This window comes from Canis aureus, chromosome X (assembly GCF_053574225.1).
Source record: "Canis aureus isolate CA01 chromosome X, VMU_Caureus_v.1.0, whole genome shotgun sequence".
In the NCBI taxonomy this organism is placed as follows: domain Eukaryota; kingdom Metazoa; phylum Chordata; class Mammalia; order Carnivora; family Canidae; genus Canis; species Canis aureus.
Window position 1 is genome coordinate 43596241 of NC_135649.1, and position 220865 is coordinate 43817105.

Below are 220865 nucleotides of genomic sequence, written 5' to 3' on the forward strand. Positions count from 1 at the left end.
TTACTTTTTGTGCTTCTGTGAAAACACGTTTTTTTGAATGGAATACAGAAGCCCGATATCCAAACCAAAAGAAGATGGAGCTGCCCTGGCGGAAGCCACAATGTCTGATGCAGAATTCCTACCCTGCTGTCCTCTCTCCAATCAATAACTAACTCTCTCCACTTCTCTGTGAGGTGCCCTCAGGGATCCCTAGATTGTTGGGAAGATGGTTTGGAAACCACTGTCCCGAGGGCTAAAACAAGATTGATTTGAAGTCGAATTGGGGGGGGGGAGGGCAGCCCGGGTGGCTCAGCGGTTTGGCGCCGCCTTCAGCCCAGGGCCCGATCTTGGAGACCGGGATCAAGTCCCATGTCAGGCTCCCTGCATGGAGCCTGCTTCTCCCTCTGCCTGTGTCTCTGCCTCTCTGTGTCTCTCATGAGTAAATAAATAAAATCTTTTTAAAAAATTAAGTCAAAGGGGGATTAGTATTTTAACAGATCCAGTGTTCCGTTTAAAATCCTTGTCTGGGTCCTAAGCTCAGCATTTCATAGCTCAAAAATTGCTCGAGTCGTTGTACCATAGGTTGTAGGCATTTAAAATCCTTGGAATCCCAATATCCTTGGTTTTAGGGTATTATATAGCATAGAATTACAAATCCCTAAATCCCCAGGGGCTTAAAGACCCTAAAACCCTTGGAGCAGTAGTTCTTAACTCAGAATGAGCTTCTCTTACTTTCCCTGCCCACCTCCTCCTTACTGCGCAGGCGCTATTGGTCAGCGGCAGACATCTTGTCTCACTCCCCTCCTAGTCCCCTGCTCTGAAATGGCTTCTGATCCTCCTCCCCACACATGGTTGCTAAGTGATTGGAATTCACTGTTATGAGTAACCAGAGCCCAGTGTGAGTTACTTTGTCACGGGTGTATCCAGTCCTTGTAACAACTTGAAATCCAGTGCACAGACACAAGAGAAAACTGCACAAAACTGGAGAGTCTTTCCTCCCCCTCCACGACAGCTGGCCCATCCTAGGGCTCCGGCCTGCCTCGCCCCAGCACTGATGCCCCTGGCTCCCCCACCCAAAAGCAACAGAGAGAGGGCACATTAGTTGAATGGGAGGCTGCATCTGAGCTGGGCTTTGAAGGATGGGCCCAGGGAAAGATGGAGGAGGAACACTTTCCAGAAAGAGGCAATGGTATAAACTCCTTCATGACACAAATACTTATTGAGCACCTACTCTGTGCCAGGCGTTAATATTGTAATGGTTAAGGGCGTGGGTTTTGGAGGCAGATGCACCTGTGATCCCATCGGGTCTCTGCCATGTGCTGGCTCTATCCATAGGCCCACTCCACTCAGGTGTCAACGAGTTGTCAGCTCTCTGCTCATTCCCCTGTGTCTCTAGGCAAGGAACTCCCTCTTCCCTACCCCACTGAGTATCGCCAACCCCCACCTCTCCCCTCTCCCTCTAACTGAACCTGTGTGTTTATCTAGTGGGCAGTTTGTCTCCTTTCCACTTCAAGCCCCTGTTGTAAAATGGTTGCCCATCCTGTTCCCAAACAAGGTTGTCGTCAGGTGGCCTGAGTTCACTATTTGGATCTGTTGGGAGCCTGGTGTGGGGTACTGTACTTTTGGTTTACTCACAGGTGGGAAGGCTTGCAGCAACCTCCATGCAGGCACAGAAACCCAAGTACAAAAACCTGGCAAAGAGTGAGTACCTAGTAAGTGGTAGCCACAACACTCTTTACTAGGTACTTGCCATTCCCGTAACACCCATGATCACCTGTGGCACTATAATCACAATAATCCTAGGAGACAGGCACAATAATATTATACCCATTTATGAATGAGAAGACTAAGAGTTAGCAAGGTCTTTGTAGCCTGGATTTGTGTGCTTGCATGAAGGTTGAGCTTTGCTCACTGGGGGTAAACTGAAAAACGCAGTGGGCAACACCAGATCCCTGACAGGTCAGAACAGGGAACTCAGCCACCCTTTTACACCAGGAGCCTAGGGAGGAAAGGAGACAAACTTCCCATTAGATAGCCCTGCATGCGGAGTTGAGAGAATGTGGGTAGGAGATCGTCACAGCAAGGCAGAAGAGGGAGTTTTCCCTATGTAGAGGGGACAAGGCAACAGGATGGCTAGGAGGGCAAGAGTTACAACAGCTGATAATCATTGAATTCTTAGTATGGACTGAGTGCACAGCTAGAGACCTGACAAGGATGAACTCTTTTAATATGCCAATCCTGCAGAATGGGTACAGTTAGGAAAACTGAGGCTTAGAGTGCTTTTTAAGACTATTTATTTATCTGAGAGAGAGAGAGAGAGCCAGGGTAGAGGTAGAGGGAGAAGCAGGCTCCCCGCTGAGTAGGGAGACCTATGCAGGGCTCGATCCCAGGATCATGACCTAAGCTGAAAGCAGACACTTAACCAACTGAGCCACCCGGACGCCCCTACAGTGTTTAAAAAGAAAAAAAAGCCTTGCCCCAAATCACACAGCTGGTAATCCACGGCCCCTTCCAAGTGCCAGGCCCTTTACATGTATTATGTCACTTCGTCCCTTCAGCAATCCTGAATCTTAAGTACTAGTTCAGGTGAGCACAGTGAGGTTCAGAAAGATTAAGGAATCTGCTCAAGGTCACACAATTAATACGGCAGAGTCGGTCTTTGAGCGAGGACAGCACGTGCCTCAGGTGACCCCGACACTAAGCCACAGGAGCAGGCTTCAGGTCTGTCTACTGCCAGAGCACCACACTTTCAGGAGATGAAATATACATGCTGGGGGAAGGATTACATCTGTGGGAGGGGAGGAAGAAAAAAAAAGTTTCCTTTCTGGCTGGGAGGGAAGTGAGTCAGAGGTTAGGAATAATTCCGGGCCAGGAAAAACTGAGGGATGCTGAAAGGCACAGAGCGGCCAAGCTTGGCACGTTTGCAGGGCCTCCAGCTGGGCAGCAGCGCGGTTCCCATAGAACCTGGGCTGCTTCCTGGGCCGCAGGGTGGGGGCGGGTGGCCAGGGGCTGCTGAGGGACTGCTCCTGGTCCTACCCCTGAGCGCTGTGTGGCCTCTGAGCGCAGTGGGCCCCTGCTGGGTGTCTGCTTAAGAGCCTGGAGGGAGGAACTACATACCCATTCCCAAGGTGGTGGGCCAGGCACTGAGCTTGGCACTGTGCACGCTTTATCCCAGAGCAGGGCTCGCCAAATTCCAGCAGGATGGGTGGCGCCAAGCTCATATCTGTAGATAAGAAAGAGCTCTGAGAGGTTAAGTGACAGTCAGAAGGTATGGACGTTCTCCATGGGGAGAGCCCGGACAGTGAAGCTACAGAGTCCTGGTTCCTGACTATTAGGCTCATCCTACTCTCTACTGATTCCCCCAGAGAAGTCCTGAAAGGCCCTTAGGGGCACGCAGCTCGCCGGCTCTTGTGTGCACTACCTGGAGGAGAAGCATGTAAACGGCCATGCCGTTTCTGTCCCCATCATTGGAGCCACCTGGGGCCTAGAGCCAAATGTTGATAAAATGGGGGTTGAGGCGGAAACCCAAGAACAAGCTGGAGTCAGGCTGTGGGTTCTTCCCAAGGCCTTCCACCCAGGGAGAGAACAGCCAACTCCCAGAAGAGCCCGCCCCCCGCCCCACAAGTGAACTGCTATCTTGTAACAGCGGGAGATGCACTGCCCCCTAGTGGCCGAGCTCTAGACTGAGCCTGGATCCTTAGCACTAGGCAAGGGGTCAGGAGGCCCATCACCCAGAGGATTCTATGACCAGCCATTTAGCACCTGCTGGTTATGCGGAACAGGCTCTGGAGTCACACGAGAACTGGGTTCAGGTCTTGGTTCTCCTCCTTGCTGGCTAAGTGATCATGGGCCAAATAGCACATTAATCTTTAAGCCTTAGTTTCTTCACCCATAAGATAAAGACAGTAATACTAGTTTCACAGGGTCAGTGTAAGAATTAAATGAGATAATACATGCAAAGGACTTAGAGAACCTGGCACATTATGAATGTGAGATACAATGATGTATATAGCGCTGTTCTTTTTTTTTTTTTAAAAAAAAGATTTATGTATTTAGAGAGAGGAAAAGAGAAGGTGGAGGGAGGGGCAGAGGGAGAAGGAGAATCTCGAGCAGACTCCTTGCTGACCATGCAGCCCAACATGGGGCTTGATCTCACAACCCTGAGATCACGACCTGAGCCAAAATCAAGAGTCAGATGCTAGGCAGCCCCGGTGGCGCAGTGGTTTAGCGCCGCCTACAGCCCAGGGTGTAATCCTGGCAACCTGGGATCGAGTCCCATGTTGGGCTTCCTGCATGGAGCCTGCTTCTCCCACTGCCTGTGCCTCTGCCTCTCTCTCTCTCTCTGTGTGTCTCTCATGAATAAATAAATAAATAAGTCTTTAAAAAAGAAGAGTCAGATGCTTAACTGACTGTGCCACCCAGCACTGTTCTTTTTTGGCACATCTTAGCAGTTTCATCTCTGACTCTTCTTGACTTCCCCTAACTTGCTCTATTAGGTCCTGGATGCCCCCACGTGTGCTGTCTTACCCCAAGGCAGGAACTGTCAACACACTCATCTAAGGCTTGTGGGCAAGACCTGAGCTAAGCCATGTACTTTCCTCCATGTATACTTTTAAGAAGTTCTGACTGTACATCTTTGTACATCCTGTGAATGTTCATAAACATGCTTTACACAGGCTTTTTCTGTGTTTCTGAGCAGCTTTACATCCACAATTTCACCCGAATCTCGTAATACTCCCCATGATATATTTACATTTTTCTTTTAAATTCAATGAATTAACAAATAGTGTATTATTAGTTTCAGATGCAGAGTTTAGTGATTCCTCAGTTGCAAACAACACCCAGTGCTCATTCCATCACGTGCTCTCCTTAATGCCCATCACTCAGTCACCTCATCCCCTCACCCACCTCCCCTCCAGCAATCCTCAGCTTGTTTCCTAGAGTTAAGAGTCTCCTTCTGAGCCTCGGTGTCCAACGAAAGATGAATGGATAAAGAAGATGTGGTTTATGTATACAATGGAATATTACTCAGCCATTAGAAATGACAAATACCCACCATTTGCTTCAACGTGGATGGAACTGGAGGGTATTATGCTGAGTGAAGTAAGTCAGTCGGAGAAGGACAAACATTATATGTTCTCATTCATTTGGGGAATATAAATAATAGTGAAAGGGAATATAAGGGAAGGGAGAAGAAATGTGTGGGAAATATCAGAAAGGGAGACAGAACGTAAAGACTGCTAACTCTGGGAAACGAACTAGAGGTGGTAGAAGGGGAGGAGGGCGGGGGGTGGGAGTGAATGGGTGACGGGCACTGGGGGTTATTTTGTATGTTAGTAAATTGAACACCAATAAAAAATAAATTAAAAAAAAAAGAGTCTCCTTCTTACATTGCTGGTGGGAATGCAAACTGGTGCGGCCACTCTGGAAAACAGTATGGAGCTTCCTCAGGAAGTTAAAAATAGAGCTACTCTATGACCCAGCAACTGTACTACTAGGCATTTACTCGAAGGATACAAACATAGTGATCTGAAGGGGCACCTGCACCCCAATGTTTAGAGCAGCAGTGTCCACAATAGCCAGACTATGGAGAGATCCTCGGTGTCCATCGACACATGAATGGATAAAGAAGATGTGAGATATCTATCTATCTATCTATAATGGAATATTACTCAGCCATCAAGAAAACAATATCTTAGCATTTGTGATGACGTGGATAGAACTAGAGGGTATAATGCTGAGAGAAGTAAGTCAATCAGAGAAAGACAATTATCATATGATTTCAGTCATATGTGGAATTTAATAAACAAAACAGAGGATCATAGGAGAAGGGAGGGAAAAATAAGACAAAACCAGAGAGGGAGATATATATATAATCCCATTTTTTTCAGTGAAGAGATTGAAGATAGGAAGAGAAGTGACTTGTTCAACATTGCACAAGTCAGCACAGGATTTAAGATTGGACGCCCCCCCCCCGCCAAAAAAAAAGATTGGAACCCAGAATCTTCTGTTGAGTCTAGCGCTTTACCACCAACCCTTGCAACCAACCGCCAAGGTTCCTGAGCTCTGACTAACCGTGAAGCATCAATAACCCAGGATATGGCTTATTGTTTGGAGACCACATCATTACACTTGACAACAAGTTTCTTGCTTCTACTGAGGCTAGGTTGTATCCCCAGTAACCTGTCAAACTATGACTCTTCTCCTAAAAGAAAGGGCAGCAAATTACCAGGACAGGTGGCCCAAGACTGACACATCTCCAACACATGCCAAGAATACAATTAAATGTTAGAGTACGGGTTTGAGGAGAGGTGAGCATCATCCCCTCAGCCAAGCTGCATGCACTGCTGAGAAATTAACTTTGCCCTGTCCTCACAGCCAGCTTGATTTAGCCACTCGTCTCCTGTTGGACATCATTGGGGCTCAATAGGGCAACTCTGTCCTTAGTACAAAGACTGGGAAGTGTTGATGTGTGCCGTGAGCATGGGTGCTGATGGCAGTACCTCTTTGCAAGCACTGAGGGAAGCAGTATGTTAATAGCTTTCTCCTGGTGTCGCTTGACATGATTCTGGGGGTAGAGGATGCAGGCTTGACTGTCAGTACCAGAGGCTGGCCTGCTCTCATTCTGACACATCGGCAACAGGAGCACAGCTGAGATAACAAATCATCGAGTGCAAGACCCCCTCCTTATCCTCTGTGTGACCCTGAAGCCCTGGGAAGCATGGTTCTGCTGAGAGGAGAATCTTGTTACTTACCCCTGGAGCACTGGATCTCTGCAATTACTTGCTCTTCGCTCTCTCATCACCATGGCAACCCAAGAGAGGGAGCCAGCATGAAATCTATTCCCCAATAGACTGATGTGCAACAGCAAGAGTTCTCTCTCTCTCTCTTGCTCTCTCATGTTAGAGAAGGGGAGCATTTTTAACCCTCTTTATGCTTCAGCCTTGGTCCATGGTGGAGAGCAAATACTCTCACCTACAATTTGAGGTGCTTGATATACCTCTTTCTTAGAAGTTCCTGCATAGGAGCTACTACTCTGATTGGTCTGAGATGAGTCATTAGGGCTCCATGTCACCAGTGAGCAAGGTCATCACCATGAAAAGTGATATATATCTATGTCTATATAGTCAGTTACCCCTGCTCCGGATTTTTAGGTCAGGCCAATTTGTTCTGAAGACCTTAGCTTCTCAGATTCAGAAAGGGGGGAGTAGCGTAAGCTGCATTTTCCAACCCATTTTTTTTTTTAAACCAGAGAACCCTGCAACAGAAGGAAAGAGAAGAGGAGTTCCCAGGCATATGCTGAATCCTCAAATCAAGCCTTTATTAATGAATGACCTTTTCCTGCTGTACTGCTAATTGTTCCTTGTGCTACATAGCATTCTTGAGATGAAAGCTTTCAGGAGAATGGTGAGTGGTAGGATTCAGGCATGAAAACTCCTCCTTGAACCCACAACACCTAGGAAGGCGTCCCAGGCCTACGTCTACACTGGGCAGAGAGGGTACACTTGTTAAATTTCCTAACCTTTCACTGATCTCTGATTACCTGGGGAGCAAATTCGATTGAAAATCAAATTTTGGGGGCACCTGGGTGGTTCCGTGGTTGAGCATCTGCCTTTTGACTTGGGTTGTGATCCCAGAGTCCTAATATCAAGTCTGGCATCAGGCTCCTCACAAGGAGCCTACTTCTCCCTCTGCCTATGTCTCTGTGTCTCTCATGAATAAATAAAATCTTTTTAAAAAATAAATAAATAATTCAAATTTCATATTGAGCTTCTGGTTGTGTGGGGCTCTTCCGTGGGCACTCAGAAGTGACCTGATATGTAGCAAAAATTGTTAGTCTGGGAGCAGGGGCTTTGCCTTCAGCTAAGAGTGAAAATATGCTCTGCTCAAAACAGATCCATGCGAATGTACTTAATTATCATAACACTTCTGGAAAACTGCAGGGCAATTTCCACAGGTAAAAATGTTTAAAATAAAAATCCATTCTTTGTAAACTTATGAGATTTTATTCGTGGCTATGTAATATTTTCTGAGGTGGGGGCAGTTTTGTAGGAAGGAACGAGCACCAGAATCAGCAGACTTTACTCAGGTCCTGTCATTTATTATCTGAAATATCTTGGACAATTGACTTAGTTTCCTTATCTCTAAAATGGGGACAGTCATTAGCCTATCAACATCACAGCTTTGTTGGTTATGAGGTTTGAGTAGAGTTTACTTGATGAAATCACTCCGAAAGTTGTAAAATGCTATATACAGGTGTATCTTAATAAGCACCGTGAAAGGAACTTCAGTGTAATAGTCTGCCCTTCAAAATGCAGACATAAGCCCCAAAAATTTCTGGGAGAAAAACCCTTGGAGATCTGGCATAAAAGACATTCAGGAAAATTACTAGAGAAGCTAAAGCTCGTGGCTTCACTCGTAGATGTAGCTGAAATACTTCTGTTTTGCTTTCTGCTCAGCCTCTCACGGATATTCTGTTTCCTACTCAACCTGAGGAAGCTGTCAAAGAGGCTCCGTATTGTACAAAAAGGTGAACACGGAAGCTTTGCTTGAATTGCTGGGAGCGGCGACATTTGATAGTTACCATCAGTAATGGCTTACAGAATCTTTAGTTTATGCTATTTCTCCAAAGGTAGGCTGCCTGCGCACTCGAGTAAAACGAACATAGGCCCCCTGAATGTACTTAGTATATCAGGAAAATGGATTTTTTTCCCTAGAAGCCACTTTATGGATTCATACTATTTCAATCCCACCCCTGCAAAAATACTGGAAATTAAAACAAGATTCTCTAAAGAGGTGGAAAACCCTACACGTGAGCCATAAAAGAATTACCGCAGGCACAAGAACAACACCAAAATGGTAGGAGAAATTCCAACTGACCAAAACCTTTGCTGAAACTAAAAGTAAAATGAAGGCAGAGTCACGGGAATACAAAGGAAATTACTGAAAGTGAGAAAGTTTCTTCTTTTAAAAAAGGGAAGGGTGGAGATACTAGTCTTTATGTACTGCATTACATAATATAGAATATATTATAATTAATATATACATACTACATATTAATATATGTAATATAATGTATTACATATACATATAATGTATTATTTCTCCTGTGTACCTTTCCCCTCTTAGACATACACACACACACACACACACACACACACACACACACACACCCATAAACTGTTCCATGCAGTTAGTTGAAAGGAAAATCTCTTACCTACTGAATAGAAGGTAAGAATTATAAATGCAGGTCTTCCTTGCTATCTATTTTTGTGACTGCAAGAATATTACATTGCAGCTGGGGACACCACAACTGAAAACATACAGAACGGGGTATGATTTAAAAGAAATAGGCAAAGGATTAAGGAATTGGCCATATTAAAAAATGTTTACAGGAACTAGTATCCAAAAGTGCAGGGGTGCCTGGGTAGCTCAGTCGGTTAAGCATCTGCCTTTGGCTCAGGTCATGATCCTGAGGTCCTAGGAGTGAGCCCCTCATCAAGCTCCCTGCTCAGTGGGGAGCCTGCTTCTCTGTCTCCTCCCTGCTCCGTTCTCTCTCTCTCTCTCTCTCTCTCTCTCTCTCCTTCACTATCTCTGTATCTCTCTCTCTAACAAATAAATAAATAAAATCTTTTTTTTAAAGTGCAAATCTGGGACGCCTGGGTGGCTCAATGGTTGAGCATCTGCCTTTGGCTCAGGGCGTGATTCTGGAGTCCCAGGATTGAGTCCCACATCAGGCTCCCTGCGAGGAGCCCGCTTCTCCCTCTGTCTCTGCCTCTCTGTGTCTCTCATGAATGAATAAATAAAATCTTAAAAAAAATAAATAAAGTGCAAATCTAGGGTTGTGTGAGGGGGGTAACCTCAGATGTGATTTTACTTCATGCTCTCTTCTTTCCAGATGCTCCTTTAAAAGCTTACACTGTTTTTAGACTGTTAAGTTAAGGGTTAAGGCAGTCATAACAAAGAAAAGAAAGATTAACTTCAAAAGAGCAACAATGAAACTGACAGCTTAATTGAAACCATAGAAGCCAACAGACAATGTGATGATATTGTTGAACAGCTGGAAAATTTTTTAAAATGAAAAAGCAATATAAAACTTGATATCCAGCAAAAATATCTTGCAAAGGTAAAAGTGAACACACCCACACAAATATATCCAACTGATTCTTTACAAAATTGCTACAGCAATTTGATGAAGAAAGAGCCTTTTCAAAAAATGGTGCCAGAATAATTGAACATATAGAGGCAAAAAATGAACCTCATCCTGAATCCCCACCTTATACACAAATTAACTCAAAATGGATAACAAACAAATGTAAAACACAAAATTAGCAAACTTCTAGAGAAAACCGTAGAAGTAAGTTTGGAGGATCTACAAGTAGTCAAATAATGCTTAAACCTGACACCAGAATCACCATAGTATAAAGAAAAAAACCGATAAATTGGATCTCATCAAAATCCTATGAAATACATAAAAAACAAGCTACATACTGGGAGAAAACATTTGTAAACCACATGGCTAACCAAAAACTTGTGTCTAGAATATAAAAAGAACTCTAAAAACTTGACAGTAAAAAAACCCAAACAATCCAATTAGAACATGGGCAAAAGACGTGAAGAGACATTTCAGTGGAGAGGATACACACATGGTAAAATAAGCATATGAAAAGATGTTCAACATCAGTACCTATATTAGCTGGCTAGAGCTTCCATAACAAAATACTACAAATTGACTTCAACAACAGAAATATATTTTCTTACAGTTCTGAAGACTAGAAGTCCAAGATCAAAATGTTGGCATGGTTGGTTTCTTTTGAGGCCTCTCTCTTTGGCTTGCTGATGGCTGCAGCCTCTTTGCATAGATGTCTCTCTATGTACACATGCCCCTGCAGTCTCCTTGTCTTCTTATAAAGATACCAGCCATATTGGATTAGGTTCCCACCCTAATAGCTTCATTTTAATTGATTCATTTCTTTAAGGACCTTATCTCCAAATACAGTTACGTTCTGAGGTATTAGGGGTTAGGCCTTCAACATACAATTTCGGGGGTGCCTGGGTGGCTCAGTGGTTGAGTGTCTGCCTTTGGCTCAGGTCATGATCTTGGGGTCCTGGGATCCAGTCCCTCATCAGGCTTCCCTCTGGGAGCCTACTTCTCCCTCTGCCTGTGTCTCTGCCTCTCTCTCTCTGTGTCTCTCATGAATAAATAAATAAAATCTTTAAATAAAATAAAAATAAAATAAAAACATACAAATTCGGTGGAGGCGGCTCGATTCAGGCCATAACATTAACCATCATGGAAATGCAAATTAAAACCACATTGAGATACCACTTCATGCCTATCAGGCTGGCTAAAATAAAAAAGTTGTGACAACACAAATGCTAGAGAGGATGTTCCAGAGCTAGATCACTGATACGATGCCGACGAGAATGTAACATGGTACAGCCACTCTGAGAAATGAGAATGGCCATTTTTCACAAAACTAAGCATGTACATGCCATATGACCTAGTAACTGTGCTCTTGGTATTTATCCCAGATAAATGAAAATTTATGTTCACACACAAACTTGTACATGAATGTCCATAGCAGCTTTATTCATAATATTCCCAAACTGGAAACAGTCCACATGTACCTCAGTGGGTGAATGGTTAAACACTGGAGCACATCCATACCATGGACTACTATTCATGAATAAAAGGGAACCAACCGTTGATATACATAGCAGCCTGGAGGAATCTCCAGGGAATTGTGATGACCAAAAAAAGCCAATCCCCAGAGGTCACATACTGTATGGTTCCATTTATATAATGTTTGAAAGGATAAAATTTTAGAAAAGAAGACTGGATTAGTGGTTTCTAGGAGCTGGGATGGCAGCAGGGAAATGGATGTGGCTGTAAAAGGGTAGCACCAGAGTGCCTTGTGATATAAAACTGCTCTGTATTTGGGTGTTGTAGTGGTCCCAAGAATCTTGACAAGTGATTAATATTGCACAGAATAAAACACACACACACACACACACACACACAAATACAGTTAAATGAGGAATCTCAATAAGGTCTCTGTATTGAATCAATGTCAATTTCCTGATTGTGCTATTGTACTGTATCTATGCAAGGTGTATGTACTAATGTACGCAAGTTGTTATCATTGGGGGAACTGGGTAACAGGCATATGGGATCTTTCTATATTATTTCTTACAACTGCAGGTGAATCTGAATGATCTCATAATAAAAAATTCAGAAAAAGAAAGTGAACTAAAGATATTTTCAGACAAAAACTGACAAAATCTGTCCCCAGCAGATTCATACTAAAATAAATATCAAATACAAGTAATCAAGACAGCAGCTTAGAGATGCAAGAAGTGATGAAGAACAATAAAAATAGTAAATCTGTTGGTAAATCTTAAGTAAACATTGTATACATCAACCATAATAATAATGTCATGTAAGGTCAACAATATATGGAGCTTTATTTATTTATTTATTTATTTATTTTTTTGAGCAAACATTTGGTCCAATTCTTTTTTTTTTAATTTATTTTTTATTGGTGTTTTCAATTTACTAACATACAGAATAACACCCAGTGCCCGTCACCCATTCACTCCCACCCCCCGCCCTCCTCCCCTTCTACCACCCCTGGTTCGTTTCCCAGAGTTAGCAGTCTTTACGTTCTGTCTCCCTTTCTGATATTTCCCACACATTTCTTCTCCCTTCTCTTATATTCCCTTTCACTATTATTTATATTCCCCAAATGAATGAGAACATATAATGTTTGTCCTTCTCCGACTGACTTACTTCACTCAGAATAATACCCTCCAGTTCCATCCACGTTGAAGCAAATGGTGGGTATTTGTCATTTCTAATAGCTGAGTAATATTCCATTGTATACATAAACCACATCTTCTTTATCCATTCATCTTTCGTTGGACACCGAGGCTCCTTCCACAGTTTGGCTATCGTGGCCATTGCTGCTAGAAACATCGGGGTGCAGGTGTCCCAGCGTTTCATTGCATTTGTATCTTTGGGGTAAATCCCCAACAGTGCAATTGCTGGGTCGTAGGGCAGGTCTATTTTTAACTGTTTGAGGAACCTCCACACAGTTTTCCAGAGTGGCTGCACCAGTTCACATTCCCACCAACAGTGTAAGAGGGTTCCCTTTTCTCCGCATCCTCTCCAACATTTGTTGTTTCCTGCCTTGTTAATTTTCCCCATTCTCACTGGTGTGAGGTGGTATCTCATTGTAGTTTTCATTTGTATTTCCCTGATGGCAAGTGATGCAGAGCATTTTCTCATATGCATGTTGGCCATGTCTATGTCTTCCTCTGTGAGATTTCTCTTCATGTCTTTTGCCCATTTCATGATTGGATTGTTTGTTTTTTTGGTGTTGAGTTTAATAAGTTCTTTATAGATCTTGGAAACTAGCCCTTTATCTGATATGTCATTTGCAAATATCTTCTCCCATTCTGTAGGTTGTCTTTGAGTTTTGTTGACTGTATCCTTTGCTGTGCAAAAGCTTCTTATCTTGATGAAGTCCCAATAGTTCATTTTTGCTTTTGTTTCCCTTGCATTCATAGATGTATCTTGCAAGAAGTTACTATGGCCGAGTTCAAAAAGGGTGTTGCCTGTGTTCTTCTCTAGGATTTTGATGGAATCTTGTCTCACATTTAGATCTTTCATCCATTTTGAGTTTATCTTTGTGTATGGTGAAAGAGAGTGGTCTAGTTTCATTCTTCTGCATGTGGATGTCCAATTTTCCCAGCACCATTTATTGAAGAGACTGTCTTTCTTCCAATGGATAGTCTTTCCTCCTTTATCGAATATTAGTTGACCATAAAGTTCAGGGTCCACTTCTGGATTCTCTATTCTGTTCCACTGATCTATGTGTCTGTTTTTGTGCCAGTACCACACTGTCTTGATGACCACAGCTTTGTAGTACAACCTGAAATCTGGCATTGTGATGCCCCCAGATATGGTTTTCTTTTTTAAAATTCCCCTGGCTATTCGGGGTCTTTTCTGATTCCACACAAATCTTAAAATAATTTGTTCTAACTCTCTGAAGAAAGTCCATGGTATTTTGATAGGGATTGCATTAAACGTGTATATTGCCCTGGGTAACATTGACATTTTCACAATATTAATTCTGCCAATCCATGAGCATGGAATATTTTTCCATCTCTTTGTGTCTTCCTCAATTTCTTTCAGAAGTGTTCTATAGTTTTGAGGGTATAGATCCTTTACCTCTTTGGTGAGGTTTATTCCTAGGTATCTTATGCTTTTGGGTGCAATTGTAAATGGGATTGACTCCTTAATTTCTCTTTCTTCAGTCTCATTGTTAGTGTATAGAAATGCCACTGACTTCTGGGCATTGATTTTGTATCCTGCCACGCTACCGAATTGCTGTATGAGTTCTAGCAATCTTGGGGTGGAGACTTTTGGGTTTTCTATGTAGAGTATCATGTCATCGGCGAAGAGGGAGAGTTTGACTTCTTCTTTGCCAATTTGAATGCCTTTAATGTCTTTTTGTTGTCTGATTGCTGAGGCTAGGACTTCTAGTACTATGTTGAATAGCAGTGGTGAGAGTGGACATCCCTGTCTTGTTCTTGATCTTAGGGGAAAGGCTCCCAGTGCTTCCCCATTGAGAATGATATTTGCTGTGGGCTTTTCATAGATGGCTTTTAAGATGTCGAGGAATGTTCCCTCTATCCCTACACTCTGAAGAGTTTTGATCAGGAATGGATGCTGTATTTTGTCAAATGCTTTCTCTGGATCCAATGAGAGGATCCTATGGTTCTTGGTTTTTCTCTTGCTGATATGATGAATCACATTGATTGTTTTACGGGTGTTGAACCAGCCTTGTGTCCCAGGGATAAATCCTACTTGGTCATGGTGAATAATTTTCTTAATGTACTGTTGGATCCTATTGGCCAGTATCTTGTTGAGAATTTTTGCATCCATGTTCATCAGGGATATTGGTCTGTAATTCTCCTTTTTGGTGGGGTCTTTGTCTGGCTTTGGAATTAAGGTGATGCTGGCTTCATAGAACGAATTTGGAAGTACTCCATCTCTTTCTATCTTTCCAAACAGCTTTAGGAGAATAGGTATGGTTTCTTCTTTAAACGTTTGATAAAATTCCCCTGGGAAGCCATCTGGCCCTGGACTCTTGTGTCTTGGGAGGTTTTTGATGACTGCTTCAATTTCCTCCCTGGTTATTGGCCTGTTCAGGTTTTCTATTGCTCCCTGTTCCAGTTTTGGTAGTTTGTGGCTTTCCAGGAATGCGTCCATTTCTTCTAGATTGCCTAATTTATTGGCGTATAGCTGTTCATAATATGTTTTTAAAATCGTTTGTATTTCCTTGGTGTTGGTAGTGATCTCTCCTTTCTCATTCATGATTTTATTAATTTGAGTCTTCTGTCTCTTCTTTTTAATAAGGCTGGCTAATGGTTTATCTATCTTATTAATTCTTTCAAAGAACCAACTCCTGGTTCTGTTGATCTGTTCCACAGTTCTTCTGGTCTCGATTTCGTTGAGTTCTGCTCGAATCTTTATTAACTCCCTTCTTCTCTTGGGTGTAGGATCTATTTGCTGTTTTTTCTCTAGCTCCTTTATGTGTAAGGTTAGCTTTTGTATTTGAGTTCTTTCCAGTTTTTGAATGGATGCTTGTATTGCGATGTATTTCCCCCTTAGGACTGCTTTTGCTGCATCCCAAAGATTTTGAACGGTTGTATCTTCATTCTCATTAGTTTCCATGAATCTTTTTAATTCTTCCTTAATTTCCTGGTTGACCCTTTTATCTTTTAGCAGGATGGTCCTTAACCTCCACGTGTTTGAGGTCCTTCCAAACTTCTTGTTGTGATTCAGTTCTAATTTCAAGGCATTATGGTCCGAGAATATGCAGGGGACAATCCCAATCTTTTGGTATCGGTTCAGACCCGATTTGTGACCCAATATGTGGTCTATATGGAGCTTTAAATTATGCAGCAGCCATAGCAAATAAGTCATGAAGAGGATAAATGAGGTTAAGGGGTTCATACAGGAAGCATGAACTAGAAATAACAAGGTTCATTTCACAATGATGACAGATTCAATTCAGTAGAAAAAGATAAAATTCTTAAATTTGGCTGTACACAATACCCTAGAGTCAACATTTTTTAAACAAAACTTGATAGAAATAGTAGTTGGTACATCTGTAGTCATAGGACGATTCTATCATACTTCTTTCTGTAAATGACAGAATAAGCAGACAAAATATATTGGTAAAGCTATAGAACTGCACTGTTCCATACAGTAGCCACTGGTCGCATGTGACAATTGAGTACTTGAAATGTGGCTAGTTCAAGTTCAGATGTTCTGTAAGTGTGAGATACACACTGGATTCCAAAGATACAGTATGAAAGAAAAGGAATGGGCAGTGAGAAGTGGAGACATGTGAACTGGGGTAGGGGGTGAGGGGCAGGCATTAACCCCAGAGTCCTCTCCATGGCTGCCACTGGCTGGGCTCAGACCCGCAAAGTGGACCACAGGCCCCCTGCCCCAAAATCCATGATCTGATGGCAGCGGTGGTAGCCTCTCCAAGCTGGACTAGCCAGCACCAGGGTCTCCAGGCTCAACTCTACGTGTCCTCAGAGAAGCCTTCAGCAAGCTGCCAAGGATGCTGTTCAGTGTGGCAGGGTTCTAGGTGGATGCCAGCTCAGCCATTTCTTCAGGCTGTGAGCTCTATACCTGAGATGACTGCTTTGTCTCGACTGGACAAGGACTCATCTCATGAATTTTGGAGGATGGGCACAATTCAGCCCATAACAGCTAGTAAGAACATAAAAAGATGCTCAACATCATTAGGCATTAGGAAAATACAGATTAAAACTGCAATGTGATACCACTTCACACCCACTAGAGTGGCCACAATAAAAAAGATAAACAAGTGCTGGCAAGCATATGGAGAATTTGGATACCTCATACATTGCGGGTAGAAGTATAAAATGGAGCAGCCACTTTGGAAAATAATTTGTCAGTTCATCAAAATACATATAGTGTTAGCACTATGACCCAACAATTTAACTTCTAGGTACATACTCAAGAGAATAGAAAGTGTATGACTGCACAGAACTTGTACCATGAATGTTCATAGCAACATTACTGGTAATAGCCAAAGGGTGGAAATGATCCAAACCTACATTGACTGTTGAATAGATATACATATTGTCATATATCCATACAGCGGAACACTATGCAACAATGAAGAGGCATCAACTGCTGATAGTTGGCTAACACAGAATGAATCTCAAAAGCATTGCACGTGAAAGTAGCCAGATACTAAAGGGCAAGTATTACATGATTCTATTTATATGAAATGGCCAGAAAAGTCAAATTGATAGAGATAGTAGATTACTTCTTACCTGGGCTGACAGTGGGAATGAAGAGCAAGAAACCCTTTTTTTTGGTGGTGATGAAAATATTCTAAAACTGGATTGTGATGATGCATATACGACTCTAAGATTACTAAAACTCATCAGATTGTGCATTTGAAATGAGTGAATTTCACAGTATGGAAGTTGTATTTCAATAAAGCGGTTTTTGAAAGTATATGAAAATGAATAAAATCTTACAAAATAAGAAAGGCTACATCTGTATGATTCCATTTATATGAAATTCTAGAAAAAGCAAAACTAAAACTATAGTGATAGAAAGCAGATCAGTGTTGCCAAGGGCCAGGGGTCAAGAGGGGATTGTTCAAAAGGCCTCGGGGAGTCTTTTTGAGCTGATGGAAATGTTCTATATTTGGATTGGAGTGGTGATTATAACGAGTATAGAGTTTCTTTAAAACTCCACAGACTGTTTAAAATCAGTAAATTTTATTGTATGTGATTTGCACCTCAATAAAGCTGATTTTAAAAATGCTTTAAAATCAGTGAAAGATTATAACAGGCTCTTCACAAAAGATGCAAGAATGGCCCATAAGTACATTAAATGAGGCTGAACTCGATCAGTCATCAGTGAAATGCAAATTAAAACTACAATATGAAACACTACTACACACCCTCGAGAATGGGCAAAATTAAAAAAGAAAATTTAAGAATGCCAAGTGCTGACAAGAATGTGAAGCAATTGGAGCTCTCATATATTGCTGATGGGAATGCAAAATGATACAACTAATCTGGAAAACAGTTTGGAAGTTCCTTATGAAGTTAAAAAATATATATATCCTGTCATTCCCATTCCTGGGTATTTAACCTAGAAAATGAAAACATGATTCCAAAAAGACTCATACCCAATGTTCCTAGCAACATTATTCATAAGAGCTAAAAGCTGGATGCAACTCAAATGACAATGAACAGGTGAATGGATATTTGAATTGTGGAATATAAACAAAAAAATTGTGGAATAGTCATAACTAATGGAATACTAAAAAGAATTAACTTCTAATAGGCAACAGCATAGATGAATCTTATAAACATTATGCTGAGCAAGAAATGGCAGACATAAAAGAGATCTTACAGTGTGATTCAATTTCCATGAAACTCTAGTAAAGGTAAGTTTAATATATGGCAGAAAGCAGATCAAGGGTTTCTTGGTTGTGAGGGTAGGGGAGGTTGTTAGGAACCTGGTTGGGGAACAAGGAGACTTTTTAGGGTGGCAAAAATGTTCTATACCTTGAGTGTGGTGTGGGTGTATAAATTTGTCAAGCTCATCAAAATACACACTTTGAGTGAGTGCATTAATGTGTATGTAAATTATACCTCAATAGAACTTATTTTAAGAAATGATCAGGGAAATGCCAATTTATTTTTTAATTTTTAAAAATTTTTAAAAGATTATTTATTCATGAGAGACACACAGAGAGAGGCAGAGTCATAAGCAGAGGGAGAAGCAGGCTCCCTGCAGGGAGCCCAATGAGGGACTCAGTCCCAGGACCCCGGGATCACAACTGGCCCAAAGGCAGACGCTCACCCACTGAGTCACCCAGGTGCCCGGGAAATGCCAATTTAAACCACAATGAATTTGAAGTCATGCATTATGGACTTACCAGAATGGCTAAGATGAAAAAAGGAGACCATCTAAGCATTGATGAGGATACACAACTACCAGAATTCTTTTGTTACTGATTGGAGTGTTAATTGGCACAGCCACTTGAAACACCACTTGGCATCTATCAAAGCTGAACATGTATGTGCCCTATTGACCCAGTAATTCCACTCCTAGATATGTAAAAGATACATCCCAAAGAAATATATCAATAAGGGTATCAGAAGACAAATGAAACCACATTGAGAGGGTGACAGAACATGAGAGACTCCTAACTCTGGGAAATGAACAAGGGGTAGTGGAAGGGGAGGTGGGCAGGGGGAATGGGGTGACTGGGTGGCGGGCACTGAGGGGGGGAACTTGACGGGATGAGCACTGGGTGTTATATTATATATTGACAAATCGAACTCCAATAAAAAATATACAAAAATAAAATAAATAAAACCCTTTCTTTTCTACAGCTCAAAGGAGCTCCTTTCTATTTGCTAAATGGGATACTGCCCAATTCATGACTTGTTCAATAAAGCCAATTTGATCTTCAGAAAAAGAAAAAGAAACCACATTATTCATAATATTCCAAAGTTGGAAACAACCCAGACGTCTATGAATGGTAAAATGCATAAAAAATTTATAATATTTCTATAGTGAAATATCACACCACAATAAAAGGAAATGAACTGTCTATATACTATATGAATGAATTTCACAAATGTAATGTTGAGTGAAAAAAGCCAATGATATGATTCCATTTATATAAATTTTTATAGGAGAAACTAATCTGCGGTCTTAGAAGTCAGGATCATGTTTTTTTCTCTGGGGAGGAGAGAAAGAGATAATGAATGGGAGGAGGCAGGAGGGAGGCTCCTGGGGTGCTGGCAATATTCCATATTATGCCCTGAGTGGTGGTTGTATGGGTGTGTTCACTTGGTGATAATTCATTTAAATGCATACTTATGTTATATTTTAATAAAATAATGTATTCAAAAATTCAAAACACAAGGTAAACAAGGAAAAAGGATATTTCTCCAAGCTGTTTTCCATCTACCTGGTTGCCTTCCTCAGAGAAAATCACCAAAAGGTGCATCTTAATGTGCCTTTTTAGATACATCCTGTGCAATTCAAAAAATAAAAATAAAAAGCTTTTTTCTTTTGAAAATTTGTAATTTAAATTATCATACTGTGAAATGACTTTTTCATTTGGTGTACAGTTCTCTGAGTTTTAACACAGGTATAGAGTCATGTACCCACTTTTTAAATCAGAATACAGAATAGTTTCATCAATCCCCCCAAATTCCCTTTATAATCACGCCCTCCCTTGCCACTAGCCCCTGGCAGCCACTATCTACTCCCCATCAATATAGTTTTGTCTTTTCAAGAATATTTGTTTTGTTTTTATTGTTTAGAAATTGAATAAGTTTGAAGAAAAAGAAAAATATGTTTCAGACCCATATTACATCTTTGTTTCTTTACAAATTGGTAATCAGACAAAAGCCAGTATTTAGAATTCATCCATTTTCATATTGTTGATTCAGGTCTTGGCTTAGGAGAGGAACAATTAGTCTGGGCATCTGAAAATTACTAAACAGGAAGAAGAGAGCCACAGCTAATAGCAATTTTCAATTTTAATGATGTGAGGAGATTCCTCCAGGAGTGGTAAGCAAGGAAGTGAATAAGTCTCACTAGTTAAAGAGAGATGCTTAGGATACCATTAATCAGTCACCAGGGAATAGGTAGCAACTCTTAATAAATTACTGAAAGAATGACACAAAAAAGCAAAGTCCCTGAGGTGGGGATGAATGAAATATTTCTCATGTCTTATATAAAATATGACTGGTCCTTGGCTCTTTCTCCTTTTATTACCTCTTTCGAAAATGTGAGGACATAAGCTACTCTTCCTAAAATACAAGATTAACAAATTAGAACAATAACAATTAATGAAATAAATAACAAATAATGAAATGGAAAAAAAATTACCTTATTCATTGGAATTTCAGGGGAGCCTGAAGAAAGTGTACATAGGACTGGTGGGCTTCACCATACATACAAGAGAAATAGCCCAGAGCAGAGCGAATGTCCTATGTTTCTCAAAGTGCTTTAGATGGCAGGGAGAGTCCTATGTGGAGAGTGTGGACTTGTGGAAGGTTATGAACTTGAGGGATCAGCTTGAAGTGAAAGTGAGGAAAAAAATGGAGGACCAGTGAGATGGCAGATGGCTATGTGCTCCTTGATATAGCCTTTCTCTCCTATAACCTCACAAGTCTTGGGGGAGAATGCATAAATCATATGTGCTTAAGTATAATGTGATTTCTTTTAGAAGATGGTGAGAGGGTTGCAGTCTTGGGCCAGGTTCTGATTAGAGGCCTCAGGAAGCCTGTGTGTAGTTAGAAGCAAAAAATGATTCAGGGAAACGTAAGAAAATAGAGACAAAATCACAGAAAGAACTGTTTCCTGTGGTCCTGGTATTAGGGTTCCAGCCAAATATACTAAATCTTTGATGAAGGCTACAGTAGATATGGTGACTTGGTACTCAGTTCCATTCCACCCTCATCCTAGAGTGTCATCCTGTAATGCAGATGATGGAAGGCACACATACCAACACACTTCCCAGACCTCCTTGCAGCTGAAGCTCTGAATATGATTTAGGTTCAGCTAATCAGATGCATAGGCATGCAATTTACAAGGGTAATATGGCTTGTACTTCATTTCTGCTGCCTGTCCTGAGAAGCACAGTGGTTGAGTTGTGTATTCAGGAGGTTAGCAGAGGTCCCACGGTCTAGGTATTGACTATATCGGAGTCCAGAGGTAGTGATAGGATATCCGTTTTGCTGGTGCAGGTTGTACTATATGTGGCATGTTTCTGGAACTGATAGCAATAGTAATGGCTTCCCGTCTATGGCAGTAGTAACACGGTTCTAGAGCTGGAAATTTCCTGACCGTATGGAGAGACAGCAGCACTCTGATGGCTTGGCTTTGTGGTGTGCCTTTGAGAATCATTCTTAAAGGCTTGGCATCTGTTTCTACAGCTCTCCTAAATTATTCTCTAAGCCATTTTACACCCTGTAATAAATTTCTCCCTCCTTAGACCAGCTAGAGTGTCTTGTGTTCTCTGAAATTGAATTCTGACCAATAAAGAATGTAGTAGCAGGAGTGCTTAAAGGTAATAGCATTTCAGAAAGTGGGAAACTCAGATCGATTAGATAGCATGATTGGATTTGAAAGCAGTGATGATACTATTAGTATTAGAAGATGGGATGTTGATAGTCTATGACACATAATGGCAAACTGATCAAATTATCACAAGTGGGCATCTACAGTGAAGTGTCTATTGATGGAGCAGATAACTGCTACTACAGATTATTTTGGCGCTAATGATACCCAAAAACCATTGAGTGGAATAACTTCTAATTGTGCTCTAGAGGCTTAAGAAAGACAATGGCAATCTTAGGATTTAAATTCTAAACTCAAAGAACAGAAGACTATGAGTTTTTATTCTCTTATTTCCTGTTGACACAGAGCTGGCATAGCTAAAAATTAGAGTCCAATCCCATGGGTTGCTAAATTACAATGTATGCCAAACTCACAGCCTTGTCAGGTCACTTTTATGAAAGTAAGGGCATTTATTTGATTAGAGTGAGACCTGGTAGAATAGAAATGGGGATATTTGAGTGAATTCAGAAGACTCTAAGTATTTCACCAATGAGCCTTACTTGCCAGTGGAAGCATGCTATTTGATGAGGCTGGTTCTGCCTTGCTTGAACCAGCTAGGGAATATTGCTTGAAGGGAATGTTCCCTTACTTAAGCTACTTGCAAGGGAATGTCAGTTTTCCTCAGGTACCATTCCTATCTCCACTCATTGCTTCCGGACCTAAAACTAGAGTTAAGTCACAGAATGCTCCAAGGGTACAAGTAAAAGTCTGAACTGGGAGGAGATAATTATGAAATTTTGCTAATTTATCATGGAAGAAATCTGCAGAATATGCATAGGAATGTGTTTTGAGGATACTATACCACGGAGAAAGGAATGTAATTTTAGATTAGGCCAAATATATCAACACCTTAATACTTATCAGAGATTCTGGATTCAATAACTAGTTTGCCCAGCTGAAAGTGGTTCTTTTTGGCTCAGTTGACTGAAGTCAAGTCTGAAAATTAGCCCATATTAAATGAAGTTGATATGCCAGATATTCCTTAGTATAATGTACAGGAGATACTCCAAAGGCTTAAGGAAATAGAAACAATGGAGTACATTTATGATATATGACCCACTAACCTACATCCTAACCATGTCCCCAAGAGGATCGAGGGGATGTTCTCTTTCCCAAGACATTGAAAAATATATCAATGAGAGGAGCCTTATTATTCTTGAAATATGCAATACTGGTAGTCTTCAGTAGCCCAGGGATAAAGGTAAGAGATGCTGCCACTGAAAGGAACTTTCTTATTTCAATGAGAATAATGGGATCCTAGAATGGCAAAGACCAAGTGGCAGCACTTAATGACAAGAGATAGGGTGAGCATGGTTAACATGATAGAAGCATGGCCAGAGATATAATATGAATATTTGGACTTGCAGAGAAGTTTGATAGGGGCTAATTGTCCTTCAGTTTCCTTAGATGGAAATAAATAAGCAGCCTACTAAGTTTTAATTGATCTGTGTAGCCAAAAATCTGTGTCTGGTGAACAAAGATCTAATTTAAGTCATTGTTATTGAGATTCATGGCCTCTCACCTAGTTTGCAGGCCAGAATCTGTTCACATACCCAGAGGCCCTTGAAGAGAAAGCCAGGTACACTTGAGGAAGAATTCCACAATACCATAAGTATGTAGTAAATTTTCTTTCTGGCTTTTTTTCTTTCTAGCCAGAGGGGGCCTGTGGCCACTTACCAGGGTAACCATGACTGGGCAACTAGAAATACTCATACTTTTCAGAGATTGGACACTGACGCTGAACTCACAGTTATCCACAGCCACTTAGAATACAATGGTCACCCACTGATGAGAGTCAGGGCTTATGGAGTCAAGAGACAGAATTTTATCCTGAATCCATCTACAATGGGTCCAGTGGATCTGCAAATAATCATATGGTTATTTCTCAGTTTACGGATGTATATTTAAAATAGTCACACTCAGCAACTGACAGATCTACTACATTTGCTCCCTGACCAGTGTAGAAAGGACTATTTATGGTAGAAAGGGCCACGTAGGGTTTGCTGTATCTGTCAATACCATATCCCTGGGGAAATCACAAAGATGAGTGCCACGAAAGATATGAAGGATGTGTTTGGTTATATGGGAGGTGGAAGAGAGATTTCTATACTATCCTCATTTAACTTGCCTATTTGGCTTGTGCAGAATTATATATGGGTTTTGGAGAATGACAGTTGATTATCAAACTTTAATCATTAATCCCAAACAGGATTTTTTTAGAAAGCTACATAAATCATAAGAAACTGCAGAACATTGGAAAGACCAAGATCTTAAAAGCGGCACAAAGGAGACATTACCTGCAGAGGAAAACAAATAGAATTAGAAGCTAGGAAATCTATCACCTTGCTTCTGGGATAGGGGAAAGATGTTCTGATAACAGAAATGGAAGTTGGAGTATGATGTGAGATGAAGGATAAAACACCCTTTTACTGGTTTTAAGCCTAGGAATGTAGCTACCAGGGTAATTTGTGTGCGTTGCTTTGAGGGATCTAGTGGTATAGGGCTCCCAGTGTCACATATATCAATCTTACTTTAAATAGCCAAAGAAATGGATTCTGGCTGGTAACAGTGGAAAAAGACTTTATTGAACTGTTGAGCTCATGGATCCACTAAGAAGTTCCCTGCAAAAGGAGCAATAAAGTCTGGACATCCAAAAGCACTTTAAGTCCTATCTCAGAACCAGAGTGTTAATGTGAAGATGCCACCACTGCCACCAGAATATATTCCCCAACTTTCCATCCTGCTCTGCTATGTATTAAAAAATTTCAAGGAGAAGCATCTGATTAACCAATCCTTGGTCACGTGGATAAGCCTCTAGCTGACTACCAGCTTCTTAGCTGGGGCCTCCAGACATACAACCAAAAGGAAATAAATTTTGCCAAAAACCAAAGTAAGCAAGGTCGATTCATCCCCAGTTGAGGTTCTCTACATGAGAACCAGTCTGGCAGATTCCTTGGTTGCAGCCTTGGTGAGAGCCTAAACATAGCACCCAGCTAAGCTGAGCCCAGATTCTAACCCATTGAAATGGTGAGATAATAAATGTGTTGGGGTAACTTGTTACACAGCAATAAAAAACTGTCATTCTAGCCTCTTAATGTACCTCTCTGTACTGCAGAGGCTAAAAAGCTAAAAGGATATTTTTTAGATTCCCTTGCAATTAGGATTCTGGTTATATTATAGGCCAATCAGATGCATACTCATGAGCCTTGAATGGCAGAAGGGAGGTGAAGGCTATGCTTCTGCCATTTCTGCTGGTAAACATGGTTGCGAACATGTTTGCTTATTCTGTGGCAATTTAGTCACTAGCTTGTGGGTGGTGAGAAGTGGGATGCTTGGGCTTTTTTTTGCTGGCATAAATCATAGCAGGTGGAGCATGGATCTGTAAGTAGCAGCTGTGGTGTTGATTTTTCATCATGGTAGCAGGAAGTAGCAGTTTCCTAATCATAGAAGAATTAGCAACTCCCTTGGTGGCCTGGTTCTGTGGTGTAGTTTTGGAAGTTGTTCTTGAAAGTTCAGTTTAGAGTCAGTCCTCTTGATAGTTCTGTAAGCCACTTAATGTCTAGTAATAAATCTTTTCTGGCCTTAACTAATTAGAGTGAATTCTGTTCTCTGCAACCTTACCTTAACTAATAAAGGAGAGAAGTCCTCAAGTGATAACTAAGTGTAAATAAAAATGCATTGTAATTAATAATACTAATATCTTTTAGTAAACAATTTTTCGTGTTCACTATAATAGATTTGTAATATTTATTTTTATAAAGACAAGTAAAGCCACCTTATAATACATTTAATTTAATGTATAAGGTATAATGCAGTGGTTCAGTTTAACACAATTACATAAGATTTTTAATATTAAGAACAACTCATTTGCTTAACAAGGTAGCAACTATAAAACTATGTGGTCATTTTATTTCTCCTGCAGACTCAGAAAATAAATGTTTGCCTTTTTAACTTGCATTTATAATCATCTTCCAATTCAAAAATCTAAGAATTCAATTTTAATTAAGATAAGCTAAACTTTGATATTCAGACTTTAAAACCATAACAATTATTAGTAACAATGCTCCTAAGTATCTCTTTTTGTAAATGTAACTGACAAAATATTCAACAGTATGTGCAATAGTGCCTTTGTATATAAGCATAGAACCTTGTATCTTTCTAGAGCTACTATAATTTAACAAACATTGCAAAATAGCAAATGTATGATAGTGTACATATAAACTATTTACTAAGCTCTAAAATTTGGACACATTTCAGCAAATCATTTCTGAGAAAAGGCACATTAGCTTATTTACCAACTCTATGTTTAAGTGATAATTTCTTTGAAAAGAAAAAGTTGAGCAAATCATTTTAAAGACAACACTAGTGTTTGGCCAAGTCCAACTTATGAAGTTTAAATGATCAACTTAAAATTCTTGAATCGCTTTGAAAATAACATAGTCTATGATGATGAAACCCTCTGTCTTTGTGTTAGGCCTTGTTCACAGTGGCCTCTTGTCAAAGGCTGACTAAACCAATTCCTTTCCAGAAAGGGAGACATCTTCGGTTATTCTAAAGAATTTTTGCCCTTTTATTGTTTCATATCTGAAAAGTCAAAGGGCTTAAAACCAAAGCCTTTTGTCAAATAAGAAGCTCCAGTGGATTATCTCTCCCCTCTCCTACGTCAATTGATTAATAAATTGCTCTTGTCAAAAACAGCACAGAAGATTGAATAGGTTTGATTGCTTTTTTTCCCCTTTAAAGTGCTAACAAAGCCCACTATCTCTAAATGGACTTTCATTATAATGACTGAAATATAAGCAGCATAAGATATGGAAATCACACATCTAAATCAGATAGATGGGTCAAAACTTTTTAGATAGACACCAGCAATTACTTTAACTATCATTACACACAAGTATACTTTATGAACTTGCCAAACTAATACAGTAATTCAGTCTATCTAATGTAGCTTAAAACATGACTGGTGAAAATTCAAAATCTAAAGCTAGAACCAAAGCAGTCACAGGATACTCTGAGACAAATGCCACAAACAGCAGTGCTCAGAATTTCAAGTAATTGCTCAGTCTAATGAGAGACCTATATAGTTAACTGTATTGTTTCTTAACCCTTCTATGAGACTGGCTTTATCCAACTTAAAATTAAATCCAATATTGTTTCTCCTTATATTAGCCCAGAATCTTTTGAGTTCTTGACTTGTTTTTATCAGTAACAGAAGTGTGTCAGCAGCTTCTGTACCACTCAGGTAGGAAGAATGTAGAACTTACTAAAAAACGATTTATTATTAGAAAACTAAACTAGATTAACTTTAAAAAGTTAGTCTTATTTCAGTTAGATAACTTGAAAATGAGGTCCCCATATGGTAATCACTTAGATAATAAAGGCTATAGATCTAAGAGCCCAGAATTCTAAAGCATCCTAATAGAACTGAGGCAATTTGGAAAGTAGGGTTTATCAATGACAAGTCATCATCAATAATACTCAAACATAACATTACATTTTCAAAATTGTTAGTAATTCATATGTAAATAGCACAAATTAGGAATTTTCTTACTAAAAGTGATATGGTAGTGCCCCCTGGTGGGAACATTTAGAGTATTTCCCTGATATCGCATAACATGTGAACTATAAAAAAGTTCATTTGTAATGAAGAATATCAAAATTAGAGATTACCACAAAGCAATGAATCACTGTGCTTTCACATATCTTCCTTTTAATCTTCAAACACATTGGTAACAAGATAAATCCCTGATCCTATTCCCAAGAATCAGGCTAACAGCTACAGCAATCTTGGTAAACTTGTCTATAATAGGCAATTCCTGTTAAGAAACTTATATCTTGGTTCTACAACTTAACTGAGAGGTCTTTGCATTTTCTAGTTTCACTTTTACATCTACGGGTTTTTCAAAAAACCTCACCAATGCTGGTTCATTCAACAAAGACGCAAGAATCTGTTCAAATGCAAATGACCACTGAGGTTCTTCCCTCAGAGAGGAGGGATCTTTCTTCAAGTGGCTCTCTGTTTTCCCCTCACTGGGTCCTCCAGAAGCACAGACTGTACCAGAGAATTCTTTGGCTGATGCTGTAGGGCTATGTAGTTTCCTTCCAACTTCTTCCATCCTGAGCAAAAGGCTGGTTACAAAAGCAATGGCTTGATATAACGACTCTTCTTCAGGGTCCCCATGAAATAGATTATATAGGGTCTTTGAAAATTGAATGAATTGTGACTGAAAGACACAAGTTAGAAATAACATATTTTTAATAAAAAATAGTGAAAGAGAATAAAGGGGAAAGGAGAAAAATGAGTGGGAAATATCCGGGAGGGAGACAGAACATGAGAGACTCCTAACTCTGGGAAACAAACTAGGGGTGGTGGAAGGGGAGGTGGGCAGGGGGTGGGGGTGACTGGGTGATGGGCACTGAGGGGGGCACTTGATGGGATGAGCACTGGGTGTTATTCTATATGTTGGCAAATTGAACACCAATACAAAAAATTTTTTAAATAAATTTATACAAAAAAGAAATACCATATTTGATGTTAGATTTAGCAAAAAGAAAGAAAACTTAGAAGTAAACAGTCTCCTATTTAGAATTTGTACCATTTAACCCTTGCCATAGAAGTTAAAGAAACTAATGATTAATTCCCAAATAAATCTTGGCTCTAGAAAGATGGGTATGAACCATGGAAGAAAATTCCTTTTAAATTAAATTCCTTCTCATACATTGCCTAATAGCAATACATTATATACATATATTATATATACAATAATTCTCGGGCAGCTTACCTGACCGCATTCCCTCAATGTTAGGTGGTACTTTTTTTTTTTAAAGATTTTTATTTATTTACTTGAGAGAAGGGGAGGGGGAGAGGGAGGGAGAGAGGGGAACCAGACTCCCTCCTGAGCGCAGAGCTTGATCTCACAACCCTGAGATCAAGACCTGAGCCACCCAGGCGCCCCAGTGGTACTTTTAATTAGGCAAATTCCCCTATTTCCTTACACATGGATTGTTCATTCATTAACCAATCTTAATGAAAGGCTTAATAATGAGTTCCCCTTGATCTTTCCAAAGGGCTAGAGTGGGCAGCTCAAATAGGACAACTTAAATTTATGGAAGAACATTTTGGGAACTATCTAGTAGTACAAGGTAGCTCTACAGGACCCATTTAGACGTGTTTCTCTTTAAAGGCTGCGGTGGGACCCAAGTGGAGGAAAAATCTGGTTTGTTTGCTAATTGCCCCTAGATAATCCAAAGACATTTCTAAAAGATATTTGTCAATTAAAAAAAATACAATTCTAACACAATAGTCCTATAAGTCAATCATCCTTAACAGAAAAGTTTATCTGTAAGTAAAAAGCAAATGCAAAGGATATACTTAATCAAAATAAATAGTACCAAACTTTTAAGTTTTATTTCTCTCTCTACCTTAGTGTGTATACTGCTTATTTAGAAAAAATTTTAGAATAAACATCATATTGATTCACTTAAAAAAGTACTTATTCAGCTACCAAATTACCCAGTCCACGAGGAATACTGTTATTTGATAGTTCTCATTTTGGTAATGTTCTGGAAATCCTCAGTATCTACACCAACAGATTTTAAATTTAAAAAACATATGAACATAAACTGACTGAAGGGTGCTTAAGAAAGAGATGGATTTAGAATTGTATCAAGTAGTAGTCATTAGTATTGTTCCAGCAGGTTCAAATACAAGATGATTGGAAACCAGCATGTGACCTATTTTAGTGACTTCTTATTCCAAGTACCTAGCATTGGGTCTGTCATCTAGTAGGCACTAAAAAAAATGTTTACTGAATAAATGAAAACTTCTAATAAAGCTGGAAATAAGAAACACTGAAATGTATGTTTATACATACATCTTTTCTAGAGTCACAAATGTTGTCATAGCAGAGCAACTATTCTGAAACACTAAATGCATTTAAGTGTTTAAAGTAGAAAGCCATTAAAAAATTTGTTCCTACTCTTCTGTGCTCGTCTGAAACTTACAGAGATGATATATAGATTTAACTATTTTTGTAATAGAAGATTAGCTATTTTAGAGTTGGATACACCCACATTCATAAAAACAAACAAGAACCTAGAATTTTTTCTTTGAAAATACTCTACCTGATTCATTCTTGGTAAATCCTTAATGTTTTCTTCTTTTTTGGAAAGCTCATCTTCCCATTGACTTAGATATGCTTGAATATCAACTTTTCCTTTGCCTGTATAAGTGGAATAAAACCATTTCATAATGAACAGTTTTATGAACATAATATTTCCCCAAATCTCAGAAGGAATAATTACAATTGGAAATTATTTCATTAAGATATAAGATTCCACCTTTTAATAACCCAGGAAATAATCTGATTTTACCTTTTATTTCACCCACTGGCTTTCAGAATGTGTTTTCCATTTCCATTAAACTAAAACTTTTACTTTGGGGAGGCTGGGGACTAGGGAAGATGTGAAGTGAGGGAGAAGGATGCATTTTAGATTAAACAGTATACCCTGGCTTGACAATGTAAATTTCATTTAGCTGTCCTCATGCATACTATTAAGTTTAAAATAGCTTCTATGTGATGTTATTAATATGCAGATTCTGAAGTTGTCCATGGTGGCTCTTAAAAAAATTTAAAAACCTACTATCCATTCATTCCTTTGAAGAGTTTAATGAAGATATTTAATGATTATAAATAATTACTTAAGGCCATTGGAAAACTAGGTAGATATACTGAACAACCTAGGGAAGGTGCCATATTTAAACAGATCTTTAGCAATTTATTATTTTCTAACTAAATGTTATTCAGAAACATGAGAAGAATGATGGACTTCTGGAGAGCAATTTGATAGCCTCAATCAAAATATTAATGTGCATATTCTTTGGCACAGCATTCTCATACCTCTATGATTTTATCCTATCCTAATGAAATATGTATGAAAGTATCCTATAATGTAAGTATAAAGTGTTTGCTGCAACATAGTTTGCAATATAAACAACTGGAAACAACCTAAATGTCCATCAATATTGGTCTAGTTATGGAATTATGGTACAACTAATCAATGGAATACTCTATGCCCATTAAAAAGAATAAGACAGATCCAAATGTACTGACATGAAAACACATCAATGATATATCACAAAATTGAAAAAGCAACTTGTAGAACAGTATTTATGGAATGTTTCTTTTTTTATAAAAAAGAGATGTCTATATGTGTATATACATAGGAATGGGTCTGGAAAGGATATAGAACAAAATGTTTTCATATTTACTTCAGGATGGAGTTCAGTGGGAGTATGAAGACTTCTGTTTAAATTTCTTTTATTATTACTCTTGTAATTAATAAGTATTTTTAAAATAGCAAAATTAAATGAATATGGGTCATTTACTATAATTTCTGAGACTTAAGTATCAAGACAAAAAAGACTAAATTGTTAAACTAAACACAAAAAAAGTGAAAAAGCTCTTAGAACAAATCAATGTCCTTTAAAAAGAATCCACTATTTGCCTTTGTGGCTAATTCTATTCACAAAAACAGTAACTTTAACTAAATGATATTCCTAATCATAATACCTTTTTCAGGGCTGTTTTTTAATGATGCCACTTTTTTCACATTTGGAGGCTTGGAAACTAGAGGAAAAGAAAACAATTGCATTTTGTAAAATATTTAACAAATAAGTACCTTTTGAAAGTAAAATATTTTATAAAAAGACTTGGGTACATGTTATCTTCTTCAATTCAGGAAACCATTTTTATTTATTTTAAAAAGAGTTTTATTTATTTGTTTGAGAGAGAGAGAGAGAGAGAGCAGGAGTAAGGGGAGGGAGAAGCAGACTCGTCACCAAGCAGCAAGCCCAACGTGGGGCTTGATCCCAGGACCCCAGGATCATGACCTGAGCCGAAGGCAGATGCTTAACTGACTGAGCCACCCAGGCACCCCACAAGAAACAAATTTAAGCTGACATGACCTCCTCTCATCAGAAGACAAAGTATTCAAGAACGTTTATAGTAGAAAGAACGCTGGGAAAAATCTGTATGAAAAAAAATCCTAGAAGTATACCAAATATTATTTATTTTTGGGTGGGGTTTTCTTCCTTATGATCTTCTTCAAACTAAACTGTGTTACTTTCATTATTAAGAAAAAAAGCAGGCGGGAGGTCAGAAGACTGAGCTACTCATCCTGATTGTGGCAACACCTCATTGTAAATTCTTGCACAAGTCACTTCTCCTTTCTGGGTCTCTGTGCCCTTATCTATATATATTAGTCTCTTCAAACTTATTGTTCAAACAGTAACATATAGTAACTACAAACATACATTAAAAAGGACTTAGACCTTTATAAGACATTCATGTTTATGAAAAAAGAGGTAAAGGACACAAAAATAAGTTTATAACACTTCTAAATTATGTCCTGGAGACAGACTCATCCCTGTCTCCTATACCTACAGTGATTTATAAGTATTCACTGTTTGAATAATAGCTATGACCTTCAATCATCAAAGATTCTATTGTTTCCACTGTATTTTAAGAAGGCACGAAAATCATTGGATACATTTTAGAAATTCTGCAACATAAGTAGAAACAAAATGCATGTTTTTTCTAATCCTCCAGTAGACAAAAAATTCCATAAATCAAAACCCAAAACACACTTCAGTTAATTAGTCAAATATTTATGGGGTACTTACCATGCATTTAGCACTGTGCTAAGTGTTATGGTAGCACAAAAGAAATATGAAGTATTATTAACTCAAATTTTATTAATGATAGCTGGGTAAAAAATTATTTAAGCCAAGAAGATCTCTATGAGTGACTAATCATCAAAAAAAAGATACATTTTAAACAGGTATTTACCATGGAGCTGACTGAAATAAAGTAATTCTTCCTTGGAAAGTTCATCTCCTTTTGAAGGATCCTTACATTTCACTTCAGTATAAGCTGAAAACAGATAACCCGAATCAATTTACTAATAATAAGGGACAGAAATGGGCCCTATAATAAGTGATCAAGCATATCTGGGGGCAGAGAGTTAAAAGGTCACTGTAAGAAAGACATGTGAAGAAACGTACAAGTGGTACTACTCTATAGCAAATAACAGGAAGTAGTTGATCACTTTGAGTTCTAGTAGTTCTCTTACTTGCTTTTCAATGGTTTTCTGAGAGCCATTACAAGTCGAAATAAAAAAATCTGGCATTTTGAAATCTCTGAAAATGTAACCTCAGTCATTTAAGAACATCTTCAATAATGAGGCAAACATGAATTTGAGGGCTTTAACAGATACACAGTGGTTTCTTTTTTTTTTCTTCCATTTTTGAGACTTCTACTTAAAGTCAATTCATTCCATGGCAAATCAGATATTCTGACAGTAATCTAACTTGACAATGTAAAGTCCTTCATAATTAAATTATTAGCTGGTTTATCTTTGGTTTTAAATGCTCTATTTGTGATCTGTGTGTGTGAAGAGTCAAAGATGGCTTTTAGATATTTGGTCTGGTAAAAAGTGGTTCCTGGCTATCCTAGGAAGACTCTAAAAGGAATCCCAGATGTACTTTTGACAAATTATGAGGTGCCACTTGCTTGTGTGAATTAGCCTATCTAAACTAAATGGTACTTTTGCAACATTCATTTAGCTTAAAGCCTAAGGCTGTTTTCCCAAAATATGGATCAGGCCTGGGAAAGGCAGCCTCTGAAGGTCAGTGGAAAACACCAAAGTAAACTGGCATGGTATGGTAATATTAGGGTATATGGTAGAATAGAAAAAAACCTAAGCTTTGGAGTCAGACCTAGGTTTGTATCCCAGCTACGCAATTTATTAGCTATGTGATCTTTGCCCAATAATTTAATCTTTCTAAGCCTTACTTTCCTTATCATCAAACTTGGAAGGATAATACCACTTCTCAGGGATATTATGAGAATTAAGTAAAAGAATACATGTAAAAGTAAACACCTCAACAGAGCAAGTGCTCAATATATGGGAGTGTTTTTTTGTTTTTTGCTTCCTTTTCCAAATGTTTAATATTCCTGCTGCCTAAATCTCATTTTTTCTGAATAATCTGTAGTATTCCATGAGTTTGGCAGCTTGTCGAAAGTTAAATTCTACTCCTCAATGACAATAACAACATCACATCTCAATATTATACCAATGTTCAAAATGTTAGATAGTTCTTATACATGAACTATCATTAAATTAACCTACTAACTGGAAGGAAACTTGTGAACCCATCTGTTATACAGAATCTCTTCCATAGATTTCACTATAACCTTGTATCAGCAAAAGTACTGGACATATGATCTATGGTCCCAATGAAGCAATGACCTTATATCATATTGAAAATTATGCTACTTATTAAAATCGAATATCTGCAATTATACTTGTTAAAATGGAATCAACTCCTGTACATCATTAAAGACTGTTAAACTCTTACCTGGAGGAATATGCAGCTTAAAAAGCAGCTTAAGCTTGTCAATGAAACTTCCATTGTACATTGTATCTGTTCAATAAAATTCAATTACAAATATTCAGGTTTTCAAAGATCATTCAATCCATTCCAGCAACACAGATTAAGATACAGATGTTAGCCAATAATTAGGATTCATAAACTTTCCATTACTTAAGCTAATAGTTAAACCACCACCCAGTCAGCCAGATTCTCTTCTTCAAGTATAGAAGCAAAATACCCTTCATCAGAGGGAAAAACGCTCTCCTGCTAATTTCCCTTCCCCAAACTAAATTTTCTTTTTTTCTTTTGAATGAGGCCTTATGACTCATTTGAGGAGAGAACTCCTCTTCAAGGGTAATTCCTAATAAGAAAGTATGCCAGGGTGTGGAAAAGCAAAGGAACAATGTAACTGATGAACTATCTATAGGTACAGCATGTTTGTTAGGATTATTTCTCTATCACTTTTCTAGGTTATGTGGTTGATTTTTACTGAGGGGGGGAAGCTTCTCTTGAAGTATCCATGTGTCTGAATTGGGTGAGATATAGACATTTTCTTCCTTCATGTTAACCTTGAAAACATCCATATCTAAACAGCTTGCTTTTCTGAGAGTGCTGGGTCAAAATGAGACCAATATATTTAAGATTTAGTTACAAACACAGAAAAAGATCCACTTACTGCTAAAGCTGGGGATAATGTAACTCAGGCTGATAAAATCTGACTAAATTGACAAGAGCAGGCAGTACTAAGTATTTCTAGGCGTATCTTATTTTTTGCTTTCAAAAAAGAAAATTAGGGCATCCCTGGTGGCTCAGCGGTTTAGCGCCACCTTCAGCCCAGGGCCTGATCCTGGAGACCCAGGATCGAGTCCCGAATCGGGCTCCCTGCATGGAGCCTGCTTCTCCCTTTGGCTGTGTCTCTGCCTCTCTATCTGTGTCTCTCATGAATAATTAATAAAATCTTTAAAAAATAAAAAAAAGAAAAAAGAAAATTATTGGACTTCACCCTACCAATTGCCGAGGAGAAGTCTTTGAAGTTTATAAGGCAGTCACAGTTTTCATCCAACAATCTGAATGTCCATAAGGCTAGCGAGTCTTTGTTTGCAGCATGAGCCCAGGGGCTCAACAACTGATATAACATTCTGAACTGCTGGCAGTCAATCTGGTATTGTTCCAAATATGGCAGACTGGGGTCATGGTACTTCAATACTGGACAACTCAAACACCAATAATAGGAAAAAAACAGCTCTTTCTATTAAGACAAATAAAAAGAGGAAAGTCAATAAGTCATACAAAGAATTTATAAAATTTATAAGATTATTTTCTGTTAAGCATGTCTACTAAAATAATTATAAAATATTTAAGAGTGGTAGGTGGTAAAAATTTTGCTTAAAAGTATTATTTTTCACTTGAAGAAAAACAACTGTACCTTAAAGAGGACATAAAGTTCATTCAATTCATGAAGGCTCAAATTCACATCTTGTGATACAACACGCACCTTTAAAAAGATTAAAAGCAATTTAAAATTGAACACTTCAGTATTTACACATGAACCCATTTAGAAATTTCCCTCTGGTAGAATAAAATGATTTTCTTTGAACTTTTTAAATAACAAAGATAAATGCACCAGTATGCCCTTTAAAAAGGCATTATGCCCTTTAAAAAGGTTGTACATAGACTACAGTTCAATTCTACTCTAATATGTACTTTCACCTTTATCCCTTCATACCCAGTAATTGCCAAAAGGACATCCATTTAATGTCTATAAATATAAGCAATGGTATTCTAAGTCTCATTCCATATATTTCTCTCTTGCCACGTAAACAGTCTGTCAAGTCATCAAGTGGGACTGTCATGAAATACTTCAAAGACATTGGGAGAGATGTGCATTCCCTCTCTGTGCCAAGAAACATAATCCAAGAAGTAATGAGCTTAGAAAATATGTAATTTTATCTTAACTTGACAAATAAGTATCAATGGTATAATGATTTTGGTATTTAAGAAACGTAAAAGCAAAAGTAAAAATAAAAATTAATAAAATAGTGGAAATTAAAAACCTAGTATACTCAATAAATAAAACAAAGAATTGGTTAATTTAAAAAAAGTAAAATAGACAAATACCTGGCAAGTGTGATAAAAGAAAACACAAATAAACATTGAGAAGTAAAATGATAATATAAACACAGGTATGGAGGTCATTAAAAGTATCCAGCACAGAGGAGGTAGCATTAACTATCTGTTGAATGAATTCTGTAAGCTTTATGTCATTATATCTAAAAGTCTAGATGAAATGGATAATTTTTTTAGGAAAATAATAAACTACCAAAATTAACCCAGGAAGAGCAAATTCTGAACAGACGAAATTGAAAAGGTAATAAAAAAATCTGCCTTCTACCAAAAGGCAGCTGATCCAGATGGTTTTATAGGCTCAATCACTCAAACTTTCAGGTAATGTATAATTCCTATTGATCTAAACTATACTCAAGCATAGAAAAATGTAATTTATTCCAAAATTCATTCTGACATGAGTGCAACTCTGATATGAAAACTAAAGTTAGCATATACACAGAAAGAAAACGTAAGCTAATGTCACTTCAGCATAGACGTAAAGAACATAGCTATTTAGTAAAATCATCAAAGCAAAATATTAAAAAAAATACGACATGACCAAATAGGATTTTAAGAATCCAACATAAGTCTAACATTAGGAATTCCTTAATATAATTTACTACATTAACAAAGCTGGAAAAATATATAATATCAAGATATGGAAAAGTCTTTTGATCAAAACTAACATTCAATATTCATTTTTTAAAAATGTCTGAACCTGAATGAATCAGTAACGCTCCTGGTCAATAGTAGGCTATTAGTATGGTTCACCCTTGAATAATGTGAGGTTTAAGGGTACTGAACCCTTTGCACAAAAATCAGCATATAACTTTTGACTCCCCCAAAACTTAACTACTAATAGCCTATTATTGACCAGAAGCCTTACTGATAATATAAATAGTGGATTAACATATTTTGTATGTTATATATATTATATATTGTATTCTCACAATAAGTAAACTTAGAGGAGAAAAAATATTAAGAAAAGCATAAGGAAGAGAAAATAAATTCACAGTACTGTATTTATCAAAGAAGATCCATGTATAAGTGAACCCACACAGTTCAAAACTATGCTGTTCAAGAGTATGTAAGTTTTTGGGAAGTCAAAAGTTATATGTGGATTTTCCAGTACACAGGGAACCAGGGCCCCTAACCTCTGTGTTTTTCAAGGGTCACCTGTACAGCATGTGCCTACTATGGTATACTATTTGGTATGTTAGGGGGATCCCTGGATGGCGCAGCGGTTTGGCGCCTGCCTTTGGCCCAGGGCGCGATCCTGGAGACCCGGGATCGAATCCCACGTCGGGCTCCCGGTGCATGGAGCCTGCTTCTCCCTCTGCCTGTGTCTCTGCCTCTCTCTCTCTCTGTGACTATCACAAATAAATAAATAAATACCTTAAAAAAAAAAAAAAAACTATTTGGTATGTTAGGAAAAGTGAGGGAGGCCTATATGTACTGATATGCAATGACTAATATATTTCTGAGTGAAAAAAAGTAAGCCACAGAACAAAGTAACTGATATAATCTCATTTTAAAAACTATTATCACCCCATCACACACACACACACACACACACACACACACACACACACACACATTTACATCTATAGATACATAGAAAAATATCTGGAAGGATATATGCCAAATAATTTTAATATTAGTTACTTCTGGGATAGGGAACTTTTATTTTTTTATATTTCTGTCATGTTTAAATTATTTACAGTGAACATGTATTGCTTATTTTTTAATGTTAATATATAAGAATAATAGCTCTATGCTAACTACGTCACAGTAACGTCACTGAATTATTTAATTGAAAGCTAAACCTAGAATCTTCAGAAATGTTTATTTTCTCAGATTGGTGTCTCTGAGGATGTGGCCTTTAAGCAAACAGGTTAATAAAAACAATACATGCTTATGATAAAAGCTGAAATGGTACAGAAGGATGTATATACAGCAAAGTAAAACTCTCCCTCTCTCACCCAGGCTCTATTAATCCCATTCACCAGAGGCAACCAATATTAACAGCTTCATATGTAGCCACCCAAATATTAAAAAGGAGAGTATTTTAAAAAATAAAATAAAAAGGAGAGTATTTAAAACATACTGTTTTGTATCTTTTTAACCTTATCTTAGGTTTCCAAAGATAACAATATGTATTAGCAGCACTGACTACTATGTAGGTCAGCTGTTCTTATTGATGAAGCATGTCACAAATATGTTATGCTTAAATGCCTATATCAAGCATTCAATATTAAAGGTCAAAGAACAAAACATTTTGGAGAAATCAACATAATTCGACTAGAAGAAAATAATTTACTACCTCTCAAAAAAATTTATAGTAAGCTAAGCTCTGACAAGAATCTAGCTCAAAAGTTTAGTTATATTCATTTTCTTCACATGGAAAATCAACTTTTTAAAAGAACTTGGGAAAAAATGTTACTCCAATTAGTTTCCCCCCATAGGGTAGATACTCACCACATTCTGCTTTGTCGTTTCCTCTAGGGTCTGTATGACATATAATCTACTTCGACAGCGCATGCTGTGTATTTCTTCATAGCGAATATTACCATATTTCTGTAAAAAATATGAATTCAGTAGATACTCATTCATAATAAATATCCACTTTTCTTATAAACGAATTTCACCAGACTCAATTCTCAGAGGCCTTGGCTCTATTCCTACCTATTTTCGTAACTTGTTCAGTGGTTATGCAAATTTTCACCTCCCACATTTCAGTTTTTCTATATATTTTCTATATATTTCCTATATATTTCCTATATATTTACTAGAGAATTTCATCTACTACGTGTCTAGACTAAGTGCAAGAACATTGGAAAAATTCTTAAGTCTTTAAGAAGAGAATAATTTTCACCTTTTTAAAAAAGATTTTATTTATTTATTTGAGAGACAGAGAGCATGGAAGAGAGAGATCACAAGCAGAGGGGAGGGGTAGAGGGAGAAGCAGACTCCCTGCTGTGCAGGGAGCCCAGTGAGGGACTTGATCCCAGGACTCCGGGTCATGACCTGAGCAGAAGGCAGATGCTTAACTGACTGAGCCACCCAGGTGCCCTAATTTTCACCTTTTTATATGGTTATAGATGTTTAAAAGTTGTCATTATCTGTGAAAGCAAGTGAGTATTGTTTTATTATACATAATATTATATATAATATTATATATATTATATATTATTATATTATATATATAATACATTATATTACAGTTTGTAATAGCAAACTGAAGGAATAACCTAGAACAGTTCACAGAATTCTTTTTTATACAATGCAATACTACTCAGCCACAGAAAAAATGAAATCTTGCCATTTGTAACAACATGGATGGACCTGAGGATATTATGCTAAGTGAAATAAGTCAGACAGGAAAAGACAAATACCACATGCTTTCACTTATAGGTGGAATCTAAAAAATAAAACCAAACAAAACCCAGGCTCATAGATAGAACAAAGCAGTAGTTGCCGGAAGGGAAGGGAGTTGGGGAGATGCAAAATGGATGAAGGGGATTAAGAGGTACAAAGTTCCAGTTGTAAAATTAAATAAGCCCATGGAGATATAAAGTACAGCATGGGGAATATAGTCAATAATATTGTATTAACTTTGTATGGTGACAGATGGTAACTGTACTTATTGTGGTGATCAGTTCACAATGTATACAATACAAATGTTGAATCACTAAGTTGTACATATGAAATTAATATAATATTGCATGTCAATTATATGTCAATAAAAATACACCAATAAATAAATAAAGTAAAACTGGATTTTAAATTGTCTTTACATATATTATTCTTATTCTTAATATACCACTAGAGATACAACTATCATTTAATCATTTAAACTATGCTATGTAATTATATTTGTGGTATAAAAAAAAACTTACCTCATTTGACTCTCTAATCAAATCTGTAATATCCACTCTAATATAATTGCCTTTTTCACCACTCACGTTTGAACTCTGCCTAACACTTGAAGGCAATGGGCTATCCTTATTAGTGACGCTGTCAAAGAACCTATCCAAAAGTGACAGTAATACAAGAATCAGTGGAAGTAAAATGCAGAGAAAATGACAGCTAATTTCTTCCTAGTTAATTAGAGGTTAATGTCAACCGAGAGGACAGAGGATGGTCTTATGAAGAAGTGGAACCTGAAGATAGTTAAGAATTAGGAGGACAAAGGAGGGGACTGGGATGGTGAAGAAAGTTTTTCAGAGGTAGAGAGGAGAGCATTGAGGAAAGCAAATAGAGTCCTCAGCAAATACCACATAGCCTAGTAAGAATGGAATATAGGGTATGTACAGGCATATAAGGAGAAATAAGAAAGGTACATTGAGGCCTTAACAGAGTATTCTGAATGCCAGAGTGTTTATATTTTATTCTGTACAAAGTGGCATTTGATGCACCATTCTAACAGTTACCTTAATCAAATATTCATTTAGCGTATACATATATCATGTACACACACACACACACACACACACACACACACACAACACCCAAGTGCTCCAATATAAAATAACATTCACAGAAAAAACACTGGATAAATAAAACTCAGCCTACCTGATTAAAATTACTTGAAAACCAGAACAATTTCCCCCACTGGATGTTTAACAATTATCAACTCCCCTTCCCCCTTAAAATTACTTTTACACAACAACACTTTATAGCTCAAACTGGGACTATGAAAGTTGTCGCATGCGGAATCCACAATATTAGTATAAATGTATATGTTATCAAGTAGTTTACTTCAAAAGGGATTTACTGTTACAATATTCTATTGGGAAACTGAGAAATGGACTTTAGTCCTAGATTTTTCATTTGACTAGCTTTGTGAAATTGGGCAAAATGTTTAAAGTTTCTAGGGCTCATCTGTAAAATAAGGGAGTTGAATGACATAATCTCCAAAGGGCTCTCCAGAGTGAAACGTTATGGTTCTGACAGTACCTGTTTAAAGCTGTCACAGCTTCAGCATCATCTTTACATGTGAGCAGTCTGTCTAAATTGTAGTCGAGTATTGCCAATCCCAGTTGTAAAATGGCCTTTATTCCATCATAGAAGAAACAGTCCACAACATTCACTGCACTTTCAATAGGAAGCACACTAATAAAAAGTGTGAGGAACCATGAGAGAGAAACTGAGGAAAAGAAGGTCATATCAGTCATGTGTTCTGTCAGCTGGGGAAGGTGATCCCTGATAAGTTCTTCAAAGACTGCCTGATCCACCAAGGCACCTGGTAAACATAAAAGGAAGTTTAAAAATGAACACCTTTCAAAAGGATTTGTTTCTGATACCTTTGCACTTGTTAGGATGCCAATATATCTCATTTCTATTCTTTAAATTATGAATTTCTTAGAGTGTCTTTTCTATATTTCACACATCTCTTTATCTGCTAGTAAAGTATGTCAAGAAGCGCTTGAGAAACTCAGTTCAAATTCATTTGAACAATAATTTACTGAATCTGTATTATGTGCAGAAACCTGTAATAGGTAGTATAAGAGAGACACCAATTAACGAAATAGCCTCATCTTCAAAGAGCTTAATATCTAGTAGAACTTAAGATAAATACACAAATAACTGTAATGAAAGACAATATGATCAATAACCCAGCCATAATACTGAAGGCTTATGAGGGTACAAAGTAGAGACCACCTATGGCTTTGCAGTAGTATCAAAATCTATAAATATTTGATGACTGAAGAAAATACTATATAATGAACAAACCAAGAACTTGATCCTTCTTTCAAACCTTGCAGATATCATCGATACCATTCATATAAATGTGGAGATTTTAAGCTATCTATCTCTCATCAGGAAACTATTAAAAATGTTCCAGTAGCTCTGGATACTTCAGACCACCACTGTTTCAGCAATACAGAGAAGGTAAATTTAAATTCCTACTTTATTTAAAGACCAAGCACTTTATCTTAAAAAAGTAACATAAATAATCTTTCCAATCATATATTCAGTACAAAAATCTCTTCTTGAGCATGTCAATGAATGTGACATTTTGATATTGCTTCTATTTTGTATATTTCAAAACCTAACTGATCAGTTCTTCCATTTGATATATAATTGGATAGACAAGAGACATATAAATTGTTTAGAAAAGAAATATGTGCTTATAGATGGGATGTGTGTCTGTGTGTTTTACCAATGATTCGACGGTTAAAATAATCAGGCAACATTCGTTCACACACAGCAACCAGAAGCCAAAAAGCTTCTTCCTCTTTTGCATACAGAAGCAGCACGGAGGTTAAGATGTTCATTGCCTAAAAGTCACAGAAAGAAAATAAATACATACATACATACATACTATTTGGGTGAAAATTACATTTTTAAAACATTTATTTATTTATTCATTTATTCATATATATATATAAATATATATATATATATGTATATATATATATATATATATATATATATATAGAGAGAGAGAGAGAGAGAGAGGAGAGAGAGGCAAAGACATAGGCAGAGGAAGAAGCAATCTCTCCACAGAAGCCCAATGTGGGACCTGATTCCGGGACCTGAGCCAAAGGCAGCCGCCCAACCACTGAGCCACCCAGGCGTCCTTACATTTCTTCTTCAAACCCTTGTTTTCAGCAATAAAAACTATGAAAAGTAATCATAATGGAAATGTAAGAACTCTGAGCCAGTACAAAGCAAAACAAGGTGAAGTCAGACTAACATTTGCTAATCAGTTACTTAGCAGTAAATTCAAAGAAACTGTAGTAATATGAATATAGAACAAAATAAGTAAAACCTCTATAATTTGAGACTAATTTCAATGAGTAAAATATCTTATTACAAATCTTGGAAAAGACATAATTTTCAAAAACATTAAAACTGGAGAAACAAATTCTATCTGTATTTTCAACTACCTATAGGAGAACATCCCTCTAGATGTCAATCATCCTCAATTGTGTTCAAAACTAAACATCTTTCTTCTATTAAATAGGATTTTCTTTGCTATCCTAATTTTAATCATGCTAGAAACCCTTTATCTGCCACATAAAGATTGTCTTTATAGCCTAGAGTCTCTTATAAAATATCTTTAAATCTGCTTTATCTTCTCTATTCCACCCTTTCTCCTAATTTATCTTGCATACAAATGTCAAATCATTACTTTTATATAACATTTGGCTGCAGCACTTATATAATAAAGGCAATAAACCCTTAATGAATAGAATCTGGAAAGAATGGAAATGAGTGAAGAAAATTAAATCTCCTGTATCCTACCTACCCAGAGATCAGCACTGTTAACAAGTTGATGTATTTGTGTGTGTGTTTTCCTTTCTTTTTCCCCTTCTAAAATTCATACCAAACTGTTTTTTTTTTACTTAGCATCCCACTATACATTTCCAATGCCATTAAATAATTCTTCTAAAACAGTGTATTTAATGACTATGAAATAATCTAGTAAGTTGAATATACTATAAATTACTTGACCATTCTATTACTGTTGGACATTTAGTTTGGATCCAATTTTCCACTATTATATATAACACTGCAATGAACAACTTTGTATATAAATCTTCATCCAATTGCTTAACTCTTTTCTCAGGAAAGATATACAGCAGTGAAAGTATTCAGTTAAAGAAAACTATTTTTATTTTTTAATTTGAAGACTTTATTCAATTATTTGAGGGAGAGAGAGAGGATGAGCAGGGGGAGGAGCAGAGGGAGAGAAACAAGCCGACTCCCTGATGACCACAGAACCAGAGGCAAGGCTTGATCCCAGGACCCTGAGATCATGACCCAAGTTGAAGGCAGATGCCTAACCCATCTGAGCCATCCAGGCCCCCCAAAAATACTATTTTTAAAGGATATGATATTATTGCCAAATTGTATTCCAAAAAGACTGTACCAATTTATATTTCTGATCAATAGTGTTCAAATGCTTATTTCACTGCTTCTTTGCCTATACTAAATACTGAGAATTGTAATAATTTCAATTGTTTTTTATTTGATAGTGAGAATGGTATTTCATGGTTTTAATTTGAATTTCTTTAAGGCTAAACTTACTTTTTTTAAAAATTTTATTTATTTATGATAGTCACACACACACACAGAGAGAGAGAGAGGCAGAGACATAGGCAGAGGGAGAAGCAGGCTCCATGCACCAGGAGCCCGACGTGGGATTCGATCCCGGGTCTCTAGGATCGCGCCCTGGGCCAAAGGCAGGAGCTAAACCGCTGCGCCACCCAGGGATCCCTAAACTTACTTTTTTAGGCTTTGTTAATCTATCTGTATTTTTGGTTCTATGACTAATCTTTTCATGTTCATTGCTCATTTTTATATTTAATGCTTTTCTTATAGATGAGGGTGACAAAACACGAGAGACACCTAACTCTGGGAAACGAACAAGAGGTAGTGGAAAGGGAGGTGGGCAGGGGGTTGTGGTGACTGGGTGGCGGGCACTGAGGGGGGCACTTGGTGGGATGAGCACTGGGTGTTATGCTATATGTTGGCAAACTGAACTCCAGTAAAAAAAGATTATTGTACTAAGTATGTAAATTATTTGCCAGATTTGGCACTGTATTTGACTTCAAGTTTAGTGTTTTTCTTAATTTAAATTCAATTTGTCAACATATAGTATATCATTAGTTTCAGATGTAGTTTTCAATGGTTCATCAGTTGCATATATACCCAGTATTCATCACATCACATGCCCTCCTTAATTCCTGTCACCCAATTACCCCATCCTTCCACTCACCTCCCCTTCAGCAACCCTCAGTTTGTTTCCCAGAGTTAGAAGTCTCTCATGGTTTGCCTTCGTCTCTGATTTTTTTTCCTACTCAGTTTCCCTTCCTTCCCTTATAGTCCACATATGAGTGAAACCACATGATAATGTCTTTCTCCAACTGACTTATTTCACTTAACACAATACCCTCCAGTTCCATCCATGTCGGTGTAAATGGTAGGTATTCATTCTTTCTGATGGCTAATATTCCATTGTATATATACACAACATCTTCTTTATCCATTCATCTGATGAAGGACATCTCAGCTCCTTCCACAGTTTGGCTATAGTGAACATTGCTGCTGTGAACATTGGGGTGCAGGTGTCCCATCGTTTCACTACATCTGTATCTCTGGGGTAAATACTCAGTAGTGCAATTGCTGGGTCACAGGGTAGTTCTATTTTTAGCCTCCATACTGTTTTTCAAAGTGGCTATTTAGGTTTAATTTTAATATTAACTTATTTGTTTGAGAGAGAGGGAGAGAATGTGCCCAACCATGGGAGGGGAGGTGGTGGCTGAGTAGAGGGAGAGTGATGGAGACAATATTAAGCAGACTCCTTGCTGAGCATGGAGCCCGATGCGGGGCTGATCTCAGGATCCTAAAATCACAACCTGAGCTGAAACCAAGTCAGACACTCAATCGACTGAACCACCCAGTCGCCCCTCAACTTTAGTTTTTACTCCATCAATTTTCCTGCTCAAGAAGCCATAATGGGAGGAGGTGTCAGTGAAAATGGCGGAGTAAGTCCCTCTGAAAATGCTCTCTTCGATACACGCAACAAGAACACTGACAAGTATTGTTGGAACCAATTTTTCAGAACTCTGAAAATTAACCAAAATCTTAAAGCAATTCAGAAAGCATTTATTTAAAATGGCTGAATCTCAGTAAAAACAGCAAGCTCTTTGGGATTTTAAATTGCCAATACCCAGCCCCCCTCCTCAGCTTCAGAGTAGTCTTAAAAACCAACATTCTAGCAATCATGGTTAAAAACTCCTAGCAGCTACCTTAGGGAACCGACTGGGGGCTAGGTTATTTAAGAGCCCCATTTCCACATAATTATGATTTATTTAACCTGTCTGGTGGTTTCCACATAAAGACCCCACTCCCAAGTCTGTGTTTGTTTGATCTAAGACAAGGTTAACCATAGGCAAAGAGCCTTTTCCCCAGAGTTTATGCTGAAAACAATCGGAGGCAGTTATTGAACACATGGCTTGCTAAGGCAGTGGATAACAGTTGGGTCAAACAATAGGCTAATAAAGGGTTAAAATGAAAAGGTGGGGAATGAGATATCCATAGGTGGCTTTTTAAAGCTCTGACATATTCCTGGTAATCTAGAAGGCCATATGAGTGATATGGCTTTATGCATATCCAGAGCTGTGTATATGCTCAAGAAGAAACAGAAAAGGCCCAAAGCTCGCACCTCTGGTTAAACTTGAAGTTCTACACAAGCAGAATGTGATGGAGAATAGAAAAAAATAGGGAAAAATCAACAAACCAAAAGTTGGTTCTTTGAAAAGATGTTTTAAGAAATTTAAAAAAAAAAAGAAAAAAGAAAAAGACCATGAAACACCTTTAGGTATTCTAACCAAAAGATAAAAGCAGAGAGAAAGGACTCAAATTACTAAAATCAGGAAATAGTGAACATTACTACCAATCTTGACAGAAATAAAAATGATTATAAGGGAATGTGCTAACAAATGAGATAACTTAGATAAAATGGATAAAGTCCTAGAAAAACACAAACTACAGAGACCAATTTAAGAAGAAATAGAAAAATCTGAATAGACTTATAACAAGTAGAGACTAAATTAATAATGAAATAATTTCCTGCACAGAATACTCTAGGAACAGATGGCTTCACTAGCAAATTCTACCAAACATTTAAATAAGAGTTAAAATCAATCCATTATAAATTCTTCAAAAAAACAGGAAAGGAAGAAATACTACCCAGCTCATTCTATGAGGCTATACCAAAACCAAAGGTATCTCAAGAAAAATTTTATCGAAATATTTTATGAATATAAATGTAAAAATTCTAAACAAAATACGAGCAAACTGAATCCAATAACACATTAAAAGGATTATACACCAAGACTCAGTGAGATTCATCTTGGAAATACAAGGTGGGTCAGCATATGTGAAAATAAACCAATGTAATACACGATATTAATAAAGGGGAAAAATCACACGATTATCTCAATAGACAAAGAAAAATTGTTTGACAAAATCTAACACCCTTTCATGGTAAAAACACTCAATAAGCTAGGAATATATGGGAACTTCCTCAACCTGATAGAGAATCTACTAAAAACCCACAGCTAACATCATACTTAATGATGAAAGACTAACTGCATCCCCCCATGATAAATAATAAGACAGGAATATACATTCTCACCAGCTCTCTTCAACACTGTACTGAAGGTTCTAGCCATGTCAATTAGTCAAGAAAAAGGAACAAAAGATATCCTGATCAGAATGGAAGAAGTAAAATATCACCATTCAGATTCTATGATTTTATATTTAGAAAATTCTAAGGAATCAAAAAAAAAAAAGAAAATTCTAAGGAATCCACAAAAAAATCTACTAAAACTTAATAAGCTCAGGAAAATTACAGTATACAAGATCAATATACATATGAATCAATTTTATTTCTATATACTGGCAATGAAAATTCCAAAAATTAAATCAAGAAAATAATTCTATTTACTATATCAAAAAGAATAAAGTATTTAGAAATAAAATTAACAAAGGAAGTACAGGGCTTAGGAGGTGGAAACTATAAAATAACTTTGAATAAGATTTAAAAAGAACTAAATAGGGGTGCCTGGGTGGCTCAGTAGGTTAAACATCTGCCTTGGGCTCAGGTCATGATTCCAGGGTCCTGGGATCGAGCCCCACATCAGCTCCCTGATCAGTGGGGAGCCTGTTTCTCCCTCTCCCTCCCCCTCTGCTACTCCACCTGCTTGTATTCTTTCTCTCTCTCTCTCTTTCTCTCTCCCTCTCTCTCACTAGCTCCCTCACTGGCTCTGTCAAACAAACAAACAAGTAAACAAACAAACAAACAAACAAATAAATTTTAAAAGACCTAAATAAATGGAAAAGAAAGATATCCTGTGCTCATGGATTAGAAGACTTAATATTGTTAATATACAGTATTCCCCAAGTTGACCTACAGATTCAATACAATGACTATCAAAATCCCAGCTGGCTTTTTAACCCCCAGAAATTAATAAGCTAATCCTAAAATTCAGGTGGAAATGCAAGGGATCCAAAAGAACCAAAGCAATCTTGGAAAAGAATAAAGTGAAAGGACTCACATTTCCTTATTTCAAGTTATTACCCAGCTGTAGCAAAAAAAAAAGTGATACTAGCATAAGAACAGAAATATAAATCAATGAAATAATAAATCAATGATGCAAGTCCAGAAATAAACCCTAATATTTATGGTCAACTGATTTTCAACAAGGGTGCCAGAGTGATTCAGTGAGTGAAAAGAATAGTTTTTTCAACAACTACTACTGGAACAACTGGCTAGCTACAAGTAAAGGAATGAAGCTGAACTCCCTCCATAAACCATACACAAAAATTAACACAAAATAGCTCAGACACCTAAATTTAAGCATCAAAACTATAACTCTCTTAGAAGAAAATATAGGAGTAAATATTTTGAAGCTTGGATTAGGCAATAGCTTCTTAAATATGACATCAGAAGCACACATGACAAAGAAAAAAAGAGATTGGACTATATCATTAAAACTTTAAAAAACTGGGTAGCCCCAGTGGCACAGCAGGTTAGCGCCGCCTGCAGCCCAGGGTGTGATCCTGGAAACCCGGGATCGAGTTCCAGGTCAGGCTCCCTGCATGGAGCCTGCTTCTCCCTCTGCCTGTATCTCTGTCTCTCATGAATAAAAAAAATTGAAAAAATCTTAAAAAAAAAACTTTTAAAAACTTAAAACTAAAACTTTGTGCTCTAAAGGACACCATTAAGAAAGTTAAAGGACAACATCAGGGTAGGAGAAAATATTTGCAAATATATCTGATAAGGGATTGGTATCCAGAATATGTAAAGAACCATTAACACTTAATAATAACAACATAAATAACGAACTTTACAAATGGGCAAGCAATCTGAATAGCCATTTCTTCAAGGAATATATACAAATAGCCAATAAGCTTATTAGGGAAATGCAAATCAAGACCACAATGAGCTACCACTTCACATTCACTAGGATGGCTATAATCAAGAAGAGAGACAATGGGAGGAGGGGCAACATGGTGGAAGAGTAGGGTCTCCAAATCACCTGTCCCCACCAAATTACCTAGATAACCTTCAAATTATCCTGAAAATCTATGAATTCGGCCTGAGATTGAAAGAGAGAACAGCTGGTATGCTACAGTAAGAAGAGTTCACGCTTCTATCAAGGTAGGAAGACAGGGAAAAAAGAAATAAAGAAACAAAAGGCCTCCAAGGGGGAGGGACCCCGCAAGGAGCCGGGCTGAGGCTGGGTCGAGTGCCCCCAGGACAGGAGAGCTCCTTCCCGGAGAAGCAGGAGCTGCACCAATATTCCCGGGGGAAAGGCACCCGCAGGGATTTGGAGCAGGACCCCAGGAGGGGCGGGGATGTCCTCAGGCTCCCTGGGACAGTAACAGAGGAACTGCGTCCCGGAGAGAGTGCGCCAAGCTCCCTGAAGGGCTGCAGCGCCCACGGATGGACCCGGAGCAGCTCAGAGGGGCTCGGGCAGAGGAAGAGGCTCCGTGTGGAAGGGGCTGCGCGGCTTGGGAGAGCTCGGAGGGGCTAGGCGGCGGCTCCGCAGAGAGGGGGCTGCGCCACCAGGAGCGCGAATCCACCAGCGCAGGCCCGGGAGCACTGGGCTCCGGGACACAGCCCCGGATCCGGCCTCCCCCCGGGGACAGGCAGAGGCCGGGAGGGCCCAGGACAGCAAGGACGCTCCTGCCTCGAGCTGAGCAGATCAGCGGCCCCACCCCAGAGCCTCCAGGCCCTGCAGAAGGAGAGCTCCCTAGTGACTGCGGGAGCTGAATCCAGGGCTCCAGAGCTGGCCCTGCCACTGTGGTTGTTCCTCCTGGGGCCTCATGGGGTAAACAACCCCCACTGAGCCCTGCACCAGGCAGGGGGCAGAGCAGCTCCCCCAAGTGCTAACACCTGAAAATCAGCACAACAGGCCCCTCCCCCAGAAGACCAGCAAGACGGACAAGTTCCAGGGGAAGTCAGGGACTTAAAGTATACAGAATCAGAAGATACTCCCCCGTGTTTTTTTGTTGTTGTTGTTGTTGTTTTTTTTTTTTTTTTTTGCTTTTTGATTTGTTTCCTTCCCCAACCCTTTTTTTCCTTTCTTTTTCTTCTCTATTTTTTTTCCTTTTTTCTTTTTCTCTTTTCTTTCCTTCTTTCTCTCCTCTCTTTTTGTCCTTTTCCCAATACAACTTGCTTTTGGCCACTCTGCACTGAACAAAATGACTAGAAGGAAAACCTCACCTCAAAAGAAAGAATCAGAAACAGTCCTCTCTCCCACAGAGTTACAAAATCTGGATTACAATTCAATGTCAGAAAGCCATTTCAGAAGCACTATTATACAGCTACTGGTGGCTCTAGAAAAAAGCATAAAGGACTCAAGTAACTACATGACTGCAGAATTTAGATCCAATCAGGCAGAAATTAAAAATCAATTGAATGAGATGCAATCCAAACTAGAAGTCCTAACAACGAGGGTTAACGAGGTGGAAGAACGAGTGAGTGACATAGAAGACAGTTGATGGCAAAGAGGGAAACTGAGGAGAAAAGAGACAAACAATTAAAAGACCATGAAGATAGATTAAGGGAAATAAAAGCCTGAGGAAGAAAAACCAACGCTTAATTGGGGTTCCCGAGGGTGCCGAAAGGGACAGAGGGCCAGAATATTTATTTGAACAAATCCTAGCTGTAACTTTCCTAATCTGGGAAGGGAAACAGGCATTCAGATCCAGGAAATAGAGAGATCCCCCCCTAAAATCAATAAAAACCGTTCAACACCTCGACATTTAATAGTTAAGCTTGCAAATTCCAAAGATAAAGAGAAGATCCTTAAAGCAGCAAGAGACAAGAAATCCCTGACTTTTATGGGGAAGAGTATTAGGGTAACAACAGACCTCTCCACAGAGACCTGTCAGGCCAGAAAGGGCTGGCAGGATATATTCAGGGTCCTAAATGAGAAGAACATGCATCCAAGAATACTTTATCCAGCAAGGCTCTCTTTCAAAATGGTAGAAGAGATAAAGAGCTTCCAAGACAGGCAGGAACTGAAAGAATTTGTGACCTCCAAACCAGCTCTGCAAGAAATTTTAAGGGGGACTCTTAAAATTCCCCTTTAAGAAGTTCAGTGGAACAATCCACAAAAACAAGGACTGAATAGATATCATGGTGACACTAAACTCATATCTCTCAATAGTAACTCTGAACATGAATGGGCTTAATGACCCCATCAAAAGGTACAGGGTTTCAGACTGGATAAAAAAGCAGGACCCATCTATTTGCTGTCTACTAGAGACTCATTTTAGACAGAAGGACACCTACAGCCTGAAAATAAAAGGTTGGAGAACCATTTACCATTCGAATGGTCCTCAAAAGAAAGCAGGGATAGCCATCCTCATATCAGATAAACTAACATTTACCCCAAAGACAGTAGTGAGAGATGAAGAGGGACACTATATCATACCTAAAGGATCTATCCAACAAGAGAACTTAACAATCCTTAATATGTATGCCCCAAATGTGGGAGCTGCCAAATATATCAATCAATTAATAACCAAAGTGAAGAAATACTTAGATAATAATACACTTATACTTGGTGACTTCAATCCAGTGCTTTCTATACTCGATAGGTCTTCTAAGCACAACATCTCCAAAGAAACGAGAGCTTTATTTTTTTTTTTTGAAACGAGAGCTTTAAATGATACACTGGACCAGATGGATTTCACAGATATCTACAGAACTTTACATCCAAACTCAACTGAATACACATTCTTCTCAAGTGCACATGGAACTTTCTCCAGAATAGACCACATACTGGGTCACAAATTGGGTCTGAACCGATACCAAAAGATTGGGATCGTCCCCTGCATATTCTCAGACCATAATGCCTTGAAATTAGAACTAAATCAAAACAAGAATTTTGGAAGGACCTCAAACACGTGGAGGTTAAGGACCATCCTGCTAAAAGATGAAAGGGTCAACCAGGAAATTAAGGAAGAATTAAAAAGATTCATGGAAACTAATGGGAATGAAGATACAACCGTTCAAAATCCTTGGGATGCAGCAAAAGCAGTCCTGAGGGGGAAATACATCGCAATACAAGAATCCATCCAAAAACTGGAAAGAACTCAAATACAAAAGCTAACCTTACACATAAAGGAGCTAGAGAAAAAACAGCAGATGGACCCTACGCCCAGCAGAAGAAGAGAGTTAATAAAGATTCGAGCAGAACTCAACGAAATCGAGACCAGAAGAATAGTGGAACAGATCAACAGAACCAGGAGTTGGTTCTTTGAAAGAATTAGTAAGATAGATAAACCATTAGCCAGCCTTATTAAAAAGAAGAGAGAGAAGACTCAAATTAATAAAATCATGAATGAGAAAGGAGAGATCACTACCAACACCAAGGAAATACAAACGATTTTAAAACCATATTATGAGCAGCTATATGCCAAAAAATTAGGCAATCTAGAAGAAATGGACGCATTCCTGGAAAGCCACAAACTACCAAAACTGGAACAGGAAGAAATAGAAAACCTGAACAGACCAATAACCAGGGAGGAAATTGAAGCAGTCATCAAAAACCTCCCAAGACACAAAAGTCTAGGGCCAGATGGCTTCCCAGGGGAATTCTATCAAACGTTTAAAGAAGCCATAAACCATACCTATTCTACTAAAGCTGTTTGGAAAGATAGAGAAGGAGTACTTCCAAATTCGTTCTATGAGGCCAGCATCACCTTCATTCCAAAACCAGACAAAGACCCCACCAAAAAGGAGAATTACAGACCAATATCCCTGATGAACATGGATGCAAAAATTCTCAACAAGATACTAGCCAATAGGATCCAACAGTACATTAAGAAAATTATTCACCATGACCAAGTAGGATTTATCCCCAGGACACAAGGCTGGTTCAACACCCGTAAAACAATCAATGTGATTCATCATATCAGCAAGAGAAAAACCAAGAAGCATATGATCCTCTCATTAGTTGCAGAGAAAGCATTTGACAAAATACAGCATCCATTCCTGATCAAAACTCTTCAGAGTGTAGGGATAGAGGGAACATTCCTTAACATCTTAATAGCCATCTACGAAAAGCCCACAGCAAATATCATTCTCAATGGGGAAGCACTGGGAGCCTTTCCCCTAAGATCAGGAACAAGCCAGGGATGTCCACTCTCACCACTGCTATTCAACATAGTACTGGAAGTCCTAGCCTCAGAAATCAGACAACAAAAAGACATTAAAGGCATTCAAATTGGCAAAGAAGAAGTCAAACACTCCCTCTTCGCCGATGACATGATACTCTACATAGAAAACCCAAAAGTCTCCACCCCAAGATTGCTAGAACTTATACAGCAATTTGGTAGCGTGGCAGGATACAAAATCAATGCCCAGAAATCAGTGGCATTTCTATACACTAACAATGAGACTGAAGAAAGAGAAATTAAGGAGTCAATCCCATTTACAATTGCACCCACAAGCATAAGATACCTAGGAATAAACCTAACCAAAGAGGTAAAGGATCTATACCCTAAAAACTATAGAATACCTCTGAAAGAAATTGAGGAAGACACAAAGAGATGGAAAAATATTCCATGCTCATGGATTGGAAGAATTAATATTGTGAAAATGTCAATGTTACCCAGGGCAAGTTACACGTTTAATGCAATCCCTATCAAAATACCATGGACTTTCTTCAGAGTTAGAACACATTATTTTAAGATTTGTGTGGAATCAGAAAAGACCCTGAATAGCCAGGGGAATTTTAAAACAGAAAACCGTAGCTGGGGGCATCACAATGCCAGTTTTCAGGTTGTACTACAAAGCTGTGGTCATCAAGACAGTGTGGTACTGGCACAAAAAGACACATAGATCAATGGAACAGAATAGAGAACCCAAAAGTGGACCCTCAACTTTATGGTCAACTAATATTCGATAAAGGAGGAAAGACTATCCATTGGAAGAAAGACAGTCTCTTCAATAAATGGTGCTGGGAATATTGGACATCCACATGCAGAAGAATGAAACTAGACCACTCTCTTTCACCATACACAAAGATAAACTCAAAATGGATGAAAGATCTAAATGTGAGACAAGATTCCATCAAAATCCTAGAGGAGAACACAGGCAACACCCTTTTTGAACTCAGCCATAGTAACTTCTTGCAAGATACATCCACGACGGCAAAAGAAACAAAAGCAAAAATGAACTATTGGGACTTCATCAAGATAAGAAGCTTTTGTACACCAAAGGATACAGTCAACAAAACTAAAAGACAACCTACAGAATGGGAGAAGATATTTGCAAATGATGTATCAGATAAAGGGCTAGTTTCCAAGATCTTTAAAGAACTTATTAAACTCAATACCAAAGAAACAAACAATCCAATCATGAAAAGGGCAAAAGACATGAACAGAAATCTCACAGAGGAAGACATAGACATGTCCAACATGCACATGAGAAAATGCTCTGCATCACTTGCCATCAGGGAAATACAAATCAAAACCACAATGAGATACCACCTCACACCGGTGAGAATGGGGAAAATTAACAAGGCAGGAAACCACAAATGTTGGAGAGGATGCGGACAAAAGGGAACCCTCTTGCACTGTGGGTGGGAATGTGAATTGGTGCAACCACTCTGGAAAACTGTGTGGAGGTTCCTCAAAGTGTTAAAAATAGACCTGCCCTACTACCCAGCAATTGCACTGTTGGGGATTTACCCCAAAGATACAGATGCAATGACACGCCAGGACACCTGCACCCCGATGTTTCTAGCAGCAATGGCCACAATAGCTAAACTGTGGAAGGAGCCTTGGTGTCCATCGAAAGATGAATGGATAAAGAAGATGTGGTTTATGTATACAATGGAATATTACTCAGCCATTAGAAACGACAAATACCCACCATTTGCTTCAACGTGGATGGACCTGGAGGGTATTATGCTGAGTAAAGTAAGTCAATCGGAGAAGCACAAACATTATATGTTCTCATTCATTTGGGGAATATAAATAATAGTGAAAGGGAATATAAGGGACGGGAGAAGAAATGGGTGGGAAATATCAGAAAGGGAGACAGAACATAAAGACTCCTAACTCTGGGAAATGAACTAGGGGTGGTGGAAGGGGAGGTGGGCGGGGGGTGGGTGTGAATGGGTGATGGGCACTGGGGGGGGCACTTGACAGGATGAGCACTGGGTGTTATTCTGTATGTTGGTAAATTGAACACCAATAAAAAATAAATTTATTAAAAAAAAGAAGATAGACAATGAAGTGTTATCAAGGATGTGGAAAAATTGGAACCCTCAGTACATTGCTGGTGGGAAGGTAAAATGGTGCCATCTCTGAGAGGTAGTTTGGCAGTACCACAAAATGTTAAAAATAGAGTGACCATATAACTCAGCAATTCCACTTCTAGGTATATACCTAAAATAATAAAAAAACAATGTCTACACAAAAAGCTCTACAGGAACATCCATGGCAGCATTATTCATAATAGCCAAAATGTTGAAACAACCCAATAAGTCTATCAACCATTGAATAGATTAACAAATGTGGTATGTCCATACAATGGAGTATTATTCAGCCTACAAATGTATGCTACAAAATTGATGAATTTAAATGAAAGAAAGCAGACACAAAAGACCACATATTTATCATTCCATTTACATAAAATGTCTATGATAGGCAAATGCATAGAGGCAGAAAAGTCGATTATTAATTGCCTTGAGTTGGGGGTAGGGTGAATGGGAAGTAATTCTTGATGGATATGGGGCTTCTTTCAGGGGTGTTTTGGAATTAGGTTGTGATGGTGGTCGCATGACATTTATGAGTACACTAAAAACAATAAAAGATAAAGTTTGTGGTATGTGAGTTGTATCTGTAGAGAGGTTAAAGGAAAGTAAAGGGAAAAGAAAGGGAAGAAAGAAAAGGAAGAAAATAGATCAAATAAATGGAAGGGAGGGAGGGGGGGAAGAATGAAAAATAAAGCAAGCTAGTCAGCACTAATGAGTCAGTATGGCTCCCATGGCTCCTTCATCAAAAGCAATAAACCTGCTTATCAAATTCAGACTTTTCCCAGGGTTGAATGATTCTCCATGATCTTGTCCCACACAAAGTTTAGTTACTTCTTGATTCCAAAATGAACCTAGCCAGTCTGATCTCCATGGCAGGCTTAGTCTTACCTGAATGGTATTGCTCATATTGTTACCTTAACTCAGAAAAAATTTCCTCTTGCCCTCCATGTTTCTAATTTTACTCTCATCTTTTAGTGAGTTTTATTTATCTATTGAGTGAGTGAGTGAGTGAGAGATTGTATGTATGTGAGTAGGGCAGAGACAGAGAGAGAATCTCAAGTAGACTCTGTGCTAAGTGTGGAGCCTCACCCCACAACCCTGAGGTCATGACCTGAGCTGAAACCAAGAGTCAGATGCCTACTGGACTGAGCCACCCAGTCGGTCTTTTAGAAGTCAAAAACAAGTGCTACCTACTTTGAAGGTGCCTCTACACTACTACATATAGATAACATCACAGAATCTGTGAGTGTAAATTCTTTGAGGAAAGAAGCACTACGGTTCTTTTTTTTTTTTTTTTACCTCTCAGAGATCTTAAAATATGCTAAATACTTGTAATTTAGGTGATTGGTTCACTTAAATTGCTTTTTGAAAAAATTCTCTTGATAAGATTTAATGGGTAAGATTGATACATAATCATTATGAGTGCTCAGTTCATTAAAAGGAATGTGTGGCTGAGACTACTAGCTATCCACCACAATCCTATCTCCCCTTCTTCGATAGTATCTGAACATATATATGCTCGGTCACATTATATTTTGCAGACTTCTTTGTAAATAGGTATGGCCATAAAACCAAGATCCTTACATAATATGGATGAAGTGATATATGCAGGCTTTAGACCTAAAAGCCAATAAATTTTACCACAATTGTTTCTCCATGCTCTCTCCTGCTTCCTGTGAGGGGTAACGGCAATGAAAGAGCATGTTGGAAGCCATGTTTGAAGATGACGGAGCCTGCTGTTAGCCTAAATCCCTGAATAATCTCATGAATCTCTGCCTATCGACTTAAATACTCTTGCTCTTCTTTGTTTATATGTTTGAGGAAACTTTGTGTTTAAGTTATTACCTGTTTGAGATTATTTGTGTTAGCAGTCTAACTTCCCTAATTAATATAGTGTGCTCCTAAAGGATTTTTTCCAATGACTCCCCCACTACTTACAAAATAAAATTCAAACTCCTGACCTATCCTGATTTACCTTATTGATTTTTTTCTCTATCTACTTCGTTTCATTCACCCTACATTTCTACTAAACAAAACACGGTTCTAAATATATTCCATGTTTACCTCCCTGTGTTTGGTTACATTGATCCCTTTACCCAGAATATTCTTTCATTCCATCTCCATACATCCAAAATTCAATTAGACCTACAAATGCTTAACTCTTCCACGAGGCCTTCTCTGATTCCTCCAGATGAAAATAACTTATCCCTATTATAAATCCTAATAGAACTTTACATTTCTCTAATGATTTGTCCCACTTGTTTTTTATTTGACAATGAATATATGTTTTCATACTTACTCATCTGTTTACCTTCAAGGGTAGGATCCTTATATGACTCATCTTTCTACAGTCTTAAGCACCTAGCACAGTATCTTTTACAGAGCATGAATTCAACAAATATTTGTTAAAAGAAAAATGAAGTAATGAAATACCAATTCTCTTAAGTATTCCTACTACCATCCTACCTAGATTAAAAATACCCCCTATCAATCTCAGCCCAATCTCTGTCCTATTTATCACAATTTTAAAATTAATGGAGCTTTATTTAATATGGTGCTACCATTTGGAATAGGCACACAGATAGGCTTATAATGAAATCATACCTGGCAGTATCCAATTTTGGGATTCTTATATGCATAAGCAGTGAGCACCCGCCTCAGAGAAGATATGCCAGTGTCATTCTGAAAGGCTGGGTGTTCAGGCAGGGAGCGACACAAATCACGTTCAATTTCCTCAGTAGCCAAGTTGCAGGTCCCTAAGGACTGCTCAACCAATTCAGCATAATAGCCAGGATTAGCAGCCATGTCATTAACAGCACCTGTGCAGATGATTGCATTAAGATACAAAAGAAGAGGAATGTAATAAACCTACCACTTACATATACACATAAAGAATTGGATTAAATTTAGCTTTATACTCAAGTGCTATCCTAGTACAAACAAAAGGAAAGCCTTCACTAGAATCTACAACATCAGCATACCAATTTTATCTAATAGAATTTTCATGAACTGTTTCTTCCCCTTAACTTTTCTTTGACATTAGAGATAGAGACCTTCAATTAGCCATATCTTGCCTAATAAACTATTTTGCTCAGACAATAGATGTGTGGATATACAGGTAAATACATGTAACTACCTTATTCTCTTTGACTAATATGAACTCGTGACAAATAAGACTTTGTTCTAGTCATCTAGCCATATGCACTAAGTAATTATTTTTACTTAGTGCATTAGCTTCTGGAAGGGGCATAGCTAATGTCTGTTAATAAAATGAATAAATGTAATACCTGAAAAAAGCATCCAGAGCTCTCCCCTTAAGGCCTCTGGAATCCCTCTTATAACCAGATCTCGAGTCTTTTTGGTCCGAAACATGCTAACACCGCGCCCACATTCTGCAAATAGGATGTTCCATGACTGTTCCTTCATCTTTTCTTTCAACTGTAACAAAAAATCATAGCAAGTAAACATGGTGAGAAATTAACTTCTTTCAAATAACTTGAAAACTCTCTTCCCTGTGAGACAATACCTGTGGAAATCAAGAACACAGAAAGCCAAAATCAGTACTCACAGAAGGGCCAAACACTAGACCACTCATCACAAATCTTTCAAATCCATGTGAGCATAACAGCTTTAATTTACTATTTTAACTCTTACCTAAAATCATATAAAAATGGGAAGAGACTTACACTTAAGAGGTAAAGCTTTGACCCATCACTCTCCCCCAAACACCCAGATTTTAGGATTATTGGCAATCAATGCAAATAAAACCCAATGTTCAATTTTCATTGTTTATCTTAATTCTTGATAACAGCCCTTTTATTTTTTTATTTGTTTTTTCGATAACAGACCTTTTGTGTAAGGAATGAAACAAGTCACACAGTAGTACCTGCTGGAAAACCTGATTTAGAGCACCAAAAGAAGAGTTTTCAGTTGTGATACCTTCTAGTCTGCTCTAAGATTTTTACTTTTGATCAACTGTTTCAATCGACAGATTTAAATATTTTGTTTTCCTACCATTTTGGAATTAAGAGTCTCCAAACTCTGAGGGTGAAATACTGTCATTAAGGCTTCAGTGTTCACAGTTTCACTGCACTCTCTCTGGCATGTCAAAGATCGTACCTCAGTATTATCAGATGGGTCTGTAGAATCAGAACTAATGGGAACCTGAAAAAGAAAAAATGTAATTGTCCCAAATGTATGCTTAAAAATTTCTGTAAGAAATAGAAATGCTAATGTTTTATCTGTCATTTATAAACCACCATCTATCTACTTAATAAATATAAAAGCAACATCTCAGAAAGACATTGTGTTTCTATCAAATTTAGAGATGTAGACAAATCAATGTCTGGAACAGCAAACTCAGAACTTCTGTGAACCCACTGCCCTATAAAAGCAACAAAATACTGGCAAAAGATTTTAAAAAGTACCAGTTCAGAACACTGGAAATTTACCAAAGGCACAGAATGAACTGAAAAGCAAGGATACAACTGAAACTAATGAACCTCAGTAGGAACACCAGATTCTGTTAAGTTTTGACTTGAGGCTATTCCCATCATCCCTCCTCCCAAGCTCAGAGATATGGTAGCCATGAAAGCCTGCATTAAGACAGCCGATGGATCTTTTGGCACTTTATGAAAATCCCCATCCACAGAACACAGTCAATACTTTTTTTTTTTTTAAAGTTTTTTTTTTTAATTATTTATTTATTTATGATAGTCACAGAGAGAGAGAGAGAGAGGCAGAGACACAGGCAGAGGGAGAAGCAGGCTCCATGCACCGGGAGCCCGACGTGGGATTCGATCCCGGGTCTCCAGGATCGCGCCCTGGGCCAAAGGCAGGCACCAAACCGCTGCACCACCCAGGGATCCCCACAGTCAATACTTTGACCAAACAATAGCTCCCTAGAAAATCTCCATTCTCAGAGTGTTGTTATCATTTGATTTGATTCAGAGCTCAGGTCTCTGAAAAAAAGCCCCATCCCCAGGGCATTACAGAAAGTCAAAGTAATCTGCTGATAACATCACAGCTGCCTAAGGCTATAATTTCAGTTTGGGGCAAACAAGAGCCAGGCTAAAAACCTAAAAGGAAGATCTGGATAACAAGATAAACACGGGGAACTTTGAAAGATTCTGAGAGATTCTTGGGGATCTAGAAGTATATATGCATGTACAGGGGTATGAAACTCCCTGGGAAAGAAATGGGACAGTGGAAGGACCCAGTCACTCAACTCTGGCTGACTTTGGAGGTAAGCAATGAACCCCTAAGGCTGATTTATAAGCTACCTGAAGTTTGAGGTATACCTTCACTAAAGATTTCCTGGTAAAAAGTAGAAAACTTAATAGTTCAAGGTATTTAAGGAACTCTTCTGATCCATCACTGGCTGACCACCAATTTATACTGACTCATGGGGGTAATCCAAGAAAGCCAGTTTAAAAATAAAAACAAGAACTATTTAAAAAGAAAAGGCAACCAATAGAAAATGGCTTTGAGGGATCCCTGGGTGGCGCAGCGGTTTGGCGCCTGCCTTTGGCCCAGGGCGCGATCCTGGAGACCCGGGATCGAGTCCCACGTCGGGCTCCCGGTGCATGGAGCCTGCTTCTCCCTCTGCCTGTGTCTCTGCCTCTCTCTCTCTCTCTGTGACTATCATGAATAAATAAATAAAAAAAATCTTAAAAAAAAAAAAAAAAAAAAAAAAAAAAAAAAAAAAGAAAATGGCTTTGAGAGGGTCCAGTTCCTGGATTTTGTAAACTAAGAATGTAAAGTAGCTATTGTAAATATATTAAAAAAATGAAAGGAAATTAAATTTAAAAAAATAAAGGACCCAGTTAGAAAGTGGGCAAAAGATCTGAAGAGACCTCATCAAAGAAGATATAAAGACAACAAATAATCATAAAAAAATGCTCAGTATTATATCGTTAAGGAATTGTAAATTAAAAAAAAAAAACACTGAGATACTACTGGCTATTAAAATGGCTAAAATCCAAAACACTGATAATAACAAGTACTTGCTGCTGAGGATATAGAACAAGAACTCTGATTTATTGCTGGCAGAAATGCAAAATAGCACAGCCACTTTAGAAGACAGTTTGGCAGTTTCTTACAAAGCAAAACATAGCCTTACTATAGGATTCAGGAATTGTGCTAATTATATACCCAAATAGTTGAAAATGTATGTCTACACAAAAATTTGCATGTGAATGTTTATAGCAGTTTTATTCAGAGTTGCTAAAAACTGAAAGCAAACAAGGTATCATGAGGTGAATGGATAAACACTATGGTATATCCAGATAATAAAATATTTTTCAGCAATAAAAAATGAACGGTCAATAAAACCTAAAGAAATAGAAAATTTGAACTTACTAATAACATGTAAGGACATTTAAAATGTAATCCAAAACCTCCCACCAGAGAAAAACCCTGGGCCAGATGGTTTCATGGGTGAATTCTACCAAACATTTAAAGAAGAATTAATGCCCATCCCTTTCACATTCTTCCAAAAAATTAAAGGGGATGGGAACACTCCCAAACTAATTTTACGAGGCCAGTATGCCCCTGATACTAAAGTCAAATAAGAACATTACAAGACATTACAAGTCCCAATCCCAATGAATACAGATGCAAAAACTCTCAACAACATACTAGCAAATCAAATTCAAAAGCACATTACAAGGCTCATACACCATGATCAAGTGGGACTTATCCCTGAGAGGCAAAGATGGTTCAACATACATAAATCAATAAATGTGATAAACCACATGAATAAAGGATAAAAATCTGATCATACCCATAGATGCAGAAAAACCATTTGACGAAATTCAATGTCCTTTCATGATAAAAACTCTCAACAAAGTGGGTATAGAAGAAACATATCTCAATTTAAGAAAGGCCATATATGACAAGTCCACAGCTAACATCATACTCCATGGTAAAAAGCTGAAAGCTTTTTCTATGAGATCAGGAAAAAGATAAGGCTGCTAACTCTCACCACTCCCATTCAACAAAATACTGTAAGTCCTAGCTAGAGCCATCAGTCCAGAAAAAGAAATAAAATGCATCCAAATAGGAAAGGAAGAAGTAAAATTCTGTTTGCTGGTAAAATGATTTTTTATACAGAAAAACCTGAAGACTACCAAAAAAACTACTAGAACTGATAAATGAATTCCGTAAAGTTGAAGAACACAAAATCAATGTACAGAAATCTGCTTCATTTCTATGTGCTAACAATGAAGCAGCAGAAAGTGAAATTAAGAAAAACAAATCCCAGGACACCTGGGTCGCTCAGTGGTTGAGTGTCTACCTTCGGCTCAGGACGTGATCCCGTGATCCTGGAGTCCCATGATTGAGTCCCACATTGGGCTCCCTACATGGAGCCTGCTTCTCCCTCTGCCTATGTCTCTGCCTCTCTCTGTGTGTTTCTCATGAATAAATAAATAAAATCTTTTAAAAATCCCATTTATAATAGCAACAAAAACAATAAAGTATCTAGGAATAAACTTAACCAAAGAGATGAAAGACCTGTACTCTGAAAACTATAAAACACTGATGAAAAAAATTCAAGATGACACAAAGGAATGGAGACATTCCATGCTCATGGGTTGGAAGAACAAATATTGTTAAAATGTCTTTATTACTCAAAGCAATTACTCATTTAATGCAATTCCTATAAAAATTCCAACAGCATTTTTCACAGAACTAGAGCAAACAATCCTAAAATCTGTGTGGAATCACAAAAGACTTCAAATAGCCAAAGCAATCTTGAAAAGGAAAAACAAAACTGGAGGTATCATAATTCTAGATTTCAAGTTACATTAAAAAGCAGTAGTAATTAAAACAGCATAATACTAGTATAGACACACAGATTGATGGAATAGGACAGAAAACCCAGAAATAAACCCACAATTACATAGTCAGTTAATCTTCAACAAAGGAGGAATGAATATCCAATGAGAAAAAGTCTCTTCAACAAATGGTGTTGGGAAAACTGGGTGGCCACATGTAAAAGAATGAAACTGGACCACTTTTTTATACCATACACAAAAATAAACTTAAAATTGACTAAAGATCAGATCTAAATGTGAGATCTGAAACCATAAAAAAATTGAACAGAGCACAGGCAGTAGTATCTCTCACATCAGCTGTAGCAACGTTTTTGTAGATATGTCTCCTGAGGCAAGGGAAACAAAAGCAAAAATAAACTATTGGGACTGTATCAAAAGAAAAAGTTTCTGCACAGCGAAAGGAAACAAAACTAAAAGGTAACCTATCGAATGGCAGAAGATATCTGCAAATGACATATCTGACAAAGGGTTATAACCATATCCAAAATATGTAAAGAACTGAAACCCCAATACCTACAAAACAAATAATCCAACTTAAAAATGGCCTCTAGAAGACATGAACAGACATTTCTCCAAAGAAGATACCCAAATAGCCAACAGACACATGAAAAGATGCTCAAAATCACTCATCATCAGGGAAATGCAAATCAAAACTACAATAGGATATCACCACACACATGTCAGAATGGCTAACATCAACAACACAAGTGTTGGAGAGGATGTGCAGGAAAAGGAACCCTCTTGCATTGTTAGTGGGAATGCAAACTGGTGCAGCCATTCTGGAAAACAGTACAGAAGTTCCTCAAAAAGTTAAAAATAGAACTACCCTACCATCCAGTAATCACACTATATGGTATTTACATAAAAAACACAAAAACACTAATTCAAACGGATATATGCACCCCTATGTTTATTGCAGCATTATTTACAATAACCAATACAATACAATAGTGTGTGTGTGTGTGTGTGTGTGCACATGCACACACACAAGGGAATATTATTGTGGCATACACACATATACACACACATGCAATGGAATATTTTATATAGCCATAAAAAGGAATGAAACCTTGATATTTGCAACAACATGGATAGAGCTAGAGAGTATAATGTTAAGTGAAGTAAGTCAACCAGATAAAGACAAATACCATATGATCTCATTCATAATGTGGAATTTAAGATACAAAACAAATGAGCAAAGGAAAAAAGAAGAAAGAGACAACCAAAGAAATAGACTCTTAGCAATAGAGAACAAAATGATGGTTATTAGAGGGGAGGTGGGTGGTAGATGGGGCAAATAGGGAATGGGGATAAATGAGTACATTTAAAAAAAAGCATTTCCTAGCAAACCAGTATACTGACTTGTATTCTGTATATACTCTTACTAAAACCTCTAAAAGTGGATTAGAGAAACTAGAAAACCTTAGAACTCTGAATTACATTTGAAATGATGATAAACTCATTTTGAAACAAAATCCTTTCTTTACAACTGATCATACCCAACTACTAGAGGCACCGGAGAGATTTTGGGGAAAAATTCCGGTTCTTCAGGTTTAAGAGATACAGATAAATTGAAGGAGAAAGAAAGATAAGCAAAGATTAAATCTAACACAGAGAATGAATCTGAAATGGAATAAGCCAGGAAAAAAAGTGATATAAGCAAAAATATAGAAGCACTGGGAGAGAAACTACCAGGACTGATCAGGTTTTACCTGCATCCTCAACATCAAGCTAAGGAATATCCTGGGTGCACACCTGAAGAGAATGAAAGATTATAAAGTTGGGGCATGAAAATTCTTGATGGTTAACATGAAGATGCTGGGTCTGGAACTGAGATATATATACACTGTAATTACATGTTTTCATCGTGTTTTTCTTTTATCAAAGAAAAAGCTAGTCTTATCAATACTGCATTATAATTGACTTAGCATAAAATTTTTAGTCTACTCTGCAGAGGTAAAAGCTGCTATAATCCTATTCAAATAAAATAATATAGCCTGTAAAACCAATGTTGATTTTTTTCTTTGAATTTTTTTTTTTTTTTTTTTTTATTGGTGTTCAATTTACTAACATACAGAATAACACCCAGTGCCCGTCACCCATTCACTCCCACCCCCCGCCCTCCTCCCCTTCTACCACCCCTAGTTCGTTTCCCAGAGTTAGCAGTCTTTATGTTCTGTCTCCCTTTCTGATATTTCTAATTAAAATACAATAATTATAATATGATAAATTTTATCAATCTATTAAAAATGTGAGTTTCCCAGGCATTGAAAGTGAAAATTAGTTTGAATTGAAACTACCTACATTTCGATAAAGGATATACAAAACATCAAAATCAGGCTCTTAACCACCCTTTGCCAAAAATATTTGCCTTTTCTAATATTTTACTAGTAAATAGCTTTGCCACTATTTTCCTTTGGGCTATAATATTTAAGTAAGGCTGAGCTCCTTGATATTAAATAAAAGATACCCAAACTGGTTTAAAATTGCTGTCTCTCTATAGAAGTCAGAGGAGAGTCCTTTTTTAAGGCCTTATTAAATATTAAATATAGTTTGAGTTATTAAAAGCTATGTTACATGAAAGCACAAGATGTGTATTATCTGAGATACTGCAGATACAGTCAAGAAAGATCAAATGGTAATAGTTTTTAAATGTGACAATTGAATTTAAATTGGAAAAAAGTAAAATCAGTAAATATGAGTTCCTAAAAAAGGATAAAGTTCTTAACTCTAACTTCTGCTTTATAATGTGACTTAGAGAATATAATTTCTTTGGTTCTGGTCTTTTAAAAAAATAAATCTAAGCATGAATAGAAAAAGTACTATGAGCTTTTGAAAGAACGGACCACAGTGAAACACAAACTTTTTTAAAAGAATGATTTGATTGTTATATAATTACCTCTGTGCTAATATCATGACACTGAGTTGAAGCTGCTCCGCACTTGAGTCTGAGTTTTGCCACCAGTTGCTCAAAGTCTTTAACCTCACTGAAGCGAAAAGCTGTTTTTCCTTTGATGCTAATGATGACAGATTTGCTGGAATCATTTGTCTTATCTATAGCTACAACCTGGGGGGTAAAAACATACTATAAATGAATCACATTCTCCCTTGTTACTGACATTTTCAGGCAAAATATGTTTAGCTTAATCTTTTGTGGCTAAAGCTTTGGTTCATGGTATGACTTATTAAGGAACAGATTTTGGATGCTAGTTGCACCACTGACACAAACTCAGTGCAAGTTATTTCACTCCTCAAAAAAAAAAAAAAGGTTTTATCAACACGTAGCCTTAAAAAATAACAATACAAATGTAAAAATTCAGTGCTACAATGCTGACAATTTGTTTCTAACTTACATAAAAGCTATCAATTCTATTATTTGACTATGCGTTTCAAATATAAAAGTCTAAGTTTTGGTATTCATAAATGAGCAATCATGCTCCATCTTGAGTCATCCTGAACCCTTATCTGGTTTGTAAATTTTTAATTTTTTTCTATTTTCACTTTTAATAAGAACTATAAGGCTCTTATCCTAGTACTTTTATCCTGAAGAATAATACTGAACTTAAAACATGATTATTGGGGCACCTGGGGGGCTCAGTCGGTTTAAGTGTTCAACTCATGATTTTGGCTCAGGTCATGATCTTGGGGTTGTGAAATCAAGCCCTGCATTGGGTTGCATGCTGAGTGTGGAGCCTGCCTGGGATTCTCTCTCCTCCTCCTTCTTCCCTCTCCCCCACCCACTTGTGTGTGTTCTCTCTGTCAAAAAAAATGATTCTTTAAAAATTACAAAAAGGGTGGTACAAATAAAATTTTTGATAATTTACAGAATTAAATGATATTTTATTCTGTGAGTGATAGCATTTTCAAACTAAAACTGATATGTAACCAAATGTATATTACCTCTCGTAATGGAATGATTACACTACATAGATTGCCATCGTGGCTAGCAAAGCAGACATAGTTTTCTGAGACGCACATTTTTCCATGAGTATTAAAGTGGCTGAATGGTACCCATAAGAAACATTCATGTACTTCTTTCAAGGTTTCTTCTTTGGGGAGCCTAAAAAAAGCACTGAACTGCTCACTGTGGGCTCGATTTTCCAGACCTCTGAAGAAAAGAACAAAGGGGGCTCAAATAATGACTTCTAAAGTGCACACATGCCTGTATTGATTAATCTAAATGTACTGTAAATCAGAAAGATTAAATACTACATGCTATGTTCTTAAACTATGCAATGGAAGATACACACTGATTCATAACAAATTCGTTTTCCTTGTTCCCTTTTCCAATTTTGTTTTATTACTAGATTACAGTGCACAAGTTAGAGATAATGTAGGACTTTAAACCATCTGTTAAGGAGTGATTTACCAGAAGATTATTATTATATTATTATATGTTCATAATATGCAAATATGGCTAAACCAGTGCTGGTAAACAATTTTTATCTGTGGTTATCTGAAAATCAAGAGTCACCCAGTTCAAACAAAATAAAAATGCAACAGAAAAAATGAACAGAAAAAATTAAAATTTACAGGATCAAAATTTAGACAAGAACAGTACATATAAGACAATATTAAAATTAAGTAAGACAAATATTTAAATGTATGTTTAGGGACGCCTGGGTGGCTCAGTGGTTAAACATCTGCTTCTGGCTCAGGGCATGATCCTGGGGTCCTGGGATCGAGTCTCGCTTGAGGCTCCCTGCAGGGAGCCTGCTTCTCCCTCTGCCTATGTCTCTGCCTCTCTGTGTGTCTCTCATGAATAAATAAATAAAATCTTTTACAAAAATAAAAAATAAATGTATGTTTAAAAAAAATCCATACTAGAGGCAAAAAAAACCCCAACACTGCTTGCACAGTACTGGGCACAGGATAGATGTCAACAAATAAAGATGACTTGTTAACATACGAATAAAAAACAACTGCTTAAAATAGTACAATTTTTCTAGAGGCAGTAAATACTTGTGTTAAGCAGCAATGCCATCTGGGGTAGTAAGTAAATTATGCAAGTTCTAACACAAAGCCAACAAAGTTAAAACCAAATTCATCCTTCCAGTATATACTCTTTGAATATATGGCATTTCATCATGTCTCTCAAACTAATTCTGAACAGAAAACCACATTAATTTTACCTCACTTAAATTATAATTTGCTGGGTTATTTTATTATTTTAAAAGATGAGTTTTAGGGATCCCTGGGTGGCTCAGCGGTTTAGAGCCTGCCTTTGGCCCAGGGCGTGATCCTGGAGGCCCAGGATTGAGTCCCACGTCGGGCTCCCTGCGTGGAGCCTGCTTCTCCCTCTGCCTGTCTCTGCCTGTCTCTGCCTCTCTCTCTCTCTCTCTCTCTCTCTCTCTCTCTCTCTGTCTCTTTTATGAATAAATAAAATCTTTAAAAAAATAAAATGCAGATTTTAAAAAAAGATGAGTTTTATTTATATAAATGAAAAGATGTCCATGGTATATTATTTTAAGGCAGAAAAAAGCAGACTGCGGAATAATATGTGATGTTTAGTCCCAATCATGTCTTTTGCAAATACTTTTTAATTAATGCATTAAAAAGCCTGGAAGGATATACACTGAACTGAACTATTGTTAATGTGCTTCTCTACTCTTTAAATTATAGAAGTGATACATATTGGTAAAAACAATAAGCTGAAGCAAAAAAGATATTCAGTTTTAGAAAAAAGTCATTTGGAGACTGAGTCTAAATAAGCTATTGTTCTTTTCAACTTACTAGAAAAAAAAAGATTTAGATGTATATGGTTTTTGGGATGCCTGGTGGCTCAGCAGTTAAGCATCTGCCTTTGGCTCAGGGTGTGATTCCAGAGTCCTGGGATGGAGTCCCACATCGGGCTTCCTGCATGGAGCCTGCTTCTCCTTCTCCCTCTGCCTATGTCTCTGCCTCTCTCTCTCTCTCTCTCTGTGTGTGTCTCTCATCAATAAATAAAATAAAATCATATATATATGATTCAATAGGCTCTCTTAAAAATGCACAGAGACAAAAATGGATTTCCTGTATCATTTAAATACAGACTTGGTAATGAATAACTCACTGATAGATGGCCTTTCAGAGGATATTCTAAGAGAAATAAAATGGCTAAAACGTTTATGTTTATGGTGGCCAACCAAGGAAAAACTTACCAAAACAAATGCTCAACTATATATAATGTAAATAAATGAGTACCTAATCTTTATAGAGTTCTATCTGTAAATCATGCACCCCTAGACCTCTAAAAAATTCACCTTGCTGATCTATTTTCCAGAAAAGCAGGCCAACTCACTCAAAAAGAAATCTTTATGTATAAATTTTAGAAATAGAAATAGGCAAGTAGAACAACCATACCCAGTTAGGGCTATGTAGTAATCACACAACCTTCTAGGTCACTTGTTCTGGTCTACCCATAGGACTGCAATCTCAGTTTCCATACAGTCTATACCCTCATGCTCCTTGCCAGAAGACACATGCACTAGCTGTTTCTAGATCCTCTCTTCTCTCCCTCTCTTTTGGCATGCTCATTTCAGTCAATTGTTCTGAGTGTTGAGCAGTATGAAAGGGCTCTGGTCAGTTTCAGCAAAACAAATATAGTGGCAAACAGCTATCAGAGATACTTCTCATGGTGCCTGGGTGGCTCAGTCAATTAAGTGGCTGACGCCTGATTTTAGCTCAGGTCATAATCACAGGGTTGTAAATTCAAGCCCTGAGTCGGGCTCCATGCTCAGTATGGAGCCTGCTTGTCCCTCTCCCTGCCCCTCTACATCCCCACTTAAATACATAAATAAAATCTTTTAAAAAATTATGTTGTCTATAAATGTTTAAAAATAAACAATAATTTTATGCTATCATACCTGAAATTGTCTAGACTACTCACAGAGAAATTTAGACTAACCATGCATATAAAAATCTCTAAATTTCTAAAAGCACTCCAGGGCAAATCCTACTGAGATCTCAATAAATAATTTTCAAACCTAACTTCTATTACTTCTTAGGATTAAAATTAATGGAAGGGATACCTTTGTGAAATGCATACAAATAAACAAAAATACCCCACACATCAATGATTAATTCCAAAGAAAAATTATCATACAACATAGAACAGTTAATTTTTAATGATAATCAATGTTATCATTCTTTGGTAAAACAATACTTTAAAAAGTATTAAGCTCTGAATACCTCTTGGTGATTTGTAGAGGATCATCAAGGATTGGGTCATTAGCAAATGTTTCCTTATCAAAAAGTCTCTTTATGGCATAGTTTGCCAGCTGTTCCATAAGAAGATATGTTTCATTAATATGCAAAAACATTGAAAAGTAGTGATTCTCCCCTTGGGAACACACATGAATACTTTCTGTTAGTAAAACATTTGAAGTCTTTTCAAGTTTTGAGACTGCATCCCAGGAGATAATGAGTTTTACTGCAAATAAGAATTACAAGCAGATATGATTAAATTTCTCAATACTGATTAATGTTTATCAATCAGGTCTTTTGAAATAATAGCTAACCACTTCAAAATGGTATGAACTAAAACATTTTAGACTTCAAGATCAGTTAAAGTTTTGAAGCATGACCATGAACATACAATAGGTGATTCTAAGAACAGATATAATTTTAAAGAATTTTTAAAAAATATTCAGATTTTATATTTAAATATGCTACTTTACAGAGTTGCATAATCACTGATATAAAAGCTGTATGTGTGTTATGAACATTACTGTTTGATTCTTCTTTATAACTTTGGGCCATTAGGTATTAGGGCTACTATGTTTATATTGTATCTCTAAAACAAAGATTAAAACATGAATTGTAGAAAGTCAATAGTTTAGAACAACACAAAAAAAGGAGTTATATGCCAGGTCACCATCATTTAATATTCATTCACTTTCCACAATATGCAAGGCATTCTGTATATACTTTCAATGGCTCCTATGTTAAGGATTCTTTTTCTAGATGAAGTGAACTTTTTAATGTATAGTTTAATTACTCTTAATATCAATCCTATTGCTTTATATACAACCTAACAACACCACAGAGTTGATAGGTCAGTCGGCATGTTCAAAATCATGGTAAGCAACAAAAGCCACTTACTTTCTGATCCCAACAAAAAAGAATAGAAGCTCAGAAAATTGGTGCTAAGATAGAGCCAACCCTGACAAGGAACCCGTCCTTTCCAGTAACTGCATGAGTAATAGGTCACTAACTTCTCCTGCTCTGGTAAACCAAAACATTTTCCAAATTTCAAAAGTGCTTCCCGAAATTTCTCAGGATCATCTTCTTTTGCAAAAGAATGTCTTCCCTCTTCAGCAATCAAACCCTAAAGGAGACAAAATATTTTTTAAAAACTAATTACTTCCTACCAATAAAAATACATTTTATATATTTAAACAGTTCACTGAATACAATCGTATATATCTACACAGGTACATATACCTATATATGCGTGTACATTAGTGCTTCTCTTAGGACAGAGGTGAGCAAATTTTCTTTAATTTTGTAATTAGGCTTTTTCTAATGCCTCACAAGGAGCTAACACAAATACAGGTGCTAAATATTTTTTTGGTTGAGCAAAGGATTCATCCAAATTCTAAGCTTAAGAAATACTGAAATGAAAATATCCCTAAGAGCACTTATAAGGGGACCAGAAACTAATCATTGACTTTATAGTTTTCTTTAGCACTGATTCTGACATTTATATGTGTACTTATGCCAATATTGAAAGGTGTCAGGAAAACAATGACCTTCCCACATGGCTTGTGATCCTAAAATAAGATGGTCAAAGATTTTAATATCCCAGCTACAAAATACATCCCCATCACTTACTCTTATTTTTCCTTGTACAAAATGAGTAATATCTTCATATGAATCAAACACAGATAAGGTCTTCATGATATTTTGTTCCAACCAATCCCAATGTTTGGTAATTTCTTCTCTGTTGGCTCCTAATTGAAAATGAAAAAGAATAAAAGATTCAAGGGAAAGTCCACAACAAAACTGCTCTTGATATTTACAAGCTTAGTTCAAAAAGAAATAAAATTATATTTGCTCATTTTCAGAAATGATCATAAAGGAATAAAGATATTAATTACATTTATTCTCTATTTCAATCTCTATATATGGAGACAAATACTATTTTTCACCTCAAATGAGAGACTAAAATATTTAATGAAAGGAGAAAAAATAAATACAACTCATGAGAAAAGATACAAAATTCTGAAAACAAGACGCCAGTAACTGGTGCCTACAGCAACCAATATTTTTAAAGAGAATATACAGAGTGCCAGGACATAAATATAGAATTTAATCCATGGTCTTCAAATAATACAGTCAATACTATCCCTATAATCTATGTGACTGCAAACAACATGCACATGACAATACTATGTCAACGTCAACATGTTACTGAAGTCACAATACCAAGTATAATAACTTTAATTAATCACAAATAAAAGCCATGGGAAAATTTTAAGCCTTTATTTTGGTCCTTTAGGTATAAGGAAGTTTTATTAGTAGGTAATTATTATAGCTCTACATCATGTTAATTTGGGGGAATAAGTAACACAATAATCCTCCCTCTTTAAAGTGGAACGGACATTTTTCCCTACCTAACTTCTACCAACCAGATTTAGAGTTGAGGTTACAAATGTCTCAAATGTCAGCAGGTGTAATGTCTTCCTTATTTAGTTTAAATGACATTCAATTTAAGAGAGCCAACAGAAAACACCAGCAACACTAAAGAAAATATATAGGGAAATGCAAAAGACAAGCCACATATCTTTAAAAGTTCATGGTATGCTGTATGTTCACACATATAAACTATCCAGGAATTTACATGGGTTTTTTTTTTAAGTGTATCTACTTGGGAAGAGAGGGGGAGATGAAAGAACGAGAAAAAGGAAGTCTTTCAACATTAAAAAGGTCAGAAATTTGGGATTTTAATTTAGACCAACATTATAATGGCATCATAAAAGAAGTAAACTGTCATTTTTTTAAATTTTGAGTTGTTTTATTAGAAAGGATATCCTAATTCATTTTCTATGTACAAGGTATATTTATGTGAAAGCATCTCAACTATCTCAGCATGAATGAATACATAGCATTACCAGTAAAACATCTCTTCTTAGGATATAATGCCTTTTGTGAGAAAGTAGGTGTGTAACTAAAAATGTTTCAAATTTTTAGGCTTATACTTTCTTGGGGGACAATCTTTAGTTTTGGGCTTAATTCTCCTGAGTTATTACAGATGAAATGAAGTATCTCATGAGGAGGTTCTCATCTTCTCAGCAGTTGGGTAAGCTGAAGAAAGGAATCATATAGCAGTAGTGCTGACCAAAATTTGCTCAAAATTTGCTGGAACACATGCTTTACATCCCTCACACTAATGGATTTTTTTTTAAAAAACTGTAATAATCTGTAATCCTTCTTATCTAAACAATTAGATTATCTTGTCTCTCAATGTAGAGTTACATGTTTAACTCTTTTCTAAATCAAAACTGAGGAGAATAAATGTAAATATTCAATTTCTTGGGCAGCCCCGGTGGCCCAGTGGTTTAGCGCCACCTTCAGCCCAGGGTGTGATCCTGGAGACCTGGGATTGAGTCCCATGTCAGGCTCCCTGCATGGAGCCAGCTTCTCCCTCTGCCTGTGTTTCTGCCTCTCTCTCTCTCTCTGTGTATGTCATGAATAAATAAATAAAATCTTTAAAAAAATTCAATTTCTTAGTATCTTTATTTGTTTGATTATACGTTTTATTTTTTATTTTTGATTATTATTTTTTATTTTTATGATTAAAAATCATACTCACCACATGCAATTGACAGGTAAACTTGAGAATCTGGTGTCTGGTGTAGGATGCGAAATGGAGCAACTTTAGCAGTAGAGTCTAAGACTGAATCAAGAGTCCCAACCAGAAGCCCTATTGTAATAAAGAGACCGGTGAAATAAAGATTTTACAAAACATAAAACCAGTATCATTTCATCTGAAAAAAAAAAAAAAAAAACAATGGATTAATCTTTTTTAAAATTTCCAGCCCAAAGTTTCCTTATAAAGATTTTCTTAAGCAAAAAATCTATTCAGGATGAAAGGATTACTGTGATCCATTGTGAGTAGTGCTTGAGAATATTATCTTTCAATAAAAAAAATAAGTCAGGTTCAATCGTCTGAATCTCACTATATATTTACAGCACTTATATATATCCTTTACTAAGGTTGTACATATAGCACTAAGAATGTAGATTCTGGTACCAGAGATTTCCTGAGTTTGAATACTGATTCTGTCACTTGTGCCAAACTGAACCAGTTGTATTTACCTTTTTTTTTTCATCCTCATTTGTACAATAAGGTTAAAATAGAACCTACCACAAAGGGTTGTTGTAAAGACAAAATGAGCTATGCTTACACACAAATATTAGAACAATGCTTAGCACGTAGTGTAACACTCAATGTTAACGAATGCTATTATTATATAAGAAAATCTTGGATATTTAAATAAGATAAAACCCTGATTAACAAAAATGTATAGGAAGGGGATTTTCTTTTTAACAATTCTTAATGCTTCAATTTGGAATTCAAGGCTTTCGATCAATTAGTTCCAATGTAATTATCTGATTATATTTCCTACTCCTTCCTAGAACAAAGTTTGCTGCTTTACAATCAATTACTTTCTCGGGGGCACCTGGGTGGCTCAGTGGTTGAGCACCTGCCTTTGGCTCAGGTCATGATCCCAGGGCCTTGGGATAGAGGTCCACCATCAGACTCCCCACAGGGAGTCTGCTTCTCTCTTTGCCTATGTCTCTGCCTCTCTCTCTGTGTGTCTCTCATGAATAAATGAATAAAAGCTTTAAAAAAAACCCCACAATTATTCTCTGTTAGAGTCTTTGCTAAGCAATTCCTTTTTTTTACCTGTATATGCTAATGCAAGGCTCCCAGCTCAGTCCAGCTAATCTAAATTCTACATTTTCTTTAAGACCCACTTCCCATATAGAACCTTTACCGGCAACGTCAAGCAATAGTGCCTTCTCTTTTCCCTGATTACTTGAAACACTTACAGTCTATGCAATACAACCTAGCATTTTGATTATTAGGCTAGTTATCTATTTTATTATTTTTTTATTTTTTTAGGCTAGTTATAGCTACTTTCTAAATGCTTCATGTATATGAATCTAGTCTTCTTACCTAAATTATTGGTTCTCTGAGAACAATTCATGTTCTCTACTCCTGGGTTTGTATCACCCCTAACTTTCAACATATTGCTGGGTACAACAGGAGCAAAATTTCAATGGGATGACTGAAATATATAAAACTACCTTCCTTTTCTGGAAGCTTTGATAGGTTGAGTGTTGGTGTTGTTTTATGAGGCATTTCTCTTTAGCATACAGATTTCTGAGGAAATATTTAAATCGATTACAAAATAGGCTTCTTTCCCTACTTAAAAGGAGTTAAGATTACAAGCAAGCTTTGAAAGAGAATATAGGTAGATTAGCAAATTTGTGGTAGGTAGTTATGAGCATCAAGGGAGGTAAATTAGAAAGTAAGGGGGTAGAATAAAGATATAAAGAGAAATTTTGTTTGGCTGAGAGGGTAAGAGAGTCAATGTAAGAATCAATAAAAAGTAAAAATAGGGGTCACAAATGCACATTAACATTAATTAACAATCTGACAGAGGGTTTCCATAGTGGGGATAAAGTATCAAGAAAGATTTTGGAAATGGCAACATGTACAGATTACAGAGAAAAAAGTCATCTGATATGAAAAAAGTTCTGGTAAGAATGGAAGAATTTAAGAAACAGAAATAAGAAAATCTAGACAAATATTATGAAAGAGGAGGCGTTGGGGAAGAGAATGGGAATGAGGAGAGACAGATGAAGTGATAATATTTCAACTAATAATGACAAAATTCCTGAAGGATCTGGAGATAAAGAAAAAAATAATTCTATCACTTTTAGCATGAAAAAAAAAGGCTGTGAGAAATTAGATTTGGCTAAGAGTTCAAGGATAAAGAAAGAAAAGTAGGAGCTAAACAATGCAGATAGCCTCTTCAATGCAATGTGGTTGAAATTATTCAGGAAATGGAAACAAGGATAATGTTCTCAGTTTGAAGACCAGGAAGTGAAACTATTCAGAAGAAAGATAAAAGAGTAGAAGTAAAAGAACCAAAAGAGGTAACTCTCTTCAGGTTGAAAAACAAAAAATCATGTGTATGAATGTCTGTGTATATAAATATCATATGACATCTAGACAAAATTGTCAAAATAAAGGAATTATAACTTTAAATAAAAACATTTATGAAACAGTTCTAACTGCTAGATTTGCCTTCCAAGAATTTAAATTCTAAAATTTTCAAACAATTATTTTCAAATCTGTAGGGAAAATCATTTATTTTACCTTTATTACATTTTAAATAAAACTAGCTCAAATTTTACTTCCTTATTTACATATACTAGAAAAAGTAGTATTAGAACAGGAGAAAGAACAAAATGAAAAAAAAAAAAGAAAAAAGTCTTGCTCAGCTGAAAAATCATGGTGGGAATGTGGATGTGTGAGGAGGCAGAAAAGAAAGGGGAGACCACAGGTAATCATTCCTGAGTAACATAATAATCATTAGTCCCTTGATAGAAAGTTCTGAGACTGGGGACAAAGCAGTCAAAGTCACTGGTAAGAAAGGTCATTTTTTTTTTTTTGGTAGCAGCAACAGCAGCAGTAGAAATGTCCACAAGATTATAAGTGTCTTATACTATGTACAAAGGAAATAGCTCAGTTTTCGTAAGTACATTAAATCAGTCAGTTAGTATAAAACTACAACAAATAACCTGGAAGCTAGCACTAGAATACATTTCCAGTCACTTGGGGAACTCTTGAAGCTCTTTAAGCTATAATCATCATTGAGTCCTTGCAAGTCAATCAGGAATTAATATGCCAACATCTGGGTTGTAAAAGTACAAGAAAACAAGTAGATAACTTTGGGTTGCTTTTCTATGTATACACAGAGGTTTATTATCTGATAGCCTGAACATCCAAGGTCATCAAACATTCTTACACATGGGAATTTCTAGAGCTACAGTAAATTGGGAAGAGAGCAGACACTGTCAGCTATATGACAGAACACACGATTTAAAAACTGAAGTTCAGGGTAGCCTGGGTGGCTCAATGGTTTATCACCGCCTTCAGCCCAGGGCATGATCCTGGAGACCAGGGATCGAGTCCCACATCGGGCTTCCTGCATGGAGCCTGCTTTTCCCTCTGCTTATGTCTCTGCCTCTTTCTCTCTGTGTCTCTCATGAATAAATAAAATATTTTAAAAAAAATTTTAAAAATCAACAAATGTGATCATCTCTTGTTTTAAAACTTCACTTCTGGGATGCCCGAGGGACTCAGTGGTTTAGCGCCTGCCTTCCGCCTAGGGCGTGATCCTGGAGTCCCAGTGAGTCCACATCGGCCTCCCTACATGGACCCTGCTTCTCCCTCTGCCTCTGCCTCTCTCTCTCTGTGTGTCTCTCATGAATAAATAAATAAAATGTTAAAAAAAATAAAATAGGGAAGCCCGGGTGGCTCAGTGGTTTAGAGCCGCCTTCAGCCCAGGGCGTGATCCTGGAGACCTGGGATCAAGATCAAGTCCCATTTCCGGCTCCCTGCATGAAGCCTGCTTCTCCCTCTGCCTGTGTCTCTGCCTCTCTCTCTCTCTCTCTCTCTCTGTCTCTCATGAATAAATAAAATATTTTTTAAAAAAATAAAATAAAATAAAACTTCACTTCTTTATATTGGATTAAGGCAGGAAAAAAAACCAAGACCATCTAGACTGTAGTTAAAAGAACAGTGGAGGGATCCCTGGGTGGCGCAGCGGTTTGGCGCCTGCCTTTGGCCCAGGGCGCGATCCTGGAGACCCGGGATCGAATCCCACATCGGGCTCCCGGTGCATGGAGCCTGCTTCTCCCTCTGCCTGTGTCTCTGCCTCTCTCTCTCTCTCTCTCTCTGTGACTATCATAAATAAATAAAAAATTTAAAAAAAAAAAGAACAGTGGAGACAGAAAACAACAAAGGTTTAACTCTCAAGTCTCTTTAATTCTCTATCTCAGGTTTTTCTATTCTACAGATTAGGGCATTCCTTTTTAACAACCTTTTCTAGTTGCTAAGGGTATTATACCTTGAGTCTCATATTTTCTAACCACAAATAAATGAATCTGTAACACTTGCTGTGTCCCCAATGACTGCCATCTTTTGCTTTTGCTCTATCACATTATTTGTCCTGCTTAGAATGTCCTCCTCATTTATCTCTACCAAATCACATCCCAGATATTATTAGTTCTCATATTTGGCTGATTTAAAGAAAATAAAACTGCTTTTTGACAAGATGCTTCTCAGATGTCACGCTGGAATTCTGCCACCAGAATACCACCTCTTGTTATTAATCACTGCTTTTAAGAATCTTTGTATCATTTAACAGGACATCTGATAAGCATACTTTACACCAGAGCTGGCCTTGGAAAATTGTTTTGGGGGCTTCAAATACTCCTCATTCATGACTGTAAGTTACTCAAATCAGGCTGATATTATTATTACTGACTACCCCAGTAATTATATAATTGCTTGCTTACTTGTTTATTATCTGTCTGTCCCACTAGATTATGAACTCTGGGGGGGGGGGGTAGGATCTATTCCTGTTTTATTCACTACTGTATACCCAACACCCAGGACAGTAACTAATTACCACCCCATTTCTCTATTTCTCTTCATAACAAAATTCCTAGAAAGAATTATAAATATTCACTCTGCCTCCAAATACCTGCTTAGCTTCATATCCTCTAGTCCGTCTGGTCTCTGCTCATAGGTAACCTTAAAGTAGCCTTCCCAGACCAAATTTATCTAAAACACCAACCTCTTCCCCTCTCTATAATTACATCTTACTTTATTTTCCTTCATATAGCCATGTATTACGTATTTATTTGCCTCTCTCAACTAAAATGTTAGCCCCATGAGAATAAGGATTTTGTTTTGCTCACTTGCTATTATCTCCAGTACCTAAAAGAGTGGTTTTTAAAAAGCACTTGGTTAAGTATGTGTTAAATGAATGTTATCCTCTTCAACCACATACAGGATTTACTCTTATCTTTGTACTTATATAACAGGAGCAAAAGGTGGAAGACTGTGCAGATTTTCTAACGTAAAGGTAATATAAAATCCAAGTCATAGCTGTACTCCAACAGGGTAAGGTAACCATTATGGTGTCATTTCTTTTATTAATTTTTTCCTTACCTTACATCCATAGTCCTTCCACAACTGCAACTATCCAGGAGAAGCAAGAGTTTTCATCAGCTGAATCATTTCTACATCAAGTATCATGTTTTGAAAAATATAAATAATGTGACTCAAGTTATACATATTCTTCAATACCATTCAGTAAGACAAGTGATGCTTTTATCTGTAGAAGTGCATTTGGAGAACTTCCAGGTTTTGGGCACTCAGATCAAAATGAAATACTGCTGTGATATTATATTCTAATACTTATATATCATTTTGGTTATAAATCTTTTTTTTAAGATTTTATTTACTTATGATAGAGAGAGAGAGAGAGAGAGGCAGAGTCACAGGCAGAGGGAGAGGCAGGCTCCATGCCGGAGCCCGACGCGGGACTCGATCCTGGGGACTACAGGATGGCGCCCTGGGCCAAAGGCAGGCGCTAAACCGCTGAGCCACCCAGGGATCCCCCGGTTATAAATCTTAAATGCATAATCACTATCATACCAAAGTCATTGAATAACTATCAGTTTTACTTTTGTAGGGGAATCACTGCAGATTGGACATATTCAATATTACTATTTCAAATAACTTTCTATATATAACATGGGAAATGCAATTACTAGGGAAAATGGTATGAATATTCATGTTCCTTTGGCTCTATAGAAAATGGTACTCTGAAAAAAATAGAAAATGGTACTCTGTTAATAGATAAATGAGTATCAGATATTTATAAAGTTGCTCAAAACTCATTTGAATCTCAGAACAATGCCATGAGGCAAGGAAGATAGGTTTTGTTCCCATTTTACAGACGAGGAAACAAAACCTTTATAAAACAATTACAGCTGAATAGAAACATAAAAATATTAAAGAATCACAGAAGACAAAGGTAGTACAGTTAATGAGTGGAATCAATGAATTCAATGGTGTACTTATATATTTGTGGATGTTCGCTTGCAGTTGACTTATTAAAAAAAGAATTCCATAGAGGAACCCCTGGGGAGGGCAAATTATACTGTGCTCTGTTCCCTCCCTAAAACATTTGATCCATACAAAATCAAGTAAAAAGTTACTTTTAAAGATTTCTTTGAATGAGAAAGGTCAGCCTTGCAGGAGGTTCTGAAAAATAAAAGTTGGTCAATGTCATCACTTTTTAGACTTTTTTTTTCATGAAAATGAAATCAACTCAATAGCAAATATTAGTTTCCTACTTACATTATAAATTTCCAATATCTTAGCCAAAAAAAAAACTCTCTTTGTATACAATACATATCATTACTATTACTTTAACTTAACTCTTGAGGATTGAAGATTCATGATCCTAAGGTAAAGCTGAGTAGTGCTTTCTTGTCTAGGCCTAAGGAAAGAAACACCCTAGCAACAAGCAAGGGAGGGGAAAGGAAGAGAGCAGTGTTAGCAACAGGTATCTAAAAAACCTCCTGAGTCTTATAGGTAAGCAGTCAATAATCCTTCCACTACTACCAAGAAAAAGTGGTGACAGTGATCATCTTTCACGTCTTAAAACCACCAATGAAGCTGTCCTTTATCACTCAAAACAACACAGACAGACTTAGAGGGTAAGACGTTAAGTGAAATAACTCAGTCAGATAAAGACAAATACCATATAATTTCACTCATGTGGAATGTAAGAAACAAATGAATAAATCAACACAGAGATAAACAAACAAAAAACGAACTCTTTAAATATACAGAATTAGTGAATCCCAGAGGGGAGGTAGGTTGGTGGATGTCTGAAACAAATAAAGGGGATTAAGAGTACACTTATTGTGATGAGAAATGACTAATCTACAGAATTGTTGAATCACTATACTATATACCTAAAACTAATATAACACTGTGTAATTATACTGGAATTAAATACATTTTTATTTTTTCATTTGTTTTCTTGAACTTCGATTTTCCAACATATATCCCATCAACTTCCCTTCTCAGTGCCCATCACCCATTTACCACAAAGCCCCTGCCCACCTCTCAGAGTTAGGAGTCTCTCATGGTTTGTCTCCTTCTCTAATTTTTCCCACTCAGTTCCCCTCCTTTCCCTTATAATCTCCTTCACAATTTCTTATACTCCCCATATGAGTAAAACCATGTGATGATTGTCCTTCTCCAACTGACTTACTTCACTCAGCATAATACCCTCCAGTTTCATCCACATCAAGGCAAATGGTGGGTATTTGTCCTTTCTGATGGCTGAGTAATATTCCATTATATATATATACATATATATATATATATATATATATATATATATATATATATCACATCTTCTTTATCCATTCATCTGTCAAAGGACATCATTCCACAGATTGGCTACTGTGGATATTGTTGCTATGAACATTGGGGTGCAGGAGTCCCGGCATTTCACTGCATCTGTATCTTTGGGGTAAAACCCAGCAGTGCAATTGCAGAGTCACAGGGTAGCTCTATTTTTATCTCTTTGAGGAACCTCTACACAATTTTTCAGAGTGGCTGCACCAGTCTGCATTCCCACCAACAGTGCCAGATGGTTCCCCCTTCTCCACATCCTCTCCAACATTTGTTGTTTCCTGTCTTGTTAATTTTTGCCATTCTCACTGCTGTAAGGTGGTATCTCATTGTGGTTTTGATTTGTAGTTCCCTGATGGCAAGTGATGCAGAGCATTTTCTCATGTGCTTGTTAGCCATGTGTTATGTCTTCTTTACTGAAATTTCTGTACATTTCTTCTGCCCATTTCATGACTGGATTTCTTGTTTCTTGGGTGCTAAGTTTAACAAGTTCTTTATAGATCTTAAATACTAGCCCTTCATCTGATATGTCATTTGGAAATATCTTCTCCCATTCTATAGGTTGTATTTTAGTTTTGTTCACTGTTTCTTTTGCTGTGCAGAAGCTTTTTATCCTGATTAAGCCCCAATAGTTCATTTTTGCTTTTGTTTCCTTTGCCTTCATACATGTATCTTGCAAGAAGTTACAGTGGCCAAGTTCAAAATGGGTGTTGCCTGTGTTCTCCTCTAGGATTTTGATGGATTCTTGTCTCACATTTAGATCTTCCCACCATTTTGAGTTTATCTTTGTGTATGGTGTAAGAGAATGGTCTAGTTGCATTTTTCTGCACGTGGCTGTCCAATTTTCTCAACACCATTTATTGAGGAAACTTTTTTCCAGTGGATAGTCTTTCCTGCTTTGTCGAATATTAGTTGACCATAGAGTTGAGGGCCCATTTCTGGGTTCTGTATTCTGTTCCATTGATCTAGGTGTCTGTTTTTGTGCCATACTATCTTGATGATAACAGGTTTTTTTAAAAGTACATTTCTACTGGTTTTATTTTTTTAATTTTATATATATTATATATATATTTTAAATTTTTATTATATATATATTTTAATTATATAAATATAATTTAATTAAGAGAGAGAGGCAGAGACGCAGACAGAGGGAGAAGCAGGCTCCATGCAGGGAGCCTGACGTGGGACTCAATCCTGGGTCTCCAGGATAATGCCCTGGACTGAAGGCGGTGCTAAACCGCTGAGCCACCCGGGCTGCCTGATGATCACAGTTTTGTAATACGGCTTGAAATCTGGTATTGTGATGCCCTGGCATTGGTTTTCTTTTTCAATATTCCTCTGGCTATTCAGGGTCTTTTCTGATTCCATACAAATCTTAAGATTATTCGTTCTAACTCTGTGGAGAAAGTCCATGGTATTCTGGTAGGGATTGCATTGAATGTGTAGCAAATTGCCCTGGGTAGCATAGACATTATCACAATATTAATTCTTCCAATCCATGAGCATGGAATATTTTTCCATCTCTTTGTGTCTTCCTCAATTTCTTTCAGAAGTGTTCTATAGTTTTTAGGGTATAGATCCTTTACCTCTTTGGTTAGGTTTATTCCTAAGTATCTTATGCTTTTGGGTGCAATTCTAAGTGGGACTGACTCCTTAATTTCTCTATCTTCAGTCTCATTGTTAGTGTATAGAAATGCCACTGATTTCTGGCAATTGATTTTGTATCCTGCCACACTGCTGAGTTACTGTATCAGTTGTAGCAATGTTGGGGTGAAGTCTTTTGGGTTTTCTATATACAGCATCATGTTATCTGTGAAGAGGGAGAGTTTGACTTCTTCTTTGCCAATTTGAATGCCTTTTATTTCTTTTTGTTGTCTGATTGCTGAGGCAAAGAGTTCTAGTACTATGTTGAATAGCAGTGGTGAGAGTAGATATCCCTGTTGTGTTCCTGATCTTAGGAGAGACTGTCTTTCCCCTTTCTCTATTGAGAAGGATATTCACTGTGGGCTTTTCATAAATGGCTTTTAAGATATTGAGGAATTTTCCCCCTATCCCTACACTCTGAAGAGTTTTGATCAGGAATGGATGCTGTATTTTGTCAAATGCTTTCTCTGCATCTATTGAGAGGATCATAGAGTTCTTGTTTCTCCTCTTGTTGATGTGCTCTATCACGTTGAATGTTTTATGAATGTTAAACCAGCCTTGCATCCTGGGGATAGATCCCACTTGGTCATGGTGAATAATCTTCTTAATGTACTGTTGGATCCTATTGGCTAGTATCTTGTTGAGAATGTTTGCATCTGTGTTCATCAGGGATATTGGTATATACTTCTCCTTTTGGTGGGGTATTTGTCCGCTTTCTTCAAATGCTTTTTAAAACCATTTCTTCTTTAAATCCTTAAATATAATTCCCTTGGGAAGCCATTTGACCCTAGACTTTTGTGTCTTGGGAGGTTTTTCATGACTGCTTCAATTTCCTCACTGGTTATTGGCCGCTTCAGATTTTCTATTTCTTCCTGTTTCAGTTTTGGTAATTTGTGGTTTTCCAGAAATGCAACCATTTCTTCTAGACTGCCTAATTTTTTGGCAATTAGCTGCTCATAATATGTCTTTAAAATTGTTTGTATTTCCTTGGTATTGGTTGTGATCTTGCTCTTTTAAAAAAAAAAAGATTTTATTTATTTATGAGAGAGGGAGAGAGAGGGGGGGGAGAGAGAGAGAGAGAGAGAGAGAGAGGCAGAGACAAAGGCAGAGGAAGAAGCAGGCTCCATGCAGGAAGCCCAATCAAGCCCTGGGACTTGATCCCAGGACTCCAGGATCATGCCCTGGGCCAAAGGCAGGCACTAAACTGCTGAGCCACCCAGGGATCCCCAATCTTGCTCTTGCATTTGTGATTTTATTCATTTGAGTCTTTTCTCTTTTCTTTTTAATAAGGCTGTCTAGGGGCTTCTCTATCTTACTAAATTCTTTCTAAGAACCAGCTCCTGGTTATGTTGATCTGTTCTATAGTTCTTCTGGTCTCTATTTCATTGAGTTCTGCTCAAATCTTTTTCTCTCTCTTCTTCTTGGTGTAGGTTTTTAAAAATTTTTTTTTTATTGGAGTTCAATTTGCCAACATATAGCGTAACACTCAGTGCTCATCCCGCCAAGTGCCCCCCTCAGTGCCCATCACCCAGTTACCCCAACCCCCCACCTACTTCCCCTTCCACTACCCCTTGTTCATTTCCCAGAATTACATGTCTCTCATGTTTTATCACCCTCACTGTTATTTTCACTCATTTTTATCTCCTTTCCCTTTATTCCCTTTCACAAATTTTTATATTGCCCAAATGAATGAGACCATATAATGTTTGTCCTTTTCTGATTGACTTATTTCATCCAGCATAATACCCTCCAGGTCCCTCCACGTTGGTGTAGGTTTTAGTTGTGGTTCTTTCTCTTTCTCTTCCTTTAGGTGCGAGGTTAACTTGTGTATTTGAGTTTTTTCCAATTTTTTGAGGGAGGCTTGTATTGCAATGTATTTCCCTCTTAGGACCGCTTTTGCTGCATCCCAAAGGTTTTGAAGGGTTGTATATTCATTTTCATTAGTTTCCATGAATCTTTTTAATTCTCTAATTTCCTGGTTGACCCATTCATCTTTTAGTAAGATGCTCTTTAACCTCCATGTATTTGAGCTTCTTCCAAATTTCTTCTTGTGATTGGGTTCTAGTTTCAAGGCACTGTGGTCTGAAAATATGAAGGGGACAATCCCAATCATTTGGTATCGGTTCAGACCTGATTTGTGACCCAGTATGTAGTCTATTCTGGAGAAAGTTCCATGTCCACTTGAGAAGAATGTGTATTCAGTTGCGTTTGGATGCACAGTTCTGTGTATATCTGTGAAATCTATTTGGTCCACTGTATCATTCAAGGCCCTTGTTTCTTTGGTGATGCTCTGCTTAGAAGGTCTGTTATTTGCAGAAAATGCCATGCTAAAGTCTCCTACTGTTAGTGTATTATTATCTAAGTATGTCTTTACTTTTGTTATTAATTGACTGATATACTTGGCAGCTGCCACCTTAGGGGCATAAATATTCATGACTGTTAGGTCTTCTTGTTCAATAGACCCTTTAAGTATGATATAGTATCCCTCTTCATCTCTTACTACAGTCTTTGGGATAAACTTTAATTTATCTGATATGAGGATGGCTACCCAGCTTTCTTTTGAGGACCATTTGAATGGTAAATGGTTCTCCACTTCTTCATTTTCAGGCTGAAGGTGTTCTAGGGTCTAAAATGAGTCTCTTGTAGACAGCATACAGATGGGTCTTGCTTTTCTTCCAGTCTGATACCCTGCGTCTTTTGAGGGATCATTTAGCCCATTCACGTTCAGAGTAACTATTGAAAGATATGAATTTAGTGCCATCGTATTACCTATTGATCCCCTGTTTTGTAGATTGTTTCTTTGGGCTTCCTCTTTCTTTTACAGGGTCTCCCTTAATATTTATTGCAGAGTGGTTTGTTGGTCATATATTCTTTCAGTTTCTGCCTATCCTGGAAGCTCTTTATCTCTCCTATTCTGAATAAGAGCCTTGCTGGATAAAGTATTTTTGGCTGCATGTTCTGCTCATTTAGTGCTCTGTATAGGGACTCCTGGGTGGCTCAATGGTTAGGCATCTGCCTTCGGCCCAGGGCGTGATCCTGGAGTTCCAGGATCGAGTCCCACATCGGGCTCCCTGCATGGAGCCTGCTTCTCCCTCTGCTGTGTCTCTGCCTCTCTTTCTGTGTGTCTCTCATGAATAAATAATTTTTTTTTAAAAAGTACTCTGTATATATCATGCCAGCCCTTTCTGGCCTGCTAGGTCTATGTGGAGAGGACTGCTGTTAATCTGGAATTTCTCCCCATAATTTAAGAATCTCTTGTTTCGCACTACTTTAAGAATTTTCTCTTTATCATTGAAATTTGCAAGTTTCACTATTAAATGCCGAGATACTGAACGGTTTTTACTGATCTCGGGCGGGGGGGTCCTATCTCTTGAATCTGAATGCCTGTTTCCTTCCCCAGGTTAGGGAAGTTCTCAGCTATGATTTATTCAAATATACTTTGTGGTCCTCTCTCTCCCTCAGCCACTTCTGGAATCCCATTTATACGTATATTCTTCCTTCTCAAGCTATCATTTATTTCCCTATGATTTTCTTCATGGGCTCTTGTTTATCTCTTTTTTCCTCAGCTTCCTTCCTTACCATCAACTTGTCTTCTATGTCACTCACTCTCTCTTCCACCTCCTTAACCCTAGCAGTTAGGACATTCAGTTTGGATTGCATCTCATTTAATCTTTTTTTTTATTTAATCTATTTTTAATTTCGCCCTGATTAGATCTCAGTTCTGCAGTAACAAAGTCTCTAGAGTCCTTTATGCTTTTTTTCCAGAGCCACCAGTAGCTTTATAATTGTACTTCTGAATTGATTTTCTGACATCGTATTGAAATCCAAATTCTGTAACTCTGTGGCAGAAAGTAGTTTAAGGTTCTTTCTTTTATGGTGAATTATTCCATCTAGTCATTTTGTCTAGTGCAGAGTGGCTGTTTGAGTGGGCTGAGTCAAAAATATCAACCATGACCTAAGTAAAATACACCCTAGATAATTTTGAAAAGGTCAGAGACCAGAAAATAAAAGAAAAAGAGAACAGAATAAAATAAAACAAAAGGACCATTAAAGTGAAAAATAATTTTTAAAACAAAGTAGTAAAAATAAAAAGCCAAAAACAAAGAAGAAAAAAGAAAAAGAAAAAAAAAGTAAAGAAAAGAGGAAAAAGAAAAATTAAGGGGGGGGGGAATGGCGGTGATGAAGAAGTGGTAGTGTAGGGAGAATGTAGTCTACCTGAGGGGTCCTAGATGTTGATTCTCTTGGTTCTGAGTGTGTACTGTTCTGTATGTTAGAAGATGCTCAATCCCAAATTTATATAAGCCAACAATACTTATTGAAAGCCCCAACATTGACCACCAAAACATAAACAAGATAAGAGCGTGCAGAATGGCAAGGAAGAGAGAATATAATCCTACAGAATGAACCTACAGGGTGTTCCCCTTGTCTCTGGGTGTCTGTTGGTCTGTTTTAGAAGGTGCTAACTTCCACCATTGTAAAACAAAACGAGGCAGAAAAAACAAAAAACAAAAACCCTTATCTCATGTATCTATCAAAATTAAACTGAATATGTTGAAGGGAATCCAGAAGTGAAAAACATATCTAAGACATGTAATTGTAGAAATATGAAAATCAAAAAGGAAAATACTTAAAAATGAAGAGCTGGTAAAATATTGTAGTTAAAGTGGGAAAAAAATATTGGAAATTTTTAGTCTGATATAAAAACGAGCTCCAGCTTGGTCCTGGAGCTTTCCCATACTACTTGTTCAGTAAACCTGCTCGTCCCTTTTTCTTCCAGCTGGTCTTCTGAGGGAGGTCCTGCTGTGCTGATTCTCAGGTATGTGCACCTGGGGGAGATGCCCGCCTCCTGCCGGGTGCCAGGCTCAGTGGGAGTTGTTTATCCTGTGAGGCCTTTGTTCACTAGTGTCCCTGCCTCTCCCAGGCACAAGGTGAAACAAAGAGGAAAAACAATGGTGGTGGCCAGATTCCCAGGTGTGGAGTGGAGCTCCCTTTGAGTAACTAATTATAGTCTCCCAGTTGGCACTGGCCTAGATGCTCCTGGGGTCCGGCAGGGGTGTGCTGATCTGCACCACTTGGGGGCGCCCCATGGCAGGAGAGTCCTCGCTGTCCTGTGCCCTCCCTGCCTCCACCTGTGGGGGGCAGGGAAACGCAGGATGACTGGCTTTGTCCACTTGGGCGCCCTGGGATCCGGGGCCCTGTGCCGCTGGACCCGCGCTCCCAGGGACTGCCTCTCCTGAAGGGAACAGGGCACAGCCACCTCCATCCGGAGCCAGCCCGCCTAACCAACTGGCTTCTCCCAAATGCCCCAGAGGGCTGCAGCACTCTAGCCCTTTACTGATATCAGACTGCAGTTTGCGGTGAGCTTTCTGCCGGGCGCCCCTCCTCTTACAGTGATTCAGGAAACCTCGAGGCTTCACTGCCCCTCGTGCGATTCTGCCTGATTTCCCTGCTAAACACTTTTCTGTCAGGGAAAACTGGCGCGGATTTTTAAAGTTCCTACTTCTCCAGGGCTGGGCTTTCCTACCCCAGAGTCTTTCACCGCTCCACTTTAGCCTAGCTACTTGGGCTTCTCCTCCCCCACTTTATTGGTTTTATTTTTTTTTTCTTCCTACTCCTTAGAAGTGAAAACTTTTCTCTCTGTAGCATTCCAGGTGTTCTCTCTTTAAATCTCAGGTCAAATTTGTAGGTGTTCAGGATGTTTTGAAAGTTATCTAGGTAAGTTAGTGGGCCCAGGTAAGTTATGGACCCCTACTTTTCCACCCTCTTGCCCCTCCCTCTTAAATACATTTTTAAGAAAGAGATCTTTATTTTTATTTTATTTTTTATTTTTTGTAGTTTCAAGTTTTTATTTAAATTTCAGTTAGTTAACATACAGTGTAATATTAGTTCCATGTTGCAGAATTCAGTGATTCATTACATACAACACTCAGTGCTTATCAGAAGTGCCCTTTGTAATACCCATCACCTATTTAGTCCACCCCGCAGCCCACCTCCTCTCCAGCAATCTTTAGTTTGTTCTCTATGATTAAGAGTCTGTGTCTTGGTTTGCCTCTCTTCTTTTTCCCTATGTTCATCTGTTTTGTTTCCTAAATTTCACATATAATTGAAATCATATGGGGGGGCAGCCAAGGTGGCTCAGCAGTTTAGGACTGCCTTCAGCACAGGGCTAAAGACCCAGGATTGAGTCCCACGTTGGGCTCCCTGCATGGAGCCTGCTTCTCCATCTGCCTGTGTCTCTGCCTCTCTCTCTCTCTCTCTCTGTCTCTCATGAATAAATAAATAAAATCTTTTTTTAAAAAAGAAATTAATGGTATTTGTCTTTCTCATACTTTACTTATTTTGCCTATCATAATATTCTCTAGCTCATCCACATCACTGCAGTGGTAAGATTTCATTCTTTTTTATGGCTGAGTAATATTGCATCAGGGTACAAAAATACTGATTCAAAGGGGCACATGCTCTCTGATTTTAATAGTAGCATTATCAACAATAGCCAAATTATAAAAAGAGCTCAAATGATCATCAACTGATGAATGGATAAAGAAGTTGTTGTATGTGTGTATGTATGTGTATAGAAACATGCACACAGGGATCCCTGGGTGGTGCAGCGGTTTGGCGCCTGCCTTTGGCCCAGGGCGCAATCCTGGAGACCCAGGATCGAATCCCACATCGGGCTCCCGGTGCATGGAGCCTGCTTCTCCCTCTGCCTGTGTCTCTGCCTCTCTCTCTCTGTGACTATCATAAATAAATAAAAAATTAAAAAAAAACATGCACACACACTCATATATATGTAAAATACAATATTACTTTTGTAGCTATTAGTGCAATGGATGGATCATAGCTCAGTTCTATTTTTTAACTTTTTTAGGAACCTCCATACTGTTTTCCACAGTAGCTCCCCCAGTTTGCATTCCCACCAATAGCACAAAAGGGCTGCCCTTTCTCCACATCCTCATCAACATCTATTGCTTTCTACATTGTTAACTTTAGCCATCTTTAAAGTACACTTGACCCTTGAATAACGTGGGTTTGAACTGTGCAGGCCACTTATATGTGGATTTTGCCCCATATAGTTCATTACTATAAATGTATTTATTCCTATGATTTCTTTAACACTCTCTTTTCTCTAGCCTAACTTTGGTGTAAGAATACCATATATAACACATACACAAAATATATGCTAATCGACTGTTTATGTTATTGGTAAAGCTTCCTGTCAATAGGAGGGTATAAGTACTTAAATTTGGGGGGAGTCAAAATTTATGCGTGGATTTGTGACTGCACATGGAAGGGTGGGAGGTCTGGCATGCCTAACTTCCATGTTGTTCAAGAGTCAACTGTAATTTTTTACTTGATTTCACATGGATCAAAATGTTCCAGGGAGTAAAGGAGGGAAGTACAGACTATGATTTGTCCTCCTTAGGGTTGCCCTATGGGATTTTCTCATTAATAAGTCAAAATGATATTTATTATTTTACAGTGTGGGTGTGGGTGGGGATTTGATATTTCCTTACCTAAAATGTAATGTCATGGCCACCATCCAGGCACTTTGGTCCCAATAATAAGGTACTTGGGAGGCCAAAAATTTTATCAGTTTGTTCCTTTGTGAACATGAAGTGCAGGCATATTTTGCTAAGAAAAAAATTAGAACATTTTCAGAGTTGGGCTCCTTGAATTGGGAGTGGGGAAAAAAGAAAGAAAGCCCTATATTTTTGAGGGATGGTCATTAAGAAATTCTTTAAAAGGCTACCTTACTGTTTATCATATGTGTAATTATGTTGAGTTGTTTACATGGTGATTTGTTAAGTTCATATAAATATCATAAAACATTTTGAAATGGAAAGCTCATTTAAACTGTTAATATAGAAAAGTTAATATGTTCTAGTTTTTACATATAATTTAATTTCAAAGTAATGGTGCCAAAATGAAAGAGGAGATAAGAAAACAGAATGCCTAAAACTTCTCTATTTTAACAAACTTTACCTTTTAGTCTTGTTCTAAAATCCCAAAACATGATCTATTGAGGGAGATTATCAGTCTAACACACATGAACCTGCTTACACTTTTCAGATACGGAATATTCAAGCATAAAATAGTTTCAACAAATTATCTAAATTAAAGCTTCCTTACTGCCAGGTCTTCCTACATCCCATACACTAGAATGTAGCTCCATAATTTCACTCATGTAGTAGCTCCAATCTATCAAGGAGAACAAACTGTTGATTTGTGCTTAATTAAGCCAAATATGCATAAATTATTTTCAATTACATAAAGCCAGGCGCTAAATTTAGATGCCACAGAAAAGTCATTACCGTTATCAGCCAGGAGGATCAAGGGATAATGTAAGGTAACTGCAAAAACCCAGAAGAGTGAATTACTTCTTTAAATGAAAGGAAATTACTTTATCTATGAAATAACATTTATGTATAACAAAAATTTTCACAAGATATCCTACTCTGCTCTGAACCAGGACAATTAAGTAAAATAATTAGGCAAATGATAAGTAAACTACCAGATATCCACTAGATGTGTTTCAGAAATTTAGAAAAGGACCTCAGAATTCTAACTTACAAATTAGTCTCCTGTTACAACCACCCAATGGTTCTCTGTTGCCCCAATTCCATTATTAGGAAGAAAAAAGTGTCAACTACCTTCAAGTCCACTGCTCAAGTCATTACATTGCTGGTGGTTATTGCCAATTATTACATGGCAAAGAAATAAAATCTTAAAGAAATTACAACTATTTACATTTCTAAGATGGTTATTATCTCTTCTTCATTAAACAAAATGCATAAAAGAATCTTTTAAAGGGGTAGCACATAATACTGGATTTCAGCGAACAAAATGGACAAAGGCAAGCTTATGCTGGCACCCAGTCAAACTCTTGTTAGAGCTAATCCAAATGTGGATTTGTGGTAAAGCATAGCAAAGCTGTTGGCTTCACAATTTTAAGTAATAATACAGTAATTGAGCAGTTAAGAAAATCAGCACACACTTTCCCTCTGGACCAAATAGAACCAAACAAACCTTAAAAAACACCTCTGCTCCTCTCTGATCATTTTGCTTAATTTACATGTAATACAGTGGCAGCATTCATGTGGAAATTTCAAGCATTTTAAAAATACCACAGGTAAAACAACCATGCAGACATACACAATCAACCACAATATGGGGCTATGGCTATTCTCAACATACATGTGTGGTAGAAATCTTGGTGTATTTCTGCAGACCAACCTCTTATTGTAGAGAAATGGGTTTGAAGAGTACATGGGAGTGGATGGAATAGAGAAACTGGTGCAATGTGGTCCATGTTTTAAGAAAACATGTCAAATGAGAAACTAAAAACAGAAAAAAAGGAATGATTAAAAGAAATTCGCAACAAGTAAAAAAACTATTTCATACTACATTATACTGATTCGATTCTCAATCTGATTTACCTATTATTTTTCAGGAACACAGTTGTACAAAGTGATATATAATTCTTTGGTAATGAGGACAAGAGCACCATAAAAATTCTGGCCAAGTAAAATGTAGAACCAGATTACTAGCTCTAACACAGGACTATAAGATCTATTTTAAATACTCTAACCTGTTCTTGATGGACTAAAGAGGGCAAATTATGTCACTGGGTATTTATGAACATTGCTTCTCAAATTTTGTCTGGAAAATATACGCATCTGTTAAATAGAAAGTCTCCTCTGCAAATAACACTTGTAATTTTTAAAGATCAGAAAATGATATATTGTGAAGTCTAATGAGGCAATTTTTGTTGCCATATTTTCAAGAGGGCCTTTTTCCAAACTGGATGAGATGAACAGGTCTTGCAAAATTAAAAAACAAAAAAGTCCTGTAGAACCTCAGATTTCTCTCCACCCTGGGGGTGGCTTGAAAAAAAGGAAAGAACAGCACACATTTATCACCATCTTAACAACACACACTGAATTGGCACCTATTATCTTTCATTTTACCCTCTCAAATCTGTGAGGTAGACACCATTTCACAGAGGATGAAAAGCCATGCCCTCTCCTCCATGAATCCTTACACAACCTTTCAGTTATTCGGTTCTAATTATAATTTGCTTGATTTACTAGTTACTGGTTATAAATATAATTTGCCTGGTTTACTGGTTACTTCCCCTAATCTGAACGTCTTCCCCTTATCCAGATTATGAGCCATTAATTCAAAGGAGGGGAAGTGAATCTTAACTGTCTTTGTACACTAGCATTCCATGTGGCACACAGCAGGCGTTTATGGTTGAATAAATTAAAGACTTGTCGAATGCCATTCAACAGAGCTGGGAAGGGGACTAAAACGCAGATTTTCGTACTCTTCCCTCCTCCCGCTACATCACGCTGCCTAAATGAAGTCTGGCCCACCACTTCGAGGCCACCATACCAAATTGCAAATTGTCACGAAAAAGATCTCAGCGTTCCCCAGTGTCCAAAAGTTTGAATGCCCCCGCCCAGATGGGAGGTCTCAAAACCAAATTCTCTGGAGGCTTTACACACTAGACCAAGGGACGGTTCTGGATTTACAAATCAAATCACTGAAGGCAGGATGGATTAGGCGGCAAGAGTTAAACTTGCAATTGTTTCACAGGCGTGCTTACAAGCATGGCTTTGAAAGAAAAAGGGCAGCGTCAAACACTCGAGAGGGAAACGAATTACGACGGTTAGTCTGAAATAAGATCCCAAGGGCGGATAACGGGGTGACAAAGTAAAAGATGCTAAAATGGGAGAGGTCAGCAATGCTCTCGCCCTGACACGCGCCCGTCCCCCCTTCGCCCCCCACCGCCGCCTGCTAATCTCTCATTTGAAGCCCATCCCTCAGGAGGTGGCTGGGGCTCTTCTCTTTCTCCTCACCATCCTCCCCGTCCACACACACACGCACCCGCACTCGCACTCCCCAGGATGGTGATTATAGATAGGGGATTTTGCGAAAAAAGTTAAGTCCACAACTGTGAACTGACCCCAGTCACCAGCCTCCATGCTACCTGTCGATGACTAATAGTCGTCATCAGCCCCCGTCCCCGAGGGAAGCGACGGGACAGGTACTTTGCCTCCGAGAGAAGCCCTCCTCTGCCTCATTGTTCCTCCGCCTCAGAAAAGACCCCTCCACCCTTTATCCCCCTCCTACCCAAAGAGCAGCTGCTCTTCCGGCGAGGGGTTCTCAGAACTCAGGGAGGGCGACGGAAAGGTGGTGGCGGGAGAAGAACTCCAGCCCCTCCAGCCGGGGTTTAGAATCCGGCGGTCGGTGGCGACGAGTTAACTGTTTTCCTCACCGCCTTTTAAGGACCACAAGCCCAGCCCCGAGGTGGGTGGGGGATGGCCGCAGCTTACCTGTGAGACCCCCTCCACCTTCCTCAACGTAGCCCCGACGCCGTTGCAGCACGAAGTAATCGTTGGACCTTTCCATCAGCCACAGCTTCAGCGCATTTTTCAGAAGCACTTCCTCAGGCTTCAGCCACATCTCGAACTTTGTGCCGCCAGGCAGCAGCGATCCAGATGCCCTGCTCACCTCACCCTCCACTCCTCTCTTTCCCTCTAATTCTCCTCCCACCAAATTTTCCTCAGGCAACGGCGGCTTGGGTTCAGGTTTTCCACACTTCCCCCAACCCTCCCTTCTCTCCCACGTAGGCAGAGAGATTGCCAATTCCCTCCTACAGCTCTACCGCCCAAATGGGAAATAGTCCTGCTTCCTTGCCTCCTGGGAATTGTAGTTTCCTACTCGCTTTTTCTGTACTTAAACAGCGGGATCCGAGGACTACAATTCCCACAATCCACAGGGATGAGAACGGGCGGGGGTGCTTTCAAAGCGCGTCCCGCCACCACTTAAGTGTATTTTGTCTATTTAAAGTTTAAAGCGGTTTTTGGTTCAAATAAGTGAGCCTCAGGTATAAATGTGTCGTCTCTTCTCATCCATTTACAGACAAGGATGTTAAACTGTAGGAAACGATGTTTCTGGAATTTTGAATAACGAACGGCCCAAACTGGGAGGCCGACTTTGCAGCACTGATTCTTCATGAGTTCTTACTTTGTACTAAAGCGATTTCATAGATTATCTCACGTAACTGTGACAAGTCTTGCGAAGTGGATATTATTTCCCGCTTTGCACATATATAAACAAAAGCGCAGACGGGTGAGGTGACTTAACCAAGGTCACGCGGTAAGTGGAGTCTGATACACTTCCTTGTCTGCTTCAAAATCTTCCTTAGATTAGGTTCTTTTTGCTTATACAGGAAGAACATAAAATCTCCAAAGCCCCATGATTTTCTTCACGCCATGGGCTCCTTCCTCCCCACTCTGCCACCTCAATCTGTTTGTAATCTGTTTATTGTAATCAGCCACATTTTCATGTCTTTGCCAACTTTCCTTTTCAGGATCTAAACAATTTATGAACATTTCTCCCCTTTATTAAACTCTTTAAGGACATAAAAATCTCTTTCAGGATGACCTTCACCTCTTTGTACCTTGGCATCTGCTTAAACACAAAGGTGAATGAGGCCAATGATTTGTATGTCATCGCAGTGAGGAATTATTTGAGGGATGTTTTTATTTGTTTCGAAAACTGGGCCCACCAGAACTAAAGAGTACACTAAGCGCAAGACAGTTTTGTAAGAAAGACGGAGTTGGGGGGCAATGTACAAATAAACAAGGGGCTCTTGGTGTGCTATTTTGAGAATAAAGCCACAAGGCCATTTCACTTAAAAAAAAATTGGGGTGAGACACACCCAGATGCCAAGTCCTGGAGCCAAAGAACTGTGCCTTGGAGGAGTGTTTCTGGCTTAACCCTCCCAAGATGTGGGCCAGCTCAAGGGAGACAGGCATATGCAACAAGCAGGGATTTTTTTCTTAGGGGTGAGAAAAGGGTCCGTTTGGGATTCTCTTCTGCTAAACGGCAGTAAATAGTTCCAAGACAGCTTTCTGGAGAAGATCGGAAGAGGCAATCTTCCCAGAGCCCAAACTGCAATTTATCTGTAGGGAAAGCCATCCCAATTTGGATGTGTACTAAGGAAGATAATTTCTTTTCCTGGTAAAAGATGGGTAAATGTGGTAGAGATATGAGGTGCCCCTTTTACCTTTCCTTCTCCTTTTTCTTCCTCATCAAACCACATTCTTTTTTTTTTTAAACCACATTCTTTATCCTTACAACTATGAAAAGGGCTGTCCAGAACTGGATGGTTCCTCTGTATAATATTGATTGATGATTTTAATTTAAAAATTAATACTAATTAATAAAATTTAATCCTTATTAATAAAACAAGGATTTTTACATCCTTACTTTATAGATGAACAGGATCTCAGAGAAGTTAAATAACTTGCCTAAATTCACATAGCTGAATAAGTAGCAGAGTTGGGGTTTGAACCTAGATTTGTCTGACTACAAAACATGACACTACACTACCTATGCATATGGTTTAAAGATACCTTAAATATATATCCAAAGCCAAACTTATTTCTACAATATTTCCTCTGCCATTTATCCTTCTAGGCTCTCATAGTTCAAAGCACCACTGTTTACCAGGATGCTCAAGCTAAGAACCTTGGAATAATCTTGAACTTCTTACTCTCACCACCTTCATTGTCTCTCTCTCTCTCTCACACACACACACACACTCACCTCTACTTCCTTTTCAAAAGTCCATCCCATCCTACTACTACTTCAGATTAGCCTCACATCATTTTCCTTCTACTCTATAATAGCATCTCACCTCATCTGTCTGCTTCCATTCATGTTTTCTGATTTATTCAAGCCACATAATTATGGACATAACGTTATACCATGCAAAGATAATACCTCATTTATCTAGCTGATTCAACCTTCTAAATCATAGCCTGAAACACCTTTATGAAAAGGTACTAGAAAACCCCAAATAGCAGTTCCAAACCCTGTGCCATGGAAAAGCTAAGGCTGTCAAAGATTGTACTGGATTCTTCTTTGAAATGAATTTCACTAGCTTAGTTTATGCTTTTTAGCCTGTAGCGGGTTTAGAAGCAGTAAGATTCAAAACAGGTGGGTCACCGCTAGAGGAGAACCACTGTAAAGTTTGCTGCTCAAAATGCAGATCCCGGACCAGCAACATCTTCATCACCCAAGAGCTTGCTAGAAACTCAGAATCTCAGACCCCCATCCCAGACCTGCTGAATCAGAATGTGCATTTTAACAAGATTCCCAGCGTAATGTGTGGGCACATTAAATTTTTTTGTGCATTGATTTAAGCAAATTAGATATTTGAAAATCAAACTCTATAACAACTTGAGGGTGGTTAATCATGTTTCCATTAAGACCTACATAGGCATCTTTTAAAAATAAGCCCTGTTAGAGAAGTTTAGATACCTGAATTGCTTTTTTAAAAAGTTTATATTAGGACAAAACCATTAAAATTTCTTATGTGGTATGTAAATATAAACCTTATATTTTTTAATGTTTAAAAATAGTCTTAAAATTCACTCCAAACAGAAGAGGCAATAAGTAAAAACCTCAATATTGGTTACAGCCTAGGGTGATAAAATTTCTCTAGATGTTATGGAGCTTAATTAAAATACTTAGTAAATGAACACAAACTAGATGGAGGTGGGGGCGAGGAGGAATGTTCCGAGCATTCCAACTGCCTTTAAATGCCTGGGAACCATTATTATTATTAGTAAGATAATACAAATTAACTTAGGCTAACCCTATAAATGAACTCTTCAAAAATCCCTCTTAAATTGGAGACTTGGGATCCCTGGGTGGCGCAGCGGTTTGGCGCCTGCCTTTGGCCCAGGGCGCGATCCTGGAGACCCGGGATCGAATCCCACGTCGGGCTCCCGGAGCATGGAGCCTGCTTCTCCCTCTGCCTATGTCTCTGCCTCTCTCTCTCTCTCTCTCTCTGTGACGATAAACAAATAAAAATTTAAAAAAAAGTTGGAGACGCGCCAACGGGGGCTGCCCAAATCGGTTTATATTTTGATTATTATGTGAGAGTAAAATAAAGTCTGTTGCTCAAACTAGCTTTTTGGTTATCGAAATAGGAAGAGGGGATCCCTGGGTGGCTCAGCGGTTTGGCGCCTGCCTTTGGCCCAGGGTGCGATCCTGGAGTCCCGGGATCATGTCCCGTGTCTGGCTCCAGGCATGGAGCCTGCTTCTCCCTTTGCCTGTGTCTCTGCCTCTCTCTATGTCTATCATGAATAAATAAATAAATCTTTAAAAAATAGGAAGAAAATTCAGAAATGACATGGAATTCTCCTTTGTAAATGCTGAAGAGAATAAAAAACATACGTATACACAGACTTGTACATATTCATAGCAGCATTATCCATAATGGACAAAAAATAGGAACAATCCAAGTGTTCATTAACTGATGGATAACCAAACGTGGAATATATATCCAATGGAATATCATTCATTCATCAATAAAAAGGAATGAAGTGCTGATGCATGCTTCAAACATGAATGAGCCTTGAAAATATGATGCTATGTGGAAGAAGCCAGTCACAAAAAACCATATAGCAAGTGTATTCCGTTTATATGAAATGTCCAGAAGAAGCAAATCTATATAGAGAAGGTAGACTGGTGGTTGCCTGAGGCTGGGAATGGGAGCAGAAATTGACTGCAAAGGGGTATGAGGGAACTTTTGGGGATGATAGAATGTTCTAAAACTGGATTGTGGTGACAGCTGCACAACTCTATACATTTGCTAAACATTGTGTAACTGTGCATTTATAATGGGCAATTTTTGGTATGTTAATTATACTTCAATACAGATGTTGAAAATTTTTAAAATTATAAATTCTGTCCCAAAAGAACTCCCTACAAAACAAGAAATGAGAATATAGGTCAAGTTTACTGTGAGCATCACACAGGTACACCTGCATATTGCCTCATAAGACATGTGTACCCAAGACATATGTGTACCCTGGTTTGATAATCATGGCTCTGAGGTATCCCAAGCCTGTTTATTCTTAACATGTTTGACAAAAGAGATGCACTTAACTCATTAACAGCATCCCAACAAACATACTGCCAAAGAGAAGACTGAAGGAAAAGTATTAAAGTAATAAAATGATTTTATGTCTTGGGTAGTATGAAGATGGACTGGCATCAATGTGTTTTTCTAAAATTATCAGTGGTCAGCCTTATTATTTACCTCACTGACTTGAAAAATAAATAAGTAATAAATAGTTCATGGTAGCTCAGTTATATTACAATGACAGCAATTCCTCTCTATGTAATATGTAAATAAATATACTAAAGTTTTAGTTTTTATTCATCAAATATATCAATGACCATTTTTCCTTCCCAAATCCGAGCATATATGAAAAGTTAGTATAGGCTAATTATTTTTTTATTTTTATTATTATTTTTTAATTTACGATAGTCACACAGAGAGAGAGAGAGAGAGAGAGACAGGCAGAGGGAGAAGCAGGCTCCATGCAGTGGGAGCCCGACGTGGGATTCGATCCTGGGTCTCCAGGATCACGCCCTGAGCCAAAGGCAGGCGCCAAACCGCTGCCCCACCCAGGGATCCCAAGTATAGGCTAATTAGACTAAACACCAGACACAAACTTTTATTGGAATATTTTATTTACATTTTATATTTAAAGAGAATCAATACAAATCGGGAAATATTTACAGCATTTCAAATCAGTGTACAAGAATGCAATGGTTTTGTCCATTCTACATTTAGCAAACAAAAATACATGTCTGTTCTGCTTTTGCCTAAATTCTGCTGGAATTTGCACTGGAAACACAACTTTAAAACCAAGATAAGCCACACAGAATACGAATAAAGTGCATTTTTAAGTAGCTCTATTTTACTTTGGTGGATGAAAGCTTCAAACTTTATATTAAGGCACCTGGAATTCCCCCCCCCATTCTTTTTCAAACACCAAGAAAATGCATTCACAAAATTTATAGCTATATGGACAGAATTTTAGTTTACCTAATGTAATTTCAGCCCATTTAGGTAAAATGTAAACTCAATTTTCAAAGTTGATATTGTTTGGAAAACATTTTCTACAGACTAATTTCTGCAGACTAATTCATACATAAAGATAATTAGCAATTTTTGTGTGACTTAATCATTATCATTTTCAAATACTTTAATTTATATACTCCGCTTTTGAAAATCATATAATTTTGAGAAAGTTATACAGCATTTTTATAAGGAAACTTTTTGTCTATAATCTTATATCAAATTGGTGTTATTAATATACCAATCAACCCAGTCCAGTCCATATTCTCTGATTAACTATGCTCAACACTCACATGAAGTACATTTAGCCTAATTTTAAAAACAAGAAATTGTTAAAATGAATATTTTGCTTTAATCTTGTTCTATCAACTTAATGTAGCCTAAAGAGACATTTCATGAAGTACTAGCCTAAGTTTGCATTGCTTTTTACATTACAATTCCAGATCAATATAAGCACCTGGAGAAAAACCCTGACACACATAGCCCAAGCTAAAATAGTAGTATTTTTAATTAAGATACTATCATAAAATAAAGTGATTACAGCTATTCCACATCTTAAAAGCAACATGTCTATAAGAAAATTGTTATAAATTAAAAACATGACTACTTGAAGAGAGTTTTATATTTTTAAAAATGTTTCTATCACTATTGAGAGGAAACTTGCCTATGAAAAACATTATGAGTTTGTGGAAAAAAGTTAATAGATTAAATATTTTAATTTAACTATAGCATAATATTAGTCATCTCAGCACTTTCAGTATCATTTAATTAAGTTTATCCAGTTCATTAATAGTAAACTATGCCCTGATTGGCAGTTCTGTTATTACTAAAGTTTCAAGTTTTCTAATTGACACAGATTTTAGGATTTAATTTCTCGAACAGCAGTCTCTTGATCAGGAGTTTCATCTTCTTCAAAGGTTGGGTTGTCAACATGAGGAACAACATCCACTGCCACGGAACTTGCCTCATGGTTTACCAGCTGTAGATTCTCATCTTTAAAAAGAAATGGCAATTTTAGGATGATTTCACCCCTCTCCTAAGACAAAATTCAACACTCACATCTAAAAAAGCCTTTCCTTTCCTATCATACTCTGATAATGATACTCATTCCCTGTTCCTTTAATAATTGTACGATTTAGGCTATGTCTTACATAAGGCATATATGATCTTATTAAACTGATTTACAATTATTTTTTCTTTGATTCACATGTGTGCTTACTTCAACCTCCTTAAGAGCAAAAGTTATGTCTTCTGCTGCTTTTTCATCCTTAAGCCTGGCTTCACATTTCAATCACCTGGGTGCTTTAAAATATTACCTATGCTTTTCCACATGCATAGATAGACTTTAAAAACAAACAAACAAACAAACAAACAAACAGGAAGGTAGACAGAGTTCCCGGAATGGAGTACAAACAGTAACAGATGAACATAATTATATAACAGAGGAAATAAAGAACCATCCTGAAAACAGTGGGGAAGGAAAGCACTTAACCTAAGTAATTTTGGAAAACAGTATTCTGACTATATCCTATAAGGCTAAAAACAGAAAGGACACTAGTTAGTGAAATTGTGAGTTACAAATAAGGAAAAGGGAAGGCTAGAATAAAGTCTGTGGTGTTTGACTAAAATTAGATATATCAGTATTGAGCTCGTGGTTTTTCAGATAGATGATAGATAGATAGATAGATAGATAGATAGATAGATAGATAAATAGATGTATATAGATATGTGTGTGTATATTTGTCTGAGTACATGCACATATTTCCTAGCTTTGTTCACTGAAAGGGCTAACAGCAATGGTACCCCCATAGCAATCAATGATCATGCCTAGTGCCCAGATCCTGGTTTTGAAGTACCATTCTCCAAAAAAGCCGCCCCCCTCCCCACCGCCCCTCCAATGGCTCCTTCTAGGGCTAGTACAAGGAGAGTACAAGATTAACCCCTTGTAGCCCAGGGGTCAGCAAACTACAGCCTGCAAGTCAAATCAATGGCTAAGAGTGGTTTTCACATTTTTAAAAGGTTGTAAGTCAACCATCTCCCCTCCCAATGCAGCAGATTCTTATGGCCTTCAAAGCCTAAAATATTTACTATCAGACCTTTACAGAAAAAGTTTGCCAATCCCTGGCTTAGAACATCTTGTGGTATCAGAAAAGTAAGAAGTGCTCAAAAAAAAACAACAAATGCTAAAAGAACACAGAAACCACCTTGATGGAGATCCAAATTACCAAATCTAGGACAATCTAAGCAATGAATAAATCATGAGAGTAAGACTACAGAATAAATGAAATATCTGTGAGTCCATACTATTATATATAAATAATTGAATAAATAAACAGAAAGAGGATAATGATTCCTTAACATATAAACTTAATTAACGTAGAAAGAAGGATGGAAATAGAAAATTACCATTTGGCACACATTTCAGTAATAATTATTGCAAGGAAAAAGCACAGATTGCTAAAATTAGTGGGTAAAAGCATGAGAGACAGAACATTTGCATAGTCTCCAAGTGTCTCTCAATAAGATAATAATTACAAAGGGAAAAATAGTAACTTTAAATGGAGAAGCTTGGCAGACACTATCTTAACCAACTAAGCAAAATAAAAACCATCAGTAATAAGACATGAACATCATATGCCTCCTTATATGAGGAAGAGAAAGACACAATATCATTTCTGTGGTATTCTTGTCAGAAATACATAATGGACAATGAACTTATATCATTGGGAAACAGCATAAGTTCAAAGTGAGAGACATTCTACAAAATAACTGACCAATAATTTTCAGTGTCAACTTTATGAAAGGCTAAAGAACAATCACAGATTGGAGATAAAAAACACATGACCGTTAAAAGCAATGTGGCTCTCTCAACAAATTGGGTGAAGAAATATATTCAAACATAATAAAGGCCATTTATGACAAACCCACAGCTAATATCATGCTCAACAGTGAAAAGCTAAAAGCTTTTCCTCTAAAATCAGAAATAAGACAAGGGTACTCAACTCTCACCACTTCTATTCAACATAGTATTAGAAATCATAGCCAGAGCAATTAATAAAAAAAAGGCATCAAAATCAGAAAGAAGTGAAATTATTTCTACATGACATGACCATATGTCAAGAAAATGATTAAGACTCCACCAAAAGACTGTTAGAATACATGAATTCAGTAGAGTTGCAGGATACAAAATCAACATACAAAAACAAGTCACATTTCTATATACTAACAATGAAATATTTGAAAGAGAAAAAAAGAAAATGATTCCAGTTATAATAGCATCAAAACAATGAAGTATGGGACGCCTGGGTGGCTCAGGGGTTGAGCGTCTGTCTTTGGCTCAGGGCGTGATCCCAGGGTCCGGGATCGAGTTCCGAATCGGGCTTCCTGTGAGGAGCCTGCTTCTCCCTCTGCCTCTCTCTGTATCCCTCATGAATAAATAAATAAAATCTTTTAAAAAAACAATAAAATATGTATGAATAAATTTAACCAAGGAGGTAAAACTATAAGACACTGATGAAAGATACTGAATACAAACAAATGGAAATATATTCTATGTTGATGAATTAGAATACTGTTTAAGTGTTCATATACCCCAAAGCCATCTATAGATTCAATGCATTCCCTATCAAAATTCCAATGGCATTTTTCACAGAAAGAAAAATCCTAAAATTTATATGGAACTGCAAAGACCCTGGGTAGCCAAAGCAATCCTGTGAAAGAAGAACAAAGTTGGAGCTATCATACTTCCTTATTTCAAAATATATTACAAAGCTATAGTAACCAAAACTAGTATACTGGCATAAAAATAGACACATAATTTAGCGCCCAAAAATAAACCCATGTACATGTAGTCACCTAATACTTGACAAGGGAGCCAAGAAAACACCCAATGGGGAAAAGACAGTCTTTTCAATAAGTGGGGTTGGGTAAACTGGATATTCACATATGGTAGAATGAAAATGGACCCCTATCTTACACCAGTCACAGAAATGAACTCTAAATGGACGAAGGACTCAAACAAGACCTGAAAACATAAAATTCCTAGAAAAAAAACATAGGAGAAAGGCTCTCTGACATTGGTCTAGGCAATGATTTTTTGTATAGGACACCAAAGCACGAATCAACAAGTGGGACTACATCAAACTGAAAAGTTTTGCACAGCAAAAGAAACAATCAACAGAATGAAGAGGCAACCTACATAATGGGAGACAATATTTGCTTATCAGATAAAAGATTAATATCCAAAATATGAAACTCATACAACTCAGCAGCAAAAAAACAAAAAATCCAATTAAAAATAGAGGAACTAAATAGATATATTTTCTTCTTTTTAAAGATTTTATTTATTCATGAGAGACATAGAGAGAGAGGAAGAGACATAGGCAGAGGGAGAAGCAGGTTCCCTATGGGGAACCCAATGCCGAACTCGATCCCAGTAGCCCGGGATCATGCCCTGAGCTGAAAGCAGACTCTCAACCACTGAGCCACCCAGGTGTCCCTAGATATATTTTCAAAGAATACATACGCATGGCCAACAGGTACACGAAAAGATGATCAATATCACTAATCATCAGAGAAATGCAAATAAAAACACAACACAATCACCTTACACTTGTTAGAATAGCTACTTATCAAAAAGACAAGAGGTAAGTGTTGGCAAGGACGTGGAGAAAAAGGATCCCCAGTGCACTGTTGGTGGGAATATAAATGGGCATAGCCACTATAAATGACAGTATGGAGGTTCCTAAAAAAAAAAAAAATCAAAAGTACAAGTACCACATGACCCAGCAATTTCAGTTTGGGATATAAATGCAAAGGAAATGAAATCACTATCTTGAAGAGATATCTGCACTCTCATGTTTACTGTAGCATTATTCACAATAGCCAAGATATGGAAACATCCTAAATATCCGTTGACAGATGAATGGGTAAAGAAAATGTCATAGACACACAGGAATATTATTCATCAACGAGAAAGAAGGAAATCCTGCCATTTTGCAACAACATGGGTAGATTTTTGTGCTAAATGACACAAGAGAGAAAAAAGACAAATACTGCATGATCTCACTTATCTGTGGAGTCTTAAAAAGAAAAGGCCAAACTCAGAAAGAGAATAGAATTGCGGTTGCCAGGGGCTAGGAGAGAGCGGACGGGGAAATGTTGATCAAAGGGCACACTCTCAGTTATTAGATGAGTAAGTTCTGGGTATCTAATGTACAGCATGGTGACTACAGCTAACAATACTGTATTACAGACTTCTTAAAGTTTATACATTATACTATACTTAAGTGTGGCAACCATCTGTCACCGTATAATGGTATAATGTTATTACAATATCATTGACTATATTCCTTATGCTGTGCCTTTTATTCCCATGACTTATTCATTCCATAACTGGAAGCCTGCACCTCCCACTCTCCTTCACCCATTTTATCCATCTCCCTCCCCTCTGGCAACCATCACTTTGTTTTCTATATTTATAGTCCTAATTATGCTTTTTGTTTGTTTTTTGTTTTTTTAGATTCCACATGAATGAAATATTATGTTATTAGTTTTTCTCAGTCTGACTGATTTCACTTAGCATGATACCCTCTAGGTCCATCCATGTTGTTACAAATGGCATGATCTCATCCTTTTTATGGCTTTGTGATATTCCATTGGATTATATATATCAAATCTTCCTTATCCTTTTGTCTATTGATGGACACTTAGATTGCTTCCACATCTTGGCTACTGTAAATAAAGTTGCAATAAATATAACGGTGCATATATCTTTTTAAATTACTGTTTTCATTTTCGTTGGGTAAATACTCAGTAGTGGAATTTTGGATATACTTGAAAGTTGCTAAGAGTAGATCTTAAACATTCTCACACATACACAACAAAAATTTGTAATTAGGTGGTGAATTTATTAACTAACCTTACTGTGCTAATCATTTTGCAATATATAGGTGTATCAAATCATGTTGTACAACTTACATTTACACAATTTTATGTCAAATATATCTCAATAAATCTGGAAAAAAAAGAGTAAAAGGGAAATACAATGTGGGACCCTGGAATAGAAAAAGGACCCTAGTGGGTCAACTGGTGAAATTTGAGTAAGATCTGTCATTTGGTTAATAACATTTTATCAGTTAATTTCCTGGTGTTAATAATTATATATGGTTATATAAGATGTTAACATTTAGAGAAGTCGAGTGAAGGGTATATGGGCATTATTCTGTTTTTGAGATTTTTAGTCAGCCTGAAATTATATCAAAATTAAAATAAAAAAAATACCTATGCTTGGGCCCCACTCCTCATGGATTGTGATTCTAACCATTCTGGGGTAGAGTCCAGGCATCAGCAATGTTTAAAATTTCTCTGAGTGATTTTAATGTGCAACTAGTGTTAAGAACTATGGCTCTTATTTAGTGGTTCTCAAAATGTAGTCCCAGGACCAGCAGCAACGGTACCACCTAGGAACTTACTAGAGACAAAAAATCTCTGGCCCGACTCCAAACCTACTGAGTCAAAAACTGTTGGCAGCCCATTCATTTTAACAAGCTCTCCAGGTGATTTGATGCATGTGTAAGTTTTAAAACCAGTGCTCTAACACAACTTACTGTAATGATGGGACAAGCCGACATGAACTAATCAACTATATGTTCACAAAGTTATTTAAATCAACTACCACTGCAATAATCAATAGCTAATAGCCAAGACACTCAAACTCTTAATACATAATCATAGATAAAATTAAATCTACTCTACATGGTCATTGATTCAACATTTATTTGAGCATCTACTATGTGGCACACTGTTCTAGGTGCTGGGTATACAATAGTAATAAGACACTATTCCTATCCAAAGGAATGTTAGCCAAGGGAGTCTTTTCAAAGGAGGTTAAGTTTTTTTTTATTTTTTTAAAATTTATTTATGATAGTCAAAGAGGAGAGGCAGAGACATAGGCAGAGGGAGAAGCAGGCTCCATGCACCGGGAGCCCGACGTGGGATTCGATCCCGGGTCTCCAGGATCGCGCCCTGGGCCAAAGGCAGTCGCCAAACCGCTGCGCCACCCAGGGATCCCAAAGGAGGTTAAGTTTTAAAGGAGAAACAGGAATTAAACCAGGCTTCTTCAATTTCTTGGGCGAAGAAAAGTGGAAGGAATGAGCAGAAAGAAAATAGTGGTTCAAACCATGACTGTGGAATTAAGGTTGAGAATTAAGGGATGGATTAAAGAAAAGAGATGCTTAATTAGTAAGAAAGAGAGGGAAGAATCTAGGGATCTCCCTAGTTTCTCGTGTGAGGCACCTAAATGGGTGTTACTATCATTCATCCATTCAATACAGAGCAAGGAATTTGGATCATCATTTCATTTGCTTGTCAAATTCTCTGCAAAAACTGTTCTGCTTACTACCATGCCTCACAATAACAACAGAACACACAAAAAAGTAGATTAGAACTTTTTTTTAATAAGCTAGCAATAAACTGAATTGTCCTGTACACTTTATCCTTTGTCATCACTGAATTCTATCACCACACAGTTACGGAAACAAACAAACAAAAAAATCACCTAGGGCAAATAGACAATGATTCTCTATTGTATGCAGAATAACCCACAGATTATTAAATATTCTTATGACTACTTTGTACTCCAGGAAATGTCTGAAGATTAGATTACAAGAAATACAAAGTGTACATTTGCATGATAGAACTCCTTGTGACATTTTCAGGAATGATGTGTATGGCACTGATAAGCCTACTGAGGATAAAGGTTTATGTCAATAGAAAGCTGAAACTCTCACAAGTCATATTTTTTAAAAAAGATTTCATTTATTTAGTTGAGACAGAACAAGTTGGGTGAGGGGCAAAGGGAGAGGCAGACTCCCTGCTGAGCAGGGGGCCTGACTCCAGGCTCGATCCCAGGACCCCGGGATCATGACCTGAGCTGAAGGCAAATGCCCAACCAAGTGAACTACCCAGGTGCCCTTCCCACAAGTCATCTTAACATTTAGTTTTCTTCTACTTGTATGCCAGGATTAGGTTATTTCAAAATAAGGATTGAGAGAAAACCATCAAATCAACAAAAACCATGAAAAAGGTCAAAGTCAAAGAAAAGGAAACTAAGTTTTGTATGCAGGTTTTCTCTGAGGAAAAAAGGAACTGAACTCCCTGAAAGTTTTCCACTGGTATGACTTACTAAGTTACAATACTGACTCACATGAAGTTTGAAAATAATATATTCAATTTTGTTTCCATAGTTTGTTCATTTCATGGTAAATAACCAACAGGTAGCAGCACATATTCTTACACAGTTTCTGATCTGTGCAAAAGATGGGTTCCTAAGAAGTTGTGTATAAAATCACTTCGTGACTCCTTTATCTTAGTTTTTGATTGCTCTATAATAAACAATGGCTTCTAAAGTTTCTCCTCAGCCTCTATAAGCTAATAACCAATACTTAAATGCATCACAGAGAAGCTATCCCATAAAAAACCTTTTTATTTTGTGAATAACCCCCACTCCTGATGCATTTCATCTGTTTCAGATACACCTGAATATGTGCATATTAAGTTAAGGCAGGGATGTGTCCTGCACTACATCTTTGTTACTACAAAAAATCTGGAGTGTGTGTGTGTGTGTGTGTGTGTGTGAATTCAGGTAACTTTATTATTTTTTTACATATTTTTTAATAGGAGTTCAATTTGCCAACATATACCATAACACCCAGTGCTCATCCCATCAAGTGCCCCCCTCAGTGCCCAACACCCAATCCATTTACAATTGCACCCAAAAGCATAAGATACCTAGGAATAAACCTAACCAAAGAGGTAAAGGATCTATACCCTAAAAACTACAGAACACTTCTGAAAGAAATTGAGGAAGACACAAAGAGATGGAAAAATATTCCATGCTCATGGATTGGAAGAATTAATATTGTGAAAATGTCAATGCTACCCAGGGCAATTTACACATTTAATGAAATCCCTATCAAAATACCATGGACTTTCTTCAGAGAGTTGGAACAAATTATCTTAAGATTTGTGTGGAATCAGAATAGGCCCCGAATAGCCAGGGGAATATTGAAAAAGAAAACCATAGGTGGGGGCATCACAATGCGGGATTTCAGGTTGTACTACAAAGCTGTGATCAAGACAGTGTGGTACTGGCACAAAAACAGACACATAGATCAATGGAACAGAACAGAGAATCCAGAAGTGGACCCTCAACTTCATGGTCAACTAATATTCAACAAAGGAGGAAAGACTATCCACTGGAAAAAAGACAGTCTCTTCAATAAATGGTGCTGGGAAAATTGGACATCCACATGCAGAAGAATGAAAATAGACCACTCTCTTGCACCACACACAAAGATAACCTCAAAATGGATAAAAGATCTAAATGTGAGACAAGATTCCATCAAAATCCTAGAGAAGAACACAGGCAACACCCTTTTTGAACTCGGCCACAGTAACTTCTTGCAAGATACATCCACGAAGGCAAAAGAAACAAAAGCAAAAATGAACTATTGGGACTTCATCAAGATAAGAAGCTTTTGTACACCAAAGGATACAGTCAACAAAACTAAAAGACAACCTACAGAATGGGAGAAGATATTTGCAAATGACCTATCAGATAAAGGACTAGTATCCCAGATCTATAAAGAACTTATTAAACTCAATACCAAAGAAACAAACAATCCAATCATGAAATGGGCAAAAGACGTGAACAGAAATCTCACAGAGGAAGACATAGACATGGCCAACAAGCACATGAGAAAATGCTCTGCATCACTTGCCATCAGGGAAATGCAAATCAAAACCACAATGAGATACCGCCTCACACCAGTGAGAATGGGGAAAATTAACAAGGCAGGAAACCACAAATGTTGGAGAGGATGTGGAAAGGGGAACCCTCTGGCACTGCTGGTGGGAATGGGAACTGGTGCAGCCACTCTGGAAAACTGTGTGGAGGTTCCTCAAAGAGTTAAAAATAGATTTGCCCTATGACCCAGCAATTGCACTGTTGGGGATTTACCCCAAAGATACAGATGCAGTGAAATGCCGGGACACCTGCACCCCAATGTTCATAGCAGCAATGTCCACAATAGCCAAACTGTGGAAGGAGCCTCGGTGTCCATCGAAAGATGAATGGATAAAGAAGATGTCGTCTATGTATACAATGGAATATTACTCAGCCATTAGAAACGACAAATACCCACCATTTGCTTCAATGTAGATGGAACTGGAGGGTATTGTGCTGAGTGAAATAAGTCAATTGGAGAAGGACAAACATTATATGGTCTCATTCATTTGGGGAATATAAAAAATAGTGAAAGGGAGTAAAGGGGAAAGGAGAAAAAAATGAGTGTGAAATATCAGAAAGGGAGACAGAACATGAGAGACTCCTAACTCTGGGAAACGAACAAGGGTGATGGAATGTGTTTAATGAATGAAAGGAACAAACAACAAAAAGCAGGAGTACTCTGCCGGGCATATGATCTACAATGGATCATTTGTGGGGACTCACTGCCCCTCATTGTGATGCTTACTTGCTGATTGCACATGTTCTTCCAAAGGTGGTTCATCTGCTCCCTGAACAGAAGCATATCCAGATGATGCGGTCTCACTGCGATTATCCTCTTCATGAGAAGAGGCACTATTTGATGTCTCATTGGAAACAGGGACTTGTAAAGACACTGATCCATCTTCAACATCCACCTTGGGAAAGCATTTGAACAAATTAAAAGATTCTCAGAGTACATGTTTTTCCCTGACATATCATTACAAAGTATCTTCATAGGTAACTTATTAGAGCTATGCTTCTTAATCTTTTAAACCTATCATTTCTTCTGATGATCACAAAAATCTCTTGCTGGTCCCAGCCAGCGCAATTGGGAGTAACTAGTTCCAAGATGTGGTGAAAGATGTTACAGGCAGATTGCCTTCACATCTGATGTTCATCTGGGTGATCCCAGCACTTCATAATACAATGCCTGCTACAGGGTAGGCACTCAAAATAAACAAAAAACCCCAAAAACATTCACTCTGATTCAAGTTCACCTCCAGCAGTTTTCAAAAGGCAGTTGCTGGCAAAATTCAAATAAAGTCTGAAACTTAGTTAATAGTAACAACCCAATGTCAGTTTCTTTCTTTTGACAAACATACCACAGCAATGCAAAATGTTAACAATAGTAAAAAAAACTAAGTGGGAACTCTCTATATTGTGTTTGCCACTTTTCTGTAAGTCTAAAATTATTAAGAAACAAAACATTTAACAAGAACTACATCTTATGCGGTCTCCTAGCGTATTTGAGAATCAGTATCATCTATGTATCTCCTGAAATCAGGAAGATTTTGTTGAGCTTGACTTTCTGTTGTTGGTGTGATGTAAAATAGGTTAAGTTTTACATCATTTACCAAATATAATTTAATATTTATTATACTGATTCAAAATACAGATGCTCATCTAACTACAAGTTTGATTGCTGTGCAATAGTAAGAGCAAAAATGCAAGGGGTATCAGAAATCAGTTGGTAATTTATATGGTTGTTACTGACCAAATAATAAAAGGAAAGAAGGAGGAAAATGGAGGTGTGATCCAACATGGCACCTTACTGTCATTATGATATAAATAGGTCCAATTTTTGATATAAGTCACAAGTCTAGCATATTACATAGCTAAAAATTAAGGATGCTATTTTCCTGAAGGCCCAAGTACATAAATAACTTGTTCCTTCATATAAATGGTTTAGCAATGTTTACCTCAATTCCCAAAGCTTTGAGTATGTCACATTTGCACATGGGGCAAGTCCTGTGTTCTAACAGCCATGGGTCAACACATGTCTTATGGAAAATATGGCTAATGAAAAAAAAAAGCACATAACTTGGTTATCAGTTGTGAAATAGCAATAACACTTGACCTAATATACTAACAGGTTATTCTATATTTTTATTTAGTTTTTTAACAGATGTCTTTTTTCTTTTAAACACACTATTACAGCATAAACACTATGAAGGAGCCACAGAAACAAGATCTGGAAATTTCATAGTATAGCATTTTTAAATATAAAAACCTCATTACCTTAGCTTCAAAAAAAAAAAAAACTATTTTCAACACTTATTGCTTCAAAAATGGCTAAGATGTTACCTGACCTAAGACTTTGTTCGGTATTTCAGATCTCTATTATCTTGTCATTCCCTAACTATAAAAATAGCACAGTTAGTCATTCTCAATAATATAGTACACCAAAGTACAAAGTACAAGATAATACTGATAATTTAGGCCACGTGGTAAGTTCTAAGAACATCACTATTTAATTGTTAAAGAGCATTAAGAACTTCCAGGAGAGGGATAATATAAAACTAAAGAATGAAGACTTCCAAATAGGTGCCCATTGAGTTCATTTTTTTTTCACTCAATAGGACTGTTAAAATGATTTTAAATTAATTAATCCAGTAAAAAATATATATTTAAACTATGGTGCTGACTAGGTTCTCAGTTTTATATGGAACTAGTTTCCAAATTGTACCAGATTCTAGAAACTTTATATAATTAGCCTTATGCCAAAGCATTCAACTGTATTTAAATGAAAATAAACCCTTTCTTTACATCAATTTGGAAACATTCAATATAGTTTCCCTCAATACAATCATTGCAATAAGCCAGATATTCTTATTAATGGTATAAAATAAAATCAAACTTACTTGCAGGTTAAGATGCGCACCAAATCATTTGGTTTATATAGTTCAATACACACAGCACAACTATCTCCATCAGGGCCAATCTCCTATGAACAAATAGTTATTATTACTCTGATGGATAAGAAAAGATACATTAAACCACAGAGCAAGATCAGAATATGTATGTACTTAAATTGCATAGATTCTTTCAATAAGCAACATAAAATTATTTAGACTTAACTGAAGTCTTTAAAAAAAAAAAGTTCAAACTCATAGAAACAGAGAGCAGAAAAGTGGTTGCCAGAGGCTGGAGGATGGGAGAAACAGGGAGTAGGTGGTAAAAGTGTACAGACTTTCGGCTATAATATGAATAAGGTCTGAGGATCTAATGTAAAACATTGTGACTGTAGTTGATAATGCTCTTATACAGCTGAAATTCGAATATAATTTAGACTTAAAAAAGGTAAAAGAATAAAGTCAACCAAAAGAGGAACAGTACAAAGAGGAGCAGGTAGCGTTTCTTTAAATGAGGTTTGTATAAGTTCTATAGCTATGTTTTCTCATTTAAGAAAAATTAGGGTATAATTCACAAGCAGTGAAATTCACTGTTTTTAGTATACAGTTTCACAAGTGTGAACAAATATGCACTCAGTCCTCACCACAGTCAAGATATAGGATAGTTCTATTACCCCAACAAGTTCCTCTATACCCCTTTGTAGTTAATCCCTACTCTCACCCCCACCCTCTGGCAACCACTGATCTGTTTTCAGTTCCTATACTTTTTGTTTCTCCCCAATGTCATATAAATGGAGTTATGTATTATATTGCCTTTGAATTTGGCTTCTTTCACTTAACATAATACATTTAACACTCATCTATGTTACGTGTATCAATAGGGTCTCTCTGCCCAAAACACATCCTTTTTTATTGCTAAATACTATTCCATGATGTGGATGTGCCATAGTTTGTGCATCCATCCACCATTTGAAGGACATTTGGGTTCTTTACAATTTTTGCTGATTATGAGTAAAGCTGCAATGAAAAATTATGTACAAGTTTTTCTGTGAACATAGTTTTTCCTGTAGGTTAACTATCTAGTTGAGATTGCTGGGTTCTTTGGAAAGTGTTATTTTTGACTTCATAAGAACTGCCAAATTGCTTTCAAAACTGGCTATACATTACATTCTCACCAGCCAAATGCATAACAATTCCAGTTGTTCCACATGTGGCCAACTCTTGGGTACTGTCAGTTGTATTAGTTTTAGCAATTTTAGAATATGCTGTGGTATCTCATTGTGGTTTTAATTTGCATTTCCCTAATGACTAATGACGTTGAGCATCTTTTTATCTGCTTTTATTTGCCATCCATATATTTTCTTTGGTAAGTGCCTGTTTGGCCCCCTTTTCACTATGCTGTTTGTTTACTTACTTACTACTGAGCTTTGAGAGTTCTTTATATATTCTAGATATCATCCCTTATCAGATATGTGATTTGCAAATATTTTTTCCCAGTCTGTGGGTTGTCTTTTCATTCTCTTAACCATGTTAAAGAACAAAAATTCTTAATTTTGACAAAGTCAAATTTCTATTGTTTTCTTTAGTAGGCTTGTTTCTGTTGTCACATCTAAGTAATCTTTGCCTAACCCAAGTTGTGATGATATTTTTTTCTCCAAAGGTTTCTTCTAAGGATTTCATAGCTCTAGGTTTTATATTTAGGTCTGTGATATATTTTAACTTAAATTTTACAGACAGTATGAAGTGCTGTTTGAGGTTCATGTTTTTTGCATAAGGATACCCAAACATTGTATATGGAGAGTCAATAATTGACTACCCCTTTTTCATTTAATTGCCTGCGTGCCTTTGTCAAAAATCAATTGATCATATATGTGCGGGTCTATTTCTGGACTCTTTTCTGTCCCATTGATCTAAAGTTCTAGCCTTTCTCCAATACCACACTATACTGGCTACTATATTTTTTAAATAATTCTGCAAATTAGGCAAGTTGATTCATCCAAATTCGTTCTTCACTATAAAAATTGTTTTGGTTATTCTAGTTCTTTTGATTTTCCATATAAACTTAGCATCAACCTGTCAATAAATACAAAAGATCTCACTAGGATTTTGATTGGAACTGCACTGAATCTATGGATTAGTTGGGGGGGGATTTGGCATCTTGATAACAGTGACTCTTCTGACCCATGAACATGGCATATCCCTCCACTTATCTAGGTTTTCGTTGATTTCTTTCATTAGTGTTTTGCAGTTTTCAGGAAACAGATCATGTACATATTTTGCAAGATTTATACCTAAGTATTTCATGGTTCTAGTGCTATTATAAATGGGAGTTTTTATTTCAATATTTTCTGTAGCTCTTTTTTGATACATGCTTTACACACCAAAGGTAGTTTTTAACTGTCCTAAATCTACAAACAGATGTTTAAGTAAAGTTGCAATAAGGCATTATATTAGTTTCCTGTTTTTGCTGTAAAAAAATGACCATAACTTAGTGGCTTAAAATAACACAAATTCATTCTTTTGTTGTTCTAGAAATCAGAAGTCTAAAAGTCAATGTGTTGGCAGTTCCTTCTGTAAGCTTCAGGGAAGAATCCCTTTCCTTGCCTTTTCTAGCTTCTGGAGGCTGTCTGTATTCCTTGGCTCATGGCTCCTTTCTTGCATCATTATAATATCTTACTTCCATTGCCACATATTCTACTGCACTGCAGTCAAATCTCCCTTTTTCTTCTTCTAACAACAATCACATGCGATTATATTTAGGACCCACCTGGATAATCCAGGATAATCTCCACACCTCAAAATCCTTAACTTAATTTCATCTGCAAGGTCCTTTCTGCCATATAAGGTAATATTTACAGGTTCTAGGGATTAAAACCTAGATATCTATGGGGGCCAATGGTCATTTTTCAGTCTACCTCCAGCATCAAATAGATAAAAAAAAAAGTCGTAAGAATTATAAATTCTAATGAAAAGCATACTTTGGAAGAAAATTCAGTTCCAATGATAATTTAGTAGCATTGCTTTAAAACAAACAGCATTTAAAAGTCATAAATGCACCTTGTCTCCTTGTTTCAGTGTACGTAGTTGAAGCCTTCCAATAGCTTTTTTAGCATCTGCCTTTAATTGTCTCTGTAATATAAATAGCAGGTATTAGAAAAAAACTATTTTTAAAAGGAATAGGATGAAAAAGTTAGAGAGGATTAATAAATATTTATTAGGTACAAGTCAATGTATATATGAATTTTTAACGATCTAATTTAACCATAATGAATGTCCCATTTATCTGCTATAAGGCAGAATTTTTAAATTAACTAAAATTTTTCACTTATGTTTCCCTACAACCTTAAATATTAAATAGTACCCTTGGGCTATAATAACAAAGCTACTATCCCAAATAGATTCAGATGCTATGAATTTTCCATGCAATTTTCCTATTTTCAACCTTTGAGAATCTTAAAATGCATCTTTCCTCATTTCTTTTTTGAATTGTATCTTGTTTGGTAGAAAATCCACAGGATTTGGATTCAAATGGACCTAGTTTTGAAATCTGTGTTTGCCACTTACTAAATAAATAATCCTGGACAGGTAATTAAATTGTTGAACTTATTTATTTACCTATAAATTGGGGATAATACCAATCCATACAGTGTTATTTTGCATTAGTGCAGAAAAACTGCTGTTTATAACTACTACTGCCTTTTAATGAGGGTAGATTCTGAAAGTAGTAAGCGTTTCTTATTTCACTGAACATATATTTACATCAGTCTGGATATGAAAATGCAAGCCTAAGGCTCATTTTGTAAATAAGGACTAAAATATGCACAATTGGATCAGAAGTTTAGTTGGGGGATTCAAGATGGTGGCGTAGGAAGATTCTGAACTCACCTCCCACCACAGACACAACAAATTAGTTGTACAACATATAGAATAATTTCCGCTGAAAAAGAGCTGAAAACTGGATAAACAGAGCCTCCACAACAAAGGATAAAAAAAACCCACCATCAAAATGGGTGACAGAGGCAGAGACATAGTCTTACCAAAAAAAATAAAATAAAACAAAACCCACCCCAGACACAGCAATCCACAATGGAGAGGGATCTCAAAAATATGTAACTTTCCCCTAAGAAACAAGGGTTTTGTGCTTCACATCAGGCACCCCTTCCCCTATATCTTGCATAGGCAAGATAAGCCCCAAAAATGCTTGGCTTTGAAAACCAACTAGGATTAGTTCCAGAATTTTAAGAAGAGAATCTCCTCTCAAAAGGCTCATGTACTGATTCAATCACCACCAGGCCCGGTGTAAAAGATACCAGTATGAAGTGTCTGCCAGAGGGCCAGAAACTTGTTGGGACTCTATCAGGGGACAGAAACATAGACAAGTGCCATTTTTGATAATTCATTATAAGTCGTTGATGCTGGTACTGGCAGTGACAATTTCGAACTCTTTCTCTAGCCTGTTGGTGCTAGAAGGTACACCTCACTGGGGGCTCACCCACCCCCAGAGCTATTGCCCCACCAAAGCAGGCAGTAATGCACAGTTCACAGAGGGGTCATCCTTTGAGGGGCTGGTGCAGGTGTGGCCCAAGGTCATAGCACTTCTGAGCTCTATGGGACATCTCTTACACAAGGCTGTTCCTTCGAGGTTTGCAGAGGGAACTGATTTACCTAATACATAGAAATAAATGCAGAGCTTCAGGCAAAATGAGAGGACTATGTTCCAAATGAAAGAACAAGGTCCAGAAACCCCAAGGAATTGCAAATAAGAGGAACCCAAAGAGATCCACGCCAAGAAACACTATAATTCAAATGGTAAAAGTTAAACAGACAATCTTAAGAGCACCAAGAGAAAAACAGTTTGCTACTTACAGGGGAAATCCTGTAAGTCTACCAGGAAATTTTTTTACCAGAAACTTTCAAGCCAGACAGGAGTGGTATGACATATTTAAGTGCTGGAAGTAAAAAAAATTTCCAAACAAGAATTCTCTATCCAGCAATGTCATCATTCAGAATTGAAGGGGAGATTAAAGAGTTTTCCAGATAAGTAAAAAACTGAACACATTCATGACCATTAATTCAGCCTTCTAAGAAATGGAAAATTTGCAAAAATAAAAACTGCACTGGTAAAGGTAAATATATAGTAAAGATAGTAGATTAATCACTTATAAAGAAAGTGCAAGATTAATTAATAGCCATTAGTAGTAAATTTAACTAAAACTATATAGTACTATAATAATTACTACAATTATTAATAAGTAGTAAGTAAATAATTATTATAGTCAATTATTTAAGGGCTGCATAAAACAGAACAATATAAAATGTGATATTAAAGATAAAATGTGGGTGGGACAAAAATGTTTTGGAATGTGTTCAAATTTAAGCTCTTATCAATTTGAAATCAATCATTACATACATATTATATGTAAGCATCATGGTAACCACAAGGCAAAAACTTTAGTAAATACACAAAATAAGAAAGAAATATAAACGTAACACTAAAGAAACCCATTGAACCACAAAGGAAGGGATGCCTGGGTGGTTCAGGCAGTTGAGCATCTGCCTTTCAGCTCACGATGTGATCCCTGGTCCAGGGATTGAGTCCTGCATTGGGCTCCCTGGAGGGAGCCTGCTTCTCCCTCTGCCTATGTCTTTTCCTCTGTGTGTCTCTCATGAATGAATAAATAAAATCTTAAAAAAAAAAACACAAAGGAAGAGAAAGAGAAGAAAGGAAGAGAAGAAACTACCAAAAACTCCAGAAAACAAGTAACAAAATGGCAGTAAGTACACACCTATCAATAATTACTTTAAATGAGAAGATGTGGTATATATATATATATACACAATGGAATATTATTCAGCCATTAGGAACAACAAATACCCACCATTTGCTTCAACGTAGATAGAACTGGAGGGTATTATGCTGAGTGAAGTAAGTCAATCAGAGAAGGACAAACATTATATGGTTTCATTCATTCAGGGAATATAAAAAATAGTGAAAGGGATTAAAGGGGAAAGGAGAGAAAATGAGTTGGAAATATCAGAGAGGGTGACAGAAAATGAGAGACACCAAACTCTGGGAAACGAACAAGGGTTAGTGGAAGGGAATGTGGGTGGGGAGATGGGGTGACTGTGTGATGGGCACTGAGGGGGGCACTTGATGGGATGAGCACTGGGTGTTATACTATATGTTGGTAAATCGAACTCCTATAAAAAAATACAAAGAAACAAACACATAAATAAATAAATAAAATAAAAATTACTTTAAATGTAAATGGACTAGATTCTCCAAATCAAAAGGCACAGAGTGAGTGAATGGATCAAAAAAGACCCAACGTTATGCTGCCTACAAGAGACTTTGAAAGTAAAGACACAGAGGCTGAAAGTGAAGGGATAAACATATTCTATGTAAATGGAAACAAAAATAAAGATGGTATAGCTATACTCATATCAGATGAAAACAAAGACTGTAATAAAGGACAAAGAAAGGCATTACATAATGATAAAGGAGTCAATCCAGCTAGAAGATAAAACATTTACAAATATATATGTACCCATATACATATATGGGTGAGGAGCACCAGCACATATAAAGCAAATATTAACAGACCTGAAGGGAGAAATTGACAGCAATAAAATAATAGTAGGGGACTTTAACATTCCATTTACATCAAGATAAATCATCCAGACAGAAAATCAGTAAGGAAACATCAGCCTTAAACAACACATTAGATCATATGGGGTTGATAGATATATATATAGAACATCCCATCCAAATGCAGAATACACATTCTTCTCAAGTGCATATAAAATAGTCTCCAGGATAGATTACATGTTACAGCACAAAAAAAGTCTTAAATTCAAGAAGACTGAAATCACATCAAGCATCTTTTCCAACCATGAGGGTATAAAAACTAGAAATCAAAGAAAAGTGTAAAAAGACACAAAAAATGTAGAAATGTAACATGCTACTGAACAACCAATGAGTCACTGACAAAAAAAAAGAAATAAAAAAATACCTAGAGACAAATGAAAATAGAAATACAACATACAAAAACCTGTGTGATGCAACAAAAGCTGTTCTAAGGAAATTCATAGTAATATAGGCCTGCCCCAAAAAACAAGAAAAACCTCAAATAAACAATATGACTTTACATCTTAAAGAAATAATAAAGATACAGTGGAAATAAATGAAACAGAGACTAAAAAGATAGAAAAGATCAATAAAATGGAAAGCTAGTTCTCTGAAAAGATACACAAATTTGATAAACATTTAGCTACACTAACCAAGAAAAAAGAGGGCTCAAGTAAACAAAATCAGAAATGAAAGAGAATTTACAACTGATACCACACAAATACAAATATCATAAGAAACTACTACAATTATATGCTAACAAGTTGGACAACCTAGAAGAAATGAATAAATTCCAAGTAACACACCACCTTCCAAGTATGATTATTAAGAAATAGAATATCTGAATAGACCAATTTCTACTAAGGAGATTAAATCAGTAATGAAAAACCTCCCAACAAACCAAAGCCCAGGACCAGATGGTTTCACTGGTGAATTCAATCAAACATCCAAAGGATATTTAACACCTGTGCTTCTCAAACTCTTCCAATTATTGAAGAGGAAGGAACATTTCCAAACTCATTTGATAAGGCCAGCATTACCCTGATACCAAAGCCAGGCAAGGACACCACACAGAAAATTATAGGCCAATATCTCTGATAAACACAGATGCAAAACTCCTCAACAAAATATTAGCAAACTGAATTCAATAATACATTAAAAGGATCATGAAGCACAATCAAGTAGGACTTATTTCAGGGGTACAAGGATGGCTCAATATCTGCAAATCAATCAACCCAATATACCACACTAATAAAATGAAGGATAGGGGCACCTGGGTGGCTCAGTCAGTTAAGATCTGCCTTTGGCCCAGGTCATGATTTTGGGGTACTAGGATCAAGCTCCATATTGGGCTCCCTGCTCAGTGGGGAGTCTGTTTCTCCCTCTCCCTCTGTCTGCCCCTCCCCTCCACCTGTGCTCTCTCAACTAAATAAATAAAATCTTTAAAAAATAAAATAAAGGATAAAAATCCTATTATTATCTCAGTGGATGCAGAAAAAGTACTGACAAAATTCAACTTCTATTTATGATAAAAACTCTCCACAAAGTGGGTATAGAAGGAATGTACCTCAATATAATAAAGGTCATTTATGACAAACACAGAGCTAACATCATATTTAATGGTGAAAAAAACAAAAACTTTTCTTCTAAAATCAGGAACAAGGCAAGGATGCCCACTCCTGTCACTTTTATTCAACATAGTATTGGATGTCCTAGCCATAGCAATAAGGTAAGAAAATGGAATAAGATGCATCCAAATAGGAAAGGAAGAAGTAAAACCATAGATGACATGATTCTGTCTATATAAAACTCTGAAGTTTCCATCAAAAACTGTTATAATAAATGAATTCAATAAAGTTGTAAAATGCAAAATCAATATACAGAGATCTGTTATATTAATAATGAACTATCATAAAGAGAAATTAAGAAAGCAATCCCATTTACAATTACATCAATAATAATAAAATAGCTATGAATAAACTTAACCAAGCAGGTGAAAAACTTGTACACTGAAAACTGTAAGATGAAAGAAGTTGAATAAGACACAAATAAAAGGAAAGATATCTCATGCTCATGGATTGGAAGAATTAATATTGCTAAAATGATCATACTATCCAAAGCAATCTACAGATTCCATGCAATCCCTACCAAAATTCCAATGGCATTTTTCACAGAACTAGAATAATTCTAAAGTTTGTATGGAACCACAAAAGGTCCCAAACAGCCAGGGCAATCCCGAGACAGAACAACAAACCTGGAGGTATCATGCTCCAAGATTTAAAACTATATTACAAAGCTGTATAGTAATTAAAACAGTATGGTATTGGCATAATGACAGACACAGATCAATAGAACAGAATTTAGAGCTTAGAAACAAATCCACACGTATACAGACAAATTATGACAAAGGAGCCAAGAATATACAATGGAGAAAGGATGGTCTCTTCAATAAATGGTGCTAGGAAAATTCGACAACCATATGCAAAAGAATAAAAACTAGACCATTATCTTACACCATACACAGAAATTAAAATAGATTAAACATTTGAATGTAAGACCTGAAACTGTAAAATTCCTAGAAGAAAACATAGGCAGTAAACTCCTTGACATGGGTCTTAGTGACATTTTTATGGATCTGATTCCAAAGGCAAGGAAAACAAAAGCAAAAATAAACCAATGGGACTACATCAAACTACAAAGCTTCTGCACAGCAAAGGAAACTACCATGAAAATGAAAAGGCAACCTACTCAATGGGAGAAGATATTTGCAAATCACATATCCAATAAGGAGTTAATAGCCAAAATAAAGAAAAAAAACTCTTACAATTCCACAATAAAAAACTCAAACAATCCAATTTAATAAGGGGCCAGAGGGTCTAAATAGACATTTTTCCAAAGAAGACATAAAGATGGCCAATAGGCACATGAAAAGACATTCAACATCACTAATTATTAGGAAAATGCAAATCAAAGCACAATGAAATACCACCTCACACCTCTTAGAATAGCTATTACCAAAAAGATAAGAAATAACAAATGTTGGATAGGACGCGGGAATGTAAGTTGGTACAGCCACTAGAAAAACAGTATGGAGGTTCCTCAAAAAATTAAAAATAGGGGCACGTGGATGGCTCAGTCAGTTGAGCACCTAACTCTTGGTTTTGGCTCAGGTCAGGATCTCAGGACTGTGAGATTGAGCTCTGTGTCAGACTCCACTTAGCTCATGGTCTGCTTGAGATTTTCTCTTTACCTCTCATTCTGCCCTCCCCTCTCTAAAATAAAATAAATAAAATCTTTTTTAAAAAATTAAGAATAGATCTATCATATGATCTAGCTGTTCCATTTCTGGGTCTTTCTGAAAAGAATACAAAATCATTAATTCAAAAAGATACATGCATCCCTATCTTCATTGCCACCTTATTTACAATAGCCAAGATATGGAAACAACCTAAATGTCTATCAGTAGATGAATGGATGAAGAATAAGTGGTACACACAGACACATATAGACATAGAGGAATACTATTCATCCATAAAGAATGAAATCTTGCCACTTGTGATAACATGGATGGACCTTGAGAACATTATGATAAGTGAAATAAGTTAGGCAGAGAAAGACAAATACCCTAAGAGCTCACTCAGATATGGAATCTAAAAAAAAGCAAACAAAATAATATAAAAACAAACTAATCGATACAAAGAACACACTTATGGTCATCAGAGTAGAAGGGGTTAGGCAAGATGGGTAAAGGGGGTCAAGTGAATGGTGATGGACGGTAACTAGACTTTCGTTAGTGATCATTTTGCAGTGCATACAGATGTCAAATTGTGTTATGCACCTAAAAATCAATGTTATATACCAATTTTGCCTCAATAATAATACAAGAAGTGACTTTGGGGTTTAGGAGGAAATCTAAGAGGTTAGGGAAAGGTGAGAAAGAATCAATAAAGGACGGTCTCTCTTTGTGAGGGAACTGGCCAAATGGAAAAAAATCCCAGGTGGTGAGATATTGTTAATTTAAAATTATCTGTAATGCTGCAAATAAATCCTCCCTTCCCTTTCAGTAAAATCTATCACACACGCACACACACACACACACACACACAAATGCCACAAGTGAATATAATATATGTGTAAATTGAAGAAAAGGCTAGCTTTCACACTTGGACATGGGTGCTGTTTGGCATAGAGACACAGGATGTGCAGCATGGCAAAATGATAAGCCAACCTCCTATTTGGTACTGTAATATGAACTTAGAGAAAATTCAGCAAACTCTAGGCACTCAGAACCAGAGGTTATCGTGAATATGTACCTCCATCCCCAGCAGGGAAACCTCCAGCTGATGTGAAGAACATGTGAAAATTAGAGATAATGTAAGTAAAGTATCCAGCATAATATCTGTCATATAGCAGATATTCAATAAAATGTTTATTAAATCAAAATATAAACTACTATTCATCAATAAGCATAACAAGTCCTTGTAACATGTTTATACACATCTGTAACAAATGTATTTTGGAAGGAAATAATCAATGAGTATAGGTATATGAGAAAATTCCTTAATGTCCAAACCTGCCTCCCACCTAAGATACCATTTTGTGAAAAGTACTTGGCTTAATGCCATGGAGATTACTAATCAAACCATTTCTTTGCTGTCCCAGGAGCAGCAGAAATTTTTTAGATTGTTACCAGACTAGCAGATATAGATTAATAGAAACAGTTTTAACAGGAAGGCCTAGCTAGTCCTTTGAAGAAGAGATGCTATTTGAGACCCTTCCACTCCCACTTTGGGACTTAATTGTGAGTTAACTCAAAAGGGCAATTCGATGGTACTTTATTTTACGCACACATATTTTCTGTTACTTACATCATAAGTAAATAACAGAAGAACAGTGAAAGGAAGTACATTTAGGACTTAAGAGTTGGAAGAACTCTTAGAAATCACCTAGCCTAAAAAAAAGAAAGAAAGAAAGAAAGAAAGAAAGAAAGAAAGAAAGAAAGAAAGAAAGAAAGAAAGAAAAGAAACGAAACCACCTAGCCAGATATCTAAACTGACGATAAGAAAACTGATGCCTACAGTAGAAGAGGGCCTTGCTCAAAATCTCGGAGTTGGCTAGCTCTAAATGTAATTTCCAAGTCTATGCTTATGAGAATAGTACTCACATTAAGATCAATGCAAAAAAAAAAAAAAAGCCGGAAGGATATAAAACTACAGGGCAAAATCCAAGATGCCAGAAGATCCCAGCAAGGGATTTGAATTTGAAGGATCTCTAAAAGACTTGCATCATAGTATAAAGCAATGTTTAACGAAGCAGCTTTGGAATTAAAAAAAAAAAGTCCTTTAATAGGAAATTCAGGTATTTCCAATAACTCCTACTGAGTTTTTATAAAGGAAAGCATATTCTTTTTTAAAAAATATTTTATTTATTTATTCATGAGAGACAGAGAGAGAGAAAGGCAGAAACATAGGCAGAGGCTATGTTTCTATAGAGAAGCAGGCTCCATGCAGGAAGCCCCATGTGGGAGTCGATCCTGGAACTCTGGGATCATACCCTGAGCCAAAGGCAGGCACTCAACCCCTGAGCCACCTAGGTGTCCCAAAGCCATATTCTTTAAACATGGATGAAAGACCCATGATTTTGGTAAGAAGTACAAACTATGTTGTTAGAGCTTGAATGAAGGTCTCTCACAATACTGCCATTAGTACTCAAAATCACAATGACAGCAAGAGTTTCCAAGGTGCATTCATTCCTCTAAAAACTGAAATATGAGAACAACATGAAGATTAAGCAGTTTATATTAAATACATATGTTTGGATATGTTACTTAAATCAAACTTATGGATGCCCAAATATGCCTCCACATTTAAAGATAATGTGTCCCAAAGCAAAGTGTAATTGGTGTTTAACTCCTTAAAAACAACTTCAAGCATTTATCTAGTTTGTTACACAAATTACACTGGACACACAAATTACACTGGACACTTCTTCGATGCCTTTCCACCATTTCAGAATTCCCTCCTACCTTATAAATTCCAATAGCACATTGTTTCTACCTCTTTTATAAAGATTTTACTTGAGAAGGAGAGAGACCACAAGTGGGGGGAGGGGCAGAGGGAGAGGAATAAGCAGATGACCCACTGAGCAGGGAGCCTGATGCAGGGTCCTGGGATCATGACCTGAGCTGAAGGCAGACACTTAACCCACTGAGCCACCCAGGTGCCACTGCACTTCTTATCATATTCTGTTACTGTACTATTCATGTGTCTTTCTCTCCTACTGCAAGTAACTGGAGGACTGGGCCTTAACCATTTTTTAAAATTTTCCATAGAGCCTAGTAGTTCCTCAAAAAATAGCTTCTGAATTTAGAAATTAAAACAATTTCATGATTTTCTCATCAAAGTCACAGTTGTACTCATTAAAAGCCTCTACTCCACTAAATTTGGGGAAAGAAAGGTTTAGGGAACAGGTATCGGCCCTCCACCGTGGTCAGGTTCAACCCTAAGCTTTTTTACACATGTGTCATCTTGTTTAATCATTAACAACCTTATGGAATAGGTATTTTAATATCTAAGTTTTGTAGACAAGAAAAGGTTCAGAAGCTTGACTAAAGTCCAGGCAGCTGGTTAGTTGCAGAGCTGTGATTCAATTCAAGCTCAGGTTCTATCTGGCTTTAAAAGCCCAGGATCTCTCCACTATAGTACACTGCCTCCATTGTGTAATAGCAGAGAAGCATTTAAAAGGCTTCACATTCTTTGTGAAGAAGATAAATGAAAGAAATAAGAAAAAAACCAAAAACCTCAAAATCAGCTATTATCCAATCTTCAAATACTTCCTAAATTCGCTACTTACTGTGATTTGGGGAACTCTTTTAAGCAACTCTTCATACCAACAGACTCTCCCTGCCTCCTCTCCAATCCAAAAAGATACCTGGTATAAGAATATTTGGCAACAGAATTGAAGACTAATTCAAAAAAGCTTGGTTGTCAGCCAGCTTTTTTAACAGAAGCTTAATGTCATTAATCTATTCAAAAGCTGTGATCATTCTAGTCACTGAAAAATCTCGGCTATATAGTTTTCTTAGTTCTGAGCAAGACTTTATTTCGGCTGAAAATGAAAAGTCAAGCCAATTCTTAATATTATATGACAATGTTCAATTTGTAAATTATAAATTCAAAGAAAGGTATTCTACCTAGTTTATTGGTGTATTTACATCTAAGTACGCAAAATAAATGTTCCAGGCTGGTGATTTGTCAGCCTGGTTTTTGGTCCCAAGGCATTCATTCAGCTTTGAAACCCACATGAATAACACTAGGCAGGGAGTCAAACCTAATTACTTGATTGGGGGGGCAGGGTGTGCAAAAGAAAGAAAGGAGCGTGGATATAAGCAAACCCAGATTTTCTGGCTTTAACACATCTCTTCTTTTAAAATTTTTTCTTCTTTTTCAATTTTTTTAAAAAATTTGACTCAATTTATAGAACAGAATCAAGAATTATGGTAACAAGATTCTTTTCCTCGGATCTATTCTTGTTGTGAACAAAATCAATGTCTAAGTCATGTGGCTGTTCAGATATATGAAAGCTGAAAGAAATCTCTTATTTTTCAATAAAAACCTATGCATAATATTTTAATGAAGCATTCCTAAAGGAAAGAGGTGGTACAGGCTATAAAAAAAGTTCCCCCTAAGTCTAAGGACCTACAGAGAGGGGAATAAATAGGAGTACAGACTTCCTGCCTGAAGGTGATCACTGTGAATGGTGTGAGGAAATGCATACTAGAAGGAAGAGCTTGAGGGAAGGGGGAATTTGACCCTGTAGATAAGTTATGACTCAGATTATTGTGTTTTTCAAAAAAGACAATCAAAACCTTTAGAATTAGTGATGTAAATATAAGATTAGAATAAGCAAATATAAAAAAAATCGTGAGACCCATTATAAGAGCTTCCTTTTGTTCAATGAGAGTCAGAGAAAGACTATAAAAACTAGGTCCTACTGGGAGAGTAATTTGTTTGATCTGCTCTTCTTATCTAAGAGCCAAAATAATGGTTTTGTAAAAGGCTCTTAGAAGTCTCAAATTTGGGCAGGAACAGATACATACATACAAATATACCCACCACAAGTATATATGGACAGTGGTATGGTATGCAGACACCTGATAAGTCTTCCAGTTAATTTCATGTACTATGGGAGAAAACCTAACATAACCAGAAACATTTCAAGTATTTTTAGTCATGCTTTAAATTCAAGGACAGGACGCCTGGGTGGCTCTGTCAGTTAAGCATCTGCCTTCGGCCCACATCATGATCCTGGGGTCCTGGGATGGAGCACTGCATGGGGCTCCCTGCTCAGCAGAGAGTCTGCTTTTTCCTCTCCCTCTGCCTGCCACTACCCCTACTTGTGCTCTGTCAAATAAATCTTTTTAAAAAAAGCTCAAGGACAAATTTTAAGATATTAATGTAGCTTAGTTCTTTCTCATGTGAGACTGCAAAGCAATGCTATCTCTTTGGTAGCAAACTACAAAGACACATGTGGCATATCTTTGCCCAGGGAACCAGTTTGAGTCTTAGGGTCTGAGGCTCAGATGGGTCAATATGTAATCCTGCTAGCAACTGGCCATACTTCCTGAAACTTAGGACCCCAACAATGAAAATAGGTACATATCATCAGGCTTTACTGTAGTACCAAGCAACCATGACAAGCTGGTACAGCATGGTCTACCGCTCCAGGTGTATGTAACAAAATCATCAAAAACTAACATAAAGAACACTTTGTGGGCCACATTCCCAGGGTTGACCAAAGGCCAGTCACAGTTCCCTTGGAGACTAGAAAGGAGTAAGCAACTAGATCAACTGTGCTATCTTTCTTCACAACCCATCTCCTAGCTCTCTTTTCTTTTTTAAAGTAGGTTCCACACCCAGCATGGAGCCCAACATGGGGCTTGAACTCATGACATGTGAGATCAAGATCTGAGCTGAGATCGAGTTGGACCCTTAACCAACTGAGCCACCTGGGTGCCTCCCACCCCCCATCTCTTGATCAAGGTCTTTTTTAACAACAAAGAGTCATAGTTATTTGGACTTCTGCAGCTAGTACAGCATTTATATACATAAGGGGCAGTCAGAGCAACATAAGAATACCTAATACTTGCAGAAGCCAATGAAGGGTGCACATAGGCTTCTTTCAATCTGTAAGACCATTTCAAACATCTTTATATTGATATATCAGTGTAATTATGTTTACTCCCTTATTCCAGGACTACTTGAACTTTGTGATAAACATGTATAGAGCCATTTAATATGGTAATGGAACTAAATCTAATTCTTCCTTGGGCCAATCACTCTCCATTGGTATCATATGCTTTGGAGGTTTTAGTTCAGTTTCAGTTTTGACTATCACATGATTTATTTATATAAGGAGGTTGAATTTTGCCAACAATACTAGTATTATACCATATCACAATATGATTATGATAGTTTGGTTACAAAATAAATCAAGGAAGTATCACAAAAGTGTTTATGAAAACTTCCTAGAATTTTTTTGCCCACATACTAGATATTATTACAGACAAGTGTTATTACCAGTGAGGATGACTCTTGTCTTTTCTGGATTCCATGTTAGTTGAGGGCAAAACCAATCATTTGGCTCAATTTACACTATTAAACAGTCATAGATTCCCATTGACTGTGGTATAGGAAGGCCATCTCCCTTCCATGAGGAATATATGGGTATCATTCAATATTGTTCCTACTAGCTTGTCTTATTTTGGTCCATCTCTTTGCCCAAGATAAGTTAGAGATCAGCAATGTAAATTACAATTTCACTCAAAAACTTTCCACAAGTTTGGGGATCTTCATGTGTCTCAAAGATGCTCTCCCTGAGCTTCCATAGTGAAAAATGGAAGGCCATTATCCCATGGGTACTTGGGCCTCCGTTTGTAGTAAAATAGTTAACAGACCCTGTTGTGTCAAATATATGCTCTTTGGGCAGCCCTGGTAGCTCAGCGGTTAGCACGCCGTCAGCCCGGGGTGTGATCCTAGAGACCCAGGATCAAGTCCCATGTTGGGCTCCCTGCATGGAGCCTGCTTCTCCCTCTGCCTGTTTCTCTGCCTCTCTCTCTCTCTCTCTCTCTCTCTCTCTCTCTCTTTCTGTGTGTGTGTGTGTGTGTGTGTACCTCTCATGAATAAATAAATAAAATCTTAAAAAAACACAAATATATGCTCTTTCCCAATGGTGAGTGCTAACACTCTCTAGCATTATGCATTGGGTCTGTGTGCCCATATTATCAAGGCTTTATCATCTTTCCAAATGGATTCCCATTTTCCCCCCTCCTGCCAGATGATTCCTTCCAATGTGTCTATTTCAAAGAGTAAATTCTTTCCTTCTGAAAGTCACTCCTCCTTAAAAGTTAATTCAGCTTCTTCCATTATACCTAGGTCAGCTTCCATTTCACCTAGAGCCCTCTTTTATTTCACTAGCTAATGTTCAATCCAACACATGCCTTGTTGCCACTGAATATTAACTGCTTAAGTACAGTTAGGATATATGGCCTATAACCCCAAATTCTGGGTGTCTCATGCCAGAGTCAAGTGTATAGTGGTCACGGCCAAATTCACTAGTTTGAGCACACCATAACGTTTTCCATAATTTTCCTTGTCTCAGGTTAGGGTTGTTCCCAGTGTGGACACAAATCCACCATGAAATGCCTAATATGTCATTTTCATTTACAACCCTTTGACATTTTTCATTTGTTTAAAAGATTTCCATGCACAGGAATAGGGATGATATGTGTTCTCACACATCATTCTATGACATACAGACATGTGGCCACTATGTGATGCCCATTATATTTGGGCATCGTGGTCATCAAAATTCATGGCTACACATTTGTCAGTTTGCCTGACATTCTATCCTATGCATTATAGTAATTCAGAGGGAAGACATGTCTGAATATTCTAATGAATTCCTAATATTCTAATGAAGGTAAGTTTCCATAACTCAGTTTCATTACTATTTCTACCTGTGAAATGAGAATAATGCAGTTAAGTATTTAGTGGTAGTTATATATAACCATTAAGCTCTACCTTTTAATAATAAATAAGAAGTCAGGAAAATTGAGTAACATGTAAATGACATCGTAATACCCTCAAATATTAATAAGGAAAAGGGATTACCAGTCATATATTTAATACTTTAGTCACTGAAGGATACACAGATATAGCCCAATAAGTAGTGAAAGAAGCCCTTTCCAAAGCCTTCTCTAAAAGGCGAGAAGTTTTCATGCTAATTTTCCTTTTTTAAAGATTTTATCTATTTATTTATTTGGGAGAGAAAGAGAGCAAGCACATGAGCAGAGGGGAGGGATGGGGGAAAGAGAACGAGAATCTTATGCAGACTCTGTGCTGAGCATGGAGGCCAACTCAGGGCTCGATCCCATGACTCTGTAATCATGACCTGAGCAGAAATCAAGAGTTGGATGCTTAACTGAGAGCTACCCAGGCACCCTGTGATGCTATTCTTGACCATTTTTACACAAGTTAATGTTCATAAAATATATTATAAACTATGAAAATTACTTGAATGATGAGACCAGAATTATATATTCAATGGAGTTTATGTGACACCAGCCAGTTCTTTATAAACTGTATTACTTTCTGATGGGGTTTAATGCCATGTTAACAGATTTATTATAGTACCTGGAATACAGAAATACATACTGAACCATGAACATATGCAAACCAAACACTCTTGTTATTGTATCCATAACCTTTAAGTCATACTGGATACCAATTTTTCTCCAACATCAGAGATAAAAACAGTGCAATATATAAATGTCAAATATTAACATACTGTGAAACTACTGAATGGCTCGGCATAAGAATTTTAAACATCCTTTTGACTACAGTTAGTAACAGGCTGAACCTGCCACCAATGGGATAACTGGCTTCTCTGAGAGGAACAGAAGTCAATTAACTTTAAACATTGAGATAATCATCACTCATTACAATATACTTGTGTCTAATCTTCATGAAGGTTTTATAATAAGATTTCAATTTCTAGTCTGTTCCTAAATTCAATTAACTTCAATAGAGAAATCTTCACTGCTCCCCCACTCCCAAATAAATTGGGTTCATCTTTGCTTATTGGAAAAAAGAGTACATAAGTGGCCAGAATTTCATTGCCTTGGGAGGAACTTCTCAGTACATATAAAAATGTATTCCTGCCCTTACTATATGATAAGCTAGAAGCATTAAATCATTATTGAGCATTCTGGAGAAATAGCACACCACTCTGCTGTTATGTTGAGAATATTTGAGAAGGAGAGGAGGTAAGAAATGATGGTGGCTTGGCCCAGGATGGAAGCAATGGAAGTAGTGAGAAGTAACTGGATTCTGGATATTTAATAAAGGTAGAACCAACAGGATTTGCTGATGGAGGTAATGTTGGGAAGTGAGAGGTAAAAGAGGAACAAAGAATAACTCCAAGATTTCTGGCCTGGTGTCAAGAGAAGTAATTATGCAAAGGGAAACAATAATAGCATGTTTGTGTGCTCACAATAGCAGAAGACAAAGCAGAGGACATAGGACACAGACACAGATGCACATAGATGGGTAGCTGTGGCAGAAGCATGGAGAAGTACCCTTCTGATCACTTCAATTTCCTCAGTGGAATACAATCCAAACTATGAGCAGAGAGTGAAGTTGGAGAAGGTGTTGGAGGTTTAAGGAGAAAGGAACATGTATGATTAGTTACCTGCAAAAGCAGCGGGGGAGGGGGGAACTAAGAAAACAGAGTACAATTGTTGGCAGTATTGAGAGCTCACCCTGAGTCTGTGGTCATAAATTTAAAGGAAGATCAGTCTGTACTGATGTGTTTTCCTGCTACTTCAAAGTGCAGGCACAGAGTAGGGAGGAAGCAGGATATAACCAGGGTTGGATTGTGACAGCAAGTGTAACAGAGAGAGAAGGGCCAAAGGAACTGAAGATGTATGTATCATATATGGTAATGACCATGGGAGTGGCCATGGAAGTGAAGGTGGGGAAGGAGAAAAGTGAGGCTATCAGGGGGATGAGGGGCAGTTTAAAAGTGGTAGGATCAATGGCCACAACCACAGGTAATTCCCTGGTTCAATGATGCTTCTCTATTTCTGCTCTATTAATTCTATATTTTGTAACTATTTATATATCAGTTGTTAAAATATGATAGAAATGATGAATATGTGACTGGAGTCTAGCACTCTATCATTCATAATCAGATCTTTAAACTTGCCATCCCATGATATTCAGTCTAGTCTCTCTACCCAGCCCTGATCCCACGTGCAAATACACACATACACAGATGCACACATACATGTAAAATAGCAGTGGTTACTTTTTGGTGGTGACTACAGATTTTTTGTTATATGGGGTTTGAGTGAAGGTTTTTTTCCCTTGTACTTCCTGATTTCTAAATTTTCTATATTAGCATGAAATGTTTTGGTAACTAAACAAAAATTAAAAGAACATATGTATTTACACCCAGATATAATTAAATGCTGGCTATGCTCCCTAATGAGGTGTCAGAAGACTTAAGCAGGATTAAGGCCATAGACAAATTACAGAAAATAAAACTTTTTAGAGGATGGAAGCTGATATGTTTTTAAAACTACCAGTTTTCATAAAACATATGCATGGATCATTGTCTAACAAGTGAAATATATTACAACACATGACTCTGAAACTACAATTAAAGGAGTATTTTGGGGGCTCTTGGTTGGCTCAGTCCAATGGAGCATGTGACTTTTGATCTTGGGGTTGTGAGTTTGAGCCTCAGGTTAGGTGTAGAGATTACTTAAAAATAAAATCTTTAGGGGCGCCTGTGTGGCTCCATTGGTTAAGAATCTGCCTTTGGTTCAGGTCATGATCTCAGGGTCCTGGGACTGAGCGCTATCTTAAAAATTTTTTTTAAATAAAACCTTTTAAAAAAGTATTTTTAGATTGGAATAAAGGACCATTACAAACCTGTTTCCTGCTTTGAGCTCTTGCATTCCGTAATCTTCGAGCAGAATAAAATATAAAATAGCCCACAGTTGCTGCCGTAATAATGAAAAAGGACACAGAAACGAAGAAAATTGAATAGTGATTCACCCAAGGGCCATGCTTTTTCCCTACTTCGATGACCATTGTTACTTGTATGCCTCTTTGAATAGACTGCAGAATTTTTGTGCCTTTCAGATTGCCAATCATGATTGCAACAATGTCTCCTGCACCTGTTAAAGAAAATAAATTCAGTTTTAGTTTTGGTAAAACATTCTGTGTATAAAAATCCAAATGCTAAAGTGATTTTAAAGTATTCCCAGTGAGACAATGGAAGGATATTCATGTATTCAATTAACGTTTATTGGGGACCTACTATGCATATATGTTACAGAGAATATAAACATGCTGAGACTTCGGTTACTGATCTTAAGAACATAGTTTAGTAAGGAAGCTAAGACATATAAAAAATACCTCCTCTCCTCTCTTCACGTTAACCACCTATGATTCAACAGTACTGAGTTTGGGGCCAAATTTGTCTCTTAAGATAGTCCCCAGATGGTAGAGGTTAGGGCTTACATCCTAGGGAATCTGAGATTTGGGAAGGACTGAAATACATAACTACATATTTTCCTAATTTATAAGGTGATAGACTACTTCATGAGCTCACTACTAAAATGTACAAGAATTTACATATCAGTAATCTAAGATAAATAATGTTTATAAGCCCAAATACATGGGGGATCCCTGGGTGGCGCAGCGGTTTGGCGCCTGCCTTTGGCCCAGGGCGCGATCCTGGAGACCCTGGATCGAATCCCACATCGGGCTCCCGGTGCATGGAGCCTGCTTCTCCCTCTGCCTATGTCTCTGCTTCTCTCTCTCTCTGTGACTATCATAAATAAAAAAAAAAAGCCCAAATACACTATATATATATATATATATAACTCCATGTAACATTTTTTCCATATCCTCTAAAACAATATAAAATTTATTCAAGGTACTCTAAGGTCTTGCACGGCACGGACCTTATCAGGTTAGCAATGAACAAAACATGTAAAATTAATACTAATATGGGCAGCCCAGGTGGCTCAGCAGTTTAGCGCTGCCTTCAGGGCGTGATCCTGGAGTTCTGGGATTGAGTCCCATGTCAGGCTCCCTGCATAGAGCCTGCTTCTCCCTCTGCCTGGGTCTCTGCCTCTCTCTCTGTCTCTTGTGAATAAATAAATCTTTAAAAAAAAGTAGTAATGTGTGGTTCTATTCAACACCAACTAAGGTCAAGCCTGAAATTAGACTAAGTTTATTACTTAGTCTAATAGTCTAAATCTTAGTCTAGAAGTTTAATCTTTTTAATTCCTCTCTGTCTACCCCAAACTATATAAATCCTGTGAAAAAAAAGTAAAGGACAAACATTGTCTTTCCCATTGTTGTGAGAATGTCAGATTACTCATGCCATTCCAACTCTTATCAAGGTGTATATTCCTTCTAGTTTATATGACCTGAGACCAATAATCTTAAGCAAAAGAATAGAGTTCTTTGAATGTTAAGAGATTACCAGCCAGAGAAACCTCCTACTGATACTAGGTTAAGGTACTAATAATCTTGGTTAATGATCAAACTCTGATCTGAAATAAACACAACCCTACACCCACCCACACATGAGCGCACAAGACTCTAAAAGGCTTAATCTCTTTAACTAGATTTAACTACGTAATTTTCCCAATTTATAATGTAATAGACTTTAGAATTTAAACACAAAAGTACATTATTAAAATAGTATTCACACTTTCAATGGTCAAATTAAGAGTACAAACCTTAAATGACAAGGTACATAGCAGAATTACTACCCGAGTAATCCCTTAAAAGTTTATGGTCCCCAGTGGCCAAACTCTTCAAAAGATCAAGATGATATTGCTTGAAGTTATTAATTCAAAAAATATATTCATAGAGTATTGTTACAGATCCATAAAGTTCTAAAGAGACTAGCTTTTAAATATACGATAGCCATTTAGCTAAAACCTTTTACAACTTTACTAATTTGCCAATACTTACTTTGGTAGGCACTAACGACTTACTCTCTTTTCATTTACATGAAGAAAATCTCTAAAGCAATGGGAAGTGGAAGAGTCTGAAGTGCTTTTTGTTGTATCTTTTTCCTCTATCAGTATTTGACCCAAATATACCTTATGGATCTAGAGAATCGGCCATTTTGCAAGAGAGCAGCTCATTTTTCTATTTATTTGGGAGCTTTTACATTTCTAGCTTTGGCACTAAAAGCACAGTTAGTATTTCAATTTTCTTTTGTCAGTATTTGTCTTTTCCTTACAAGCCATCTGTTGGGAAAATTTGGGGTTATATATATATATATTTTTTTTTTTTAAGATTTATTTATTTATTTATTCAGAGAAAGCGAGAGAGAGAGAGGCAGAGACACAGGCAGAGGGAGAAGCAGGCTCCATGCAGGAAGCCTGACGTAGGACTCTATCCCCATCTCCAGGATCACACCCCGGGCTGCAGGCGGCGCTAAACCGCTGAGTCACCAGGGCTGCCCAAAATTTGGGGTTATAGAGATTTATTATATAAACTCAGCATTCATTTCTGATATTGTAACCTGTATAATCTTTGAAAGTAGAGATAATTCTAAAAATCAAGTTTTAGAACATAATTTTAAAGATTATGTTCTTTTTATTTTTTATTCTATTTTTTAAAAAGATTTTATTTATTTATTCATGAGAGACACAGAGAGAGAGGCAGAGAAAGAAGCAGGCTCCATGCAGGGAGCCTGATACGGGACTTGATCCCAGGACTCCAGGATCACACCCTGAGCCAAAGGCAGACACTGAAACCGTTGAGCCACCCAGGCGTTCCCTAAAGATTTCTTTTTAAATCATATATGTGTCCTAAACTTTTTGACTAATAGAAATAAGTTTTCATTCTTTTAGAAGATATGATGTGGGTGGCAGGGGTGGATGCTCAGGAAAATATGGACCATTGTGGTCAGATGGGAGATTAAAAAACAAGGGCAGTCAAGAAATGTACTTTGTCTACGCATAGGGAACAATGCTATGCTTCAATTGCCTGAAATTCATATTCATACATGCTATATGTAGTTTAAATATCTACTGAATTAGTTTTCTAATCATATACAAGACCTATTTCTAAACATTCTTATACATATCCCCACATCTTTGCAATGATTTAAAAACTGCTCCCTCCTTCCATTTCCCAATCACAGCCTCTGGTCATCTGATGTGAATACCCAGAATCCTGTCTGAAAACTCACTGCTAACCTAATCAGCCATGTAGATGTGATTTTCTTGGTGTCTCCCATTATCAGATTCTTCCTTCTATTCCTGCTGCCTGTTTAATATAGGTTATCATAATTTCCTTGCCTGAACTACTTCAGTAATCTCCTAACTTGTCACTCTACATCCCTGTCCTTTAAAGTTTCATCAGAGTTTACCTTCCTGGTTGACTTTTGCCATCACTTGGTTGCATCATGCCTCTTTCTGGCTCTAAAGTCTTTAGTGACTCATTGGCCTAGCATTTAAAGCCTTTTATGATTTGGTCCCAACTGACCTTTCCAGTTTGATATATCTCCACTACAACTCCATCTCATGAACACTCAGATCCAGGCACGTGGGATTGGCTATTCTCATTCACTTTTTACAATTCTCCTTTTGTTTATTCTGTTCCCTCAGACTAAAATCTCTTACATCTGTTGACATTCCCCTCCTCCTTCTCTGCCTGTGCATTACTCAAATCCCCCAATGCTCCCTGCCTCTTATGTTATTTTCCCAAGTTTTAAGTGAGAATGTAAATGTTCCCTCTTTGTTCCAGTCTGACTCATTTTTGAGTTCTCACTTTGGGTCACTTTTGGGGGGTGGAGGGGGGGTTCTCCCTTGTTGCCTCTAGCATTGTCTCTCCCCTCTTTCTAATTTTATACTTTCAATCTGCTTTCAACTCTGAAAAGTCAATGAAGCTTTGGTCTAAACAAAAAGTAAAACTGGCTTCCAAAGAAAGCTTGAGGGCTTCAGGTGCAAGTACTGTCTGATATTTATATTGGTTGCTCAGTGACATTTTTGTTTGCTTCCTCAATCCAGGCCATGCTCTGGATAATTGAGGTTTCCAGATAAGATTTATCTATAAACTAGTCCCTGTACTAAATGCTTTACATGCATTAACATATTTAATCCTCATATCAACCCTATAAAGTAGGCATTGCTATTATCTCATTAAAGATAAGACTGACTAGCTTGCCTAGGATAACAAGCTAATAAGGACAGAACTGGTATCTGAACCCAGGCAGTTTGGCTCCAGTGTCTCCGCTCTTTGCCACCATTCTACATCAACTCTCTATCTTTAGTGAAACCTAAAGCTATTATTTTACTGTAAATGTGAAAATTAATTACTGAAAACGTGAATGTAATTAATACATTCAGGATGGGGGGGGTGGTTGTGGTAAATACTTAACAAGGAGGAAGCCTTGATTTGTAGTGTGTGCCAATTGCCATGGTGTAAATAATTCTCCTATGGCCATATGAATGCACAGTTCGGAAAATACGGGTATAATTATCTTCTTTTAAAAAAGATTCATTTATTTTATTTGAGAGGGAGAAAGACAGGGAGGAAGAGGGGCAGAGGGAGAAGGGAAGCATACCCCTTGTTGAGCGCAGAGCCTGAGAGGGGCTCAGATCTCATGACTCTGAGATCATGATCTGAGCTGAAAACCAAGAGTTGGATGCTAAAACCAACCGAGCTACCCCAGGCACCTCTGGGTACAATTATCTTGATAGCATTCACTCAATTCAATAAGGAATCCTCGAACTTGCTACTTAAAAATCATTAACAACACCATATAGCTCAAGTTTTTTGCATTTTTACTCTGTTACCTAAAATATTTTGGGAAAAGGGATAGATTAGGAATAGGTAACAATTAAGCAGAAGACATACACACTCTCTAATTTCACATGTTGAACAGTAAATAATGGTTTCTGCCTGTGACTATTTTGGGAACAAAGGTAATAAAATAGACAGTAGCAACTCTTACTACTCTTAGAGAATATCACTCAATTAAAATGTTAATATATGGGGATCCCTGGGTGGCTAGGCGGTTTGGCGCCTGCCTTTGGCCCAGGGCGCGATCCTGGAGTCCCGGGATCGAGTCCCACTTCGGGTTCCTGGCATGGAGCCTGCTTCTCTCTCCTCCTGTGTTTCTGCCTCTCTCTCTCTCAAAAGTGTGTCAATCCTTGGCACTACTGGTGAAAGACACTTTCCAGTTATTATTCAAAATACAAAAAATTGGGCAGCCTAGGTGGCTCAGTAGTTTAGCGCCGCCTTTGGCCCAGGGTGTGACCCTAGAGACCAGGGATCAAGTCCCACATCCAGCTCCCTGCGAGGAGCCTGCTTCTCCCTCTGCCTGTGTCTTTGCCTCTCTTTCTTTCTGTGTCTCTCATGAATAAATAAATAAAATCTTAAAAATATATATATGTTTACATGCTGGTGGCCAACCCCTTTAATTTCCTTCAAAAAGCTAATGATATGGTTTTTGCCTAATCTTATTTATTTGTGAACACAGACAAATTCATTGAACAAATATTTACTGTGTATAAACTATGTAGTAAGCTCTGTGCTTCTGGACCTTCCTCCTTCCACATTTAAATATTAATGTGTCAAAATGTAAAATAAATTCTAAAGTATTTTACAATATATAAAATCTTCTAACTATAAGGATGGCATACTTACAGAAGCATGGCATTCAAACACAAAATGCAAGGGGGTATGGAATGCTGTTCTAGTATCTCTTTCAATTAGTATCCTACTTTTAATATTAGAAAAGAATATTTGCAATGAGTGACTTACAAGTAATTAGTAAGGACTACTGAAGGCCTAAGTAGCTCTTCAAAAACCTTCTCATATTCAATACTGCCCAACATCTTGATAATATAGTGAGGTCAGGACTTCTGAATTCACTCATATGTGGAATGAATAAGATCTAGGTGTGAAAATTCCAATGATTCTCCAGCAAACATCCTCCATCAGAAAATCTGGAACCAACTCAAGTGGACTTCTGAATATTCATTTTGTTCACAGTAGCTCTCAAAGGCTCAGTTTCCCTCACTGTAGCAACTAGGGCAGGTCAATGTATTTCAGCTTTGAGCAACTAGGGAAGGTCAATGTATTTCAAAGAGCAATACTAAAGGTCATAAGACCAAGGAGTCCTAAGTGGCATTTTTTAAGCTAGAAAAAAAAAGTAAACTTTTAAGCCTGACTAGCTCATCTTCCTTCAAGTTCCTGTTTTGTGACTTTCTTGACCCTTTTTTTTTTTTCTTGACCCTTTTTTAAAAAAGATTTTATTTTATTCATGAGAGACACAGGCAGAGGAAGATGCAGGCTCCATGCAGGGAGCCTGATGTGGGACTCAATCCCGAGACTCCAGGATCACACCCTGGGCTGAAGGCAGGTGCTAAACCACTGAGCCACCCAGGGATCCCCATTTTTTGACCCTTTTGATTATTCCCAGCCACAGATAAACTGACTTTAGGTTTCCTAAATTGACTTCTTCATATCAACTCTCTTGATTAAAAAATAATAGTCCTATTATTGCACCTCAACAGATATACAAATGATTTCTCAAAGGTATTGGATATATAGGTCTGTGGTTTACTGGGAACCAGACAAATCAGTACTCCACACCTCTTTAAATATGTCACTATACTCCTAACTAGCCTTTTAGTTATATTCTGGTCTGTTGCAGAATACGAAACAGGCATTAGTACAGGTTAGCTGTTAGGTAAAGCAATGGTTCTTAACGTTCTGTATTGTTAACAAATGACCTTTTGGGGGGAGGGATGGTGACAGCAAAAAAGACTAAAATCACCTTTTATTATCATTCCTTTAAGCTAAAAAAAAAAATGATGCAGAGGTAGACAACCATAGTACGGCAAATTGCCTTTCTTTCTGCCTTGAATCCACAGATATTTCTGCTATAGGTTTTGAAAAACAATACTAAAATACAGAATAGGTCTCAGTTTGATATAGCACCAAAAAAAATTTCTGGCACTTGGGACTCCTCAGAAAACAGCATATTAAAGACACTAGGGAATTGAAAGCAACACTGTTCAAAGGTCACATCTGCATAATTTGTGGATGACAGGTCATATGCACAGGTTAACAATTCTTAGAATTATTATTTAAAAATACCTAGTCCTGTCTAGACTATTCTGACTACCATTAGGGTATGTTTAGCATATTGTTAAGAACCAGAAGGCTAGATCAGCATTTCTCCAAGTTTTTAGTCTCAGGACTCCTTTATACTCTTTAAAGGTATTAAGGAATCCAAAGAACTGCTGGTTACGTACATTATTTCTATTTATAGTTACCATATTAGAAATTAAAACTGGGAAATTTTTTTAACACTGGGAAATTTTTAAAATATTCATTCATTCATTTAAAATCACAGCTGTGAGACACCTGGGTGGCTCAGCGGTTGAGCATCTGCCTTCACCCCGGGGTGTGATCCTGGAGACCCCGGATCGAGTCCTACATCAGGCTTCCTGTATGGAGCCTGCTTCTCCCTCTGCCTGTGTCTCTGCCTCTGTGTGTGTGTCTCTCATGAATAAATAAAATCTTTAAAAAATAAAATCACAGTTGTAAATAGATGTTAATATAATAGACCTTTTTAAAAAGATTTTATTTAAGAGAGTGCTTGTGAGTGAGCACGAGGTGAGAAGAAGCAGAGGGAGAGGGAGAAGCAGACTTCTTGCTGAGCTGAGAGCCCCAGGCCAAGCTTGATGAGGGTGGGGGGGGCTCTGGAATCATGACTTGAGGCTACATTTAACCAACTGAGCCATGCAGGCTCCCCATAATAGACAGTTATAATTGATTAAAAATATTTCCCCCAAAAAAGTAATTAAGTTGCATTGTCTTTTGTGCAAACCTTTTTAATGTCAGACTTAATAGAAGACAGCTGGATCTTCATATCCACATTAGATCTATTGTGATCCATTTTTCTGGTTTCAGTATATGAAAGAAATCTGTAGTCATGCAGATTTGTAATTAGAACATTGTATTTAGGGGATCCCTGGGTGGCTCAAGGGTTTAGTGCCTACCTTTGGCCCAGGGCATAATCTTGGAGTCCCGGGATCAAGTCCCACATCAGGCTCCCTCCATGGAGCCTGCTTCTCCCTCTGCCTGTGTCTCTGCCTCTCTCTCTCTCTCTCTCTGTCTCTCAGGAATAAATAAATATTTTTAAAAAAGAAAATTGTATTTATAGTATTTAATAGCATTTTGAAATACTTGTAGATATTCTTTGATACTACACCAAAACTCAACAAGTGGTAGTTTCTTAAACGTAAGGTGCAAAATAGAATTTGAAACTATATCAATGAACTCTTTGTACTAAATGAAAATGCTTGGATGAATCTATCTTACATACCAAATGGATCCTTTATCCATGCATGGTTTTGTAATATCATGTATTGGCCATTTGAAAAGTACTAGTTCACTGAGTTATGCAGATCTTATAGTGATTTAAGATTATACAATATCAAAAAAATCATGGTTATTTAATATCACCACTGATCTCATCAGAAAAGCCTAAGTATTAGGAAGTTGTCAAGTTTATGTGGCGGATAAAGTTTTCCAAAACTCTAACTTTTGCTTGAATACTTAGATTTTACCATTAGCAACAAATACTGTCATTTTTTCCCTTGAAATGACAGGCTCACTTCATTCAAGTTTTAGAAAAGTTCTTCCAAATACTCAAGTCTGAATTACATGTTTGCCAGTAGTATTTTTATTTTTTTAAAGATTTTATTTATTCATGAGAGACAGAGAGAGAGAGAGAGAGAGAGAGAGAGAGAGAGAGAGGCAGAGACACAGGCAGAGGGAGACGCAGGCTCCATGCAGGGAGCCCAACGCAGGACTCGATCTCAGGACTCCCGGATCATACCCTGGGCCAAAGGCAGGCGCTAAACCACTGAGCCACCCAGGGATCCCCGCCAGTAGTATTTTTAAATTAAAAAGGAGCTGTTTAAAGAAAGGTTACTTCAAGGGTGCCTGTGTGGCTCAAGTCAGTTAAGTGTCTGCCTTTGGTTCAGGTTGTGATCCCAGGGTCCTGGGATCAAGTCCGCATCGGGCTTCCTACTCAGTGGGGAGCCTGCTTCCCTCCTTCTGCCTCTCCCCCTACTTGTGCTCTCTCAAATAAATAAAATCTTAAAAAAAAGAAAAGCTACTTCGGCTCACAACTCAGTCATGTTAGTGCTTTTCCTTCAGACAACCATCATACTTTGGGATGCTGCAGAAGTCCTTTGTGCCTACCTCGCATTTCATCACACAGAATATTCAAAAAAAGAGTTGTGCATGATAGGGCAGAGATTTAATAAATTACACTTACTAATTCATCAAGGACATTCTTAAGTGAAGCTGGATTTTTTATTACTATAAATGCATAGAGATACAGTATATGATACAGTTTGGTGCCTCTGCTTTAATTTCTGCTAAGGTGCCAGCAGTAGTTTCCCACCATTGCTTTTACACCACCTGTGTAAACATCAACACAATGAATATGGCAAATTATGTCTATGTATTATTATGAGAACAGTTTTCAATTCATGGACCCTCGAGCGAGTCTGAGGGACCAGTGGTCCCAGATTCTGTTTTTAAAACCGTTGGGCTAGATTAATGATTCTCAAACTTTAATATTCATGCTGATTACTTGAGAAACTTGTTAAAACACTGAACTCCCTGGCCCCATTTCCTGATTCAGTCTGTCTGAGGCTAGACTTAGAAATCTGCAGTTTAAGAAGTTCTCTGGGTTCTTTTGCTGCATGTGGTCTATGGCCCATACTTTCAGAAATATTGGCCCGAATTTTGAATTGCACTTTGATGTTATGCTCAAGGAGTTTCAAGATAGTGGTTCTCTCTGGCTAGATCAATGCTAATCCTTCATTTTGCATAGAAAACTCTGCCAATAGAATTATTTTGTTTTTATCAGTAAGTACTTCATACAGAGAAGTTTGAAAATTAGCCACATCAGAAACAGGCCCATTCCTCTCCTGTTATAATACATGTCCATTGCCTCTCCATTGTTTCTTACCTAAATCTATGTAACAACCTCCTAACTGGTCTTCAAACCACCAGTATTTAATCCTCCAATTCATTCTTCTCACAGCTACCAGATAAATTTTCCTAAAAAGGAAAAACACTCATAGTATTCCTTTGCTAAAGGCCCTTAAGGAGCTCCATTTTACCTACAGAATAAAGTTCAACCTCCTTTTATAAGATCTCCACCCATCTGGGTTAGGTATTCAGCATTTACACAGTCTAGTGCAGACCTCCCTCAAAGTTATCTGGTTTCTTTGCGTTTCGCTATGAACTCCTTCAGGTTAGGGACTGGGTCTTTCATCACTATATCTACATCTAGTAGAGTGCCTGGCACATACTACATGCCAAATAAATGTTTGATAAATGCCATTTTAAGTACGCTGTACATAGTGATAATCTGAATCTTGATTCAATCTGAAAAGAAATTCATCCTTAAAGATAATTGCAGTGGACAGAGTGTAAGGTGTGCTTCTTCCCTACATTCAAAGATGGCATATCTTGATAGAGCATGTCTGCCTACATCAAGGACATATTATATATAAAGTTAAACGCTAATTCTATTCTATAGAGTTTGGATTTAATGTGATGCCTACTGCCACTGTGCTGATCCCATTGAAATTATCATACTGCCAGAGCAGCACTAATGGCAATAATCCCTCTCCAACCTGGGGCTTGACTATACCTCAGTTTTCCATTTACATTCAGGAGCTAGGACAGACGCCATTTTAGCTCCAAGCTCAAGGTAAAATCCAGTCATCCTGGCTCATAGGAGACTGGTAATTTAGCCACTTAGGAGGTTCAGAGGACAGAAAAGGGAAGTCTTGAAACAGCTGGAAGATGTTTAATATCTATAAACCTTAAATTTGTGCTGATACTAAGGGAGAGAAAATAATAAGATATGCTATTGCAAGACCATGCAGAAATTATAGTATATCTGTTATGTCATTAATATGGTATTGTTATTGTATTAAAATTTTTATGAAGTTCTATTGTCAGAGTTTTTGTTTTGGGGGTAGTAAAGTTTCTAGAAAGCAAATTCAACATTTGTTGTTGCTATTTATTTATGTTTTCTAAGGTTAGTTGGTAAATTCTACAGCATCAATGTATTTATTCAATACATACAATTATTCCAATACTTTGAGAGAATAAATTGTGCAATATCCGGAGCAGTTCAGAATCTGTAAGAATATCTGATGGTGAAGCAACTACTGACTAGCAACATATACACCACAGGTTAAAAACAATTAGATATTTGTTAGGCAGTAAAAAAGGATAAGAGATTTAGGGGTTTCAGGCAAAGAAAATGTATATAAACAAGCATAAGAAATTATTGGTGGGCAGCCCCGGTGTTTAGCGGTTTAGCACCGCCGTCAGCCCCGGCTGTGATCCTAGAGACCCGGGATCGAGTCCCACATCGGACTCCCAGCATGGAGCCTGCTCCCTCTGCCTGTGTCTCTGCCTCTCTCTCTCTGTGGGTCGCTCATGAATAAATAAATAAAATCTTAAAAAAAATTATTGGTGATTCTTTGTTTTTGCATTAATCAGTTCTGTTACCCTGTGACATGAGACCTTGAGAAGGAGAGTTCCAGTGAATAAATTGTTGCTGTACCCAGGGAGAAAATATGAGCACAAAACCAAGCCATAGCCTAGACTGACAATGAAATTGGGAAATGGTCTTCACCATCTTCCACTTTACCCTCAACCTTTCAGACCAAATGAAACCAGTACAAGAATGTATGGAAGGGACATACACTTTGTACCTTAAATTTTTCTGAACTCTAGAGAATGCCAATTGGTATGGATCTAAAAGCCTCATCTAAATTATTTCAGTGTCAGACTAAAATATCATTAGCCAAAAAAAAAAAAAAATGCAATAAAGGCTGTAAAGGTGACCTCTCCGGAATGAAAGGACCACATCATTTATCTTTACCTACTCCCTGCTCACTCTTCCCCTATCACAACATCCAGAACAGTGCTGGTCATAAAGTGTATTCAAAACTTTGTTTAAATTGGAACTTCTTTTTGCACACATGCTCTTCAGATATAGTTTGTGATAGGGGAATTACATTGGAAATTTCATTAGTCACTAAAATTATGAAGAGCACTGTGTTTAGAGATACAGTATTCATCTTGATCTGGCCATAAGAACCCAAGGGCACAAAAGTTACAGATGTCCCATTAGTATTCTAGGAGATCTCTGTATTAGAGAAAAAGAGAATTTGGTATGTCTCTGCAGAAATTTTGATATCATTTGCCATAAACAATTCATAAATAAGGACATTCTACCAACTGAGAATATTAAATTTCCTCCTGTATGAAGCATTACAAAAGAGAACTTTTGTACTAAGGTACACCCACTAAATATAAAAATAAACAAACTGGTCTCTCTTGTGTTTTTATACTTCCACAATAAATTGTTTCTCAAAGTCAATATGAAAAATAAGCTTAGACTGTAGTGACTACACTTTGAAGTCGCATTAATTTGATATAAAAGGTACATTAGTACAAAGAAATATAACTGTCATCATATTTGAAAACATTCTGTTCTTACCAGAGTGAGATAACTAGTTTAGTTACTCCTTGACATTGACAATACTATGATACAGTTAAAATCTGAGGCCAGTCTAATTAAATAAAGGAGGAAGAGGGAAGGAGGGGGGAGTTATAAAATGAATGGCAATCAGTGTTTTCCAAATTCTACTTCAGGTGCTAAGTATTTTTTTTTTAAAAAGAGGTTCTACAGATAAGTTTAGAAAATAATTCATTGAACAAAGCTGAACAGTGCTTCTTGAGCATATATCAGAGGCTCTGAGAAGGCCTGCAGAGATGTGCATTGCCAATCCCCCCAAAAATGCTACACATGAGGGTGAGTAGGTTGTTAAACTATCCTTTAATGAATCAGGCTGTGTACTTCATGCTTTATATATTATCTGATTTATCCCTCCATCACAATAACCCTAGAGGTAGGTACGATTATCACCTCCCATTCTGTAGGTGAAAAAACTGAGTCTTAAAGAGGTTAATCTGGCTAAGGTTATAAATCTATTACATAACAGAATTGAGGTTCAAATTAAAATCCATTTGATTCATTTAAGTCTCCTCTCTTTGTCACTGTGCTATCAAAAGGTCCACAGCCTTTCCTTTTGTTAGAGCTTAACATTTTGATTTTATTTTTATTTTTTTTTTAATTTTTATTTATTTATGATAGTCACAGAGAGAGAGAGAGAGGCAGAGACATAGGCAGAGGGAGAAGCAGGCTCCATGCACCGGGAGCCCGACGTGGGATTCGATCCCGGGTCTCCAGGATCGTGCCCTGGGCCAAAGGCAGGCGCTAAACCACTGTGCCACCCAGGGATCCCAACATCTTGATTTTAAAGAGTTGTTCCTGCTTAGAATGGAAACACACAGGGAGAACAAGATAGTTGTTTTAGTTTCTTGATTATGTGATTTCTCCCTGTGTTTCTCAAAAATTGCCCAGAAAAACAGCAACTTGGATGTCAGGCATTTCCCCCCCTGCTTTTACATATAAAATAATTACATATTTCAAAATGTGGAAGTGAACAGCTGTAATAACCAAAGGAGAAATACTGTTTATTAATAAAACTCTCAGCAAAAGATTCAAGAGGAACATTTGCTAAATATCCACTCCATGTCAAACACTTTATTTATAAAATCACAGAAAAAGGGCATGATTATTCCACTTTGTATGAACCAGATAAAGTCCAGGTTCACAATTTGCCCAAGATCACATATTTATTCATTTGTAGACCTGGAATTCAGGCTGAGCAGTCTGACTCAAGGATACCCATTCTTCCACTGTAATATGCTGTCTTTCAATTTCAAATAGAACACATTCACCTTTGGTACACTAGATTGAAATTAAAATAGAGCAATCATGGAGCTTCCCTAATCATCAAAGAATAATCCGTTAGTCTTTAATTACATCACTCAAGGTAAGTCAATATCCTCTTCTTCATTAGTTCAACCAAAAGGTACCAGTCAAAGAGAAATGGCAAAAAAGGGTTGGGGGTTGGAGGTAAAGCAAGGGAAGTGACTGGTGGACTGGCACTAGCCAGTGCCAGTCTGTCTTAAACATCCTGTCCTCATGCCAAAATGAAATGGTGGTGGTGGAAAACAAGAATTTGAAATACCACTGAACTCCAAATACCTGGGGACAATGTTAAATATAGGTTGCTTACAGATCTATGAGTGAAGACCTCCCTCAGTATAATCATACTTATCTGGCTTTCCTCTAAGTGAGTGCTGAGATACTCTAAAATAGAAAAGATTTACCAACTAAAAAATATGTTAATGGCTAAGTTACAAATCATAGTTATGTTCCTAAAACTTTCAGGAACATTACAAATGCTATTAAAATAAGCCAACTTGTCAGATCACCATAGGTTGGACCATAGGTTAGGAAAACAAAATGCAGAATCCTTAAGGTGAAAACCATGGAAAAGGTAGGGTAGAGCTAGAGTCGACGTTACAAGGAAAATAAATAAGCAGAGAAAATTCTAAACCAGCATGATCAGGACAAATATAATAAACAGGCTATCATTATGAACAAATGCCACACAGGAAACCCTAATGGGTTGTGTTTCAAAAATGCATTTGTAAGTCAGTTGTTGGGAAGTAGAGGCAACACATTTTCCCATAGTAATGTTGTTAAACAGTCTTTGAGTTCCCAAAGGACCCTACAAATGATTGCATGTGAAAGGCTTGAGGATTAAAAACTGCAAAGCAAATACGAACTATTATTTAACTCATATGTGTAATAAAACTTTTCAGGAAACAGTTTCGCTGTAATACCTAAAGCAAAACCAACAAAAGCATTTCGAATTTATCTTAAATGCTAGAACATAAGAAAATACATAATGAATCAGGAGGACTACATGGTTCATGGGAGGTTTTTGTGGAGATTGCAGAAGTAAGTTGTGGACACATTCAAGGTTGTTAGATATGAGAGCAGTGATTTGTTATGTTTAATTTCACTTCAAAAGAAGTGGAACCACATAGAAGGAAGCTCAGTTTTTTTTTATTTTTTAAAAAGATTTTATTTATTTATTCCTGAAAGACACACACACAGAGAGGCAGAGACATAGGCAGAGAGAGAAGTGATTCCATTTTAATAATGTCTTAAATACCACCTTGACTGAGCTTGTTATGTTGGGCATATCCTTAATAAAGTATAAAATAAGAACACCATGATTCTCCTCTGCCCTTACTCTAACAAGTTTTCCTCTTTTCTTAAATGGCAAAAATTGTCATCAGATGAACCCAGTGTGTCATAGGTGAAAATTGCCAACATACTGGATTCTTCATACCAAGCTGGTAACTTAACACTATTCTTGTAAATACTGAAAACAAGAGATACTGAAGGAGGCAAATGAGGAAGCAGGCTTCTCATGGGAAAGAAACAAAAATAGCAAGACAGGGGTGAGGCATGTATATGTATAAGGAGGGGAAAGAAAAAATATCTAAATAGTGATATGAAGGGTAAAGAGAAACAGTTCATATTAAAATAGGAAAAGTCAGCCTTTAAAATTCTTTAGTGTTCAAGGTTATTTTACATATGAAGAAACCAATTAGTGTTAACAAGAAAGGACAATATTAACAATCATACAGGTTAGATACATTCAAAAGGCCAAAGGAACTCTTTGAATTCTCATAAGTCTGTAAATCATTTCTATTATCAGATATGATTTGTTCCTGTTGTTGCTATAGTCACATCATTAATGCTTTCTTTAGGATTTATCAATGCTATAGGAATATGTGGCGTTTTTAAAAGTATTTTTACAAGTATAAAATATATTCAGTAGAGGAAATTCAGAAAATACAGAAAACCTAGTGAAAAAAAAAACAAACAATAATCGCCCATAATTCTACCAACCGGAAATAGCTAAGGTTAACATTTTGGTGTATTTTCTTTTTTTTTAATTGTTTTGTATTTTTTTTAAAGCTAAGACTTTAGTTTCAGTCAGCATTTCACCAAGCTTCTTCAACATTTTATCTGAAATGATAAGGATTAATATCGAGAGAAATATACACATCATCATCATCATCATCATCAAGTGAGTTCTAGACCATCTTCATTTAAAAAAAAAGCTGAAAATAAATAGGGTTAACTCAAAATCACTGATTTATATCTAACTGGAGCATTCAAGCATGAAAACCAAGTAAATCACGACTAGGTTCTGAACTTAAAACGGCCTCCTTGAAGTCAGGCATGAATCACCAAACTTTCTCTTCCAAAGAAATCAATATTGAAACAAGCCTATGGGCAAATTCAAGCGGCAAGTATGTGCCATGATATATAGAAAGACATACATGCAGCTTAAAGAGAAAAGAGAACAGGAAATAGAACAACAAAGAGCCCTTGTGCTCTGCACAGAGGGCTCCAAAGTGGGTGTTAACAGCAAAATGTGGCACCACTAAACTGGCCTGGGAACTGCATCCAGAAACACATGTACTCTGTGCTTGGAAAGAGCCCCCCACAGTCTCCGGCTGCAGGTCCCTGTAGTTAGCAAGCTCCAGAGCTGTGAAGGAGAGGGTTTCTGCATGTGACCACATGCTGCAAGAGGGCACTCCCTCAGGGCACAAAGGTTAAAAATTATTCATCTTGGGATGTGAGATAGTCTTCTAGGAACTGTTCTGATTCTTGATCTAGGTGCTGGCTGCACAGGCATGTTGACTTTGTGAAAATTCACTGAGCTATATAGGCTAACAACTGATGGACCTTTTTAGTGTATATACGTTATACTTCAACAAATTTACATATACAAAACATTCTTCATCCCTAGATAATATTTGTGGCACCCTCTCAAGTAAACTCCGGGCAAAACCCCAACAGCAGTTTACACTTCCATGGCCATCACGAAAAACGAAAAGCCTAAATTTTAGCCAATGAGGTGCTACTTAACCAAGCAATGGGGGAAAGTGGGTGCGAACCTCATTTGTGACAAAGACATCAGGAACAGAATACCTAACCTGGGATAAGAGGAACCGAAAGCACAAATGGTGATCAAACCTTTCAAAAGATCAAGGCCACATCAGGCAATGCATATGGGTTAGACCAGATCACATTTATGGTCAGAAGTATACATTTAAGTAAAGCTCTATATAGCATATTTTTGTTTGAAATGTTCCAATTTGGAGATCCCTGGATAGCTCAGCGGTTTAGTGCCTGCCTTTGGCAGAGGGCATGATCCTGGAGTCCTGGGATCAAGTCCCACATCAGGCTAGCAGCATGGAGCCTGCTTTTCCCTCTGCCTATGTGTCTGCCTCTGTCTCTGTCTCTGTTTCTGTGTGTGTGTGTCTCATGAATAAATAAATAAAATCTTTGAAACAAAAGAAATGTTCCAATTCATATCTCTCCCTGTCACCATTTCTGCACTTCCTTTCTGCTGGTTAATGAAAGAGAAGCTTGATCTCTATCCCCCAGTCAAAAACCACCTCCTTTAACTTATAGGGAAATCCTCTATCTTTAATTACATGGGGAAATGCTTGCAATAACAAGCTGGATACAAAACCTTACATCCAGTATATAATTCTAATTCTTTAAATATATATGCAGAGCAAAAGAAGAAAATGACAACAAAAACACCCCAAAATGGTAACATGGTTATATCTATGGATTTTTACATTTTCCTTTAAATTTTATTTTCTTAATGCTATGTTGATACCCATAAAAACAACCGTTATAAAAGTAGGATACAAAACCCTGTCTATACATGAAAAAAGAGACAAGAAGGAATAATGGTATTGTATAATTATGCATAGCTTTTATTTTTATTTTTATACTTTTCTGTATTTTCCAAGTTTTCTGCAAGAAGTAGGATTAATTTTATAATCAGAAATAACACAGAAAATGTCTTTGATACTCTCCTCTGTTTACTCCATTTAAGCCTGAGAACAGAGATTAAATATGACATTCTGTAGGAGATAACATATCTTCCAGGGACTAAGCGGGGCATGGAGTTCTTTATGTGCTTAGAAAAACAATTTGCTGATCGAGCTATATTTCCTTTTCAGTTTTTTTTAAAGGTTTTTAAGTAATGGAATTCCACATATCACCAACATGTTCAATGGAAGCATTTTAATTGAAGACATAAATTGAATGCTGGTGTAAACCAAGTTTTTAAAACAAAAACAAAAACACAGGGAAAGTTCAATGTAAATACTCATTCTCACTATCTCTTTGTCACCTAGGTCATTTCATCATTTAAAACCCATAAACTGGGCTATGATGGTGATCACCATAAAAACATAGGGAGCCTGCAACCTGGAAGCATTTGTACACTCTTATTCTTCCTACTTTACCTTAATTATTTCATATATTCAGGCAAAAACCACAATATGCATACAATAGAACCTTGATAAATGCTCAATGAATTGAACTCCCCACTAGATAATTTCCTAGTGAATCTTATGACCCTCTGGCATCCTTGTTTTTTTTCATTCTTTGGTACTTAGAGCAACTCAACAAGTATTTTCAGAGCACATACAGTATAAAGATTCCCATGAGTAATATGAAGATTAATAAAATATTAAAAGGATAACAATCCAGTAGGGAGGTAAGACATAAACATATAACTACTAGCAAAATGCAAAAAGTACTATAAGACATGGGAGTGCCATGGGAGAAAAACAAAAGGATTATTTTGGTTTTGGTGTGGGGATGTGGGGGTGTGGTGGGAAGAGGAAAGAAGGAATTGAGAAAGGCTTCAAAGATGAGGAGGCATCTGTGTTGGATTTTGAAGGATGGGTAAGTTTTTGGCCAGCAGAGCTAGGAAGAAAAGGGTATGGAGGCAAAAGCAGAAGTACAAACAAAGTAATGATAATGGGAAAGGACAGAGGGCATCTAGGGATCAACATGAGAGAATAGATATATAAAGCTTTGAAAGTATATCGGGACTAGATTAAGAATCTTATATGCCATGCTGGGAAACACAGTCTAAAATTTGTAAGTAATGGCCTTTTGAGCAATGGCATAGATGTGATCAGGAGCTGTGTTCCAGTGGCAATGTGGAAGACATACTGGAAGGAAGAAATGACTGGAGGTGGAGACCAATTAGAAGCCTAAGCATTTGTTCCTTTGAGAAGCTATAGGAACTAAAAGCAGGGTAATAACAGTTGAAAGGGACAAGGGGACATTATGCGAGAAGATTTAAAGTGATAGAATCATCTGGATGTGGCAGTTATTTTTTTAATTTTTTAAAAAGATTTTATTTATTCATTCATGAGAGACACAGGCAGAGGGAGAAGCAGGTTCCATGCAAGGAGCCCGATGTGGGACTCGATCCAGGGTCTCCAGGATCACGCCCTGGGCTGAAGGCAGTGCTAAACTGCTGAGCCCCCCGCCCCCAGGATGTGGCAGTTATTTATCGAGGTGGGGCTGCAAGGAAGAAGAGGTGTTAGATAAATGAATCAATAAAATAACAGAAATGAAACAATAAAGAAGAGAAGCCAAGAGTGCTTGGGAGAATTTCACAGGAGTGGTCAACAGTGTTAAAAGAGTACTGCAGAAATACCAAGAAATTGATTTTGAAACGGTATTTTACACTGGTAAATCATCACCACCCAGTCTCTTCTCATCCTCTTTTGAACCTCTCTATTAAAAAAGTTCTAAAAAAATAAATAAATAAAAAATAAAAAAGTTCTTTTCAAAGTCAACATCCTAGAAAAAAAGCAGAATAAAAATTAAATGTCAAGTGGTTGGCAAGGGATCGGGTAGTGATAAATCAGTATAAAATATTATCTCAGGGCAGCCCCGGTGGTGCAGCAGTTTAGTGCTGCCTGCAGCCTGGGGTGTGATCCTGGAGACCCAGGATTGAGTCCCACATCGGGCTCCTTGCATGGAACCTGCTTCTCCCTCTGCCTGTGTCTCTGCCTCTCTCTCTCTCTGTGTGTCTCTTATGAATAAATAAATAAAATATTAAAAAAACAATGAAATCTCTTTAAAAATATTATCTCAAAAGTCCTTTTGTGAAGGAGAAGATTGGTAGTTGAGGAAAAAGTAGTTATTTGAGAAAAGAATGACAAACACAGGTGGGCCCAAAGATCATTTTCTTGTAAAGAATTCAATCTACTCACCCTATTCCTAAAGTGTTAGAGTTAGGATTTTAGGTAATGTGGACTTTGAAGTATTCTAGGCTATTCATCTTCAAATTATGTACTACCAACATCAGATTCCATTTTTGTTTTCTAAAATACATTTATTTAACTATCTTAATTGTGATAAAAATATTTTAGTAGTTTCCTAATATGCCAGGCACTGTGTTAAACTCTGTATTTGCATTATCTCATTTAATCCCAGCAACCTTATGAGGCAAGGCTATCATTATGCCCATCCTAAACAGGAGCTTAGAACAGTTGCTTTAAAACTTTTATTTACTGGAGAGAAACTCCACTTTAAAGAGCAGTTAGGTCTGTTACTTGAAAGAAATGGGTCTTCATGTTTCCAGGCCTGTGAGAGGTGAGAGTATGGATGTTCAGCAGAAACTCAAAGGACAAACAATTCAGCATAAACTCAAAAGACAAACAATTCAAGCACAGGCTCCGGTGAGAGTGGGTCAAGAGAGATTTCATAAACAAGACGACAGCAATAGTTTTCTGACACCGGGTGGCCCTTGTACAATTTAAGACAACACATACTGAGTTAATCAACACTTAAACCTCAATCCCACCTCTTTGCCAGGAAGATCCCAGAAACTGGTTGTTTCTGACCAGAGATTACAGTGAACCCTAGGCTTACTCTCAGGAATGAGCAAAGAAAAAAAAAAAAAAACACCACAGAACTTTGGGAACAAATGTCCAACAACACACGTGCATGAAATGCAAAGTGATTTTTTTCCCTGTGTTGAAAAGAAGTTTCTCTAGGAGTTGACAGAAAAAAATGTGAGTCTATACTTCAAGTAACTAGCCAGTTTTTGGATGGCTAGTTACCCTAATGGTAAAGTTTGCTATAATTATCGTGTCAGTAATAAAAATCTTAAAGTCTCAAAATACTTTTCTAAGTGTAATTGAGTAATCAATATTTAGGGTTTTATTTCTCTATAGTATCCTGAAACAAAACAGCCATAATTAGATTCAAACTGACAGCTGCATAAACATTTATATTTGTATGTTTTTGCGTCTTATTAGCATTAACTCAGTATAATAGCTAACTTTAATTGAGTGTAATTATCACGTTAGGTGGTTTAGATATATTATCCTTAAGAATCATAGCAATGCAAGTATCTCCATCCTACAGATACAGACACTGAGACTCAGTAAAGTTAAAGAACCTGACCAAGGTCACAAAGCTATTGTGTAGTAAAACCAGAATCTGATACCCAGTCTTGACTACAATGCCTGTACTTTTCCTAGTGCACCATATGGTCTCCGAATAACATACAAGATGTATGTAGTGTGCCTGGCACTTAGTGGGAGCTCAACAAAATTAATTTTATTGTCCCTTAAAATGATTCGACAAATACAAGCCTATATCCTTAACAGGATGAAAATAGGATGAAAGCGCTCTAAATAGGAACTGTCTTATCAATTCCCAATCATTCATGCAAATGAATCTCATTTGGAGAAGACCAAGTCAAACCTTCGCATTTAGGTAGCCAACTGAAATGCAAGTACTTCAAAATGTACCAAATCCTTCTTCTTCATTTTTAATAGACTTTAAAAAGTAATTTTATTCTAACCAATGAACTACCAACCAAGAGAGATACAGCTGCTCTTTTAATCTACAGTAAGATCTAAGAATCACAGCATTTTAGAACTGGATGGGATCTTAAGGGTTCATCTAGTTCACTTTTGCCTCTGCACACTCTGCCAATTTGGCTTCCACCTCCTACCTCTCTACTATCATCTGGCCAGTGAGTAATTTGTACAAGGTCACAAAGCTGCTGGAGGAAAAGAAGGCCCTAAAGGAACTCAGGAGATCTGAGTTCAGTCCTCTTTCCATTATTCCACCCAGCCTCTCAATGCTCTCTCTAGGCAGAGCCAAACCCAGGGATTTAAGAAAAACACAAAAACTCTAGCACTTAAATAAGCAGATTCATTTCTCCAGTGACTCCCTAAAAAGCTAATCCTATCAGCTAGCCTTTACTGAGAAGGATGATGTGTTAAAACTCTTCACAGTCATTATTTCATTTCATTCTCAAGTCAAACCTGTGGGAGTAATTCTTAATTCTTTCCCTTTTGATTGATAGGGAACACAGACATAAAGACTTCAAGTAAGTTGCCCAAGGTCACAGGACTAGTTAGCAAGGGTGCCAGAATTTAAACAAGGTCTGACTTGGGCCCTAGCTCTCAACAATTATGATATACTATTATGTGTCTCTTCCCTTTCCAGTTTTTTTTTTCTTTGTCCTTTGGGGCTTAGGATCATACACATGCTAAGAACTACTTAATCACAAATAAGGAGAAGGTTTCTGGAAGAATCACTGAATAGGGGGATAAACGGTAACCCACAACACCTCCACAAATTGAAGACCTGCCTGGCACTACTTTTTCCCCCAAAGTCGAGGCCTCTGCTCTCAGCAGGCACAAAGCTCTTCTTTTTAATTTTTTTTTTCAGTAACATTAATCACCTGTTTTGCCACTCCTTAACCTAAATCGGATCTTTCAAAGGCCAAGGAAAGCACTGATCCCGACAATCAGTTGGCACCCGAGACCCCTGGGGGCAGAGAGGAGCCCCTGAAGTCGAGAAAAGTTTCTTCCCAAAGTGCAATGAGGTTAACAGGGCACAGTAACACAATCTCGTACCTGAAACTAGGAGCCAGGGAGAGAAAAACGGAGAGAGGAGGGAAAAATCTGTTCTGGGCCTGAGGTTGTTAAACAGGAACAGTGAGGAAGGGATTTCCAGGCCGTCTTCCCTCCAGTCAGGGTCTCAAAGCTAGTGCCCCCCGCCAAAGCGGCCCGGGCAAGGCACCCTCGTGGGACGCCGGGAAAAGGCGACGCAAAGAGCCCAAACAGTCCTCGAGTCGCCAGCCTCCGCACTCCGTTTGTCTTACCCTTTTCCACCAGACAGGCAAATTCTGGAGGATTTTCTCGCCCAACCCCCCACGCGGGGTGAAATCTCGGGAAGGAGAGGACCCTGCCTCCTTTGCTGGGGGCAGAAAGGGCACTCGTTTTACGTCGGAGCGAGGAGATGGGGCGGGGTGGGAGTGGGGGAGACAGCACTGAGGAAAATAGGACCCCCACACACACAACAAAAACTGGCCTTGGCAGGGGTTTGATGGGGCGCCTGGTAGTAGCGGCACTCACCCGGGTGAGACATGGGGATGACCTCATTGCGGGTCCCCGGGAAGTTAAAGATGACGGCTCCAGACGCCCCTCTCTCGTAAGCCAGATGGATCTTGTCTGCGAAGGTGCAGCCCCCGCCGCGCTGGATGAGGGCCAACCAAGAGACCTGCACGGTTCTCCCCCAGTCCCCCGGGACCGTGGGCACCGTGAAATTCGTGTGAGGGTTACAGGCGTTGAGCGCACCCGGCCCGTCGGGCGGCACCAGGACCCCGGCCACAGGCTCGAGTGGCGAATCCTGGCCGTACACGCCCTCCTCGCTCAGCTCCCACACCGTGCGGTTCACTCCAGTGTGCGGATCCCGCCAGGACACGTTGAGGTAGGCGGTCCACACTGCCTCGGCTCCCCGGGAGCCGGGGGCGTGGGGGCTCAGAGCTAGCAGGAAGCACCACGCCAACAGTCGGGAAAAGGCGCAGCCACGGCGGCACAAGACCCCGGCCCCGGGCGGCGGCCCCATGGCGCGCGCGCTCTGCGGTTCCCGAGGGCCCCTGGCACGCGCCCTCCCACTCTCGGCAGGACCCCGGCCCGGGCCCAGGTGCGCGCCAGGTGGGGAGGGAGCCGGGAGCGACTGGCGTGCGCGGGAGCGAGGTGGGAGCCGCGCGGCACGTAGCGTCGACCCAAGCGGTTGCGGCAGATGCAGCTCTTCGCAGCTCCGGTCCTCCCCGCTACTGCTACGGCCGCGTCGAGCTCTGGGGCTTTAGCGAGAAGCTCCGCCCAGACGACTGGGGGTAGAGGTGGCTGGGAGGGAGGAAAGGACACTGCGGGATCCGCCTCTTAAAAGGGTAACGTGATGGGCAGGCGTCAGAGTAGGCTCTGAGGCCGGCGGCCAGGTGTGTTTTGCGTTGTGTTGTGCAAAATGGACAGGCCAGGGACTAGAGAATCTGCGACCATAACAAGCCCTCCGGTAGGATCCGGGTCCGTTTTGGATTGCAAGAAGGGGGTTTTCCTTCCGAACCTTTGCCTAGAGGCTGTTTCAGCCTTAAGGTGCCAGAATGTGAAAGTACTTCTAAAAGGCACAGATGCGAGGGATTGAGGGATCGGGAGTTGGAGGCCGGGGGAATTTGGGGAAGGTGGGTGGTCCTGGGAGCAAGCTGTTTATTGATTCTCTATAGGGGGAAGGACAGAAAAAGCGCGTGGTTATTTTTTTTTTAACCTTTCTCCTTTCCAACTCCAGACAAGCGTCATACCTGGGTATTTTCTTAACGCTTACCTCATGCTGAATAGACTGCATCAGAAGCCCCTTCTGAACGTGATCTAACCCTCAGAACAGAATTACCGTTTCCATCCACCTCAAAGCTAAGCCTCATTTCTTCATCTGCTAGGAACCAGGTTTACCCAAATCTATACATCTGCACCATTCCTGACCTAAACTAAACAATCTTTCCCCATTTCCCACCAATTGAAAGAAGCCGGACTCACCTTAGTGATTCACTCACGGCACTCTGGCATTATGATTCCTCCTTACCTTAAGCGTACAAGTTGTATCTACCTTGTCAGTTATCACATTTAATAGGGTGCTCCAAGAATATGCATTGGATTAAACTGAATTAATACACCTGTTGTATGATGGTGATGAATAACTTTTGACCTTGCTCTGTGCCTCAGTTCCCTCATCATCTGTAAAATGGGGATAATAAGATTACCTTCCTCATAAAGTTGTTCAGAGGATTAAATGACTTCATGCATATAAAGCACTTAGAACAGTACTTAGGGTGTAAAAAATATATCTGTTAAGTACCGTTATTATTAAACAGGGTCAAGGACCCCATACCTTGTGAATAATCTTAAAATTGTTGCTTTGAGATAATAACCAGAGAAAATGATGTTCAGGATGTTTTAGCCACTTTTCCAGTTCAGAGAGATGTAATTCACTTTATCCAGCCCAGCATTTGTTTAATTCTTGATCAGTCACTCCTTGCAGTCCCTGGCCCAACATTTACTTAATCAATCTTATTCCGAAGGATTAAGCATGGGACAGTTCTTCACTTGATACTCTTATGGCTTGAGAGAAACCTAGAGGAAAATTAGCACCATAACTGAACAGCCCCTAGAATCCAAATAAATGGGCAACTTTGTGAAACATGAACCCTATATACTGAAAAAGACATTATGTTAGAGGTCAAGCCTGGTGTGCGAGGCCAATAGCATGGCACCCCCAGCTACTGATGATGTTAATCTCTAGGATAGAAATTACCTAAGGAAAAAGAAAAGGTAGGATGAATCATCTCTAGCAAATGGTACAATCCCAGAAATTGTCTGAATTTCTTGGCAAAGAACACTCAAAATTCAATAAATATTGCCTACAGGGCAATAAACTATATTTATTTTTTAAGATTTTATTTATTTATTCCTGAGAGACATAGAGAGGGAGGCAGAAGCACAGACAGAAGGAGAAGTGGGCTCTACCGGGATCATGCCCTGAGCCAAAGGCATACAGACACTCAACCACTGAGCCACCCAGGTGTCCCTATATTGTACTTTAAAGAAACGCTGTATTTAAAATTACAGAGATGGGGCAGCCCCGGTGACTCAGCGGTTTAGTGCCGCCTTTGGCCCAGGGCATGATCCTGGAGACCCAAGATCGAGTCCCACGTCAGGCTCCCTGCATGGAGCCTGCTTCTCCCTCTGCCTGTGTCTCTGCCTCTGTCTGTATATCTCATGAATAAATGAATAAAATCTTTAAAAAAATAAAAATAAATAAATAATAAATAAATAAATAAATAAATAAATAAATAATAAAATTACAGAGATCTGTTATAAGGCATCTACAAAAATTAAGTTCAGAGAGCTATTTGTTAGTATCCAATCTTCCATCAACTGTATGCCAGCCATGGGCTAAGCATTGGGGCAAAAAAAAATCAAAGAAGTCATTAACTCTGCTGTCAAAAAATTCTTAAGTTAGCTTTGATGAGACAAGCAAACTGGTAATTGTGGTTTAAAGTGCTATATGTATATAGTGTAAATGCCATGACAGAGGTGTGCACAGGGCAGTAATGGGTAACAAAAAGAGGAACCTAACCCAGACTGGAAAGTAGGGGAAAGCTGCCCAGAGGAGGTTACACTTGTGCTGAGTTTAAGAGCATTCACCTTCCTAGACTGAGAACAATACAAGGGAATGCACTGAGGCATGAAACTGACCAGCAAGTACTTGGGAGACAGCAAGTACTACAGGCTCTATAAACACAAAATGGTTGGAACCCAGAGTACAAGTACAAGACACAAAGTTCTACAGGTACACAGAGGTCAGTTCTTGAGAGTCCTTTTGTGAAAGCTAGGGAGTTTGGACTTTATCCAAAAGCAAGGAGTAATACAATCAGGGTTTACCCATGGAGTAATATAATCAGATCTGTATTTGAGAGATCATTACGGCTTCTCTGTGGATAATAGATTGGAGGGGACAAGCCTAGAAGCAGGGAGCACAGAGAGATTTTTTGGCAGTGCTCCAAAAAATGAGAGATGAAGGTAGCCCAGCTCAGACCCCAGGAAATGAAGAGAAGTGGACAGAAGGAAATGTATTTTAGAGGATGAAAGAAGAGGGAAGAGGAATTGTCCTGATGTTTTTGGCTTGAAAGACTGGATGGCATTTAATCAGGAGGAGGGTTTTAAATGTGTAGAAGGGAGAGACAGAGAGATGAGCTCAGTGTAGACATGTGGATTTTGAGGTGCCTATGCCATAACTATGTGCGCAGTCAGATTTTCTGATTACTGAACACCAAGTGCAAGCCATTGGAGAGGTGTAGGTATACAGAGGCCAAAAAGAAAAGTCTCTGCCCTCAATGAGTGTGCAGTTTAGTAGGAAAGTCAGAGAGGTAAACAGGCAATAGCAGTACAGTTTAATAAATGTTATGACTGAGAAAAACATGGGGTGCTATGGCAACATGGGTGTGGCTGAGTCTTTAAGAACAAATAGAGCTAATCAAGCAAAGAGTAAGGATATGCAGGCATAGGCAATGGTCTATTACATGAAAACACCAGGAGCATTCAGGGAACTAAAATTAATCAGTGAAGTATGGCTTGGGATGCAAGTTGCAAAGGGAGAGCCAGCGGGAGTGAAGCCGGTCAAGTAGGTTGTGGCAGAGCAGGAGGTATTTAGAAAATTGTGCTAAAGAGCATGGACACTGTACATTTGTGCATACATGCACACACACATAAAGTAAATATGGCAAAATGATAATTGTTGAAATTAGATGGTGGTTCTAACAGATGCTCACTGTACTATTTTTTTTAACTTGTCTCTGTATTTTAAGCGTTTCATAATGATGGGTTTTAAATTGTGAATTTGTATGGAAGTCAGTGGAGCAAATAAATGATTATTGTCAGACCTAGGCTTAAACAGAGGATCTGGGGCAGCCTGGATGGCTCAATGGTTTAGCGCTGCCTTCAGCCCAGGGTGTGATCCTGGGGGCCCCAGGATAGAGTCCAGCGCTGGACTCCCTGCTTGGAGCCTGCTTCTACCTCTGTCAGTGTCTCTGCCTCTCTCTCTCTCTAGGTCTCGAATGAATGAATGAATGAATGAATGAATGAATAAATAAATAAATAAATATTTTTTTAAAAACAGGATCTGGATTGTATGAGGACAAGACAGGAGGAAGAGAGCCTAGTGAGGAAGCTAACCTCCACAGCACTATTCTGGAGGTCTAACTCAGTTGTGGAGATGGAGGTATCAGACGATCATGGCTTAAAGATATAAACCATTAAAATCATCCTATGAACTCCCCTTGCTATGAGTCTGTTCTCACCAAGCAACCTTATTATCATTTAGTGCCTCCTGTAAATATGCCTACAGGGAGATAATGCACTGATCAGTAAACACTAGTATCTGGTCCACTTGGAAGTTATGCTTCTCATTATAAATTAATCAGTTGGCATTCTGGCGTATGTATTGGTCTCTTGTGAATTTGGCGAAGTGTGAGTCAGTCCCCAGGAGCCCAGTCTCTGGTTATACTACCAATCAAATTTCAAATCCTACAAAGCTAGGAACCAGACTGCACATCATGACTGCATCAAAGTCCTTCCCCTTTGTGGGGACTTGTCTGAGTAACTCCATGGCTTTCTCCAATCATATCGCTCTGTCTTGCTGTGATTTCTTTTCAAACTGCAACAGAGCCTTGCTACGAAGAATGAGGTCCGTGGATCAGGAGCATTAGCAGCATCTGTAGGAAGCTTGTGAGAAATGAAGAATCTCGGGTCTTGCCCCAGTCTTGCTGAGTCAGAACCCACATCTTAACAAGATCCCCAGGTGATCTGTATACGCACATAAGTTTGAGAAGCCCTGGGGCAGACTAGAGTATTCCTGGTTGGTAGCCAGCACTACTACCTCTGCTTGAACACTCCCAGTGTCAGAGTTAAGCACCTCAAGGGGCACTGCATCCTGAGAGGTACTACACTTTTTAAATTTTTAAAAATTATATATATATATGTTATATATTACATATATTATAACTATATAATATATGTAATTATATAATAAATATGTATTTATTTGAGATAGCAGTGGGGTGGGGCAGAGGGAGAGAGAGAGAGAAAAGCAGACCCCCCCTATTCCCCACTGAGCAGGCAGCTCGATGCAGGGCTCCATCTCAGGACCCACAGAGATCACCACCCCAGCCGAAGGCAGACACTTAGCTGACTATGCCACCCTGGTGCCCCAGTACTATACTTTTCTTGTTGGAAAGTTGGTGTAAATGCAGTTTGATTTTGCTTCATTCCTTCCCCTTCCTCGCACCCAGCTCTTGGAAGCCCAGGTCCCTATGCTACTCGTGGCCGTACTGCTACCCCACCAGGACCTTTGCTTTGACCAGTTTCCCTGTACCAGACCTCACCTTATTCCTATATATATTCCTTATACCCTCAAACCAAATGTACTGGCGCTAGATGTATTCCCTTGGGGGCCCTATTGTCCCTAAGGCTAATAACAGCTACTGTTCATTGAGCATTTACTCTGTACTGTACATGCATCATCTAATTGAATTCTCACAATTATCCATTAGCATCCCCATTTTCAGAAGAGGAAACTGTCTCAGAGAATTCGCAACCTGCCTAAGGTCACGTAACTAGTAACAGAATCAGGATTCCAATGGGGTTCTGACTCTAAGTATTCATAGCTAATAATGACTTAGTATCTTCCCTCTGGAGAGTGGCATTCACATTTTAACATCGCCTTATACCAAAGGAAGTTCAAGTGAAATATTTCTTTTATGCATTTCAGGCACTGTAACCGGTGAGGGAGACACACTTGGGCCAGGAGCCTTTTGGAATTCCTCAAATCCTACCACAGAGGCTAAACCTGCCAAAAATTTGTCTCAGCAGTACTTGAAATGAAAGCTGCCCTAAGCGGTACACTATCTAGTAATGAACTAATAAGCAGAGCAGCATCCTGCAAAAGCAACAGCAGGACACCACTGTGGCTGATTAAGTTTCTGATCACACTGAGTTTCTGCAGAGGTACAAAGACGGATGATAAGTGTTCAGCCTTTAACGTGTCCACAAGAAATGAGACATCACATCTGGCTTCTCACCATTAGATAAATGGCAAAGTGCCATGGACAAATAGTGTCCTGGCATCTAAGCAGTGTTGTGGCTATCCAGCTCAACAACATAGGTGTAGAGAATGCATATAGAAGGGATGGCAACAAACTTCTGCTCTAGGCAGCTGTTCTATGGATAGCAAGAAGAAATTGATGGGGGCCTAGAGAGAGCCAGCAGCCAAACAAAACAAAAAACCCAAAACATGATGGTGCAGCATGCTTTAAAAATAACATAATTTCCAAGTGCAGGTAAATCTGCATCAGCTTAGGTAGATATATGGCTATTATAAAACAGGATCTTTTTTAAACCAAGTTTTCATGCACTCAAAGAAAAGACAGAATTTCAGAGAGAGGTTTTCCAACAGTGGGTCTGCGATATCTGAAGCAGTCTTCTCATATCCATAACATTAATAGCTACCAGCAAGAACCTACTATAGGCCAGGTACTGTCTACTTTTGAGATGAGTATTATATGCTACATCTTACAGAAGTGACTGAGGCCCAGGTTAAGTAACTTGCTGAGGTCACCCATGGTAACTAAATGACAGAATTGGAATTTGACCCCACGTCTTAGTACAAAGCTACACTGTTCTCATTACACCACTTTCCACTCAATCCAACAGTGCCTTCAAAAGCAGAGGTAGGAAGGCAACATATTTATTGAGAACCTACTATGTGACACTTTACATGCCTAAATTATATCATCTGATTCTTATAACAGGTTATACAATCCCATTATAATTCTAATTATTATAATTCCATTTTTTTTCAGATGAGGAAGATGAGGCTCAGAAAGTTAAAGTATCTTGCCAGAGGTCACACAGCCAGCATGTGGCAGAGCTGGAAGTCATACTGAGAGTATGACTCCAAATTCTATGCCATTTTCACTTGCTGTGCTACCTCTCCACATACATCGTAAGGAGGTTATTACAGGGTGGAAAGATGGGTATTTTTACAGCCACATCCAGTGACATACTTTAATATACTAAGAACCCCCTCACCAGAGTGCTGTGATCTCCTGCTGCACAGCCCCCAGATTCCTAAGCAGAGATTATGAAAGTACATTTAGTCAGGTGCTTCATCATCATTTAAAAATGCCTACTGCTTCAGTTGAGCACACTCGTATACATGGGTGTGTGGAGAGGAGTGGCTGAACATGTGTCACGTGCAGAAAGGATGTTTTACATCCACTAAAACTGGTGCAGAAAGAATTATACTGATGGAGGACAATGCAGAAAATTTGTGCTCAATTGTGTCGACTTGCTTGCTGCTGGGCAACCAGATTAGCTATCTTGAGTTTGGAGAGATGATTGAGGGGATCCCGGATTGCTAAAGAGAAACAAAGGCGGAGAAGGGCTCAAGATATAGGGAGCAGGAATGGGTCAGTGCTGGGTGAGTGGGGGAAATGACGGACACAAGTGGTTTTTACCCTCCACTACAGGTATCAGGACATCCTAGTTGGGAAACTCATCTGGTCTAGGGCAGTCCCCTCTCTTTCCTTTTCAGGTTTCTAGTAAGACGAAGATTTTAAAAGAATTAAATCTATGACCACAAGACACATATATGCTATTGAAATAAAAAGGGAAACAATTACTCAGGGGGTGGGGTTTGGGAATGGGAGAGAAGAATGTTTTTTAATGAATTTGCTCTGCAGGTAAGAACATACATTTGAGGTTTACTTCCAACCCATTCCTGCTACTTAGTAGACTCAATTGACAGAACTCACCCATTCTAGCCTCAGTTGTTATTTTTAATATTGCCATTGACTGGTTATATGACACTGAGGAAGTTTCTCTTTCTTCTTGCTCAATGATAAAACAGGGAGCACCTGGGTGGCCAAGTGGTTGAGTGTCTGCCTTTGGCGCAGGTCATGATCCCTGGGTCCTGGGCTCGAATCCTGTATCTGGCTCCCTGCAGGGAGCCTGCTTCTCCTTCTGCCTATGTCTCTGCCTCTCTCTGTGTGTTTCTCATGGATAAATAAAATCTTTAAAAAATAAAACAGGGATAAGAATACATTCTTTTATGCATTTCAGGCACTGAAATATTTTATATATAAAATTATATAGCTATATTTTGAGCCATGTAAGGTTTCCCTCAGATCAAAGCCTAACAAATTGGGTGGTATACCTCAAGAAGTACCTGTGATCTTGCCACTGCCTAGGATGAATGACAGAAGGGAGTAGGCCTCACAGACGAAGATAGGATCCATTAGCTAAATTAGGGAGGAGGGGACTTCTTAAAAATGTACTGGGCAGTGAGGTTTTTTTTAAAACCTATAGACAGAATGGGATTCATTTTTAATAGAAACATAATTTGATCATTCCCAGGAGAATTGGGGTTTCTGAAAAGCAATTTAAGAACACCCTACTTATATTCTATCACAATCACCTACTGAGGCAAAGGCTTGCCTTTTAAGAAGCTTTAGTGGGTCTGAGCTTGGGCAAAGGCAGCTTTGTATTCTGAGGGGCAAAGTCACAAATTCACAGCTGCCAACTATATGCGTTAGGATTAGCCACAGCTGGACAGGGCTCAAATATGATCAATAACATGTAGTAAACCAGTATTTGGCAATGACTGACCCGGTGCTGATCACATATTTGAGACCACTGACATTGGCTGGCTTACTGCTCATAATTCACACAGTCGTTAAGTTCTGTCACACCAGAATTACATAAGTGTTACGGTTATATTGGTCGCAGTAAACAGGCAAAGGACAAGCTAGCCTTCAACAAAAGGGTATTTTTGTGGCCAGAGAAACTACTTTGCTTCGACTTCATCCTGAATCACACAGTGTGAGGCACAATGACTTGCACTAGGAAAAATGCAGAGGAAAAAAATGTCCAGATCTGCTGAACCACAGCACACTCTGGCATCTACAAAGTCACTTTTCCCCAAGCTGACAGTCTTCCAGTTTGTGGGGGTGGGAGGCACACTTTTTCCTAAGTTGTCTCTGTGTAACTTCGGGGGCAGATAGCATCAGTATACTTCATGTTCTTCATAGCAAACTAGTTCAGACGCCAAAGTCAGTGACTGCTTAATATTCTGGATGTTGTCAACTCTGGAGCCACAGAAAGCCTTTCACCAGAGGCAATGAAGTGGCTCAGTAATGTTTGCTCTTCGTGAGGGAAAAAAAAGAGCAGAAATTGAAAGCCTGGAGCTCTTGTTTGTTTGAAGAAGATGCTCATCAAGTTTACCTTCGATAATCCCACCAGTTCATTAAACGTCTTCATTTTCCTGAGATGGGGATGGGTGAGGTGTTTTAGAGACCTGACTGAGAGTGTATGTTTGGGCCCTATGCAGTGTTTATAGCAGAGCCCCCTGCTGATTTTTCCGACCTGCAATTTGGTTGGATTCAAGGCATGATGAAAACTTCATACACATTTCAAGAATAAGGCTGTCTTCTCTGAGTGCTTTCAGTTATGCCCTTCATAAGCATTTTTAGTACAGATTTCGAAATTCCAAGACAGAGGTAATAGTAAAAAATTTAAAAAGTGTATTTATAATGCCTGCTGTCACACCTTTTTTTCTTTTTCTTTTTTTCTTTTTCTTTATTTCTTTTTTTGGGGGGTACAGTGTACTTTATTGATGGTACATTACAAGGTAGGGCTCCCCAAGCCCCTCTCCTTCCTCGGGGTCTGGGATGTAAATTGGAGGTCAGTAGATTCTCAGTGTTGGGGGATTAATTTGGGGCAGGGACTCCTCAGCAGCTGAGGGCCTCTCTTTTCCTCTTGTTCTTGCTGGGGCTGGTGGTCCAGGAGGATCCTACTCCTTGGAGGCCATGTGGCAGGAGGTCCACCACCGGGGTGCTATAGCCAAATTCATTTTCATACCAGGAAATGAGCTTGAGTGGTCATTGAGGGCAATGCCAGCCCCAGAATCAAAGGTGGAAGAGTGGGTGTCTCTGTTGAAGTCACAGGAGACAACCTGGTCCTCAGTGTAGCCCAGGATGCCCTTGAGGGGCCCTCTGATGCCTGCTTCACCACCTTCTTGATGTCGTCATATTTGGCAGCTTTCTCCAGGCGGCAGGTTAGATCCACAACTGAACACGGAAGGCCATGCCAGTGAGTTTCCTGTTCAGCTCAGGGATGACCTTGCCCACAGCCTTGGCAGCGCCAGGGGAAGCAGGGATGATGTTCTGGGCAGCCCCTCAGCTGTCGCGCCACAGCTTCCCAGATGGGCCATCCACGGTCTTTTGGGTGGCAATGGTGGCATGGACAGTGGTCATGAGGCCCTGCATGATGCCAAAGTGGTCATGGATGACTTTGGCCAGAGGAGCCAAGCAGTTGGTGGTACAGGAGGCATTGCTGACAATCTTGAGGGAGTTGTCATACTTCTCGTGGTTCACGCCCATCACAAACATGGGGGCATCAGCAGAAGGAGCACAGATGATGACCCTCTTGGCCCTGCCCTTCAAGTGAGCCCCAGCCTTCTCCATGGTGGTGAAGACCCCAGTGGATTCCACAACATACTTAGTACCAACATTGCCCCATTTGATGTTGGCGGGATCTCGCTCCTGGAAGATGGAGATGGACTTCCTGTTGATGACAAGTTTCCCGTTCTCAGCCTTGACCGTGCCGTGGAATTTGCCGTGGGTAGAATCATACTGGAACATGTACACCATGTAGTTGAGGTCAATGAAGGGGTCATTGATGGTGACAATATCCACTTTGCCAGAGTTAAAAGCAGCCCTGGTGACCAGGTGCCCAATACGGCCAAATCCATTCACTCCAACCTTCACCATCGTGTCTCAGGGACGCAGCTGGCACTGCATCAGAAGATGCAGCTGTCTGTCGAATGTGGAGGAGCAGAGAGCCTTTTTTTTTCTTTTTAAATATTTTATTTATTTATTCATGAGAAACATAGAGGCAGACACATAGGCAGACGGAGAAGCAGGCTCCCTGCAGGGAGCCTGATGTGGGACTTGATTCCAGGACCCCAGGATCACAACCTGAGCCAAAAGTAGATGCTCAACTACTGAACCACCGGGTGCCCTTCCCTTTCCCTTTTCCACAGACTCTTACCCATGTCACTGCAAGATGTGTTAGGTAGAAGTAAACCAGCAAAGAAACAGCAATCTTTCTGGGGAAAAAAGTGCCAGACTAATTCCACCCCTTCCCCCCAATCACTATAGTCAGTATATACATTTAGGAATAAAATATCTTTACTAACCTTGACCCTCTGGGCTGACATACAAAATTGTAAGCAGTAAGTATCATTGGGCATGCAGGAATTAACAATTTTCTCTTTGGGAGTTTCAGTGATTTATTTTTTAAGATGTTATTTATTTATTCATGAAAGACATACAGAGAGAGAGAGAGAGAGAGGGAGAGAGAGAGAGAGAAAGAGACACAGGCAGAGGGAGAAGCAGGCTCAAGTAGGGAGCCTGAGGTGGGATTCCATCCCAGGTCTCCAGGATCACACCCTGGGCTGAAGGTGGCGCTAAACCCCTAAGCCACCAGGGCTGCCTGAATTTCAGTGATTTAAGAGAAAATCCACCTGCTCTCTAACTTATTCATTGGAATGATGAATTTTGGGGGGCACCTGGGTGGTCCAGTTGGTTACATGTCTGCCTTCGGCTCAGGTCCTGACCCTAGGGTCCTGGGATGGAGCCCTGTAACCCGCATCAGGCTCCCTGCTCAGCAGGGAGCCTTCTTCTCCCTCTCCTTCTGCCCCTCCCCCTGCTTGTGCTCTCTCCCTCACTCACTCTCAAAAAAAAAATTTTTTTTAAAGAGAATAATAAACTTTTTTTTAGAGCCTTTAGTGTCTACAAAGTCTTATGATATTTTCCAGGGAAGATAAAAAGATCAATGCAACATGGTCGCTCCATTAAGTATCCCAGGCTAATCGGGGTGAATTGTATCAAGAAAAATTTTGTGGGCCCTCTCTGTGTTTATGCCTGCATTCATCTAGATTGTCAGCAATACAAGGTTTAATTGAAAACTTCACCCAATCTCAAATGTCTGCTAATGGAGAAGTGATATTAATTTTCTTTTAGACTGTTATGAATAGATTTCTAATTGATCTCTCTGCTTTTTCTCTTTTCCCCACTCCACATCATCCTTCATATTACTGCCATGTTATACTTCCTAAAGCATAGCTTTGATTCTGTCACTTCACATTGCATATTGAACAAAATATAAATTTCTAAACTTGAAAGGCTAGCCCTTCCACCATCTAGGTCCATCTGACCACTGCTTCCTTTATGCTGCCACTGTATCTGACTGTACCATATACAGCACCTTTCCTACTCCACTGCATTTCTTTCTTTTTTAAAAAGATTTTATTTATTTATTCATGAGAGACACAGAGAGCGAGGCAGAGACACAGGCAGAGGGAGAAGCAGGCTCCCTGTGGGGAGCCTGATGCAGGACTTGATTCCAGGACCCTGGGATCATGCCCTGGGCTGAAGGGCATGCAACCACTGAGCCACCCAGGTGCCCATATTTATTTCCCTCCATACCTAGCACCTCCCTCAGAGATCGAGTTCCTTGAAAGGAGGAGTTGCATATTTTTCTCCTTTGTAGTCCTAGCTCTTATCCTGGAACATTAGAGTACATCTGAAGAACAAGTAAATGGATGGCCAGATTTGAAGAGCAGGCTATCTGGTATGAATTTATCCCATTGTTTTTGTTAAGGTGTAGTTGAAATACTATAAAATTCACCCTTTACACTGTATAGATCTGCAAGTTTTGACAAATGCACAGTTGTATAGCCACTACCACAATCAAGACATAGAACACTGTCATCACTCCCCAACTTCCCTTGTGTTATGCCTTTGCAGTCAAACCCTGCCCCCCACCTTATCCTGGCAACCCCTAGTCTGTTTTCTGTCCCTATGGTTTCGCTTTTTCCAGAATGTCAGATAAATGGAGTCATTCAGTATGTAGCTTTTTGTGTCTAACTTCTTTCACTTAGCAAATTGCATTTGAGATTCATCCATGTTATTGCGTTGGCATGACATTTAAACAAAAGAGTTGTCAGAGAGATGGGTGCTATGAGGGGGTACAAAGTCCTGTGTGCGCATAGAGGCAGGAATGTTTGCTTCTGACTCAAGGAATTCGAAGATATTTCATGGAGAAAGTAACATCTGAGCAGGGCCTTAAGGGACAGGTAGTTTTTTTGTTAAGATTTTATTTATCTATTCATGAGAGACACACACACAGAGAGAGAGGCAGAGACATAGGCAGAGGGAGAAGCAGGCTCCCTGCCAGGAGCCAGATGCTGGACTCAATCCTGGGACCCTGGGATCACGCCCTAAGCCTAAGGCGGATGCTCAACTACTGAGCCACCCAGGCATCCCATAGGTGGGTTTTTTATAGGTACAAATGGCCAAGGGAAGGTAAATTAGTAAAGGATATAGCAGGAACAGAAGCAGAGAGTCAGGAAAGAGCAGAGTGGATTTAGAAAACATTGATTCAGTTTGGTTAGTCCACAAGAGGAGGAGGAGTGCAAAACAGGGCGGAAAAGGTAGGTTAGGGCTTTGTTGACCATGAAGACGTATTTAGGAATTTAGTCTTGATTTTATGAGGTAGCGATCAGCCATTGCAGGTTTTTGATTCAGACTCTTCTCTGAGGAAAGTGATACTTCTGCCTGCAGGTAATCATGTTGCCCTGCCACAGCTGAAGTAGACTGTTGTTTTCTGTCAGGGTGAAAACTGTGACTCTTAAAACAGGGCAACAGATGACATCTAAATATATCAAAAGTTATACCAAGGATATAAAATATCTGCACCAGTGGTATTTGCTAGAACATGTATTCATGATACGACCAAATCCAATACCTACAAAAAGCTCCCTTATCTCTCCATTCATTTGTATTCTCTCAATTTTTTTGATAGTCAAGGTATCAAAAAGCCAAATATTCTTCCTGGATCCTAGTTTTCCTAGTTCTGCATGGAAACATCTTCCCAGGGATAAGAATTTACATCAGGGCTTCTATCTTAGCAGATAGCTGAAAAACAAGTCCCAACTTAACAGGAGTAGTTTCTTTTGTAAAAACCATATTACCCACCACTATTACTCAAATTTCTATGTAAAAAGCTCTCCTTCCTATTATGGATGCTTTTTCTCCCAGACAAGAACAGACATTTGACTAAAGAGGATATGCAGATGGCAAATCAGCACATGAGAAAATGTTCAACATCTCAGCCATTGGGGAAATGCAAATTAAAGTCGCAATGTGGTATCACCTCCTGCCTCCCAGAATGGCTTAAAAAAAGTGGTCAAAAAAAAAAAGTGGTCACCCCAAATGATGGTGAGGCTGTTGAGAAACTGGATCAAATATACACATATATTATTGATGGTAATGTAAAATGGTACAGAACATCTGGAAAACAGTCTGGTAGTTTCTTATAAAGCTAAACATGCAACTACCACATGACTCAGCAGTTTCAATCATGAGCCTTTATCTCTAGGTTCACTAAAACCCGAATACAAATGTTCCTAGAAGCTTCATTCATTATTGCCACAGACTGGAAACAACCTGGATGTTCTTCAGTAGATGAATGGTTCAATTGTGGCACATCACTACCCTGGAATACTACAGTAATAAAAAGGAATGAACTATGAATATATGGAACAATCTGGATAGATCTCCAGAGAATTATGCTGAGTTGGAAAAAAAAAAGCCAAGCCCAAAAGGCTACATACAATTTGATTCCATTTATATAATGTTTTTGAGATGAAAAAATTATAGTAATGGAGAAAAGGTTAGTGGTTGTCCAGAGTTAAAGAGAGTATGGGGTAGAGGTGTAAGTGGCTATAAAAGGGCAAAATGGAAGGAGCCTGTAGGAATGCACTTGTTCTGAATCTTGACTGTGGTGATGGTCACACAAATGCACACCTGTGATAAAATTGTATGGCACATGCAAATGAGTGCATTAAAACTAGTAAAATCCAAAGAAGGTGGGTAGATTGCATCAATGTCAATTTCCTCATTGCAATACTGTACTCTAGTTACTTAAGGTGCTACCTCTAGGGGAACCTGGGTGAATGGTAAATGACATCTCTATTTTTTACAACTGCATGTAAATCTACAATTTTCTCAAAGTAAAACGTTTTTTAAAGAGACAAATATGTGTTGGCTGTAGAAATGTATACCTCATTACTTGAATTAACTTTAGGAAATTATTTTTGGTTCTTTGCCAAGGAATTTGGATGTTTTTTATGGCATTAAAAAAAGTAACAACAGGGCAGCCCTGGTGGCGCAGCGGTTTGGCACCGCCTGCAGCCTTGGGTGTGATCCTGGAGACTCGGGATCGAGTCCCGCATCGGGCTCCCTGCATGGAGCCTGCTTCTCCCTCTGCCTGTGTCTCTGCCTCTCTCTCTGTGTCTATGAATAAATAAATAAAACCTTTAAAAAAAAGTAACAACAGTAAAATTCATCATGTTTCTAGTTTCAATTATGTTGTCAGGAAACGAGGAGCCCAAACAGGGCAACTACCTCTGTTCCTGTCATAGTGGTTCTAAACTTTTTTTGGAGTCAGAGCTACTTCTGCAAATGTGATAAAACTCATGTCCAGAATAAATGAACACACACAATTTTGTGACCAACTTCAAGGGGTTTTATGGGCCTCATAAAGTTTATCCAATGACCCCAGGTTAATGTTGATCTACTGCTATACTGTTCTATAAGATAGTCAATAGCCCCATGTGGCTATTTAAAGTTAAAACAATAAATTCAGTTCTTCAGGCATATTAGCCACATTTCAAATGTTCAATGGCTACAGGTAGCTTGTGGCTACGTACTGGATGGTAAAGAGACAGAACTGAATGTTCTATTGAATAGACTTGCTATAGAACATTTAGGATAAGATTTACTTTAATTTTTGAAAACCAATTCCATGTACTTATAACTTCAAAAATACTTCAGCTGCACAAAGACTCTGTGTGGCCCACCTGTGTACCTCCAAGGACCACCACCCCTGCCTAAGAACCTCGTCTTTAGATGGATTCCATTTTATCCATAAGTGTTTTCTTTTCGGTATGCCTGGGTGGCTCAGTGGTTGAGAGTCTGCCTTCAGCTCAGGGTGTGATCCAGGAGTCCCAGGATTGAGCCCCTCATCAGGTTTCCTGCATGGAGCCTGCTTCTCCCTCTGCCTGTGTCTCTGCTTCTCTCTCTCACTCTTTCTCTGTGTCTCTCATGAATAAATAAATAAAATCTTTTTAAAAAGTTTTTTTCTACTGAATTTAATCAAGGGACTAATTTAAATTCTCTTTGAATTAAGTAGGCTATAGACTGAAAATTATTATTTCAATTATATACAATGGCAGAAAAAGACAGGGCTGGCATTTACACGTAGGAAGCATTGTTTCAAGTGCATGAAGTACTTTTGGAGGAGAACATAGGTACAGATGAATAGATATTAGAAGATAGCCAAGAGTCAGGCTCATCTACATAATACCAGAACAATTGGTTAAAAGTGGAACATTCAGTTGCTTTCTTTTTTTTTTCAGTTGCTTTCTTTTTTTTGTCAGTTGCTTTCTTCAGCTAGTTTCTTTTATTTATTTTAGTGTCATGTAAACATGTATGACATTAACTGTGGCAAAGGTTATTAAAATAGAAAGGGGGAAGAACAAGATTTTAAATGCTGTGGTGAGAAAACAACTGAGTTGAGTAACATTTTATTTTTAAATGTGTTTAGATTTAAATTCAAGTTAATTAGCATATAGTATATTATTAGTTTGGGGGTAGAATTTAGTGAGTCATCAGTTGCATGTAGCACCAAGTGCTCATCACATCAAGTGTCCGCCTTAATGCCCATCACCCAGTTACCCCATTCCCATCCCCTCCAGCATCCCTCAGTTTGTTCTCTAGAGTTAAGAGTCTCTTATGGTTTGCCTCCCTCTCTGTTTTTATCTTATTTTATTTTTCTTTCCCTTCCCCTATGTTCATCACATTTGTTTCTTAAATTCCACATACAACTGAAATCATATGGTATTTGTTTTTCCTTGATTTATTTTGCTTAGCATAATATACTCTAGTTCCATCCATGTCATTGCAAATGGCAAGATTTCATTCTTTTTGATGGCTGAGTAATATTCTGTTGTGTATATATACACCACCTCTTCTTTATCTATTCATCAGTCAATGGACATCTGGGCCCTATCCATATTTTGGCTATTGTGGATATTGCTGCTACAAACATTGGGGTGCATGTGCCCCTTCAAATTACTATTTTTGTATCCTTTGAATAAATCCCTAGTCATGCATTTGCGGGGTAGGGTAGTTCTATTTTTAATATTTTGAGGAACCTCCATAGTGTTTTCTAGAGTGTCCGCACCAGTTTGCATTCCTACCAACAATGTAAGAGGGTTCCCCGTTCTCTGCATCCTCATCAACATCTGTAGTTTCCCAAGTTGTTAATTTTAGAGATTCTGACTGAAGTGAAGTAGTATCCCGTGGTTTTGATTTGTATTTCCCTGATGCTGAGTGATGTTGAGCATTTTTTCATGTGTATGTTGGCCTTTTGCAAGTCTTCTTTGGAGAAATGTCTGTTCATATCTTCTCCCATTTCTTGACTGGATTTTTTTGTTTTTTGGGCCTTGAGATTGGTAAGTTCTTTATAACTCTTAGATACTAGCCCTTTATCTGATATATCATTTGCAAATAGCTTTTTCCATTCTGTACGTTGCCCTTTAGTTTTGCTTATTGTTTCCTTGGCTGTGCAGAAGCTTTTTATCTTGATGAAGTCCCAGTAGTTCATTTTTTGCCTCTGGGGATGTGTTTAGGAAGAGTTGCTGCAGCTGAGGTCAAAGAGGTTGCCACCTATGTTCTCCTCTAGGATTTTGATGGATTCCTGTCTCACATTTTTAAAATTTTATTTATTTATTTATTTATCTATCTATTTATTTATTTATTTATTTATTTATTTATTTATTTATTTATTTATAATTTAAATTCAGATTGCCAACATATAGTGCAACACCCCCTGTCTCACATTTTTAGATGTGTAGGCAGAAAAAAGGTGGAGAAAATGTAAGAGCACTTGTGTCTTGCAATAAGTAGCTTTCTGGTTCATTGTAATTTGTCAAGTATTTAGGAATAGAGGGCATTCATGTTTTAAGTGGTCACAATTAACCAAAGCTCTGATGATCTTTTCTTTATTAGAAAAATTATATTCTTGGGGGGGGGGTAAGAGCAAGAGAGAGAATCTTAAGCAGGCTCTATGGAGCCCTACATGGGGCTTGAGCTCATGACTCTGAGATCATAACCCGAGCAGAAATCCAGTCACTCACTTAACTGATTAAGCCACCCTGGTGCCCCTAGAAGAATTATATTCTTAAAATGTAAACAATATCCTCACCTTCTTGGTTTTCTCCTTCAAATATTGAAATCTTTTGTTTTCTTTTTTGAATTGAAATTCATTTTCCACCTAAAGCTAAGTACACACCTGAATTATGATATTGAATGTACAGTTTTCTCAGGGTCAGGGTTTATTGGTCTCCTACAAAAGAATTGAGTTAGATCTCAATTCTAGATACTAGTAGATAGGAAACAGTGATGTAGATCATACAAAACAGCATCATACAAAACAGCAGACAATCAAAAGACATTTGGGGTTGGCTTTGAAATGCATTTCTCAGTGTGTTTTCATTTTATGTTTCACTCAGGCATTCCCTTCAGACCCATAGGAGGTGACTCTGAGGTAGTATGAGTGATCAAAGACAATTAGCCTCAGATTTCAACATTGCTTGTGGACTGGCTGCATGCAGGTAATTAAATTAATGGCATAACTTAGCATATTTATATTCTGTATATCACCTTACTCCCATGAGAATGTAACCACAAAAGAGAATCTATGGACTCATGGGTCTTATTCATTCTGGGAATTTATCCACATCTTCAAGGTGCCTGGCTGGTTTGAAAGTAATCAACTAGATTGATTTTTGTTTTATTCAAATCTTTTTGGCTGACCTTGACTAACTGAGTATCTTGTGTTTTCTTAATTGAAAGAGTTGCCATATAGTATCAAAAGACACTGGAAACTTTGAGTCAGATGTCAATTATAGCATGTTACTGTTTAAATATGCTTAAGTACCAAGGTGTGTGTATTAGCCATTAAATGCTCAACGTGCCCTCTACTGGGCCTTTCTAAGGTTGGAACAGAAAAATGCTGTGTCATCTGGTTGTACAGTGGGTTGAGAAGAGGAATTCCACTGTAACTATTACATGTGATGAATAAACCATAAATATCAGTTCACAAGTCTTTTTGGGATGGATAAGTCTGGCTCACTTAGTTTCAAAAGGAAGATTTAAAACTGAGTGAAGTAAGTCAATCGGAGAAGGACAGTCATCATATGGGTTCACTCATACAGAGAATGTAAGAAATAGTGAAAGGGACTACAAGAGAAAGGAGGGGAACTGAGTGGGAAAAATTAGAGAGGGAGACAAACTATGAGAGACTCCTAACTCTGGGAAACAAAGGGTAGTGGAAGGGGAGGTGGGTAGGGGGATGGGGATGGGCACTGAGGAGGGCACATGATGGGATGAGCACTGGGTGTTAGACTATATGTTGGCAAATCAAACTTAAATAAAAACAAATGGAAAAAAAAAATGCCATCCAGATGCAAAAAAACTACAACTTTGTTATGTGCTTAGGAAATCCCCTGTGTTTTATGAAATAAAATAATTTTAATGTCAGGTAATCTCTCCATAAATATGGAAACCTAAACAATTCTACCATTATTATATTATGGTATAATTATTATATTATTATGTAAGCCAGCTTAGTAATTCGGCCACAAGAGGACATCTGTGAGGAGGTGAATTTAAATTCAGGATTTTTTCAGGGCTTACAAAGATGCATTTCCATCCACTGCCCCCATCCCCATGGTTTTATCTGAGGCCCAGTCTTACAAGTCAGTACATGTTCCTATAAGTTAAGTGAGTGGTTTGCTTATGGAGAAGATTGGGGAATTAGATTCAGTGTTTTTTTTTTTTTTTTGGCAAAAATTATTTACATATTTTTCTTGGATCAAAATATTTTTTAACATCCTCTGTGGTAAAGTGACAAATATCCAGCAAGTATCTTCCAGAAAACTACCTTCACAGTCAGTGAGGTGGTACACAATTCAGCTATATAAATTGTATGCATAGCCACATTTTAGTTGACCACATATTCCTGCTTATAGCTTCAAAAGAAGCAAATCATGAAACTACACAGAATCTAGAGAGACTACTGTTTCTACTCTCCCCAGTGCCAACTGGCACTCAAAAAATAGAACTGGCCAGAATATAGCTGGCTAGTTTCTTTATGAATTTCTCCCTAAGGCACAAAGATCAGCTTCTCATACCCCTGGGAATCAAAAAGTTTTTCATTTTATCACACTGAAAATTCTTCTGGACTATTTCATTCAATGCCTTCAATTAAGTCATTGTTCTCTGAGTTTTCTAAAACATTGTCCTCAATTGCTTACACCATTATTAAATAATAACAGGTGCAAAATTAATGCTTGGAGCACTAGAAATTTGCCTTTTGGTGTGTTAGTCCTCACTGCTTTCCTTTTGTTATGGATATCAATCGCATGTCAAAGATGGGTGAAACTGACTCAGGGACAGGAAAACAAATATATTTAAAGGAATTTGGATCATATATTTTTTCATATTTCAGTAGAACATAGTACATTACTGTTTAGCTTCTCAGAAATCAGAATATAATCTATGCAGTAATTGAGGGTAAGACTTTTTATTTGTCTGGTTTTGCCATTTTGTTTGGCAGAAGGTAAAGAAATCTTGAATCACCCTTCTACTCTGAGTAATATTTTCTTTGTCTAAAGTGCAAATGGGTATTGTGACTTCAGACGACATTCTAGAGAGTATACTCTCTCCAAGATCTTCTCTTACTGTAAATAAATGGAAGTATCCTCATAAGATGTCCCAAATGAATGTCAGAAAATACCACAACTTCATGTTTTAAAAATGTAATCACAGGCTAAGGGCACAGGCCATTAAATGGAAGCCTAACGTCCCAGATTTGTAATATACTACTGCTTGAAGGGGACACATCTTGTAAGTATTTCCCACTTCACTAACATTTTAAGTATTCATAGAATGAGGATTAGTGGGCTACGGACAATATTTCTTCAGAGAAATATTAATAGTATATCCAATAGTTTAAACAGTTTTTGGAAATAATGTGGATATTCTTTTAGATTTAACATTGCTAGAAGTACAGTCCAAACATACAAAGTAAACAGAACTCCACTTGCATTATGAAGTTATTTTGCAAATAGAGTAAAACTTTACTAAATGAGATTTGCTTGAAGTTGGCAAGTTCTATAATTGGAATGATAGAATATAGAAATATTTCATTATTTTGGAGAAAGGCTAGGACTCATTCTACAATGAAAGGGAATTCATGGTGTATATAAGTTCTGCACTGGGAACAGTTACCTTGAATGAGAAAAACAATTTTTCTAGTGCCATAGGAAATATTCATTTACATAAAAGCAATTGGATTATTAATTAAACCATTTATATTGTTCTTTGAAGTAGGGTCTTATATTTCATTAGCTTTGATTACAATGCTATAGATGTCTAAAAAGCTATTTTAAAAAATACCCTTCCATAGTTCATTGATTTCCTGTCAGATAGGCCTTCCTTTTAAACTTTTAACAAAACCCAAAATGGAGCTTTATTATTTTCAAGTAATACAATAACACAAACGAATTGCTACCAAAATCATGCCAAAGAAAAGCACTGCTGGATACCCTTTAATGAAGGCAAAGATTGTTTGCAGGGAAATACTTGCTTTTATGTACTGCTTTAAAAAGAGTTCCTATTCTCTGAAGGCACTTAATCATCTCCCCACACTTTTAAGTGCCAACCCCACATTTTTAATTTAGATTAAACACTGGTGAGAATTAATGAGGCTTTTATTATACTCTTCCCCAAATTCAGAGTATGAGGCAGATCACTACATCTGCAAAAGCTTCTACAAATAAGCGAAGGGGGTAATGTTAATTCTACAATATTGTGCAGTGACACAAGGACTGAGCTAGAATCCGATTCCTTTTCTCCATAACACTGGGTGGGTGTGAAGTCTCTGTGTAGGTATGTGAATCAATGGTGGTAATGGAGGCAGTTTCTATTGCCAGAGCTTTATATAGAAGCAGCCTAACAATTCATGCCGCCTGCTGCCAGCTGAAGGTGAGACACCAGATAGCTCCAGGGAAAGCTGATAGGAGAAGAGCACTGTGAATAGCTAGCAAGGCTGTCAGCAAGCCAAAGAACCCCGAAATTTCTGGTGTTGCCACACTTCCTTGGCTAGAGAGAGAATTATGAAGTGGGTGATGCTTACCGGGAAGGGCACATACTCCCCTTTTCAGCCTCATTTGTTCATTCGTCACTGAGGACCCAGTATTAGTCACTGTGCTAAGTGCTGTGTATCCCTGGATGAATGAAACGAGGTCTCTGGATCTCCAGCAGTCTGGTACTGCGGCCAGGTCACGCCTTATCCGATCTTGATATTTTGCTCTCAAGTCACTAGCAACGATTCAGTCCCTGCTGTTGTATCAGTGGTTAAGGTTAAGATGTTTCCTTTCCCAGGGGCATGTTACTTTCAAACAGGGCTTCAAAAACCCTATAACTTTTTTAAAACCTGGAGGAATGCTGCTCTCACAATGGATGGTTTCAGATATCATAGGGAAGAGGATATTGTTGGGCGGGGCAAATCCTGGGACCCAACAAATCACATTACATAGGTAACTGGCTCCGAAATCCTCTCCAAGACTCAAAAAGTAAAGTTGTTCTCAATACGCAAAGGCAGGGCACCTGGGTGGCTCAGTGATTGAGCATCTGCCTTTGGTTCAGGTTGTGATCCCGTGGTCCTGGGATAGAGTCCTGCATTAGGCTCCTCACAGGGAGCCTGCTTCTCCCTCTGCCTATGTCTCTGTCTCTCTCTCTCTGTATCTCTCATGAATAAATACAAATTTAAAAAATCTTAAAAAAAAAAACCCAGCAAAGGTAATACCCCCTCCCCATCAACAGGGAAAAAAAAAAGATTGTAGTAGTAAGAAACATTGACATTCAACTTTGCCATTAGTAAAAAAGCCAAAAAGCCAACACCCGAGAATTGAGTGGACAATATAAAGCAAAGAGAAGGGGATCCCTGGGTGTCTCAGTGGTTTGGTGCTTGCCTTCAGCCCAGGGCTTGATCCTGGAGTCCTGGGATTGAGTCCCACATCAGGCTCCCTGCATGGAGCCTGCTTCTCCTCTGGCGGTGTCTCTGCCTCTCTCTCTCTCTCTCTCTCTCTCTGTGTGTGTCTGTCATGAGTAAATACATAAAATCTTTTAAAAAAATAAAGCAAAGAGAAGGCAACTTTATGTAGTGAACAGTTTAATCCTGTATTAATCCTAAATTAAACCTCTATTTAGTCCTATGTTGTTCAAGAGGGCAAAACTAGGAAAATGTGTGAAAAGATACAGGTACATGCTGGTGTAGTTTGAGAAATAACCTCCTGAAAACTGCCCAGCAACGAACTGAACGGCCTGTTTGGTGAGATGATGAGATCTTTGTCTCTAAAAATACTCAAGTAGTAAATGAATGGCCACCCGACAGAATTGTAGTTGAAGGGATTCATGATATACATGGAAGATTTATGTTCTTTTATGTTTGGCCTATGACTCTATTACTCTATGATAATTGAGAATCCAGGAAGGACACAAATAACACATAAGAATATAGAAAAATAGGCAAAAAACAAATTAATGTGACCTGTGTTCATAAGCATCAGATAGATGCCAAATAATGGAGAAATCAGGGTGAACTGTTAGTCAAGAAAGACTTTGAATAGGACATACCTTTTGTCCAAGATTTTAAACTGAGAAAGAAACATGGACAGGCAGGGAAGAAAAGGTAGAATAAACCAAGCAGGGGATGCCTTCATCAGCATTATCTTACTACTACCATTTTTTTGAGTATCTATAGCTATTCTATAATAGCTACCATGCCATGTGCTTTCTTTACATATGCTATTTTATTTATTTATTAAAGATTTTATTTTTTTATGAGAGAGAACATGAGTGTGGGGTGAGGGGCAGAGGAAAAGGGAGAAGCAGACTCCCCACTGAGCAGGGAGCCTGATTGGGGCTCAATCCCAGGACCCCAGGATCATGATGCAAGCCAAAGACAGACACTTAACCAACTAAGCCACCCAGGTGCCCCTACATGTGCTATTTCATTTAGTCTTTACAACCACTCTGTAAAGGAGTACTATAGTATTCCCATTTTATAGTTGAGATGACTGAGCTGAGAAGACTAGAATACAGAGAGGTTAAATAACTTGTCCAAGATCACACAGCTAGAAAACAAATAGTGGATCTGATATTCAAACCCAGGCCCATCTCCCTCCAAAGCTTGTGCCCAGAATTACTACTATATTCCACTGCTTCTCATTAAAGCCACACTGAATGTGTGAGGGCTCAGAGAGAGAGAGCTATGAAATGTGAAATGTGGCAAGGCAGGACACATAGTTGGCCCTCAGTAAATATTTGTTGAGTGGATACATAAACCCTTGAGTTTTAGATAAAAAAAACAACAACACACATTTTTATGTCTTCTTTTATCCCCATGTTAGAAAACCCAATTGTCGGGGAACAGGGCAAGATGGCGGAGGAGTAGGGTCCCCAAGTCACCTGCCCCCACCAATTTACCTAGATAACTTTCTTTCTTTCTTTTTTTTTAAGATTTTATTTATTTATTCATGAGAGACACACCGAGAGAGGCAGAGACACAGGCGGAGGGAGGAGCAGGCTCCCTGCAGGGAGCCCGATAGGAGACTCCATCCCAGGACCCCAGGATCATGCCCTGAGCCAAAGGCAGATGCTCAACCGCTGAGCCACCCAGATGCCCCTACCTAGATAACTTTCAAGTCATCCTGAAAACCTATGAATTCGACCTGAAATTTAAAGAGAGAACAGCTGGAATGCTACAGAGAGAAGAGTTTGCGCTTCTAACAAGGTAGGAAAGCAGAAAAAAAATAAAAAAGAATGAAGTGCAGGAGGGGCCCCACGAGGAGCTGGGCTAAGGGGGGCTGAGAAAGCCTCCAGGAGAGGAAAGTCCAGCCCCCAAGAAGCAGGAACTTTTAAAATCCGCACAGGATTCTTCCGGGACGGGAAGACGCTCAGCAGGGAACTCGGGCAGAACCGCAGGAGGGGCAGTGGCGCTTCCAGGTTCCTGGGGTCACTAACAGAGGAAGTGCACTCCAGGGGAGGGCGCGCCACACACCAGGGGCTGATCTCGATAAAGGGCTGGAGCGAGCGCCCAGCGGGGCCTCAGGAGAAGCTCAGGCGGCAGCTCCTGGCAGAGGGGGCTGCGCAGCCCCGGGAGCCCAATTCCAGCAGTTCAGGCTCCGGATCCCAGGGCGCCGGGGAACATAGCCCAGGATCTTGCACTCCTCCCGGGACAGGCAGATGCGGGGAGCGCACGGGACAGCGAGGACTCCCTACCGCCAGGTGCCCCCAAGCTGCGCAGATCAGCGCCCACCACAGCCCCGGGAGCATCTAGGCCAGTGTGGACTGGGAGCTGTGGTAGTTACTGCAGGGAGCTGATTCCAGGGCTGGAGAGCTGGCCGCCGCCACTGTTGTTGTTCCTCCTGGTGTCACCCTCTGCCTGGGATGGAGCAGGGCCGCCAGGAAGCAGGGGCCTCACAGGATAAACACCTCCCACTGAGCCATGCACACACCTGAGAGCACAGCAGGCCCTTCCCCCAGAAGACCAGCTGGAAGAACACGGGAAGAACAAGTTCTTGACGAAGCAGCGCTGGAAAGCTCCAGGGGAAGTCGAGGGATTTACTCTATTTAGAGCCAGAGGATAGTCCTTCTTGTTTTTGTTTTGTTTTTTCTTTTTCAATTTTTTCTTTTTCTTCCTTTTTCCAATGCAACTCATTTTTAGCCACTCATGCACTGAGCAAAATGTCTAGAAAGAAGAACTCACCACAAAAGAAAGAATCAGAAACAGTACTCTCTGCCACAGAGTTACAAAATTTGGATTACAATTCGATGTCAGAAAACCAATACAGAAGCACAATTATAAAGCTACTGGTGGCTCTGGAAAAAAGCCTAAATGATCAAGAGACTTCATTACTGCAGAATTTAGATCTAATCAGGCCGAAATTAAAAATCAATTAAATGAGATGCAATCCAAACAGGAGGTCTTAACAATGACGGTTAATGAGGTAGAAGAACAAGTGAGTGACAGAGAAGACAAGTTGATGGAAAGGAAGGAAGCTGAAGAAGAAAGAGAAAAACAATTAAAACACCATGAGGAAAGGTTAAGGGAAATAAATGGATAAATGGCAGCCTCAGAAGGAAAAATCTACATTTAATTGGGGTTCCAGAGGACGCTGAAAGGGACAGAGGATGAGAAAGTATATTTGAACAAATCATAGCTGAGAACTTCCTTAATCTGGGGAGGGAAACAGGCATTCAGATCCAGGAGATAGGGAGATCCCTCCCTAAAATCAATAAAAACCATTCAGCACCTCAACATCTAATAGTGAAACTTGCAACTTATATGGGGAGAAATATTAGATTAACAGCAGACCTCTCCACAGACATCCAGCAGGCCAGAAAGGGCTGGCAGGGTATATTCAGGGTCTTAAATGAGAACATGCAGCCAAGAATACTTTATGCAGCAAGGCTCTCATTCAGAATAGAAGGAGAGATAAAGAGCTTCCAGAATAGGCAGAAACTGAAAGAATATGTCACCACCAAACCAGCTCTGCAAGAAATATTATGGGGACCCTGTAAAAGAAAGAGGAATCCCAAAAAATAATCCACAAAAACAGGGACTGAATAGCTATTATGATGACACTAAATTCATACCTTTCAATAGTAACTCTGAATGTGAATGGGCTTATTGATCCCATCAAAAGATGCAGGGTTTCAGACTGGATAAAAAAAACAAGACCCATCTATTTGCTATCTACAAGAGACTCATTTTAGACCTCAAAATACCTACAGCCAGAAAATGAAAGGTTGGAGAACCATTTGCCATTCAAATAGACCTCAAAAGAAAGCAGGGGTAGCAATCCTCATATCAGATAAATTAAAATTTATCCCAAAACTGTAGTAAGAGATGAAGAGTGACACTGTATCATAATTAAAGGATCTATCCAACAAGAGGACCTAACAATCATGAATATTTATGCCCCAATGTGGGAGCTGCCAAGTATATCAATCAATCAATAACCAAAGAAAAGACATGCTTAGATAATACACTAATACTGCTCCCAGTATTCAATACGGCATTCAATACGGCATTCAATATGGCAATACGGCATTTTCTGCTAATGACAGATCTTCTAAGCACAACATTCAAGAGCTTTAAATGATACACTGGACTAGATGAATTTCACAGATATTTAGAGAACTTTACATCCAGAGGCAACTGAATACACATTCTTCTCAAGTGCACATGGAATTTTCTCCAGAATAGACCACATACTGGGTCACAAATCAAGTCTCATCCAATACCAAGAGATTGGGATTTTCCCCTGCATATTTTCAGACCAGAATGCTCTGAAACTAGAACTCAATAACAAGAACAAATTTGGAAGCAATTCAAACACATGGAGGTTAAAGACTATCCTGCTAAAAGATAAAAGTGTCAACCAGGAAATTAGAGAAGAATTAAAAAAGATTCATGGAAACTAATGAGAATGAAGATACAACCATTCAAAATCTTTGGGATACAGCAAAAGCAGTCCTGAGAGGGAAATACATCCCAATACAAGCATCCCTCAAAAAATTGGAAAAAGGGATCCCTGGGTGGCACAGCGGTTTGGCGCCTGCCTTTGGCCCAGAGCGCGATCCTGGAGACCCGGGATCGAATCCCACGTCGGGCTCCCGGTGCATGGAGCCTGCTTCTCCCTCTGCCTGTGTCTCTGCCTCTCTCTCTCTCTCTCTCTCTCTGTGTGACTATCATGAATAAAAAAAATAATAATAAATAAAAATAAAAAAAATTGGAAAAAAACTCAAATACACAAGCTAACCTTGCACCTAAAGGAACTGGAGAAAGAACAGTAACTAAAACCTACACCTGGGATCCCTGGGTGGCTCAATGGATTAGTGCCTGCCTTCGGCCCATGGCATGATCCTGGAGTCCCGGGATCAAGTCCCACGTCAGGCTCCCAGAATGGAGCCTGCTTCTCCCTCTGCCTGTCTCTCTCTCTGTGTGTGTGTCTCTCATGAGTAAATAAAATTTTAAAAATCTAAAAAAAAAAAACCCTACACCAAGCAGAAGAAGAGAGTAACTAAAGATTCGAGCAGAACTCAATGAAATAGAGACCAGAAGAACTGTAGAACAGATCAACAAAACCAGGAGATGGTTCTTTGAAAGAATTAATAAGATAGATAAACCATTAGCCAACCTTATTAAAAACAAAAGAGAATAGACTCTAATTAATAAAATCATGAATGAAAAAGGAGAGATCACAACCAATACCAAGGAAATACAAAAGATTTTAAAAACATATTATGAGCAGCTATGTGCCAATAAATTAGGCAATCTAGAAGAAATGGACACATTTCTGGAAAACTACAAAGTACCAAAACTGGAACAGGAAGAAATAGAAAACATGAACAGGCCTATAACCAGGGAGGAAATTGAAGCAGTCATAAAACCTCCCAAGAAACAAAAGTCCAAGGCCAGATGGCTTCCCAGGGGAATTCTATCAAACGTTTAAAGAAGAAACAATACCTATTCTACTAAAGCTGTTCGGAAAGATAGAAAGGAATGGAATACTTCCAACAGACATTAAGAATATTATTCACCATGACCAAGTGGGATTTATCCCCGGATGCAAAGCTGGTTCAACACTCATAAAGCAATCAACATGATAGATCATATCAACAAGAGAAAAAACAAGAACCATATGATCCTCTCAATAGATGCAGAGAAAGCATCTGACAAAATACAGCATCCATTCCTGATCAAAACTCTTCAGGGTGTAGGGATAGGGGGAACAATCCTCGGCATCTTAAAAGCCATCTATGAAAAACCCACAGCAAATATCATTCTCAATGGGGAAGCACTAGGAGCCTTTCCCCTAAGATCGGGAAGAAGACAGGGATGTCCACTCTCACCACTGCTATTCAACATAGTACTGGAAGTCCTAGCCTCAGCAATCAGGCAACAAAGAGAAATAAAAGGCATTTAAATTGAAAAGAAGTCAAACTCTCCCTCTTTGCAGACGACATGATACTCTTCATAGAAAACCCAAAAGCCTCCACCCCAAGATTGCTAGAACTCATACAGCAATTCGGCAGTGTGGCAGGATACAAAATCAATGCCCAGAGATCAGTGGCATTTCTATACACTAACAATGAGACTGAACAAAGAGAAATGAAGGAGTCAATCCCATTGACAATTGCACCCAAAAGCATAAGACACTTAGGAATAAACTTAACCAAAGAGGTAAAGCATCTATACCCTAAAACCTACAGAACACTTCTGAAAGAAATTGAGGAAGACACAAAGAAATGGAAAAATATTCCATACTCATGGATTGGAAGAATTAATATTGTGAAAATCTCAATGCTACCCAGGGCAATTTACACATTCAATGCAATCCCTATCAAAATACCATGGACATTCTTCAGAGACTTGGAACAAATCATCATTAAGATTTGTGTGGAATCAGAAAAGACCCCAAATAGCCAGGGGAATATTGAAAAAGAAAACCATAGCTGGGGGCATCACAATGCAGGATTTCAGGTTGTACTACAAAGCTGTGATCATTAATACAGTATGGTACTGGTGCAAAAACAGACACATAGATCAGTGGAACAGAATAGAGAACCCAGAAATGGGCCCTCAACTGTATGGTCAACTAATATTCGACAAAGCAGGATAGACTATCCACTGGAAAAAGGACAGTCTCTTCAATAAATGGTGAAAATAGATCTGCCCTACGACCCAGCAATTGCCCTGCTGAGGATTTACCCCAAAGATACAGATGCAGTGAAATGCTGGAACACCTGCACCCCGATGTTTATAGCAGCAATGTCCACAATAGCCAAACTGTGGAAGTAGCCTCAGTGTCCATCGAAAGATGAATGGATGAAGAAGATGTGGTCTATGTATACAATGGAATATTACTCAGCCATTAGAAACAACAAATACCCACCTTTTGCTTCGACATGGGTGGAACTGGAGGGTATTGTGCTGAGTGAAATAAGTCAATCGGAGGACAAACATTATATGGTCTCATTCATTTGGGGAATATAAAAAATAGTGAAAGAAAACAAAGGGGAAAGGAAAAAAAATGAGTGGGAAATATCAGAAAGGGAGACAGAACATGAGAGACTCTTAACTCTGGGAAATGAACTAGGAGTGGTAGAAAGGGAGGAGGGTGGGGTGTGTGGTGTGGGTGACTGGGTGATGGGCACTGAGGGGGGCACTTGATGGGATGAGCACTGGGTGTTATTCCATATGTTGGCAAATTGAACACCAATAAAAATAAATTTATAAAAAAAGGGTAAAGAGACCTACTGAGATCATTTATAAGTGGATACTTTTTTATAAACTATTGTAAACTTGGAACATTCTTAGACTCCTGGTGGTAACTGGCCAGTAACTATGAAGTGAATCCACTCAAAGTGCCCTGCCTGGGAAAAAAATGCTTGGATGACATTTTCATATATCTCATGGTCTTCTATGCAAGCTGGTCACTTCTTTTTGTAAATAAAGTTTTATTGGAACACAGCAAAAAAAATAAGTATGACATGAATGTGAGACCATCTAGTGGTACATAGTGTAAAGCTTTCAAACTAAATTCTGTAATAAGGTTACCTCAAACAAAAACAGGACTTGTAAAAAAAAAACAGGACTTGGTGTAGCCAGGTAGAAGGCAGGCGGTGTAGACAAAATGTCAGAGAGTTGTTCACAAGAGAGCAGGCATACTTCGAGGAGCTCAGAAGGGCAAAGTGGAATATGGGAGACATAAAAATATGAGAGAATTTAGACCAGAAGGCCCCAGACTGGGGAGTGTAGATTACAAGGGCAAAGGAAGGGCATGTCAATGTTGGGGCAGGGAGGGTTCAATCCAGTGGATGGTTACGAGTGCTGAATTACCTGCATGTTAAACTAATCAGCCATTAGGTTACAAATGGAAGTGCTTTAGAATCTTACATCAGGTGCAAGATGGGGCTTGAGTGGAGTGTTACCAGAGTATCTGGAGGATGTTGCATAAAAATAATTATTGTGGGGCACCTGGGTGGCTCAGTGGTTGAGCGTCTGCCTTCGGCTCAGGTCCTGATTCTAGAGTCCTAGGATCAAGTCCTACATCAGGCTCCTTGCAGGGAGTCTGCTTCTCCCTCTGCCTATGTCTCTGTGTGTGTTTCTCATGAGTAAATAAATATCTTTAAAAAATGATTATGAAGAAGGAGCACACGACAATATTCTTTTAGGCCATTTTAATAACTCAAATGTCCTGGGAAATGATCTGTTTGTTATGACTAATGCTAATTACCTATCTCTGCATTGAGGAGATGAGGATTTCAGCAAAAAATGGTAGAAATCTAGTCAAGGCCTTAGGATGTCAAAATTGCAATCATTAAATACCTGGATGCCCTGCATTCGAGTATTGAATTAAATCCAATCTCCATTTGCTTGCATATATTTTTAGCTTGTACGTGGAAATGTAAATTGAGTTCTTTTCCTCAAAGCAGTCAATTCAGCGGAGGAGGAGGAGGAGGAGGAGGAGGAGGAGGAGGAGGAGGAGGAGTGTATAATCAAAGAGGATGTTTGACATTATTTTAGCTTGAAAAACATCTATGTGGACCAAATAACTACTTTTCCAAATAATTTTTCCACTGGTTATTTTTATTAGCCTCATACAGGATATAATCAGAATCTTAAATGCTCAGTAACTTACACACAGTAAGATTAGTTGCAGTTGGAGGCCACAGCGGTTAATTCTGAGAAATTTAGTACCACTCCAAACACAAAGGCAAATGTTCTTTAAAAAAATAATAATCTTGCCAAAAAAACAGAATATACAAAAAGGCCATATCTACCAAAGAGCTTCGTGAACAATTTTTGTAACAGTACTCAGAGGGAGAGAAGGGTAAGTTGCATTTCAGCTAAAGAAAAATGTATCATTTCTCTGACCATTTCACAAAGAACATACCCTTTCTACCCACCCACCCCCAAGAAAAAAAACTGCAGTCCTTTGGAGGAACAAGAGAGATTAATGAAGGCCTAAAAGAGATAGGAGGGCTCTAACCTGACGTATATTACTTTTTGATACCGAGGTTAAACCCTAGCATATAAAGCCCTGGGGAGCTATTTGTTCTTGTTTACATAGCCATAGCTTGACCTTGTATTGTGATGTTTTTCCCCCTCAGGACTGCTTTTGCTTTATCCCAAAGATTTTGAACGGTTGTCATCAATATATATGCTCCAAATATGGGAGCTGCCAAATATATCAATCAATTAATAACCACAGTTAAGACATACTTAGATAATAATACACTTATACTTGGTGACTTCAATCTGGCGCTTTCTACACTTGATAGGTCTTCTTAGCACATCTCCAAAGAAACAAGAGCCATAGCCTGACCCAAGAGAAGCTCTGCAGCAGTAAGATCTTAGAAGAGCAAGCTCTGGCTGACAATTGGGATTTCTTTTCTTTTTAATTTAATTTAATTCATTTTTTTGTATATATTTTTTATTGGGGTTCGATTTGCCAACATATATCATATCACCCAGTGCTCATCCCGTCAAGTGCCCCCCTCAGTGCCGGTCACCCAGTCACTCCAGCCTCCGCCCACCTCCCTTTCCACTACCCCTTGTTCGATTCCCAGAGTTAGGAGTCTCTCACGTTCTGTCATCTTCACTGATATATTCACTCATTTTCTCTCCGTTCCCTTTATTCCCTTTCACTATTTTTTATATTTCCCAAATGAATGAGACCATATAATGTTTGTCTTCTGATTGACTTATTTCACTCAGCACAATACCCTCCAGTTCCATCCATGTCAAAGCAAATGGTGGGTATTTGTCCTTTCTTTCTTTCTTTCTTTCTTTCTTTCTTTCTTTCTTTCTTTCTTTCTTTCTTTCTTTTTCACAACAATGACTGCAACTTTATATGCGTCAGAAATTGTGCTTTCCATGTAAATCTCACAGCAACTCTGTAAGGAATGAGTATTTTAATCTCATTTTACATATGATAAAGTTGAGCCCCATGGATTAACCTTGCATAATTTTGAGTTGAGATCCAGATTTTTCTTCACGTTTTTTAATAATAAATTTATTTTTTATTGGTGTTCGATTTGCCAACATACAGAATAACACCCAGTGCTCATCCCATCAAGTGCCCCCCTCAGTGCCCATCACCCATTCACCCCCACCACCCGCCCTCCTCCCCTTCTACCACCCCTAGTTCGTTTCCCAGTTAGTAGTCTTTATGTTCTGTCTCCCTTTCTGATATTTCCCACACATTTCTTCTCCCTTCCCTTATATTTCCTTTCACTATTATTTATATTCCCGAAATGAATGAGACCATATAATGTTTGTCCTTCTCCAATTGACTTACTTCACTCAGCAAAATACCCTCCAGTTCCATCCACGTTGGAGCAAATGGTGGGTATTTGTCATTTCTAATGGCTGAGTAATATTCCATTGTATACATAAACCACATCTTCTTTATCCATTCATCTTTCGATGGACACCGAGGCTCCTTCCACAGTTCGGCTATTGTGGACATTGCTGCTAGAAACATCAGGGTGCAGGTGTCCCGGCATTTCATTGCATCTGTCTTTGGGGTAAATCCCCAACAGTGCAATTGCTGAGTCGTAGGGCAGGTCTATTTTGAACTCTTTGAGGAACCTCCACACAGTTTTCCAGAGTGGCTGCACCAGTTCACATTCCCACCAACAGTGCAAGAGGGTTCCCCTTTCTCCACATCCTCTCCAACATTTGTGGTTTCCTGCCTTGTTAATTTTCCCCATTCTCACTGGTGTGAGGTGGTATCTCATTGTGGTTTTGATTTGTATTTCCCTGATGGCAAGTGATGCAGAGCATTTTCTCATGTGCATGTTGGCCATGTCTATGTCTTTCTCTGTGAGATTTCTGTTCATGTCTTTTGCCCATTTCATGATGGATTGTTTGTTTCTTTGGTGTTGAGTTTAAGAAGTTCTTTATAGATCTTGGAAACTAGCCCTTTATCTGATACATCATTTGCAAATATCTTCTCCCATTCTGTAGGTTGTCTTTTAGTTTTGTTGACTGTATCCTTTGCTGTGCAAAAGCTTCTTATCTTGATGAAGTCCCAATAGTTCATTTTTGCTTTTGTTTCTTTTGCCTTCGTGGATGTATCTTGCAAGAAGTTACTGTGGCCGAGTTCAAAAAGGGTGTTGCCTGTGTTCTCCTCTAGGATTTTGATGGAATCTTGTCTCACATTTAGATCTTTCATCCATTTTGAGTTTATCTTTGTGTATGGTGAAAGAGAGTGGTCTAGTTTCATTCTTCTGCATATGGATGTCCAATTTTCCCAGCACCATTTATTGAAGAGACTGTCTTTCTTCCAATTGATAGTCTTTCCTCCTTTATCAAATATTAGTTGACCATAAAGTTCAGGGTCCACTTCTGGGTTCTCTATTCTGTTCCATTGATCTATGTGTCTGTTTTTGTGCCAGTACCACACTGTCTTGATGACCACAGCTTTGTAGTACAACCTGAAATCTGGCATTGAGATGCCCCCAGCTATGGTTTTCTTTTTCAATATTCCCCTGGCTATTCGGGGTCTTTTCTGATTCCACACAAATCTTAAAATAATTTGTTCTAACTCTCTGAAGAAAGTCCATGGTATTTTCATAGGGATTGCATTAAACGTGTAAATTGCCCTGGGTAACATTAACATTTTCACAATATTAATTCTGCCAATCCATGAGCATGGAATATTTTTCCATCTCTTTGTGTCTTCCTCAATTTCTTTCAGAAGTGTTCTATAGTTTTTAGGGTATAGATCCTTTACCTCTTTGGTTAGGTTTATTCCTAGGTATCTTATGCTTTTGGGTGCAATTGTAAATGGGATTGACTCCTTAATTTCTCTTTCTTCAGTCTCATTGTTAGTGTATAGAAATGCCACTAATTTCTGGGCATTGGTTTTGTATCCTGCCACGCTACCAAATTTCTGTATGAGTTCTAGCAATCTTGGGGTGGAGGCTTTTGGGTTTTCTATGTAGAGTATCATGTCATCGGCGAAGAGGGAGAGTTTGACTTCTTCTTTGCCAATTTGAATGCCTTTAATGTCTTTTTGTTGTCTGATTGCTGAGGCTAGGACTTCCAGTACTATGTTGAATAGCAGTGGTGAGAGTGGACATCCCTGTCTTGTTCCTGATCTTAGGGGAAAGGCTCCCAGTGCTTCCCCATTGAGAATGATATTTGCTGTGGGCTTTTCGTAGATGGCTTTTAAGATGTTGAGGAATGTTCCCTCTATCCCTACACTCTGACGAGTTTTGATCAGGAATGGATGCTGTATTTTGTCAAATGCTTTCTCTGCATCTAATGAGAGGATCATATGCTTCTTGGTTTTTCTCTTGCTGATATGATGAATCACATTGATTGTTTTACGAGTGTTGAACCAGCCTTGTGTCCCGGGGATAAATCCTACTTGGTCATGGTGAATAATTTTCTTAATGTATTGTTGGATCCTATTGGCTAGTATCTTGTTGAGAATTTTTGCATCCATGTTCATCAGGGATATTGGTCTGTAATTCTCTGTATATGTCGTTTCTAATGGCTAATATTCCATTGTATACATAGACCACATCTTCTTTATCCATTCATCTATTGATGGACACCGAGGCTCCTTCCACAGTTTGGCTATTATGGACATTGCTGCTAGAAACATCAGGGTGCAGGTGTCCCAGCGTTTCACTGCATCTGTATCTTTGGGGTAAATCCTCAGCATGGCAATTGCTGGGTCTTAGGGCAGATCTATTTTTAACTCTTTGAGGAACCTCCACACAGTTTTCCAGAGTGGCTGCACCAGTTCACATTCCCACCAACAGTGCCAGAGGGGAACCTTTCTCCATATCCTCTCCAACATTTGTGGTTTCCTGCCTTCTTAATTTTCCGCATTCTCACTGGTGTGAGGTGGTATCTCACTGTGGTTTTGATTTGTATTTCCCTGATGGCCCGTGGTGCGGAGCATTTTCTCATGTGCTTGTTGGCCATGTCTATGTCTTCCTCTGTGAAATTTCCTTTTATGTCTTTTGCCATTTCATGATTGGATTGTTTGTTTCTTTGGTGTTGAGTTGAAGAAGTTCTTTATAGATCTTGGAAACTAGCCCTTTATCTGATAGGTCATTTGCAAATATCTTCTCCCATTCTGTAGGTTGTCTTTTAGTTGTGTTGACTGTTTCTTTTGCTGTGCAGAAGCTTTTTATCTTGATTAGGTCCCAATAGTTCATTTTTGCTTTTGTTTCCCTTGCCTTCATAGATGTATCTTGCAAGAAGTTGCTCTGGCCAAGTTCAAAAAGGATGTTGCCTGTGTTCTCTTCTAGGATTTTGGTGGAATCTTGTCACATTTAGATCTTTCATCCATTTTGAGTTTATCTTTATGTAAGGAATAAGAAAATGGTCCAGTTTCATTCTTCTGCGTGTTGCTGTCCAATTTTCCCAGCACCATTTATTGAAGAGACTGTCCTTTTTCCAGTGGATAGTCTATCCTGCTTTGTCGAATATTAGTTGACCATACAGTTGAGGGCCCATTTCTGGGTTCTCTATTCTGTTCCACTGATCTATGTGTCTGTTTTTTTGCCAGTACCATACTATATTGATGATCACAGCTTTGTAGTACAACCTGAAATCCCGCATTGAGATGCCCCCACCTATGGTTTTCTTTTTCAATATTCCCCTGGCTATTCGGGGTCTTTTCTGATTCCACACAAATCTTACGATGATTTGTTCCAAGTCTCTGAAGAATGTCCATGGTATTTTGATAGGGATTGCATTGAATGTGTAAATTGCCCTGGGTAGCATTGAGATTTTCACAATATTAATTCTTCCAATCCATGAGCATGGAATATTTTTCCATCTCTTTGTGTCTTCCTCAATTTCTTTCAGAAGTGTTCTGTAGTTTTTAGGGTATAGGTCATGTCATCCTTAGATATTACCCTAGTTGTAAGCTAACTTGTTTCACATTCACTTCTGTTCTCCCCTCTCTATATGGCTCATTCTTCTTCCACTGCTTCTTTTCCTGAAAGTTTCCACTGTGTCTTCAAAATCTCTGGCTACATGACACATGCTTAATGGGTACAATTTTCTTTTTTCTCTCCAGTGAGGGCTACACTAAGGCTTGTGACATTTCTCCGTGGTCCCTGACCCATCTTACCCCTAAAGACACCACCTTCCCCTTCAGTTACTTTCAGTAGAGGCAGCTCATCCTTCTGTCGCCCACATATTTCAGGGCTAATTGGGGTTTTCTCACTCCCTCACCCTCATGCATAAATCTCTGGTTTCCTGGAGACCCATGGTAGTCAAGAGACGCTTGGCATTTGGTCCTACCACCTTCTATTTCTCCCTGGCCTGTTTCGTCATGGACTAGCATCCCCGTCATTCTCCCACATATATGAAAGCTGTCACTTGAATCACAATCATCCTCTCCACACTAGGTCCTTCTATGATCCAGTACTCTGGACTCATTATGATCCAACTTCAGGGAACTTGGCTTCCATCCACTTTAGTCGCCCCACCACCATGGACATACTCTGGACATTCAGCACCATCCGAATCTGCTCAGCTTTTGAAATCCTAACAGAAATGCTCCTCTTTCAGCTGGCCTTTCCTGTTGCTTTCCCTTTTTATTAAGAAAAATTATTTACTTACTTCCTTGAGAGAGAGAGAGCTCCTCCCTTCTAATATGCCCACTACTGATCTTTGACTTCTCTGCTAACATCTTCAGTAACTCTAACATCCATGCTGGTGACCCTTCCAACACCCTGACCTCATAATTTCATAACCTCTTCAGCTTCAATAACCTTAACACTTCTATCTTCTATCATAGTCTCGCAGTCAACCTTCTACTAATTGTATACATCTCAGTTTTCCCTACTACATTTTCCTCTTTGAGGGCTATGGTCATGTTTTGTGCCATTTTTGGGGCATGCCTTGCAGAGTATATGCTCACTAGAGAAGGAGTATCATGTACTAAATGAGAGCACAGAGTCTAGTATCACGATATTAGGGTGCAGACCCGAGTTTTGCAACTTACAAGCTGTATTATTCTGGAGAATTTAACTCACCTATGCCTCAGTTTCCTTATATATAAAATGGAGATACTGGGATCCCTGGGTGGCGCAGCGGTTTGGCGCCTGCCTTTGGCCCAGGGCGCGATCCTGGAGACCCGGATTGAATCCCACGTCAGCCTCCCGGTGCATGGAGCCTGTTTCTCCCTCTGCCTGTGTCTCTGCCTCTCTCTCTCTCTCTCTCTGTGACTATCATAAATAAATAATAAAAAAAATTAAAAATAAAATAAAATAAAATGGAGATACTAACACTACTTATCTCATGGAGCTGTCGAGATGATTACACTTAGAAGAATGCTTGGTACATAGCTAATAAAATACTAATAACAATCGCCTTCATAAAGATCAAGGGAAAATAAATTCCAATAGGAATTAGGTGCAATATTGAAAGAAAGAAGAGCTCCTCTTCTTAGGAATAAAGATACTGAGAGGCAGTCATTTACAATAGAAATTGAAAGCACGTGAATTATTATCTTTTAAAGATTTTATTTCTTTATTCATGAGAGACACACAGAGAGAGGCAGAGACATAGGTAGAGGGAGAAGCAGGATCCCTGAGGGGAGCCTGATGCGGGACTTGATCCTGGGAACCAGGGATCATGCCCTAAGCCGAAAGCAGATGTTTAGCTGCTGAGCCACCCAGGTACCCCTGAAAGCAGGTGAATTATTAAGCTAATTTTCACTTCTATTTGTAATTTCCATCGAGCAGATGCCAGTGTGACTATTGATTTTTGCCAGAGGCTAGTTCACTTGACCACATGGTGTCACTATCATTGCATGGTGAAGCTAACACCAATCATATATATTATTATTAATTAGGATAAAATATGATATACATCTAAAAGCCCCCAAATTAATGAATAACATTATTATAATGTCAAACCCTGATGTGGTCATGGTAGGTTCTGAGTGTAGGTGGAATATGTTCTGGCTTACATGATGGGATGTGGTATGCTCTAACGTACAACTTCCTCAAATTTACAAATAGTTCTGTCAAAGGTCCTCTTATCAACACCAGTGGGAAATTGGGTTTGTTCATGGAGGTCATGTCATTTCCAGGTATGACAAGTAAAGTTCCCTCCTGGACACTTGATCAAAGTAGTTCCTGAACATCTAACAATTCCCTAAGTGAGTAGGACATAGAACTTGTGAGTTTAGATGGAAATGAATAGGATTGACTTACATGAAGTCCTTGCTGCCTAGGGAAGGTAGGCTTGAGTAATGGAGGAGGGGTAGCTGTGGTAAGAGTGGTTAGGGACCATAGGTTGCTGAAAAGAGGGACAGAGCACGTAAGAGGAACTAGCCTAATTTGTACAATCCCACTCAGGCATTTCTCTGTATTCACACACACACACACACACAAACACACACACATATGCATGTGTATATTATTCCCTAATAATTATCAGTAATTTGGACAGGAAATCAATGTCATAGCAGCAAATCATAATATAATAAATAAAAATTAAAAGTCTCAGAGGACGAAGCCAAGAGTTAAGCAAAGAATATGTTCATGGACAAAAAGCATGCATTTAGACTCTTACAAAATATTTTTTTCTTTTAAAATGGAGAAAAGGGAGATAACATGTAGTTTAAAGAGCTCATAGTGAATTTACTCACTGTTTTTATTTTCTTCTGGAAATCAGCATCCAGAGGTACTATATCTTTGATTTCCCAATCAAAAGATAAACTCTTAGGTGAGTATGTATGTATGTGTTTCTACAGAGGCAGAGGAGGAAAGAGAGAAAGAGAGGTAGAGGCTCTTGGGAGTATATGAGAGAGAGGTATCAAAATCCTTTTATTATAAGTTAGGTTATAATAAGGCTTGCTATGTTTGCAGTTTCATGAATTCAAAGCTTAGCTGAGGTATTTTCTAAACCTAACATGTTATGTATTTGTTAGTACATCTCATGATCATGCCAGTTTTTAAAATAACTGTGTCATTCTTTTTTTAAGAGCATTTTAAAAGATTTATTTATTTACTTGAGAGAGAGAGAGAGAGAGAGAGAAGGAGAGAGAGAGAGAAAGAGAGAGAGAGAGAAAGGGGCAGAGGGAGAGGGGAGGGAGAGAATCCCAAGCAGACTCCATGCTGGGCGTGGAGCACAAGGCCTGGCTCAATCTCACCACCGAGATCATGACTTGAGCTGAAACCAAGAGTCAGATACTCAACTGACTGAGCCACCCAAGTGGCCGTAACTGTGTCATTCTTTATTTAATTTGTGCTACAATGTGATTGTCAAATATTTTATGAATAAATCTTTTTTGCTCATGTTTTTCTATTTTATATGTTTTTACATTTCTTATTCACTACTCTTCACTTTATCTTCTTTTAATAAATAATTTTTCTAATTTGTCAAGATGCTTTTACATTTTGTTTGTGTCTTACAACTTGACACAGTCATATGTGTGTAAGCAATGAAAATGTTTCCAATACTTTTATTCAGACTACCAATAAACTTATATGTTAAAAAAGGAAAACCAAAACTGTTCCTTTTTATCTATTATTTCAGTGTATGACTTTATTATTTTCCCTAAGGTGACTGTAAACTATTGTATTTCCCCTTGAGTCGTACTGTACAATAGCCAATGTATCTGATCTATATCTACATTGATCTACACATATATGTATCAATATTATATATGCTTACATTCTAGCTTGTCAGCAAGAATAATAAGATTCAGAAACCTTATTGAAGTCCTGAAACTTGCTAAAGGGTATCTCCCAGAAACGTCTATGAAACAACAACCTTAATAGTGGAATGGTAGGGGGACGCCTGGGTGGCTCAGTGGTTGAGTGTCTGCCTTCAGCTCAGGGCGTGGTCCCAGAGTCCTAGGATTGAGTCACGCATTGGGCTCCTCTCGAGGAGTCTGCTTCTCCCTCTGCCTACATCTTTGCCTCTCTCTCAGGGTCTCTCATGAATAAATAAATAAAATCTTTTTTAAAAATAGTGGAATGGTGGGAACTTTTTTAGTAAAATCAGGATCAAGTCACGGACGTACACTATTATCAATACTAGAGCCCTAGACAATGTAATAAGACCAATGGAAAGAATTAAGAGATATAATTAATATAAAAGAGGAGGCAAGACTGTGGAGAAAATTTTCATTTATCCTGAAAATTCAAGAGAATCCATGGCCACACTATTAAAATTAATAGGAGTTCAACGACGTGGTCAGAGGCAAGATACACATCAATAATGATGTAAGTTCAATGTCATTAGCTTCCTTAGGTATCAGCAATAATTATGTTCATTGAAGTAAAAGAACAGAGTTTTTTTTTTAAAGATTTTATTTATTTATTCATGAGAGACGGGAGGGCGGTGGGCAGAGACACAGGCAGAGAGAGAAGCAGGCTCCATGCAGAAGCCCGACATGGGACTCGATCCTGGGACTCCAGGATCACACCCTGGGCTGAAGGCAGGCGCTAAACCGTTGAGCCACCCAGGGGTTCCCAAAGAACAGAGCTGAAAATAATCCAAGTGTTCACTAATAGGGGACTGGTTAGGGACATCTGGGTGGGTCAGTGGTTGAGTATCTGTCTTCGGCTCAGAGTGTGATCCCAGGGTCCTGGATTGAGTCCTGCATCAGGCTCCCAGTAGGGACCCTGCTTCTCCCTCTGCCTATGTCTCTGCCTCTCTCTGTGTCTCTCATGAAAAAAAAATCTTCAAAAAAGGTAGTGGGCTGGTTAATAAAAGGATGTGTGTGTACATACTATGATATATTATGCAGTAGTTAAATGAATTAATTAGATATAAATGTGAATGTGTTGATAAGGAAGTAGCCCCAAGTTCTACAGTTGAGCAATAAAAGCAAGCTGCAGAATAACTTCGTCAATGTTAAAAATAAAACACAGGTTGACTATTTTCTATAGGTTTTATATATATATACAAAAAATAAAAGAAAAATAAGTTTTCAGAGTACAGATGTTTTACCTCTTTGGTTAGGTGTATTCCTTAGTATCTTATTTTGGGTGTAATTGTAAATGAGATTGATTCCTTGATTTCTCTTTCTGTGTTTCACTGGTGTATAGAAATGGAACAGATTTCTGTATGCTGATTTTGTATCCTGCGACTTTACAAATTTGTGACATTCTAGCAATTTTTTGGTCGAGTCTTTCAGGTATTCTATATATGGCATCATGTTATTTGCAAATAGTGAAAGTGGACTACTTCCTTACTGATTTGGATGCCTTTTATTCCTTTTTGTTTCTGATTGCTGTAGCTAGGACTTCCAGTATTGTGTTAAATGATAGTGATGCGAGTGGACATACTTGAGAAAGAAGGAAAACCTCCAAATTCATTCTTTGAGGCCAGAATTGCCCTGATCACAAAACCAGATAAAGACATCACTAAAAAAGAGAACTAGAGGCCAATATCCCTGATGAACATAGTTGCAAAAATTCTCAACAAAATACTAGCAAACTGGATTCAACAATATGTTATATGAAAATCAATAGAAAAAGTCTGAAAGTTTACTTACTGGATGAATAGCAATGGTGATTTCTTGGAAGAGGACTGCAACTGGGGGTGGAAGTCAAGGGAGGCTTTAATCTCTAATTTTTTTTTAAGGAGAAAGTACTAGTTGTATAGGCAAAAATTTTTAAAAAATTAAAACTCAGTAGTTTGCTGGATGCACCTAATCAATTTCACTTAAATTTGCCCATATTTTCATATGTAAAAGGAAACTGCTGTCTAGTTTCTTAAACTTTGATTCATTCAACAACTGGTGAATACCACGAGTTATGCTTAGTGCAAAGGATACAATGGCAAGCACGACAGACATGGTTTCTGCCATCCTAGGAGTTACAATTAAGTGGGAGGGGGATTCCTGGGTGGCTCAGCAGTTTAGCACCTGCTTTCAGCACAGGAAGTGATCCTGGAGTCCCGGGATCAAGTCCCACATCGGGCTCCCAGCAGGGAGCCTGCTTCTCCCTCTGCCTGTGTATCTGCCTTTCTCTCTCTCTGTGTCTCTCATGAATGAATAAATAAAATCTTTAAAAAAACAATCAAGTGGGAGAAGCAGATAATAGACAAATAACAAAATAATTACACATTATAGGACATGAGAAATGAGCAGCAGGGATTGATGGAAATACTGTGGTTGAGGAAGACTGCTCCGAATATGAGACATTTAGATCACATATTAGCCACAAAACAAGCCTCAACAGATTCAAGAAGATCAAAGTCATACACTGTATCTTTTATGGCCATAATGCTATGAAACTAGAAGTCAACCACCAGAAAAAAATCTGGACAGATCACAAATGTGTGGAAGTTAAATAATATGCTACTAAATAGTGAATGGGTCAACCAAGAACTCAAAGAAGAAGTAAAAAAAAATACATGGAAACAAAGGAAAATGAAAACACAACAGGCAATACCTCTGGGATGCAGCAAAAGTCATTCTAAAAGGGGATTTTATAGCAATACAGGCCTACCTTAAGAAGCAAGAAAAATCTCAACCAAACCTTGCACCTACAGGAGCTAGAAAAAGAACAATAAACAAAACTTAAAACTTGCAGAAGAATAGAAATAATAAAGATTATAGTGGAAATAAATGATATAGAAACTAAAGGGAAAAAATAGAACAGATCAGTGAAACCAGGAACTGATTCTTGAGGAAAAAAATAAAATTGATAAATCTCTAGCCAGACTTATCAAGAAAAAAAAAGAACCCAAATAAATAAAATTACAAGTGAGAGAGGAGGAATAACAACCAATAACACAGAAGTTCAAACAATAATAAGGGAATATTGGGATGCCTGGGTGGCTCAGCAGTTGAGCATCTGCCTTTGGCTCATGTCGTGATCCTGGGGTCCTGGGATGTAGTCCCGCATTGGGCTCCCTGCAGGGACCCTGTCCCTCTGCCTATGTTTCTGCCTCTCTTTGTGTCTCTCATAAATAAACAAATAAAATCTTAAAAAATAAAACAGGAAAAAATAGAAAGTTTGAACATATTGAAAAACTGGCAAAGAAGTTGAGTCAGTAATCAAAAAACTCCCAAAAAACAAAAGGCCAGGACCAGAGGGCTTCACAGGCAAATTCTACCAAACATTTAAAGAAAAACTAATACCTATTCTTCTCAAACTATTCCAAAAAAAACCCAAAAACAAAACAAAACAAAACAAAAAACAAACAACAACAAAAACAAACAAACAAACAAAAAAAACAGAGAAAGAAGGAAAACCTCCAAATTCATTCTTTGAGGCCAGAATTGCCCTGATCACAAAACCAGATAAAGACATCACTAAAAAAGAGAACTAGAGGCCAATATCCCTGATGAACATAGTTGCAAAAATTCTCAACAAAATACTAGCAAACTGGATTCAACAATATGTTAAAAAATATCATTCACCATGATCAAGGGAGATTTATTCCTGCAATACAAGGGTGGTTCAATGTTTGCAAATCATATCAATGTGATACATCATGTCAATAAGAGAAAGGATAAGAACCATCTGATCATTTCAGTAGATGCAGAAAAAGCATTTGACAAGGTACATCAATGCATAACAAAAACCCTCAACAAAGTAGGTTTATTTTTATTCTTTAATTAAAGATTTATTTATATATTTTAGGGAGAGAGAGAGCATGCACAAAAGTTGGGGGAGGAGTAGAGGGAGACAGTCCACAAGCAGACTTTCTGCTGGGCAGGGAGCCCAATGTGGGGCTCCATCCCACAACCCTGAACTCATGACCTGAGCTGAAACAAAGAATCAGACGCTCAACCAAATGAGCCACCCAGGCAGCCCAACAAAGTAGGTTTAGAGGGAACATACCTCAACATAATAAAGGCCATATGAAAAACCCACAGCTAACAACATCCTTAAGGGGAAAACAACTGAGAGCTTTTCCCATAAGGTCAGGAACAAGACAAGTATGTCCACTCGCACCACTATTATTTAACACAATACTGGAAGTCCTAGCTACAGCAATCAGAAACAAAAAGGAATAAAAGGCATCCAAATCAGTAAGGAAGTAGTCCACTTTCACTATTTGCAAATAACATGATGCTATATATAGAATACCTGAAAGACTCGACCAAAAAATTGCTAGAATGTCACAAATTTGTAAAGTCGCAGGATACAAAATCAGCATACAGAAATCTGTTCCATTTCTATATACCAGTGAAACACAGAAAGAGAAATCAAGGAATCAATCTCATTTACAATTACACCCAAAATAAGATACTAAGGAATACACCTAACCAAAGAGGTAAAACATCTGTACTCTGAAAACTTATTTTTCTTTTATTTTTTACCGACTTTCTGGAAAACTTTAATTTTTAACTGCCAATTTTTCTATGCTTTTCAGTTTTTAACCCACTGGCTCAATGATGACTTGGATGACTCTGAGGCTTTTGTTAAACTTAATTTCAAGATTAGGGCTCTAGCAGGGCACGGTCCCCCTCTGGGGATGTTTTGTGCTCTCACTGACTTCAAAGCAAACTGAACCCAGAGAGAGATAATAAGCACAGTGGGGATATCTGAGCCAAATATTTATCCGGAATATTTTGGGGTAGGGTTCTTGGGATGAACTAAGCTATGTAAAACTTTTAATCACTTCAAAGCCGAAAATAATAATGGTTGGTTTCAGTAAGTTAATTTTTTTCATTTGTTTTTATTGAAGTTAGGTTTGCCAACATATAGTATAACACCCAGTGCCCGGGATCCCTGGGAGGCTCAGCGGTTTGGCACCTGCCTTCGGCCCGGGGCATGATCCTGGAATCCCAGATCGAGTCCCACGTTGGGCTCCCTGCATGGGGCCTGCTTCTCTCTTTGCCTGTGTCTCTGCCTCTCTCTCTCTCTCTGCCTTTCATGAATAAATAAATAAAATCTTAAAAAAAAAAAACACCCAGTGCCCTCCTCAGTGCTTGTCACACAGTTATCCCAAACCTCCTGCCCATGTCCCCTTCTGCAACCCTTTGTTCATTTCCCAGAGTTAGGAGTCTCTCATGGTTTGTCACCCTCTCTAATTTTTCCCATTCAGTTCCCTTCCTTTCCCTTATAATCTCTTTCAATATTTAGTATACTCCCCGTATGAGTGAAACCATATGATTGTCCTTCTCCGATTGACTTACTTAACTCAGCATCATACCCTCCAGTACCATCCACATCGAGGCAAATGGTGAGTATTCATTCTTTCTGATGGATGTAATATTCCACTGTCTTTATATACCACATCTTCTTTATCCATTCATCTGTCAAAGGACATCATGGCTCCTTCCACAGTTTGGCTACTGTGGACACTGTTGCTATGAACAGGAGGGTGCAGGAGTCCCAGTGTTTCACTGCATCTTTGAGGTAAATACCCAGCAGTGCAATTGCTGGGTCACAGGGTAGCTCTATTTTTAACTCTTTGCGGAACCTCCACACAGTTGTCCAGAGTGGCTGCACCAGTTGACATTCCCACCAACAGTGCCAGAGTGTTCCCCTTTCTCCACATCCTCTCCAACATTTCTTGTTTCCTGTCTTGTTAATTTTTACCATTCTCACTGGTGTGAGGTGGTATCTCATTGTGGTTTGATTTGTAGTTCCCTGATGGCGATGATGCAGAGCATTTTCTCATGTGCTTGTTGGCCATGTCTATGTCTTCTTCTGTGAAATTTCTGTTCATGTCTTTTGCCCATTTCATGATTGGATTGTTTGTTTCCTGGGTGTTGAGTTTAATAAGTTCTTTATAGATCTTGTATACTAACCATTTATCTGATATGTCATTTGCAAATATCTTCTCCCATTCTGTAGGTTGGCTTTTAGTTTAGGTGACTGTTTATTTTCCTGTGCAAAAGCTTTTTATCCTGATTAAGTCCCAATAGTTCATTTTTGCTTTTGTTTCCCTTGCATTCATAGATGTATCTTGCCAGAATTTGCTGTGGCCAAGTTCAAAAAGGGTGTTTCCTGTGTTCTCCTCTAGGATTTTGATGGAATCTTGTCTCACATTTAGATCTTTCATCCATTTGAGTTTATCTTTGTGTCTGGTGTAAGAGAATGGTCCAGTTTCACTCTTCTGCATGTGGCTGTCCAATTTTCCCAGCACCATTTATTTAAGAGACTGTTTTTTTTTCCAGGGGATAGTCTTTCCTGCTTTGTCGAATATTAGTTGACCATACAGTTGAGGGCCCATTTCTGGGTTCTCTATTCTATTCCACTGATCTATGTGTCTGTTTTTGTGCCAGTACCATACTATATTGATGATCACAGCTTTGTAGTACAACCTGAAATCCCGCATTGTGATGCCCCCAGCTCTGTTTTTCTTTTTCGATATTCCTCTGGCTATTCAGGGCCTTTTATGATTCCATACAAATCTTGGGATTATTTGTTCTAATTCTGTGGAGAAAGTCCATGGTATTTTGATAGGGATTGCATTGAATGTGTAAATTGCCCTGGGTAGCATAAACATTTTCACAATATTAATTCTTCCAATCCATGAGCATGGAATATTTTTTCATCTCTTTGTGTCTTCCTCAATTTCTTTCAGAAGTGTTCTGTAGGTTTTAGGGTATAGATCCTTTACCTCTTTGGTTAAGTTTATTCCTAAGTATCTTATGCTTTTGGGTGCAATTGTAAATGGGATTGACTCCTTCATTTCTCTTTGTTCAGTCTCATTGTTAGTGTAGAGAAATGCCATTGATTTCTGGGCATTGATTTAGTATCCTGCCACACTGCTGAATTGCTGTATGAATTCTAGCAATCTTGGGGTGGAGTCTTTTGGGTTTTCTATGTACAAGAACATGTCATCTGCAAAGAGGGAGTGTTTGCCTTCCTCTTTGCCAATTTGAATGCCTTTTATTTCTTTTTGTTGTCTGATTGCTGAGGCTAGGACATCTAGTACTATGTTGAATAGTAGTTGTGAGGGTGGATATCCCTGTCGTGTTCTTGATCTTAGGGGAAAGGTTCTCAGTTTTTCCCATTGAGGAGGATATTCACTGTGCGCTTTTCATAAGTGGCTTTTAAAATATTGAGGAATGTTCCCCCTATCCCTACACTTTGAAGAATTTTATTCAGGAATAGATGCTGTATTTTGTCAAATGCTTTCTCTGCATCTATTGAGAGGATCATATGTTTCTTGTTTTTTCTCTTATTGATGTGCTCTATCATGTTGATTGTTCTACGAGTGTTGAACCAGCCTTCTATCCCGGGGATAAATCCCACTTGGTCATGGTGAATAATCTTAATGTACTGTTGGATTCTATTGGCTAGTATCTTGTTGAGAATTTTTGCATCCATGTTCATCAGGGATATTAGTCTGTAATTCTCCTTTTGGTGGGGTCTTTGTCTGGTTTTGGAATCAAGGTAATGCTGGCCTCATAAAACGAGTTGGCAGGTATTCCGTCCCTTTGTATCCTTAGAAACAGCTTTAGTAGAATATGTATTATTTCTTCTTTAAATGCTTGACAGACTTCCCCTGGGAAGCCATCTGGCCCTGGGCTTTTGTGTCTTGGGAGGTTTTTGATGACTGCCTCAATTTCCTTGCTGGTTATTGGCCTCCTCAGATTTTCTATTTCTTCCTGTTCCAGTTTTGGTAGTTTGTGTTTTTATAGAAATGTGTCCATTTCTTCTAGATTGCCTAATTTGTTGGCATATATCTGCTCATAATACATTTTAAAAACTGTTTGTATTTCCTTGGTATTTGTTGTGATCTCTCCTCTTTAATTTGTGATTTTATTGATATCAGTCTTTTTTCTTTTTAATAAGGCTGGCTAGGGGCTTCTCTATCTTACTAATTCTTTCAAAGAACCAACTCCTGGTTTAGTTGATCTGTTCTACAGTTCTGGTCTCTATTTCATTGAGTTCTGCTCGAATCTTTTTATCTCTCTTCTTCTGCTTGGTGTAGGTTTTACTTGTGGTTCTTTCTCCAATTCTTTTGGGTGCAAAGTTAACTTGTGTATTTGAGTTTTTTTCCAATTTTTTGAGGGAGGTTTGTATTGCAATGTATTTCCCTCTTAGGACTGCTTTTGCTGCATCCCAAAGGTTTTGAAAGGTTGTATATTCATTTTCATTAGTTTCCATGAATCTTTTTAGTTCTTCTCTAATTTCCTGGTTGACCCATTCATATTTTAGTAGGATGCTCTTTAACCTCCACGTGTTTGAGCTTCTTCCAAATATCTTCTTGTGATTGAATTCTAGTTTCAAAGAATTGTGGTCTGAAAATATGCAGGGGACAATCCCAATATTTTGGTATTGGTTGAGACTTGATTGGTGACCCAGTATGTGTTCTCTTCTGGAGAAAGTTCTATGTGCACTTGAGAAGAATGTGTATTCAGTTTCATTTGGATGCACAGCTCTGTGTATATCTGTGAAATCTATTTGGTCCAGTATATCATTCAAGGCCCTTGTTTCTTTGGTGATGCTCTTCTTAGAAGATCTGTCATTTGCAGAAAATGCCATGCTGAAGTCTCCTACTATTAGTGTATTATTATCTAAGTATGTCTTTACTTTGGTTATTAATAGATTGATATACTTGGCAACTCCCATATTAGGGGCATAAATACTCGTGATTTTTAGGTCTTCTTGTTTGATAGGCCCTTTAAGTATGATATAGTGTCCCTCTTCATCTCTGACTACAGTCTTCGGGATAAACTTTATCTGATATGAAGATTGCTACCCCAGCTTTCTTTGAGACCATTTGAATGGTAAATGGTTCTCCACTTCTTCATTTTCAGGCTGAAGGTGTTCTTAGGTCTAAAATGAGACTCTTGTAGACAGGATATAGATGGGTCTTGCTTTTTTATCCAGTCTGATACCCTGCGTCTTTTGAGGGATCATTTAGCCCATTCACATTCAGAGTAACTATTGAAAGATATGAATTTAGTGTCATTGCAATACTTATTCAGTCCCTGTTTTTGTGGATTATTTCTTTGGGATTCCTCTTTCTTTTTACAGGGTCCCCCTTAATATTTCTTGCAGAGCCAGTTTGTTGGTCACATATTCTTTCAGTTTCTGCCTATCCTGGAAGCTATTTATCTCTCCTATTCTGAATGAGAGCCCTGCTGGATAAAGTATTCTTGGCTGCATGTTCTTCTCATTTAGTACCCTGAATGTATCATGCCAGCTTCTTCTGTCCTGCCAGGTTTCTGTGGAGAGGTCTGCTGTTAATCTTGTATTTCTCCCCATATAAGTTAAGAACCTCTTGTGTCCACTGATTTATTAATTTCCTCTTTATCTTTGAATGTTGAGGTGTTGAACGGTTTTTACTGATCTTGGGTGTGGGGGGGTCTTCTCTATATCTTGGATCTGAATGCCTGTTTCCTTCCCCAGATTAGGGAAGATCTTAGCTATGATTTGTTCAAATTATACTTTGTGGTCCTCTCTCTCCCTCAGCCACTTCTGGAATCCCAATTATACGTATATTCTTCCTTCTCAAGCTATCATTTATTTCCCTAAGACTTTCTTCATGGGCTCTCGTTTATCTCTTTTTTCCTCAGCTTCCTTCCTTACCACCAACTTGTCTTCTATGTCACTCACTCTTCCACCTCCTTAACCCTAGCAGTTAGGACATCCAGTTTGGATTGCATTTCATTTAATCTATTTTTAATTTTGGCCTGATTAGATCTCAATTCTTCAGTAACAAAGTCTCTAGAGTCCTTTATGCTTTTCTTCCAGAGCCACCAGTAGCTTTATAATTGTACTTCTGAATTGACTTTCTGACATCGTATTGAAATCCAAATTCTGTAACTCTGTGGCAGAGAGTAGTTTCAGGTTCTTTCTTTTATGGTGAATTCTTCCTTCTAGTCATTTTGTCTAGTGCAGAGTGGCTGTATGAGTGGGCTGTGTCAAAAATATCAACCATGACCTAAGTAAAATACACCCTAGATAATTTCGAATAGATCAGAGACCAGAAAATAAAAGAAAAAGAAAAGAACAAAATAAAAGGACCACTAAAGTGAAAAACAAATTTTAAAACAATGTAGTAAAAATAAAAAGCCAAAAGCCAAAAACAAAGAAGAAAAAAGAAAAAGAAAAAGAAAAGTAAAGAGAAGAGGAAAAAGAGAAAAATTAAGGGGGGGATGGTGGTGGTGAAGAAGAGGTAGTGTAGGGAGAATGTAATCTACCTGAGGGATACTAGACGTAATTCTCTTGGTTCTGAGTGTATACTGTTCTGTATGTTAGAAGATGCTCAATCCCAAATTTATATAAACCAGCAATACTTGTAGAAAGCCCCAACATTGACCACCAAATCATAAACTAGATAAAAGAGGGGAACAGAATGGGAATGAAGAGAGAATATAATCTTACAGAATGAATCAGCACAGTATTCCACTTGGTTTTGGGTATATGCTGATCATGTATTAGAAGGTGCTAGCTTCCACCATTGTAAAACAAAACGAGGTAGAAAAAAAAAAAGAAAAAGAAAAACCCTTATCTTGTGTATCTACCAAAATTAAAGTGAATATGTTGAAGGGAATCCAGAAGTGAAAAATGTATCTAAGACATGTAATTGTAGAAATATGAAAATCAAAAAGGAAAATACTTAAATACGAAGAGCTGGTAAAATATTGTAGTTAAGGTGGGAAAAGAAAAAATATTGGAAATTTTTAGTCTGATATAAAAATGAGTCATAAAAAAACAAAAACAAACAAAAACGAGTCGTAATGGAAAAAAGAAAAAAAATTAAAAAAAGGACCCTCTACTTCAATATACTCTTTTCCTTGGTCCTGGATCTTTCCAGCACTGCTTGGTCAAGAACTTGCTCTTCCCTTTTTCTTCCAGCTGGTCTTCTGGGGGAGGTCCTGCTGTGCTAATTCTCAGGTGTGTGTACCTGGGGGAGATGCCCCGCTTCCTTCTGGGTGCCAGGCTCAGTGGGAGTTGTTTATCCTGTGAGGCCTTTGTTCACTAGTGTCCCTGCCTCTCAGAGGCACAAGGTGAAACAAAGAAGAAAATTCAGAATGTATTAAAGACCTAAAGTTGAAACCTGGAATAATACATATCCTAGAAGAGAACATAGGCAATAACTTCTCTGACAATAGTTGTAGAAATTTCTAAATAGTCATGTCTCCTGAGGCAAGCAAAAATAAACTATTGGGACTATGTCAAAATAAAAAGATTCTGCACTGTGAAGGAAATAATCAACAAAACTAAAAGGTGATAGAGATATTGGGAGAAGACATTTGCTAATGACATATCTGATAAGGGGTTCGTATCCAAAATACATAAACAACTCTACAACTCAACACCCAAAAAGCAAATAATCCAATTAAAAATGTGCGGGAGACATGAAGAGAGATTTCTCCAAGAAGACATCCAGATGGCCAACAAACACATGAAAAGATGCTCATCAAAAAAAAAAAATGCTCATTATCACTTACCATCAGGGAAATGCAAATCAAAACTACAATGAGATATAACCTCACTCGTGTCAGAATCAACAACACAAGAAACAACAAGTGTTGATAAGGACGTGGAGAAAGATGGGCATGTACACTGGTGCAGGCACTGTGGAAAACAGTATGGAGGTTCCTCAAAAAGTTAAAAATAGAACTACCCTCAATCCAGTAATCACACTACCAGGTATTTCCTCAAAGAATACAAAAACTAATTCAAAGCGATACACGCACCCCAATGTTTATAGCAGTGTTGTTTACAATAGCCAAGATATTGGAAGCAGCCCAAGTGTGCATTGATAGAAGAATGGATAAAGAAGTTGTGGTATATATACAGACACATATATGTGGATATATACAATGGAATACCAATCTGCTATAGAAAGAGTGAAGTCTTGCCATTTGCAACAATATGAGTGGAGCTAGAGAACATAATGCTAAGTGAAATAAGTCAGAGAAAGACAACTGATTTCTCATCAGTTGAAATCATGAAACACATGATTTCACTCATATGTGGAATTTAAGAAACAAAACAAACAAGCCAAGAAAAAGAAAGAGATAGAGAGTGAGAAAGAAACCAAGAAATGGATTCTTAACTCTAGAGAACACACTGATCCTTACCAGAGGGGAAATGGTGGGAGGATGGGGAAACAAGAGATGGGGATGAAGGAGGGCACTTGTGATGAGCTCCTGGTGTTGTATGGAACTGTTGAATCACTATATCGTACACCTGAAATTAGTGTTACACTGCATCTTAACTAACTGGAATTTAAATAAAAACTTAAAAGAAAGGTAATGCAGGGAGGTACAATCATCAGGACTTTATGTTTAATGAGATGTGGGGGGTATCAAGTACTTTCAGGGTCAAGGGCAGGGAAGAGTTTAGTGGAATAGAGGGACTATCAGGAAGCTAGTGTGGCTAGAGCTGAGTGAGTGGCAGGGGGGTGGGGAGGTTACAGGAGATGAGGTCAGAGTGGTAGGCAGGAGCCAGGTGATTCATGGCTCCAGCAGGACATAGGAAGGAGTGTGAATTACTCCAAGTGCCACGAGAAGCTACTGAAACTTTAGTGAAGTTTTTTTTTTAAAGATTTTATGTATTTATTCATGAGACACGGTGGGAGGGGAGGCAGATACACAGACAGAGGGAGAAGCAGGCTCCATGCCGATAGCCTGACGTTGGGACTTGATCCCGGGTCTCCAGGATCACACCCTGGGCCGAAGGCGGTGCTAAACCACTGAGCCACCCAGGCTGCCCCTTAGTGAAGTTTTTAATGATTTTCTTCCCTTCCCTTCATACACTTTGTTCTTATTTCTTTCCTCTTTCATTTCTAGAAGACATTTCCCCCAAAACATTTAGTGTTTGTGTTTGCTGCTCTGATCAAACCCTTCCTTTCCATGTGCTTACGTATGCTCTGGAATTGATGAGTTTTGGGGATTCTGAAATGCTTCAAACCTCACCCTTGTAATCCCTTTCATTCGACACGGTCGAAATGATAAAAACATAAGAACCATTTTATCCTGCCCCAATTATTGACTTTGCTGAAATCAACTGCACTCAAACCTATACATTTCTTAAGGCAATTTGCTTCTTAACAGCATAGTTAACTTTCAGGACCTGTTTGCTTATCAAGTTAGTACTTAACAGGTTCCAAATTTCACACTTTAATAACAAGCCTCTTGTTTTTTCTTGTTCATCTGGGACAGAACAGGATGGATGTCTCTGAAACATTTGCAAATGGTTGTGAAGACGTTGTGTAATTACTGGAGCACCTGGGTGACTCCATCAATGAAATGTCTGCCTTTGACTCAGATCATGATCCGGGGGTCCCAGGATTGAGTCCCGCATTGGGCTCCCTGCTCTGTAAGGAGTCTGCTTTTCCCTCTGCCTCGCCCCATGCTTGTGCTCATTCTTTCTCTCATTCTCTCTCTCTCGAATAAATAAAATCTGGAAAAAAAAGATGTTACATAATTGCTTACGGATACATAAGTATAGTCTCTTGTTTCTAATACTATCAAAAATGCGAGGTGAAAACGGACTGCAAATTGGGACACACTGAATGAAGGATTCACCTCCAAGCATTAAGCTATCCATTATTTCTCTTCAGTGGCAGACTGAACTTTGTCCCCTCCAGAAAAAAAGAAGCCTGCTCATAGGGAGGCTATAAATAGAGTAGGCCTAGGAGGAAGGACATTCTGTCCACATATCATGAAACCATGAGAGTGCAGGAGCATTCTTTATGCTTGTTGGGGCCTTGAGGGCAGCCCAGATGGGGAAAAGGGGGCACAGGAATTTAAAATTGTCAGGGGTGGGCGGATAATGCATTTGTACCACAGTGAGGGCACAGGCACAGTGTATTATTGCTAGTGAGAAAGAGACAACCTGAGACCGGGTGTGCCACTATCAATTGGGAATTGGTATTTCCTTGCTGAGCACAAATAGTCTCAGAGAACACCAACATTAGGGGGAGGCTCAGGACAAAAATAAGCCTATTCCACAATCATGTCTGAACATAGTCCAAATATGAACTGTGTCTGACTCGCAAAAATGACCAAAAGTCTCCCATCCTGGCTAATGCCAAGTGACTGCTGCTTCTTTCTCAATTACTGCTGTAGCTTCCGGTCAGCCTTCCCCACATAGAGAGAAGATGTAGTTTGAAATCCAATCACAGGATTGCCTCCTCTCTTTGATAGCCTCTAAACCCAGAGCAAAGCCAGCTAGAGTCGTCAACTCAGCCTGGTTTTCCTAGGAATGTCCTGTTTTAAGGACCAAAAGTCCTGCTTTCTGGGAAATTCTATAGTCTCAGCAAACTGGGGTGGCAGGTAGATGGCCTGCTTCCCTAGACCCTCACCCAGATCATCTGAGTCCCTCCTACCATCCTCTTATGGAGATGCCCCGTTGCTTTCCTGTGCTGTGCCTACCCCCTTTGCTGAAGCAAATAAAAAATCCAACTTTTTCAACTACGGATTTGTTCCTAGTGGTCTTTGGTTGGAGGTCATCGACATGGGTAAGCAAAGAGGCACGACGTTGTGGAAAGGTTCCCAAGGCCTAGCATGGAACGATGGGACTGGATCAAGGGAGAAGGAGGTGGAGCAGGACAAGGATGACAGGGTGCCATAGTGCGATTTTTCCGGAAAGGTGGTTTGTGGGGGTGCTAAAAGATGAGAGGATGGAGAGGAAGCCAAGAGCTTTTGCAGGAGGAGGAGGAATTGTTGCCCTCATCCTTATTTTATGTATCCCTTAGAATTACCCAGTAGTGTGATTACTGGATTGAGGGTAGTTCTATTTTTAACTTTTTGAGGAACCTCCATACTGTTTTCCACAGTGCCTGCACCAGTGTACATTCCCATCTTTCTCCACATCCTTGTCAACACTTGTTTCTTGTGTTGTTGATTCTGACACGAGTGAGGTTATATCTTGTTGTAGTTTTGATTTGCATTTCTCTGATGGTAAGTAATAATGAGCATCTTTTTTTTTTTAAATGAGCATGTCCACAAAACAGGACACTAACCCAAAGACAGCAAAAATTAACAACAGGTGGGCTTATGTGACAAAATAATGACCCCATCTTTAAATGGGCCAGAAGGTGACTGTAGGTTTTTGGTATCCACACCTGCCTCACCCTTTGTCAACTTCACCATCTAATAATCTCTGTAAGGGAAATTTCTGGGAAGACAGAACTATACTAACACACTAGGCGATAGGTCTTATAACTGCAAAACACTAAACTTACTATTTTAATTCTTTGCAGTTGAGAACTTTTGGTATTAGAGATCAATAATCATAGACGGAGACAAACCATGAGTGACTCTTAACTCTAGGAGACAAACTGAGGGTGGGGTGGCTGGAAGGGAAGTGGGTGGGTGGGGACGAGGTAACTGGGTGACAGGCATTAAGGAGATTACTTGGTATAATGAGCACTGGGTTTTATACGCAATTGATGAATCACTGAACTCTATCTTTGAAACTATGATGTGCTCTATGTTGGCTAATTTAATCTAAATAAAAAAATAAAGTGGTAATAGGAAAAATGAAATAAAATAAAATGAAATAAAAATATGGCAGGCACCCTACAACAGTGCCTGACATAGAGGAAATGGTAACAAATATAAACTATTACAACTACTACAGTTATGCTTTCTTTTTCAATGTGCTTATTTTAAAAGAGGGACAATGTGGTAGTTCTAAAAAATGTTTTTGATCATATATCCTTGGTTACGCTGCAAGTACACATTGAAGGCTAAATGTAACTGCCTTGTTTTTAATACTCTGCTCAGAGTCAGGCATTCAGATGACTGTGTGTGCCTCCTGATGAGATTTACTGTAAGTGACCTTTGGTAAGTCTTTGAAAATCAGTGGCTGGGTACCCACATTCCACTAGATGTTGGCCTCTACTGCATGTTGCAAAGCAAGTTTTGAAAACAGGACTACTGTTTAGTCTGGTACTGTATATACTTTAAAAATAGCTGTGAAGACAATGCAATTGCCCACAGGAAACCTGGAGTACTCAGAATCTAAACTGAAACTAAGGGAAGTAGGTTCCTTAGAATAGGCTTGGTTTCTGATTTTCATGAGCAGATTGTCCCTGTTTATTTCTACAAAAAATACAAGTCACTTGTAGAAATGAAGGAACACACAGGGAAGGGCTTATGAAAAAAAATAAATGTGAATGCCTGAGTTCTGGGAGTGTCCAGGGTATATTACAAAAGGCAGTGAGCGAGTGGAGTCTTGTACATTGACAATAATTTCATGCCACTGAAAGACCATCTTTACCTGGTTTTCTGATACCCAGAGAAACCAGTAGCTTGTTTTTCCCACGCTAGTACTAACCTGCCATTATTGCAAGGGCATAACCTGCATGTTCCAATCCCTATTATTCTTTTTTTTTCAATCCCTATTATTCTCTTTTTTTAAACATTTATTTTATTTTTTTTTATTTATTTATGATAGGCACACAGTGAGAGAGAGAGAGAGAGGCAGAGACACAGGCAGAGGGAGAAGCAGGCTCCATGCACCGGGAGCCCGACGTGGGATTCGATCCCGGGTCTCCAGGATCGCGCCCCCGGCCAAAGGCAGGCGCTAAACCGCTGCGCCACCCAGGGATCCCCAATCCCTATTATTCTTAACACAAATTTGATTTTCTCTCTTTTAAAATTTTGAAATCTGTTTCATTTACATGAATTTCCTCAGATGCCGGATTTGGTGGTGATAATCAATTATCCTTGATATTGTGTTCTTCCAGCTCTTACTCTGTTTGAAATCATTACCTTTTTTTTTTTTTCCTTAGCCATCTGGAGCTAAAATATCCATTCCTACCTATAGTAGAGAAAGATTAAGAGAGAAATCTACTTCTTTACTGGCTTAAACACACTTTGTTCAGAGAGCTGCATTGTTTTACAAAACAAATAAAATAAAAACAATAATTCTCAGAAGTAAGTTCCAGTACAAAGTTAATAAATTAGATGATTATATGTACTTAAGAAGTCCTAAGTAAATACTTCTCAGGGAAACTTTTACTTTTGATGCAGATTCCAGTGTGATCCTATTTCTACCATGCCTTTTCCACTGTATAATTTTTCTCAGAGAGCAGTTTTATATGAATTAGTCCCACAAACATATTCACATCTCACATGCACACAGCAGATAGTGGAATTCTCATTTTTAACATTTTGCATACTTACAATATGCTATTGTTTACTTATAATAGTTAATCAGGATTGTAGCAATTGCATAGTTGAGTATGTACGATCCTTTCTGAGGAAGAAAATGAATCAAACTGAAAAGTACAAATTAAAAATGGAATTAAGATATTTGTTTTTTTAAAATGTTTAGAGGTCAGGTGCATTTTCTTAAAAAGCAGTTATATAATAATGAGCCAACTAAAACAACTAAGAAAATCATGAAAGAACATATGGATCACTTCGTGAATTGCCTTGGTCCGTGGAACAACCTAATTACAAATATTAAGTAATAGTAAAGTGATTCCAGGTAGTGCTGGGAAAAAAAAAAGCAAATCATTTGACAATGTTGTCGCCAAATCCTAGAGTAATTCTAGATGGAAATGCCATTTTAAGATAAACAAAGACATAAACCTTCTTTGGGACTCAGTCATTACTTACCAAAATTCGCCATCTGTATCGTCTGGTTGCCAGTCTCTGGAACATTATAAATCACAACAGCATCTGCGTTTCTTCTGCCCGCTGCTTGAATTTTTTCTGAAAATGTACAATTGCCTCTTTCTATCAGCGCAATCCAGGGACTGTTAGTATTAGTAAACTCAGTGTTGTAATCACAAGCCTGGTAATTATTGTTCTGAGGGATGCCAACCACCCCCATAGCATTAGCCACCGGCGAAGCTAATCCATAAACACCACATTCACACCTCTCTGTCGTGGTGTAGTTGCTGGTTTCATTGTAATAAGTCACAGTCACATAGGCATTCATGGAAAAAGACACCGTGATTTTAAGTAAGAAGGCAAAAATTACAAGCGGCGGAAAACAACTGGACTTATTCTCCTGGCTCATTGCTCGTTCATCTGAGCACACGATTCAAAATGTCTGCTGGTATTTCCAAATATCAGTCACCATTTGTCCACTTGGGTCTCTGCTAAGCAGAAGTCTGAAATTTCAGTTGCAAGGAGGTAATTGATCTCACCTCTAACCACATAAGCCCTGAATACATCAGGCTCTATTTCACTTGGGCTCTCTACGTTCTCCCTTGCCTCCCCACCTCCAACCGCACACACGTGACCTTTAACCAGGACTACCTTAGCAATAAATAACATCATAAACTTTATTCTACATGTCAACTTATCAGGATTGGATGACTTCCTGCACTGAAATTTTTTTCTTAATGTTCCAGCGAATGCACTTTCATAAACACGGAGTGGATCGGAATGAGGAACAGGACTCTTAGGAATCCCACGTGACAAGTCTGAAAGTCACCTCTCTCAGAATATTTAAAACACTAAACTGGTTTTCCAAGCCCCGTTGAAATATGCTATCAACCAGTTCTTCCAGGAGTAAGTTAAGATCCAGACATTTCACTGCTACAGCGGTAGGAGAATTGATTTTTGTAGCCTTTTCAGCCCTCTCATTTCTTTGTGGATTTTTTTTCTTAATAGGCTTGCCAAGGAATATCTTCTGCCACCTTGTTTATATTCGTTGAAAAGTAAACATTTCAGTGACTAGGGATCTATTCAGGTACAGTGCCTGGCCCATGGTAGGCACTCAAATATTTGTCGATTGCTCGATACCTGAGTTGCTCTGCATTCCATTAATTTTTATGTCCTATGTGTTATATTGTAACAAAAGATTGGTCCAGGTGTAATTTTGAATATTTAGTATTTTTAATTCTAGTGCTCTCAGAGGTCTAGACTTTTATTTGTTTCATCACTTCTTTTATTGTAAGCTCTGTGGGGCGCCTGGGTGGCTCAGTGGTTGAGTGTCTGGCTTTGGCTCAGGTTGTGATCCGGGGGTCCTGGGATCGAGTTCTGCATCAGGCTCCACGCAGGGAGCCTGCTTCTCCCTCTGCCTATGTCTCTGCCTCTCTCTCTGTGTGTATCTCATGAATAAATAAATAAAATCTTAAAAAAATTATTGTAAGCTCTGCTTTTAATCGAGATTGCAACTGATACAGATTGCTGAAGGGTCAACTGGTCTGGGTAAGTGGCTGGGTTAGGGTGATCACAGTCTGCCATGGGCTAGTGAAGAAAGAGATAAGTGGATGAGAAGACAGAGCTATCAGGAGTCTGGGCCAAGAGTCAGCAAATGAGACAAACAGGCATCAGGCTGTCAGAAAAGGAAAGGATACCAGACCAAAAGGAAAGCCGGCACAATGGTAGTCTGAAGTCCAAGGAAAGTAGTCTGGAATCAGAATGTCTACTAGAGCCAAAGGAACAGGACAACAGAAAACAGGAAAATAGGAGACATTGTTGAATGCGATCACCAATAGAGATATTTCTTCTCCTACTTCTTGTCTGCCTTTAGGCATCTGAGATAACAGCCTTAGGAGTGGGCCCACTGCTGGGTGGGAATGAACAGTAACGCTATTTAGCAGAAGGGAGGAGTTCAGGAAATATAGGACCTGTTCAGGAAATAGGACCTGATAAATAAACCCAGCAGATGCACAGTATAAATTTAACCTTTCTATATTATATTATAGCTGTTGATTACTCACCTGTATATCCCTTCCCCCCCCATACCCCAAAAGCACCTTGCACATAGTAATCAGTTAATAATTATTCATGGAATTGAACTGGAAAGTTTAAAGGTCTCTGTGTATTAGCTTGTGGTCTACTGAACAGTAAACACAAATAGTTCATTATTTTTGCTATTAGGACTGAGATTTTGATGTTCAAACTCAGAAGAAAGCCTGTACTCAGTGGACAAAGAAAACTCTCAAACTGAAAGGAGAAGTGCTACTATTGCCAAAACCATTAGTTTGCTGATTGCCGATAGACATCTCTGATAAATGCAATGTCAGTGTTCAACATGCAAAGAATCAGTCAAGTCCTAGAAATTTGACTCCACTTTTCCTAAGGTTATTAAATTGCTTCTCAAGCAATTCTCATGAAAAACTTCTCATGAAATAGTTTAAAAAACTGATTAGTGAGAAGTTAGCTAAATCCATTAGAAGTTTTGTTCATTGTGACATACTAGTTTTAAATCTTCACATATTTTTTGTAGAAGTTAAAATCATTACAGGTCTTTAAAATGACAACTTTCCCTTTAACACTTTGTGGCAGTGCTGGTGCATGAAGGAGAATTTTACTAAACTATTTAAAATTGCTCTTAAGGTTGAAGTGCATGACTTTATATGGTAACCAGCATTATGTATCTGGTATGTAAGTTCATTTATGCTTCCTTTTATGGCTTTCAGAGAGAGTCATCACTTACAAAGATGATTTTAGATTGTTTTTAAATTTTTGCTGTTAAGTAGAATAAGTTCCAGAACAGTAAATACCCGTGAATGCAATTTTTCTGTTAACTCTTAAGATAATTTGTTGGGGCATGAGTGATCTAGTGCTTATTCAGTGTTTTTAAAAAATTTTTTTCACTTTTAAATAGATTTTATTTATTCATTTCAGAGAGAGAGAGAGAGAGAACACAAGTGGGAGGGAGGGGCAGAGGGAGAGGGAGAAGCAGACTCACTGCCAACCAGGAAGCCTGACCCAGGGCTCAATCCCAGGACCCTGAGATCATGACCTGAGCTGAAGGCAGACGCCTAACTGAGCCACCCAGGTACTCCTAAAGTTTTGTTTGTGGAACACCTACATTATACTCGCTTGGAATTTTATTAAAAATGAAGATTTCTGGGTCCCACCCCTAGTCATCCTGAATCAGAATCTGAGGGGAATATCTAGGAATTCACATTTTAAATAGGCTCTCCAGGTAAATTTTTACACTTTACAATTTAAGAACTTGAGATCATACAACTTGTATATGACGAAATTGTACAGGATCTAGTAGTTTGGACAGATTGGTCATTTTATTTCCATCTCATTGTGCTTCGACTTCCAAACTATATTTGTATTATCTCTATATTGTATGTCTACATATCGTTCAATCTGATTTTGTATGTTTTTTGTACTTTAGGCGGTAGTCTGAACATTTTTGAAGTATATTAGAAACCCAAAGTTGGCACAAGTGCTGATTTTGCCACAGCTACTATTATATCCTCAGGGAAATAAAAAACCTCTTTGGGACTTTTCTTCACTTACACAATAAAAGAGGTTGGATTAGAATTTATTTATCCATAAGGTCTTTTCCAGATCCAATATGCTAGAACTCTGTGAACATAAAAGTTGTTTAGAAACTATCCATTTTTTTCAAAGATTTTATTTATTTGAGGGAGAGAGAGCGAGAGAGAGCGCATGAGTAGGAGGGGCAGAGGGAGAGGAAAATCTCAAGAAGACTCCTTGCTGAGTGTGGAGCCCAGTGTGGAGCTTGATCTCATGACCCTGAGATTCTGACCTGAGCCGAAATGAAGAGTTGGACACTTAACCAACAGATCCACCGAGGCGCCCCTAGAAACTGTCAA

At 38.3% G+C, this 220865-nt stretch overlaps 2 protein-coding genes and 1 pseudogene across 6 annotated transcripts; all 3 read right to left on the bottom strand.

The window, feature by feature from the left end:
- Positions 1–25980: 25980 nt before the first annotated feature.
- Positions 25981–95698, bottom strand: TBC1D8B (TBC1 domain family member 8B). 3 transcript variants are annotated; one of them, XM_077889967.1, is made up of 21 exons: positions 95383–95697; positions 74687–74797; positions 72706–72824; positions 71974–72199; positions 71062–71302; positions 67792–67999; positions 66791–66958; positions 60173–60217; positions 59341–59491; positions 58658–58872; positions 42916–43033; positions 41709–41994; positions 40649–40778; positions 39228–39326; positions 36070–36138; positions 35652–35892; positions 34629–34694; positions 33058–33141; positions 31780–31836; positions 30332–30429; positions 25981–28431 (listed from the first exon to the last, which is right to left on the bottom strand). In XM_077889967.1, the coding sequence occupies exons 1-21, from the start codon at positions 95510–95512 to the stop codon at positions 28036–28038; spliced, it is 3258 nt and encodes a 1085-aa protein (XP_077746093.1). In that variant the 5' UTR covers positions 95513–95697; the 3' UTR covers positions 25981–28035. The 3 variants fall into 3 exon arrangements, with proteins under 3 accessions (XP_077746093.1, XP_077746094.1, XP_077746092.1); XM_077889968.1 differs by having other exon boundaries at positions 60068–60217; positions 95383–95692; XM_077889966.1 differs by lacking the exon at positions 33058–33141 and having other exon boundaries at positions 60068–60217; positions 95383–95698.
- A 4890-nt stretch (positions 95699–100588) lies between these two features.
- On the bottom strand, positions 100589–217579 carry RNF128 (ring finger protein 128). Of its 3 annotated transcripts, none has more exons than XM_077889855.1 (7): positions 216943–217579; positions 134304–134551; positions 116736–116807; positions 113688–113770; positions 112746–112842; positions 111533–111701; positions 100589–101990 (listed from the first exon to the last, which is right to left on the bottom strand). In XM_077889855.1, the coding sequence occupies exons 1-7, from the start codon at positions 217346–217348 to the stop codon at positions 101857–101859; spliced, it is 1209 nt and encodes a 402-aa protein (XP_077745981.1). In that variant the 5' UTR covers positions 217349–217579; the 3' UTR covers positions 100589–101856. The 3 variants fall into 3 exon arrangements, with proteins under 3 accessions (XP_077745981.1, XP_077745978.1, XP_077745980.1); XM_077889852.1 differs by lacking the exon at positions 216943–217579 and adding an exon at positions 157686–158410; XM_077889854.1 differs by lacking the exons at positions 116736–116807; positions 216943–217579 and adding an exon at positions 157686–158412.
- On the bottom strand, positions 167502–169031 carry LOC144309158 (glyceraldehyde-3-phosphate dehydrogenase pseudogene; annotated as a pseudogene).
- Positions 217580–220865: the final 3286 nt, after the last annotated feature.

Bases quoted from the DNA above. Each gene is read 5' to 3' on its own strand.
- TBC1D8B (XM_077889968.1), bottom strand. From the start codon at position 95,512: ATGTGGCTGAAGCCTGAGGAAGTGCTTCTGAAAAATGCGCTGAAGCTG. The intron at 43,034-58,657 runs GTATGATTTCAT...TGTGACTTTTAG, and splicing joins CCAAAATTGGATACTGCCAG to GCAATGAACATCTTAACCTC. The intron at 40,779-41,708 runs GTACTGTCAGAA...ACTTTTGGATAG, and splicing joins GCTGTGACAGCTTTAAACAG to GTTCTTTGACAGCGTCACTA.
- RNF128 (XM_077889852.1), bottom strand. From the start codon at position 158,178: ATGGGGCCGCCGCCCGGGGCCGGGGTCTTGTGCCGCCGTGGCTGCGCC. The intron at 111,702-112,745 runs GTAAACATTGCT...TGCTTTCCCAAG, and splicing joins TCAAAGCTTTGGGAATTGAG to GTGGATGTTGAAGATGGATC. The intron at 101,991-111,532 runs GTAAGCATCACA...TTCTTTTTAAAG, and splicing joins AGAACATGTGCAATCAGCAA to ATGAGAATCTACAGCTGGTA.